This window comes from Rhinopithecus roxellana, chromosome 21 (genome assembly GCF_007565055.1).
Source record: "Rhinopithecus roxellana isolate Shanxi Qingling chromosome 21, ASM756505v1, whole genome shotgun sequence".
Lineage (NCBI taxonomy): Eukaryota > Metazoa > Chordata > Mammalia > Primates > Cercopithecidae > Rhinopithecus > Rhinopithecus roxellana.
In genome coordinates, this window is record NC_044569.1 from 36,069,122 (window position 1) to 36,357,479 (window position 288,358).

General features: G+C 45.8%; 2 protein-coding genes and 1 pseudogene across 9 annotated transcripts; 1 reads left to right on the top strand and 2 right to left on the bottom strand.

Moving 5' to 3' along the window:
• Positions 1 to 54,667: 54,667 nt before the first annotated feature.
• On the bottom strand, positions 54,668 to 194,140 carry ZNF516 (zinc finger protein 516). 7 transcript variants are annotated; one of them, XM_030925720.1, is made up of 6 exons: positions 194,014 to 194,140; positions 139,910 to 141,876; positions 76,086 to 77,534; positions 67,884 to 67,988; positions 66,952 to 67,019; positions 54,668 to 59,019 (listed from the first exon to the last, which is right to left on the bottom strand). In XM_030925720.1, the coding sequence occupies exons 2-6, from the start codon at positions 141,717 to 141,719 to the stop codon at positions 58,960 to 58,962; spliced, it is 3,492 nt and encodes a 1,163-aa protein (XP_030781580.1). In that variant the 5' UTR covers positions 141,720 to 141,876; positions 194,014 to 194,140; the 3' UTR covers positions 54,668 to 58,959. The 7 variants fall into 7 exon arrangements, with proteins under 7 accessions (XP_030781580.1, XP_030781579.1, XP_030781578.1 ...); XM_030925719.1 differs by lacking the exon at positions 194,014 to 194,140 and adding an exon at positions 193,600 to 193,729; XM_030925718.1 differs by lacking the exon at positions 194,014 to 194,140 and adding an exon at positions 190,339 to 190,421.
• Positions 87,581 to 89,561, bottom strand: LOC115895456 (annotated as a pseudogene). The gene has a single exon (XR_004055622.1). The product of XR_004055622.1 is annotated as a 60 kDa heat shock protein, mitochondrial pseudogene (transcript).
• Positions 194,141 to 194,208: 68 nt separating the features above from the next.
• LOC104659078 (putative uncharacterized protein C18orf65) lies at positions 194,209 to 196,992 on the top strand. The gene is made up of 2 exons (XM_030926129.1): positions 194,209 to 194,656; positions 195,158 to 196,992. The coding sequence occupies exons 1-2, from the start codon at positions 194,579 to 194,581 to the stop codon at positions 195,512 to 195,514; spliced, it is 435 nt and encodes a 144-aa protein (XP_030781989.1). The 5' UTR covers positions 194,209 to 194,578; the 3' UTR covers positions 195,515 to 196,992.
• Positions 196,993 to 288,358: the final 91,366 nt, after the last annotated feature.

The following is a 288,358-nucleotide window of genomic DNA, read 5'->3' on the forward strand; positions in this document are numbered from 1 at the left end:
TGCAAAGTGTGCCACATAATGTAAAGTACTAACACATAATGTAAAGTACTAACACATAATGCAAAGTGTGCCACATAATGTAAAGTACTAACACATAATGTAAAGTGCTAACACATAATGTAAAGTGCTATAGTCAAAAACACAATTAAAGAATTATATTAGAAGCCTAAAAGAATATTTGAACAACCAAAAATAGGAGAGGAAAGGAAGAATAAAGGAACAGTCCAACAAACAAAAAAAGATAAATGAAAACAAAAGAGAAAACCACAAATAGACTATATTAATAATTACATTGAGTGTAGGTTAATTTTCATCCAAGTAAAAGGCAGGGATTCTGAGACTGGATAAAAAATGTAAACCTCAGTGATGTGCTAGCTACTAGATTCCTGTAAATATAAATATCAATGTAAAACATAAATATACAGGTTGGAAGTAAAAGGGTGAAATATGCATTATATATATTTTATAAAAATAAGCTATAATAGCTACATTTTATTTTTAATTTTTGTGGGTACATAGTAGTTGTATGTATTTATGGAGTACATGAGAGATTTTGATACAGGCATGCAATGGGTAATAATCACATCAAGGTAAATGGGGTATCCATCAACTCAAGCATTTATCCCTTGTGTTACAAACAATCCAATTATACTCTTTTTAGTTTTTTTAATGTACAATTAAATTATTTTTAATCAGACTATTATATTTTTTCCTATAGAGTTGCTTGAGCTCCATATTCTGTTTATTAATCCTTTCTCAGATGAGTAGTTTGCAAATATTTTCTCCCATTCTGTGGGTTGTCTCTTCACTTAGTTGATTTTTTCCTTTGCTGTGCAGAAACTTTTTAACCTGATGTGATCCCATTTGTCCATTTTTGCTTTGGTTGCCTGTCCTTGTGTGGTATTACTCAAGAAATCTTCACCCACTCCAATGTCCTGGAGAGTTCCCCCAATGTTTTCTTTTAGTAGTTTCATGGTTTGAGGTCTCACATTTAAGTCTTTAATCCATTATGATTTGATTTCTATATGTGGCGAGAGATAGGGGTCTAGTTTCATTCTGCATATGGATATCCAGTTTTCCCAGCATCATTTATTGAAGAGACTTTTCTTTATACAATGTATGTTCTTAGAATCTTTGTCAGAAATCAGTTCACTGTAAGTGTATGGATTTGTTTCTGGGTTCCATATGTGTCTATTTTGTTCCATTGTTCTGTGTGTCTGTTTTTATGCCAGTACCACATTGTTTTGGTGCTTATAGCTCTGTAGTACAATTTCAAGTAAAGTATTGTGATTCTTCCAGTTTTTTTCTTTTTGCTTAGGATAGCTTTGGCTATTCTAGGTCTTTTGTGGTTCCATATGCATTTTAGAATTGTATTTTCTATTTCTGTGAAGAATGTCTTTCGTATTTTGACAGAGATTGCATCAAATCTGTAGATTGCTTTGGGCAGCAGGGTCACTTTAACAATGTTGACCATGTTTAACAATGTTTCAATCCATCAACATGGAACATCTTTCCATGTTTTGATGTCTATTCAATTTCTTCCATCAGTGTTTTATAGTTTTGATTATAGAGATCTTTCACTTCTTTGTCATTAAAGTTAATTCCCAGGTATTTAATTTTATTCATGGCTATTGTAAATGGGATTACTTTTTTATTTCTTTTTCAGATTGTTCACTGTTGACATATAGAAATGTTACTGGTCTTTGTGTGTTGATTTTGTATCCTGAAACTTTACTGAATTTATTTATCAGTTCTAATAGTTGTTTTGTAGAGTCTTTGGACTTTTCCAAATATAAGGTCATATCCTCTGCAAACAAGGGTAATTTGATTTCTCCCTTTCCAATTTGGGTGCCCTTTATTTGCCTCTCTTGTCTAATTCCTCTAGCTGGGACTTCCAGTACTATGTTGAATAACAGCGTTGAAAGTGGACATTCTTGTCATGTTCCAGGTCTTAGAGGAAAGGTTTTCAGGTTTTCCCCATTCATTATGACACTAGCTGTGGGTCAGTCATATATGGCTTTCATTATGTTCATGTATGTTCTTTCTATACTGTTTTTTGAGGGTTTTTTAAAATCATGAAGGGATGTTGAATTTTATCAAATGCTTTTTCAGTATCAATTGAAATGAATATATGGTTTCATCCTTCATTCTGTTGACATGATGTATCACATTGATTGATTTGTGTATGTTGAACCACCGTTGCATCCCTGGGATAAATTCCACTTGGCCATGATAAGTGATCTTTTTAATGTATTGTTGAATTTTGCTTGCTATTATTTTGTTGAGAAATTTTGCATCAATATTCATCAGAAACATGGGTCCATAGTTTTTTTTGATATGCCTTTGTTCGGTTTGGGTATGAGAGTAATACTGGCATCATGGAATGAGTTTGGAAGTATTCTATCCTCCTCTACTTTTAAGAATAGTTGGCTGGGCGCAGTGCCTCAAGCCTGTAATCCCAGCACTTTGGGAGGCCGAGACGGGCGGATCACGAGGTCAGGAGATCGAGACCATCCTGGCTAACACGGTGAAACCCCGTCTCTACTAAAAATAAAAAAAAAAAAACTAGCCGGACGAGGTGGCGGGCGCCTGTAGTCCCAGCTACTCCGGAGGCTGAGGCAGGAGAATGGCGTAAACTCACGGGCAGAGCTTGCAGTGAGCTGAGATCCGGCCACTGCACTCCAGCCCAGGCGACAGAGCAAGACTCCGTCTCAAAAAAAAAAAAAAAAAAAAAAAAAAAAAAAGAATAGTTTGAGTAGGATTGGTATTAGTTCTTCTTTAATTGTTTAGTAGAATTCAGCAATGAAGCCATCAGGTCCCAGGCTGTTGCTTGCTGGAAGACACTTTATTATGACTTTGATATCATTACTTGTTATTGGTCTTTTCAGATTTTGAATTTCCTCGTGGCTCACTCTCGGTAGGTGGTGTGTGTCTAGGACTTTATCCGTTTCTTTTGGATTTTCCAATTTATTGGCATATAGTTGCTCATCACAGCCATTAATCATCCTTTGAATTTCTGCAGTATTGATTGTAATGTCTCATTTTCCATCTCTGATTTTATTTATTTGGGTCTTTTCTCTTTTTTTCCTAGTTTGGTGAAAGGTTTGTCAATTTTGTTTATCTTTTCAGAAAACCAACTTTTCATTTTGTTAATCTTTTGTATTATTTCATTCATTTCAATTTTATTTATTTCTGCTCTGATGCTTATCATTTATCTTCCTCTACTAACGTTGAGTTTGGTTTGCTCTCGCTTTTCTAGTTCTTTAAGATGTATTGCTAGGTTTTGAAGTTTTTCTTCCTTTTCCATATTGGAGCTTATAGCTATAAACTTCCCTCTTAGCACTGTTTCCACAGTATCCCACAGGTTTTGATATGTTGTGTTTCAATTATTATTCGTCTCAAAAAATTTGTCAGTTTTCTTCTTTATTTCTCCATTGACCCACTGGTCATTCAGGAGTATATTATTTATTTTCTATATGTCTGTATAGTTTCCCAAATTCCTGTCTTTATTTATTTCTGATTTTATTCCATTGTAGTCAGAGAAGATATTTTATATTAGTTCAGTTTTAGTGAATGTTTTAAGACCTGTTTTGTAGCCTAACACATGGTCTATCCTTGAGTATGCTCCATGGGCTGAGGAGAAGAATGTGTTCTGCAACCATTGGATGAAATGTTTTGTAAATATTTATTAGATCCATTTTGTCTTTAGTGCAGATTAGGTCCAATGTTTCTTTGTTGATTTTCTGTCTGCATGATCTGTCCAGTGCTGCAAGTGGAGTGTTGAAGTCTCCAGCTTTTACTGTATTGGGGCCTGTCTCTCTCTTTCGCTCTAATAATATGTGTGCTTATATACCTGGTTGCTCTAGTGTTGAGTGTATATATATTTACAATTGTTATATCCTCTTGTTGAATTAATCCCTTTATCATTTTATAATGACCTTGGTCTCTTTTTATAGTTTTTGTCTTCAAATCTATTTTGTCCAATGTAATTATAGCTGTTCCTGCCCCTTTTGTGGCTTCCATTGGCATGGAATATATTCCTCCATCCCCGTATTTTCAGTCTATGTGTGTCCTTATAGGTAAAGTGTGTTTCTTGTAGGCAATAGCTGGTTGGCTTTTGCTTTTTTAACCATTCACCCACTCTACATCTTTTGATTGATGAGTTTAGTCTATTCGCATTAAATGTTATTAGTAATAAGTTAGGACTTACTCTTGCCATTTTGTTGTTTGTTTTCTCACTGTTTTGTGGTCTTCTCTTCCTTCTTTCATTCCTTCTGGTCTTCCTTTTAATGAAGGTGATTTTCACTAGTGGGATGATTTAATCTCTTGCTTTTTATTTTTTGGGTATCTATTGTATGTTTCTTGATTTTGAGGTCACCATGAGGCTAGCAGTTCATACCTTATAACTGATGATAACTTAACATTGATTGCATGAATAAACAAAGCAAAAAGAACATTAATGAAAACTCTACAATTTAACTTTGTCCTCTTGCTTTTTAACTTTTTGTTATTTTACCTATATCTCATTGTACTGTCTATGTCTTGAAAAAAGTTGTAGTCATTGTTTTTTATTGGTTCATACTTGACTCTTTCTACTTAAGATAACAGTAGTTTATGTTCCATAATTACTGTGTTACAGCATTCTGTGTTTTCCTGGGTAGGTACTATTACCAGTGAGTTTTGTACCTTCAGATGATTTGCTATTATTAGCGTTCAGATAAGTTTTGTACCTTCAGTGAGTTTTGTTCCTTCAGATGATTTATTATTTGCTAATTAGTGTTCTTTTCTCTCAGACTAAAGAACTCTCTTTAGCATTTCTTGTGGGACGGGTCTGTTATTAGTGAAATTCCTCAGCTTTTGTTTGCCTGGGAAAGTCTTTATTTCTCCTTCCTGTTTGAAGGATGTTTTCACTGGATAAACTATTCTAAGGTTAAAGGTTTTTCCTTCAGCACTTTAACCACGTCATGCCAATCTCTCCTGGTCTCTATGGTTTACACTGAAAAGTCTGCACCAGGCATATTCGTCCTCCATTGTAATTAATTTCTTTACTCTTGCTCCTTTTGGGTCCCTTCTTTATCTTTGATTTTTGGGAGGTTAGTTATTAAAAGGCTTGTGTTAGTCGTCTTTGGGTTAAAGCTGCTACATTACTATAAGCTTCTTGTACTTGAATATTGATACCTTTCTCTAGGCATGGGAATTTCTCTGTGATTGTCTCTTTGAATAAGACCTTTTGCCCCTATCTCTCCCGTCTAATGCCAATAATTTTTGGATTTGCTCTTTTGAGGCTATTTTCTAGATCTTGCAGGCAGGCAGGCTTCATTCTTTTTTATTGTTTCTTTTGTCTCCTCTGACAGCGTATTTTCTTTTTTTTTTTTTTTTTTTTTTTTTTTTTTTTTTTTTTTTTTGAGACAGAGTCTCACTCTGCGGCCCAGGCCCAGGCTGGAGTGCAGTGGCCGGATCTCAGCTCACTGCAAGCTCCACCTCCCGGGTTCACGCCATTCTCCTGCCTCAGCCTCCCGAGTAGCTGGGACTACAGGCGCTGCCACCTCACCCGGCTAGTTTTTTTTTTGTATTTTTAGTAGAGACGGGGTTTCACCGTGTTAGCCAGGATGGTCTCGATCCCCTGACCTCGTGATCCGCCCGTCTCGGCCTCCCAAAGTGCTGGGATTACAGGCTTGAGCCACCGCGCCCGGCGACAGCGTATTTTCAAATAGCCTGTCATCAAGCTCACTAATTCTTCCTTCTGATTGATCAATTCTGCTGTTAATAGACTCTGATGCATTCTTTAGCATGTCAATTGCATTTTTCAACTCCAGAATTTCTGCTTGATTCTTTTAAATTATTTCAATTACTTTGTTAAACTTATCTGATAAGATTCTGAATTCCTTCTCTGTGTTATCTTGAATTTCTCTGAGTTTCCTCAAAACAGCTATTTTTGAATTCTCTGAAATATCACATCTCTGTGTCTCCAGGATTGGCCCCTGGTGACTTATTTAGTTCATTTGTGAGGTGACGTTTTCCTGGATGGTCTTGATGCCTGTGAATGTTCGTCAGTGTCTGGGCATTAAGGAGTAAAGTATTTACTGTCATCCTTGCAGTCTGTTTTGAGCTTCCTGGAGCTGGGGGAGGGATGACACAAGCACCCCTATGGCAACCACCACTAGGACTATACTGGGTCAGATCTACAGCCAGCACAGTACTGGGTCTCACTTACAGCCTGCAGTAATCTAGGCTCCTCTCTGACCCAGGACAGGTCCAGAAATGCTATCCAAGAGCCACGGCCTGGAATTAGGGTCCCCAGGAGCCCACTTTTTTCTTTACCCCACTGTGGCTGAGCTGCTGCATAAGCTGCAAGGTACTCTTCCCTCTGTTTTTCTCAAGCAGAAGCAGTCACTCCTCATAGCAGCCACAGCTGGGAATATACTGGATCACACCTGAAGCCAGCATGTTTCAGAGTCTCAACCAAGGCCCATAGTATGTACTACCTGGTTACCACAGCAGATTATTTATTGCCAAAGGGCTCTTTAGTCAGCAGGTGATGAATCCTGCCAGGTGTGGGTCCTTCCCTTCAAGGCAGTGGGTTCCCTTCTGGCCCAGGATATGTCTAGAACTGTCATCTGGGAACTAGGACCTAGAATGGGGTTCTCACAACTCTGCCTGGTGCCCTATCCTACTGTGTCTGAGCTGGTATCCAAGTTGCAAAACCAAGTCTTTTTTTCTCTTCCCTCTCCTCAAGTGGAGGGAAGGAGCCTCTCCAGGAGCTGCAAGCTGCACTGCCTGGGGTTGGGAGAAGGTGATGCAAGCACTCTCATTGATGCCCCATCTGGTGTCCCACTAGGTTGTGTGCCCTACGCATCTATTGGCTTTGAGCCCAGCACAGCACTAGATGCCGAGGATGTATAGAGGAGAAAGAGGCAAAGAAAAAATACCAATCTGAAATATCTATTGACTCCAGGTAATCTTTAGTTACAAGAAAATAAACAACACTAATGTTTAAATTAAGGAAGAACGGGGGGAACATAATAAAACAAATCCAAGCAGAGGATAATAGATTATTTGGACAGAATACTCTAAAATTTCTCCTGCAAAAGAATTTACCAAGTCAATATATTCAATCAATTCATAGAATCTTCAAATAGGAAGATTCATATGCACAGTTCCAAAGTATTTTCCTGATATTGTATTATACTGATTTTGTAGCATATTTACTATAGAAATTAAGTTTTCCTCAAGCTATTATTAATCGCACCTACGTTCAATATTCTAGCCCCACATAAACCGTATAAGGTGTTATTTAATTCATGCTTGTAGGACATACAGATAATCAATCATACACGCTCACCACACTTTAACTCAAATTACAACTATCTCTACTCAAACCCCCCTCCCCCATCTCCGACCACCCCCTCATAATTTGTAGGTCCACGTGGCTCTGGAGCCAAAGGTTTCGAGAGTGGTTCTCCCATCATCCGATGGCAGTTAGGATACTGTGTCCTAGTGAAACAGTTGTGGTGGGGACTTTCTGGTCTGCAGACTGTGAGTGTGGAGATGTGGCCCTGAAGAAAGGATTGGGGCAGCAGCTCCCCAGTGGAACCAGGCACCTAGGAGGCGTTTATTGCTGTCATCTGAACATAATAAATAATAATAAATACTTACTGGCACAGTAGTTGATGACAGAAATGATGCAGGTGACTGCACTCAGGGCTTGCCACTGGGGCTTGGTCGTCTGACCACATTGCATTGGTGACGTGGGATGCTGGAGCATATGGCCCCATGTGGAGATGCAGTCATGCTAGTATTACCTGCCGTCACCTGGGATGTGTCTATCTGGTGAAGGACGGCTGTCGCAGCAACACATCAAGGCCCAGGGAACAGGCACTTTGGAGATGCTTGGCTGCTTCTCTCCACACTGAAGAACTGAAAGAAAACAAACAAAAGGCTGAGAGCTTTACCTCCTTGGCTCACTCATGGACACAAAGTGGTTTTACGATGGCTCTAAGTTTTCTCCACGGCCCCCGGATGCTTCAGCACAGGCTCACATTCACAGCACAGCCCGACGGCCTCCAAAGAAGTCGAATTGTTGGTTGGGAAAGAGTAGGACCCGGTCATGGGGTTGGTGACATTTGGTAGCACTGGTGTAAGTCCAGTTTCCCCGAACACCAGGACGTCACAGAGCCTCCCACGCCTGGTGATGCTGACACCGGTGCCTGATGTGTGACTGATGGAGATCCTGCCCTGTGCCACCATCATGGGTACAAATACGGATAAAACACCACAGTCTCTAATCCCCGAGACGCATCACCTACAAGGAGAACTGGATGTGCCTGTAGAGAAACAGAAACAAAGGGCTGTTGGAGATCACAGCCGTTAACCAATTTGGGCTGGTGTGGGGGTTGGGTTTGGGATTTGGAGACCGTACTACTGAGGAGGGTTTGCCTAAAGACAGTAATATTCGTTCCAGCTTTTGAAAGTGAGCAAGGAATTCTCAGGTTAGTGGATGGAAAAATGTCTGCGTACAGAACAGAATGCATTTTTGGAGAATGGCACATACTTCAATACAGCTGGATCCCAAATTTCCCTGGGAAGGTCAGAAGGAAATTAGTCTAAAAAGCAGGCCAAGAGTGGTGGTTCACGCCCGTAATCCCAGCACTCTGGGAGGCCAAGCTGGGTGGATCACCTGAGGTCAAGAGTTCGAGACCAGCCTGGCCAATGCAGTGAAACCCCAGCTCTACTGAAAATACAAAACTTAGCTGGGCATGGTGATGCACAACTGTAATCCCAGCTACTCAGGAAGCTGAGGCAGGAGAATCACTTGAACCCAGGAGATAGAGGTTGCAGTGAGCCGAGATCATGCCACTGCACTCCAGCCTAGGCCACAGAGTGAGACTCCATCTCAAAAAAAAAAAAAAAAAAAAAAAAAAAAAATTAATCAAAAAAATAAAAATAAGCAGGCTAATGTCTTACTAATGACATTTTTGCTTTACAAACAAGTCGGGATTCATCCTGTAGTTAAAATGGAGCTAGAAAAGTCCTCATTAGGGTAATAAGATGATGAGATTTCAATTGCAGATAAGTTGTTCTCCTATGATGCGGAGGAGACAAGTTGAGCCTGGCTCCAGACAAGCAGTCAGCAGACTGTTCACAGGAGAAATGGAATGATGCTGGCCTGAACCCCCAGACTTCTAGGCCGAAGGAAGGGAGCTGCCCAGGTACATGCCTCCGCAATGCAGGGGTGAGGGCAGGGGCGGACAGGGCAAAGGAATCTAACTGCTCAGTTCCTTCTTCTCAGCCCCTTCTTCAGGGGCTGAGGTCACCATTTAGATCCAAAAGGTCATGTCATTGGCCCAAAGCCCATGGCATCCCCCTGGCTGCCACCATCAATATATTCTCCTTCAAATAGAGTCACAGACCCTATGCCTGGAGGAATGGCTCCAGGCAAGGGAAACCAGACATGATGTTTTCCTAAATCCATAAAAGAATGGCATTTTATTTCAGATGTAACATTTTAACAAGAACAAGGGAGGTTCATAGAGAGCAGGCAGCACATAAAAATGGACAGCTACATCTCAGCACCTAAAAGAGGGTGTAGCTGGGGAATCTCAGTCCTGCAGAAAAGGCAAGAATTCATGGGGGAATGGAAACATGCAGCCATAAGTCTCTAAAGTATTAAATAGCACAATCATTGCATTTGGAGGGAAATCATGAATTAAAATTCAAAGCAATATAATTGGCAGTAGCCAGATTTAAATTTTGTAAAGAAAAATCTAGGGTGGGGCAAAGTGGCTCACACTTGTAATCCCAGCATTTTGGGAGGCCAAGGCGAGCAGATCACATAAGCCCAGGAGTTCGAGACCAGCCTGGGCAACATAGCAAGGCACCATCTCTACAAACAACACACAGATTAGCCAGGCATGGTGGTGTGCACCTGTGGTCCCAGCCACTTGGGAGGCTACAGTGTGAGCATCACTTGACCCTGGGAGGTCAAGGCTGCAGTGAGCACTGATCACTCCACTGCCCTCTAACTTGGGAGAAAAAGCAAGACCCTGAAAAAAGAAAAGAAAAGAGAATGCGAGAAAGTGAAAAGAAAAATGAAGAAAGAAAGAAAGAAAGAAAGAAAGAAAGAAAGAAAGAAAGAAAGAAAGAAAGAAAGAAAGAAAGAAAGAAAGAAAGAAAGAAAGAAAGAAAGAAAGAAAGAAAGAAAGAAAGGGAGAGAGAGAGAGAGAGAGAGGGAGGGAGGGAGGGAGGAATGAAAGAAAGAAGAAAGAAGGAAGGAAGGAAGGAATGAAAGAAGGAAAGGAAACGAAACGAAAGGAAAGGGAAAAAATTAAGCCAAATACCACAAGATATTTCCTCAGAAACCCCTGTACATAATCACAGCCTGTGGGAGTGGCACAGCTCTGAGTCTTATGAGATTAAACAAAGCATCGGTCAAATATTTTGAGAAACAAAAGGCAAATAGAAGGGATCTTTTACTAATGCAACTTGAGATTACTGAGATTTGAAAATATATAATATGGAAAGATAGTTTTGTATTAGGGGAAGAGGAGGAAGAGAGCTCCATTATTTAAGGGAATATGTGCCTTTTTTAATCCAGCTAAAATTTGAACTAACTAAATAACAGAACTTTCTGTGCACATCAAAATAACCCCAGGAGCTCTTGGCAGGGATTCCAAGCTCCTGAAAACACCTGCCCTCTTGGAGAGACACAGCTCTGACCGGCTAAAGGGCATGGGCACTCTGAGCAGAGAAGGTTTTATCAGAATTCCAAAAGATTCCATACACATCCTCTACGGAGGGGCCCTTCAGAAATATCCATTTTTCTAATGTTTGTATTTCTTTTGCTGTTATTTGAATCTCAGTGGGAATCTCAAAATGAAAAAGGAAAGACTGTTTTCTGAAATCAGTTCTCTACTCTTCCGCCTTCCTGAATGAAAGCCAGCACTCAGCCAAGACTCTCATCTGTATAGGTGGAAACACACCGGATGTGTGGAAAGCTCCCCTTTCCCATTCATTACTGTCATCGATTTGAAAAGAAAAAAGCAGGGGTCATTTATTAGAGGTTATTTTTCATGCAAAATACCCCATGTTAGCTGTCATTCAAAGGACTTTAGTCTACGCCCTCACTCGTATATTAGCAGGGCTTCGGGTCATAACCTTTTATGGCATTTGGAATTCCAGAACCTCTGATTAGTGCAGTATTTACATATCCTTCAGTAGAAACGTTCCCCCATGGAAATGCATGAAGTGTTGTAAATTTGTTTGGCCTTTAGTCTAGACTATACATGAACTCTGAATTCAAAGCAGGGTGCATTAAACGATATTACTTTATCTTGTGATAGTGTTTCCATTAGTGGGACTCCAGTTAACCCTTTAGAGATAAACCAGCCTTTCAAGCCAGGAACATCAATTGAGGGAGGTTTTTTCCATAAAATTAATAGTTGCCACTTACTTGAACTACCTTGACCATCTGATCCCATTTATATGTTTCCATATGAGAGAAGTATCCGTGTCAAAATCAGCCTTGATTTAATGGCCTCAGTGGGATTTGAAATGGTGAGAATTTACTGGAAGTTTTAAGAACATTAATGGATTATTGCATCATTACCTTAGAGGAAGACATCACTAATCCCTGATTTCTGATCTACAATAATAAGAGAGCATCTTTTGTTTGCATTTCAGGATCAATATATGCTTTCTGTTTTTAATTTGCCAAATTACATTGTTCCACTAGCTGAGACTACTAAGTCTGCACCTGACTTGTGAATTTAGCCAATGGGTAGACAGTTGAAAATTGCCATACTTCAGTATGAAAAGAGTGGTCCAACAATCTACCAACTCAATGTTACTTTACAGGGTAATTTTTGTTAATAAATTGTATGTAGAAAAGATAAGATGTCCATAAGCTATGGCAGAGGTCTTCCAGGAAACAGATGACTGTATGCTTATTAAAATTCCTGTGCCACTCAAACTGAGGAATATGATGTACTTTTTCAGAAACAGTTTACAAATCTCCCTTAATCTGCTACTCCAGCTGCACTGGGGTTTTTAAAGACACATGTGTTACTGTTATCTTCTTCCAAAACACGGTCTTCCTCCTGTGAAATCAGACGTGTGGATGCCTCGTGTAACATCAAATTTCAAAAAGAATTTCATCTCAGACAGCCTAATTCCACCTGAAACTTCTGAGAATCATTTAAAATACATTTGGTTGCAAGGGGTGTCCAATGAAGATATAGCCGCATTTTTTAATTTTATGTTTTTGAACTGTCCACTCTGCCCTGAATTGTGAATGCTGGAATCTATCTTCCACACGTGAAAAATGACAGGGCTGGTGAGTGGTAAGAGGCAGGAAGGGGTTTGAAGATCAAAGCTGGGTGTGACCTGTGGACACTTACAACACTCAGTCCCATTTACAGCCCCTTCAAAACATAGAACGATGGATATGTTTACTTTAGTCTTGAGGCCATTACTCACAAGCTGCTTCTACTTTTTCATCTGACATTGCTTCTTCTTCCCCGTCTTCCAACCCTGTTCTCTTTGCTTGAGAACGGTTTCCATCTTTCTGACTAATCACCCACCAGAACCTTGTAAACAAATGATATGTATCTAATACAGCTGCACTTTCCAAACACCTGTTAACAGCAGATAACAATATCATATTAGAATTCAATCCATAAAACAGAAAAATATCATAACTGCATTTTATAAGTCAAAAGAATATTAAAATTAGTCATTTCTTCCCAGCCTCTAAAAAGATATGTTAATTTTTAGCTTGGTTTGAGAAACAAGTGTGGTTGAAATAATACGAATTGTCTTGGAAGGAAATCTTCACTTTAGCGTAAGAACATTCAGACTTTTTTTTTGGACCCCTGGGTATTTGTTGCAATCAGAAACTTGGCTTGCCAAATAAAATTAGCAGCTACCCTAACTGCACATGGATATTGGAATGACAGTAAGTTATATGTATTATATTACTTAGTACTCACTGTTAATACCCCTGTGGGTGTGGAAATTGTATCTTCAGCTGCGGACCCTGAGGTTCAGAGAGGGAAATTAACTTGTCTAAGGTCATGGCTGAGTTAGTGGTGGCAAGAAAAGGATCTGAGCTCTCTCCCCATCTCTTCTCATGTCCGGCATCTCGGTTGTGATGCACGGCACACGGGGAGGGGTTGCACCTTGAAGATGCCCTAGTTGTGAGGTCAACCTGATCCAAAAGAACTTAAAGCTGCCCCTGGCCTGGTCAGAAGGCGGCAGTGAGTAGTGTCCAGATGTGAAAATACGATGAAAAAGCTGATTCTCGTCTCTTTTGGAAACAGACTGGCCATTATCCATCTTCGTTATGGGATCTGCAGTCTTCCTGGACCTATTGAAAATGCAGGTATAAACAAATGCAAATGGTCTGAGGATGACCCAGTGTTTTGGATTCTCCACTCCATGGAACAATTTTATTACTGCAGGGAGTCACAGCATCTGCCAAAGTAAAAAACTGTCACACAAAGAGGAATAAATATCTGACTAAATGGGTAAAACAAAATCAAGCAAACAGGACATGGTCTCACCAGCCACCTGTAGCTCTCCCAACACACATGAGAGGAGGCTGAGCGTTTTATCATCGTTATAATCATAATCATTTTATAATCACAACCGAAACCTACCAAATGACAACCAGGCTTCCAGGACAGGCTGTGCACATGCTGTTTGAGGGAAACGGGGGGACACCCACAAACTCTACAGCATTATCCTGCTAAAGTAGGTCAGAGCAATGAACTTGAGTACTGGGTGAGTAATCCGCTCTGATAAGAGTCTAACATGACTTTAATGGGTAGAAAGGGAAGTTTAACTTCAACTGCAGGTCCCAGCAACCCACTCTCTGTGAAGACATGCTCACTGTTGTTATTTCTCTTTCTTAGGCATAAAAGTGAAATTCCGTCATTTTGTTGAAAAGAAAATAAACGTTTGTTATCACTTCTACAGAATAATTTTACTTCTACTGTGGTCATTAAAGTCTACATGAATGGGGAGGGTAGAGAGGGGCAGAGAAAAGTGGAGGATGTTTGTAAGGGCCCAGGTGGGTTGTTTGGAACGTGCAAGGTGCGCGAGGGAGGAGCTAGTGATTGACGCGTGTGGTCATCACCTGTCCCTTATTGCAGCCAAAATCTGGAGCTAGGCACAGGCACCAGCTTGTTCTCTCTGGCTCCACTAACAGCCTTTGCTCAGGCCCCTCCACAGTCATTTCTATTCAATCTGGGCCATCTCCCTTTTCCTTTTAACAGTAAAGAGGGGCCGGGCGTGGTGGCTCACGCCTGTAATCCCAACACTTTGGGAGGCCAAGGCAGGCGGATCACTTGAGGTCAAGAGTTCGAGACCAGCCTGGCCAACATGGTGAAACCCCATCTCTACTACAAATACAAAAATTAGCTGGGCATGCCTGTAATCCCAGCTACTCGGGAGGCTGAGGTGAGAAAATTACTTGAACCTGGGAGGCAGCAGTTACAGTGAACCAAGATCATACCTCTGCACTCCAGCCTGGCCCACAGAGTGAGACTCTGTCACATAAATAAATAAATAATAAAAAGCAGTAAAGAGGGAAAATCTGGAACCTGCTCAAAGCATCTCCTTGTCCAGTGAGTCGCATTCCTGCTGTCTTGCTCTCAAGCGGACAATGGCTCATTCTGCCCAGCATGTGGATTTGATAAAGGTGGCTGTGCATTAATGTGGAAAGAGGGCCAGTTATTTATTTCACTCATCAGTCGGGACCCTAGGTAGGAACAGTTCTCCAACACAACTACGGATTCCATTCTGGAATGCAGCTTTAGCTTCAGCAATCACTTCCGCCACAGAGAGAAATGTGTCCAGCTGTCTTAGGAACAGGTATTCTTCTCTTCCACAGGAATATTTGCTTGACTGAACCCCGGCATTTTCAGAAACAGAGACAAATCCATTTGCTTAAGAAGACAAAACCACGCACAATGCTTAACTCATCAGAATGATTTAGCCATGGCTGGGTATTGGCTTTGGCTGAGTGCACTGGAAGAAGTCCTGTGTATACAAACTTTTAGATTTCATACCAATACTTTGTCTCCCATCCAGAATATTCCCCGTCAAAGACCATGCTCCAATTCCTGTGGCAAAAAAAAAAAAAAAAAAAAAAAAAAAAAAACTACATAAGAATTACCCTGTCGTGGAAATATTTGCCAAGCTGGTTTTAAAAATTAAGTGTAAATAAACACGATTTTATGTATGTGGTGGCCGTGAGTTAAACAATCTGGTAGAAAGGCAGGCTCCATCTCATTTCTTATGCACTCAGATATTTGCTAAGCAAATGTAACCACAGTGATAACAAACAACTACATTATTGTACCCAAATGCACCCTTTTCCCCAACATTTATTTTTGTTCCCCTTCTCTAAAAAACGTTCATACCCAGAAAGAAAATAATCACAGTGTGGAAGTCCAGAGCCCACAGATCAATACTCCCCATTCTGCGAGGACGTTTCTGTCCCTTCTTTCATTGGCTTTTTGAGCATAGAAGATATAAAATAGGCCTTTGAGGTTTCAATGAAATAACTCTGCTTTATGCTCAGATCACCCATAAAATGCACAATGAGAATCATGAATATAATTTTTATACCCAAATTGAATTCCTAGGCAAGGCAGCAGTTGTACTTTGACTAGTTGACTGGGCTAGTTATCTTCAGCAAACTGCAAGGATAGGTTGTGGACTCCACTCTGTGCTGGCCAGTCAACTCTGCTCTTTTCTATGGCCACAGACAGCTCACCTAATACCAGGTGGATGTCTTATACTTAAACGGCATCAGTCACAGAGTGTTTGGGCAAGAGAATGGGAAGGAAACCACATCATCCTAACTCCAGAAAGCTAACACTACCGAACGCTGGTCAGTCTTACGTCTGTGTGTGGTGGACTAAAGGAGTGAGAGCTGAATCAATGTGTGAATAATAGCTTTGCAAATGGTGAAGTGCCATAAAAATACAAGTTTTCACAAGAGACCAAATCCAGAAGGTCTGGCAAAAACAGAACTAGAAAGTCGTTTTTATGACTACAGTCTGAACCAGGTTTCTTATTGCAAGTCCTTCACTGAAGTTATAAGTGGTTTGTGATTTGATCATGAATTGAAGTATGGCACATATTTAGAAATTCCGAGTTACAAGAAGCTGCAAGCTGATCTAAACCCAATGCCCTCACTTTACTATTAAAAAAAATTCAGCTACTCGGGAGGCTGAGGCAGGAGAATGGTGTGAACACGGGAGGCGGAGTTTGCCATGAACTGAGATCGCGCCACTGCAGCCACTGCACTCCAACCTGGGAGACAGAGCAAGACTCTGTCTCAAAATAAATAAATAAATAATAAATAAATAATAAGTTGTTGTGAGGATTTAATGAGTTTATGCACAGGAAAGGCTTCTCACTGTTCCCGATGCAATAGATACCTCCTCATAGGTTAAATTACGTGCACTACACTACGCCTGAATTTGTAACACCTTGCCAGGTTACCCTATGCTCTTCCTTGCAACTTTGCAAATTCCCATTGTCACCTCCCCTGTGGAGTCTTCCTCACTTCTCCCATCCTCAAAGCAAAATTAACCCTTTCTTCAGCATTTCCTTCAGAGATACAGAGAGCACTTATGTTATGCAAACGGTTGTAGTTTCTTTCTTTTTTTTTTTTTTTTTTTTTTTGAGACGGAGTCTGGCTCTGTCGCCCAGGCTGGAGTGCAGTGGCCGGATCTCAGCTCACTGCAAGCTCCGCCTCCCGGGTTTACGCCATTCTCCTGCCTCAGCCTCCCGAGTAGCTGGGACTACAGGCGCCGCCACCTCGCCCGGCTAGTTTCTTGTATTTTTAGTAGAGACGGGGTTTCACCGTGTTAGCCAGGATGGTCTCGATCTCCTGACCTCGTGATCCGCCCGCCTCGGCCTCCCAAAGTGCTGGGATTACAGGCTTGAGCCACCGCGCCCGGCCCCTGTAGTTTCTTTTTCATCTCTGTCTCCCTGTTTCTAACAGTCTGACTTATACCCAGTATGTGTTCAATAAACTCATGCGAAACCTATTTATGTCCTTTGGGGCTTAATGGCTGGTAACCAGAAGTGTCATTTTCTCCAGAAAGGCAGACTTTATCTTGGCCATGAGTCATTCAAATTAGTAATTCCAACAGAGCTAGTTGGTAAATATCACCATGCAGCTATATGCAACCAGTACTAAATGTGCTACTGGCTGAGGCTTTTCTTTGGCAACAACAAGAAAAGACTCTTGTTAATAATGGAGGAGAAATCACCAGGCACTCTTACTGCACTGTAGTTAGCATCTCAAGTTCTCTCAAGAACAGCAAACTTCTAATAAGAAGTTCAAAGACATCCTTAAGAACGTGCCATTCAAGTTACATGAATATATTCAAGATGTGAGGAGAACCCTCAAAGTAAAAATTACAATACAGGCCGAGTGCAGTGGCTCATGCCTGTAATCCAGGCACTTTGGGAGGCCAAGGCGGGTGGATCACCTGAGGTCAGGAGATCGAGACCAGCCTGGCCAACAAGGTAAAACCCCATCTCTACTAAAAAACAAAAATTAGCCAGGCGTGGTCGCAGGCGCCTGTAATCCCAGCTACTCAGGAGGCTGAAGCAGGAAAATCACTTGAACCCGGGAGGTGGAGGTTGCAGCAAGCCGAGATCCCGCCATTGCAATCCAGCCTGGGGCACAAGAGCGAGACTTCATCTCAAAAAAAAAAAAAAAAAAAATTACAATACAGATAGGCAATCTTATTTTGCATAGAGCTCATGTTCATTTTGTCACCTGAACACAGCAGATCAAATAGTACAGTACCTACAGTAAATCTAGTCAAGCCTTCCAAAGAGGACCCTCTGCAGTGAGAAGCTAAATGTTACTTGGTGCAAATGATTCAGCAGCTGGCATAGCTGAATTTAGAAGCTGGGCTGAAAAGTTTGATGCGGTGAACTACATTATATCACTGATGCATCACAAAGTAATTGATATATATACTATGTGCAAAGAGAGAGCTGGGTCAACTTAAACTGTACAGCTTTATTTTAGCTTTATTATGTAATCATCCTCAATTCATCACAAAGATTTTTAAATCACAAAGATTTTTAGAAGATTCCCCCTGCTTATTGGTAAACCGTAAAAGGCAACTTTTACAGCTCTGTTTTCTTAAGAGATATAATGAGTAAGCATATTGAGACATTTTTAAACACACACGGGAAAATATTTTTGTCATGTAAATTTTCCAGGGTATGGTTCAGAGAGGCAGTCATTTGGGTTAAGCTATATTAACATGCTTATTTAAAAAATAACTCCAAATTTGACAAGTTGCTCTGCCTGTAAAGGAAAATATTCAGAGAGCTCATTAAAAAACCACAGAGAGAAAACTAAAACCTTCTAAGAGGTATATCTCAATTTCTTCCAAGCTATGCAATTTAATTCAAGTCTTTTTTTCTAAGTGTCTATATTTATTCAAAAGTGACCTGACGCGAAGACTGGATAATTACTGGAGCGTCTACACTGATCCAGTACTGATTACTGCCCCGGCTCTTACATCTCAGTCGTCTATCTCCAACATTATTAAATATTAGGGATTCCTGTGATTTGTTTTGTCATCTCTCTACTTCCAACTTTCCTGCCACTCACTGCCGAGAGATTGGGAACAAAAGCCTGCTGCTTTAATCTCAATTTGTTACACTAAAAATGCAAAATTAAAGAAAAATGAGGAAAGTTTAATATTACCAGGGAATGTGATTGATAACGTTGTGTCATGTTACGAGTTTTAATATTATAAACTGAGTTTTATGTTACTCTCTTCTAATAGTGACATATTTAACATTTTAAGACTGGATATAATAATTTTATGGGGTAAAATGGGTATTATTAGATGATTAGACTGTAGTACTTTGTCAAATTCTTGTATATTAAATACAAAAAAATACAATAAAAATAAGAGACTCTCCTACCATCTGCTGAGTGAATGAAGATAATGCATCCATCTACACGTCCCCCTTGTGCTCAGTGCCATCCCGGACCCTGCTCAGGGCTCTGAGTCACATTGTTTCTGTGGCACCAGATAAAAACCAAACATTGTCTCTTATCTCCATAAGCAACTTACAATCGTTTGTGGCTGGCTATCGTGGCTGAATCTTTGTTTTATTCTCAGGTGGTGCTCCCCCCAAAATCTCACCCATTCCTTGGAATGTATTTCCAAGGCAAATTGGAATCCAAGTCTTGAAGGACAGCTCCTAGGTGACCAGTTAAAGAGGGGTTGATAGGAGAAGAGTTTATTCAAGCAATACCACGTGAGCCTCTTCAATAACAGTAAAAGGCAGATCAGACTTCGGTAGTAGAGTAGAAGTTGCTTGGGGGCAAAGATTTGACATAGTTCACATTGTGGGCAGGCGTGAGACCTAACAGGGGATGTTCATGGAGGACTGAAATAAGGAAAGGTGAGAAATCAAGTTTTGCACTCAGTTGCCAAGTGAGCTATGATCTAACACCATGCCACCAGCAGCGAGTGGGAAGGTGAGTATGCGGAGACCTGGGGAGGTTCCAGTTCTTCAAAACAACTGAAACCAAACAGCAACAGGGTTCATCAATTACTATCATCAACAACAACATGCCATCTGTGTTAGCTCTTTCCATGTGCTGATACTGAGTTAAGCATTTCATATACATATGAAATACAAATACTCATTCTCACAGTATTTTTTAAGCATATACTATGCGTATTCGTTTACAGATTAAACTGTAACTCCTCTGCTCTCCTTCCTCTTCTCCTTACACACACTTCTGACGCACAGCCTCCCTTGAGGCAGGAACATCGTGATGTTAAAGACTTTCAAAGCCCTCCATTTCACAACAGTTTAAGATTTGGCACAAGTTGGAGGGTTCAATCAGTGTACACTCAAAGAAAGAACCCAGACTGACTCTAACAGTACAGCTGTCCATCTGGTGTACCTGGATCCAAACCTGGGAAGTCCTGTTAGCCCATCACCTACACCCAGGTGAGGACAGGCAGAGGCTCAAAGCCCAGGCTTCTCAGTACCAGATCACCTGTTAATGATTCTCCAAAATCCACGGTTTGGATAAACAGAGGCCTCCAATCACCCTTGAATTCACATTCACAATTTTCTGAAAACAGTAAAAGTGAAAAACAAAAATCAATCTTCACTTTCAAATGCTAAGAATGCAATTTCATCCCAAACATCTTTGTGGCTTTTCTCCTTCCTGCCCTCTTTCATTCTCATACACATGTATTCTATGTCTATATTGGTATTGACGTGACTATAAATGCAAACATAGACATAGGTGTAAGTAAAGGTACAGATGTAGGTTTAGATTTAGAGTATATAGATATACATATATCTGGTTATATTTCTGTCACATTTTGCAATCTAAATATCTGTGGTCATATTAGCAAGCCAAGATTTTTAAAATCTACTAGAAATATATCAACCAAGAAGAACACCCACCCGGCCAGTACCCCCTGTTTCTTATGGACTGCCTGGTTAGTCTTTAGCTTTCCCAGGTCATTTGAGAGGTAAAACAGGATCAGTAACATCCCATCCTTATTTTCCACCCAAAGAACCTGTAAGAAAAGCAGGCCCTGAGGCTGGTAAACATTTGGGTCTTCTGACTCACAAAGTAGAAATGCAGCCCAAGGTCAAGCCCAGGTGGAAAAATCTGTATCAGTAAATGCAAACACTGAGCCTCATTTCAGGCACAAATGACGGATTTTTGGTGTGATTTATTATTTCAATAATTCAAGTTCCCTGACCCAAAGGGGGCTTGTAGAGCAAAGTGGTAGCCACAAAGAACAGATAATATCTGGAAACAAGCCTTCAGTCACACGACTGCAGCCTAAAAGATGTCAAGACAGCCTCGCGGAGCCCAAGCCAAGGACTCCATGGAGATTAGGGTTGGAATTGCAAGAACAGGACTGTGTCACTCAGTCTTCCTGTCACCCTCTGCTTTCAGGAGGTGTGACATCAGTAAAGACTGTTCACCTCTCCCTTCCGGACAGGAGGTTTTTCCCTGTTAGGCCAGTGGTAAGAACTGTGGGGCAAGGAGCAGGCATTCATCGGCTGGGAAACCAAGAGCAGTCCACAGAGTGGGCCTGAGTTATCGCACTTGTGCCCAAGCCAGCCCACTGTCTGCAGCGTTGCTGAGTTTGAAGTTATTTGGAAGACTGTGTGGATGTGTATATTCCAACACACTGTTGGTACAGAACTTGTCTATCTTCCTACGCGGAGTAAGATTCTCAGCCTAGGTCCAGCCCCAAGACATTATATTAACTCCACAGTTTTGACAAAAGCCTCTAAAATGTATCTGGACTTAGAAAACAGTTGATTTCCAGTTGCTTCTTATTAAAGAAAAGCAATGTGCTAACCAAACAAATTTTTAAAACATATTACAAGTCAAAACTTTTCTCAAAAATTATTGGTGTCTTCTAAAGACTCAAACCGTTAGACTAGCTTTTTAGTTGTACAGATCTACCCAAAATTTAGCCACCTAAGGCCATCAAATGGATGAATTTAGTCATGATAAGTGTAAACAATTTTACATTTGGTCGCTGGCTTAAGATGTTTAAAAATGCTTCATGGAGGCTCAGACTCACCGTCCTGGCATGATGGGTTTTACAAGGTAGGCCCTGTGGCTTTCTTTAGACAATACAACTAGTTGGATAGGGCTGCACTCCCTGTACGGTGCTTTATCCACTCTGCCTGACGAAAGCCTACTCATCTCTCAAGTCTCAGTCGAGTTCCCAACACAGCCCTTCTTTGGAAGTCTCTTCTGATACCCCGGTAGGGTTAGGTGGCTCCAGGAAGACCCTCTAGCCTCCGCTTCAGTTCGGTATCTTGATCATGACAGGTGCTGACTACAGGCTCACGTCTCCTGCACTCTGGGTTCCATGAAGGCAGAAATCACATCTGTCTTGCCTTTGTGTATCTGATCACCCAATGAATGGATGTGGGCATCTTTTAATCACCTCCTCACTCTGACACCCTGTACCCAACATAATTCCGGGAGCAGGGTTGAGTTATTGCAGTTATTGAATGTGGTAGATGCTCAAAGAACACACCAGTAAAATGAAGCAGAAGGTGGAGAAGGCTTGTGGCCTCTGCACTTATTAACAATGAATTTTATTGCATAAAAGCAATATTATTTTCATGTTTGAGATTGTCACATGTGCCCACACAGGTCCAGCAGTAAACAAGCTCTACAACACCAGAGAAGATTCGAGTTGTCTCAGTGAGTCTGATGTACTGGGAGCACTAGAGCAGCAAAGTGTTAACTGGGAAAAAAAAGTCAGACAGTGGGGCCAGGCAGACCCAAGTTCAAATCCTGGCTCTGTACTTTTACAAGAGTGACGTTTGATAAGTTAATTAACCTCTTTGAGCCTCCAAGTGGCAATATTAATATTTTCACATCCCCAAAGTGCAAATAATAAAATCATCCTTAAAAGGTTGTTAGTAGATATAAATAAGATATGTATATGAAGAACATAACAATATGTTTTAAACTAAAATAACTCATTAAAATGCCATGAGAAGCCAGGGTATGTGGGAAGAGCAGAGAATGAAAAGCCAACTTCGAATTTAGTGAGAGAAAAAAGCTCAGAAGACATTTAGTGATTCAGCTGCACTGTTATTAATGTTATTATTTATAAAGCATGTTGAGTGCCTAAGACATTTAACCAAACACAGACAATAACTTGGTCTCTATTTTTACTTAACAATCACAAAGACATAAAACAAGCCTGCTAATGTCTGACAGAGTAAGATGTGTTAATGGTGTTTTAAAGAAATGCAGAAACCATGTTGCTGTTCTTACTGCTTCACATTACTTATGTTGGCAAAGTAAGTATGTTATCACGTATGCCCTCCCAAAAACCTGGAGAAGTTAGAAAAAAGAGAGGGAGACTTGTCATTGGCAATATCATTATCCCATAACAAAAAAAAAAAAATTCTTATCAAAGTTAGAATGGCACCAAAAATGTCAAGAAATAGAAAAACGATTACTATTCTGGAAGGAATTACTAGAACTACTAGCAAGTGTATACTTTAGATCAAAACCTGAGTCTGGGCCAAGATATAAAAGAGGTAAAAACTTCAAAGGTATGTTGCACTGATGTGCTCCCTTGGGTTGGATTCTTTCTCTAACTCACAAAGGTCAGGTGATGGCACTTGGCACTACTGACAAGGGGGGCCTGGGTGCTGTGTCTGACCCCTGCAAGGGCGGTGTTCTATACATTACTGCTTGCAATATAGGGAGACGGCTGGTTTATCTTGGCTCTTGCCCCTATCAAAGCTAAAGAAACATCCATCTCATAAATGAGGGTGTTTATAGGGAGCACTTTGGTTGAGTTTCAAATTGTCAAAAATTATAAAGCAGCCATTTTCTAAGTCATAGTACCACCGAGCTAATTGCAGGGACTATTTTCTATTATGACATGTTCATGGCACAATACGATGGTAGCACATGGACTTGTCAAAACAAATAAACCTTTTTTTTTAATTTAATGAAATCTATTGCACAAAGAGCTAAATAAATTATGGGGTTGAGGTAAATGTCTACTACACCATCAGCATTTAATACCTGAAAAAAAAAACAGTGGAAACTTTCAGGAATTGACTGAAAACTTAACTGAGCACAAATGAAAGACTGTTACAGATGGAAGGATGTACCGGGCCAGTGCGCCAGGGTCTGAAACACAATTTACCATTCAAATTGCAAATGACTGTGTGCAGAATTTCCGAAGAGATGGTAAGGCCATGCTGTGGCTAAGAGAGAGAACAGGGAGATCATTCTCAGGTTATCAGAGAGGATTTATGCATGGCCACTGAAATGCAGAAATTGGTTTAGCACCCAAATGGCTACTTTCTTGTTTTCAATCAGAGAAGAGATAATCGGCCCAAAACCAGAAAGGCAAGTAGACAATAACTGAATGAACAATTTAAAAAAAATAGAAAGAAGCCTCCTTTAAAGGGAAATGAATGGCTGATTGGCCATCAGCAAGATGGCTGATTAGAAGCCCCTAGCCCTCATCCCCCACCAAAGAAAGCCAGAACACAAATAAAACAAGCACATTTTAGTGAAAATAACTGAGGGAGAACACCTGAGCACATCAGAGAAGTAACAGAAACCCAGGTGAGCCCAGAAACCCAGGACAGTCACGTAGAGAGCAGAAGGAAAAGCCAGGCCTCCACCACCCCATCACCAACCAGGATCAGCTGGGAAAAAGAAGGAGTTTCTCCCTACGGCCAGGAGGCAAACAAGAGGATTTCAGCAATCCCCATCCACACCTTGGACACCTACAAAACACCTCACCACTCTGGTCCCCTGCAGTCCCCACCAGCACCAAGTCCAGCTGAGGGAGCTGCCCAGAGACCACACAGCTGTGCTTTCCCCAGAGAAGGAGCCAACACTGTCCCCACTCCCTGTGCAGCCACGTTGCGGTGCCATCTTGGAACTAAATGATGGCTGGAGCATGCCTTGCTTCAGCAGCAAGTAAGCATGGCTCCGCTTCATCCCCGAGGCTAAGTCACTGATGAACCAGCCTAGCCTGATGGCCCAGCATCCCTAAGCTGAGCTGCAAGCAACTGTTATCTCTTTCCCCAGGAGGCCAAGCAGAGGTGGGTCCCTTCCACCTACCCCTCCTGCACCCTCTCCAGCCTGAGCTGAAGCAGTGCCCTACCTCCTGGGAAAAACAATACCTTGACCACTCTGAGGAGTTATGCCTCCTCCGTGCCTAAGTTGAAGTAGAGGCCTGCATCCTGCGAAAATGTCTGGGTCACACAGAACAGTCACATAGTCTGCACTTGAGCTGAAGCAGCACATCAACCCCTGGGGAAACAGTGCCCAGGCCAAGCTCAGCAGCACAGCAGCTGTGCATCCCAGGACTGAGCTAATGTACTATCCTGCATCTCAGGGAAACACAGCAGTGGCTGAGCTGAGACACCCTGCCCCATAGGACAAACGATTCTAATACCCTACTTTCCTGGAGCTGCACTAGCCCTCTAGAGTCTGAGCCTTGGAGACACCCCTCTTTCCAGGGAGTGGAGTCATCACTATGCCATTTTCTGATCCCTCTGTGTCCAAATTACAGCTGTGCTCTGGAGTATTTGCTGCCGCTGAACCTGTCCTCACAGAGTCCCAGATACTGCCCCCTACCCCCACCCTAGAGTCTAGAGTCACTACTACATGGTGCCTCAAACCCTGGGACCCAAGATGCCACTGAGCCCTATTGGTTCACATTCCCAAACTGCAGCCATACCTGCTCTTCTGGCCCAAACCTCCAGAGCATTCCTTCTTCCCCAGAGTCAGGCCATTGTTTTGCCCTGCCCCCCAAAGGCAAAATCACAGGTACTACTCAGTCCCCAGATTTGTACTACTAAGAGGTACCTCAGAGTCACAGATCCTGGCTCTGTGAGCAACCTACATTTAACCTTGCTAGAGAGAGCAAATCTGTACCGCCAAGATTCCAGTATCACAATAAATTTGTGAGACCCCAAAACTAGAAATCTGGCCCCAGAGCCAAACACTTGCAACTGGAACACAGCACTCCTGTAGCTGTTTATAGGCAGTCTCAGACCTGAAACCAAGAGGGAATCTTCTCAGCTAAGTCTCCCCATTGTGGGGAAAACAAGAATAGGAAGACCCCAAAAGCCTTGACACAGAGGTCATTAACAACCTATGCTGCCGTTGCCATAAATGTCTACAGCCTAGATCACTGAGGTGCCCACAGTTTTTGCTGATATTGAACACAGCTGAAGAAGCTGCATGGAGACTATGCCATGGCACCTATCTGGAAACTGTTACTATATCCTTCTCAATCAGCACACTAAAACCCAACTGCAAGTGAAAAGCCTTTCTCTATGAAAGCCACTGTAGAAAGTTTGGAAGAAGCAATTGTTCCATCAGATGCACAGATATCAATACAGGAACATAAGGAGCATGAAAAAGCAAGAAAATATGATGCCACCAAGAGAACATAACTTGTAGTAACAGACCCCAATGAAAAGAAAATTAATGAAGTGCCAGAAAACGAATTCAAAATAATGCTCTTAAGGAAACTCAACAAGATACTACACATACAGGAAAATAATTCAGTGAAGTGAGAAAAATAATTCATGAATAAGTAGAAAATTAAACAAAGAGATAGAAATCATGAAAAAGAACAGAACAGAAATACTGCAGCTGAAGAATGCAATGAATTAAATTTTAAAATGCAATAAGAGCTTACACAGCAGATTTAATCAAGAAGAAAAAAATTATCTCTGAACTTGAAGATAGGTTACATGAAATTACCTAGTCAGAGAAAAATAAAATAATGAAAAAGAGTGAATAAAGTCCATAAGACTTACAGGGGACACCATTAAGCAAACAAATACACATATCATGAGATTTCCAAAAGCAGAAGAGAATGAAAAAGGCATCAAAAAACCTATTTAATGAAATAATAGCTGAAGATCTGGACATCCAGGTCCAGGAATCTCAAAGATTCACAAATAAATTCAAACCAAAAAAGATCCTCCCTGAGGCACATTACAGTCAAATTGTCAAAATTGAAAGACAAAGAGAGCTTTCCAAAAGCAGCAAGAGAAAAGTGTCTAGTCACATGTAGGGAATCTGCATTAGACTCACAGCAGATTTCTCCACAAAAACCTTACACATCAAGAGAAAATGTGATGATATAGTCAAAGTGATGAAAGAAAAAATTGTCAGTCAAAAATATTATATTCAAAATATTAAAGCTATTTTTCAGAAAAGAAGAATAAATAAAGTCTTTCTTTGACAAGCAAAAACTGAGGGAATTCAATACCACTAAACCAGCCTCACAAGAATTCTCAAAGGAGTCCTATATCTTAAAGCTAAAAAACAATAATCACTATCCTGAAAGCATGCAAAAGTATAAAACTCACTTGTAGAGGAGATATACAAAAGAGAAAGAGAAAATAAACTTTATCACTACAGAAAACCACCAAACCCCAATGATAAACAATAAGAAAGGAAGAAAGGAACAAAATAACCAGAAAACAATTAACTAAATGACAGGAATAAGTCCTTACCTAACAAAAGTAACATTAAGTGGAAACAAATTCTTCATTTAAAAAATATACATGGCTGAATAAATGAAACAACATGACCCAACTCTATGCTGCCTGTAAGAAAGTCCCTTCATCTGTAAATACACACACAGACTGAAAGTAAAAAGATAGAAAAAGATATTTTGCACAAACGGAAACCAAAAGCGAGCAGGAGTAGCCAGACTTATATCAGGTAAAACACACTCTAAGTCAAAAATTATGAAAAGAGACAAAGAAGGTTATAATACAATAATAAAGGTATCAATTCAGAAAGATGCTGTAATAATTGTACATATACATGTGCCCAGCATGGGAGCACTCAGATATGTAAAGCAAATATCATTTGATCTATAATATAATAGATCAAATCAATATAATAACAGTTGGAAACTTCAAAATTCCATTTTCACCATTGGACAGATCATCTAGACAGAAAATCAATCAAATAAATATCAGATTTAAAGTGACCTCTAGACCAAATGGAACTAACAGACATTTACAAAACATTTTATCCAACTGCTACAAACCACATATTCTTTTTATTAGCACATGAAACATTCTCCAGGATGGACCATATGTTAGGCCATAAAACTATTCTTGAACAATTTAAAAGAATTGAAATCATATAAAGTATCTTTTGTGACCACAATGGAATAAAACCAGAAATCAGTAACAAGAGAAACTTTCAATATTATACAAACACATGGAGATTAAGTAATATGTTCCTTAAAAGACCAGTGAATCAATGCAGAAATTAAAAACAAAATCTAAAAGATTTTTGGAACGAAAGAAAACAGAAACACGACAAACCTATGGAATACAGCAAAAGCAGTATGAAGAGAGGTTATAAACACCTACATCAAAGAAGTAGAAAGATTTCAAATACACAACCCATGATACATTGCAAGGAACCAGAAAAACAAAAACAAACCAAATCCCAAAGGAGTAGAAGAAAATAAACAATAAAAATAAGAGAACTAAATTAAATTGAGACTTAAAAAATACCAAAGATCAACAAAAGGAAAAGTGGGTCTTTTGAAAAGACGTTTTCAAGTCAACAAACCATTACCTAGACTGACCAAGACAAAAAGTAGACCCAAATAAATTAAATCAAAAAAGAAAAAGAAAACATTACCACTGATATCACAGAAATATGGAAGATTATTAATGAGTATTACAAACAACTATATGCCAAAAACTTAGAAAACAAAAAGGAAATGAATAAATTCCTGGACACAAACAACCTAACAAGACTGAACCCAAAAAACAGACAGAAAACCTGAACAGACCAATTACAAGTAACAAGACTGAATATTTAATAAAAAGTCTCCCATTAAAGAAAAGCCCAGGACCCAATGCTTTCACTGCAAAATTCTATCAATCATTTAAAGAAGAACTAATACTAATTGTCAAACACTTCCAGAAAATTAAAGAGGAGGGAATTCTTCCAAATTCATTCTACAAGGCCAGAATTACTCTGATACCAAAACCAATGAGAAAGGAAAGGGAAGGGGAAGGGGAAGCAGGGCAGAATGGAAGGGAAGGGAAGGGAAGAAAGAAAAAGAAAACTATAGGCCAATACCTCTGATTAACATAGATACAAAAATTCTCAACAAAATACTAGCAAACTGAATCCAGCAGCATATTAAAAAGATCATTCACCATGATCAAGTGGGATTCATCCCAGTGGATACAAGCATGGCTCAAAATACAAAAATCAATAAGCATGATATATCATATTCACAGAATGAATGAAAAAATCACATAATCACCTAATAGAAAGAAAAAGCATTTGATAACATTAAACATCTCTTCACAATAAAAAAGAAACTCTCAACAAGTCAGGTACAGAAGGAACATATGTCAACATCATAAAGGCTATATATGACATACCCACAGCCAACAGCAATCTGAATGAGGAAAAGTTGAAAGCTTTTCCTCTGAGAGCTGGAACAAAAGAAGGATGCCCATTTTCACCACTTTTATTCAACATAGTACTGGAAGTTCTAACCAGAGCAATTAGGCAAGAAAAAGAAATAAAGATCATCTAAACTAGAAAGAAGAAAGTCAAATTATCCCTGTTTGCTAATGACATGATCTTATATATTGAAAACCCTAAAACTTCCACCAAAACCTTTTATAACTGATAAATAATTTAGTAAGGTTGTAGGATACAAAATCAAAGTGCAAAAATAATTAGTAGTGTTTCTATACACCAACAACAAAATAGCAGAAAAATCAGTAAAGAAAGCAATTCCACTTACAATAGCTATTAAAAAATAAAATACTTAGGAATAAATTTAACCAGTGATGTGAACAATTTCTGCAAGAAAAACTATAAAACACTGATGACATAAACTGAAGAAGACACACACACACACACACAAGGGAAAGAGAGGCAATGTCCATGAACTGGAAGAATTAATATTGTGAAAATGGCTGTACTACCAAAAGCAATCTTCAGATTCAATGCAATTTCTATTAAAATACTGACAACATTCTTCACGGACATAAAAAAAAACAAAAAACAAAAAAAAACCTAAAATTCATTTGGAACCACAAAAGACCTCCAATAGCCAAAGCAATTTTGGAGTCATGATATAACCAGACTTCAAAATAAATATATTACAAAGCTATAGTAACCAAAATGACATGGTACTAGGGGAAAAACAACTAAAAATGTAGAAACAGACACATAGATCAATGGACCAGAATAGAGAAATCAGAAATAAATCCACATGTTTACAGTCAACTTGTTTTCAACAAAGACAATAAGAACATTAACTGGAGAAGAAATAGCCACTTAAATAAATTGTACTGAGAAAACTAAATATCCACACGTAGAAAAATAAAACCAGACCCTTAACTCTCACTACATACAAAAATCAACTCAAAATGATTTAATGACTTAAATGAAAGACCCAAAACTATAAAACTACTAAAAGAAAACATAGGGGGTACATTTCAAGACCTTGGTCTGGAGAAAATTTTGTGGAAAAGACCTCGAAACACAGGCAAAAACAAAAGCAAAAATAGACGAATGGGATTACAGCAGACTAAAAACTTCTGCACAGCAAATGAAACAATCAGCAGAGTGAAGAGACAACTTGCAGAAAGGGAGAAAATATTTGCAAACTATTCACTCGGCAAGGGATTAATATCCAGAATATACAAGTAGCTCAACAGCAAAAATAATAATAATAATAATCCAATTTTTAAAATGGGCAAACAAACTGAATAGACCACTCTCAAAAAAGACGTGCAAATGTCCAATGAGTAAAAAATGCTCAACAGCATTAATAATCAAGAAAAATCAAAACAAAACCAAAACCAAATTGTCAAAAATATATATATACACAAATATTGGCAAGGATGTAGAGAAAGGAGAACTCTTATACACTGTTGGTGGGAATGTAAACTAGCTCAACCATTATGAAAAACAATATGGAGTTTCCTCAAAACAACTAAAATTAGAACCACTATATTATCTAGCAATCCTGCTACCTGGTATATATCCAAAGGAAATGAAATCAGTCTGTTGAGGAGATTATCTGCACTCCCATGTTTATTGCAACCCTATTCACAATAGACAAAGTATGGAATAAACAGAACTGTTCCTTAAGAAAAGAATAAAGGAAATATGGTATATATACACAATGGAATACTATTCAGCCATTAAAAATAAAGAAATTCTGCCATTTTTGGCAACATAAAGGAGCTTGAAGGACATTGTGTTAAGTGAAATAAGCCAAGCACAGAAAGATAGACACTGCATGGTCTCACTCATACGGGGAAGCTAAAAACGTTGATCTCATAGAAACAGAGTATTACAGTGGTTAATAGAAGCAGGGCAGGGGACGGGGGATAGCCGGGATAGCCGGAGGTTGGTTAATGGATACAAAATTACAGCCAGATAGGAGGAATAAGTTCCAGGATTCTACAGCGCTATAGGGTGACTTACAACGATTTATGTTGTAATTTAACAGCAATTTATGGTATATTTTTTAATTAGAAGAGCGGATTTTGAATGTTCCAAACATAAAGACTTAATAAATGTCTGAGGTGATGGATACGCTAATGACTCTGATTTGATCATTGCACATGTATTGAAATATCACACTGTACCCTATACATATGTACAGTTACTATACATCAATTAAAAATAATAAAAGCAAAAAGGAAATGGATTAAAATGTGTAGGGAGACATTTAGCATGGTTCCAGGGAAATGGGGCCCTGCCACACTGTGCTGTGGAATCAGCCTTTCTGGGTGGGTGGTCATTTGACAAGCGGTAGCAATTATCTTTAAAAAGAGCGACAGTTTCCTATCTAGGGGATGTCCCAAAGAATCGAATAAGAGCACATAGATGCGTGAGCAAAATATAATTCTCAGATACTTGTTTATATTAATTTTAAATATATATATAAAAAATCGATAAGCCCATCAAAACAGAATTGGTGAAGCAAATAGCACATTCACAAAATGGATTGCTTTGCAACCATTAAAATGGGGCTTCTGAGCACAAAAGCTATTCGTGTAGCAAATGAAATAAACCATTTATAAACCAGTATGCAAAATATAATCTCATTTGGGGCAACATAGTATATTATATCCAATTATATTATCGATCATATCATATATAATGTATTATTTGGAAGCATATATTATTTGAAGGAGTAGTTATCTCTTCACTATGGGGTTTCAGACTAGTTTTTTTGTTTGTTTGTTTGGGTTTTGTTTTGTTTTGGCTTACTTGTCTTTTCTAATTTTTTAGAAAATAAACATATTTAACATTAAAGGAAAACAATTTGAAATAAAAAATAAAGTGACATTAGAAGAAAACATTGACACTAGTGCAAACTAAAAAAGAAAGAGGAGGAGAAAGGAAAGAGGAAGGGGAGGAGAAAAGACATAGAAAAAAGAAAAGCTCCACAAATACGTAACAGAGAAAGGGAGACAGCAAGGCAGCTATTGGAGCCACTGCCAGGCTTTCTTCCCTCAACCTTTGATCAGCCAGGTTCACTTGTTTTCAAGCACTGGTCACAGCCTCCCTCTCTGTTTCTGAACATAATTTTTAAAAATAAAATCCTGCATAACAGGGTGGTGAGGACAGCAAAGGCTGCTTGACTTTGGGAGCCACAGTCCAAGGGTCTAATAGTTCATTATTAGCTGGAGACGCAACACACATCATGTGCTACCCATTGATTTTTTTTCTACCAATTTATTTAAAAGAATAGTAACACTATTATCTAAATGAGATAACACTAAATCTAAAATGAGGCCAGACTGCCTGGACAATAGTAATTCATTAGACAGGCTGGCATTCACCACCATGACATGTCTTTAAAATAAACATGGGTGTGAGACACACCAACAGCCACACAGATCTAGAATCAGACTGCTGCTGGCTGGAGGAGGGTGATATTGGGTAGGACCAGAGGCTTTGTTCACCGGGTAACCCCAGATGGCATCCCCAGCGCTTGGAAATGGTGAGGGACTAGGAGCTGGCAGCCCCTCCCCAATAAACAAGAGGCCCCTCTGCATAGAGTCTCAATGCAGCACCCAAGGGAACACAGAGGCTCCCAGCCTGCGCGCCGGGGACAGCAGCTGCACTCTAGGAAGCGCGTGCACACCTCTTCCATGGTGATGGGTCTCAATAGCATTTCCCCGTGTGAAGGTTTCTTTGGTTCACATCATTTGGAGGGTGAAGGCAAGTCTGTCGAACGCGGGATGGATATAATATCACCTTCCACATTCCAGGTTACTGGAAATTCCCACTTTTTTTGTTTGTTTGTTTTTCAATCGCTTGCAGGGTTTGGGTGTTGCTGCCAACACAAACCTGTAAAAGAACTGTTTTTCAAAAGGAAAAGAGTTTGAATGAATGCCCCAGGGGCACAGGTTTGCTTCCAGGTCAACTCCCTGTCATGAGAAGCCAGCTGCGGGTTCTTGCCTCTAACCTCTGCGCAGGATGAGGCCCTTCTGTACCCCTTTTAACCCCATGTCACAGGCCCCTTTCATGCATTAGCAAGGACACTCACAGCTAACGTGGCTCTAAATCATTTTAATGCGGGAAAGAAAATCAAGCAACTTCTGACAATATGTGAAAAGCATGCATAGTTTTAATGCAAAGAACAGAAGGGCTATAACAATCACTTGATCCAAACTTTGCTTTTTGGTTATGTTAGGTTGTGTTTAGTTGAATGCCTCCCAAGGACACACTTAGAAGAATCGCACACATCATCTGATAGCATTTAGTCAACATCACTTTACAAGGAGCAGTGTTTACGTCTCTCCAAGTGAAGGATTCCGACGTGAGCACATTCACATGGGAGAGGTGAATATGAAGAAATGCTAAACAGGACGTGCAACATCAATGTGTATTTCCTGTGTATGGGACACCAGGCGTCATGCCTCACCACCGAGCCTCGTGGCCTGTGTGGTCCGTAAGTCCCTGGGACACCCACAAGAGCCTGCCGAGTTCATCCTGGAATTCCAGGGGAACTTACATGTTTGCAGTTTAAAATAGAAAGAGCAGTGAACTTGGAGGAAGAGAACTTGGGGCCTCGCTAGCGCAGCTCCAACCCATCATAAGGGCTGTGTCCGCAAAGCACAACTTTCTGTGCCTCTGTTTTTCCAAACTATAAAGCAAAGTTAAAAAGTATCCCGCAGACGTACCCCCAGAGGTCCTGTGACAATGAGGGTAAGAGCACAGAGCAGAGTGGAGAATGCCTTCAAATGTCCATGCTGTTGTTCCAATTTCAGCATGTCCAGAGTAAGGCACATAGTCTGTGACATTAGAAGATGGGAAATTTGAGATATGTTGATTGGCAAAACAATCTGCCTTAATTAATTTGCATTTGCTGGAAGCCTCATCTGCCCTTGAGGAAGGTGCCATGACAGTACATGGATCATTAAGCCAAGGTAGTGTGTTCTCCCTCCATGGGGCTGGAACTTTTGTTGTGAGGAGTAAGAGAGATCAAGCTTTCTTCCTTCACTTGACTTTCTTTCTTTTCTCCTCCACTTTCGAGCAGTAAAAGGTGACACTTACGGAATAGATGAGGAGAGCTTGCAGGCAGCAGAGAGCTTCTTCAAATGAGCCAGTGAAGGGCCAGGAGCAGTGAAGAAGAGTTGCCTAGGTTGGAGCTGGATCAGAGGGATGGAGACATGGGTTATAAAATATAAAAGAACATCGGTGAAGGTCACACATGCATCAGATCAGCTTCACAGGGTGGAAGTCAAAGTTCCAACCAGCAAAAACAATTGTGTGGCTGAGCTCCCCTGGTCATGTCCCCGGGGAGCCTTGAGCTGATTGTGGACCAGGATTTGGGATTCAGGATTCAGGCTCCTGACTTGAAAATAAGTAAATCAGTTGGATTCCAACTTTGCACCAGGGTCTATGTAGGGCCATGTAAGGCCCTAGGCACAGATTTGTTTGCATAGAACACAGGTGGGAGTCGGGAATCGCTGGAGGGACTCACTAATCACACATCTCCCATCTCTAGAACACACTGCTTGACGGATGAGAGAACCATAAGTCACCTATGGATGTGAGTCGGACCTGAAGCTACCCTGAGGTTCGGTTTGTGAGACAGACACATTCACCCATCCAAACCCAAAGAACAGACTCGGAGGCACAAAGAACAGCAGAAGCGAGACTTTTAATGGCGGTCCTGCAAGATCGGGTATCTGGTAGGCGGGCACACCCAGAGCAGTTCCAGCAGGTAGTTTATCTGCTATCAGGCAAATCCCTCCCCCAGTTCCCCACTGGTCAAATACTGTGGGGTTACAATCTTCCCAGACATCGCCCAAGTTCTATTATCCCCTTATAAGGATATGCCCCATCCCCTTCCCCACTTAAGTTTCAATTTCCCAAAAACAAAACTTTCTTTCTTTTTATGGGCTGACCCCTCCTCTACATTCTGTTCACTTATCATAACCTTCTAGGTGCATGAGCCATGCGGTTTGTTACATTCGCAGGCTGGCTACCAGAACTCAGATTTATCATGCCTTAAAAATGGACCATTTAAAATGTTTTCTTACAAGTATGTCTGGGCATGCATGAAGAATGGGTGGGGAAAGAGAGTCTCTAGCCAGTGAAACAATGTACCTAATATCATCAGGCCCACTGGGCCCCAATGACTCATATCAAAGAAAAGGGGGTCCCTGGGCAGGAACTGATCAACCTATTCTCACAGCAAACCATGGCGGACACTGCGGGGACACTGGGATTCTTGTTGGGATATGCCAGTGACAGAGTTGGGGGACAGACTCCCTCATCATAGTTCACAGCTGGTATGCAGCAACGGATGCCTCTGGAGCAGCTGGGCCTTGGCGCCTTGGACACAGAGTCAGCACTGTGAGAGTGGAGCCCCTGCCCACCATGTGTGCCCCATGGCCCTTGACAGGCAAGAGCAGAAAAGAACAAGACTCTGTCACCTGGAGGGGCCCTGGGGATATGAGAAGCTCAGGGACAGTCAAAGCCGAGACGAATGTTCTCACAGAATGCTGTAACTTGGGTATCTTTTTAATCACTTGGGATGAATACTACAATAACATTGGCAAGCATTTATTGGGTACATGCTGTGTGCTGGGAGCTGGATTATACACATATTGTTTGATTTAATGGTGACAACAGCCCTGGGTGGTAAGCACAGTTATTCCCTCATCCTCTAGATGGGGAAGCAGAAGTTTCAGGAAGTTTGGCAACTCCCCAGCGTCATGCAGGAAGTGAGCAGCCAAGCCGACATCAAGCCCGGACAGGCTGATTTCAGGGTCCGTGCTCTTGGTTCTGATCATCAAGCAAGCTGTGCCCAGGACTGGCTTCTGCGGCATGTAACCAGGGACCTGTGCTTGGGTTCTAACGCTCTGTGAGTGCCATCTTGAAATTCATAATGATTTTATCTTTTAATTTGTGTTTTATAAGTGAAATCCACTGGAATACTAGAGCATGGATCAGGGGCTTGGAGCTTTGATGGGGCTTACACGCAGTCCTACTGTAAAGGTAGCAATGGCCTTGGAGTCACCCATTCATGTGCGATGGGATTGCAACTACATGGGAGGGGAAATGCCAGGCTGAACCTTTTGCCCCACCAAGGCACCACACACCAGCCCAGGATGGACAGCACTTGTGCCAGGTCATGGGGTGGCCCCCAGTGCCCGTGAAGGTCTGTGCCAGCCCCACACGCATGTCTGCACCTGAAGGAACATGATGCTCTAGAGTAACTAAAAATCACCATGATAGCAGAGAGAGAGACCCAGAAGAAAGGCAAAATCTTTCTGTGGCACCTGTCCCTCTAATGACATCTTTCATCTTGCTTCTTTAACAAAGGGCCTCCCTCCATTTTCATTTGACACTGGGCTCTAAAATTATGGGGCTGGCCCTGTGTGCACAAATTTCCATGGAAACACAAAAGACCTGGCAATTAAATCTGCATGAAAAATTTGGGAAGGGGTTCATAGGAAATTTGAACTGGATAGTGATACATTTGTTTGTGTAGGTATTCAAAAATATCTTTTCAATTAACAAATAACTCATGTGCAAGCCTTTGCACAATGGATTGGAAGATAGGCACCTGAGGCAAAGGACACAAAAGAGGCAAAGATATAAAGATTCATGCATATGTTTATTTTATGAACATACTTCCATTGAGTGTTTCCCTGATGCCAGGCACTGAGCTGGTCACTAAACCCCTCCAGGGAGTAGGAAAAACTCTCCAGGGGAAGCCCATGATTGATTGTGACTGGAAGCTATGGTACCGGGGTTGAGAGAAATGACAGTATGAAGAGAGTTGAGTTTAGAGCGATCAGTTTGGGGTCATGTGAAGGGTGACTGCTTCAGGAAAACAGAAGCCAAGCTAGCTATTCTCGGTTTAATGCGGGAAATCACTGGAGGCTTCCACAGCCTCCTGGAAGGCTGGAGGGTGAAAGATGGAACCCAACTGCTCAAGCAGATAATTTTCAGGATACTCAATGCCACCAAAGCTTTCAGACATCTCAGCAGGAGCTCTCTCCCAAGCACAGCTGCAGGCGGCACTAGGTAGATGTTGCTCAAGAACGCACCTTCCACCTTTGTTTCTGCCAGCAAGTCTACCGGAGAGTAACGGTTCTCCTTATCCTCCACCTTCCAAACCTCCCAACAGTGCCTCTTGGCAGTCTTTAACCTAGAACCCTGCAGCAGAAGGAATGCTGGTCAGTGTAGCTACAGGCTTCTCTTCTGCGGGGCACAGGAGACTCTGGAAGAGATTGAGGCACAGCTGACAACAGATACTTCAGCACAGCCAATGCCAACCAGAAAAATATGTGTTTTAATACTGTCCAAAGAGTTAAATGGTAGTTCAGGATTTCATTTAGAAAGTTAGTTATAACTTTGTAGTGGGTAGATGGAGGTAAGAGAAGATGGATGCAGAAAATTCATTTGGGAGGATTTTAATTTTCTGAAGGCAACATGGAGCAGGATTAAGTTAACACAGTGGTGGAAGACTTCCTTGAGAAACATTTTAGAAGAATCAACAATAATTGATGACTGGTTGGCTTTTGGAGGGATATACGAAGTGTGAATTTACATACTGTTGGTGTCCACGATATCAAAAATGCCATCAAAGAAAAGTCATAGCAATATGGTGTTTTGAATTAAGTGCCACTAGGATTTTTTCATACCTTTCAGCATTTGTCATCTAAAAATCAGGCTCCCGTGTCCTCATGGCAGTTGTTGAGAGGAATGCTAAAGAACATATGCCCTCTGGCAGCCCCATACGAATTCGTCCACTGGCCTGTGTCTGCTCCTCCTCTGGTGATTCTCCTGCTCAGGAGATGCTCCTCCCATTATGCCTCCCAGAAATCTGGAAGCCAGCCTTTCCCTTCAGCCCAGTCCCCATCCTGTCTAAGCCATGACAAAATCTTGCCACTTCTGCCTCCTAAATATGTCTTGATATTGACCACGTTTTGCCTTCTTTCCACCACCCTTTCAGACCCAGTCACCATCTTCTTGCCCCAAACTATGAGACACTTCCCCTTCCAATCCACTCTCCACCCAAAAGCCATGATAGGCTTTGACAAACAGAGTTTAGGTAATGTCATAACCTGCTTTGAAAAACCTTCAATGTATTGTGTTTTCACTTAGCATCAGGAATAGAATTCCTGGCCCTAACATAACCCATACATCCTGCATTTCTGGCTCTAAACAGCACTCCAGTACAATTCTGAACCATTCTGATCCTACCTCACCATTCTTTACCTACACTTCTACTCTCATTTTCTCAAAGGAGGCCAAATTTCCTCCTTTGAAATGCCCTTCCCCCCACCATTCCCCTGGCAAACTTCTACTTTTCCTTCAGACCTCAGCTTCAATATTACCTTAGGTAACAAGTCCCTGACCCCCTTCCTCCAAATCTAAATCAGGACTCTCATTTTAAAAATGTTAATTTCTTGCTATATGTCTATTTGTGTTGGTATTCATTAAATATCTTTTGAATTAACACATAACTCATGAAGAGACCTTCTCATTGGTATTAATATCCAGCTCATATTCTTCATTTTTCTGCAAGGACAGCTTGCCAAATACCTTGCTGCAGTCCAGATACATAATCTCTCTCTTAATTTTTTCACTTTCTAAGTTTTTAAATCTTTCAAAGGAGGAAAGGCAGTTAGACTAACAATGCTTGTTTTAATAATTTTTATTTATTCAGAGTTCATTTTCAGAATACCAATTCTACATGAGCACTGGGCTGAGAGGAAGACACAGTGGGGCACACTGGCATTGTTCTTGGTGAATTGCTTTCCCTTCCAGGTGCTCTCAGACCATTTCTTTAATAATGGCTTCCAGAAGACTGCTCAAGCAAACCGGTATGTAGTGTGTGAATCTACCATCTTATTACTTTTAAAACAAGAGCAACATTTGTCTACTCTTTTGGCACTTCCTCAGTTTCCCCAATCCCTCAAAGGTCGCTGACAGTGCTCTCATTTGCCCGTGGTTTCCGTGTCTTCAGCTGGAGGTGATGCAGTACAGGACATTAAAATGAATTTCAAGCATCCTGGAGACTCTTGCAACTCCTTCCTCTACCTTTTCTTTCCCTCCCGCCTTTGTCACCTTGCTTCCCTCCATCCTTCATCAAAACCCCAGATACAGTGTAAGGTATTAGGCACATAAACATGACCCTGTCCTCAAGAAGCATTTCCAACAAATCAACTCATGGTTATATAATCTAGAATGTATCTAAAGGTAATAAACAGCCTTGTCAATGCCAGGTATCTTATCTTATAATCACTTATTTGCCTTGCAATTATGTTGCTAAGAAAATATTTCAGTGACATTGTAAGTTCATCACAAATGAAGAGTTCACTATTTTTTCTCCTCTGCAATCTTACATTTAACAGAAGCTTCTTCATCATTTCCTAAAGTAGTACTATTATAAAAGAAATAGTCTGGAAATCCCCAATGACAATTTTCTTCTAAGAAACCATTTTAAAATTGCATAACTGATTTACAGTGGCTGCTGAATTCTTTCTATTAATAGTGCAAATTTAAATTCTGGTTCTCCATCAGACATTGCAGAAAGGGGATTGTTATTTTGGTTAATCATAAACCCAGCAGGTGTCCAGCAAAGGGCCTGACTTCTGTGGGCTTCCCTGAGGTGCAAGGACAGCTGAGTGGTAGACATCCTACGATGTCTGGTGCTGTGATAGGTGCATGCTGCAATCTGAATTCTGTCCACCACTCCATGGAAACTGCCCTTCCACATCAGCAGAGACAGGCTCTTTCTAAACACAATGGCCTCATCTAGATTCGTGTTTGCTTTGATTTAACTTCACCTTTGAGTGAGGCCTGCCAGCTCCATATCTGAACCCGTAACTAGCTATATTTCCTCTTCCCTTACTCCTATAGGAGCATCATCACCTATTGATACTTTGACTTCTTTTTCATCTTTATTTTTTTCTTGGAGAGTTTACACATTTTAATGATTTAAGCATGAGTCTAAACACACATGAATCTTTATTTTCAATCTCACCTCCTCCATAAACCTTCTGGCCTATATTTCCAATTAATTTTAGCACAGCATGAATTATATATGAGGATAATGGCAATGATGAGGATGATGGCAATAATGATGGTGATGACGATGATGGTGATGGTGAAGATGGTAATGATGATAGTGATGAAAATGGGATGATGGTGATGATGGTGATGGTAATGATAATTATGATCACGGCAATAATGGTAATAGTGAGGGTGATTGATGGTGATGTGATGGTGATGATGATGATAGTGATGATGATGGTGATAATGGTGATGGTGATGATGATGATGATGGTGCAGACAGTGGTGATGGTAACAGTGATGATGATAGTGATGGTGGTGATGGTGATTATGATGATGATGATGGTGGTGCAGACAGTAGTGATGGTAACAGTGATGATGATGTGGTGATGGTGATGATAATGGTGATGATTATTTTGGTAATAATAGTGATGGTGATTATTATGGTAATAATGGTGATAGTGATGATGGTGAAGATGTTGGTAATGATGATGCTGAGGATTATGATAATGGTGGTGATGATGATGGTGATGGTGATAATTATGATGGTGATAGCGATGATCGTGATGGTGATGAGGGTGATAATGGTGATACTAATGATGGTGATGGTGATAATGATGATGATGGTGGTTATGACAATTATGATTACGGTAATAATGGTGATCATGATGGTGATGGTGATGATGGTGAAGATGGTGGTAATGGTAATGATGGCAATGGTTATGATGGTGATAATAGTGATGATAGTGATGGTAATGATTACTATGGTAAAACAGTGATGAGGATGGTGATGGTGATGATGATAAAGGTGGTGGTAATGATGCTGCTGCTGATGATTATGATGGTAATAATGGTGACGATATTGATGATGTAGGTGATGGTGATGATGGTGATAATAGTGATGATAGTGATGGTAATGATTACTATGGTAAAACAGTGATGAGGATGGTGATGGTGATGATGATAAAGGTGGTGGTAATGATGCTGCTGCTGATGATTATGATGGTAATAATAGTGATGATGATGTAGGTGATGGTGATGATGGTGATAATAGTGATGATAGTGATGGTAATGATTACTATGGTAAAACAGTGATGAGGATGGTGATGGTGATGATGATAAAGGTGGTGGTAATGATGCTGCTGCTGATGATTATGATGGTAATAATAGTGATGATGATGTAGGTGATGGTGATGATGGTGATAATAGTGATGAGAGTGATGGTAATGATTACTATGGTAAAACAGTGATGAGGATGGTGATGGTGATGATGATAAAGGTGGTGGTAATGATGCTGCTGATGATGATTATGATGGTAATAATGGTGATGATGATGTAGGTGATGGTGATGATGGTGATAATGGTGGTGAAAATGATAATGATGGTATCATCAGAACCTCCGCCTTGACTTCGGAAGAATCCCTATCTCAGGAAATATGGTCATTCAGAAGACAGTTTAGAGAGATAGAGAAGGACAAACCTATTCAAAGTAACCTGCTAATCTCAGAAAAATAAAGATACCACTTTTGAGCCCCAAGTCTAATCAAAACACATGAACTTAGTACATGTCACAGTGACTTAATGTTTTTAGAAAAGGAGACTGATTCCTCAGGCATTATAGAGATAAAACCTATGAAAAGAGAAGAAATCAGGGAAATTCAGAACGGGGCTAACCAAATAGGTCCAGAGTTCTCCATATGCAAGTCCTCATGTGTATCAAAGAGGGAAGATTTTAGCAGAATTTAGTTAGCTTTATTTTGCTCACTAACTGCTTTAGGAGTTCATCTTTTATGTTATAAATTTACATAGATAGACACACATGAACTTTCCCCAGAAGCCTTCCCCGCACCCTAAGGTTTGGCTAAGTCTGTCCAGGGTACTGTGCATGCTTCTACTGTTGCACTCAGCACATTATTTGTGGTAGATTTATTACAAAAATACTTTCAAATCCTTAGCCTTCCCTGTATTCATATCTTTTGCAATGCTACTTGCAGACCATCCAGTCAAGAGATGGAATCTATTTCCCCGCTGGGCTGGCTTTGGGAATTACTTTGGCCAACAGAATGGGGTGTGTGAAACCAGAGGCTGGTCTCTGTCTTGCATATCTCCATTCTCAGTCTGGCCTCTCTGCCTTCATCACCAGGGTCCTGCTGAAGAGTGAGACCCAAAAAGCAACAGTTGCCCCAGCTGACCCCCAGGCACATGAGAAAGCTCAGCCATGATCAGAAATGCCCCCTCGCTGATCTGCAGCTGACTGCAGATGCATGAGTGATCCCTGGACCTGGTCAGCCTAGGTCAGCAAAACCACTCAGCTTACTGGTGGTGATGGCAATGATGGTGACAATGATGATATGCAAACCTCCATGGTCATTGTTGTGTGGATATTTGTTTTCTAGGTCATGAAATAAAGCAGTAGCAGGCAAGACAGTCTCTGCCTGTAGGGCATTTATATTCTGGTGTGGGAGACAAATAATAAGCTATGTCTATGTGTGTGTGTATATATGAATGACACATGGTGGTAAGTACTAGAAAGAAAAACAGCGGGCAAGTGGATAGAGCATGATGAGGAAGCATTCCAGCTTCTACAAGCAGCCAGGGCAGCTGTCCCTGCCCTCTGGGAAGGAGCATGGGGGCTGAGACTTGTGAGACCCAGATGAAGTGAGGCAACAAACCAAGCAAAGGCCTAAGGAAAGAGTACTCCAGGAAGCCCAGGTGCTTCACTGAGGACAGTGCTTCATTGGCCACATGTGGCCTACTTCCCAGGACAGAGATTACATTTGGTATTTGTCGATCAAAATATGGAAAAACACAGGGTGTCTATTATTGTGCTTCTGAAATACTTCCAAATGGTGGCCACAATTAGAAGATAGGCGTCTTTCCCAAAACCAGAAATATTTCTAGCTTTAGTTAACTTCACTGTATTTATAGTTGGGCTAACTGCCAAGCTTTCATCTAGAAAAGTACTTACATTTGAAAATCTAGGAATACCTTAGAAGTCTAATCCACCTACACTTGACTCATCAAGAGTTGTTTTCCAGAACCTTTGTATTATTCTTATGATTTCAAAAGGTGAAGAAAATCCACAGTCAGGGAGTCAGTCATTCACAAGGGACGAGTGAGCCTCCAGTCAGTTCCACACAAGGGCCGGGCCCTCACTGCTGCGTCCTGCCTCCCACCTCCTCATGGGCTCTGCATCTGCATCTGAAGGGTGGCATCCTTCCTGCCTGGCCTCAGCTGAGCCTACACTGCCCAAGGTCCCCAGCGGTTGGTTGAAGTTGACTGGTCAGGGCCGGGCCGGCAGGGCACGAGCGGCTCTTGTGGCCCACCGTTGGCCTGCAGAAGGTAAGCAGGGACGGCCACGTCACCTCTTAGGAGTCCAGCCTGGGACAGGGGAAAACTCTGCCTGTAGGCTCCCAGCCGGAGCTGAGGGTCAGGTAGATCCAGGGGCTGGTGCAGCCGCTGGAGGCCACACACAGGCAGACAGCTGAGCAGATGAATTCCATCCAGACAGGGGTCGGCGGGACAGAACCCGGATGTAGACTCAGGGCTGGGGCTGTGGACAGCCAGGACCACGCCAGGCTCCCAGGAACACTGGGTCCCTGTGGGGGCCTCACTGCACATCCTCTCCCCAGAGTACCTGAACTCTCGTTTTAGTCTGAGAGTCAAATGTCATCTGTATCAGGCCAGCCTGAGGAGCCTCTGCTCCTTACAGCAGTCCCAGGGGCACAAAGCCCCTCAACCATGACAATGTGGGCGTTTGACAACCTGGGCAGCCCTGCTTGGCCACCAGTTTCTCTCTGAACAATCAGCTCTTGGCTTCCCAACTTTCAAACCAGCCATTGGCTCACATACTCTCCACAAAACACTCCACCAGTAAAGATTACGGGAGGCAGCCCAGCCCCACGCGCCCCGCCTGTGAGAAGTCATGGCCTGGACCCCTTCTGTCCCTGCCCTAACTGCGTCCCATGCAGGCACCGGGGTGCTGGCCTCTGCCTGGTTCTTTACCACACTGCAACCTCCCCAGGCGATAGAAAGCCCTGAGGTTCACACCTTCCTGGTCCAGATTTGGTGGGGCCAGTGCTCAGGAGTCAGCCCCAGGCAAGACAGGGAGGAGGCATGCCTTGCCTCAGTTTCCCCTGCATCATCCATGAGGCCCATGTCTGAGTGGCCAGGCCCTCCTCCTGCACCTGCTCCTCCCCAGCCTCCTCCCAGGGTGGGGGGTCCCTGCTCTAGGCTAAGCTGCGTCTCCCTGTCACCTCCAGCATGAGACCCTCACCCCCAGCATGACTGGTGTGGAGACAGGGTCTTTTAGGAGGTCATGAAGGTTATGTGAGGTCACTAGGGTGGAGACCTGATAGGACATGATGGGTGTCCTTTTCAGAAAAGGAGATTCAGACACAGAGGCCAGCAGAGGGATGACTATGTGAGGACATGGGGAGGAGACACTTTCTGCAGGCCAAGAGAGAGGCCCAGAGGAACCAGCCTGCAGCCTTGCCATCCAGCCCGCAGGACCTGTGGAAAGAGACCCGGCTGTGAAGCTGCCCAGGCCTGGCGTCCTGTGTGGCAGCCTGAGCAGGCAAATACACTTCTGTCCCGCTTAGGAAGAAGGAAACTGTATTTCTCAAAACGGCACGTCTGTGTCCTCTGCCTCACACCTCCAGCTGGCCCAGTGAGAGCCGTCCCCAGATGCCCCAGGCGCCCCCTCAGCTGCCGCCCCCCTCGTGCTCCTGGTCCCTGAGCCCGGCTGTCCTCCTCCTGCCCCCTCAGCCACGTGGGCAGCCTCTCCCTGTGCTGCTCTGGCCTCTTCCCCTCATTCTCTGAACCCAGGATGAAGGGGTGCTCCCACCACTCCTCCAGCTCACTCCAAGCCCCGCTCCGCCCTCAAGGCACCCACTCTCCAGCCTGGAGACACCTTCTGAGTACTCAGATTTTCCGTCCCCAGCCCCTAGCTGCCTTCGCGAATGCACACCCATGTGAGTAGCTGTGGATGATGCTTCCCTGAGCCCCCAGGAACTCCAGGTCCTACCCCCAGATCACCCGATCCTCTCCTATCCTCCCCAGTGAGCTGATGGCACCACTTCACACACCCCGAGGCCCAGGCTCCCAGGCCTGAGGCTGCCCCAGGTCTCAGGCTGCTCAGTCAGGCCCAGGAGGCCGGGGGCATCCACTCAGAACCCTTCTCTCCTCCAGCCACGCGAGTCCTGTAAGCCCTACAGCTCCCGCCTGCCTGTTCCAGCCTCCTCCAGGGCCTGTGAACAATGGCTTTCAGCTTTTGTGTCCACACCAAAGTACATTCCACACAGGCAGGGGGATCCATCCTGCCAACGGCCAGCAGCCAAGAGTCAATTTATGTTTGTCTTTGACAAACACAGATCAGATTATGTCACCCACTGGGCAACACGCCTTAGCAAGGGCTGCACGGCCCGGAGAATGCAGCCACGCACCCTGCTCTCTGGCCTGCCCTCCCTCCTGCTCCTGTGCGGAGCTCCTGTGTGGAAGGCCTCCCTTCCTGGGCGCACACAGCGATCTCCCTCCAGTCCTCGTCCTCTCCCGTGCCCTGAGTCCTGCTGACTCCTCAGCCTGCAGGCAGAGGCCCTGGGATGAGAGCAAGTTCTCTGCCTCCAGACCCTCTGCCAGGCTTTGCCTGTCGCACTTGTCTCTTTCTGAAATGTCTGCATGTATCTGCTTGTCTGATTACTGCCTGCATCCCTAGGAGAACACAAAACCCCATGAGAGATGGGCCCTCGACTTCTGAGCTGCTGAATCCCCAGTGCCTGGAAGTGAGCCCGACATGTGGCAGGGATTTGGTCAAGATCCTCGGGCAAAGCAGCATATACCATCGTCACTGTGGGCCTGTGTCAAACCCTGCCAAGCACCGTGGGGCCCCGGGGGCCAAGCATGGCATCTTCATCTTGGTAACCCCTCCCGTATGCAGCGGGCACTCAATTTATGCCGGCTGAAAATAACGAAGCGAATGAATTTGCATTCGGGGGTTGCTTCACATGCATGTGTGACGTCCATCTACCATCTAGTGGTAGAAGAGGGCAACTTCAGGCAAATGAGCTTTTGAGAAGAAATTAGAGAAGCCCTTCACAAACGGATGAAGGAAGTTCGGTGGTCGGGAGATGGGCCCTCTGACTGTTGGTTTGCCATCACTTCCATCCCTGCTTCCTAGAGAAGTGCTGAGAATTCCCCTGGGAACTGATTCTGGCACATTCTGCGGGAGGTAAAAGTACGAAGGCAAAGGCGGGGAGCCCCAAGGCAAAATCAGTACTTGTGCTTCTCCTGACCTGCACACCAAGGGAGGACAGGCCCTTATGTTCCCCGGGCACTGCATGGGGCAAGCCCAGGGCAAATGTCGGAACGCAGGAAGGCCGTCTTTCCTGCTTCTTAGTAAACAGAGAGAATGTGGGGAAAGTTAAGCTACATTGACAAGAGTGAAGAATGCAAAACCGAGGGGGACAAGGTGGTGAGAATGCAATAGAAAGAAAAGGTGCTTCATACAGAAAACCTGAAAGGCAAATGTAATTTTGATGATGTAGCAATAACAGAAACAGAGTAAAACTGAAGAGGCGCACTAGGGACCTGTGAACGTGCGGCACCTCCAGACCTCAGCTCCCTCTGCCTGATGGAGAATGTTAGACTACGTGGTCCCTAAAGAGTGTTTGAAACTTCGAGTGTTGTAACTCTCTGATTTTAAAATTAATGGAAGGCAAATCTCTGACAAAAACCTGTGTATTTGTCACAAGACATTTCTTTGAATAACTGCCTGTCTCGGCGGCGGCTCTTCTCACTCTGAAGGGGGACACTCCTGGATCCAGGGTGGCAGGCTGAATTCACACCTGAGCCTGCGCCACGGTATAGGACGCCCAGCAGCAGCTTCTGGAGAGCAGAGAGCCAGGGGAGCGGCCATTTCAGAGTGGGCCCAGGACAGCCGGGGCCCACGGCCTTCCCAGCACAAGGTGGGCCAGGCCCCACAGGTGGCCCCAGAATTGCAAAGCCAATGGCAGCTTCCTAAGTGGTCACCGAAAAGCACTTTCAGTGTGGAGCCTCCGGCCTGTGTGCATGCGGCAATCCCAGCCATCCACCTGACCTCAGGCTACCAAGACGATGGTGGCTAGAGCCGGCTATTTGGGAAAGCAGCGGGACCCGTGGGGGTGCGGGCTGCCCACACGCTTCCCACCGGGCGTCAGGCCCACTCTCTGCTGGCACCGCGTCCTGCTCACCTGCATTGTGGTGGGCTCGCAGAGCAGGTCACTTGACAGGGGGCATCCAGAGCCGCCTGGTGCGGGCACAGCCTCAGGGAGCTGCCCCTAAGCTGCCCGGTGACAGCCAATCGCCCACTTTCCCCCCAAGTCTGTGTCATGGTCAGAGCCTCTCACCCTCCCACGGCGCCCACGCAGTGGCCTTTGCTCTGCTCAGCACCTCCCAGGGCAGCGGGCAGCTGCGCCCAGAAAACTGTCACCACCTGATCCCGCAGAGAATGCCCCATCCTCTCCGGAATTCTGTCCAGCTAGCACTGCCCTCAATAAAGAGGAAAAGCCTTTTTCTCTTTCCAAGTCCATCTCCATTTCAGAACGGACAGGGCAGCTAAGGACACTTACAAGCCCGAGAAAAGAGCCAGATAAGGTAACATGTGAAATGCTGAGAAATGGGCTCAGTTTCCCTCTACCAGCCCAGTAAAGTACGCATCCCCACAGGCACTTCATCCCAGCAGGGCTGGAGGCCTGAAACTACAGGTCTAAACATCGCCGGGTGTTCACCAGTTTCTATTAATTGCTGTCCTTACAGAATATGATCAGCTCTTCTTTAATAGCTGTCAAATAATAATAAACAGTTCTCATTAAGAGTGCCATCAGTGGCTGAGTGCAGTGGCTCATGCCTGTAATCCCAGCAATTCGGGAGGCCGAGGTGGGCGGATCATGAAGTCAGGAGTTCAAGACCAGCCTGACCAACATGGTGAAACTCCGTCTATACTGAAAAAAAAAAAATTAGCCAAACGTGGTCGTGCGCGCTTGTAATCACAGCTACTCAGAAGGCTGAGGCAGGAGAATCGCTTGAACCTGGGAGGCAGAGGTTGTAGTGAGCTGAGATAGCGCCATTGCACTCCAGCCTGGGTGACAGAGTGAGACTATCTCAAAAAAAAAAAAAAAAAGTGTCATCAGCTTGCTTTTTTTTAAGTCTACCTGAAACCTACACTTCTGTGGATAGGAGAAGAAATCCAACTGTTTACCTAGTTTAAAAAAAATTATTGAACAAGGGAAAATGACTTACATCTTGTGTGTCATAGGTAATAGAAATTTCCAGATTCATAAATGCAATATAGTTTAAGGGAAAAAAAATGTTGGTATCTAGAGACCATGTTTATTTAAAGACAACCTTACGGGACTTGAAAAAAAATTGTCACTCACATTTCTTGGAAGTAATTCCAACTTACATTTATATATTGTATTAAAGTTGACAGAATGCAGCCCGTATCATTTTCCACAGTAACACCAATACCGGGAGATGGCCATTCCCACTGTACAGCTGTGGAAACTGAGGCACGCACTGATCACGCGTTCATTTAAGAAACATACACATGGAAAGCCACGGGCCTGGCTTTAGCGCAGCCACAGAAATGCAGCGCGATGCGTGAAGCTCAGCTCAGTGGGAGGAGGCAGAGAGGGTCTATTTAGTTTCAGATGTTGTGATTGGTGCAAAAGCACACCAGGATGTCCAGAGAGCTGGGGGAGTACAGAGCAGAGGCAGGAACCCAGCCTCCTCTAGCGTGGGAGAGGCAGGAAGAAAAGTCAGAGTGGCCAAGGATCCCCGGCCGCTCCCCTCAACTGAGCCTCTGAGAAGGCAGGAAAACCGGTGCACAAGAGCGCAGCACCGTTAACACACCTTGTTTGGCATCGAGTGTCTGTGGATGACTTGTGGGCGTCAAATCGTGAAATGATTTGCATGGCACAGGGAAGCATCTGGGATGTTTCTGGAGGTGACAGAAAATTACTGAAAGATTTCAACCAAGGTGGTAGAATGATCTGTGTTCCGGGGAACACCTGTGGCAGCAGCAGTGAGCTGGGGTGAGTTGGCAGGTGTGTAATCCCAGGAAGAAAGAGCCAGGTGGTCTAGGCGGTCCTTCCGCAGGGTCAACACAGAGGGCAACAAGGCCAAAGCAGTGGACGGAAGGAAACGTAGCATTCACAGAGAGATACATAACTAGATCTACAGATGACGCCTCAATTGCGCCAAGATACACACCGAGTTGTTTACAGTCGAAATGACACAATGTCCGAGAATCATTTTGAAATATTCCAGGACAAATGACAACGAAGGGTAGAAATAAAAGGTAGCAAAATATTGCAATTGTTGCATCTGGAGAGTGAAAAATATCTAGAAATGTGTGTGTATGTAATGTGTACTTTTTTCCTTTTACTCTACGTTTTATCCTAGCTTTATTTAAGGAAAAATAACTATACTCAATGACTATGAGGATCTTGATAACTTTGAGGAGAGACATTCAGTGAAGTAGGCATTGGTGATATAAGCTCGAACAAGGAGGGTAAAGTGATCACGGACGACGTTTTAGGGAGGAGGAAAGGTCAGGACACAACAGGTGCAGAGGGTTCTGGGGTCCCGGGAAGGTGTTTCCTTGGTGGTGTTTTTGGGAAGGGGGTGTCTTGAGCATGTCCACATGAGTAAGGGAAAGAAGTAACAGAGAAGGAGATCGAAACGGGAAGAAAAAGGCTACTGGACATACCCATTTGGCATGCAACACAGCTGGAACTCACACCAGGTCTGCGGAGATGCCAGCGTTCTTACCCCCATGCACGTTACAGCTGGACTTACAGAAGGTCACCCAAAAGAAGCCTTGATCCCTCTGAGGCAGAAGCTCAGAAATCCAAAATGTCTTTTTTTGATCCACTGAGGACCTCCAATCGTCTCACTGACAGGATCCACACCCCAGGTTGCTGCAGTGATTCATGCGGGTAATGGGTGTCTCAGTGTTTTGGGAAGCTGTAACACATGCTATAGTTTCGGTATGTGTCCCATCCAAACCTCATGTCCAAATTTCATCCCCAATGTTGGAGGTGGCCCTAAGGGAAGGTGTCTGGGTTATGGAGGCAGATCCTTCATGAATAGATTAATTCCCTCCTGGGGGTGGGGGTTGAGGGATTTCTTGCTCTGCTAACTCCCAGGAGGCCCGTTGTTTAAGAGCCTGGTACCTCAACCCCTTGCTTCCTCTCTGCCGTGTGATCTCTGCACACACCAGCTCCCCTCCACCTTCCACCATGAGTGGAAGCAGCCTGAAGCCTCACCAGAATCCCAGCAGATGTTAGTGCTGTGCTTCCTACACAGCCTGCAGAACCGTGAGCCAAATAAACCTCTCTTCTGAATAATTACTCAGCCTCAGATATTCTCTTATAGTGATGCTTGACAGGGACATGCCACAGGGATGATCCTTCTTACTAACTGCATGCATCCCTCCAGTCAGTATAACAAAGCAGAAGAGTGCAGAGTGGTAGGTCTGCACGCACAGCAGACATGGACTCCACTGGTGGTGTTTCTGCAGGTTACTGGCTGTGTCTCTTTGGGTACGCTACCCTTCTCTGTCAGTTTTAATCTATAAGATTGAGTTAATAGTGCCTACATTGAAGAGCACTGTGAGACGTGAATAAGATAAATGTGATGAAAACATCTGAGTTCCTGACATACAGGTAGCCCTTTTAAGTATTAACTTCTTGTAAATTTCTCTCTCAAGACTTAAAGCTGTATCGCCTACACATAGACCTGGAGAGTCACTGTACAGAATGTCTATCTGTTCCCGTCACAGACTTCCTCTTAGCCTTTCTCTTAATTAATCCATCTCATTTTTTCTACATCTGATGTTGAAGTTTCCCCTCAGCCACCGTGTTGTCCACCTCTGGCTTTTGTCTAGTTCCTTGAATTTTAGTAACAGATGCACGTATCAACTCAGAAACAGGCACACAGTACCTTTATGGCGCTGGTGGGCCACTGTGCCATTTTCCCCACAGTCTCCTGCCTGCTGATCCACAGGCTACCAATTTTGCCGCCTGAAGCCTCACTTTGAATTAATGTCATCAAGGAATAGTTGACAACGATCTCAGTCTCTTTCCTCTGTCAGATTTGACAAAGTATGTTCTAATTGTACAGTGGGTTATTTCCAAAAATACACTCCCTTAGCTTTTCCTCAGTGAAATTCACGTGTCACTTGTCTCTCCCATCTTAAGATCTTCTTACAGATTTTTCAAGTCAACTAAGGTTTACTATCAGAGGCAAGTTTTGTTTTAATGCCACATAATTACCCCATTATATCACATCCTTCCAAAAATTTCAGGTGGGTGTCACCTGATTAGATCCTAGATTAGATCTGATTAGATCCTAGACCTCACTCCCCAATGGAAGAGGCTCCATTCTTCTTCCACAGACACTGTGAGCTTGTATGTATTCCCTCTGAATTACAACTCATCATCTTTTTTTGTTTTGGTTTGGTTTTTGGTTTTTTTTTTGAGACAGTCTCGTTCTGTCATCAGGCTGGAGTGCAGTGGTGTGATCTCAGCTCACTGCAACCTCTGGCTCCCTGGTTCAAGCGATTTCCTGCCTCAGCCTCCCGAGTAGAGCTGGGACTGCAGGTGCACGCCACCACACCCAGCTAATTTTTGTATTTTTAGTAGAGACGAGGTTTCACCGTGTTGGCCAGGATGGTCTCCATCTCCTGACCTCGTGATGCGCCCACTTCGGCCTCCCAAAGTGCTGGGATTACAGGTGTGAGCTACTGTGCCTGGCCTAGAACTCATCATTTTTAGACCCATGTTCCTCCTCCACTGTGACAGCCCAAAAAGCGGGTTCCGTTTTGTTCATCTTTCTATGCCTGCACCTATTTCAGTGCTTACTACACGGCACAGAATTTGTTAAGCAAATTCATACAGTTGAAAACTTTCTGTACAATTTCTACAATTTTAAAGAAGCCCAAGATCTTTTGATTAAGTGCAACTTGCATGTTTATCTGGTTCCAATTTACTTCTCCGAGTAAGGACTCTGATACCGTATTCCTTAAAAACGAATGTTGAGTTTCTGCTAGGACGCAGGGTCAGGGCGAGTCATCTACTGCTGCACAGCCTGACCTACGGGTGACGTTTTATGTTGAGGCAGTGTCAGCCTATTCCTTCCACCACACATCGACAGTTCTACAATGCAAAATACCCATGCCAGACCTCCAAATATTTCACAGCGGTTCACCTAATTTTGCAGACTGTCTTAAACCCTCCCTTTAGACTCAGTAACCCTGTCCTGGGAACATTCGGTCCATCAATGCCACTCTTACGGAATGGAAGAGCAGGACATAAGGAGATTGATGTACGGAGTCAAGTGGGTCTCATGCTCGTGACCTGAATACTGTTCTTCCATGGACAAATCTGGGCACATAAAAAGGCAAGATGGAGTCCCCTTGTCCTCTTGCCCTTTAAAACTTGAAACCATTGGCAATGAAGTTAAGAATTTGCTCTTGGCAGATGAAATAACCCACCCAAGGACTTGGAATGGGAATCTCCACATCTTCGACAGTTGAAAAATGGAAACAGGAGACAGCATTTGCTACAGTTTGAATGTCCGTGTTCCCACCGAATTTCTTACGTTGAAACCTGATACCCGATGTGTTGGCATAAACAGGTGGGGTCTTCGGGAGGTGATCAGGGTCATGAGGGCAGAGTTCTCAGGAGCAGGATCAGGGCCCTCATCAAAGAGGCCCAGGGAGCTTGTTCACCTTTCTCCACATGAGAACACAGCAAGAAGGCTCCATCTATGAAGCGAAAAGCTCTGCCCAGACATGGAACCTGCTGCCACCACATTGATCATGAATGTCCCAGCCTCCAGAACTGTGAGCAAAAAATATGCCCAGCCTTAGGTATTTTGTGATAACGCAGCCTGAAAGGACTGAGACAGCATTCTCAATGCAGTTGTTTCGCTACATTTTTCCCACCCATAAAGAAATCAGAGGGATGTGTGACCGTCAACCTGCGCCAGATCCCTAAGGAAGTTCTCCTTCCTCAAAGCCATCATAAGCCCCCGTGCCTCGGCGGACAGTGAGGAAATCGCACATCCCAAGAACTTGTCACACTGGTAAAGACCAGGGCATCTCACGTTCTCTTTCTGTAATTTTACAATAGTATCTTTTAAAAAGGTTAAGACTGAGAACATCAGTAACACACATTAGAAACGCACCACCGTTTTCAAACAGCTAAGGAAGGGAAAGGAAAGGTGTTGGGATTAATGTATTAAGGTTTTAGATTGTTGGAGGCGGGGGGCGGCACGATCCCCAGCTTCTGCACCTAGCATAACATGGACGAATTGCAGACATGGAGACCCCACGCCACCGCCTTCCCCCATTTCCCACCCAGCAAGACGTCCAGAGCAGCCAGTGTAGATGTTGCGCCCTCACTGCTGGGTGAACAGGAGGCGGATAAAGGATGTAAAACTGCCTTCTGGGGGGAAGAAGCTTGGTTACCTGTGGAACCAAAGGGTCTGGGATGCGGCTACAGCAACACCAGTAAGCTCCTGTGCTACCAGGGGGACTGACCATGTCAGGTGACACAGAGAGATGTAGGCCAGGGTTTTGTTTTGTCCTAGCACAAGTGTTCTCAGCCCTTCACTCCAATGTCAGCTACCTATTAAGGACTTTGGTGTTGCCACTTGGTTTCGGATGCACACCCTTCTCAGAAGAACCAGCCATCCAAGAGGAAGGAGGCTCTGAACAGGGAGGCATAAACCTCAGCTGAGTTAGACAAGCTCTGCACTTGATGCAAAGGCCTTTCGGATCATCAAAGGCCTTCCGAAGCTGCATTTTCACCGCAGTGGTGCAGAGGGCTAGAGGCTCGGGCCGGGGGAGGGACGCCCACTGCTGTTCAAAGTTCCATTTCCTGCCCAGCCCATCTGGGAAGCCACATTGAGGAACTTATCTAGTCCGTTCTTTCTTCAGCCAGTAGAGACACAGTTATATCTTTTAATTTAAAAACACATTTTATCTTTTTAAATTAGAATCTTTATTGCATCTGATTGATGGTCCTGTCTCATTTTCGCTGTCTCATCAGTAAACCACTGCAAACCACAGTGCCAGCCCCTCTGTGTCCCCACGTTTGACACAGTAATTTCCTCCAGGTGTGGCTGAGTCAGAATTCCTTCTGTGTCCATCCCTATACGTCCTGTATGGGTGACAGTGCAAGGGCAAGAACAGTGAGTGTATTCAGTGGGGAAATAAGAGGTGCTGTGGAAAAAACTGAGAAAAACACAGCATCTTCCATTACAAACAGTGAATGTCCCGGAGTCCACAAAAGAGTTGAAAAAAAACCACTCGGGCCATCTGGGCATCTCTTCAGATGAACGATCTTGTGAATCATCCTAAAATTCTTCTATAAATAAAGAGCATTAACACTTTGGTTTATGTTCAGCCAACAAAAATAAATAACCACAGATCAAAGCGGGCTGTCAAACGATTTAAGACACCCTCTGAAATTGGGGAAAAATGTCTTACAAATCTCAGAACTCCAAGATGTTTTTATTTATTTCAAATTCCAATAGAATGAATATGTTTTATCTAAATATTTTTATCACACAACTAAAACATTGAATTACTTTTTCAGAAATAGAGTTAAATACATCAATCTAGTTACAAATTCTAATATAAAGAGTACAAAATATAATGTTATAAATTGTATTTTAAAAAAGGAAATACAAATTCTATGGTCTTTTGCATTTTACTGCCTCAAAGTAGAATTAGCAAAGCTGATGAAGAATGAACATTTTCCCTTGGGCGGGTGGCCCCTGGGTCACTTCCCACAGGCATGTTACCGGGCTCCAGACTGTGCTCCCACCAACCACGGCAAACAAAGGCGTCCTCCTCACTTGAAGTCCTGGCCTGTGGTGGTGTCATCTTTTTTTGCTCAGTGAACAAAACGTTCTGAAATTAGAACTCACCAAAGTTAAAAGCAGTGAAACAACATATGCTACTTAAGACGTTTTGAAGTGGAAAGTAAAGCTATATGAATGCCGTCCTTCCTTCCTTCCCTTTTCTACAGCTTGGAAACCTCTGAGAATTTGCTGGGGGTGGCAGAGGAGGGTTTGTCTAGTTGGAAGGAAGGAATGTTGGTAGACAGTCTCCAGCCACGAAAGCCCAGGAGGTGCCCTCTTCCACACAGCAGACCAAGCACTGCACCCACTTTCGTTGATCCAGAAGGCATCACGACTGACCCCATAAGCTACACCCTATCTCTCTGTCCGAAGAACAGAGGCCGACCAGAGTTGCCACTGTGGAGAGGCACCATGGAGATGAAGCTTGCCCTTTCCACACTCAACCCTGCGCCCTGAAGGCGTGTGAAACGATGAAACCCACATGTCCCGGAGCCCCTGCAGAGGTGTTCTCGTGCCCTCAGCGACCTGTGCACAGCGGCCAGATCGGGGCGGTGGCCTGTCATACTAGGCGTTCCTTTCTCTGACGAAGTAATTGTATACAACTCCCAACTGCTACTTCCTGAAGCACCTGCTTTTCAGGAAACCAGTGTCTTTCTTGGTTTAAAAAATAAATAAGTAAATATTGGGGAACCTCTTACAACATTTAATACTTTTCACAGCCTCAAAGGCAAAATTCACCAGGCTTTGAAGCCAAATCTGTATGGTGCTGAGAATGGAATCTGTCCGTCTAAGATGACAATTTAGACCTTCCAGGAACCAGGCAGAAAGGCAGGCAGGTACAGTGGCTGATTTCCCAGAGAAGATCCTCAATATCTGACTTTTGAGAGAATTTAAATACTCATTCTTCAAATGAAGGAATACAAGTGAACAACCTGAAAGATTTTTAGAAGCTCATTAGCTGTGTGTTATTTGAATGCAAAAATGAGGAAGAGATATGAGCAGGAAACAGGAAGAGTGTGGGAAGGCAGGCCAGGGTGGAGCCAGGCCCCAGCAGGGGCAAAGCGGGAAGCAGCGAGCGGAAAGCAGGGGAGAGACACGGAGAAGCTGCAGTGTAGACAACCAAACCCTTTATTGTCTAAGTTACATTAGACGCAACACTGTAAAAAATCCTGTTAAGAAACAAGGAAACAGCAGATCGGGAGAGGTAGTAGAAAGTCTGTAACAGTCAGAAGACAACGTACAGAAGTGTATCATGCAGAAATTACCATTCGGAAAAAAAGGGAATCAAACAGTGGCTAAATAAATAAGAAAACACAAATCATATTAAATACTATGACCGAACTGACAGCAACAAATTAACAAACCAACACAACACTGATGGCTGGTGGAGGAGGGCCGCGCACCCCGGCCTGCCCACAGCTGGCCTCAGGGGACGGCATTCTTGGGGGTGTCCCCCCAGTCTGTTGAGCTGGGTGAAAACCTTCCTCCTGCACTCTGCACCCTGCGCAGCCCCGCAAGCTGACTGTCCTCCACGCCTGCTCTCCTGCAAGCCAGGAAGGATCCAGCATGCGGCCGGCAGGACCCCAGCACCAGCCCACTCCCCACCAGACTCTCCAGGATGGAGACTCGCCAGCAAGACACCTCCAGCTCCAAAGGCCAACTGCACTTTTCCATGCCGCTTCTGAAACAGTAAAAATGTAGACTACACTTTTGTGTCACTTTGGGTATAGAATTTCTTTTTAATAACTAAAACACAGAGAAACAGGTCTGGGTCACTAGTCCCTGACATTCCTAACAGTCACCGTTCACTTTCGGCCAAGAAAACAAAAGCCAGAAAATGCAGAATGATCACTGTAGGGAAACTACTGAAATGATTAAACATAAATCAACACAAGAGTCTTCTGATTTCTTAGGTGGACAGAGGAATGTGTCTCTGCAACTCTGCTCAAAATAACTTTACAGAACAGCCAATTATAGTTGCTTAACTGTATCTGCATGGACATTCCTAATTACACCAACAGGACAGATCATTTTCGTACATATCTGGTGTAAGAGTATCAGAAAAAAATAAGTAAAAAAAAAAAAAAAAAATATATATATATATATATGCTAGCCAGTTACATTGCATTGTTTGAAAGTGTTGCAAAGTAACCTGAACCGTCAAGTAATTTAAACTCAGTAACATGTAGAATCCAGAACCAAATATTAACTAATAACAATAACAATAATAATAATAATATTATAATAATAATATTCAACAAATCATTAGAACAGGAAACCCACACTTTAGGGTGTGTGTGTGTGTGTGTGTGTGTGTGTGTGTGTTTAAACTAGACTTTGTATCAGAAGCCCACTGTCTACAAAAACTGCACTAATCCGTTACTGTATTAAGTAAACTGTTGCTCTCACCAGTATTAAAGGTTAGGATAATTTCTGTACATGTAAAATTATTGCTTTTTTGAAAAATATATTTAGCATGCTCGTTTTAATCCATTTCCTGCCTTTACAAAATTTCACAATTAAAAAAAAACCTAGTAAAGCTTTTGCAAAAAATTTCACAGAACATTTTCATTCAAGGCAGCAGTAACTTTTGATAATGCATAAAATCATATGTGCAAAAATCTGAAACGCTCAGAAATATTACCATCACACATAGTGTCACGGCAATGGGAAAAGAAAATATTTATATCTGTGGAATACAATTTCAACTGCGTACACTGCATGGTTTAAGATCCTTTGTTATGGGCCTTAACCCCCACCACAAAAACTCGCATTTGCATTACTGAGGAAGAGGTATATAAAGCCGTCCCCCACCCAAGGGGCTGGTGATCCCCACCCTGTAGGAACAAAGTTACTCATCCTGTGGAGGTCACCAGGCCCAGGGAGAAAACACACCCACTTGCTGGGGTGGCTCAGGGAAGGGGCGGGGAGGCAAAGAGTGGGGACAGAAGGTGCCAGAGCTCAGCACCCTAGTTATCTAGGGCCCCTGAACCTGCTCAGGGATTCTTCTGCCATTACTAAAACAGGTCCGAATCGGGAGGACTCAGTGGCTAAATAATTTGTTAAGACGTATAGTCTTCCTTTGTAAGCAGTTTGCAGAATGTAGCCCTGTTACAAAAAGGTCCTGAGAATAAACAAGAAGCCTGCTTTTCTTAGTGTTCCACTAGCTCTCTTCCGAGGCAGAATCTACGCATTGCCACAGACTTGTCTCCTTTGCCGGATTCGCTCAGTTCGAACGGTGGAAAGAATGGAACAGGCACACGGCCCCCAGGGAGAGTGCGACGGAACCAGCATGAGGGTCCCATCATCATGCCCCTCCACCAAGCCTGCTTCCCACAGCACCTGAACGTCACCTCCTTCCCCTCTCATTTACTATTTTAAATACCCACTAAGACAAGGAGAGGCAGTAGTATTAATACTCGATTAACCTCAAATCCACCACGGCTTGTTCTGACATCATCTCCACAGTCCCTCTTAGCATGGGAGGCCCCTGTGACAGTGCTCAGCCTCGCCACTCTGTCCAACACACGTAACAAGTATCTTTTTTTCCAGTGTCTCAAACTTGTCTTGAATAAGATAGATGCCTTGTGCCCCTACTGTGCCTGCCAGTACTACTGTTTATTATAAGAAAATATGGGACTATGGGCGATGAGCACGTAAATGTGTATATAGTATCTACATGTATTTCTAGAGTATAGCATCTTCATTTATTTCTGAACGTTTAACAAGGAGAGGCATCTGCCTTCAGGTTCCACTCCAGCGCAGCGGCTCGGGATGTGAGGTGTCTGCTCAGGAGTTCTCCGGCTGTTCTTCCGTGGAGTGGCCAGGTCACAGGTGGGAGGCTGCTGGGACGTCGTGAGGGTACTACTAATGGCCGTTACGGGGACCTGGAGTGCGTCGGAAACACGCCTTTAGGTTCCCTTTCTGAGAGGCACTGTCTGGACGGTACCTGTGTTAGAATGGTCTCTCCCCTGGGTGAGAAAAAGGAAAAGAACAGGAGAAAAGCTCATTTCTGCCTTTTGGTTTCTAAATGCATTTTTCCTATTAATTTTCTAATCAACATCCAAGAACACAAACAATGATCTTCACAGAGCAAGCCAACCAAGTCGGCAAAGGGCCCCGGGCTTGAGCTGTAACTCATTCTACAAAACAAGCACAAAGTAAGTTTAAATGTGCCTTGCTGCCTTAAAGAGAGGCGGCTTGAAAAAGAATCATTTCCAGTGTGATTTAGAAAGGATCATTCGACTTCTCTAATGGTTTCACATGTAAGAATGGCAGATGATAATGTCTGAACCAGCTCTGGAAAGAAGGTTACACGTTGGCAAGATGAGGAGGAGGCCAGATTGTAAAGCTGTATAGTACAAAGCGGATGTACAAGTGAACGGTAGTTCCAAAACAAGGCTGAATTTGGGGCCATACAAACAAAAAGAAAAGCACGGCTCTCACATACGTCTGTCAGAACTTCAGCGCGTTTTCACCCATTTCCATAAACAATTACCACACTGGAAAAAGGGAAGGGGTATTCTACAGTGAACTGCGAGAGAAAACCAAGCATAAATGGGGGTCCACAGCTTTCAGAGAATGCTCTCCAATGACATGTGAAGCATCCCTGTTTGAACAATAGCGTTTACAATCTGAGGACAAAAAGAGTATGGCCACATTTATCTTACTTAACTGCATTAACCTTCAGCTAAAATCTTGAAGTGAAACTGACCACCAGAAATTAACATGCATATATAAACCAAGGGACTCATGTAAAATTCTAACTGTTTCCAGCTAGGCCTATAGGAACCCCAGAAATAATGGCGGAGTTGGGGAAGGTCTGGTTGACATAATGAATTAAAGGCTTTTTTAAATAGTTCCAGAAAACTCCTACTTACAGCTGGCTCTGTGTTCATGACATCTACCAGTTGACATGTAGTGGAAGTCAGAAAGATACTCGACAAAATTTTATGAGGGGTTAGGGGGTGGGTGCAGTGGTGGAGACAGCAGTTTATTTGAAATGTTGGAAACAGTAACAGAATGAGAGATGTGATAAAACTTCCCTAAGTAGATGGCGAATTTCCTGCAGTAAACGGAGAAAGATTGTTTTACATTTTTGTACAGCAACATCAGGCTGTGAAGAGATCTCTGAGGTTCTGACGGGAAGTATCCATCATCAACAGGGCTCACCAAGAACCAATTCCAAATACGTTCGGGAAGGAAAATGGTCTTCGTGTTCACCAGAAGAAAACTGGGAGTTATAGTCAGCTGTTGGGTGTTTGGCCTTGACCGTCTCTGCATAGTGAAAAGAGACGTCAGGGACCGTAAGAAGTGGTCAGGGGGTGCCTATGAACACGGGGGCTTTGTGTGCCTAGATTTCACATGGACGGCACCCCCAGGGCACATCCACCTGGGTAACTCTTCCTTTGGACCAGAAGTCAGACTTGCATTGGGTTAGGCATCAGTGGACTGTTCCAGAGGCGACAGGAAGACGGCCCTCTGTCCACGAAGGGCTAACGTTTCACATTACAGGGCTCGGACGGCTTTAAAAATATTTATTTTGGAAGCACTGCAAAGTCCGGATAAGCCAAACAACTAGGTGGTTAAACTGTGTTCACAAATCCAGATGCAGAGATGCCTATTTTCGCTTCGTAATTGAAGGGATGTGTTCCAATACCTCATTTTTTAAGAGAGTTGTTTTAAGTTATTGATTCACCAGAGGCCACCATGTCATTATTCAATAAAGCAGCCCCAGAGCATTTTTAAGAAATGAATAAAACATGGAAGAAAGGAGGCACAGAAATATTCAAATTAAGTGGACACACTGTAATCTTTTGAGCACATCCACATCGCCTTGTCCTCCTGAGAGGGAAAGAGCAGTCAAAAAATGGGAAGCCTGCTTTTAGAAGATTTCGCTTTTCCTTTTTGCAGCTGTGAATTGTGGGCTTTTCAGTCATGCTGAAAGAAATACTATCTTTCTTGAAGGTATTTCCCTGTTGTAGGGATGGATATTGACTACTGGAACTTTATGAGGTCTACTTTCTCTTTCTTTTAGTAAGGCAAGGGAAATGTGTACGTAGTGGTGGGTGTGGATCGATGGCCTGCACACAAAAAACCCGCCATGCCCCAGGACACACGGGGCACCTCTCAGCCTTCAGAGGGAGGTCAGCCTATAAACAGGGCTTGTGGTCAGCCACGCAGGCAATGCTAAGTGCCTGAGGACCAATTATGCACGACGCTTTATTGACTAAAACCTTACCCAACAAGCCGTAAACAAGGGCTATGTGACTGGGGTGATTTTGGATAAGTCACCAGGTCTAATTCATGATTTTTGGTAGCATATATTTAGAGAAAATGGAAAATGTGTTTTAAGATGCTTCTTTGGTTTAATAAACAAGAAAAGCTTAAGCAAATGAGCTGAATTTCAAACTCTGATCTGTGATGCTGAGACTCTAAAAGTGATACTGAAAATAGATTATGCATATATTCAAATGTACCAACCTACGTGATTTCTCCATCATTTGCATTATAATAGCCACAGCTAAAAATGAGACAAATTAGGTCGCCATTTATTTTTTCATTTCCTGTTATTTTGATTAATGGAATTATTTATCCAGCTTAACTATTTTTAAGTAACATTTAGAATAATAAGAAATAAACTATTAATCATAGTCTTTAAATTCTGGCAAGGAATCCAAACAAATCAAAACACCAGATTTCATATTTCAGCAGTCATTCTGGTCTTTTAATAAATCCCAAAACCACGAGGTTGGGGGAAATAATTTTTCTAGGTTTCAAAAATCATTTTAATTTCTAATGTTTAACAACAATGTAACAAAAAAAATCAATTTCTCTGCAACACTAGAGAAACTTCCTAGTTTTTCCTCTAACATCCACAGGACAAAACACCCAGATTTCAACATATTGTTTTCAAAAAGTGTTTCTAATGATGAATGCTGATGATTACTAGAAATCAAACATTTATTCAGTTGTGCTGAACGGATGACCAAGCATCTTTTAAACGACAACATGCATGAGTTCTTCCCCTCATTTAGAATTTGATTTGGAGGATCGGCAGTCCTTGGCATTAGAACCATCTTAATCCAAAACACAGTAAAAGCACCAAGGACAGCACCGGTGCCACCGCTGGGCTGGCAGAATCACCCACAGGGGTGGATGCCCTCACAGTTGGGCTCCTGAGGCCCAGGGCCCGGACCGTCTCACCATCTTCCAGCTTGTCTACGATCGAGGCCAAAGAGTGAGATGCCTAGAGGGGCGTGCTGTGAGCATCCGCAGCCTACGGGGAGCCCTGTTAAATTTATCCTCCATCTCTGCCTTCCAAGGCTCCACGCATCCTTTCCACCGTCACCGCCTACCAAAGGAAGGTGTTCAGAAACAAGTGGCTGCTTGACTATCTGGTTTTCATGACGTCCTCTGCGGTCTTAAAGTATGTGTTTGTAACACGGAAGAGGTTTAAACAGTGCATGTGCTGAAAAAGACTGCTACTAGTGTCACCACGAAAGGAAACTACTTTATTTCTCCTCAAGCTTCAGGTGTGTGCTGACGAATTAAACTGACTTTAATTTAATTATTTATTCTTGATTCTGACCTATAGTGAATTAAATCAATTTCAGCAGATTTACCTGGCCCTCGTGCCTGTTGAATTGTTTTGCTGAGACAGACGGTATATCATGATTTCTCAGAATTTTCCAGTATAGAATAGTCAAATATTAATATGACAAAGTAAGGGCAATTGTTCTACAAAAACCAACAATGTCTGTCTACCAACCGGAGGGCTTTTGAACAGAATGTAGCAAACGAGGTAACTATGCCTATTCTGACAATACTTTTCTCAAACTCACAGTTTTCCTGCATCCTCTCTTTAATGAATAATTAGCGACAAGTCTCTTAAACCAAACCAAACAAAAAGAAGCATGCTGGCAGGTTCCAACAAAGCCACAAGACACCAAGTAAAAAAACATGCCATCAAACTGAGTTCATAAGCAAAATCTAACCAGCTTATCAATGACAGTCATCTATCCACACACACATAAGTATGTGTGTAGACGTGTTCACATGTGAGCTCACCACAGAAATGCTCTCCAAGTATGTGAGGTTCCTCCAGTTATTAAGGAAAATTGCTTATTTTTAGAATAAATGACAAGAGGTCACACTGAATGTGCGCTCCACGGTGTATGTTCTAACTTGATTTCCACAGCAAGTATACAAAATAAGCACCATTATCATTATTCTATAGATAAGGAAACTTAGGTTACATTATATGTCTATGGTGGAGGATCAAAGTTAAAGCCTCTACTCAATAACCCAAGAGATTACTAATTTATATTATCTGGGTCTCTCAAAGTAGAACTGGCTGACCTTGAATGAATTTAAATGTTGATAGCTATTAGGTATATATAGCCTCTGCCAGGATCTCTCCTCTCCACTTTAAACCCGTATTTTCGCCTGCCTATTGGACATTCCTACCTGGGTTTCCATGAAGCTCTCACTTACCTTGAAGTCCACCTGGAAATGTTTTGTCCTGCTCCTCCTTCCAGCCTCAGGGGAATGGATCATCCCTGGGGCCAGCTGCCTGAAGCCAGACCTGGGGTCAACATGATTCCCTCCTGTCCCTCATTTCCCACACCCAATCCCTCTGCTTTACCTCTCGAATCTACTCGCTCTCTCCAGCCCCATGCCAGCTCAGGCCACCTTGTCTCTCGCTGGGATCAAGCTAAGCTCCTCCAAAGGGCTGCTCCTGCCACCGGGAACCACGAAGCCCATTCTCTGTGGCGTGTGACCTGCTCACTCTTCTCACGCTACAACTCTGACGGTGTCCGTCCTGCCCCTGGGCTCTCTTTCCCTCATAGGAAGAAATTCATGAGTCTCAGCAAGGAGACCTGGTGCTCCCTAGACCCTAGTCCCAAGCCTCTGCCCACCCACTCCGGCTCTCCCTCCCTGAGCTGACCCCCACCCAGCTCCTCCAGTGGAATGTGTTCCTCCACTCTGGGCCTTCCACATGCTGAACTCTTCAGGAACGCCCATCCCTCTGCCCCTCCATAGTCTTCCAAGCCCTCCAGCCTCAATGACAGGACCCTTCCCATGTCACAGCGCTGCCCTGCTCTGCCCTATTTCCTGTCTAAGCCACCCATGGACCTTTTGAACCAGAGAAGCAGGAAAAATGGTTATCTTGTCTCCCCAGTACCCTGTACAGGCCTGGCACACAGTGGGTGGTCAATAAATATTGTTAATGAGTGAATAAATTATTATAAAATGGAATTTCCAAATGCTGTTTCAATTAAATAATTTAGCATCTATTATGTGTATCTATAAAAGTCCATTGACTTTAAGTGTCACATCAAATAATTTCTGCATGAATACACAGTGTTGCATGATCCAAAAAAAACACAGCCATGATCCCTAGCATCTAAAGCCCACAGGAAAAGAATCTGATTTAAATATTAATGAACGTTAGTAAAGCACTCTCCATATGAAAAAGAATGTGACTGGTAAGTATGAATCACATTCCAGACCATACATAACTACAGAGTATTTTTCTATAAATCTATAAGGTATTCTAAATTTAACACAGCTACTGTGATTTCCGTAAACAGTAAGAACTACAGGGTAAGAATAAAGAACCCTAGGATTTAAACCTCTAGCTATTACTGATGTGTTTTGCAATTATCCTACGCAACACATCTGTATGGGAATGCTTGAAGATAGAGTTCCAAAGTACGTTAAGGAAAATGGAATTTCCTTAGAGAACCAGAGTATTCAGTGGTAAATCACCAAAGCTACTTTAAATGTAATGAAAGACAAAAAGTACTATCAGAGGCCATGATCTCAGATACGGAATTTAACAAACCAGCTGCCACAGCAGGAGACGCATACAAATCTAGCTCAGTTTTAATGCCAAGGCCTGAACTGCCACTGTCCTACAAATGCAAGGGAAGCTGGCCCACTGAGATCTCCACACCAAGAGTGAATACACACGCTAAGTCCAAAAGACACATTAACTCAGACCACGATATTGAGTTACTGTAAACTCGAAACTAAGAGGTTAGCTGGTGTGAAGTATAAAATAACAACATTTTAATCTAGAGAGACAAAGACAATGATGTAACTACAACTTTTCTGTATCAGAATCAGGAATGAGTAACAATTATTATAAACTCCCAGCATAACCAATAAGTAACACAGAAATTATTGAAAATACAGTCTACATGATTTGCTTTTTGATCTCCTACTTCTCCCTGGGACAAGAGCTTTTCAAAGGGGCTTAGGCAGAATTAATAGACAGCAAATAACACTGACATGCATTCCTGAAGAATCTCACCAACTTGTTCATAGATTCGCCTGGCCTGGCTTCCCGCCCCTGTCAAACATTCCTACCCAAAAGCCAGGCCTTTGGTGGGTTTAACGGGTCACCTGTGCAAGCAGGAACACTTAGGACTCGCTCCAGTTGTAACATTAACTTGTAATTCTCAATTACGGCATGACCTTGCTGTTACTACATCCCACAAACACATTACGGTGACTGTTTGTGGCAAGAGGGTTTTATTTCTGTTAAAAAGGACAACGCTTCCTAACTGCAGTGGAGGTCACGCATTTGGAAATCTTTTCATTCTGTTTTCAGTAAGATGTTTTATTTATTTCATAAGTTGTCATAGTAGTGGGTAACTATGGGTTTTATTAAGAAAGGCAGAAGCTAATTATTTAAAACCTGTAATAAATGGCAAGGCTTTTTGTCAACAATACATGAAGCAAAGGCCTTTAACAACACACAGAAATTCTACCAAGGCAATAGAAAAAAGGAAACGAAATCCCTAATCAGATCATGTCAATTCGACATCCAGCACAGCTCAATCACCAATTAGCAGTGGGCCCTTGGTGAAGTCATTTCATGCCTCTTACACCTTTTTCCTCCAGAAATAAACTAGAATAAACTAGAATGATCTCGAGTTTCCTCTGAGATCTCACTAGATCATACTGAGTCTTGAGATCCCTCGGAGGTCTTAATCACCCTCATCCTCACCAGCAACCAGGAATCCCACAGACAATTCGATTTGTCAGGGCAGGGGACACACACGGAATTCCACCACCCAGACAAGGCTTGACACTCATGGCAAAGAAACTCTTTCCTCAATGACAAAGGGGAGCGTTTGTCTTTGGAGAAAGCCAGAATGCTATTTAGAGAATGCTTGTGCAACACGGGTATGACGTCCTCCGAGGGCAAAATGGGAGAGCAATGAAGACACACACCCTCACCCTGAAAGAATGCAGGATACCCTCTGCGGGCTGTGGGCGCCTCACTACTTTAGAGCAGGACTCAGAACCGCGTGCTGACGCAAGGGTCCTGCACACTCCGTGTATACTGAGTGGTGTATGCACACAAGTCACACCTGGATGGAATGGTGCATCACGGGCACAGGCACACAGCTACTTTCAGGCACTCCGGCCATGCCAGTCGTGTTCGTAATCCAAGAAACAAAGCACAACGCCGCAAGACACCACGCTGCACGTGAAACTTTTCTTACAGAATAACACAAAAATAATGTTCCTCAAGGAGGTTAGCCATCATTTGTTTTCAAGCAAACTCATATCCAAAACCATCTTGGAAAAAGTGAGTTTCTAGTGTTTGCAGTCACCGCCAGTCTGTCCTGACTTCCTCCTCCCCAACACAACCAACAACCAGCTGTGTGCACCTAGACCCTGCACCACCCAGCTGGGAGGGCTTCTGTGCGGGGACCCACAGACGGCCCCAAAGGGTCACGTTCCAAGAAAGTGTATAGGATTATTTACACATCTAGTGAAAAAAAAAAACAAAAAGAAGGTCACGCTTCAGCGATGAGCATCATGGTGTACCTTTCCCAGCTACTGCATCAAAACCCAGACATCCAATTCATCATGAGACCTACTTGTTTGGGGGCGTCTGCAGAGGTGGTGTGAACTTCAGAACCCCGGGGTCCATCGGACTCAAACACCACTGTGGGAACAAGGGGTTTGTTAACAGATGAGCGTGTGAGCTTCAGGACGTGCACATTAAATGAGTCCATTACAGATTAAGTACTTTCACAAAAAAAGACACCAGCGCCTAGCCTGTGGCTGGAAAATACCAATTTACCGGAACACTTACAGTAAGAGACTGTGATAATGGCTGCCTGGGGCCACTGCCCTTTTTAATTCAGACCTCGCTGCTGAAAAAAGCAATCACTGACAACATTAATTATCGGTGTGTGTGTAAGGGACCCTCTTCTTGCATTACTTACCATTTGGCCTGTGTCATCTTGCATCAGACCAGCTTCTGTGTGCATCCTTCACAGTCCTGATAGAGAACCTCGTCTCCCCATCTCTCTAATGCCCCGTCCTGACAGTTTCCAGCCTGATCGGGTGCAAGCTCTCTACATAAAGGCTGAGGGATTTTGCAGTACATCCTGCCAGGTAAAAAGGGGCCCAGGTATATCCCACAGAGTCCAGTCAGTGCCAGCGAGGACACAAAACCATGCCTACGCTGTGCTAAAAGGGTACTTTGATTAAATGTGTGCTGGTGGCAATGCCATTTATTAGCATATTCATTTTTGAGGAGTCAGTTACTCTCTAATTAAAATGGAACATTTGCAAACAGGTTTATCTCAAATTAAACCACATGGCACATGGATACCAAAAAAAGCCATTTCAGGTGTGGAGTGGGGACGGCCGGTATACGATCCTGGAGGCAGATGGCAGGGCCCCCCGAGCTGGTAGGGGCTGAAATCTCAGTATCTCCCTGGCTGCGAATGGTCAAGCCACTGACAGAAGAGACCCCTCTTCCTCTACTTCCCTTGGGGACAGCTGGGCGGGAGGGCGATACCTGAGTGTGCCCGCATGTGGGCCCTGAGGTGGCCAGGCTGGTGGAAGCTCTTTCCGCACTCGATGCAGACGAACTCTCCTGGCCGGGCCTGCGTCCGGAGTGTCCCTGCGGTGGCGAGGTGATGGTAGTGGCAGTGGCGGTGGCAGGGCCGTGGTGGGGTTGGCGTTGAGGTGAGGAGGCAGGAGAGCGAGAGGGAAGCGAGAGGAAAACATCATTAGTCTGTCTAATGTGTCATCATGTGAGGCTCCCTTCAGGCCCTGGTGACAACTGTCAGCCTTCATCTCGGCTCTGCTGACAGGCCAGGCACTCTCAGGACTGCAAGGATGCATAAATTACAGCGAATTAAAAACCGCTCCCCGGGACGGGAGGCGCCCGCCAGGCTGCACGTCCGGCTGTGCGGCTCCGAGCATCTGCAGGCTGGGCCCAGCCATCACCCAGCTCTGTCAAGTGGCTCATCCGGCAAATCAGAGTGACACCAGCGTGACAGAGACAAGGCTCATGGAAAACAGGAAGTGAGCGGGACCAGAGCCCGCCGTGACCCTGGGAGACCCACACAGAGTGAGTGCAGCCACACGGCGGCCCCGCCTCTGGCCCTCTCTCCTGCCTGCCTGGGTGGCTCTGAGGCGGCCACCCCCAGCAGAAGGGAGGAGACACCTGCAAGCACCAGGCAGCAGCCCCCAAGGTGCGTGCACTTGCTGGCCATCGGCAAGGTCGGAAGTCCCCAAGTCCCACCTTCTCCCCAAAGATCATGCCACATCCCTGTACTCAAAGGCTGGGCTTTGTGTTTCCTTCTGATCCAAAAAGCCACACGGCTTTTATTAGAAAGGGATGCAGAGAGTGTTTATTTGTCTGCACACCTTTTCTCTCTGAAGAAAAGGCTTGTTTTCCACGTGCTGGTAGCTCCAAAGACATTTCTCTGGCTGTGAGAGTCACTATCACGTGCAATAGTAACTCAGTAGGAAAAAATAATAATAATAACTAGAAAAAGTCGCACCTGTTGCAGTAATTTTTTTAAAAAGCTGCTTTACGCAGCTGAGGTTTTATGTATCTAAAGGCTGACACCTGAGTGTGAACAGCAAGTGAAGAGAATGACAAAAGGCACCTTAGTCACACTGGTTGAAAACAAATCTTCAATACTGTTTCTCTCACCCTAATTCAGAGTAGCTCAATAGGTAAAAACATAAAATCATGTTTACACTATAGATCACGTTTATGGAAACAATAAAGCAATGCACGAACTGTGAGGCACATCTTGTCAAATTTCTTAAATGACACATCATTAACATGAATCAGAGAAATTTAACACCTTAGCCATTGACTACTCAATATTCCCACTGCCTTACATACGCAAAAGGAGTAAGAAGAAACATTTCAACCGGCACTCAAGTTACCAGGGGCCAGCTGCGGTGGCTCACGCCTGTAATCCCAGCACTTTGAGAGGCCAAAGTGGCAGGATCACTTCAGCCCAGGAGTTCAAGACCAGCCTGGGCAACAGAGTGAGAGGCCTCATCTCTACTAAAAAAGTAAAAGCTATCCAGGCGAGTGGTGCATGCCTGTTTCTAGCTACTCAGGAGGCTGAGGTGGGAGGATCACTTGAGCTCAGGAGGTCAAGGCTGCAGTGAGTTGAGATCACACCACTGTACTCCAGCCTAGGTGACAGAGTGAGACTCTGTCTTCAAAGAAAGAAAAAGGAAAAAGGAAAAAAAGAGGAGAGGGGAGGGGAAGGGAAGGGAGGGGAGGGGAGGGGAAGGGAAGGGAGGGGAGGGGAGGGGAGGGGAAGGGAAGGGAGGGGAGGGGAGGGGAAGGGAAGGGAGGGGAGGGGAAGGGAGGGGAGGGGAGGGGAGGGGAGGGGAGGGGAAGGGAGGGGAAGGGAAGGGAGAGAAAAGGGAGGGAGGGAAAGAGGGGCAGAAACAAAAGAAGGAAGGAAAGAAAGGTAGGAAGAAGAGATTTTTTAAGCTATTTTGTTCCCCCATTCATTTACACTAGAAACACCACCCAGTGGAGTTCCTATGAAACAATTTCTGGATACTTCGGTTGTCTGGATTTTCCCAGGTACCATCTAGACTGCATCTGCAGGTGGAATCTGACCATGCCTACACAGAATACTGACTAATGATGACGACATGCAATGTCATCTAACATTCAGAACTTTCAAAAACGAAGTCATTCTCATTCTTTTTTCAAGTAATTATGGTAGCTATTTCCTATCCAAATGAGCAACAGAGAAAACACGGACAGCCCTCCCGCTCACCTGTGCTTATTTCCTTGAATTAAGGGTGCATGAGCACGCGTGCACACACACTCACGCAGGCGCACACACTCACACGTGCACGCACACATGTGGTTTTCCCACCCACTTCACCATATCACTTTCTCTTTACTTTTTAAAGACAGGGCACTTGCCCTTACGGCCAACAATATTATGCCCAAGCTACCCCAACATTCCGAGTTAATCACAAAGGTGACGAACTCCACTTGAACGAAGACCACCCGGTGAGCACGCAGCTCAAATGTTCTCACCTAGAAATTCAGGTTGTGTTTGGAAAGCGGACTTAACAGTGACAGAAAAAGGCCCGGCGAACTTCAGAGCGGGTCACCCAGTCCTGCAACGTTGTGTGTCATTATGTGGTGCTGTGCTCTCCATAGAGAAAGAGGAGATGAAAAAGATGCTACAAAGAGACATCAGACTGCAAGGAAGTGTAAAGCTTTCATCACCGTAATATGAAGGCCTCCTTGGTATAAACGACTATTTATAAGTCCTAATAAGAAATACCATCTATTTTATCTGGAATTATTTTATTAGCTTCAAATTTTATTCTAAGATTCATAGTATCAGATCATCTAGGCTGGCCAAAAGGTCTGAAAACACAGATCATGTATGATTTTATTACTATTGTAGCAGTAGGTCATTTATGTTCTGTTCCTGTATGTGCACAGACTTGGCAGTCACACTGTACCATGATTACAGAAAACGCAGTGGGTTTTTCTTCTTAAATGGTCAAGGATCCCGTAAAGGAGGTAGCAATAGCTCTTTCCTTACTGTTTGGGTAGAGATTTTAGACTCTTCCTATCTACAGAAACATCACCCAAACACATGTGCGGGGCAGGCAAGTCTCTGAGACTCCCGTTTCCTAACTTCTGAATAAAACCTGTCTTAGAGGCCTCCTGCAATAGCCATGTTCTCTGTATAAATGGAACATGTCCACTGCAAAATCACAGAATCACACTTCCAGCACCCAAAACTATTGCATGTAAACGAGATGACTTCCTGTTCTCTGAGACCGTTCTGTTCTGCATATTTCTACCTCCCCAAACTACAAAATGATGCTACGGCAATAGATGTAATCAATGACCACGCACAGGAAAGATGTGACCTTTAGATCTGCAGACAACACCCACCTAGCAGACACGTAACAAATGCGTGGAGTGAGGAGAGAAGACCAGAACGTACAGATATTAAGACACGTCAAAAAGACCAATTTGACCAAGGGAGGAATGAAACAAGATTCTAGATTCATGACTCAAAAATCAACTACAGGTATACCACAAAAAATAAACAGCTGAACAGAAACAAGTGGAAGAAAAAAGTCCTAAGAAAGTGTAGTTACTGCAGTATTCAGTAACACTCAAAAAAGGAAATCTAGGCTGCACAGATTTCCTGGGTTGCACTAACAGAAATCGAGTCTCTGTAACAGGCAACACGAGTGTTCTGTTCACCTTTCCAATAGTCTGACCACACCAAAGTTGCTGGGTTTCCTTCTGGCTACAACACTTTAAGGGCGTCAGAAACAAACATTCAAGTAAGGAGAAAGGAAATATGGAAGGTCTCGGAGACCAGACAGAGGATGGACGTGAAGGCCCTAGAGACCAGGTAGAGAGTGGACAGGGAAGGCCATGGAGACCAGGTAGAGAGTGGACGTGAAAACTCCGGAGACCAAGTAGAGAGTGGACGTGAAGACCGAGAGACCAAGTAGAGAGTGGACAGCGAAGGCCCTGGAGACCAGGCAGAGGATGGATGTGAAGGCCCCAGAGACCAGGTAGAAGGATGGACACAGAAGGCCCCAGAGACCAGGCAGAGAGTGGACGTGAAGGCCCCGGAGACCAGGTAGAGAAGTGGGGAAGGCCCCGGAGACCAGGCAGAGGATGGATGGGAAGGCCCCGGAGAACAGGTAGAGGATGGGCAGGGAAAGCCCTGGATACCAGGTAGAGGATGGACGCAGAAGGTCCCGGAGACCAGGCAGAGGATAGACAAAGAAGGTCCCGGAGACCAGGCAGAGGATGGACGTGAAGTTCCTGGAGACCAGCTAGAGAGTGGACAGGGACAGCCATGGAGACCAGGTAGAGAGTGGACGTGAAGACCCAGAGAACAGGTAGAGAGTGGACGTGATGGCCCTGGAGACCAGGTAGAGAATGGATGGGGAAGGTCCCGGAGACCAGAGAGAGGATGGATGGGAAGGCCCCGGAGAGCAGGCAGAGGACGGACACAGAAGGTCCCGGAGACCAGACAGAGGATAGACAAAGAAGGTCCCGGAGACCAGACAGAGGATAGACAAAGAAGGTCCCGGAGACCAGGTAGAGGATGGATGTGAAGTTTCTGGAGACCAGCTACAGAGTGGACAGGGAAGGCCATGGAGACCAGGTAGAGAGTGGACGTGAAGACCCCGGAGAACAGGTAGAGAGCAGACAGCGAAGGCCCTGGAGACCAGGTAGAAGATGGACATGAAGGCCCCACAGATCAGGTAGAAGGATAGACACAGAAGGCCCCAGAGACCACGTAGAGAATGAAGGGGGAAGGTCCCAGAAACCAGGCAGAGGATGGATGGGAAGGCCCCAGAGAGCAGGTAGGGATGGACAGGGAAAGCCCTGGATACCAGGCAGGGGATGGATGGGAAGGCCCCAGAGAGCAGGTAGGGATGGACAGGGAAAGCCCTGGATACCAGGCAGAGGATGGATGGGAAGGCCCCGGAGAGCAGGTAGAAGATGGACACAGAAGGTCCTGGGGACCAGGTAGAGGATAGATGGGAAGGCCCCGGAGACCAGGCAGAGGATGGATGCAGAACAGGGATGGCAGGTCCAGGAAAGACAAGAGACAAGTGTCTGAAGGTTTAAAGGACTATCACATAGAAGAGCTCTCAGCTTGTTCTGATGGCTTCAACACAGAGACCTGCAGGCAAGGGAAGTTCACCAAAGCTAGGGGCCCAGGAGGTGCCGAGCCCCTCACCGGAGGCGTCCCATCTGGAGATGCTCAGCACTTCTCAGGTGCGCTGACCGAGTATCTAGACAGGCTGACCTCAGGTACTCGATACCTGGGAAGCCAGGATCCTAATAACGTACCTACTAACAGGTGTATTTTAAGATCAAAAAGGTGAAAGCACTTCCCTTAAGAAATCCAATTTAGAGTAGACTTAGAAACCATAAATTTGCTGACTCACACTATGTCTCAATGTGTACATTATAAGAATAAATAACCCAAGATGAGCCCATGTGCTTTATGACTAGTATTTTTCACATATGGAAAATAAATATTTAACCTCTCTCTTTCCACAAAAAAAAAAAAAAAAAAAAAAGGCCTTGGAACCATTTATTTTTAAAGATGTCTGTAAGAAAAGGGAATAGTTCAGCCTATTTTGGACTTCAAATTCTATCATCCGAAATTTCAAATCCTTACCTTAAAACTCACTTCTACTTTCTTAGAAACAGCAACTATGCCACCCATAGGGCAGCTCAAAGGCCTTTTAAAAACTGGGGATGCCCCTTTCCAGGTGTAAGCTGGCAGGTTTAGAACTTAGGGTGTGTGCAGGCTGTGAGCGCGTGACTAAATTACGAGTCAGGTGGACTAAGCGGGCGTCAAACCCCCCTTGCTCTGCTGGGAAGCAGCCACCAGGGGAAGGACAGAGTGGGCAAGGTGCAGCCAGGAACACCCAGCATCCATGACAGCAGAACCCTCACCACTCAGCCTTCTCTGCTTTGGGTTCCAAGAAAACCCACATCTCCAGAATTGAGGCTGGCATCACGTCAAAAGGCCACCAACAAACTTGTTCTTCACTTTGCAGCAAATGATCTACATGATTGAGAAACCCTGCTGAGGCTGAGGGAACTTACTCACTTTAACTGAACATGGAAAAAGTAAAGCCATCAATCCACATGGCACTGTGCCGCACTTCCCACCCACGACAGCCTCCTCAGGTTACACTGTCCACCCAGAGCACACGGGCGGGGAGAAGAGATAAGGATCTAAGACCACGCCTCAGGGACCCCCACTCCCGAGTCACACCTCAGCCCAACACATCTCACGAGACCCTCGGGTGTCCGGGTCTCGGCCTCATCCTAAAAAGTTCACAAGCGCTCAGCGGGCTAATGGAACAAGGTCGGCTGGAGGAAGGCCTTCGCTGGCAAATCTGTTAAGAAGGCAGCAGACCTGTGATGTCTCCTACTGGAAAACACCTGGGGTGAACATCCCTCATGCCAAGACGGCCCTGGCAGGTCACGGATCTAGGCTGGCTCTGAAACCCCAGTCTAAGCCAGGAGCTCAGCAGGTGACGACCCCAGCACCCACTGGGACATTGTCCCACAGTGGATCTGGGGAGGCTCACTGCTGACATCTCAACTCCCAGACCCAGAACCATGCCCCTGACAGTCCTGCCAGCTGCCTGGAGTTTGCAGCCCTGGCTCTCAGAGGCCATTTCTAATGGTAACCACTTTAAGAAACCGCAGGCTTACGATGGTTTATTATTTATTTATTTATATATATATTTTTGAGATGGAGTCTCACTCTGTCACCCAGGCTAGAGTGCAGTGGCGTGATCTCTGCTCACCGCAACCTCCGCTTCCTGGGTTCAAGCGATTCTCCTGCCTCTGCCTCCCAAGTAGCTGGGATTACAGGTGTCCGCCACCATGCCCAGCTAATTTTTGTGTTTTTAGTTAGAGATGATGTCTCTCACTGTTTGGCCAGGCTGGTCTTGAACTCCTGACCTCGTGATCCGCCTACCTTGGCCTCCCAAAGTACAGGGATTACAGGAATGAGCCACCGCACCCAGCCACAATGAACAATTCTAACAAAGCACGGTTAGGACTTCCCAGGTAATGAACTGAGACTCTGTTTTGTTTTGGTTTTTAACAGAACTTGGGTATCTTCGAGTTCTGGACATTAAGTAAGAGTAACCTTCAATTTATGTTCCAGAACATGGTGCCGCATGCAGGGTGGGGCGCGCACCGGAGAGGCAGGAGGAAAGCAATTCCTTCTCAGTGTTACTGTTACACGGCAATACTAAGGCAGAGGGAGAAGCGAAGACAACCCTTTCCAAGTATTTTTTTCAGGAATTTTTGCACAAATCCCATTCTCCAGACTTTACATGGTACATCCATCCTCTGCAAGGCTTTGCTTACTAATACTAGAAGACTAAATAGGTGTTTTTTAAATTGTAGATATATAAAAATAAAACTTGCCGGCCGGGCGCGGTGGCTCAAGCCTGTAATCCCAGCACTTTGGGAGGCCGAGGCGGGCGGATCACGAGGTCAGGAGATCGAGACTATCCTGGCTAACACGGTGAAACCCCGTCTCTACTAAAAAAATACAAAAAACTAGCCGGGCGAGGTGGCGGGCGCCTGTAGTCCCAGCTACTCGGGAGGCTGAGGCAGGAGAATGGCGTAAACCCGGGAGGCGGAGTTTGCAGTGAGCTGAGATCTGGCCACTGCACTCCAGCCTGGGTGACAGAGTGAGACTCCTTCTCAAAAAAAAAAAAAAAAAAAAAAATAAATAAAACTTAATCACACTAAATAAACATTCTTGTCTTTTGAGAGACAGGACAATGAACATCTACGGATTCTGTTTAAAATGACAAACACGTGAAGTGCAATCACATCTGCCTGCTCCTGCGGAATGTCGGTGTGGAGGAAACGTCCTCTCAGCAGGAAGGAAGCCGTGCGGGGCTGGCGACCTCCTCCCAGGTCCAGCATGCAGAGGGCCACCAACCCCAGGCAGGCGTTCCCGGGCAGAGCAGAGGTGGAGCCTGGGAGGGCTGTTCCCATCTGCTGTGCTCCTGGGCCAGGGCAAGGGAGTGGCTCTCAGCTCAGCAGTGGGATGGGGCAGGCTGGCTCTGTCCTCAGAGGCCATGGGCAGGCAGGTGGGCACCAGCCCTGGCCTTCCAGGGGTGGCTCTGAGGTCCCATGTGGCCCGGGGAAGAGGGGGCCCGCACATCTTACCTCTGTGCTCCAGCCCAGGGCCGCTGACACCCCAGCCCTGGTAGAGGGTCGCCAAATCCTTTGGAATGTACGTCTTAAAGATGTTGAGGATGTCCAGGCGCTTCTCATGCCCCTCGGCCACCGGCTCCTGTTTGATGGAGTGTAGGATGGGGGGCGCCCCAGCCACGCCGGGCTGGGCCTGCAAGGCCGCGTCGCCCCTGGACCCCACCGCACAGGTGGCCAGAGTCCTCAGCTCCTGGGCCGCCTTCGAAGGGGGCTCGCGGGGAGGTAGAGGAGGAGCGCCCCCTTCGCCCTTGGCAGGAGGTGGACCCTGAGGCTGAGGGCTGAATTTGGCTTTCAGGGAGTCCGGGGCACTGTGCTTACTTGTGGGGGCAAAGCCAGCCCCCGCTGGGGGGACCCCAAACTTCTCCACGGGCTTGCTGTTAGCCGAGGGCTGCGCGCCAGCCCGGGTGATGACGGTGGGCGTGGGGGTGGCACTCCTGCTGAAGCCCCCGCCACCGGGGGCAGGCACCGGTTTGGAGCTAGCCTCCTGCCTGGGCTTGGCCGGGGGCCCCTGTGCGGCCACGCCATGTGGCTCCTGGCCATGACAGGGTTTGGTCTGTCGATGCCCGTCGGGGCCGGGCGCCCACAGAGCACAGGGACCTCCGGAATGGCTCTCCTTATTCTTAGGCATGCTAGCGGCTTTTGTGACCACTCCCAGGGGAGAAGAGCCACTTTTGGGCCCTGGCACCCCCCCTGGCACCTGAGTGCGGGTGAACCGAGCAAGGAGCAAAGGCTGGCATTCTTTGCCACCGAGGGCAGGCGGGGGGCCCGTGCGTCCGCTCCGGGAAAGGAAAACCAAATTGCTTCTGATGCTTTTGTAACCGTTGGGCTGAATCCACGGGGGAGCCACGGAGTTGCAGCTGATGCGGTGCCAGATGCGTTTGTGCATCCACAGGACCTCGGGGTAGTAGGTCTTGTGGCTGCAGTAAGGACACGGGTGAACGACTAGAGCCGCCTGCAGGGAGGAGGCTGTCTCCTTATTGCTGGGGTCATCCCGCGTCGACCTCGCACTTAAATCCAGCGGCACGAGGTCTGAGGCCAGCGCCCGCTTCCCTCCCCCAGAGTGCTCCTTGTTGTGCAAATCGGACAGCTTTTCTGCAGGGTGACCCGTCTGGCCCTCCGCTCCCGTACTGGAAGGGAACTCCACACCATCACCAGGGCCGGGCACCTCCTGCTTGGGGTGAAATGCTGGCATTTTTAAGTCCGTAGAAAATCTGTGCTGCTCTTGCCTTCTAGAAGTCTCTCTGCTACTGTTTTCAAGTATGGACACAGAAGCTGCGGTCCCCGCCTTGGACTCGCCGGTGTCTCTTTCCGAGGCGTTATCTCCCAGCTTGTGACTCTGGTCTCCATTGGAGAGCTCGGTCGAAGTCACCTCTTCAGAAAAGCAGCAGCGGCGTGGCTGTCCCCCTAGAGGAGGCAAAATATGAAATGGGAAGTTACCATTTCTCATCAGAACACAGCAAGACACAGGGCACGTACAGCTACAGCACATTCCAAGCGCATCTGTCTTCAGCAGGACAAACCACCCTTGAGTCTGGGGGGGTCTCATAAAATCCATGAGGAGCCACCCAGACAAGAACAAAAGGAGGCTGAGTCGGGCAGGGTTTCTTTTCTCAATTTAAATGACCCGAAAGATCCCAGGGAAAAAAATACAATAGCAGTGGTGTATCTAGTTACACGTAACTGTGCTGTCCCTAGTTAACAGAGGGTGACTGGCATATTAAAACTCAGGAAAATAATAAATTGTTCACAGCAGTATAAGGTTTGTATAACTTTCAAGGAACAAGGAACTCTACATTTAGGGCTCTTGTGGAATCTTCACAATCATTCATTGCAGGGTAAGAAAACCAGAGAAGTTGGGTGGAGCCCACAGTCACAGAAGCAGGCTAGGGTAACAGCTTACTCCGTCCAAAGAACCCCAGCGTCTGCCTCCAAAACCACCAGGCTACCGACCACCTTCACCTCAGCCGTAGGGCTCCCTCCCTACGCATCTCTCCTGTGAGGTCCAGTTCTCAAGCCCAGAACCGTGATGCCCCAAGGTCTCCCAGAGGCGCATGAGCAAAGGGCAGCCATGCTCTCCACCTCTATGCCGCCACTTGTGGGCTGCCCAGGAGAAATGAGCCTGGGGTTCCACCCCCAAGCTCTGCGCCCCTGATGGTCCGGCCTTGACGGAGTGTGTGTCTGAGCCACAGTCTGGGATGAACTCTGCGGTGGGAAGGGATGGTGTGGTCAGAACCCTCCCACTTTACCTAAGGAATGCGTGTGACAGGGAGAAACACAGCCGAGGTGTGGGCTGGGCTCGGAGGTGTTAAGGCTTTTCCAAAGTCAGAAGAGACTGTATGTACTGCAAGTGGACACAACACGGGGTAACAAAAATTGGGTTTTATGTTTTGCATTTATGGCCTTGGGTTTATTTAAATCTAGACATCGAAACTGGGCAGCAGTACAAATGTTTCTGGATATCTTAAAACTCTCTGAACTACGAAACACAAGATTCTTTCCCACCCAGCCGCCGTCTGCAGTCTCTCACGGCCATGTCTCAGTGGGTGTCCACGTACGACGACAAGGCCCCGTGTTCTTGGTTTTCAAATACGATTTTCAGAGATTTTTAACATTCAGTAGAATGGAGGGAACTGCTAACTCAGAATGTTCCTCTAAAACGTTCTAAGTATATATTCGGAGACAACACTTAGGAATCCCATCACACTGTAACAACCTATTCCAAGGGGCTCTTCATCAAGGTCAGACAGCATCTGTCACTGAAGGCACCTGCCCAGATCTGAGGGACACAGTAACAAAGGCTGGTTTTCAATTAGTGGGCAGTTCATGTGCAATTCATACGCAATGTTAAAGGATATGTCCATGTACAAAAATGTCAGCAGTAAGGGCTGATCGGCAGAATTGATGAGGAGATGAAACAAAGGAAGAAAAAACTATCCAACTCCTAGGGGCTCCTAAAGGCTAATATTTAAATAAAGTCAGGGTAGACACAGTGGCTTATGCCTGCAATCCCAGCACTATGGGGGGCCAAGGTGGGTGGGTCACCTGAGGTCAGGAGTTCAAGACCAGCCTGGCCAACTTGGTGAAACCCCATCTCTGCTAAAAATGCAAAAATTAGCCAGGTGTGGTGGCATGCGCCTGAAATCCCAGCTACTCCTGGAGGCTGAGGCAGGAGAATCGCTTGAACCCAGGAGGCAGAAGTTGCAGTGAGCTGACATCACACGCTGACATCACACCACTGTACTCTATCTAGCCTGGGCAACAGAGCAAGACTTCATCTTAAAAAATAATAGTAATAATGATGATAAAATAAATTTTAAAACAAAAAAATCAATGAAGTCAGGTATATGAGTCTGTCAATATGCAGACACTGGTATGAGAAAGGAGACTGGGCAGCGCTAGGATGCACCACGGATAAAAACGTGGACTTTACTCGGAATTAAGTACAAGAAAGAGGAAATGTTAGCCTTTAAGTCAGACTGGTGCTCAGTACATTCAATTCATTTCTAAATATTCAAAAACAGCAACATCTGGCAGGGAGAGATCTAGTTTTCCCCACAGTAAAGGAATAAAGATTTCTGAACACACATGTTCAAGACTACTCTGGAGTTTGTAAGTTGAAACAATGCGGCTGTGTAATCTGCCCCTGTACATCTGTGGGGTTTTCAAAGCACGACTGTCAAGGCTTCCAAAATGTTCCCCAAAAGGATCATAAAACATCACCCAGGACTTCCAGTACTTCTGTCCAAGACACTGAGTAATAAACTAAAAGTGAATAATCTGGTCAGGCACAATGGCTCAGACCCACAATCCCAGCACTTCGGGAAGCCAAGGCGGCGGGATCACTTGAGGCCAGGAGTTCGAGACCAGCCTGGCCAACATGGCAAAACCCCATCTCTACTAAAAACACAAAACTTAGCCAAGCATGATGGCATGTGCCTGTAATCCCAGCTACTCGGGAGGCTGAAGCAGGAGATTCGCTTGAACCTGGGAGGGGGAGGCTGCAGTGAGCCAAGATCACGCCACCACACTCCAGCCTGGGCAACAGAGCAAGACTCCATCTCAAAAAAAAAAAAAAAAGTGAATGGCCTAGCCCAAGTGATCGAAGTCACCGGTCGGGAGTGAATGGCAAAATGCCTCAGGAACACACAGACCCTGCACAGAGTCCCAGGCCACCCCAGGAGGGCGGGAGAGAAGCATGACCACACGTGGAGGGGCAGGGGGCGAGAAACTGAAGCTATTCGCAGACAGACTGAACAGCTTTCCAAGGACCTCCTTCCTTTCCAAGGAGAAAACATGTGGCTAACTGGAGAGGTGAAAGATCCTCAGCAACAAGGAACCAAGCACCTTCTCAGCCAGGGAGCCAGGACCCTCTTCCCCAGACTCCCTTCTAGCCGAGGTTTCTTCAGCTACAGGATCAGGGCCACTGAAACAGCAGAGCCTCTAGCCAGCTCCTGATCGGGCCTCAGGCCTTGGTGTGCAGACAGGCGCAGGCCCAAGCGCTCCCTGCATTCGTCATCAGAAAGCCCCAGAACAGCCAGCTTCGCCCCTCGTCCCTGGCTCCTGGACCCAGTGCCGTTGACAACGACCCTCCAGGGACCTCCAATCACGGGAATAAACTACTGTCAAGTCCAGTGGGCCTGGCAAAGTGCTGCCACGTAACACAGCCAAGGTTTCCTTACTGCCAAGGTTTCGTTACAGCCAGGTCAAAGCAAAACTAAGACAAGGGGCCTCCCAGGCGGCCCAAGGGGACCACGACACCCATCCGCTGTTCCTAGGTTCCTGAGTGCCATTCTGACTTCATTTATCCCTTTTCTCTACACTCCTCATTCTCGTGTGGAGCACAGCGGCATTCCCTCCTCACATGCGAGGTGAACCTCCCAGAGAAATACGCGCCAGCACTGACACACGGGCCTCCTCAGGACACCCCTACAGGTGGCAGCAGGCACAGACACACTTGCATCCCCTCCACGGCCCCCACGCCCCCACCACAGCCCGCGTTCCTTCCTCCATGGGCCCCACCATGACGCACCCTCCTTCCTCCCTGGCCCCCCACACCCCCTCCACGGCTCCCACCCCTCCCTCCCTCCGCAGTTCCCACACCCCCCTCCACGGCTCCGACATCCCCACCACAGTCCGCACACCTTTCTCCATGGCCCCCACCCCTCCCTCCTTCCGCGGTTCCCACACCCCCCTCCACGGCCCCCACACTCCCCCACTCCACAGCTCCCACACCTTCCTCCACCGCTCCCACGCACCCCCCCTCCACAGCTCCCACACCTTCCTCCACCGCTCCCACGCACCCCCCGCCTCCACAATTGGGACTCGGCGTAGGTGGCTTCTGATGTTTCAGGGGCCCTGATGCTGAAACGGAAGAACTCAGCTAGAAAAGGGTCTGGGGAAGGGGGCTCTGGCTGCCTGGTTGAAGAAATGCCTGGTTCTGTGGCTGCCACGCCACGAAGGGAGAAGGTCTGCAGGAAAAAGCACTTCTGCTCCTCAGTCCTTGCCAGTCTGACAGCCCCTTGGTGGCAGTGCTCACCGGGCACTTTATTAGAATTAAACAAAGGAAAGAGAGCGGTGCTGATTTGAGCACAGCGTGGCCTTGCACAGATGGCTGCCTCTAACCCTAACCGCGGTGCCGAGGGTACACACCAGAGAGAGGGAAGACTGGCTCAGAAAGGCCTGGCAGCGGCCCTGTGCAGAAGGAGCAAGATCTCCAACACGCACCCCATGCTCTCTGGGTGCACGGAAGCATGCGCCAGGAGGAGCCAGCCGGGTCCGAGCAACCAGCCGGGTCCGAGCAGCCCTGGGGAAGGCGCACGTGGTTCACGACTGAGTGTGCACGCGTATGCCATGGATGGCAACACCGGCCGCTCTGCCCTTGGCCCAAACACACCGGGGGCTCCCGGGTTCCTTTCTAAGCAGGACCTTCCTGATGTGTCTTGGAAACACAAACACGGAGCAGGTCTTGGGTGACTCCACTGCATCCCAAGCTGGCCCTGGCCTGGCTGGCTCCGCACACCATGGACAAGAGTTGCACACAGGGCCCAGGGAGTGGCGGACTTGCACTGTCTGAAGTCCCTGAGGCAACATCTTCAACGTACATAATCGCCCTCAAAAGCACAGACATGCGGTGAGGGCACTTTGTATAAAAAGTTACTTCCCGGCCGGGCGCGGTGGCTCAAGCCTGTAATCCCAGCACTTTGGGAGGCCGAGATGGGCGGATCACGAGGTCAGGAGATCGAGACCATCCTGGCTAACACTGTGAAACCCCGTCTCTACTAAAAAATAGAAAAAACTAGCCGGGCGAGGTGGCGGGCGCCTGTAGTCCCAGCTACTCGGGAGGCTGAGGCAGGAGAACGGCGTGAACCCGGGAGGCAGAGCTTGCAGTGAGCTGAGATCTGGCCACTGCACTCCAGCCTGGGCGACAGAGTGAGACTCCGTCTCAAAAAAAAAAAAAAAAAAAAAGTTACTTCCCTTTCGCTTAATTGCTTTTATGATTATTGTAGTAAAATATACATAACAAAAGGAAGTCTGCAGCCACGCAGCCACGCTGAGGTTCTCCCCTTCCGCGCTTGTGGCTGCTCTGGGGCTGCCTGCTCATCTTGTTTTCAGTTTTCCATGGGTTTTTAAGACACTTCACTCTGAGGGTACATTTGTGCCTCTCTTCTTCATTGCAAAATAAACAGGACCCCAGGAGCGCCCTGCTGGCTATTACTCCAGGAGGTGCAATGGGCAGCCAAGTCTGGGTCTGCACCTGGCTCTGGTGATGCTGAAGAACCAGGCCCTGCGTCTAGGGTACTGCTGCACCCCACCCCCGGGAGCTGTACCCCCACGGGAGCAGTCGCCTCTCTCTCCTTCCCAGGCTGTCCACCTGCAGGTCGCAGCGCTGGCCCCGGCACCAGGACCCTCATGCCCTCTGTGCACTAACAGCACATCCTCCAGCCTATTTCCTGAGCTGCTACTCCTACAAAGCAGCGCCTCCAAAACCCAACTTCCTCCTGAAATGCACCCCCACGCTCCCTCTGCAAGACGCTTTTCTTGCCTAACTTCTTAAGTGTTTAAAATAAAGATTTTTCCCATTTCTGCCCCCTCTATATTGGGCTTCATAAAAACCATTATTTGTTTCCATCCATAACAGATACAATTTAGTTAATTCCATGAACAGAAAGGGTTGTCTGCCCACCGAGCCTCTCTGGGTTTCTAAGTGAAGATTAGAGGCCGCGCCTGGGGACTGGGAGCTGTGGTGCTTTGCTGGGCTTGGCTTTGCTGAACACACAGGGTGACTGCAGGCAGGCTCCCCACTCGGCACAGCTGCTGGACCCGCCTGCAGTCAAGTTCATGGCACAGCCTGAGCTCAACACCGGGGGCTCCCCTGCATATTAACAGGGAGTGAGAAGGGAATGAACAGGTAATTGCAAGCATCACATTCATCAGTGACATCTGTGATTCAACTTTAGGCTGACAAGGAAGAGGGGACGGGAGGTGAGGGAGGAGGGGAGAAAATGGCACTACTTTTATAAAGGTTAAGAAAAGGTAAAATTCCACAATATTAAGATTATACAGGGAAGAAAGCTTGATGCTTTTTTAGAAGACGAATTTAGTTAAGCGACCACAATTCTAAGGAGCCTTAGGAATAAAACTTCTCACCTCCCAACCTACAAATGGCATCAGAACTACCAGAAGGGCTGCTTAATGAACAACTGCATGTACAGAGATTTGTATGAGGACTTTTATCTGGTTCTAAATTTTTCAACCTTATCACGATTTCCTTTCTAACAGATAAGAGAGCTTGACTTCTGAAGATTTTCCAGTTCTGTGACTGACAATTTTACCCACACATGTCATTTTCATTATGCAGCCAAACATCTTAAATATCTTATTCTACAATTTCAGCAACCAGTTTCAGCTAACAATTATGTTACCACATCCTTCCCACAGGAAAAAACCTGCTGAGGGCATGAGGAACCCATAACAATCCAGAATCTCACTGGACTGATCTCTTGGCACAGGCTGATCGGACACCTGCTGCCCTGAGACCAGAACCCATCGTCGGAGCCCCGGCCACCTGGCAGGCCCGTGCCCCGCCCCTCTGAAGGCTCTGTCATCCACGAGGACTCAGTTCCTGGGACACGGCCACCACGGGACAAGCCCACAGCCCCTCTCATTTCAGCCACATCAGCTCAGGTCAGACATGTGCACAAAATGCACACTTCTTCCAGGCACCCCACCACGATAACAGAACAGGAAGAATCTTTGCAGAGACGTGGCACATCCATGCACCACACCTAGGCCAGTTTAGTAACCTACGGGATGATTCTTAGATGCCTCACACATACTTTGCTTTCCCAACACATTGTACATTGGCAGGACTGAAGGCACTGAACAGAAAGGGAGGCAGCCCGCAGGTACACCAGCACAGGTCCGCACACGCTCTGCCACTGACCTGCTGCAGAAGTAAATGAGATCAATTCTGGGTGCTGGGGTAGGTGCTGGGGTAGGTGTATAAAATACAAATCGTTTCAATACATTATATCCCAGATTTGGCAAGAAAAAAGAAAAAAAAAACAGTCACGCAAAAGCGCATCAACTATATAACGTGATTTTCTTTTTTCAGAGGATTACTAAGCTGGTAATATGGGAGGCTGAAGCAGGCATGGACCTGTTCTCTCCCTGACAGTCTTGGGGACAGGAAGGAGCACATGGCTGGGTACAGTGCATAGAGGTCAGCTGGGAGCAGGCCCAATGCCTCTGCCCAGGAATGGCCTTTCCTGAATCTGATACACACAGGGGACAGAGAAATATTGGGTAGGAGAGAGTAGTTCCCTGGCAAAGGCCCCACCCTGAAGCTTGGAACCCTGTGGCCCTAAATGGGAATGGGCATTCCTGTTTTCGAACTCAAATGTTGCCTTGTGGCCCGCCATGCCTCCCTATCCTGCACCCACAGAAACCCCAAACCCCAGACTCCGAGAGCAGAAGAGCAAAAGACAGGAAGACTAGCAGCGTGGCAAAACGGCACGGCAGAGAAGAGAAGGAGCATCTGAACATTGAGAGGAGTTTGGCTGGGGACAGAGAGGAGGTCGGCCGTGGGACAGGTGAATTCTAGGGGAAGATCATCTTCCCACTCCATCCCCTTTCCAGCTCCCCATCCATCCCCCTGAGAACCACCTCCACCATTCAATGAAATCCCTGCACTCACCATCCTTCAAAGCCCGTATGACCCAATTCTTCCTGGACACCAGACGAGGACCCAGGTACCAAGAGGGCAGGGTGTAAAAGGCTGTCACCCTGATTCGCCACTGAGCTGGTTGAACACTTAGCCATCTGCAGATAGCAACTGCTAAAACAGCATTAATTGTCTAGAGACTACCATGGGGCCGGGGCCCAAACGCACTCACCCAGCTCCTGCACCTGCCCATCTGCTTGCTCCCCCTCCTGTAAGGGGGTTTGAGTGCAAATGAGCAAATGACAAGTCCCGCGAGGGGTCAGGGAACTCACCTGTTTCAGATCCAGAAGGAGGGAGGTCTCAGAGGTTGCTGCAGTGCCGGCCCTCCCATGAGCCGCCATCATGTGCATTGACACCCCAGATGGGGAAAGGGAACTGGACAAGCTTATTGGACCAGGGCTGACACTCAGAGATGAGGGAGACCAAAGCAGCACAGAGACTCAAAAGTTCTCGATGAGATGCAACAAAGGCTTGAAACTAACAAGATGAAATCCCATCAGGAAAGACAAAGTGCAAGAAGAAAAACTTTTGGCCACGGAAAAGACCCTAAGCTCCCGGGAGACCACAGGCTCAGTGCGAGTTCCTCGGCTCAGGGTTGAGATCCAACAGAAGCATCCTCAGCAACAGCCGGAGATGGAAGGTCCAGGACAGGGCTGGCCAAGGGTCCTCTCTCCACACTAGGCAGCAGGAGCCCAGCCTGGGCTCCGAACCATACATGGAAGAGCAGCAAGCGAACAAGAGAGAGCGCGTCCAGAACAGGCCCGGGGTAGACTTCTGGGAACCAAGTAATACGAGAATGACTGCAAGAATGTGGACCGTTCCACCCAAAACAGGGGGCTGGTGGGTTGGGCTGCCGCAAACCCCGATGTCACTTGGTGAGCACTGAATGGACGCAGGAAAATCAGTTCATCCAGGACAGCCTTGCAGGTGGCATCGAGAATCATCTGTCAAGGTCACGAGCTACAGCTGGCAAGAACTAATCAAGGCCAGAACTTGGCCTAAGGTCCAGGCTTCTGAGGGAGTGGCCTGCACATTCTCCAAAAAAAAAAAAAAAAAAAAAAAATCTCTGGGTGATTCTAATTGCAGCCAAGATTGAGGAGGGCTGGGCAACGCAGGACAAATGAACAGAAATCAATGAGAATGAGATTTCAGGGGAGGCCAAGGGAGAAGCGTTCATCTGAGATAAAGAGTGCATTCCTCGCCACCGAGAGGGGCAGGCAGAAAGCAGGAGGCAGCTCTCAGGAATTCCGCAGGGACAGACCTTCCATGCGCACGCACACGGAAGCATGATCTCCCCCTGTCAGTTCTAGGGTTCTAAGTTTTGTGTATAGAAATGACCCAAAAACTGCTAACCAGACAGGAGTAATTCATTTCTTATGTATTCTTCAATGTTTTTATTTTCTATTCAACTCCTTGTGACTTAGTTGATTTTTGCAGAGGTATTTTTAAGCAGTACAAAGTAGAAACACACTTTTTTTTTTTTAAAATGTTTTGTCATTTCTTAATCTCTACCTTTAAAAATAGCAAGCAGTTATTTCCCTCTGAGGAGCACTTACACAGCCATCACTGCCAGCACCCCTGGGACCTGAGGGGGAGATGGGTGACTCCGGAGAAAAGGCCGTTTCGTATGAGTCTCGCTGCTAGTCCGGCTCGGTCCCATGGCCTCACCTGTGGTCATGAGCGATCGTGGGCAGCATGCTGTTTTATTACATGAGGCAGTGTGCCTCCCTGCTCACGCTTATCATAGCAATCATTTCAGAGCTTCTCACTCTTGGTTAAAACGAAACACAAAACAAAACAGAAACACAAATGCAACACCAAGCATGAAATCATGAACACCTCTGAGTACCTGGGCTCTTCCTCCCACACAAAACGTCCCGCCGGGTCCCTCAGAGTGAACCTGTGGTCACGACCCAGACCCCTGCTGCCTGTGCACTGAGTGTGCGCTGAGGTTTTTTTTTAACTTCAAACAAATTTTTATTACACAAAGGTTGTCACATAATTGGATATTTCTCTACTTTGTACACAATTATTCTCTCTCCCCACAGAAAGGCTGCTTAACTTCTCATCTGGTGGTGGCAAGCACTAAAATCCTGATTTTAACAGAATAGTAGTAAAAATGCCTCAGCGATTTAAGTTGAAAGCAGTACATTGGTACACGGCTCTTGTACCCATTATCAGGAATGTACAAATGTTTTTTATTCAAAAATACAAAATAAATGATCTGTAGGCATGGACAGTGACAGCAGTAAACCATTATATATTCTGTCAACTGAAACCAGTAACTGATGGTTATAGTGATTTTCAGCCAGCCCTTTTCTTCATTTTCTCCAACTGACTTCTCTGAAGTTATTGGTGAGGAACACTGCCTTGGGCTTCCTGTCACAGTTCATTAATAAAGGTAAAGCACTACTAGTCTTGCAGTTAGAACATGCCACCTCCCATACCACCTCCCATTCCACCCATTGCACCCATTGCAGGGTCCTTCTCTTCTTTAGGAATTTCTGTGACAACAACTTCTGCTGTAGTTAACAGAGAGGCCACACCAGCAGCATCCAATAAAGCAGTTCTCACAACCTTTGTTGGGTCAATAATTCCTTTGTCCACCATATTCACAAAATCTCCAGCCATAGCATCATAACCAACTTCTGAGGAACTTTGCATAATTTTCTCAACTATCAAAGATCCTTCAACACCTGCATTCTTAGCAATGGTCATTGCTGGAATTTTGAGTGTTCTTTTAATAATTTCTATACCAATTTTTTGATCTTCATTAGCTGGAGTCAATGAGTCCAAGGCTGGAATGCATCAAAGCAGGGCACAACCCCCTCCCAAAACAATGCCTTCTTCAACAGCAGCTCTTGTAGCATTAAGGGCATCTGTAACTCTGTCTTTCTTTTCATTCACTTCAACATCACTTGTCCCACCAACCTTCAGCACAGCTACTCCATCTGAAAGTTTTGCCAGCCGTTCATTCAGTTTTTCCTTTTCATATTCACTAGTTGTGACATCTAACTGCTCAATGATTTCTTGAATACGTTTTTCAATTTTAGCCTTGTCACCTTTTCCTTTTAAGAGCATGGCATCGTCTTTGGTCACAATGACCTCTCCAACTTTTCCTAAGTCATGAGGCTGAACGTCTTCAACATTTAGGGTCAACCCCTCTTCTCCAAACACTGCACCACCAGTAGCAATAGCCATATCTTTAAGCTGGTTCTTTCTGTTGTCACCAAACCCTGGAGCCTTGACTGCCACAACCTGAAGACCAACCTTTAGCCTATTCAAGACGAGTGTACTTAGAGCTTCTCCATCCACGTCTTCAGCGATTATGACCAAAGGCTTACGGTGAGCACTGGCAATTTCAAGAGCAGGTACAATGGACTGGACACTAGAAATTTTCTTTTCACTCAGCAGAACATAGGCATCCTGGAATTCACATTTCTGACCTTTTGATGTATTAATAAAGTATGGAGAAATATAGCCTCGATCAAACTTCATGCCTTCGATAATTTCTAATTCATCATTCAGCGTTTTTCCATCCTTTACTGTGATGACACCCTTTCTTCCAACCTTTTTCATTGCATCAGAGATGATATTGCCAATTTCTTTGTCTCCATTTGCAGAAATCGTAGCAACCTGTGCAATTTCTTCAGGGGTAGTCACAGGTTTAGACTGCTTTTTAAGTTCAGCAATTACAGCATCAACAGCTAACATCACACCTCTCCTGATTTCCACGGGATTAGCACCTTTGCTAATCTTCTCGAAGCCTTCCTTGGCTATAGAGCGTGCCAGTACAGTAGCAGTGGTAGTGCCATCCCCAGCCTCTTCATTTGTGTTATTGGCAACATCTTGAACAAGTTTAGCTCCAATGTTTTTATATTTATCCTTTAAGTCAATTGACTTTGCAATAGTCACACCATCTTTTGTTACTTTGGGACTTCCCCAGCTCTGCTCAATAATCACTGTTCTTCCCTTTGGCCCCATTGTAACGGCCACAGCATCGGCTAAAAGGTCTACACCTTGAAGCATTAAGGCTCGGGCATCTGCACCAAATTTTACATCTTTGGCATAAGCCCGAGTGAGATGAGGAGCCAGTACCCTGGACACCGGTCTTATCTGGCGAAAGACTGTGGGTAACCGAAGCATTTCTGCGGGGCGGCGGCAGGGCGTGCGCGCAGCGAGACAAGTCGTCGGCGGCGAGTGAGGGGCGCGCTGAGGTTTTTTAATACAACTGGCCTCTTTCTGTTGTCTCCCCAATTTCTCACCCCAGATAGCTGGGTACTGAACACAAACTGGTCACTTTGATATGAGAACGAGCAAATCTACCAGCAAATTACGAGCCATGAACGTCTGTAATGAAATCCACAAGGAACCATGACTGCAGTTTCTCAGTCCCCATGGCACACCCGTGTCGGGGTTTACGCCAGTGGCTTTAATGATCCAGCCCAATGCACACACCTGTTGCAGGGCGGAGCAGGTCACCCATGGAGGCCAGTCCCAAGCCAGAGAGCAGCACTGACGTGCCCAGGATGCATCTCAGCTCACCAAGGACCAGGAGACTTCAGGGAAGAACCAGACAGGCCTTGGGACGATGGCCAAGCAGCCTGGCTGCCAGTGCCACCCCACAAGTCTCCAAGTCTCCAAGGAAACGAGGGACACAGAGCAACCTGGGTCCTGCACACGGTAGGCCCATGTGGACATCAGTCATTACCCTTTGGAGAGGAGAGGCTGGGTTTGCAAACACAGCCTGAGCACTGCATTCCCCAGCCAGAAGCACCGAGCCGGGGTGTGATAAAAACATGACACTTCCCAGGTTCACTGGGTGCCTGGAACCATGCCAGAACTTCACATCCATGACCTGCCCCTCAGAAGAGGTCCAGGGAGGGAAGGTAACTGTCCCATTTTGTAGAGGCACAAAGTAGCTTATCTAAGGCCATCAGGCTGAGAGCTGATGCCAGCTTCAAATGCGTCAATCTCAGCCCACACCCCACAGCACTGGCCACCTCAACACTGGCAGGAGGTCCCAGATCCCAGGAGGGCCGTCAGGAAAGGAAACCAGGCACAGCAGGTACGGAAGGTGGGGGACACCAGGGGTACCCAGGAGGGATGGAGATTGCACAAAGAAACCATTAAGGGGGCTGTGATATTTTGAAAAGAAAAGAGAAAATGGTAAGAAGAGTCTGCACTTTAGGAAACAGGCTGTGTGGTGAATGAGTGTGAGCAGGAGGGGTCTGACAGAGGAGGGTACTACCGTAAGGATGAGCCAAACCCTAACCCTAAACCTAGCACTAACCCTAACCCTAAACCTAGCGCTAACCCTAGCCATAGCCGTAGCAATACACCTAACACTAACCTAACAACATGAACAACTAATCCCAATCCTAACCCCCTCAACCCTATCCGTGAACCGAACCAAACATAACCCTAAACCTAACTGCTAACCATAACCACTAACCCTAGCCCTAACTATTAACCCTAATCCAACTCTAACCCTAACCCTAATCCAACTCTCACCCTAACCCCTACCCAACTCTAACCCTAACCCTAATCCAACTCTCACCCTAACCCTAACCCAACTCTAACCCGAACCGCTCCCTCTTTTGCTGCGGACTTGCCCGCAGTCAGGTCCTCCTGCGAACCTGCACAGCTATTCTTGCCGGGGCCCCATCCTGGACACGTGACTAGGCAGGGGTCCCCAAACATGACGTACTCTCCTCCTAGTGGCCTGGCCAATCGCACCAGCTCTACAGAACCTGTATTAAAACACCAAATGAGAAACAGGAACTTCCACAGGTGCCCAGGCGGCCAGGTGGAAAACTGCAGATACAGAGCTCTCAGTCAGTCCATGGCCCCAGCCTCACCTGTGTGCTTTGGGGACAAGGCTGTTATCTCATCTGCGCCCGAGGGCCGGAGACCCCATCAGACTGAGACAGGCAGAGCCAGCAGGAGGAGGCCAGGCAGGGAGGCCCACAGCAGAGAGGCCACAAGAGCAGGGAAACATGAAACACAGAGGGAGAGGGATGGCGAGGCAAACACCACCATGGTCCTCTCTGCCGCAGCTCACGATGCCGCCCCTGGGTTCCGGGGAGCACACAGCCGAAGAAGAGCCCCATGTCCACCACCAGCGATGACAGTCGAACCAGAGAGCCAGCGCAGACTCAGCCACTGGACCAAAGAAACACAGTGCGGCCAAGGGACAGGCCTTACATCCAGGGCTCAGGGTGGCCTTTTCCTTGCTATCCCCATGAAAATGAGAAGACTTCACAGAAAAGGAAAGAAGCATCTTTTGACATATGGGAAAAAGACTCTAGGTTCTAAAGAGATGTAAGATCACAGGGAGTGTCACTAATAACAGGTCATAGTTTTATAATCTTCTGGTCAGCCACAGGCTCTGGGGTTGGCAAACAAGGCTCTTCACCCAGAAGGTGACATTCACAGGGCTCAAAATATGTCCCAGGCAACAGAAGTCACCAGGAAGTAGCACAGCTTGGGAAGCCCTTTGCATGTTCAAGAGCAGAGACCAGGAAAGGAGGTCAGCTGGGAAGGCAGGTGGGAAGGCAGGTGGGAAGGCAGGTGGGAAGGCAGGTGGGAAGGCAGAAGGCAGGTGGTCAGGCAGGAAGGCAGGTGGGAAGGTAGGTGGGAAGGCTGGTGGCCAGGTGGGGGAAAAGCGGGTGGGAAGGCAGGTGGCCAGGTGGGGGAAAGGCAAGTGGGAAGGCAGGTGGTCAGGCGGGAAGGCAGGTGGGAAGCCAGACGGTCAGGTGGGAAGGCAGGTGGCCAGGAGGGAAGGCAGGTTGGGGGGAGAGCAGGTGGGGTGAAGGCAGGTCGGGTGAAGGCAGGCTGGGTGAGGGCAGGTGGGGAGAAGGCAGGTGGCCAGGTGGGAAGGCAGGTAAGGGGAAGGCAGATGGGAAGGCAGGTGGCCAGGCAGGAAGGCTGGTAGGGGGAGGGTAGGTGGGAAGGCAGGTGGGAGGGAGGCAGGTGGGGGGAGGGCAGGTGGGAAGGCAGTTAGCCAGGTGGATGGAGGGCAGGTGGGAAGGCAGGTGGGAACACAGGTGTGGGGAAGGCAGGTGGCCAGGTGGGAAGGCAGGTAAGGGGAAGGCAGATGGGAAGGCAGGTGGCCAGGCAGGAAGGCTGGTAGGGGGAGGGTAGGTGGGAAGGCAGGTGGGAGGCAGGCAGGTGAGGGGAGGGCAGATGGGAAGGCAGGTAGCCAGGTGGATGGAGGGCAGGTGGGAAGGCAGGTGGGAACACAGGTGCGGGGAAGGCAGGTGGCCAGGTGGAGGGAGAGCTGGTGGGAAGGCAGGTCAGAACACAGCCTCCAGGAGAGAGTGCTGTCCACACACGGGAACTCACCCATTGCCCAATCACCACACATGCCCTTTCTGACTGAACCATGGTTGACTGGGGGAACTGGATGATATCCCAGGTCTGCACTTTTCAAACTCAGTCCCGATTCCAAATCCTTCTGCTTTAACTCAACACATGAGTGAGCATTTGGTCATCTCAGGCCAGGTGGGAATACTGGAAACTGATAGAGCAAAGTCAGAGAAAGCCTGCATGCCATGTTTTTAGGTTGTAAGGGAATGCATGTTAAACCATGAGAAAGGCGATTGTGGCCCTAACCCAGCAGAGTGGTTTCCCACACAGGCACTCCTGCCGCCGCAGGGCCTCTGCACTCGCTGTTTCCCCTGCAATTCACAAGGCTGCACCTCCTCCTAAACGAGCATCTCCCCAGACACCAAGAAAGCAAACCCTGTTTCACAGCTTTATCACCACTATCTAGCGCATCTGGCTCCAGGTAGAGCGACCATCAACAAACATGTATTTATGGGATGAATGAGGCAGGTAGATGTCATTTAATATCCAAGACTCACACGCAATGAGACAGTGCATAGGAAAGTGCTCTAAAAAGCATGAAGAGCAAGATGAATGTGTTAATTCAGCAGGTATCTCTGAAGGGCCTGCAGGTAAGAACCGTAACGTTAAGTACAGGCAGCCTCGGGGGCAGGTATGGAGTCCTGGCAGCACAGAGCACAGCTCTTAACCCAGTTACCAACCTCGAATGGGTGCTGAGGTGGACATCCCAGAGCTACAGTAACTGGAGTCAGTGACGACGGACAGGCTCCTGGAGGCCACGCATTCTAGATGAGGGAGTCTCTCTCCAAAACAAGATGCACCAGCATGTGCCGAGGAAATCAAATTCAAAATGACGGTAAGATAAAGCACTTCCCAGATGACGGCTCCACCCCGGTCACACTGCAGCCGGCCGTGAGGACGGGCTAGCAGCCCTGCAGGAGCCAAGTATTTCACGGGCAGGAACCTGCTCCTTGTCCAGCTCCCCCCACCGCGCGCTTCACCATCCGGAAGTGTGCAAAGCTGCAGGTGAAACAGGAAGCCCTGCCTTCTCCCCAGCGTCCATGCTCTTGACCCAGAAGGTGATCCATGTACAACCCGAAGTATGACATTTCATTAGCAGCCACTCTCTTAATTAAAACCCAGATGGAATATTTGCAGTGATGGCCTCGAATGGTAGACAGTGCTCACGGTTGACAGCAAATGGGATACTCGGGTCACCGGTTCTCCCATCCCCAGCAGCTATGATTAGGAGATAGCCACACTCCTCCTTCACTTTCCTCTTCTTAGATGTTCCCTCGTATTTAACAAGAAAAATCTATGAAACTAGCCCCATACAAGTGTATGGAGGTGGGTAACAAATAGGTATTTGTGATACAAAAGCGAACAGCCTCTATCCAAATGACACTGGTGATTTCAACCACATATGGCGGGCAGGGTCACCCTCCTCCCAGGGTGAACATGCACAGTGCCAGAGCCCGACGCCGTCTCAGAACTCAGGGCCGCTGCATTCAAAATCATTTCAAGATCTCAGCATTTACTTTTAATATTTGTGACTCTGTAGTAACTTTTATAACAGACATTACTAGTCACCCAAACACTGGATATGACTGCAGGAACACCACAGTCATCAACAGTGTTTCTCAGAAGAAGATCCATCCTCTCTCACTTTTAACCTGTCCTGAAAGGGGGAAACTCGATGAAATCAGGCATCCAGATTTCAGCACAATTTGAATTTCTAAGACAATCAAAAACGCCAGAGACTAAGAAAGAGAAAACTACATAGACGTCTGGGGAAAAAAACAGCCCCTGCAAAGATATTCAAGCTGAAAGGATCCTGGCAGCAGGCAGAGTGGTTCTCCAAGCCGTGGAGAAGAGAGGCCGTTCTGCTGAGAGTGAAGGCCAGGAGCGCGCTGTCAGATGATGTTTTTGGACGTGATGTAGAAAATACTCGAGGAAAAGTTGTAGCTATAATATCCGGAGGTGGGGGGGGGGGGAGCTTTTCCAATAAAAACAAGACATAAGCTGCCTGTGCAAGTGCGGCCAAAGAAATGTTGAAAACCACTGCCACGGGCTGGTGTGATCTGGAAGTTCTCCTCCTCAAACATACAAAAATAACCAAGACAGACTCAGTGCTTCAGAGGGACACAAGGGGCACAGAAAAGCCGGGGGACACACAATTGCTTTCAGAGGCTACGCAGTTCAGAAGCAGGTGCGGAGGCAATCAGGAAGCCATGAGCCCGTCCAGGGGCACCGAGTCAGGGAGACCCACGCCCCAAACACCAAGGCCATGGAGCGGGAAAGCGACAACGTGGATCTCCCCTCATCCTCATCAAAGGGCAGCCCTGGGCTTTCAAACAGAATAACAAACGCTGCTGCCAATCGTCCAGTTCAGTCCTATGGCCAGAAAAGTTTCTTCTAAAGAAATGTTTAAAAGCTTTCTCACTCTTATCAAGACACACAGATGTGAACTACAAAAAAAAAAAAAAAAAAAAAAAAAGCCTGAATGACAAGAAAATGCCAGGACTAGAGCAACGTGGAAATGAATGATATTATAAAATTTTTATAAATTATACCCCAAGATGTTTATTCTACTTTTTCTGGGTGACTGAGTATACATGTTTTCATTTTAAATGATAATCTATTAACATAAACAACCTGCAGAAGTATGTTATCTGTGTTAACAGAAAATGACGTAAATATCTTAGTACTCTGGACATCATATTTTATTTTTGAGACAAGGTCTTGCTTTGTCACAATCACAGTCCACTGCAGCCTCAACCTCCCAGGTTCAAGCCCTCCTCCCACCTCAGCCTCCTGAGTAGCTGGCTCTACAGGTGTGTGCTACCACGCTTGGCTACCTTTTTTTTTATTTTTTTGTAGAGATGGGTCTCACTCTGTTGCCCAGGCTGTTCTCAAATTTCTGGGCTCAAGTGATCCTCCCTGGCCTCTCCACGTGCTGGAATTACAGGCATGAGCCACTGTGCCCCCAGCCTCGGAAGCTGAATTTTGATGTCCGAACAAAAACAGTCCCAAATTAAATACAGAATTTCTGACTAGACAAATTATTCATGTTACTTTTTAAATCAGTGAGTACAAAATCAACAATTTAAAGCTTAATCAAATACCTCCAGCTTCCATGACAGCTTTCAGTTAAACAGCAGTTCATCCGGCATAAAACATAATCACATTCTAGAAACCTAGAATTTACTAACTGCTTCCTATTGACTCGACCACAAAGAAATGTCGCTCAGGTTTGGTTTTTCTGTTGTGAATGAAATGCTGAAGGGATCGAATTCAAGCTGGCTCTTACGGCTACTCTACACTTTACACACCCTCCTTCATCCCCAAATCCTAGCAGCAAACCAAAACACATCCACTGGAGAAAATGCAATCAATACAAATATTCTTTTATTATTTTTAAAAACATGGCAAACCATACTTTAATTAGATAGCAATGAAGATTTCCATTTACAAATTTATCCAAGTTGGCAAAAAATAATTAGCTAACACAAATCCTTCCTTGCATGACGTGGCGGTCGGAACCAGATGCCAACTAGCTCGAAGGCTGCACATGAAGCCTTATCAAGAACGGTGGCGGGGAGTGTCGGGAAGAAGGTGCTGACGCCGCTTGTAGATGTTAGAATGAAAATAAGGAAGCATAGAGTAAGGAGGAGAGCAGGAAAGCCTGGCCCATAACACAAGTTTTGCATTTGCTTTCTGAAGCAGTGTGGGCCTGGAATCTTCCAACAGCAGTCACAAAGAATACAATTAAACCACTTGTGTGTTTTCTCCTACACTGAGTGTTTTAAGAGACATAGGAGGGAGTAAGTCTCAGGAAGAGAAGTAACACTGTACACGTCTGCAACTTAAACTTTTTCTGTTGCAATGTATAAATGTCCAAAAACACAAAATCCAGATTCTGTGTCTTTTACAAAGAAACTGTAATGATTCTTAAAAAAAAAAAAAAAAAAAAAAAAGATCAGGATCACTTATTAGTAGAGTGTTCAGATTTAAAATCAGGCAAGCGTGCCTGACTTGCGGAACAAAGGCCATTTCATAATACAAGCAGTCTCTGTCCTCAGTGACAGAGGAAGGCGGATTTCCCCGAGGCATCCTGGCAGCCCACGCAATGCATGGAAGCTACCACTAGATGGCACCTGCGCCCAAGCTATAGCCTGACTCCCTCCGGGCACTGGTGCTACTCCTGTGGTCCCCGCACGTTAGAACCAGCATGGAAGAGCCATCCACTTTTCAACACAGGTACTTATCTGCAGAAGACTTAACACTAAAAGATTGCCTTAAAATGTCATCAGGACAAATGCATATGTCTTTTGAAGCACAGTGCTGTCAGTATAGCAATACACCCTTTTGATGTGCATCTTATATTTTAGTTTTGCACCTTCTCCAATATTTTCAGAGGCTAAAAATGCAGAGGGCTTTACATTAATAATACACTTGTATTTTGGCAAAGATGGAATTAAGCAAACTATGTCCATGAGCATTCGATTTGGGGAATTATATATATAGCCAGCATATCCAACTTCAAAAATGCCCAACCTTGCAAAAACTTAATTCAATGTAATGACTTAAAATAGGTTAGTCATTTAGTAACTGACTTGAAAATGCTCGCCATGCTGGCTTCAAGGTAGCTCATCTCAGCGAAAGCCTGGGTGTGTTCTAAGGGCAGGAGAGTAGGTTCAGGAAAACAGCGCCTGAGTTGTCTTCTGTCACTTCTAGACTCAAGGTCCAGAGGTCTGAGTTCTAGCCCCACGGCCCTCCAACACTGTATAACTTAAGAAATCCTCTCATCCCTTGAACGTAGCTCTGGGAGACACTGTCCATTCAATGCCAGTCCCAGGCTGTCACCACCTGCAGGAGGAGACCCAGCCACTAGCCGTCACCAAGCTTCTGCTTAGAACCAGCAATAATTATTTGAGATTGTGAGGGACACAGGGATGAAATGGAAACTGCTAAGATACCTGGCTCCTTGGCCTAGTTTGGTCTCCCAGTGGGGTGGTTTCAAGGGTAAGGATGTGCCTCTCCCATCATGGGATGAGCAGACCACCACCGCAGAGCAATCGGCCCTGCACAAGGGCAGCAGCTCTTCTGAAAGTGGCCCTTCCTTCACACCCCCCACTTTAGCAAACTGAGGCAGGAGGGTGTGGAAGGGCTGGAAATTCATAGTGAGCAACTGGGAGGGGAGACGGAGGGACAATTTCCCAAGAGGCTGACTTGGGGCAGAAGCCAGAGAGGGAAAAGGACCACCCCCAGGTCTGAGCCCAGGGCAGAGATGAACACGGAGGCAGGTGAGGCTCACGGTGTTCACGACACAACTTAATTTTCTAACTTCTTTCACAGAGGTTTATGTTACAATTCTTGTCATTCTTTGGGTATTGTGATGTGTGTCTTCTGGTAAGATGGACTAAATAATTCTAGGAACAACTGCTTCTGGGCACTTGCTAGGATTTGCTACCTAAATGCCCACAAAGTTAAAACTTCATTATTTGAGGACACTAAATAAATAAACAAACATCCCAGCTTGCCCCATCAGACATTCTTACTCTTATGGTTCTGGTGAATTCATAACCTGGCTGGTACTGACCCCGTACTTGGCTGAATGTGGATTATAAAGCTATGAGCAGAGAGCGGTGACCGAGTGGAATCGAACCACATAGGCACGGCCTGTCTGGTTAGGAAGCTTCTCCACCCAGAAAGCTGGGCAGAGCTAAAGCATGTTATGGTGACATACATAAACAAATGTGAGACATGTAGGTTTTCTACATCTCCCACACGCAGAGTTCAAACTATTGTGTAATAGAAATATTGAGTCTCAGAAGTTCCACTCCACCATGGATACCTAAGGAAAAGATCTGACATTTTACTTAAAAGTTTCAGCAACTCTCCCCAAATCACATCACTATATTGTTCCTGAAATATCTCAGGCAGGCTTCCTTAATCACACTGTAAGTTGTAACAAAACGGTTGTAATTATAGTGTCCATTAAAATGATGCAAACAAAAACATATATTTCTCCTTCAGACTTCATTCCTTCGTTTGCCTCTTCTATTTTTAGAAAGAGGAAATAATTGTATTTTTCTTTCCTGTACATCTAAACCCATTTATGCCTAGTGTTCCACTATTTGAACGCTAAGCCCATGAGAGTTATTTACATCCTACTGCTCAAGGTCATCACCAAGGTCTGAATTTTCACCAAAAAAAAAAAAGAAATTTGCAACCTCCGCTATAAATGGGTTATGTTTTGCTCTTATAGTTCACCTTCAATTTATCTGGGTTTTTTGTAAGAAAAAAAAAGAATTTCAAGCCCCAATTGAACAATGCCTGAGAAAAATCTGCAGCAAGCCAAGCCCTGATTACTGCATTTATCTTCCCAACCACTCAGCCATATTTCCATTTTGAGAAGGAGCTACAGAATAATATCTCTGCAACTGTTTCCCAGGAGCTCGCTGGCCAAGCTGGAGCCCTAGATCTAGGAATTCAGAATTTTGAAAGCTAAGTAAGCTGTTTTCCATCAAGTACCACATCAAACAGCTGGTCACAAGAGGCCAAGCCTAAGCCTGTCCCTCTCCGCCCACGGGCTTCTCCGAGGCCATCTCCGAAATGCCCTGCATCTGCTGGCAGAGCCCGCCTGGGCCCCGATGTGGCCCCTGGACAGAAGGACGGCAGTCCTGGGGCAAGGTGAGCCCAGAGCACAACGGGCCTCACAGCCCGCTCCCTCCCGGGGCTCTCGGAGCCAACCACGCACCTGCGCTGTATCTCTCCACTACTGTTTTATAGGCTCTCAAGAGGGATAGAGAAAACCAGCATTGTTTGAGTGCCAACTCTGTATAGGCAATTTCTAGAGAATGACTACACATGTCTGTGCGTGCCTGTGTGTGTACACGTGTGTGTACACGTGTGTGTGCGTGAATGTGACCAGCCATCTTTGCATCCCCCAGGAAGAGGAGGGCTTCTCTGAAAAGAAACTGTGTATGCACAAGCCTCAGCCCTATGCCTTGTATTTGCTGAAGACATCACCTCGGTCAACACTGCTGCCTGCACCTGTCTACCTGACCTGGTTCATCTCTTCTCACACACATGCAGTCAGATGAACAGCCACACACACAGGCAGGCTGACACACACACCAACATGGGTACACACACAAAGCACATGCATGTGGTCATGCATCCGTGGACATACATACAACTGTACACACACAGCCACACCTGGGGGGCACACATGGCACAAGCACGTGTGCAGTCACACACGCATTTGCACAACTTCCCACAAGAGAATCACAGCATGGTCTCGGCTGGGAGGGACTGCAGGGGTCCGCGCCTGTACAATGAGACAGAGCACCCGGCCCTGACCCTCACATACCTCCTACAACCATACACAAGGTCTAGAGTTTCACACCCATGAATCCACCATTCTTCAAAGCGAGAACATGGGCACATGTTTGGAGATAATTTTTAAAGCTGAGAGCATCCCATCTACATCCTTCATAACCTGAGTAAGAAATCACATACGTATCACGAGCAAAACACATCATAAGGGCCTCACCTTCTCCTACTGACAGATTTTCATCAATTTCATGATCTATATGATGCACTCACATCAAAACTAAAAGATGCAACTGCCAGTAATGAAATGCTTATTATTTTTAAAATCTGGGGAATCATACATAACCCTTGCAATAGTCCCGACGTCTTCAAAAGGCACAGGTCCAAAGACTAAGCATTCTGCGAACAGCGAGCATGGACCGCCACTCCCTGTGGCCCCCACGTGGGTACCAGGGCAGGCAGCGGACAGGCTGGCAACCTAGGGCTCCTGTCCACTGGGCAGGGCTGGGGCAAAACTGGCCTCCCCACTCCACCCTGCGGCTCTCCAATACCCCTGGGGACTTAGCAGTCTCCAGTGACAAATGTTGCTGAGAAGTCACCAACCCCAAGCCCTGGGCAAAGGGAAGACCCTCCGAAGCAGGTGGTCCCACATGGTATCGCCCTCTTCCATGAACCCCAGAGCCAGGGGGGTCCCCAAGGACCTCACATGCAGCTCCACACACGCACCAATGAGGGCCTGGGAGAGATGACACGATCCCACTCGCCCCCCTCCAGCATCTCGTGCATGTGGACCGTGTGTATGTGTGAGTGCATATACTCATGTGGACCGTATGTGTCAGTGCATATACTCATGTGTGAGTGTGTTAGTGCATATACTCACGTGTGAGTGTGTATGTGTCAGTGCATATACTCATGTGGACTGTGTGTGCATATACTCGTGTGTGTATATGTGAGTGCATATACTCGTGTGAGTGCATATACTCATGTGGACCGTATGTGTCAGTGCATATACTATGTGTGTGTGTGTCAGTGCATATACTCACGTGGACCATGTGTATGTCTGAGTGCATATACTCACGTGGATATACTGCGTGTGTATGAGTGCACATACTATGTGTGAGTGTGCATGTGTGAGTGCATATATTATGTGTGCACATGTGTGTGAATGGCAGTTTTAGCATATGTGTGAGTGTGGGGGTGAGCATGAGTCTGCACGTGTGAGTTTGTGCATGTGTGTGAGCAAGAGTTTGCGTGTTTGTGCATGTGTGAGCATGTGTGTATGTGCATGTGATTGCATGAACATACTGTGTGTGTGAACATGAGTGTGAAAGTGTGCATGTGTTTGTGAATTTATGTAATGAGTAAGCATGTGTGCATGTTAGTATATGTGCATATGAGTGCACCTGTGTGAAGATGTATGTGCATGTGTACATGGGTGAGCATCTGAGTCTGTGCCTGAGCATGAATGTGAGCATCAGCACATGCACGTGTCTGCATGTGATCAGCATGTGAAGCGTGTGCATGAGCATATGAGCATGTTTGAGCATGAGTGCGTGTGTGAGGCATGTGCATGTTAGCACGTGTGCACGAGTTTGCAGTGTATCACTGTGGAACTATGTGTGCATGTGTGAGCATCTGTCCATGGGTGGTGAGCGTAAGTGTGAGCATAAGCGTGTGGCGGGGGGCCATCCCTGCAGACAGGAGAGTCCTAAGCCATGGTCGATGGTCCCCTACCCTCCTTGGTCCCCTCGCCACACACGCAGCACCCCAGGTAAAAGCAGTACCCTGCCCTCTGCTCCAGGCAAAGACCTCCGGCGCTGGGCCCATCACAGACACAAGCTAGGCAGATACTCACTTTCCTCAGCACCTGATGAACCAGCTTCCCGGGGCCAAGATAAGGACACACCCTCGAGGTCATCGAGGACACGGTTTCCAGGGAACAGGGTCTGCACTGGCACCATGAACCCAAGCACCCCCGAAACTGTACAGCTTCCCATCAGATACACTGTGTCCCATAGATCTGTGCACACGGCAAAACAAGGCAGCACTTTTTTCTCCTTTTTTGAGACAGGGTCTGCCTCTTGCCCAGGCTGGAGTGCAGTGGTGCGATCATAGCTCACTGTAGCCTCGACCTCCTGGGCTCAAGTGATCCTCCCGCCTCAGCCTCCACCCCACACTGCCCACACCCACCAGTGCTACCTGCATAGGACAGGACACTCAGGAAGGGCTTAGAGAGGCACAGACAGGGCGTGGGAGACGGGAGGAGGACTCTGCAGTGCACTCAGCAGGAAGCAGCTGAGCACAGCCAGCAGGCAGCAGGCCCCAGCCTGGGAGCAGGAGGCGTGGAGCTTGCAGGGCCTCCTTCTCCGGCTCTTGCCTTCCCTTCTAACCCTTTCACTTTTGGGACACTCGGTTCTGTTGTGTTCTCATCATGGTTCTGCTCACAGTTCACTTAAGCACCATAGTGAAGCATTCATCCCTTCAGAGACATTCACAGTCACCAGGCCTGCAATACTTTTACAAAACACCCCGATGTGAGTTGGTGACTCTGCTGACACACGCGTGATGAATGTGTGTGTTGTCCGAGACACAGAGCCACACCGTCACACTCAGCCCGAGTGTAGAGACAGGGTTTCACCATGTTGGTCAGGCTGGTGACACTCAGCCCGAGTGTAGGGATGGGGTTTCAACATGTTGGTCGGGCTGGTGACACTCAGCCCGAGTGTAGGGACGGGGTTTCACCATGTTGGTCGGGCTGGTGACACTCAGCCCGAGAGTAGGGACGGGGTTTCACCATGTTGGTCGGGCTGGTGACACTCAGCCCGAGTGCAGGGACGGGGTTTCACCATGTTGGTCGGGCTGGTGACACTCAGCCCGAGTGTAGGGACAGGGTTTCACCATGTTGGTCGGGCTGGTGACACTCAGCCCGAGTGTGGAGACGGGGTTTCACCATGTTGGTCGGGCTGGTGACACTCAGCCCAAGTGTAGGGAGGGGATTTCACCATGTTGGTCGGGCTGGTGACACTCAGCCCGAGTGTAGGGACGGGGTTTCACCATGTTGGTCGGGCTGGTGACACTCAGCCCGAGTGTACGGACGGGGTTTCACCATGTTGGTCGGGCTGGTGACACTCAGCTCGAGTGTAGGGACGGGGTTTCACCATGTTGGTCGGGCTGGTGACACTCAGCCCAAGTGTAGGGACGGGGTTTCACCATGTTGGTCGGGCTGGTGACACTCAGCCCGATGACAGTTGCCCTTCCCCATACTTCAGTCGGGGTCAAAGGCGACTCACCTTCCTTTGGAATCCCGTCACCTTGTCCCAAGGGTGACAGGTCCATGCCAACCCCATCGGTCAGGGACTCACCTCGCATGGGTGGCTTCTGTACAGACTGGTCAGATCCACCTCTGACACACTGAACAACTCAAAGTGGTCATGCCTGGCCCTCACACCAAACATCCACACGAGAGGCGTGCTGAAGTGTCTTCGGCAGGCCCAGCTGCCATCAGACAATAGCACCCGCAGGTGAGGGGCCTCCTTCAGGGCAGCTGGCACATGGGACACCCTGCAGCCCCTTCTCCAGAGGGCACCACCCGGCCTGCAACTCGCCCACATTGCCCAGACCCCAAACCTCTCTTTTACCCTGACTTCTTCACCACCACGTGGCACCTGTGCTAGACTTCTCCTCTGAAGCCTTATCCATCTATTTATCCAATCTTCCTCTTAAAAACAAAAACAAGACTGGGTGCGGGGGCTCACGCCTGTAATCCCAGCACTTTGGGAGGCCGAGGCAGGTGGATCACAAGGTCAGGAGTTCAAGACCAACCTGACCAACATGGTGAAATCCCATCTCTACTAAAAATACAAAATTTAGCTGAGCGTGGTGTTGCACACCTGTAATCCCAGCTACTCAGGAGACTGACGCAGGAGAATCACTTGAACCCTGGAGGTGGAGGTTGCAGTGAGCTGGGATCGCACCACTGCACTCCAGCCTGGGTGATAGACCAAGACTCCGTCTAAAAAGAAAAACAAAACAAATAAGAAACCATAAAGCCAGAGACAGCCACGCTCCGTGTCTCCCCTAAATCTCCCCTTTCCTGAGCCTTCCTGGCTCTGCTGGCCTGTCTGCATGTTATCATGGGTTCCAGGCTTTCGCCAACATGTTCCTGTAAACCTAAGAGATGTCAAAGTTCCCAACAGTCAATAAAATTACCCTCTTTCTCACCATCACAGCAGGAAGTCCCCACAGAACCCAGGGGATGGCCCAGGAGGGCAGAGTCTTATCCTTCTCAGAGACAGACCCACACAAGCACCGCCTCGAGAGTGGGAGACAGCAGCCGACTGGCCGCATCTGAGTGTCCTCTGCCAGGCCGGAGTCCCTGAGCTCCGGGCACACAGTGCATCTCCGTCTACCGTTGGGTGAGACCTCGCCCAGTCAGAATCCAGGTTCTCTCATGCACAGGCTGGGTGGACAGGTTAGAACGGCTCTGGGTTCCTCCACTACAAAATGCATTAATTCTACTTTGTGAGGTGGATTCAAGGACACCCAGGACAGGCATGGTGGCAGACACCTGTCATCTCAACACTGGAAACCAAGGCGGGAGGATCACTGGAGTGCAGGAGTTCCAGATCAACCTGGGCAACAGAGAGAGACCCCCATCTCCACAAAAATAAAAAAATTAGCCAGGCGTGGTGGCATGCACCTGTTGTCCCAGCTACTCGAACAGCTGAGGTGAGAAGATCCCTTGAGTCCACATCAAGGTTGCAGTGAGCCAAGACTGCGCCACTGCACTCCAGCCTGAGCGACAGAGACCCTGTCTCATAACAAAAAAGAAGGGGGGAGTGGAGAGGAGGAAACCCAATAGTGCAGGTTCAATGCAAGGGCAGGGATTCGGGCAGCAGCGCCCACAGTTAACGGGAGATGGGGTCATGTGATTGGAACCCCAGCCTTCCTGGCACAGACAACACCGCCCTGTGAACACAAGCCGTGCCAATCCACTCATCCACCACCGAGCATCATTCTAGCAGTGCTGCCATTTCCCCCTTAACGCTTTCATCCTTTCTGATGGTAAAACACCATCAGATACAGAAAACACCCAACACGATGTGCAGTTTCATCAGTTATTCGAAAGTGAACACCCTTGTTGCTACACCCTGCCAAGAAACAGTCATTCCCAGCCACCCAGACACCCCTCCACGGGGCCCATGGGCTCAGAGCCCCTCCCCAGTTTTCCACAGCATTCACTTCTCTGCATTACTCTATGTAGTTCAAACACGCAGCCCTCTGAGTTGCAGCGCCGGGCCCTTCCCTGATGTGTCTGAGGGTCTCCCGCCCACGGGCTGGCCCACTGCCTGCTTCCCACCACCTAGATGATGCCAACTGCACCCTCTCGGTGCAGCCCGCGCTGCTTCTGTCCTCTGTATTTTTGGCACGCTAGCCATGCACCATTTTAAAAGAACCAGAAGGCTTTTTCCCATATGGTTCACGGGATGACAAAGGAGGCAACAGTCTCTGTGAGGAGGGACCGAGAGCCCTGGAGGGACAGAACTGGCAGGACTAGGAAAGTAGACCTCGCATGAACATTCTTAACCGCACGTCACTATGACTTCCCTGCTGTTATCGGAGGCTGAGTTCCTAGCGACAGAAAGACTGTTTCCAAGGTGGGTGAACAGATCCTCATCCAAGAGCTGCTGCAGGCTGGTGTGGACGACAAGCTCTGCGGAGGCTGCGGCGTGCGTCTCTCTTGACAGCCACACACTTGAGACCCTCCGGGAGTTCCAGCTGGGGTGAAACCAGTCACAAGGGAAAACTGCGAAACGGAAGAACTGCATGGCCCGGGTGTAGCTCGGAAAGCACACTGTCAGGCTGAAGGAATGGTTTACTGCATGGCTCGGGTGTAGCTCGGAAAGCACACTGTCAGGCTGAAGGAATGGTTTAAAAGAAACCAGGAGGTGAAAAACATCTAAAGGTGGAAGGTGTCGATGTTTGTCATCCAGTTAGGAAACTGAGGGCGCATGGCTCCCAAGGCTGTGTGAGACACTGGCACCCTAAAACCAAGAAGAACGTGACCGCCAACAACAGAAAGAGGCGTAAGGACAGGTCTTCCCAAACTGACCCATGTCAATGTTTACATAATGATACGTTTGGGTTCGCTCATTAATTCACATGAAACGGCTTCCACAAAGCTGTCCTTAGATTTCCAGTCATGTATCACCCTCAGTCGACAAACATTTTCCTATGAAATACTTGGCACCCACTTCTAGTCCTCTGTCTCCTGACACTGTGAAGGGAGCTACCACGAAGCGGGGCTCAGGACACTGATGAGCTGCTAAACTGAGGCTCAGACTGAGCTTCCGCCCCCATTCAGAATCCAAGCCAAAGATACAAAGAGTTAAACATATTCTTATCTATCTAACCTTCAGAAAACAAAGAAGCTGTAAAAAAATTCATAAAAGTTTTATACTTGCAGAGAAATAGACAGCAAATAACTAGATATAATCATTTATATATAAGATCTCCCCAATATAAGCAAATAAAAAATATTTACACAGCCAAAGTGGAAGAGCAGCTAGAGAAAGATTTCAAGGAAATTGAGACTTCACTTAAATGTGGTTGTGGATTCCATTTCCTCTGTACAAGTATGTTCTGTACATTTATAGAAACTCTATTTTTATACAGATCAAGAACACCAGAGTTCTTCGATGACCAAATTTTCATTATCAAATTTAATCACAAAATATTCATTATCAAAATTAATTAAAATGTTATTATCAAAATTAATCAAATTCTATTTCTGTTTTTTTTTTTTTTGTTTTTTTTTTTTTTGAGACGGAGTCTTGCCCTGCCGCCCAGGCTGGAGTGCAGTGACCGGATCTCAGCTCACTGCAAGCTCCGCCTCCCGGGTTTACGCCATTCTCCTGCCTCAGCCTCCCGAGTAGCTGGGACTACAGGCGCCTGCCTCGTCGCCCGGCTAGTTTTTTGTATTTTTAGTAGAGACGGGGTTTCACTGTATTAGCCAGGATGGTCTCGATCTCCTGACCTCGTGATCCGCCCATCTCGGCCTCCCAAAGTGCTGGGATTACAGGCTTGAGCCACCGCGCCCAGCCTCAAATTCTATTTCTTAACCTGATCTCCAAGAAGACTGCAAGAAATGCTACCACTGTCACAACTAATGTGTCAACAGAAATTAAAAAGAAAAAATTCTAAGAAGCTGATTTTGAAGTTACAGTAAAAATTAGTGTTGCAAAAAAAAAAAAAAAAAAAAAAAAAAAAACAAGCACTTACATTTCATCAAACTAGAGACTGAAGAACAATCAGGTGGTGGGCCAGACTGTTTTTCTGGCAATAACGATATTATACCAAATATTACACCAAAAATATGCTCAGTGGCCAGTCTGGATAACTGTTGACATCTGTGCTGGGCTCTCTGGATTTGCGACTTCACCGTGAGCCCACGCTCCCTGTAGCTGGAGACGGCGGAAAACCGAGAGAGTTGTATTTCCCAGACTGCCTTGCAGCTAGGCTTGGCTATAAATTACATGTCCCCAAATGAGACGCACCAGTGAGATCTGGACATCAGAGGTGGTATGGTTTGGTTGCATCCCCACCCAAATCTCACCTTGAATTATAATAATCCCCATGTGTAAAGGGCAGGGCCAGGTGGAGATAACTGATTCGTGGTGGCACTTTCCCCCACACTGTTCTCATGGTAGTGAGTAAGTCTCACAGGATCTGATGGTTTTTATAAAGGGGAGTGAGTTCCCCTGCACACACTCTCTTGCCCACCGCCATGTAAGATGCACCTTAGATCTTCCTTCATCTTCCATCATGGTTGTGAGGCCTCCCCAGCCATGTGTAGCTATGAGTCCATTAACCCTCCTTCCTTATGAATTACCCAGTCTTGGTTATGTCTTTGTTAGCAGCGTGAGAACGGACTAATACAGGAGGTTCCCAGCTGCCAGTGCTGGCAGGCAAGGACAGGGAAGTATGAGGGGTCGCCACAGTTGGGTTCCTTCTCCAGACCCCCGGTTGTCACAAAACAGTGGCAAAAGTGAGAGCTTCTTGATAGAGCTTCCTGATTCTCGAGTCAGGACTTCAGATACCCATTCTCTGGCTTCCAAGGCCTCAAGAAGCGGTTTTCATTGACTGTGGCTTCTTCCTTTCAGCACAAAGAAAACAGCTCCCTGAGATGGGCTGACCCTGTCACTTTCTGGGAGCCACTGGAGGAGGCCTTGCCTAGAACAGGTCCCGAAGCTCGCACAACGGTTCCGCAATTCCCTATACAGTCTGCATTCCTGCTTCAGGTACCCAGAGGTTTCCTCACTACACTGAACTCTGACAGGTAACACTCGCTTTCCGGGAGGAAAAACCCGACGATTTTAAAAACTTCAATTTGTTTTGATAGAATGGACATCTTCCCCTTGCAGATTTATTTTGGGAATCCAAGAAAATAAACCATTCACTTGCGGGTGACTTGAGAGTCAGCAGGGGTAGAAAAAGAGAAATTTTAACACGGGATTCTACCTCATCTCCCAATGTTCACCACGCAGCCATAATACAAGACACACATCCAATCAGCAGCAATCTCCGGGGGAGTTTTTTTAAGATCTCAGGTTATAGCCAATTAAACACATCGAAGAGTAAACACCTACACCTTCCACTTTCTAAATGAATACACAACAGTGTTGTGCTCAGTCTGCCTTTCAATGTATCAGTGAGAAGCACTTGCAGGTCCTAAAAGGATATAAAACTTTCAGATTAAAGAAATAAAAGACCAGCTAGAATTCTAACACAGCTTTGCTGCTATGAAACACTTCCATTTTCAGAAGTTATGTTCTCAAGACAATTGAAAAGCACGTGGACCCTGTCCAACAGGTCCTCCCCCGGGATGGAAACGTTCTCTACATCTGCCCTGTCCAACACAGCCTCTCGTGGCCAGGGGCTACTCACGAAGGACCGTGCAGCCTTGAGTGTCACGGTTCTGTCATTCTGGATGAAATGGGTATCGTGCACCTTTCCCAATACCCCGCAGACGAAATGCCTCACTGCACCCCAGCTACGCACAGTGCAGATTCTACATCAACAGCCTCCAAAATATACTGAGTTTCACTGAACACCATGCACTGGAGACAAGCACATTTCCAAGCACTTCAGCAAGCGAGTCGCTGCTTCGACAAAAGTATTTCTTAACCACAGGTAATTCTAAGGTTGGATTCTTCACTTAGGATCACTGACATCAGAGTTAATAGACAAGACACTATTCCATGGCATTGAGAGGAGAGCAGCAAAGGTGGGGAACAAAAACTATAGACTACTTAGAAGTTACAAAATATTCCGAAAGCATGGAAAGTTGTGTTGAAAACACCACAAAAAAACTTAGCAAACACAAAAGCCCAAAGCAGCAAACTCAACAAGGCCTGAAATTACAGCTTGACTATGGAGAGGGCTCAGAAGGCTCCAAAGACCTAAAACCTCATCCTGACCTTCCTTTTTCATCCACAAAATGAGGAGGTGGACAGGACATTCTCTGTCAGGAGCCCTCTGCACTCAGGCAGTGGGGAGACAGCGTTTGAAAACCGGTACCACCCCTCCAGCATAAAGCAGTTTTTAAAATATTTAAAATACCACTTTTTATTATCACATACTTAGATAAGAAAACTAGCAAAGCACACAGGTCATCTTAACCTTAAAATACTCTTAAAATAAAAACATCTGAACCTCCAAAGGAGTCAACCCGGGATGACCCGGATCATAAAATGCATCCTCTCCAAGACCGTGTGGGTGTGTGTTCCAGATTTTTTAATGACCTCGGCAAAATGCAAGAGCAGCCCTGAGACCACCACGTAGATGGTCAATAGTGACACTGTTGCAGCTGAACGTCAAAAACGATTTTCAGAGGAAGCGGCACTAACGATTCACGGCTCCCGGATGAGGCTGCATTCCGAAGTCCGGGACCACGACCAGCAAAGGTCGCCGCGCTGACTGCTGCTGCCTGCCGCTGCCTGCTGCTGCACTCGGAGAGGAGAACACCCTGGCAATGCTCTCCTTCCATGCTGGGGACAGAGGGGACGCACACGGCGCCCAAAGGGACGGCCCGAAACAGGAAAACCTGAAAACGGCCCCGACTCTGGGTGGGCCACTCCAGCCCAAGGCTTTCCTCCCCTCCTGGGAGGGCCATTCCTACTCTTAGCTTAGCCTTACTGCATACAGGCGTGACCCCAAACACTGCCTCCACTCACCAGGGGACTGACAGGAGTCCACGCACTCTATGAACCCACCCGGCGATCAGCAGGGCCAGCCTCAGGAGAACAATGGCCATGGAGACTGACCTCGTCTCTTCCTCGAGGACTGCAGTGCGCTGGGTCATGGAGGAAGGGAGGGGAGGCCGGAGGACAAGGACACACCGTGCCTCCTAATGTTGAAGCAGGAAGTCAAGTCATTGCCAAGATGTGGCCCCACGTGACAAAGTGACCGACACGTCACTAGCACCTGAGGGAGCTCCTGGACTCTTTTCCTCTCAAGATTTTGTCTGGACACAGTTTTGGGCAACCAGGGAGTCCATGGCTCCACTGAGTCCTCTCCTCTCCCAAAGGACTCCGGGTCTCCTTTCTAGTCTTTCTCCCTCAATGTCCCGGGACACCCCGCTGAGCGTGGCGTCCTCCCTCCACCTCACCCACCTTGGAGTCCTGCCATAACCTCCTCTACCCGGAACCTACCAGAACTTAGCATCACTGCACACCACCGCAGCCCGCAGTGCGCTCTGCTCAGAGACCCACTTCTCCTTAGACATGAGACACTGCACCCACCAAGGTGATGCTGAAACCAAGAACTCTGTGAGGAAGTGGGAAGTGGAAGCGGAGGCAGAAACGAACTGCTATTATTTGGAAACTGGACGTACTGCTGAAAATGCCATATGGCTTATTCCCACTTTTAAAAAAAGGTTTTCTGTGGCTTTAAAGCTGACCACACTCTCTCTCTCCTTAGTGACTAATTCAATCCTGCAAACCCTGCCAAAACAATAAAAACGTAGTGTAAGAACTTTAAGTAGAATTTAGCAGTTAAATCCTACTACTACATGACTTTAAAATGATATATAAAGTACACATATCTAAGGCCCATATAACATATGAAGTGTACTCCTGTCTGCGTGTATGGTAAGTATAATTTCTGGGTAAATCTGGCACATCCCCGTGTTCCAGACATGCTGCGTGTTTCGGCAGCGCAGAGCCTTCTCTGGCGGACGCCAGGCGCCTAGGCAGCAGGGAGTGGGTATCACTCATCTTGCCCAGCAGCACCACACCCAACAGAGGTCTGTTCAATTAGTCAATTGATAGAAAGACGCTAGGACTAAGGAAGAGAAAGGATCCATGTTTCCCATGCAATCCCATTATCAATCAACGAACTACATCCACTTTTTATGACTGTATGAATAAGATAAAGTACATTTTTTGTTTCAAAAAAATATTACGTCATGACTGGTTCAATTTCATCCTCCCGAATACCTCAGCACACCCTAACGCCCACCCCCAAATATCTGGGCTGCAGGGTTTCCTCCACCCAGAGCTGATTTTATGCTAAGATACATGTTTTCTTCATCTAACCCACTTTGGGCAGGGGTTCAATGTGACTGTATAAAACTAAAATTGAAATAGGTCTTTAAATGATGATGTAAAAGCCAATAATATTGGAGAACAAGAAAAATCTTCATAAAACCTCATGCACAAAAAAGTCCCAAGTCTTCACACAATTTTGTATGTATTCAAGACCACTGAACATCTGCTTATTTAAAAGGTTTTGTTAAATATTTTTTCAAACTGATATAATACTTAAGCAGTTTATCTGATTACTAAACAGTTCAAGAAATTTCATGTCACCTTTTTTAATTAAACATCGAAACAGAAAGTTTTCTTCTTGAGAAATTCTTAGGCCATCAAAACATTCTCTTTTACCCTTACTCAAAAACTTCACTTTTAAACTGTATTTCTTACAGAATGTTAAAGACTAACATGTACACATACAGATTCCTATGTATTTCATTAAATTAGTGAAATCCTTCATTACTGTTTGGATTTCACATTACCGACTGTGTACAATCCAGTTGTTTAAAAAGCCTACTTATTCTGAAACAAGTCATTTTCCTACCTTCTTGAACAGTATACTAGCACATCCTTAAGTACAATTTCACTCAAAAATAATCTTATTTAAAGGTGGGATACCAGCTCCACGTGTTATTTTCCTCAGCTGGGTTTCAGTTTTTTTTTTTTTTTTTTTAAAGGTTTTCATCCCTAAAATGTAATATACTGTCTTACCATTTAGCTGATCACAGAACAAATGCCCTCTGTCACTACGTACACCAGCTGGTAATACAGGCAATACTGAACGTACACAGCTTTCATGTCTATGGTGATTTTCAAAAGAGTTACACGTGTAAACCACAACCTACTATTTAAATCTACATACTACTGTCGATCAAAGTTCTCTTTTCTGATTTTCTTTAACTTTCTTCACCCAAAGAAGGTTACCCACTTCATTAGCACTGGAGTTGTTTAAAGGCTCAATTAAGAATAATTATATGAATGATAAACCAATAAATTCTAAAATTTGGTCTTAAATTTCTTAAAATGACATGACATAAGTCATGAGAAGGATGAGCCATTCATGTTCCCACAACTATGTGATATTAAACACACAGAGAACCTGGCTTTTAATCTATTTTTCAAATCAAGTAATATGTGTGTGCACACACAGACACCACACATTCTTAAATGTCTCACCACAATGGACCAGTTCTGTGTTCTAATACAAAAAAAAGAAAAAAAAAAGAGTTTACGCCAGGCACGGTGGCTCACGCCTGTAATCCCAGCACTTTGGGAGGCCGAGGTGGGCAGATCACCTAAGGTCAGGAGTTCGAGAGCAGCCCGGCCAACCTGGTGAAACTCCGTTTCTACTAAAAATACAAAAATTAGCCAGATGTAGTGGTGCATGCCTGCAGTCCCAGCTACTGGAGAGGCTGAAGCAGGAGATTTGCATGAACCCAAGAGGTGGAGGTTGCAGTGAGCTGGGATCGCCCCACTGCACTCCAGTAGCATGGGCAACAGGGCAAGATTCCATCTCCAAAAAAAAAAAAAAAAAAAGGCACAAAAGAAAAGAGTAGTTTAGAGTCAGCTGAGAAGAGCTGTTAACAGAACAGAACTGATAGGGCGTGAGTGTTTCAAGCACACTTATTCTCCGGCCACCTCATGTGTGTGACAATGGCCTAGCACTGATGGTGGTCACAGCAAGCCTGGGTGTGGCTCTGACACCCATCTAACTTTACTAGATGTCAGTTTTCCAACCACAAGTGCGCGCCTCTGAGCCATCGCCTTAGACTGTAAGTAAGTGGACGTACATTCCATCAAGGGGCTGCAAAGAGGGCACAGTCAGCTCTCCACAGTGGCCAGGCAGGGCCTGCCTCTCCCTTGGATTCTGCACAGGTGCATTCTGAAGCACAGCAGCCGCAGTGGAGTCGTCAGGGTTCTCAGGGAAACAGCCGTGGAAAGAGCCTGTTTTGCTGTTTGAACCAAGTTATACCTCTTGCCCAGGAAAGAATGCTTCTAAATAGAAGCTTATTGCAAATTGCATTTCTCCCATTTCAACTGCAGAGAGAAACCGGCTCAAAATGCACCATGTCCTGAACAAAGTTCAGGGTTTCTGATTCAGGATATGTCTGCACCACTGAGGTTCCATGAGGCATAAATGAGGCCCTGGATCCCTTAACAATGTGTATCTTCAAAAGTTAGCATCTCTCTGACTGTAAAAGCTACGGGTTTAAATACTTGCTTCAGTTCCAACTGCCAATTAGCTCAGTTTGCAAATGAGTCAATATACTGTTAGCAGCCGTTTTCAATAACTGGAAATGAAGTTCATTAATTTATACTAACAGAGTAAGCTGTTTCTAACAATACATCCTCCTATACTAAGTGTGCAATCACTATGGAATAAAAGGTCAACTTGTAGCACAACAGCACACAGAATCACTAAATCTTACTGAAAGGGAAGGAAAAACTCTCAGAAAACACACATGTTCACTTGGTAATGAAAACCACTTTGCAGCAAGACATTTTAAGAAAACCATGTTTGGAAACCACACTTGGGTCCTCCTTGGAAGAGGTGGCCGGTTCCCCAGGAAGAACTACCCCTTCTGTGCTACACGCCAGCGGTTCCCCAGGAAGAACTGCCCCTTCTGTGCTACACGCCAGCGGTTCCCCAGGAAGAACTGCCCCTTCTGTGCTACACGCCAGCGGTTTCCCAGGAAGAACTGCCCCTTCTGTGCTACACGCCAGCGGTTCCCCAGGAAGAACTGCCCCTTCTATGCTACACGCCAGCAGTTCCCCAGGAAGAACTGCCCCTTCTGTGCTACACGCCAGGAATGAACCGCCCTGGCCTTCACCACCTTTAGCCAAAGCTGGTGATGCTCCCCAAATCTGTGATAACGCTGAGATGTTCTGGGGCAGAGCCTACACCGAAATGTCGCCCATGCTTTACACCATGTCAAAGGTCATGAGATTTTTCCATTAATAACCAAGGAGGTATAAGTTATCCAAACTTACTGTTGGGGGGTTTGGGGATTTTAGTCAAGTATTTAATCCTGTTTCAAATAAAACTTTAATCCAAGCACAAATATTAGCTCAGGAAATTGTGATTTGGATTTTCTGTAGGCCTGAAGGGCCAGAAACCAAGAGTTCCTCATTTAGACTTCATCAGAAACATCTCTGAATAGTAAGTGTGAGGACCATCGCCCACACACCTGAGCCTTTACGACAGTTGAAACTAAGGTTTAAAAGTTTCATATAAAATAAAACTTTGAACTTCAGTGATTGGCAAAAAGCAAATTGAAAATACCCACTAAAACACATTCTCCCCCTTCTTAAATTCTGCCTCCTTCCTCACTGATTTTAGATAAAAGAACATATCCTTCTTTCATTTCTCCATTGTCCCTCCTCAAATTAAAGGGGGGAGGGATTTTAATCTCAAATTACCACTGTTGTTAATAAGCAAACAAAAAAGAAAAAAGAAAAAAAACGAAAGCAGAAATATTTAGCTGTTCTCATGCCTGGGAAACATAACCCAAAGACCTCCACAAATAACTTGGAGAATACAGGGTCAGGGCAATCTGGGATATTGAGAAATAAACAGATTTTCACAATGCTTCTCAGCTTGCAACCATTTGATGGTTGCTGTGAAGTTTTGAAATGAAACTTGGCAAATGGTCTCAGTGAGATGCCTTTGAACTCCAAATGCCTCGATGCTGCGGCGGCTACTGAACAGCTCATCTGGTCCCTCATTTTCAACTTCAAAGAACAGGCTCTCCCTGTCCCAGGCAAGGGTAGAGAGCTGGGTGCACAATTTTAGCCTTAAATGTTTTACTCTACACTCCTCCTGGCTCTTTCAACATTTTATTAACCCATGAAAGCGTGGAAACCAAAGCTGTAAGAACAATGCCAGGAATCTTGAGAAACTTAAAATCTCAAAAGTCTTCTGCCTTCAATAACGGGAAAACATCAATGACTTTTTGTTTTCACCAAATATATATGCAAGTAACTCATCAATTTTTCTAACTCATACTTTGTAAACACATTTAAATAGGTATATAATCCAAGCATGGATTTTTACCTTAATGTATATTAAAGATTCTTCCATAAAAACCTGTTTCAGAATTTACATCTGATACTGCTTTGTTACTGAAAGCCACGAAGTAATAAAACTTGAAGGGAATTTTTCTCCCTTTTTGATGTAATTACATTAACTTGGTAGCTTTCAATTAGAGAAAATACTGCACTCGAGATTTTCTTACCATTCCTAAAAACATATGTATCACTTCCTTTATGGAATTATGACGACCACTGAGTTTCTGCATAAAAGTTTCAGATAGCCCTAAGTTAGGAAATATTTATATCATCTCAACCTCTGAAGAGAAATGATATTTAAATATATAAAATGCAAAAGAGTGTCACTTATTAAATGTGAGATTCCACAATTTTGCTAGTTATCTTACAAAGGATTCTCAGCCAGAGGGTCAAATATAGCAGTGACATTTTAAAATTGAATTATAAGCAGTTTCTTCGTAAAAATAAATGTCAGTTGAATATGAGGATTCTACATTTCTCTTTCCCACTGCTTGTGGCGGCCCCACGACTGTTTCCCTACCACATCCATTCACTGTCAACACACACTCTAACACAGAACATAACACACTGCGACACATGCTATAACATGCACAGTAACATGCACTGTAACACACACTGTAACACACGCTGTAACACACACACCCTATAACACACTAACACATGCTGTAACACTAACACACGTTATAACACACTGTAACATACCACTATAACACACTGTAACATACACTGTAACACACTCCCTAACACATTGTAACACACTGTAATATACACTGTAACATGCTGACACTGTAACACTGTAATATACACTGTAACACACTATAACACACTGTAACACTGTAACATACACTAACACACTAACATACACTAACACGCTGTAACACACTATAACACTGTAACACGCTGTAACAGACTAACACACACTGTAACACACACTAACACACACTGTAACACACTGTAACACGCTGTAACATACTATAACACTAACACACCAACACACACTGTAACACACTATAACACTGTAACATGCTGTAACAAACACGTTGTAACAAACATACAACTATAACACACTGTAACATACACTGTAACACACGCTGTAACACACTGTAACATACACTGTAATATACACTGTAACATGCTATGACACACTGTAACACATTGTGATATACACTGTAACACACTATAACACTGTAACATACACTGTGTAACACACTAACATACACTAACACTGTAACACACTATAACACACTAACATGCTGTAACACCCTATAACACACACTAACATGCTGTAACACACTATAACACACACTAACACACTGTAACACACAACACACTAACACACACTATAACACTGTAACACATGCTGTAGCACACACTGTAACACACTGTAACATACACTGCATCCTAACTCCCCGGGTCACTGGTGCAAACACACAGGCTTAAGATATGAAAAACAAATGATTAAGAAATAGAAGACTGCTTCTGGGTTACCTCTAAATGTGAAAAAAGGAAAGTGGAAACAAAAATCCTTTAGCAATAACTTTATTCTAAATGTAATTATAATCTCAATTTTCTTTTTGGAAAGCTATCATGTAGTGCAAAGCCGGGGAAAACAATGAATTTAGTTTTAAAGCCAAAATTGAACACAAGATGTAAAATCCCATTTACAAGTAGAAGTTAGAAAGCCTTGTGACCTAGGATAAGCAAAGGAACAGAAGCCTGAGGGCCGAGTGTCTGCAGGGCGGATGGGTCCCCCTTCCTCCAGCCCAAACACCTCATTCCGCAGATGGAACAGAAGCCTGAAGGCGGAGGCTCTGCAGGGCGGATGGGTCCCCCTTCCTCCAGCCCAAACACCTCATTCTGCAGACGAAAAATGTAAGACACAGAGCAAGCTGGTGCCCAGCTGGGACTGGACCCTGACAGGACAGGGGTCCACTTTCATTTCACACCATCTCACCAATAAAACACATCCGTTAGGCACAGATACTGTGGGTCGCAGCCACTCCTACTCTGGAAACCTGAGTTTCTAAATGCCAGAAATGAGCTACATCTCCACTTTCTGAGACCCTGGGGGGATTCAGAATGCTCCAGGATTATACACGAGGCTGCACACATGTGGACAACAAAAGCTCACAATATATTAAGTTGAAACAATGGGACAGAGATAAGTATTTTCCAGATGTGCTAGGTGTATGTGTGTACACTCGAGAAAAACATACTAAACGGACATGTGTATCAAATGTGTATACACAAAGGATATTCGTAGAAAGGTGCAGCCAGTCCAAAATATCAACAGTCATTACCTGTGAGCAGTGACACTTTCTTTTTCTTTTCCCTCATCTGCATTTTCTGCAACGATTAAATTGTACGTAATGTAACAATACATAAATAAAATACATCCATTCTGAAACAGTTTGATATGCTCTGGTTGCGTCCCCACCCAAATCTCATCATGAATTGTAGCTCCATAATTCCAACATGTCCTGCGAGGGGCCCAATGGGAGGTAACTGAATCATGGGGGCGGGTCTTTCCCGTGCTGTTCTCGTGACAGTGAATAAATCTCACGAGATCTGACCGTTTGACACAGGGCAGTTCCCCCACACAAGTCCCCTTGCTTGCTGCCATGTAAGACGTGCCTTTGCTTCTCCTTCACCTTCTGCCATGATTGTGAGGCCTCCCCAGCCATGTGGAACTGCCAGTCCATTAAACCTCTTTGCTTTATAAATTACCCAGTCTCAGGTATGTCTTTACTAGCAGCATGAGAAGAGACTAACACAAGTTCATGAGAATAGATACAATAAAAATATTACTTGTCTCATAAACACTGTTCCTTTTATATTTGTTCCTAGCCCGGAAGCCAGGAGTCCCCACTGTGTGTGAAGACCTTGCATGCGGAGCGAGAGGCAGCCCAGTCTTTCTACTGACCTCACACAGGTGATCATGAGGGAGTGACTCCAGGTACCCGTGGATCCCATGACTCCCACAATAGCCCCAGATGCTGAGGTGCTTTTGTTTAGTAGGCATTTAATATCTGCCATTTCTGTAGCTTTTCATTCTTGGTAGTCAGTTTTCACTGCTCTTACATCTGCACTAAGCTTAAGATCTAAGTAAGCCTGCTGGAGATGGTGTAAAAGGTGCAGCACTGCAGACGCTAATTCTCCAAATCTGTTGACGTTTACTTGACTATCCAAACTCCTCCAACGTCCTTCTCACCCTCTGGCCCAAAATCTGCTCTCTACCCCCAACCCTCATTGCTGTCTCTATTTTTTGCTCATTTCTATAAAGGTCATCTTACCATACACTGAATTCCAGAAAGGTCATTTGTCAAACTGCTGAAATCAGTAAAGTACTAGACCATAAGGAGCAAACTCAACCACACTGCTCATTTTAGGTATATATACACTATTCTCAGGACTATTTGTATGTGGAAAATGGGGAGTGGGACATGTTATGTCATGGAAAACAGTGGATACTTTAAAAAAATATTCTAAGTAGGAGAGATGATCAAAAAAACTTGCAGGTAAAAGCAATTCCTGTGGCTGTAAAAGTTTATGCTTCCCAAGCCTCTATTATACCTTGCCATGCTGGGCTGGGGAGGGGTTACACCTCCTGAATGTGTCATATTCTATAAACCAAAAAAAAGTAGTTATAAACTGGCTGTTCAAAACTAAAAATGTACTTTCATCAGAAAAGTTTATGATCAGTAATGAAATTCCCAGATTAGTCCACGAATGGGTACTTCATCCACAACATCAATAAGTGTAATTGAATTTCCTTAGTGATGTCTTTTGAAAACACCAATAGACCAAAAAGTGGATTTGCTTTCTAAATCACGAATTTTGGTGGTGCCCAAAAGTAGAGAAATGGAAGAGAACAAGCAAGGAGACTTCCCATGATTCTGATTCTGACTTGAGCACCTTGGACATGGACAATTTCTAACAGCTCCTGCCCTAGAAAGCAGTGTGCACTGCGCCTCCTGCTCATGGATCAACATACATCCCAAACACCACTCCTGTGCACAATATGCATGTCCAGGGTCAACTACGGATACACATTTACAAAGCAAGATGAATTACCCTTAGGAAGTCATCCTGCATTTAGGCTGGTGCATATTGGAAAAGGGCTCTAGAGACAGGGTTTGAAGTCAAGTTCGGAAGTCATAAACCTCCCAAGAGGAGCAGGGCAGCTGAGGCTCTGAGGCTGCTGTCCTGGCTGCCAGAGGCATGGCGGGCTACGCCTTAGGTGATTGGAGACGCTGTGCCGGCAGTTGCTCCAGGGCTTTGTGCTTTAAGGAACAAGTCCCATGTCCCAACTGGTACCCTGGTCCAGTCCGTGAGGCCAGACCTTATCTCAGAGCTGGAAAGCAGAGCCCGGGCTGAGCCCCCATGAGTTCTGTGTTTGCAAAGCTACCCCTGGGTCCCTCCCTCTGCTCTCCATAGAACCTGCTAGACAATGCAAGGGTTCGCTTGAAGGGGAAATGGGGCAAAAGAATTCCACACTAAGTTCCTAGAGTCTTTTCAAAACATCCAAGCCACAGGGAGCAGATCCTATGGGTGAACAACATCCCAAAAGAAACCTCATAAAATGTTCCATTATGACAGAGGGCACCACTTCACACTAAGTGTCACCTATGTTTTGCCAACATCTCACATTTCTTTGACTTCACCTACAGTAAGAAAGTATACAAAGGGCCACAGCATAAGTATTTTCAAAGAAGAGATAAGTTTCTGAAAAAGTTTCCGCAGATCTCAATCACACAGTGGGCCAGGGCTGGTGCCCAAGTCATCAGGAATTTCTCTGCCTCACACATGGATCAAACTGTACGACGTTGGCCATTTTAAGGCAAGTGGGTTTTTTTTGTTTTGTTTTTGCTTTTTAATCTTAGAAATTAAATAATGCACCAGACTACCATGAGTATCATTGTTATTTTAAACAACTCCATAGCTACATGAGCAAGTTAAGGCAAATCCCAGAAAAATTCAGCCACGGTATCTATGCTAACATCACCCAACTGGAATTTGGTAGAGTTGCCTAGAATTCAGGAAGACACCACCATCAGCTAGAGATGTGGAGGACAAGCACTAAATAAGACACAGCAAACAGTTCCTGGAGAGGGCCCTGACCCAGGAAACGGGGAGACAGCTCCTGCCACAGCCACGCCGAGGAGCCTGCGGAGAGCGGGCCGGTCCCTTGGCGCTCCCTGCACTGCGGCAGTAAGGAGCAGACCACGGTCTCCAGGGGCGTGACGGCCGATGACCGTGTATTCATACACTCAGGCTATGCAGCAGTGTTGCACCTGCAAACACGTGACTGCCCTAACTTTCCGGAAGCTAAATGTAGGATTCAGAAATGTAGACCAATTGACAGTGAAAACAACAAGCACAACCTCAGAATTAAATCGACTCATTATGAGGCAGTTCGAAGGCTATGAGAAGTGGGACTCTGTATTTATGTAAAGGTAGAGAATTAAAAGATACCCAGAAACCACCACTTAAATAGAAATGGGTTGTGAAGTAGACATACCCTAGTACAGAGCAAATAAATGGAGGGACAGAGCAAATAAATGGAGGGCTCCAGCCAAAGGGCAAAAGGCAGGGACGGGATGATGGGGGGCAGACATGGGGCGCTGGGGAGGCATCGGCGGAGAAGATACGAATTCCATTTCTCCAGAGGACAGGACAAGCAGAAACTGCGTATACTGTGGGCAGAACAGCTTAGAAAGAAACCTCCAATCATGAACTATGAAAAACTGGAATAGATAAGAAGACAACTAAATTAATTCTCCTCCATACAAATCCTTAAGAAAAGCAAAGATAATTTATTTTTGTCACCGGTTCATTTTTACCTGATAAAGGAAGACGAGATGTACTCTCAATATCACACTGAGCTCTGCAACTTTAAACCTTGATGTGTCTGGCCACCTGGAGTTTGCATGGAGACCCTGGGCTGTGCACACCGCAGGACTCTCACCTGGAACACTTGGAGACCCCAGGATTCAAGCACTCTGCAGCCGGCCGCACAATCTAACAGAGACCCATTAAAATGGATGTCCACAACAGAATTTACACACATTCTTTACAAGGGAAGGGATGCGTACACATTCCCAAAAGAAAAACAGCCACAAGTTTTACAAGCTAGGAAAGGAAAAGCTGCATGGATCAAATGCTAGGGTTCGTGAAATTCCTCTATGGAGAGAAACAACACAAAGCCCTTCTTGCGTGTTCTCGTTAATACGTCCTTAATGTGAACTGACAGCACCTTGCCTCAAACACCATTTAAGCAACAAGACATGACAAGACATATGCTGGCAGGAGATAAGGCTCCCCCCTGAAACACGCAGGTGAAAAGGTTCCGCCCCGAAACACACACATGCAAGTGAAAAGGTTCCCCCTGAAACACACACACGCAGGTGAAAAGGTTCCCCCCGAAACACATGCATGCAAGTGAAAAGGTTCCCAACCGAAACACACACATGCAGGTGAAAAGGATCCCCCCGAAACACATGCATGCAAGTGAAAAGGTTCCCCCTGAAACACACACACGCAGGTGAAAAGGTTCCCCCCGAAACACACACATGCAGGTGAAAAGGTTCCCCCCGAAACACATGCATGCAAGTGAAAAGGTTCCCCCCCGAAACACACACATGCAGGTGAAAAGGTTCCCCCCGAAACACATGCATGCAAGTGAAAAGGTTCCCCCCGAAACACATGCATGCAAGTGAAAAGGTTCCCCCCCGTAACACACACATGCAGTTGAAAAGGCTCCCCGCAATCCCGCCACGAAACACACACATGCAGGTGAAAAACTCTCCCCGTGAAACACACACAGGTGAAAAGGCTCCCCCAGAAACACACATGTAGATGAAAAGGTTCCCCCCTGAAACACACACAGGTGACAAGGCTGCCCCCAAAACACACACGCAGGTGAAAACACTCCCCACAAAACACACGCAGGTGAAAAGTCTCCCCCCGAAACGTGAAGGTGAAAAGACTCTCCCCCTGAAAGACACAGGTAAAAAGGCTCCCCCTTGAAACACACAGGCAGGTGGAAAAGGTTCCCCCCGAAACACACCCATGCAGATGAAAAGGCTCCCCTCTGAAACACACGCAGACGAAAAGGCTCCCCCCCCGCCACGAAACACACACACAGAGGTGAAAAAGTTCCCCCGTGAAACACACACAGGTGAAAAGGCTCCCCCTGAAACACGCAGATGAAAAGGTTCCCCAGCAAAGACACACGCACAGGTAAAAACACTCCCCACAAAACACACGCAGGTGAAAAGGCTCCCACGAAACACACACATGCAGGTGAAAAGGCTCCCACGAAACACACACATGCAGGTGAAAAGGCTCCCACGAAACACACATGCGCAGGTGGAAAGGCTCCCCCCTGAAATACACACGCAGGTGGAAAGACCCCCCTGAAATACACACGCAGGTGGAAAGGCTCCCCCTGAAAAAAGGCAGGTGAAGTCGCAACCTCCCTACTTGGAAGGGCTTTATCTTGGAGACACACCAGGTTCCAGAATCTTCATCAATTATACATCCATCTCTCAAAAAAAAAAAAAAGTGTGAGATCTCTTTGCATATGGAGGCATGGGAAGAATCCACTGTTTTATGCCTTTTTCATTTGCCCCGTGGAAGCTACAACTAATCCACCAGTAATTCTTCAACAGTTCAAGCACAGGACACAGAATTCCCAAGAGAATGGTGATTGGCCACTAATTTTTTCACACATATTAACTTAGCATTTTTTAATCAAAACTAAATAAGGCTAGCTCATGCACAGACAAAATCAATTTAGAGCCAGAGGAACTGTGTCCACTAAAGGAACCACGTCACAATGAGGGCTGATATCCTCACACGCTGTGTGTGATCCTGACCACTGATTCCCCATCTCTTGTGAAAAATCACAGGCCACAGACCACATGCCACTGAGACGGCTAAACATGTCTCCACACCTCGGAAGCCCACATCTCAGGAGGACCGAAGGAATTCTTGGGGCTGTTCTGATTTTGAATTCAGGAGGTATGCTCATGCAGAGGACCTAACGCCCCTTGGTCGGAGCTGTGTCTTTTGTCAACACCTGAACTCTTACCAGAGCTTGTCCTGCATTTTCCAGGGTCCCACAAAGCAAATGAAATGTGACAGACCCACCCATGCAGCACTCAAGTCACTGACAACTCACGATGGGTCGACGTCCGGGAAAGAGACACCAGCAAAACCTCAACACAGAAATTCACCTGCAGAAATACCCGAGCCCAATCAAGCTTCCAGGTCTGACAGCTGACATTCACGCCAAGCAGGCAAACCCCCAGCACTGCTCTTCGCTGGCACAGGGCATTTCAGACATCAAATTAACATAAAACTGCCTTCACATTGCATAGCAAACCTGAGTACATTCCTTCATCCTAATTCAAGAAACTTTTAGAGAACTATGTTAGAAAATGCCAGCAGTCACTTTTTTAATTCAAATGAAACAGAAAGGTTATTTGTTTTCTTTTAAATCTCTATTTCCACAAGCATTGTTCTGACCCTCAATAGAGCTAATCCACGTGTTTAAAGTATTAACAAATGTAAACTGCAGAAAGAAAGCAAACTCCACTGAAGGATCTCCCCTCCTCTCCCTCAGCTAATTATTCTTCTAGCCTTTGCTGATGTGAGGTAGCCAACATCTCCCATCTAGTAATAAACAAAAGGAGTTGTGCTCAACAGGCTTTAATCAGCAACAAGAACAGACATTTCCCCCATGCATTAAAAGAACATAACCTACTAGAAAAGGTTTACTCACAAGACACTCACCAGCTCAAATACAGCACGTCCGGTTATCTAAAATACAGATTTTCAGATAAATCACAAATAAATCTTTAGTGTAAGTATATCCCAAATGTTGCATGGGACATACGTAAACCTTTTTTAAAAAGTATTTACTGCTTATCTAAAATCCAAAGTTAACCAGGAGTAATGTATTTTTATGTACTAAATTTGGCATCCCTAACTTCTAAAACAAACACATTATTTGAATGAATTACTTAAAGGAAGCCGCAAGAGTCCAAAAAAAAAAAAAAAAAAAGTGTAAAGGCTGATGTCAACACATACACATGGATAAAGAGGAACATCAATTCTCATCTATGTGCAGCACCATTAGTTCACTGGGAGGAGTGGAAATTATGCACAGGAAATGGAGAAACAGCTAGGGGGCGCCGACATCATCTCCCAAAAACCCAATCCTCAGAGCCTCAGTGGCCCGTCAGTACCGGACAGGGCCTCTGGATGGACAACACTGACCCCTAGCGTCTCCTCCCAGGCAAGCAAGGATCCTGGAACCAAGGCGCGGTCCTTTCCTTTCCATCCGGACAGGCTATGGAGACATCCCACCTGCCAGTCCCAGCCCAAGGGTCCTGCTATCTGGGCCCTGAGTAGGGACTGCAAAGGTGAGGATCGGGGTGGAGACAAGAGCCTGAGAGAGAGAAAAGGCACAATGCCAGGAAAACAGGGCAAGTGCCTAGCCTTCATTTCTCCATCTTCCTGCCCTTCTTCCCTTCACACCCTGGTGGCCTGTCATAATATATTATTATATATTATTGGTTTCAACACTTACGACTGGAACCATCTTGAGAAAGTTTACTTAACCCTCTCAACCTCAGATTTCCTATCTGTGTTTTGAGACAAGTGGCACCTTCACCTCATGAGGCTATGCTGGAGGTTTATATGAAATACAGCTAAAGCACACAGAGACTGAGTCTATGACAAGGTTACCACATTAAATCAGTGGAGAAAACGTAACATAACCTACCAGAAAACATTCATTCAACTGATTGTTGAATAAATTAGGTTGGAAAAACCAGATCAATGTGGGAAAATGTTTAAAGTACCTCACAGAATATATACGAGGTTTTACACGGGTTAACACAATGTGGAATAAGGCCAATGTAATGAAGCAAACTAGATTGATTCAATGAGGATAGTTTAATGGTAGGGTAGAGAACGTCTCAAGTATATGTAAAATCCAAAAACCCTAAAGACAACTCTGATGCTTTAGAACTTCTACAATAAAAGACTTCAGAAAGTAAAAGACAAATGATAAACCAATAGAACGTATTCAAAACATGAGAATCAAATCCACAATATATAAAGAGTTTCTATAAATGAACAAGAAAAGGACAACACATTTTTTAAATGTGCAAAATTCATGGACAATGCATCAGGCAAGAAATGCAAATGGCCAGTAAACATGAAAACATGCTTACGCTCACAAAAAAAGAAAAAAAGAAAATAGAAATTAAAGCAATAAAAACATACCACTTTTTTTCTTTCAGACAGGCAATTTTAGAAAATTTATAATACTAAGAACTATTGAGGGCGTGGAAAAAAACACACACACACTCATAAGCTTTTGGTGGACATGAGGATTATTACACCCAAACAGGCAGCATCTATCAAAATATAAAATGCACAAACTCCTGAAACTACCAATTTCACTTAAAGAAACCCATCATGCTCCAGGCGCAGTGGCTCATGCCTGCAATCCCAGCACTTTGGGAGGCCAAGGTGGGTGGATCACCTGAGGTCAGGAGTTTGAGACCAGCCTGGCCAACACAGTGAAACCCTGTCTCTACTAAAAATACAAATAATAATAATAATAATAATAATTAGCCAGGCATGGTGGCATGCACCTGTAGTCTCAGCTACTCAGGAGGCTGAGGCAGGAGAATCGCTTGAATCTGAGAGACAGAGGTTGCAGTGAGCCGAAATCGCACCACTGTACTCCACTCTGGGTGACACAGCGAGACTCTGTCTCAAAAAAAGAAAAGAAAGAAAGAAATCCATCATGGAACACTCCTAAGTGTTGTCGATGGCCTGTCACCAGTATGTTTACTGCAGCACTGTCTGTAATGAAATTTGGAAAGGACTTGAACAATGATCAATAGGCAAATAGAACAAGATCACCCTGCACTCTCAAGCAGTCCAAGAGAGGAGAGTCCTCCGCCCACACGGGGAGATTCCCAAGACATGCTGTCACGTGGGGAAGCAGGCTGAGGAACAAGACACGTCAAATGCTCTTACTACCTACCAAAACAAGAAAAAATTCTACACATACACTTATACCAGAAAACACATTTTAAAGACCAAGGAGGGTCAGAAGTAAACTCTCTGGAAGAGGTGAGGCCAGCAAGGACAGTCAACAGAGGAGGACCGCTCCTTTCCAAGCACCTCCTCACCTTCTGGATTCTTTTTTTTTTTTTTTTTTTTTTTGAGACGGAGTCTCGCTCTGTCGCCCAGGCTGCCAGGCTGGAGTGCTGTGGCCGGATCTTGGCTCACTGCAAGCTCCGCCTCCCGGGTTCCCGCCATTCTCCTGCCTCAGCCTCCCGAGTAGCTGGGACTACAGGCACCCGCCACCGCGCCCGGCTAGTTTTTTGTATTTTTTAGTAGAGACGGGGTTTCACCGTGTTAGCCAGGATGGTCTCGATCTCCTGACCTCGTGATCCACCCGTCTCGGCCTCCCAAAGTGCTGGGATTACAGGCTTGAGCCACCGCGCCCGGCCACCTTCTGGATTCTTTACAATGTGCAGGTGTTCACAAAAGGTGTGTGGATGTTCTAAAGGACGAGCAGAACTCTAAAACCAGGAGCCTAGCATGGGTCTAGCCCAGGAAATGGGAGCTCCTCCTGCCAGAGCTAGCCCTGAAGCCCACGCAGAGGCCAGGAGGCCGCTCAGGAGGAAGGTGAGCAAGCAGGGCAGGGAGGTCAGCACATGGTGCAGGCCGACCCCAGGGAAGTCGGGCCTTGCCTCACCCTCCCTCTCCCAGGGATAGGAGCAGCAGCACCTGGTAGGGGATGAGGAGTCCTGAGGCAAGAAGATGGATCTGGGGTCTCAGGTCTTGTTTGGAAGCCCCTCCCCGAGCACAGGGCATCACAGAGCTGAGAAGTCACAGATGCAGATGGCACCCAGAGCCAAGGGCCTGAGGGTCCCAGGAGGAGACAGGTGTGTGGGGAGTAACAATGGCACACGCAGGCACATAGAGACTGCTCCTGGTCTGGGATTCTGTCCATGGCCTTGGGACAGATAAAAGACAACAAGCTCAGGCATCCTCTGAGACTGGACCTAGAGCCAGGGCCTCCAGATCCAGCAATCCACGCTCCCCAGCCTCTGGGCTCACCAAGGTGTTTGGTGCTAAGATGCCCCTGGGGTCCTGACTCTGCCCATTTTAGTAGGAAGAGGAGTAGGGGGAGGAACAGAGGTGCCCACAGTGAAGGAAGGTGACGACCAAAGCCAGCAGTGCACAAAGGAGGGTGTGGGTGACCCTGGACACCCTGTGACCAGGGAAAGCCGCACACTGCCCAGGAGACTTCCACAACCACCAGCAGCAGCATCCCCCAGATCAAGAGATCTTTCAACTCAAAGAAGAAGATCTTCCACTCGAGAAAGAAACACCAGGAAATTCTGACCCAGAATGGAAAATGATGCGCCGAGCTGTGGCTACGGAAAGAAAAGGTACCAAGGATTCCGATGTCTGCCAAACGCCGCGCGGCCACCGGGCTCTTCTGCAAAAGCAAACACGGTGCCCTTTTGTTCCTGAGGTTTCAAAACAACATCAAGAATTTGTTTCTAAGTGGAGTGCAGGCTATCGCCATAGAAACCGCAGAGACTCTGTCTTGCTGGTGTGACGCACAACCTGTCCAGAACCTTCTGTTCAGAGCTTCTGAAAATTCCCAAGCCAGTACCTTCCAACTGCTTTTTTCATACCTGAACTTCAGGCACTTCCTGAGTCACCTTCTGGGGGCACCTTTCACTGCATTTCAAGGCTCTTACCGACACTTCCCTACCCGTCCATGAGGCTTCCGAAGGTTCAGGCCTTGATTTCAGCCTCATGGTCCTGGACCTACCATCTTCCATTGTTTTTGAAAAAGTAGAACCCAGCAATATTTCTTAAAAATGAAAAATGTCAATCCATTCCACTCCTATCACATCCTAGTCTAATACCAAAATAATCTATAAAAATCATATTCTCATGAGTCATGTAGCAATCAATTTTGAAAAACCAGTGACAACACAGATTAATTTCAAATCAAAGGAAACAGGATTTAACTAGTCAGATTGGAAACCTGACCATCATTTCAGTATCAAAAATGTTCTCTAATTGTCCAGTCCAATGAACAAACTATCCCAATAGCGTCTACACTGTAATCAATCACGGGATTATCATATGTACCAACAACCTAACTTCATGACGTTGAAGGCAGCTGCCACTCTCCATCAGGTTTCAGATAGGAGATTCAGGCACATATGTAAGTTTTCTACAGGATGGCCAGCTCAACAAACGGCACCGTGGAATTATCATTTTAAGTGATACATTTCAGTAACCAAGTAGGTTATCAAATAAAGCAGTAATTGTATTAAATTTGGAAGAGAGTTTATTCATAGTGCTGAAAGTAACTATTCTGGAGTTAAGAGAAAGAACATGAGTAACACTCAGATTTGGCTCATCTATACAGGAACATATTTGGCAGCTAACAGTTCGCCCAAATGTCTTACTAATCTGTGAAAATACTTGTTTCAAATCAATGGCTTCCTTTGTAAAGAAAGCAGGAAACAAGGCCTCCTGTAAATGGATATCGCTATGTGAACTATGCACACAGAATCAGGTAAAATCTCAGTAACTGGAGTCTTACTTTCTAACCTTTAATCCAGAGACAAATATCCCTAGCTTTTTAAAATTCCAGTAAAATACAGACCTAAAATGGCAATCCATTTTAATATGCAAAGGCTTATGCAAATTATATATGCAAATACTGGATCCTATCAATAGCCAACAAATCCCTCATGAAAAACTAGCCTCAGATTAGGTCCAGCACACAGAAAATTATCTAAGAACCACAAAAAGAAAAACCACATACACAAAAATGAAAAATTAAAAACTTGTGCCAGAGACGAGGACACACACACAAAAAAACACTTATCAAATAAAACTTAAATGCTTCAAGCATTTAAAAGAAAGTCTAAACTTATGAAATAATTCATGTGCCCATGATGAAAACGCAGACTAAGAATGATGCAAATCAAACTGCAAGCCACAGTTTCCTTTAAGAGCTGACTGAGCCTGTCATACAAGGAAGTCAATCCTGAAAGCAGAGAGAGGGGTTGCTCTGGAACGTCCTGCACAGGTGTGATATGGCTTGGACATCCGCCGCCTCCAAACCTCATGTTGAGACTGATTCCCTGTGTTGGAGGTGGGGCCTGATAGGTCTGGGTCACGGGCGCGGGTCCCTCAAGAATGACTTGGTGCTGCCATTACAATGAGTGAGTTCTCATTGTGAGTTCACGCGAGATCTGGTGGTTTCAGAGTGTGTGGTGCCTTCCCTTCTCTCTCTTGCTCCCACTCTTGCCATGTGATACATGGGCTCCCCTTGACCTTCCACCATGATCCTAAGCTTTCTAAGGCTTCACAGGAAGCAGATGCCAGCACCATGCTCCCCATACAGTCTGCAGAACCATGGGCCAAAATAAACCTCTTTTCTTTATACATTGCCCAGTCTCAGGTATTCCTTTACAGAAACACAAGAATGGACTAACATGCAATGCAGTGCCCCATGCATTCCGCCTCCAAGTGCACTCAGGCGGCCCCGCCCACCACTGCCCTGGCAGGAACAGGACAGGGTCTGCTACTCTAAGCAGCCACCAATGCCAGGACCAATGGCAAAGTTCCCGTGGATGAGAAGCTTTGGAGATGGTTTCTGCAGATGTCACTAGTTGAACAAGGAAGGATCCTTAAGGAAAGGACAGGCTTTGGGCTCTATGTAGAGGTCCTCAAAATGTGGCGCCCACAGCACTCCTCAAGCAGTGGGATGGCCAGTCCTCCAGCACCTGCCCTCCTCCGCAGACCTCTGCCTTTGGCGCCAACAGCATGCAAAGCACCAGCACCATGGACACATGCTCACCCGATAGGCCTGTGCCTTGAGTGAAGAAGCTGTGCAAATCCTCAGTACTGTCACTACCTGCTCTCCCCATAGGTCTCTGCCTTTAGTGCCAACACTGTGCAAAGCACCAGCACCACTGCTACCTTCTCAACCCACAGGCCTCGGCCTTCAGTGCCAATACTGTGCAAACGGCCAGCACCGTCACTACCTGCTCACCAGGCCCATCACCTCACCTTAGCTGAAATAGAGAACATGCATTCAACTGTGTCCTTGACAGCTCACTCTCCTGTGTCACCTGAGCCCTGTGTGCTGGAGCTCAGTGGAGAGCAGCCCCAGACGGGGTTCCGGAGCCTACAGCCCCACTCTCCGGGCCTCAGCACCAATGAAATTCATGGATCTTCCCACAGCCTCTGGCCTCCAAAGGCCACCAGGACCACAGCCCTCTGTACTGAGGTGGGAAACCATCCAATGGCCTGAACAACCTCTCTAGGAAGCCTGCCGTGACAGTCCGGGGCCTAAGCAGGACCCCATGCCCAGGGTCACTCGATGTTAGCATCACTCTCTACTGGGAACGGGCTTAGCCAGCTTCTGCTCCTGGTCCACAGTAACAACGATTCAGAAACAAAGGCCCCCGACACAGCGACTTGGAGCCATAGCTCCAACACGAGGCGTGTAGGGTCAGAAGAAGGGAAGAAGGGGACTCCCCGAATCCTCACTCCACTAAGTCTGACAACACCAGAAGTGACACCCGGCCACACGTCCTGAGTGGCAATAGCACTGAAATCCACAAGTGCAGCACCTTCCACTGAAGACTCTGTAGGCTCCCGAGACGCGCCCATTAAATACTAACTGTAAGGCCAGCCTCTGCTGTGACTGCTGGTCATCCTGTTTCTGTGATCAGACAGGAAGATCTCTAGAGTCTAGACATCCAGTAAAAAGGACTACTGAGCACTGAGTACTCCTGTGCAAAACTACCCAGTCCTGAATACATTTCTCCATGTAGTTCGCTGTCAACTCTGAAGAACAGGATCCATCAAGGTGCAGCTCCAGCCACTGTTCTTAGCGTGAGTCCTGCGGGGCCCTCTAGAAAAAGAAGGTCCGGCCCCTGCCTTCAATGAGATGGCAATTCCAGGACACCTGACCCAAGGCGGATGCTGGGGACGCAGAGGTTCATTCGGCCTGAAAGGAACATGTCCAGGCTAGAGACGGGCGCAACGGGGAGGAATGGGGCCAGCCTGAGGCCCAGAATTGCATTCTACCCTGGGTGCTGCGTCGCGGCTGGATGCTCAGGTCTTGTGGAGGAGACATGGTAGCCTTGAGTCTGGGCACAGCGTTCGAGGCACAGTAAGGTGAGAGGGGAGAAGACGGGCAGGTGCCAGAGCTGAAATGCATACGGAGCTGGGAGCCTCCTCGGCTCGCAAGGAGGAACACCCAAGGGCTGAGCAGAAGGGTGTGGATCTGTGCTTTAAGCAAACGCCTAGTGAAGTATTGAGAAGGGATGGGCTTAGACGCAGCACATCACAGATACAGGAGGGTGACAACACAACCAACACAGGAGGGTGCAGAATCATCAGTCAGAATGACTGGAATCTCCCAGACAGCTCAGCAGCAAGGCACCCTCTCAGGGTGACACGACACGTGCGGGGTGCCGCGTCCCCAGCCCCACAGGGGTGCACACCACTCCATGGCATCACACCTCTCCTGGCCGGGAAACCCCACTGTGACCACCAGTACCTCTTCTCACAGGTGCACAGACCCCTCAGCAACACCTGAACCAGCCCAGCACCTGCTGCTCCAGCTGCTGCTGTCCGTTCTTCCAGCTGGTCAGAAACTGATGGCTCGGAGTGGAATGAGACCTCCCTCCACCAGGAGCGATCCTACCTGGTCCCTATCTCATGGGAATGGGGTGAAAAACCAAATTCAGGTGTTTCTGTTCACTGTTGATAGATGAAATCGACAAAGAGGAGCCCTTCCATTTTAAGCCAGAGTCACAAGTTCAAGTCACACCTGGGAAGACCAAGCGCCACTTTTTCACGACACGGCAACAGTGACATTCACCCAACAGGTTCAGGGCTGAAAGTCGTATCCAGCACCACCCCTCCTGCAGACTGGAAAATGTTACATCTAGCAGGGAAAGGAGAATTGAAGTAAAGAAGTTTAGCATCATAGGCAAAGAAAGAAAAGGCTGAAATCTGTTCCATCCGGTAAGAATCTGTGAACACATCCATTGGCACTGGAGTCTGAGAATATTATGAACTTCTCTTTCAGTGAACATGCACTGAATGTCTATCCTAAGTAACTTCCTACGTGGCAGGAAGGAAACTCGGCACACCCCACAGGACTTCACAGGGTACCATGGCCGTGGCTAGGGGGCATCCTGGCCTGTGTACAACATGGGTACAGGTGCAGATCCAGAATCTGAGCCATCCTGGGACTACGCATTCCTGCCCTTCGTGGACACACCAGGAAGGTGACCCTTTCCCAGGCTGGAAGCTGGACGCTAACAGGAAGAGCGTGTGTGTGTGTAGGATACCCACAGTGCGCCAGGCACAGACAGGAAATGCAGCAAGGACAGCAGCTTCGGTGGGAACCACAGCCCCCGCCCCGCCACTGCAAGGCAGGACACTGCAGATTCCCAGGGGCTGAAGAACTTACAACACCACGCTGTGACTTGGTGACTAAAGGATAATTAAAATCCACGTGTCTGAGTCCAAGCTCATGTGTCCTCCACCAATGATGTTCCGTCTTTCAGCAGTGCACACATCATTCGGCATAGGGCGAAAGCCTGCCCTGAGCCCCGGTTTCCTTACTGATAAAACAGGAGGACAGAATGGATACCTCTTAGTTCCCTCCCACCTCAAAAATTCTATGATTTTATCTTGAGTCAAGAAAGAAAGAGAAAATACGTCGAGTGTTGGAATTTTCCCAGCAAACCAAAATGTCCGCCTGATGTTTGTTCCCCGGTACCAAGTGCGTACATCCCACATGTGTTTCTCAGTGGCGGGAAGAAAACCCCAGAGTATAATCTCTAGAGTCTTAACGCCTTTCACAGCCTAATAAATTCATTCTGGAAGGTCACAAAATGTAGCACTCTGTTCAAGCAAATATCAGCATGCATGCCATGCATAGATGATCCACGCTGAAAGAATCAGAATACAATAAAACGTATTTAGGAGACACTACTCTCCTCGTAATTTAATCTTCCTCTGGTAACTCGGAAAGCACGCGAGGACACCCGGGGCCGTACGAACAATCACCGTCGTGTCCATGCGTGCGGGAGCGCGGATTCAGAGTGGGCTCCGGTTGCTAAGATGCTGACTGCATCACAAAGCATTCCGCATGTGACTGTCGACTGCATCTGACTATTTCTCTGGAAGAACACTGCTGCATTTTTATACGAAACAAGAATTTATTATCAGGGTTTTCCAACTCATACTTTACTCCCAACGAAATAAACTCCTCAGAACTCAGTACAGGGTAAAGCCAGGAAGGGTGTCTTGGCTCCAGGTAGAGAGCCCTTGAGGGCCCTCCGCGGGGCACACTGCCAGCTCTTCCGAAGCCTGCGATCAGCCTGCAGCTTGTGACCTCGGTCTCCGTTCTTCTGAGTTTCTGTCTCAGCAGATTCCACTCTGGTTTTGTTCTCTGGCTCATCTGGTTAGAGAAAACACCCAGGGAGCCCTGTGGGGCCTGGCATGGGCCACATGGCAGACAGCAGCGGTCACTTTTTGGGGGCACCTGACTTCGGGACGGCCTGTCACCCCCGCACTTCAGGAGCAGCAGAGCAGTCTATGTGTGAACATTTATTAGATATGACGCAAGAGGAGCCCGGGGCTGCGGCGCAATGAAGGAACTGGGCCGAGTCCGGCCGAGTGAACCTGTGAGGATACTAAGCGGAGCTGGCCTGGTGGTTCTTACCTTTACCCACTCTGCAAGCTCCCGTTTAATAGAGGGCCCCAATGGCACCGAGACCCCCTCAGAACGTGCGCATCCCACAGCTCCAGGCCATGGAATGCTGTTTGCCATGAAATTGCTCCCAGCGCGTGTGCTTTCCTTCCCCCAGCTAAACTGGATGCTGTTTCCCGTCTACACTTCGAACTTCCCCTGGATGAATGCACTTCACTCGTTTTCCCTCCTCCTTGGTCCACAACCTCTTTCTTTGAATCGTTTTGAGCCTCCCATGGGACCCACGATGAAGCACTGTGTGAGGACAAGTGCTCCTCCCAACCCATGACTCGGCTTCAGAGGGAGCCTCGCCCATGGTGCGACCAAGCCAGGACACCACCAGGCTTCAGAGGAAGCCTTGCCCGCCGTGCATCCAAGCCAGGACACCGCTGAGTCCCCGAAAGACTCAGCATCGCGAGTGGATTCGGCTGCAAAGTCAGTGCACGAAGGCACCGTGAGAGCTCCTCCTGCTCTGCCCTGAAGAAACGCTTAGAAGGAGTACCATATAAAGGCGGTCCACGCCCAGTAGGCTTGGCTACACAGGCCAACACACCTCCCAGCTCACCCCCTCATTCCATTCTCCCTTCTGCTGGCCAGATTCACCCTCAATCCTATTTCAACGGGTGAACACATCCTCCAGGCCAGGTGCAATGGCTCACGTCTGGAATCCCAGCACTCCTGGAGGCTGAGGTGGGTGGATTGCTTGAGCCCAGGAGTTCAAGATCACCCTGGACAACATGGCAAAACCCCATGTCTACCAAAAAAAATACGAAAATTATTCAAGTGTGGTGGTGACCGCCTGTAGTCCTAGCTGCTCTGGAGGCTGAGGTGAAAGAATGGCGTAAGCCCAAGAGGTGGAGGTTGTAGGGAGCTGAGATTGTGCCACTGCACTCCAGCCTGGGTGACAGAGCGAGACCTGTCTAAAACACACACACACACACACACAGTCTCTCACCCTCCCTAAGCTATTCCAATTGCTGCCTGTGTTCTATTAGAAAGAAGGAAGGACGGTTGTGGAACCTCTGCGCAGCCGCACAACTACAGCCTGGCCTTCCTCACAGCCAGCGCACCAGCACGGACAGCCAGCCAGCCTCCAAGCACGAGCTCGGCAAACACCTTACGGCAAAAGCCTGAGTGTGGTTGGTGACGGCGGAAGAAGATGGGCTCTAAGGACGGGGCTATTGGGCTGCAGGGTGGCAGTGAGGCAGCCAGCCAGGGGATAGGAAACAGGAGACGCTCTGAAGGTAGATACATTTCCTCCTTTAATTACCTTTTCTTCCCTTGACCATTTTTTTTTATTTTAAAGACTCTTTCCTTAACTCTTCAAATTGCATATAATACCAAGGCAATTGTTCCAAGCACTCTTTTTATTCTCTAAGTTGAGTCATATAATTTGCCATTATGTTGATCAAAAACAGTTGAACACAATCTTCCTTGCGGGACTTCCCCCGATTCCAGGCCTTCCCCCGATACCGAAATCCAGGATGCTCAAGTCCCTGGTGTAAATACCTGCATGGAACCTACGCGCATCTCCCGTACACTGTAAATCATCTCTAGATTACTTATAATAATGCAATGTAAATGTTCTATAAATTCTGCTGTGTTGTTAAGGGAATAATAACAAAAAAAAAAAGGCCTGTATATGTTCAGTACAGAAACAACCATCTATTTTTTTTTTAATATTTTCAGGCTGTGGTTGGTTGAATCCAAAGATGCGGAATCCACGGATACAGAAGACCAACTGTACTTCTAACTTCCCACAACGTCATCTAAAACTTGAGGGTGTCCCATCTATTGAGTCGCAGTGAGTATCTAAAAAGTGAGGGTGGGTTCAACAGGACGGAATATGGATTTTACATGACAGACATTAGCATAACAAGAAATGGTGGAAAAACTGGAGTAGTAAAATTAGTCTTGAATGGTATGCAGCTAAACGGTGGACTGTATATGACGAGTACCTTAGAGTATCTGCCGTGGCCTGGGCACCAGGCAGCCCAGTCCAGGCACTTCTCAGGATGGCAGGAACTCTGAGAGCAAGTCTTCCAGAGATGTACAGACTCTCTGCGTGCTTCTGTTATTCCTGAATCGCCTAAATGCTTTCTGAGCAGAACTCTATTTTAGCCCATACACTGAAGGATTATATGTCTCCTTGCAAAGCAATATTCGTTTTTCCTTAGTGATGGTTTCTAAGCTCTCTGAGCTTCCTTGTGTTCGGGAATGTGGGAAATGTTGATTTTTATAAACTCCAATTAGATGCCCTTTCACCCCTCTTTCCTACTAAAAATATTAATTTTTTGTGAAGTCCAAAAGTGGACTTTCTGTTCACGTCACGTCCCTTTCTCAGTGGAAGATTTAAAGCTATAACATATTCCCAACGACTGACTTTTTTCATAATTTTGCGCTTCTACTATTTTAAGTCAATAATGAGAGCTGCTGCGACCAAGTCTTATGGGGGATAAAAGTAACATGAATATCAGAACTTTCCAGAGGAATAGATGACAACATTCAACTGAGGAAACATGTTCCATAAAAAAATGGAGAGGAGTTTCTTTCAGTTAATCTAATAATGCAAATTATTTCCAGATCCAGAAACAGCATTCAAATCAATTCCTAGATATCAAAGAAAATGTTCGGGTAAAATTATGGCACAACTGGGTTTTACCGGAATGGTCGCATAGATCTGAATTCTAATTTCAACTCTGCTCCCACGGGCAGGCTGGCCGCTGCTTATGAGAACTCCCGTTATCTTTCGTTCCTCAATTTCTACAAAGCTGCTCTACCTAACAGTGTTAGCCAGTCATCCCATCAGAGTTCGGAGAATTTAAAATAACCTAATGCTCAAAGAACTAACTAATCTTTTCAGTAACAGGAAAGGCAAGCATTTTTCAAAGTTGCGTGTATTTTTTCAGAAAAAGAAAGGAATGCCGCAGATTTAAACATTAAGATTCAGAATACCCAGTTTCTTTTCCAGGCCGGCCCTGTGAAAGACCTGCGCCAAATCCCACAAATCGCAGTGTTTGGAGAGTAGTTAAATTGATGGAACATGGTCTCTCTCCTTAAAGAATATCCACGAATTAGTAATTTGTTGCTACACTAGACTATTAAAGGGGCTGTTATGAGTGAAAAATTGGTGTTTTTAGGTAGAAAGATACTGTCCTTTGGGATTACGGAAAGTGACCCATATATACCTAACAAGGCTCTTGCATGTTTTATGCCTCTGTCGCACCATAAATTTCTGTCCTCTCTCAATAAGCTGAAATATCCTATTTATTCTATCTCCAAAACTGTTTGTTACATTTAACTATATGTCTTGTTACAGAATCAGCTGAGATCTACATTAACTTTCTCAAAAAGTTACATATGGAGAAAAATATACACAATGTCTTTAATAAATAGCAGGCTCTAGGGCCAGGCGCGGTGGCTCACACCTGTAATCCCAGCACTTTGGGAGGCCGAGGCGGGTGGATCACGAGGTCAGGAGATTGAGACCATCCTGGCTAACACGGTGAAACCCTGTCTTTACTAAAAAATACAAAAAATTAGCCGGGCATGGCGGCAGGCGCCTGTAGTCCCAGCTACTTGGGAGGCTGAGGCAGGAGAATGGCGTGAACCCGGGAGGTAGAGTTTGCAGTGAGTCGAGATCGTGAGACTGCACTCCAGCCTGGGCGACAGAGCGAGACTCCGTCTCAAAAAAATAAAAAATAAAAAATCAGTTTCTTAAAATTTAATGAGCCTGAAAAGAAAAAAGAGTATTTTCCAATTTATGATAGAAATCATTTGTTCTTTCCAACTTCTTTATTTCTAAAAGCACTACTGGATTAGCTTATTATGAATCATGTGACCACCATCATAATCAATGGGGTGAGTGAGGCCCAAGAGCTTTTCCAAATATTAAGAATATTTCTCTTCAAAGTGGGGGAAAAAAAAAAAAAACCCATAGTGCTAGCCCAATATTTTATCCAGCATGTGCTCCAAAAAGTGCTGGAACAATCAGTAAAATCTATATTTATAAAAATAAAAAAAGAACACCAAGAATTAAAAGACGTCAACCAAGGGTCATGAGGGGGTCAACCCGGTTTCACATGACAAATTATTCAAAGAATCCAAACATGTTCACTGAATGGTCACTGCATTTTCAGAGAAGGCCATGTTCTCCTGTTTCTCCCACGGGGACCAATGACTAAGAAATGACAAGTTAAAATCCGCATTACTGAAGACTCATTTACCTATGTAGACACTCACAACCGGGGCATGGATTCAGCACAGGTTTTGCTACAGGAGAAAAGACTTGCCTTCTACATCTTTGTTGACTCAATATGCATTTCAGTGTAACAGACCCTCATATAACACACTGTATAAGACTGTAATAAACTCTGTCCAGGTTTGGCCAAATCTCTAACAAGGAAAAATGACACTGTCTTCTGTTTTGTTGTGAAATAACACAGCAAAGCAGTCATCTTCTTCACCACAGAATATAAAGAGCCCTGCCCCTGGGCTTTGATTTCTAATACTCTTGAAAGTCCAGGTAAAAAGCAACAGTCAGGAACAGCGTTGCAGAGAAGGGAAAAACATCTTTGACTTTGTGGAGAAACATGCAAGTTCTATCACTGAAACATCACTTTCCACTTAAAACAATTATGCAAAGCAAAAAATAATAAAGAAAATATCAAAATGTTTAAAATTTATAGAAAGTAGGAGAATTATGAAAACAAAGTTAGCCAAGCATCTTTAAATATTTACATGACTGCTATGTGGAAAGTAATCTGTTCCAATTAACTGTCTCTAAACCCACAGGGTTACTTGAATCCAAGGAGATTAATTATAACTGCACACCAATTTGAAGACAATCTTCTACCCAGCTAGAGTGGAGGAAATTGTGTGTGTGTGTGTGTGTGCATCATATGGTGAGAACTGGGTCTGAGGCAGAAAAGGAAGAGGAGGGAATTTGTCTCAGAAGGGATCCATGATGGTGTTCTTTGCTCAGAAATTAGGATTACAGATGCTCAGGTGAGACCATCAACCCTAGAGGTCAAAAGTGTGTGTATGCAAACACCGAAAGGGGTTGCAAGGGGAGCTGATGGGTGTCTGCATCTGCACTCAGCAGTGCGAGCTCCAGGTCTATACTGGGGAGAGATTCCTGGGTGTGGAGTCACCTGGGCACAGGGACCCTGGGCAAGGGCACAAGGCCGCCCGGGCGTGGAGTCCTGAGGCCCAGGGTCACCTGAGCATAGGTCTAGCTGGGTAAGGGGCTAATGAGCGAGGCTACCTGATTATATGTTTATCTGGGAGCAGGAACCCCCTGAGCCTGGGATCCCAGGACCCGGGCCACCTGGGTACACTCGCTTACCTGGTACAGGTTCGGGGGCGCCCTCCTCACCGCTGTCTTCGGCAGCCTCGTCCGCCAGGCCAGAGCCTGGGGAGTCGGCAGCGGCACAGGCGGAGCCGGGGCTGCTGGGCTGGGAAGCCGAGTCACCCTCACTGAGTGATCCGCATCGGGCCCGCGCCACCCGGTCCCCGTCACTGTCCCTGTCGCGGCGCGCGCGGCGATGCACGCGCGAGTGCAGCACCATCTGATGATAGGTGCGGAAGATCTTGCCGCACTCGAAGCACTCGGAGGACTTGCCCTGGCCGGTGGTGGCTGCGGCCCTGCGGTTGGGGCGCGTGGCTGAGCGGGGATCGAGGTGGCCAGCGGGCGCTAGGTCCCCAGGCCCAGTAGCGCGCTTACGCGGGGGCCCCTGCGCAGCCGGTGCATCCTGCTCGCGCTTGCGCTTCTCCTGGCTCACCAGGACGTACTCGCGCCTGTCCTTGTCAAAGGCCACGTCCCCGGCCAGCGCCTCGTCCCAGGCCCCATACTTGAGGTACTCGGCCGGCTCGGCCACCTTGCCCCGCGTGGCCAGCTGCCAGGCCTGGTAGCTGTTGACCGGGTCCAGCTCGGCCACCCGCCGTCCGGCCTGTGCGCCGGAGCACGCGTCGCCGGCCGCAGATGGCCTCAGGTTCAGGCACTGGAGGAAGAACTGCTTGGTGTCCGGGGGCCCCTCCGCCCCCTCCTCGGCCGGGGCGCGCGTGCGGCTGGCCTCGACCCTGCGGTGGATGGCGTTGTGGGCGTTCAAGCTGTCCAGGTTTGTAAACAGGTTCCCGCACTTGGCGCAGACCTCGTAAAGGCTCAGGCCGGCGACGATCACCTCCTCCTGGACCACGTTGTTGATGGTGGCGATGGGGTCCAGCTCACTCTTGGGCCTGTTCTTGCTGCCCGTCTTGGGGCCGTGCGCCTTCATGTGGTTCTTGAGGAACCAGGGCTCCTTGAACCTACGGCCGCAGATGTGGCAGCCGTGGTCGAAGGAGCCCCGGTGCTTCTTCATGTGCGCCTTCAGGAACCAGGTCTGGCTGAAGGCCTGGCCGCACACCTCGCACGGGAACTCCCCGGGGCTCAGCTCGGGCTTGCCGTTCTCCACGCAGGCCTCGCCGCCGCCGGGCCCCTGCGCGGTGATGTGGTCCCTCTCGATGTGGCTCAGCAGCGACTCCTCCCGCAGCGTCGCGTAGCTGCACAGCCTGCACTTGAAGGGCTTGTGCGCTTGGTGCACGTGCAGCTCCAGGTCCTTCTTACGCTCGAACCGGCTCTTGCAGAAGGAGCACTGGGCTCCGGCCTTCGCCTCCCCCGGGGCGCATGCGGACCCCTCCGCCCCCTTCTTGCTGCTCCGCAGCAGGACCCTGCCGCTGTCGGCCTGCGAGGCCCCGTTCAGAACCCTGGCGCCGTCGGCCTGGGAGGCCCCGTTCAGCAGCCGGTTGCAGGCCGAGGCACTCTTGGTGGGGCTGGCGCAGGCGTCCAGGCCCTCCGAGGCGCGCATCTCGCCCAGCGGTGCCTCACCCGCCTCTGGCTCGTGTCCCTGAATCAGAGTCCCCGTGCGGTGGCTCCGGATGTGAATCTTCAGGTTGCCCTTCTGGGAAGCCCGGTGGTCGCAGTAGGGACACTTGTAGGGCTTCTCGCCCGTGTGCTTGCGCATGTGCTGCGAAAGCGAGCTCTGGAAGGGGAAGCTCTTGCCACAGATGCAGCAAGTGTGGCAGGTAGCCTTGTCCCCATCCACCTCGTGGCCCCGGCCGGCCCTAGTGGGGCTGGGGCCTCGCCTCAGCTCCATCTCGGCCTCTCTGTTGCGATCCATCCGAAGGACGGGCGCGGCCGGTGGTGGCGGCACAGCTTTCTCTCGCGCGGGCTGCAGGGACCGTCCTATCTCTCCATAGTCAGAAGAGCCAAAAGACAGGCCAGCTCCCAGGAGGTGCACCTTCTACATCGGGGGCGCAGCAGCTGGCGGCCAGCACCTAAAACAGAGACGGAACATCATCAGCAAAGCTCCTGGCGAAGAGGGCACCGGCATGGCTGCGGGAACCCCCATATGCTCCCCAAAACATACCTATCCAACCCACACTAAGAAAGGGGGCACCAACAACACTTCAAACAGAGGCAAGAGTAGCCGCTTGCCTTATTAAATATCAGCATCGGTTAATTATCAATAATGAATTGTGTGAAATCATTAACATAAATAACTGTTAATGATTGTGCACCAAAATAATTATTCCCAATAAGGCATCGAATCTTGAAGGAGAGACTGTAGTACCAGAGTGTGTAGGAGTGTGAGGAATACAAGCTACTCAGCAAGACCATGTGGGAATTAGGGACAGAGGGAAGCAAGGTTTGGGAAAAGCCCAGTTCCTGGGCTGATGGAAGGTGAGCTGCACAGGTGGTGACAACAGTTGATGGCACTTCACAAACACAGTCACGTGCCACTTAGCCAACAGGATATGACCTGAGAAACGCATTGTTAGGCGATTTCATCCCTGTGCAGACATACTACAGTGGACGCACATACACCCCCAGATGGCACAGCCCACAACACACCTAGGCTATATGGTGAAGCCCATTGTTCCTAGGCTACAAACCCATACAGCAGGCTACTCTGCTGAAGGCTGTAGATAAGTGTAACACAATGGCAAATTACAGCACTGTAATGCAATGGCACCACTGTAGTATATGTGGTCCAACACTGGCACATCCCTGTACAGTGTGTGCCTGTATATAATTGTGTGTAGACGTTAAAGAAACGAGTCTTTTGCTAAGAGCACAGACGACTTCATAAAGGAGAAACAACACAGTGTGGAAAGGATGCCCTGAGCTCCCAAAGTGCCAGCTCCAGGACCCTGCGACTGAAGCCGTCCTGCCTGACTCTACTTCTGTGTGTGCTTGACCACGAGATTAGTTACAGATCAACCCCTGCTGGCCGTGGTGCCTGCCGCCCCTTAGACAAAGCCCGTTCTCTGGCCTGGCTCATAATCGCCTTTCCTTCTGGGCTTTGTGCTTTCTCCCCTGGTCCCCTGCCCACTCTCCCCAAAAAGGAACCCCAGGCTTTGGCACAGGACTGAGTGCTGATCCCCAGATGGGCTGAAGAGCCCCATCCCCAACCTCATGAGACCATGCAGCCTCTCATCTCTGCCCCCCCACTATGCCACAGGTCAAATTCTCACAGCGTCCTCCTAGGGAGGGTGGGTCTGCTCCCAGAGATTGTGCCCAAGCCTGAAAACAGTGAGCATCAACCACCCTGCATGCTCACTGCCACCTGCATGCCCATCCTACCCACCAGAGGGTGAGGAGAGCAGAGGCCCACTCCCTCCAGGCACACAGGCAAAGGGCAGCCTGCCAGAGCGTACCTGTGTCCAACACAGAACAGGCCCCCACCAAGGACGAGGGATGCATGAATCAAAATGCTTGTATCCAACCAAAGAGGCCTAAATGGTGCAAGGAGAAAAGCAACTCTTCAGTAAAACCAGGAACCCCACCTGACACCGGGTGAGGTAAAGAAGCAGAATGATGAGCCAGTGAGAAAGGATATGAGATGCCCAGTCTCTCAGGTCAGTGCCTGAGTGTGTCCGAGAGGGAGGGGCTGCACAGACAGCTCCCCGGGGACAGGCTCTGCTCATCTGCTCATCTCTGTACAGAACAAATCCATTTCCTGCTTCCAAGGGCCCAGAGAGGGTCTCCCTTCCGGGGCCGGCTCCAGACCTGCACAGTGAGGCACCCTGATAGGCGATGTTCTGAAAACCCAAGTGATTTCACACAGAAAGGAAGCGTGTTTTTATAAACCTACAATCTCACACACACTAAGAACTGCGACTGAAACATCTATAAAACCCAAAGCAGCTCCGACTTCCTGGCTAGGAAGCACACAACACATCCACACACAGCTTCCATGGAAAGATGACAGGGTCTCCCCGGAAAAGACCTGGGGTGGCAGGTCCCTGTTTGCTCTGAGTTTTGCAGCCTGGAAGGTTTTCACAGAAGCAGGAGATGGGACACAGAAAAGAACACTGGGCCGGGCGCGGTGGCTCAAGCCTGTAATCCCAGCACTTTGGGAGGCCGAGACGGGTGGATCACGAGGTCAGGAGATCGAGACCATCCTGGCTAACGGTGAAACCCCGTCTCTACTAAAAAATACAAAAAACTAGCCGGGCGAGATGGCGGGCACCTGTAGTCCCAGCTACTCCGGAGGCTGAGGCAGGAGAATGGCCTAAACCCGGGAGGCGGAGCTTGCAGTGAGCTGAGATCTGGCCACTACACTCCAGCCTGGGCGACAGAGCGAGACTCCTTCTCAAAAAAAAAAAAAAAGAACACTGATAATAGACCTGAGGGGGTGAAGGGGCGTGAGCTAAAAAATCAGTGTCGGGTGTCAAGCGTGTCCCGTGTCCCCAAACCTCCCCCACGGGGGTCTGGGATTCTGACCATTTTGTATTAATACTTCAACTCCCGACGCCCTAGACAACAGCAAGACAGCAGCCTCCTGAAAAGACCGCATGCTGCACCCTCTCGCAGGCAAATACAGTGCCAGGTAGAAACTTTATCAAGAATTACGGCTTCACAATGCCTTTCCAGAAAGTCCCTGCTGACAAGCTTTGGAGGCACCTAAGGAAACACGCGCAGCCTCAGCAGCAAATGAAAAGCAGCAACACAGAGGTTCTGCTCCTTCCTCCAGGGACGCACCCAGCACAGCCAAGCAACAGAGCGGGCACGAGAGAGATGCCCACCCAGAGGAGCCAAACCCCACTTGCTCCAATAAAAAACAAAAATTAGCCAGGCATGGTGGTGCACACCTGTAGTCCCACCTACTCGGGAGGCTGAGGCAGGAGGGTCACTTAAACCAGGGAAGCAGAGGTTGCAGTGAGCTGAGATCACGCCACTGTACTCCAGCCTAGGTGACAGAGCAAGACTCCATCTCAAAATCAAAAAAAAAAGAAAAGAGAAAAAAATTAAAATTTCCCCCAAAACTGGAGAAATAAATAAGTTTACCAGGAAGATTTCTTAATGACCTTTTACTCCAAGCTAATTTAAATGATTTTGGTCTTGGCACACATTGTGGATGGCTGTGTAATGATTTATGATGATTTTACAAGGCAAGTGATCCACAGGAAGCCTTACCCTTCCCCAGGCCCCAGTTCACTCCCCCACAAAAATGCTGAATCTGATATTCAAAGTATGAATGAAGCACACTATTTATATCTAACTTAGTGACTGGATGTGGTATAAAAACCTTACGAGTGTGAACAATCATAGAAAATACGTTTACAGGGAGGAAAAAAAAAAAACTAAAATCCTGGAAATTGGTGGCTCTGAAAAATAATTTTACAGAATCCCCTAGACCTCCAACGTTTATCTATAAAGGACGTTAAATGTCAAGACAGTTCTCTAGTTCAAGAGAATTAAACTGCCAGAAGCCAGCTACGAAGATAGGATTCGCCGAGGAGGAGCCCAGGCCTGGTCAGGGCCGTGAGAGGGAGGCCTCAAGTGCAGAATGAAGCAAAAAGATTTGTTCAGTGCAAAGACTCACACCAGCCACCAAAACTCTGTGCTCTATGGCTATCGGCTCCTGCCTTCTTTCAGAGCGGCAGCTGCTGGGGTCTGCACCCAGAGAAGCAGCCTCCGCGCCAGACAGCTGTGTGCCAGCAGCTGTGCACCCGTCAGCGTGCAGGTCACAGGGTCACGGCCAACACAGGGCATTCGGTGCAAAGTGCACACGTGCAGTTGGGAACCCTGGTCCCAGCCCTCATGCTCCCAGTCACCAGCCACATGCCTTTCTAGGCATGTCCTTCACACCCTCAACTCATCCCCTCCTACGTCAGGCACAGAGAAACAAGAAGCAACAGTCACGTGTCACCGAAGTCCCTTACAAATGCCTCCTTCTGTAAAATCCAGTGACCACCTCAGAGCCCACAACATCCAGACCCCAGGGACATCCAGGCAAACACACACCTGGCACTTAGGCTCCTCTTCTCATCCCAGGCAGCTTCTTGCCCTGCTGGTGCCCTCCAGGAGTGCTGGGGAAATAGACACTCTCGCTCGTGGATCACCAGAGCCCCCAAACACAGCCCCATCTAGCCCAGCTCAGCAGCACAACCCCAGCATCCTGGGCCATGACCATGGCTGAGCAGAAGATGGCACACTATCAAGCAGCGTGGCCCTTGTACATCTGAAAGGGCCTTGTGCCAGCATCGGACCCATCCCATCCTTGCACAGCCTTGAGTCCCCAGTACCCCAACCCTAGCTAGAGCCTGAACCCTGGCCCTCAGGCACCCGGTGACTAGAGAATGCAGTCTCCATTTCCTTCAACTCACTTAAAAGCTTTCCCCAAAACTTGCAGAGCCCTGCAATTTACAGGCAGACGTTCAAGGAGGAGCATCAACGATGCCATCAACGATGCCATCAACGATGCCCTGTGATCAACAAAGCAAGCTCTTCTTTCTCTCCGATCTCCTGCTCACTACTTCTCCGCCTGTCCCATCTTTCAAAAATAAGCCCTGCTATAAATCCCTGTGAGAACTGCACAGGATGTGTTTTTAGAGGACTTAAGAACATTTTGAAGGGAAAGATACATGAATGTACAAATGGAAAAAGTGCTGGAACAGTAACCAAGTTAATCCCAAACCGCCATTATCTTAAGGAAACATGAGCAAAGCTGCCTCTGCCCAGGGGTCCATTAAGTGATCCCCTCCTGATGTCCACGGTTGACTAGCAAAGTTTCTCAAACTTTAAAGAAACAGTCAAAAATGAATTGACTCTCCTAAGGGGTTACTCAGTGGCCAAATCGAAAGATCTTTGTAATCATTCTTTTTAGCTGCAGGCAAAAATTGCTATTTAAGACAAGGGCATCCCTTCCAAAAAAAGAACAAGAATGCTGTCCTCAGAGCTTCCAACTTCAAAACACGCCATGGGCGGCCGCCCCAATTAGGAGGATTATCAGGATGTCAGCCGCCCTGCTGGCACGATGGGCTGTGCTTTAGACCCCGCCAACCCCTGTAAGCCAGGAGGGCTTCGGCGGGATGCCTTCTCTACCTTTATCCTGGTCCCTAGTGGGGCGTGCCTCACATAGGAGCAGCGCCTTGTGATAAACTGTTACCCACCTCAGTTCCAGCCACAGACATTTCCGTCCTGGGCTGCCCTATTCCACTTTCTCAAACGCACGCCAAATGCAAGTTGTTGTTCCAACTCTCCCTGTAACACATGGGCCTGGAGATAACCAGCCTTATAAAACTTGTGCACGCAAACCTGCCACCCAAACTACAGTGAATATGGAAAAGTTCTGCAACAGCACAGATGTTTGGAGCCAAGGTGGAGGGTACAACGTGTCCAGCTGACATGCAATATGGCACCCACGCACATCGGACGGCAGGGACCCATCAGAACACACGGTGTGCCTGTGTGTTGAATCACAGTTTTGTTGTTATGGTAAGACGTATTACAAACTTTTTCCAAGGCTGGAATTGGGAACTTGTCAGACAAAACTGTAATTTAATTGTTTAGGCATAAATATGATTTGCTGATTAGGGTTTTAAAGCAGACTTCCAATGGATCTCTTGGTGTGTGGGGGGGTGTGTGTGTGTGTGTGTGTGTGTGTGTGTGTGTGTGTGTGTTTATTTACCCAGAGATGTAATGAACAGTTCGAGGCTACTTTTTTTAAATGCCTTATATAATTTTTGAAATAAAAAATTTATTTCATTTTGAAAAACTTAGGTAACAATCACATTTATTAAAAAATAAGAAGTAAAATGTTCGAAAGAACTGTTTACTCATAACATAAAAATACATTGTAACGGAGAAAGGGAGAGGCTTAAGAAACGACAAAATATAAAAGTAGAAAATAAAATACGTAGCTACACTTTAAAACTAATCATGTAAACATCTAAAAACATCTAAAGACATATATATTAAGGCTGCTGCCGTACCGCTGGGTATTTTTTTTTTCTTTCCACTCTTTCTTTTTTTGCCTATACCATACAATTGAAATTAAGTGACTTTCTCCAGATTACTTACATTTGCTAAATTTGGGATAAATTTACTCTGTGGGCCAATATTTCAACTAATCAATCCCTTCTGTAAGTGAGGAAGAACTGTCTTTTTGACCTAATACAGAGCAGAAAAGTCACTTCCTGACACACACCCCGGTAAGCTGCTGAAACACTTCCCGGTGTGAAGAAATGTGTACCCAGGGTTAACCCCACTGATGCTACAGAAACTTCTTTAGAAACAAGCACTGCAAAGCCTTGGTCCAACACATTCAGCCAGAAAGCAAGCCATGTTCACAAAGCCAGGGGGTATGTACAGCACAAATGTAGCAGAAGCAGTCTCTGTCACATCCCCGAGGAACTTCAGGTGACAGCAGGGTCCTTCGAGGTATTCCAGTCCCAGGGTGGTGCGGTCAGGCGCTAACGAGGGGATCCCTGCACAAGCACTTCCTGAGCACCTAGCAAGTGCTAGGTCTTGTATCAGGAGCCAGAGAATCTAAGATGACTCAGAAAAAGCACCCGGCTTCAAGGAACTCAAAGTCAGACAGGGAACCATACCATTATCAAAGCATGCTAGCAGCGCACCAGTAAGACAAGGAGAAGTTTCCAGAAGGCCAGGAGGGAAGTAATTCACTGTATTTGCAAGGACTGGCCAGGTTTTCCCCAGGGAACCTGAGGCTGACCTGGGAACCACACGGGTGTGGCTTGAATTCTAAGTACTTTTCATGACCCAAGCACAAAACACCAGGTCCTCCCTGGCTCCTCCCTCCCCATCTCAGCAGTACCCAGTAATAACCCCACGTCCTGCTGGATGCACCTCCCAACTCACTCTTGAATTCATGTGCCCAACTCAAGCCAAAGCCATCACTCCAGAGCACAGATGGGGCCTGTCTCCAGGAGACTCCCAGCCCTTCGGAGGCTCCCCAAGTCTGTAAGATGAAGCCAAACTCCTCACCTTGGCTTCTCAAGGTCTGAACCCCACAGCTGCCCTGGACCCCCACGTCTAGAGCCCGGAGCCCTACTCCGGCCCAGCAGCCTCCCAGTAACCATGCTCATGCTCCCTCCCCCCGGTCCTCACGCCTGCGTCCCTGCCCCACCTGTCATAAGGCTGACCAACCACCACCCAGGTACAGTACAGCCTTTCTGATCTCCTTTAGCCAGTGGTAAGAGTCTGGTGACTCAACAAGTTGTGAGGGGCAGCCAGACTACCTGGGATTTAAACCCAGTTCTGCCACTACCTGAGGTCAGCTGTGTGACCCTGAGCAAGTGTCTTAGCCTCTCTGTTCCTCAGTCCACTTCTTCATCTTTAAAATGTAAATGATAGCAATATCTATTTTATCATACTCCAGTAAAATTTAAATTAATGCAAGCAAGCCACAATGTTTACTACACTATAAATCTTCAATACATCTTAGACAGGATTAGTAATTGTTCAATAAGTGAATGAAATAAGAGTGCAAAGGTACCTGGTCACTGGCAATGACAATACATGGTTTAATAAATGCAAAAGGACAAAAAAGCAACTAGAAAGCTGGATTCCAAATAGCTAAACAGGAACACCTCTATATTCACTGGGCTCTTACAGTTCATACTACAACAGGTTATTTAACACAATTAAAAACTCTGACCAACAGCTATAATCATCTCCAACAAGCACATTCCAACATACTGCAGCTCCAGAACTCTTTGTAGAAATTAAACCTCAATATGGACTGGGTATTAGAGGATATTTGAGAACTACTGTTACTTGTGTTAAGCTGGTAACATAGGAGAATGATCTTATTCTTTGGAGATGTAATGAAATATTTAGAGTTGGTTTACAAAAGGGAAAGAGAGAGATGGAGAGAAGGCAAATGCACCAAAATGTTAACAACTGCTGGGATGTTTATTTGTAACTCTTTCCATTTTTCCGAATTTGGCAAATCTTTCCTAAAAGCTAAAAAAATAAATCCTACTTGCCACTCCCGTAACACAATTGAAAGCAAAGCAGCTCTGGGGGACCCGGTGGGCCTCTTCCCCTATCTGATCCTCCCCCTCCCCACCCTCCCCACCCTCCCCAGGACCCACGGAAGCTCCAGGGCTGTAAGACACGCAGGTTGGAAAACGACCTTTAGTTAACTCAAGTTTTCGAAAGAAACTCAAAGAAAAATCATCTGAATAACAGGAACCTGTTCGAATGGAAAGCAGTGTTTTATTTTAAGATTGCTTTCTGATGTTTTAGAGGCTTGCCCAGAGCCATTAAAGAAACCCACCCACAGGCTCCAGTTGCAAAGCCTTCTGTGGACAACACGAACTCTCACGAACACCTGCCAAAATTCAGTGTATTCTGGCGTTCTGAGTGTATTCTGGCATTCCTAACTATCCCTTCCAGCACTTCACGAGGTAAAAAATCAGTAACACGGTGGAGGTTTCCTCTTTCTTATTTTCAACAATAACGTTCTGACCAGTTAAATATGGCGTTACCAGGGAAAAACCGTAAGACATCTTATATTTTAAAATAATAACTATGTCTCTGAACCAACAGGAAATTTTGCCATTTTCTGCTCTGTGAATTAAACCACTAGGAAACAAAAGCTGAATGGTTTTGTACTGATTTCCCTACAACTATCAAAGTTGACTTTATCAAAATCTTATCCCGAAAAAGGCACCAGAAGGCTACCCAAATATGCTCTCATGTTTAAGAGTCATTTCCTAAACAACCTCACTCTTAAAGTTTGCGGAAACCAAGCAAAGCTGACTGGGAGACACCAGGGAGGAACAAAGGAGCAAGAGGAAAACTGAAAGTCCCGTTTCCTGCACGAAGTCCCCGCAGCCAGCATGTGTCAGGGGAGGGGAGCAACACTGAAGCGGGTGCTGCTTTCCAAATGCCTATCTAGCTTGCCCTTTTTTTCAGTTCTGGTTCATGAATTAACCTTATCGCCATCCTGAAACAGCCCTGGCTCCCTCGACGCCATGTGGCTTTACTTATCCCCATCTGCGTCCTCTCTGACCACCTTCCGGGGGGGCATCGATGTCAGCCCGGGATGGACGTCCGCGGGTGCAGGGGGGCGACGGCCCGGTCCTGCGCACACCTCTGCTGACAGGGCATTCCTCAGGAGGGGTTGGAGTGATCGGGAGGAATCGGGGAGGGAGGGGAAAACGCCAAAAAGCTCAAAGCAGACAGAATGCTTCCGATATTTACAGGGCTGTCTGCAAAGGCATATCATGGCTCCAAAAGGCAAATCATCAAATCTAAAAGAGCAACTACCGCTGGTGCGTTTCTGAAGGGCGATTCTCAGACGCGGTTTGTCCCGGCCACAGCTACCACGGGGTCTGCGCAGAAGCCCGTGCGTGTGCTGAGTGGGTGCAAGGCCCAGTTGGTGTTTGAGGAGACTGTGTGTGTTTGTTCTCTGGGAAACAATGAGACGGGCTTCACTAGTTACACTGTAGTATTATGAACCATGAATTAAAATACATCATTAACATCCTGGACAAGCTTATCTTACTACTGAGACAAAAAGCCTATTCTCTCAACAAATGGGGGAAAATTCCATCACAACAATGAAGAGTTCCTCTCCCTACAAACCATTCTGTACACCAGTAACAATTACAGGCTTATAGTCCCCAGACTGGGGTCCCGAAGAGCCCCATAAAGTGATGCATTCACTATTGGGAGAGTAAGTACGGCCGATGACAGGCCTGGAGGCGGCTGCTGTTCTCAGACCAATCAATAATCCATTATGAACCAGCTACATTTCCACTCTAAGAAGAAGAAATGAATAAAAGGCGACCAGAATCGGCAGCATTCACAAGAAACTCCACCCACCTCCCCCACGAGGAGAAAGAGGACACAAAACACCACTATCCCAGGGAGCAGCCGCGAGCAGAAACGCGGCCCCCTGACCACACCAGACCTGATGTGGGGGCAGCCAGAGAACAATGTGCTTAGGTCTTTCTGCTCAAAACATTCATTTTAGAGGTAAGTCTCCAGCTGGCTTTGTTCGGAAAACAAGGTAGAGTGAAGGAGAATGAAAAACTCCATTTTCTAAAACAAAGGTTGTCTTTAAATTATTTAGCGCCCCCCAAATAAATCAAAGCAAGTGCCAACATACTAGTCCCCCAATGTAAGGAACTGTCTGTAATAAGGCTTTAGTATGCGAACTCTGATCCTTTAAGCACAGCCTGCTCTGGCTCTGCACCTCAGACCACCGGCTGGAGTCATCACGCTATTTATAGCCAAAATGCATATATGACCTAAATGTTCTTCTTCCGCAAGTAGGTTACCTTTTATGAAGTTGTTTACCACAAACTGTCAAAAAAAAAAAAAACAAATTAATTCCTAGTCCAAGAGAAAAGAGAGAACTCCATCTTCCACGTAAGTTCAAATAGAAGAACAGTTGCTAAGAATAAAGACAGTATCACAATATATTCTCGAAGTCCCTTGAACATCACTAGTATGAAGCTGCCCGTGTGCCCTTTTACTGAAATATGACCTGGGGGAGGAGAGCAGCTGAATACACAATCTAATTATGGATTACATTCAGAAAAGTCCAAGAAAAAATGAGGAAGGATATGGAAATTTTCTTTCCACAGTCATTAGCATGTCCTGGGAAATTCAAAGTAGTTCTAGAGACGTTAATAAAGGAGTGTCCATGTGAAAATGAAGAAAAGGGGGTGGCTATTTTTATATCAGAAGAGAAGAAGCCTCTAGAATTAATGGATTATTGTTACTTGTCATTTACTACTTACTATTTCCCAATTCTTAATATTAAGTAGTTGCTTGGCCAATCACTAAAACAGTAAACTTCACAAAACTAAAAAATAACAGGATCCAGAGCCTGCTCCATAATTTTCTGCAGATAAATGTGCTGTTGAGAGCCCCCTCGTCTGCCACAAAGAGCTGGTGTTAGGGATTTAGAGGTAAATCCAGGCTTCTAGAGCAGCCGGCGTTGCTAGTATAGTTAATGATCTTGTCAACATTTCCATTAAGAGCCCCATTTCCAGAAGCTCAGAATTCCGTCTCCCCCAAACCCACGGCTCAGATGAAGTCCTGTGGTCACTGAGGGGCTGCTCTGCTTCCCACAAAAACAGAACAAATCACTCGCTCGTCATTACAAGAGCCGGGGAAGCACCAGATTTTCACTTTGACTGTCTACATCCCACACCACGATAGTTAAAGCTGAAGTTGCGCATAACTCAGGAACACTGAAAACCTGGGGAACACCAGAGAAAATGAAAACTCATCAATTTCTACTTTTAAAACAAATATGGAAAATCAGAAGGCCTTCGATGAACTGCAGCAAGAACCCAATTTAAAAGTGGCTTGAAGATTTTACGGAGCCTAAACTCAGAACTGTGGAAACTGTTAACTAATTCAGTGTGTCTTAATATAAAATCTCTTAAAATTTTTCTTAGAAATGATCAGCAGTGAAAACAAAACAATCGTGCAGAAACTTGTAGTTTTTTACTGGGTGACACCTCCTATCGTTACTAAACACGCTTTTTTGAAATTTCCATTAGTTACCATAAAATATATTTTATCTGAAATTTGTTTCTACGAATAAGCTGTATATATACTGTGCCATGTAAACCAGTAGCAAAGAACAATGTTTGCCTCCCAAACACACAGTCCTATTTTCCAACCACTTGATTAAAACCAACATTTCTCTCCCAGTATAAGAATACAGATTGCAATTAATGCCTATCTGACATTTTCTCATTCCTCTGTGCTTTTTGTGAAAGACCCTAGAAGTCCCCACCATCAAATGAAAGAAAGAACTGTGCCCAAGAATACAAAGAGAGATAATTATATGCAGTAAGCCATAAAGCATTCTGTTAAACATTACCTTCCGAGGTAGTGCTGTTCAGCACAGAAGTCAGCGCCCAAAAAAAGACCTTCATTAAGAGCTCATAGAGGAAAAATAACACATCAATAATCAATTTTACTGGATTCTAAGCAATTGCTTACACATTTTGTGTTAAAAGAAAAAAACAGATACCCCGAAACTGAAAAGATTTTCATAGCATAACTGAAAGGCATATCGTACAAGGCATTACTTAAGATTTTGTTTATCACTGTACAAACACCAATCAATACTATAAGACAATCAAAATTACTGAAGGACAAATCTTCCCCAAATGCTTTACTTTATATAGCACATGTACTGTAACCAGTTTAAATTTTCCAGCTCCATTACTGCCAATAATGACTGTAACATGACCTAGTTTATCACTAACATACACAGCACCTTTGAAAGCAGTCGGCTATTTCAGCCGCTTAAGGAGAGTGATCTATCAGAGAATGTTTACAAAGTGCAGTTTCTGACAAAAACATGAAGTCACATCTCCACAGGATCTACCCTGCACTGCCTGTCTAAAAAGATTTTTTCAAACACACTTAATGACACATTGCTGCAAGTTCCAGGTTTTGAAGATAAAAGAAGATCTATTCTTTCCTTGCAGGGAACAAAAAAGGATAAACAAGCAAAATTCCACTGCAACTCCCTGTAACAATGTTGTTACATTATTCAGCTACAAAAGTTAAGGAAACTTTACACCTGAAGTGATCATAAACAACCTTGCAGAAATGAGGGTGGGCGCATTTTTCTAAGCCAAAACATCTTGCCCAGCAACAGCTTCTGGTAAAAATAAATACAAAACACAACAAGGCATAATGTTTAAGTTCAAAAGTGCCAACCCCCACCCCCATCCCCTTGGTCTCCAAAGAGGAGAGAGCTATCTACTCTTTATCCCAGCCCGGGTTATATGGGAATAAAGTGTTACATGTTAATGGGGGAAAGCGGTCCCAAGTCAAACAGAAAGACAAACAGCAGGCACACAGTTGCTTTGCAAACATTTTCCAAGAACTCGAAGACCATGGCACTAATTCAGTGACTACATCTGGAGAGTCCGTTTGGTCAGAGAAGGTCCATCTTTGAAATTAAGGTCAGAACAGTCATGGATCTATGCAGTGGAAGAATGCATTCACTCCACGACCACGGTCATTTTCCGATCTCTCTTTTCCTCCCACCCCAACCTGGAGGCACACAGCAACAACACACACAACCCTCCACTCCTTTTCTCTGATTTGTCCAATGCAAATGTTGTGAACAGATGTGCAAGGCATTGCTCGGGGACAGATGGAGACTGGAAAGGATCACTGCCGGCACAGGTGGGGGACTTCAAGGACTCAGGCCCACCCAGGCCTCTCTGCTCCCATTCAGCAGGGTGTAAGCACAGCCAAGGGCAGACAGGAGCGCGAGGAGAAGCCCCTGGCAGCCCATGCTTGTGTTTCCAGATACTATCACGTCTGGTTCAAGAAAATTACATTCGCCTTTATGAAAACAAACCACAGAAACAAGTACCTCGTGAAAGGGGAGGCTACTTACAAACTTACTCTCAGCAGGCACGTGAGATGCGTCAAAGCAAGTCTGTCTCACAAAGACTCTGCACTTACACACGTGACGTGCTACACGGAGCTCTCCATGCACAAACCTCTGTGGCAGAGAAAGAAAATGAGTGCAGGTGTGTGGCCTGCCCACTGAACCAACGAGGTACTGACAAATAAAATGACTCCAAAGTGTGCTCCCACCTCGATGATCTGAGTGGGCTGCTATTCCATTAGTCTTCAATAAACACAATTGACAACCAGAGAGAGCATTGTTACCTCCCTGTTCCCCTCCCCGAGACTGAGCTCGGCGTCCTCATACAGTCAGGTGTCGTCTGTAACTCAAGGAGGATGGCAGGTCCCATCAATAATGAGATGCCACCAAACTCACTCACTCCTTTGTCACTCCAGATAAAGACAGCATCGCTGCTCGCCCTCTTCTCAGGAGCCCCAGCGAACGTGAAACAATAGATGCTCACTTTAGCTCACGCTCCTGGCCTGATTTCTTTGGCAGCTTAAACTGCTCAAGCAGAACCTTCTGCCTTGCTAACCCTGGGGTGATGAGCGGTAGTGCCTATTCAGGGACCTTGCGGCAAAACAAAATCTGGATGACTAAGAATTGGAGGCAACAGAGGTAAGCACGCCGGAGACCTTGCTCAACTAAAGGCCCCAAAATCTTGCTTCCATTTATCCATCAATAACTAAGAAGGAGACTGTCATCCACTTAGCTGGTGTTAAGTCACATAAACCAGTGTGTTAAAGTCGGCTCAGGGATTAGCCTATCCCGGCCAGCCTTCTGGGACCCACAGCTTCAAGCTAAGGAGGAACCCGCCCAAGTCCAGAGCATCAGGATGCCCTCAACGTGCTTGGTAACTTTAGCCTGCCATCCACAGCCCAGGCTTCCTCCCGGGAATGTGTGCGTGCTCATTCTCACTGGGCCACACAGTCAAACCCAACGGTCAGAATGAAGGTGCAGGTCGAGCCCCTGCTGCTGCATCTTTATCCCGGTAACGTAACTCAAAAGGCAAAACTCACTGATCCACATGGGTCGGGGATGGGGGCTGTGGCTCCATCCTAAACACAAATACTTTCTCAGCTCTACACTTAAAATCCTTTTTCCAAGCTATTCATGCAAACATGTAACACTGCTTTCCATTTCTTGTTTTACATTTACTCTGAGTTTTGTTGTTTTCCAAAATCACTCTGCTGCACCAAATATGCCTCTGTTATACTGTGCTGTGAGGCCGGGTAAATCACGCGCAGGTACCACCTGTTTTATCTGCAACAGTGGAAGCCACAGAAAGGGAAGACCACAGGCTTCAGATTTGTCATCAGGCTAAATTAAGCTGACAGCGCAGAAGGGTTATGCCGCCTGCCAGTAAGACAACACGCAGTGAACAAAAAGACATTCCCCTTTAAGCATGTGTAGGTATACGTTTATTACACCACATGTATGTGGCAAAGAAAAAGATCTACAAATGTTCCTTGCATAGAAGATTCCATTTCTGGAAAGTTCTCAAGGAGCTTCAAGATTTATAAACAATGTTAAGCTTTCTCTCCTTCTTAAACTGAACATATCTCCACTTCTGATAAGCAGAGCCATATTTGTTTTCTTTAAGAAGGGCAGTTATCTCAAACTAGTTCTTAAATCCCGTAAGGGAAACTATGCCAACTAAGAAATCTTCCAAAACTAAAAACCAACTGCAAAATCATGCTTCAAAGAGGGAGGTGGGCGGGGCCTGTAATGCCAGCACTTTGGGAGGCTGAGGTGGAAGGATCACCTGAGCCCAGGAGTTCAAGACCAGCCTGGGCAAAAAAACAAGACCCCATCTCTATATAAAGATTAAAAAATAAAAATTAGCTGAGCATGGTGGCGCATGCCTGTGGTCCCAGCTACTCAAGAGGCTGAGGCGGGAAGATCCCTGACGCTGGGGAGGTTGAGGCTGCAGTGAGCGATGATCATACCACTGCACTCCATCCTGGGTGACTGACTGACACCCTGTCTCAAAATAAAAATAAAAAAGAGTGATATGGGGGCAACTCCCCCCACTGACTTGGGTCTCAGGGACAGCGGGGTGCCAGAAATAATCAACATTTGCTTAAACCCAAGGAGGTTCCCTTTATAAGAACATGTCCATCCAGTCTTGGAATCCAGCAGGAAAATTCCTTTCCATGCCACTCTGAAAGGCAGCTCACTAGAACACAAATGGAAAATACTGTTTTACTTCTGCAGAGATAAGCTTCTTCTCACCTTCAAGGCCCAATGTACTTTGCAGCTATTTATTTGAAATGATACCCACCTCGGCTGGATACGTTTACCTCGCGCATCAGGCGTACCGTGGTTTTAAATACGCAGAGGGCTATTTTTCTCCTGACGCTTCAATGCCATCTTTTACTTAGCTAATAAGTGCCACAGTAAGTCCTCAGCTAACATCTATAGCTTCTTGGAAACTGCAACTTGATGCGAAATGACAAACAGAAGTCCTTGATAAAGTCGTTTTGTTTTAAAGCTGATGTGAAAAGGAAACATGAATTTCATTTTACAACGTTTTTCACTTAAAGTTGCAGTTTCCAAAACCCTACAGACAGCACTGCGGACCTGCAGCGCCTGGAGCTCCAATTCCCGAGGGGCCCAAGTTGTTACAAAAAGGTGCTTTGCGAGGAAAATTATGAAAAAGGAAACATGAGTGGGGTGGAGTTAAAAGGTTCCTATTTTCAAAGACTCTTGTGCTTCTCTCCCAAGCAAGCATCCTGCACGAGGCTCGCTCTCCCTCCCAACACAGATGGGTCAGGGGGCGTTTTCTAGAGAGGTATGAAGGGAATCCCATCCCCGAGAGGACCAAGGGCACAGGAGTAGCACTCAGCACCCTCAGGAGGGGGCATGCGCTGTGGGCAATGCCAGGCCTCACTGTCATGTGTGTGCATGCCTGCGTGTAAGGGTTAGAGTGTATGACGGTGAGTGTGGAAGCAGTTGGGTGGACATGAGAGACTGTCATGTGTGAGCATGTGCTAGCGCGCCTGAGGCTGTGTATGTCTGAGAGAGAGCACGCACATGTGTGTGATCGCTTAACCTACAAAAGCGCTCATTCAAATACCCTATCTGGAGGCAAACACGCATGTCCACTTCCAACAACCTACCAGCAACACTCGCGCCCATGTGCCTGGATTACCAGCTTTGCACAGAGCCAGTCGCTGCAGCAGTGACAGGGCGCCGGGCCCAGCTGCCGCCCCTCTCGTGCATCAGGCACTCTATCCCTACCCCGAGCTTCAGCTGCTCTTCCATGCACGGTCACTGCAGGAGGCACACTGGTCCCAGCGCCAGCTTGGGAAATCCTGGGCCAGTGACAGCCCTGATCTATGGCCACCATCCACTCAACATCACTGCGCCCTTCCATAGGCACCCAAGCTCTCTGAGGACAGCCATCCTAGCTTCCTTTGTGGGAGAAAACTCTGGCCCTCCACTGCCAGCCAGGGAGGCCTCTCATGCCAGGCTGGCCCTGAGCTCGGCCGAGGATTTGTGCCCTTCGGGATGTGGAAGCCGTATGCACCCCATCGGGGACCGTGTCGCCTCCCTTGGAATGTATTCCAGCACCGTCTGCCATAAGGCCAACAGCAACACTTCTCAACACCAAGCCTTTAAAAGTCCAGCAGCTCTGTAGCCCGAGTCAGACTGGCCCAACCTCCCCCGGACCTGATGCGGGGCTTCAGGAAGTGGCAGGGCAGGAGGGAGAATGGGAAGCCCCATGCCACACCGGGCACTGCTCCTGGAGTGCAGTGGGTATCCCATCACAACGCGGGCAGCTTCAGGGCCAACTGCAGGCCCCCGGAGATGAGGCTAGACGGTGGCAGGCAGCCTAAGAACGGGCTATCCGGCAGGCACAAGAAGGAACAGGCTGATGATAAAGAAACGCCAGGTGGGGTCTTGACGTAGGCAGCCTCCTTGGCATCGGGCAGGTCTGTCTCACCAGTCCCAAATAATGAATCACGTCCACCGTGCTAGAATGCCATCTTTTAACCACTATCAACATACGCCAAGGAATGTTTCCACTAACAAATGGGAAGAATGCCCGGAAAACACCGCACTGCATTTCTGGACCAGGACTCGTTCATTGGAATGTGCCTACCAAACACAGCAAGAGGCAACACTCATCCGAAGACTGAAACAGGCGGAACTCCTCTGACTCCTAGTGCTGTGAGCAATCATAAATCCTCATCCTGGCGCAGAGCTCAGGAGACGCCTCTGCCTACACTCACCGTCCAGGGCCCTCCTCCGTCTCTGCGGTGCCACCCTCGTTTCACGGACGAGGACACTGAGGGTCCGAGCTGTGAGCCACACCCCTCGCCAAGGCTGTGAGCCCATTCCCTGTCTCCCTGCCTCCCCGTCCCCACCTTCCAGGCCCCCGCCCTCTGGTGCCTGGAATGAGCTTTCTGGAGTTGTCAGAACATTCCTTGACCTTCCAATAAAAGGGGTACAATCGAAATACAAAGTAACGCCAGAGGCTACAAAAGCGACCACAGTAGCCGTCACCTATGAACCTCTAAGACCCCAAATCAACACAAAGCAGGAGGCTACCATCCTGAGCAGCTGGCAAGTCGGCCACCGACCAGGAACAAAAACGGGGAAGGGCGGCCGATCGACCCTGTTTCCCTCCCTTTTTCAACGAGCCCAGGTGCTCATGAAAGACAAGCAGACAGCTCTACTCTGCTTCTGTTCAGGGCTAGAGAGGTTCTGGAATTGTGCAAGCGATGCCAGAGCACACCCCAAGACAGAAACCTCTTGCAAAAAGCTACAGTGAAAATAAGAGTCAAAATTCCCAAACTGGAGAAGCCACGCCACACGATCGCCTCATTGGTTCATGGCGGGTAATTACTTACCCCTTTGGTTTTCCAGAAGTAATCGAAGGGCCTTTTTAAACAACACACTGCCCGCCGTGGTGGCGCACGCCTGCAATCCCAGCACTTTGGGAACCCGAGGCAGGTGGATCAATTGAGGTCAGGGAGACCACCCTGGCCAACACGGTGAAACCTCCTCTCTACTAAAACTACAAAAGAAAATTAGCCAGGCGTGGTGGTGCATGCCTGTAATCCCAGCTACTTGGGAGGCTGAGGCAGGACGATCACTTGAACCCGGGAGGCAGAGGTTGCAGTGAGCTAAGACCGTGCCACTGCACTCCAACCCGGGGGACAGAGCCTGACTCCGTCTCAATAAGTAAATAAATAAATAAATGAGAACAACAACATACTAAACAGGCCTGACTTATCTGCCTAAGCCAAGCTCCTCCTGGACGCTCTCTCATCACCGCACACTGACCATTTAATGGTGAGGCCGGTGCCTCTAACAGAACACTGGTCACCATGACCGTAACAGGCACTGTGAAAACCATACTGGCTTCCTCCGGGCCCTGCGGCACACGCCACTTTTCCCACCCTCAGCTGCCTCCCCAACCAAGAGGGCCCAGGGAACCAGCATCTCCACACACCTGGGACCCAGCTGTTGGTCTACACCACTTGAGAAGCCCTGGATCACCCTATTTAATGTGGCCTTTAGAGGAAATTTGGGGGTGGAAGGAGACATTTGTCACCTATAATTTCTGCGATTGTCGGAAATTCATTTGTGGGACACAAACGTTTTGCAATCTTGCCACCCAAATGTAAAATCAGAAAACATACATCAGGTGCTTAAACAGGTACCTGGCACACAGTGGGCGCTTGGCAAATTCAAGATCCCTTCCTCTTCTGGTCTCCATCCAAGGTTCAGCAGTACCAAAAACATGCAGGGATCGCATGGGAACCAGCTTGAGGCTCATTGCCAACAGGTGAGGGGCCCAGGTCTAATCAGATGCTCAACAGGTGTCCCCCGAGTGCCCACCATGGGCCGGACCAGCTAGCAGGCAAGAAACCTTGGGCAGCCTCACCTGGACAGGAAAGGTGCGGCGCGCGGCCCTGCAGGTGTGGGGTGTGGGAGATATCTCCTCCGCCCTCCTCCTCTGACTCTGTGGAGACGACCTTGCCCAAGCCCGGAGACCAAGCATGCGGGCCCTGGCTCCCACCCTTCCCACATCCGATTACCTTTTAAATTAATATCACATTTTGTATTTTCCTTCCAGCATCTACCTTTTTTCCAAAGTGTTTCTGCCACAGAAGCGTTTTTCCAGCCTCTGCTGATAAGTGCTGGTGACCATGCCCACGGGACACACTTCCACGCCACAGGCTACCCCATCGTGGTGGGGAGTGGGCAGGACCTGTACCAGCAGTTCCAGATTTGCAAAACTCAGAGACAGCTTTGTCCGAATCCCAAGAAAACCATTTCACTCATTAAACGATGACCCAAAACCATTTCACTACTTTAATCCAATGATGACCCTATCAATTACTGAGAAACAACAGAAGATAGTTCACACCACATCTTCCTGTTCCTACAAGGGACTACGGTCCAACACAGGCACTCCTCCAATGCCCCTTTAGTTAAGGAACATCGCCATCAGGGCAGGTCTCAGCAGCGAGATGAGCGGTCCACCTTGTTAAAGACCCACCAGGTAGCAACCGAAACCTGCCCCTCTGCGGACGCAGATGAAGCCTGCACCACACAATTCCATCACTGTGTCAGGCGGCTCTGCTCCGGCACCTCCCAGAAGGGAAGAGGGCTGTCTGCCCAAAAACATCGCCCAACTGTAATAAGCTGTGCAAACTTGGGCAAGAAAAGAAAGTAGGTCTTACTCATATGCAAGCTAATGTTCTCAAGCAATACTTTTCCGGATCATAAAAAGGAATGGACCTCTGCCCCAGGAGCATCAGGTTCTACGATTGGCTCACACTGGCTGTTTTTCAGCAGAAAATCCTCCTCCACACTGTGATCCCTATGTCCTCATCGAACTAGCCCACGGAGGCAGCTTCAGTGATGTGCTCTGGTTTAATTAGTTTTATTCTATTTACCATCATTTTACATTTTTCTAGCTATGCCAAGAAAAGTAACCCTACACCACCAAGTAAAAACTGCTGTTTTAGGCTTGATCAAAATTGCAGGTTTGTGAAACCGAAGTCGGATGGATTGACAGGAAGGTGATCCAACTGCACCTACCTGGGCTTTCCTGGGAATGTGGAAATGCAAAGACAATGCTCCCAGTCCGAGGCTGGTACTCTCAGCTAAAACTGTTCAGAGAAGGACCGAACTCCACTCGGCCTCTCTCAGATTCTGAAATGATGAAAAGTTTAGTATTCATCGAATTATGTTTTTAAGAACCATTTGCCACTGCTTCTCTTTAAGAAAAATTAAGACAATGCCCAAGGACTTTCTGGAGCTACCGTAGATATTTTCAGAATGAATTAAATCACCCCAAGTGGGGCTGCTAGCAAAATCTCACAGAGTGCGGTTTCTAATAGGACTTCCCAACATCTGTGAGGGGCAGCCAGGAGCAGGAGAAGCATTCAACAGTCACAGCACAAACTCGGCAGCAGAGGTAACCAGGAGGACGCCTAACTGTAGCAGCAGAACAATCTGCATTTGGTTGTCAATCCAGGCTATTAAAATGTCACCAGGGAACACCTGCTATGCATATGCACTGAGCTCCTGGCATGGCCTGTGCTTGGTGTGCACATCACACTGCCGACCGCCAGAAATGCCAGGCCCCTGGGTGGCTCTTGTTCTTCCTGGAGGTGGGTCTGTGGGGCAGCACCTACCCACCTCCCCCTGCAGCATCTGAGTTTACAAACAGACCGGGGGACTGGGGAACCAGTCTGTGACCGCAACGCAGACGTGCCCACTGAAACAGGTGTCCCACGTAAACCTGGGACCACGATATCCCCAAATGTTTCACGGTGTGGCACAGCTCTCACCAGACTTGAAAGTCATTCCCAAGAGATTTGACAGCGAGTTTTAAAAAGGACACTTACAAAATATTCATAATCAACTATTTCCACTGCATGAGCAATAAGCAGTACTTCAAAGCTTGTTCTCAGTCCTGAATTACACATGCTTTTTCAAAAAGAAAAAAGATGAAGATCCACCGAAACAACATCTCCCCGTCACTTCCCGTTCTTTACAGCATCACACAACGTTTCTCCATCTACAGTCTCAGAAGTGGGACTCAAGGATGGGTGCGGCTGCTCACACCTGTCATCCCAGCACTTTGGGAGGCCGAGGCGGGTGGATCACTTGAGGTCAGGAGTTCAAAACCAGCCTGGCCAACATGGTAAAACCCGGTCTGTAATAAAAATACAAAACAAATTAGCCAGGTGTGGTGGCATGTGCCTGTAGTTCCAGTTACTCGGGAGGCTGAGGTAGAAGAATTGCTTGAACCCAGGAGGCACAGGTTGCAGTGAGCCAAGATCACGCCATTGCACTCCACCCTGGGCGAGAGAGTGAGACTCAGTCTCAAAAAAAAAAAAAAGAATAAGTGGGACTCACAGGTGGCATGGCATGACCGGCACCTTTGCTGTCTCAAGCTGGCAGTCAGATCTCTCAGAAGCATCGCTGGGAAATCCAAAGAGTCATGCAGACAGAGGTGCAGAGTCCCCAGACCTATGTGGAAAGGCAGGGTGATGCGCAGTGACAGGGGACAGTGGCCTCCTGGACTTGCAAGGCCTCTCTGGCACCCCCAGCCTTGCCATTTCACTTACGGAAAAGTTAAACAGCCTCATTTTTTTATGATTTAGTCAAGGCATCTTTTGAAGGGTGGGAGATGAATCATGGGAGCCTTACGCGGTTGGAGGAGCCCAAGTGGGAATGGGTGCCAGAGCCCCAGTATCTTTAGTGATACAGAGAAACTACTGGAATGCGACCCCAGGGATATACCCGTGCATCCGATGAGGGCAGCTCCACCCTCCTCACCTTCAGGCAACCGCGAGGGGAGCTGCCAGGGCCTAGGGCTCACCGCGCAGCTCAAGGCTGGCATGCATCGTGCACCAAAATGGTGTGGTCATCCACACTATCTGCTGGACACCGTGTCTTCAACATGTGTCAGTTTTTTAAACTAAGCACAAGCTATTTTCTGACTTAGTTTCCCCTTTTCGACAGGCCACAGGGGTTGAGACCAAGGTTTCAGGGTTATGCATGTCCAGAGATGCTTTCCTGCCCCTGGGCACCAGCTTCAGACCTAGCAGTTACAGGTGGAACAGGGCAAAAGAAACAGAAAAGATCTTACTCTTTGACAGCAGAAAAGGAGAGATTCTTTAGTCAAGGAAACTCAAAGGAGAAAGAGGCCTTTTTAAAAATCGATTTCCCTTGGGCCAAGGGGGCCCATCTATGCCTGAGGAGGTCTGACCCTACAGCATCCTTGGACAGCACATGGGAGAAATGCTACAGGTTCCAGGGAGAGACAGGGAAGAAACTTTACACCTTTACTTTCAGATGTATTCACCAATAACAGACAAAGGCAGGGCTGGAAAGAGGCAAAAATACAAATAAACATTTAAAAGACCAACCCTTGATGTGCTGTGATGAGAAGGGCCTCTCCCCTGCTGGTCTTCCTCCCAAGAATGATTACTCTGGACTAACCAATCGGAAAACATGCAAGAACCCAAACTGAGGGCACGTTAGTCCCTTCACCAGGACATCACCAGGATCTGGAGCTTATGGGTTCCACAAAACACCAGGCCAGGCCTCCTCAGAAGTGTGATGGTCACGGAATCAGAGACGGACCAAGGAGCCATCAGAGACTAGGAGGGACTTGAAAGAAGGATCCGAGTGCAGCACAGGCTCCCAAATGGGCTCCTGGGACAGCAAAGGCGAAATCCCAGGAACGCCTAGATTCCACCCAAACCCTTCTGTTCAACACACTTCTCAGTTCAAACTTCTGCGGGGCAGAGACACACCATTTTAAATTTAAAGAGGTCCCAAGCAGTCCTCTCGATGCATTTTTTGATGATCCCCCTACTTCTAACGTCCCTGGGCGACGGCCTAAGCCATGCTGAAAACCATCACATTCCCTTGGGAGCGATGTTAATTCAGGATCTTGGAGAGATTTTATTTACGACACTAATTACTGGGTTTACTCCTAGGATGCTTCTCACAGATAGACTCCATCCCACCCAAGGCAGCCACTTCACTCTCTGCTGCTTCGCAGCACAGGGAGGGTCCTTGCACCAGAGACTCCATTCCCTTGGGAGTCTCAAGACGTCCTGCCCCTTGAGAACAGCATTTAGGTCTCTTGTCAGTTCCCCAATCCCATAATGGCGCACCCATGCTGCCACATGAACGGGATGCTGGCCCGGAGGCCGAGGCTCTGCTCGCCAGCCTGCCAGCATCTGGGAGGCCCGCAAGGACCAAGCCAGGTGGGACGGCAGGAACACCAAAGAGGCTGCTTGGCTGGTACAGCCGGACCCAAGCGCTCCCTGCAGGTGCCGGGGCCACGCATCTCCAGGAGATCTAGTCAAGGAGAAAGGGGCCCTGTGGACAGGCTGTCTAGACAGCATGGCACAGAGGAAGCAGTGGTGCCTGCCTGCCAAGCCTGGGATGGGTGTGAGGGAAGACACCCAGTGGGGAAATGTGCCTGGAGCAGGGGCTGGAAAAGTGGAGAAGGGACCCTGCATGTGCACAGGGGACGAGGGCCATCCCTGCTGGGACACGCACAGCTGACACAACAGGAGACAGGATGACACAGACGTCCCTTCACCAGGGTATCAGCAGGACCTGGAGTCTATGGCGGCGATGCCACAGGCTGTGAACGTGGGGAGCAAACACGGGAAGGGGAGGCCCTGGGGCAGGACCCCGGTTCTGCAGTCTCACAGGGAGGGACCACCCAGAGGTTCAGGCAAAAGGCCCCGGGAGGCATGGGGGCCCCAGAGAGGGAAAACCCAGGGGACGCTGGGCTCTGGGAAGTAAAATCAGGCAGAGGCAGCCTTGGCCTTGCTGAACGTGCAGCTCACAGCCCCTCTGGGCTGGCAGGAAGTCCTGCATGTCTCTCGTCCCAGAGAGGAAATGATTTGGGCAAAGCCTTTGCCCTGAGATCTCTCTTGCCCTAACTAGATGTTAAGCACGCCTCGCGGGCAGTGCTGGAATTACAAAGTCCACAGGTGCTGGACTTTCCTGGAGGCTGCAGGTAAGTGCTCAGTCAAGGAGGGGACAACAAGGCTTCGGAGAAAGGGTGGTGGCGGGGAGGTCCCAACCAGAGCGGAGTCCCTGCTGCTCCTTCCTAACTGGGATCTTGAGAAAGACAACAGCCCCAGCCCACTCAAAGGCCACACCTCAAAAGCATGTTGCAATCTACATGGGCCGCCTCATTTTCAAAGCAGAAGTTTAGCAATTTCCTGCATTTGCAGGCATGTTCAAACGGTAAGCCCATTCGATTCCTGAGTTTTCTTTACCAAATAAATTCAAGTCCAGTTATCGAATAACTATGTGCATCCCATTCCCCTCAGGGCAGCTACATATAAAGTAACAAACGAAGGACACAAATGAGTGCTTCGACTTACTCTCTGCTGACTGCAAAGTCCCGCTGTCATCCCAGGCAGCCTTGCAAGCAAGAGTAGCTGCAGCATATTCCAGACCTCCCCACGGACAGCACGCGACGGACGGCCTTGCGGGACTCCCAGCAGCGGCCAACACACCCCAGCCAGCCCGTGCCTATCTGGGAACTGACCACTTCGGGCCGCTCAAGGCACCCCAGGAGATTCTCTGGCTCTGATGGATCAAAAAGGTTGAGAAATAGAGAACTTCTGCTCTCTATGTACACAGAAATACATTTTTTATGTTTATCTAAAATTAGACATATCAAAATTAAGACTGGCGACGTCCTACAACACTTGGGGTTTGGAGCAGCCCATACTCCTTTAGTAAGAAACACGATCACGCTTGCTCTCTGGGCAATTTAAAGTCCAAGTCTGTCCAACCGGCGGCAGCCCAACACAAATTCATAACCTTTCTTAAACATTATGAGGTTTTCTGCTGTTTTTTTTTTTTTTTTTTAAGCTCATCAGCTATCATTAGTTTTGTTTGTTTGGTTGGTTGGTTGGTTTTTTTTTTTTTTGAGACAGGGTCTCACTCTGTCACCCAGGCCGGAGTGCCGTGGTGCGATCTTGGCTCACTGCAACCTCCGCCTTCCAGGCTCAAGCGATCCTCCCACCTCGGCCTCCTGAGCAGCTGGGACTACAGGTGAGCACCACCACACTCAGCTGGGTTTTTTTGTATTTTTTGTAGAGACGAGGTTTCGCCATGTTAGCCAGGCTGGTCTCAAACTCCTGAGCTCAAGTGATCTACCCACCTCGGCCTCCCAAAGTGTTGGGATTACAGGCATGAGCCACCGTGCCCGGCCGTGTTAGTATCTTTGATGTGTGGTCCAAGACAGCTCCTCTTCCTCCAGCCTGGCCTGGGGAAGCCAAAATATTGACACCCCTGAAAACTCTCACTTCAGAGGAGTAACTTAAAAACGCTGCTGAGCCATCCTCCCCATTACTTCCTTCTTTAGTCCTCAAAGAGTCTTTGTTGCAAGGACCTTATTTATCACTCCTTTGTATGTTACATGTCCTTCAACAATGGAAGGTCCTGAACCGCTAAACCACCACACTGCTATAAAGAAGCACTCGGTGAGAGCCTCCAGGGTCTGGAGAGTTCTAACGTCTCCAATTTCCCAGACCCATTTTAAAGGCATTTAAAGTTCAGTCTTGAATAGTTTCGGTTTTTGTAATGAAGTCATGATGTTTCTACATGTTTAGCTCTGTATGCCTGAATATAAATAACCGAGGTAGTCAAATCAGGGTGTGCGAATGTTCCCTTTACTGGAAGAAAGTTTTTGCCTTCTCCCAGCAAAATATAAAATTAGTCAACTGTGCAGTGTGGTGAAATCACCAGTCCAAAATTACACCCCAAACATATGATTATTAAGGATTTGCAGTCCTATTTTTTATATTACTAAAAAAGCCACCCTCATTATATCTTTATATTTAGAGGGCTTTTTAAAAATAAGTTTTAATAAATATCTCTGAATGTATACATTCCACAAAAGGGACAGTTAAAAGAAGGCACTCATGATTTTAGGTTACATATTTTCCTTTCTACATTGAAATAACCAAAGATCTAGTAATAGTTTCCACTACTACATTCAGGATAAAAGAGCTTTCTTTCAGTGTAAGAAGAAATTAAAATTACTGGGTTGGGATAAGGGAGGGGACTCACTTTTTAGATAAAATTAATTATGGTAACTTTAGTCTTCTGACCAAAAAGTTTAATTTTTAAAAAATATAATTTAATGTTGGGATTAAATCAAAATTTCATTTTCTATCTTCTTCCGTTAGAAAGTCCTGGAATCTGAAAGGTTAAACAACTGTACTCAGAAAAGCAGACAGAGCTGCCTCATGTTTCTTTCAACTAGTATTCATTAATTATAAAAAAAAATACAGGCACTGAACTGTACACTTAAAAATAGCTAAAATGGCAAACTTTATGTTACATGTATTTTATCACAATAAAAAACACAAGACAAAAAGTATAGGTTTTAAATGCTTAAAATCATTTGAAATGCTTCAAAATTGTACTCAGGAAATCATTACAAAATATAAATGAGATAATATTTATAAGGCAGTTAAGTCAATAACGTACTGTTAAAACTGCATGAAATATGTTCATCTTTAGACAGTATTATCCCAAATAAAGATGTCAGAGGTCATCACCAGAATCCATAAACCGTTTATACAAACAAAACAAAACAATTTTTCTAGATGGGAGAGCCAGTTGTCACGTTCTCAGATTTGAACCGCCTGTCTGTGGATTACCCGCTTCGACAGTTCACGTTCACTGCTGAGTTATCTGAGCTAACAAATGTGCAGTTTCCCTTTGCGTGGGGTGTTCCCCCCAACTTTTAACTCAGATTGGGAAAAAATTGCAAGTGGTCAGGATACAACTCTAATTCATATACATACAGAGAAGTTCCAGTAAGGGAATATTTCTACCCAGCACAAGTATGCTTTAACAGAGTTACTCTTTTTGCACTAACTGCTTAAGAAATTCCAAGCTGAAGTTATTTTAGATGCAACATTTAATGGACACTGCACTCTTCTGATCCAAGGAGCCCTTACATAAATCAGCTTTGGAATGTTCCGCTTCTTCCTGACTGGAAATTCCATACGAACTCTATTCTGCGCGCTCTGGTTTATTCTGAGAATTTTACTCCATTTGATTTTTGTTACAAACATTTTACAACCACCCTTGGCCAAAATCGCTGAAGTTCTATCCTAATTCATTAAGGACTTCTTATCTATGATTTTCTATAAATCCCTACTTACTGTAAGGCTTGCCCTGCACATAAAAACAATTCCACAGGGCCGGGCGCGATGACTCACGCCTGTAATCCCAGCACTTTGGAAGGTCGAGGTGGGTGGATCATGATGTCAGGAGATCGAGACCATCCTGGCCAAGACGGGGAAACCCTGTCTCTACTAAAAATACAACAAAAATTAGCCAGGCGTGGTGGCGGGCGCCCGGCGTCCCAGTTACTCGGGAGGCTGAGGGAAAAAAAAAAGAAAAACAGTTCCACAAAAACCTGATTTTTAAAATTTCTTTTCTATTCCTTTCTTCTTCCTGAGCAGTTTTCTTTCTTCAAAGATATTTTTGTAAGTGGATTAATTTTTTAAAAACACCTTTCAGATACTTTTACCTATGTCAAAAATATGACTTACAGTCTTTCTCACCAATCTGTTGGGCAGAAGAACTAAGAAACACAGATAAAGATGGTATTATGAAAAACTTGTCAGGAATAATTCTAAAAGTCTGCATATCTGGCATATCAGTTCAGATGATTATTATACTGAGCACATCCTCAACACAGAAAAAAAGACATTATTTCAGGGACTTCTCTGCCTTACTTTTTTCCTGAAAAAGGTGACAGAATGGATTGCTGCAGCTCCTGAATCACCTCTAACACCTGGCAAGAGAGGAAAGCGACTCCAGACACGGACCGATTCCTGGGCCAACTCCCGTTCCTCTAGCCAGACATGCGGCCGTAGATGGGTCATTCTCTTTCTTGGCCCTTGTTTTTCCCATCTGTGAAATGGGTCGTTTATAATGGACAAATTGTGAAGCCTTTTCCAGTTCAGAAGTTCTCTGACCTGCGGTGGGCCCACGTCAACAGCATTTCTGGGGTCCCCAGGCCACCACTGGTGGACACACTCCACCCAGGACAGCTGGGCCTCAGCCCGGCACCAGTCAAGGCCTCACTAGATCCTCTGACGCTAGATCCTGTCACATTGCTGAACGGGAGATCCCAGAATTGGAGCCGACTTCCCCCAGGAGCTGAGTCCAGCACGCAGTCATGCTGCCAGTCCGTAGAGGCTAAACACCCTAAGATCCCTATCTTATTGCAGGTGCCCCCAAGACACCCATGGCAGATGGAAGCTGTTCTGGGACTCCGGCCCCACCTGAAGTGTCTACTGGATGTCTCGCTCCAGGACATCATGCCCACTAGGACTGTGTCCCTGCAGAGTCCTACCCAGGAATACAACAGCTGTCCTGCACCCTCCCTCCCTCACAACGCATCCAGCAGATGACCAAGTCTTACAGACTCTACACCTTCCAGAATGAACCAAGTCAGAATCAGGGCACTCTGCTCCAGTTTCTCAGTCACAAATCTAGCCCAGAGCTCCATCCTCTTCCTGTTCTGAACCATCAAATCATCTTCCCTTCAGAAACCTCCTGCTGGTCCCTTGGTCAGTGTCCCTGGCCTGTGACGCTTCCTCCCTGCTGTAGACTGGCTGAGGGACCCTCCACAACATCTCTTCCCATTGCCTTTGGGACAGAGTCCATATTCTTCAAGACAATTCACAGTCAAGATGATGTGGTCTTTAACGGCCTCTCAAACATCAGCTCTTGGCTACCACCCAGACACGCCTGCCATCCCTGACATGCATGTGCACACTCAGACACTTGCATGTATGTGTGTGCATTTGCACAGGCTCACTACACGGGCACACTTGCAAACATGCACCTACACATAGGTGCACTTACACGTGTGGATACTCACATGCACGTGTATGTGGCTGTATACACACACGCATCAGGCACACACATGCACTTGCACACTGCGCTCACATGCACGAACACACACGTGTATGCACCTCTGGCTTCAGCAATATGAAATTTCCTTAGTTCTCCTGAGCTCTGAGCCACTTTTCTGTTGCTTGGATTCTCACCCAGCTCAGGCTAACTCCTCCATAAGGACCAGTGTCCTCACCAGAGTCCTTTAAGAGCAACCTGGAAACGTCATTGGGTCAAACAGGATGGCTCCAAATGAAGGCCTCACAGGAAGAAAAAGCAATAATAAATTCCTGCAATGATCACTAAATCCAGTAAGCAAGGAAATAAATAAAAAATAGAATTACATCCAAATAACTGTGATCTACACATAAAATAACCATGTGATTCTTACATGTCTTGAAATAAAAACTATGTCATGTAAAAATAATTAATACCAATAAACTAAAAAAACAGCCAAAAAAGGAATGACAATAGCATTGTGGGAGCAGGAGGAGATGGGGAAAGAAGGGGAAGGTAATAGAAGTGTTCTAACTTCTTTCCCAAAGGGGAAGTCAAATTGTATTATTACTGATGTTAAAACATTAAGAAATACAGCTTTAAGAAAACATTATAAATATAGCCACTAGTGGAACCAAAAGCAGGATATGCTTTCTATATGCTTTCTGATTTTAATAAAGGACAAGAAACATAATTCATATTCCAATAAATAGAAAAGAAGAAAAAGGGAGGAAGTACAACATAAAAGTTTTTTTTTCTTTAATTAGGGAAGAAGACCAAGTCAGTTTCAGAAATAAATATAAATGGAATAAACTCACTTATTTAAAAAAAGACTCCACTATAGGGTTAAAAATTAAATTGACTTTTGCTGTCTGCAAAAAAAAAAAACCTATGACTAAGGAACTCAGAAAAGCAGGACACGTGGAGAAAAAAATATCAGAAAAATACAAACAAAAGCAACATGGAAAAAAATACCATTAAAAGTTTAATGTGTGGTGTCACAAAAGGCAATTATACAAAAGTAGTTGGCCAGGGGCGGTGGCTCATGTCTGTAATCCCAGCACTTTGGGAGGCTGAGGTGGACGCATCATGAGGTCAAGATATCGAGACCATCCTGGCTAACACAGTGAAATTCCATCTCTACTAAAAATACAAAAAATTATCCAGGCATGGTGGCGGCGCCTGTTGTTCCAGCTACTCGGGAGGCTGAGGCAGGAGGATGGTGTGAACCCGGGAGGCGGAGCCTGCAGTGAGCTGAGATTGCGCCACTGCATTCCAGCCTGAGCGACAGGGCGAGACTCCGTCTCAAAAAAAAAAAAACAAAACAAAACAAAAAAAAGAGGTTATCTTATAACCATAAAGGGTAAAGTAGAAGTCACAAAGAAGATACAATTGTCCTAATATTGGTTTTGTGGGGGTGGGGGGATGTTTTGAGACAGGGTCTTACTATGTTGCCCAAGCTGGCCTCAAACTTCTGGACTCAAGCAATCCTCCTGCCTCTGCCTCCCAAGAAGCTGGGATTATAGGAAAGCACCCCTTCCCCAGCTGTACTTATGCTATACTTTCAAGTCAAATAACACAGAATAACACAAACAGAATAAAATACATTTAGAAACAGCCACAGTGAATACCTGGAAAGATAAACAGAGAAAAATGATCTGGAAAAATTTGGCAAATCTCTCGTAAGCATGGCGGATTAAGTAAGCAAAAGTAGTAAGAAATAGAGGGCTTGAAAAATAAAGTAAGGCTTATCTAATATATGAGTATCACACTCCACAATTTGCCATTTTGCTAAATTGGCAATAGAACATCAAATGCCTCCGTATTAACCACAAGGAAGGCTCTAAAAGTTCCATAAATTTGAAACAGTACAGGTCCCAGGAGCTCCATAATACAGTACCATGATACTAAAAATTAACAACAAGCAAAATCACAAACAACACTCACAGAAGTTCAGCCATTTGGAAAATTCTAAACTCTCTGTAACAACTCCTGAAACAAAGAAAAAATCAAAGTGAAACTTGCAAACTCTCTTCAAAGTACCAGTGTCAAAATTTATGGTATACAAGAAAGCTAAAATAAAATTTAATGACTTACTATAGTAATTAAAAATAAATATTCAATTCAACCAGTAACAAAAATTACAATAAAACTCTTAAATTTGAATTTTAAAGAGTAACAATATATAAGAAAAAATACAGTAAAACTGATTCACAAAATCAACAATTGGCTCTATGATAACCCCAATGAATGAGATAAATAACTAGCTGGCCTAATCAAGAAGAAAAAAGAGGTTGGGGGGAATTAGGTCTAATAACCACAGACAGAAGGAAAATTAAAAAAAAAAATCATACAATGTTTTTCAAACTCTAGGTTAATACATTTGTTAATATGGATGAAAAAAAAATTTCCTAATAAAATCTAACTGTCCAAAATTCACTCAGGGACAAAAAATGTAAACAGACCAATATTCAAGCAAGAAACCAGAGCTCTCTCCTCCAGTCACCCAAATGTGAGAGATGAGTCAAGTCTACACCTGAAATCTTTCACACATTTTAAGAAACAACTCATATATAGGGTACCTGAATGTTTCTGTATCTTGAAAATATATGTGATGGAAGATACAAAACTAGTTACCCAAAAACATATTTGTAACTCATAAGCAAAAGACTATTATCCCCAATAAACAAAATATTCTTATAAATCAACAAATCATGGATAACTTCACTGGAAAATGTGACAAAGTAACAGGTGATTCACAAGAGAGATAAAACGAGCAATAAACATTAAGAAATCCTCAAAATCACTTACAATTTTTAAAACACAAGGGTATTTTCCTCTATTACGTTGGCCAAGACTTAAAAGATTGATAATATCAAGTGTTGACAAAGAGAAAACACTGAGTTTTGCAGGGAACGTAAAATGGTACTTTGTTATCTTTGTTGGTAAATTTGGCAGCATCTGTCAATTAAAATGCCCCTTCATCCCCAAAATTTCACCTCAGGGAACTTATCCTAGAGAAATATTCCCACAAGTGCACAAAGTCGTGTATCAGAAAAGTTCCCTGCACACTAAGAGAAAGCTGGTAGCAGCCCAAATGTCCAACACGAGACAGGACAGAGAAAGGCAGTTCCACAGGGCAGCAGCCAGCTGGCACACACGGGCACCTCCTGCTGGCTGCTCACAAACCCAATCTGTGCCAGTGGGTCCATGCTCTGGCCACAGTGGGTACTGGGCATCTGGAAATCACCGAGCGTGTGTACAGACAATAGCACTCAATACATGCCTTAAAAGAGAATACACTGAAATGTTATGCAAAATTTAAAAAAAAAAACACAGTTGCAGAAAAACTCATAGAACATTGTACCATTTTAAATTCTTTAAAACGTATATATTTAAAGATCTTACTACGTTCACCAAGCGATTGTATTTAAATGCCTAATGCAGTGACTGGCATAGAGCAGGCACTCAATAGTAGCTTACATAAAATAAACTTACACCCATGTTGTGAAATGTCTAACAAACTTTCTCCTCAAAATGCAATTTCCTCTTTCGATTGTAAGTATCTTGATGGCCAAGATGATGAAGACTTTGTCGTGTATAAACTATACACTTTATACAATTATCTGAAAAGAAACGGTTTAATTTGGGCAAGGAGAATGTTGCCCTAAGTGTTTGGTTCTAACTAAATTACCCAAACAAATTTGTGGTCGGAAAACCAAGTAATGAATTATCTGCAGTGAGTTCCACACCATCATCTCCTTTTATAGTATGAAAAGAAAGGTGCTACATATTCACACCATTTTATGAAAAATCACTGTGTATGTCTTAAAAGCAAAGTGCCTCTGTCTATCTTGATCCCTTTATACAAGAGAAACAAACAGGCCTTGAGTGCCGGCTGTCAATGTTTTATTCTGGTTCAGTAATCAAAATGGGGAGCTTCATATTAATTCCTTGGAAGAATGACATTCAGATCAACTCACTTCCCAGCAAAAAAGTGTCCACATCCAGGAGTTGCAGGACAGGGAATATGATTGTTCTCAGCTACTGTAATTCCTCTCATTTAAAAGTAGGACACAGTGTACATTCTAAAGCTCCAACTTCAGACGTCTTAAAGCATATTAAACAAAGTGGTCAAATGAATATGAAAGAAATTCTGCCAAGTGATTAAATGTAAGCTTGTAGTTCTATGTCAGTTTTCTACTAACCTCCAAAACCAGTCACGGTTTGTCTAAGAAAGGGATGTTTCAATCAGAACACCTTCATTTATTGTGATACTGAAGTCACCTGACTAGGTGAACCGTAGGCAACTGAACAACTATAAATTTCACATGACTGGATAGAAACAGCCTAAGCTCTTGAGCCCCCCAGATGCATGGCGGGGGTGACCTGTTATGGAGGCTTAAATCACTTTCAAGAGAAGAACCCACAGACGAAATTGCACTTGTGGAGACTCAGACGGATTTGCAAAACTCTGAAAAGAATTTTGAGCCGGTCCACTAACAAACGGTGGTCCTAAAAGTAAAGGTCTACATTTTCCCTTTAAGCAGAAATATTCCTCTGCCTACATTTGCGTAGATGCAAAGCACTGTTTTTGCTGAGTCACTGAAACAGAAAAAAAGATAAAACAGGACTTTTTATCCCAGCTGAGTCATATCATTTGGACTTTGTAATTCTCTAGTCAATCTTATGTTCAAAAGTCTGGTAAATTTTCTGAACATTGATACTGCAATTCCACAAGTAAGACAGGAAACAGAATTCTAGTTTATTTCAATATCATTTGACCAATAAAAAGAAGCATTTCAGTGACTAATACAGCAAGAATGAATACTGACCCTCCGTGAAAATAATGAACTTGCTGCTCTGAACATCAGATCCATAAGCAGGAATAACAGGTAACCTGAAGCGTCACTTCCAAGAACAGGACCCAGCCCCACAATGAGGAAGCAATTGAACTCTGCCTTAGCCTTGCAAATGTGACAAAACTGAGTTGGACAGCAGTCTTGAGACACATAGGACAAAAGGCGAGAGTCGTTCTGTCCGGGAAAAACAAGGTCAGGTTTTTGTGCTTACTTTGTGGCACTTTTAAATACATCAACAAAATGTGATTCTCTTGCAATCTGATACTTCAAACCCCCTATATTTTCCCTTCCACTGGGCTTCCAAACCAGCCCACACATTCTCACTCACAAAATGGCCCACTGTAAAGGATTCCTTTTTATCTCACTGTAATTCCCAGTAGCATGGGAATAAGACACAAACACTCAAACCTGCTGAAACGAAGGAATGCAAACTCATTACACTGCATTTAATTCTCATCTCCTTAAGAAGCATCTTCTTCAGGGAGCTTGGTTTGCTTTGAGTTACTTCACTCTTCCTTCTGAGAAACAGCTTTTCTGAACCAGTATTGTTATCCATTTTTTAATTATTATATCTAAATGACCTACTTAAAAAGGGCTGATGAAATACACTTTGTTCCAGATCTATTCTGAAGGGAAAAACAGGCTATCTTTCCCACCAATGGATCTCCTAAGTGAAAAGCCCCAAACTTAAGTGTTTTTGTAAACTCTGGTAGCGAGCAGAAAGTGTACTAACTTTTACTCCAGCAACTATATTTCAGATCTTTAGGACAAATGAGAGTGACAGATTCATCAAGACAGTGACAAATTCATCGATGAAGAATGCGGGGAGGGGAGGTATGTAAAACCATCATCTCAATAAAACATTCATTCTTCAACAGGAAGGGCATTTTGTTGCTGTTCTACCACTACAATAATGATGTTAAGAAATAAATTAACTTTGTCTGGGGTTTTCACTCCAGGTATTCCTCATCCCTAAGCAAAGTTAAGAGTTTCTATGTTTTGTAAACTTGTTTAGATTGTGAGGTTAGCAAAACTAAAATGCAGCAAATTATGAAAAAAAAGGTTTATGGCTTAATACACAAGTAACATCTACCTAAATGAATTGTATCGCAATTCTCTTTTCTAAAATAAACAATTTTTTAATCTGCAAAAAATAGGAATAACAAATCCCTTACACAGTTTACAGGCTGAATGTAAAATTATTATGAGATGACACAGAGAATATATACATTCATGATCCAAAACTTCAAGAGCAGAAAAACTTTTTCTAGCAAAGCAGAAAAATGAGTGCATTTCAAATAAACTTGTTTATTAAAATGCTTAAGTTTGGCCGGGCGCGGTGGCTCAAGCCTGTAATCCCAGCACTTTGGGAGGCCGAGACGGGCAGATCACGAGGTCAGGAGATCGAGACCATCCTGGCTAACACGGTGAAACCCCATCTCTACTAAAAAATACAAAAAAAAACTAGCCGGGCGAGGTGGCGGGCGCCTGTAGTCCCAGCTACTCGGGAGGCTGAGGCAGGAGAATGGCATAAACCCAGGAGGCGGAGCTTGCAGTGAGCTGAGATCCGGCCACTGCACTCCAGCCTGGGTGACAGAGCGAGACTCCGTCTCAAAAAAAAAAAAAAAAAAAAAAAAAAATGCTTAAGTTTGCAGCTTTTCACTTAAAAGAACCACTGTGGGGCTGGGTATGGTGGCTCACACCTGTAATCCCAGCACTACAGGAGGCGGAGGCAGGCAGATCACCTGAGGTCAGGGGCTCAAGACCAGTCTAGACAACATGGCAAGACCCCGTCTCCACTAAAAATACAAAAATTAGTTGGGTGTGGTGGCGGGCACCTGTAATCCCAGCTACTCGGGAGTCTGAGGCATGAGAATCACTTGAACCTGGGAGGCGGAGGTTGCAGTGAGCCGAGATCACGCCACTGCACTCCAGCCTGGGTGACAGGGTGAGACTCTGTTTTTAAAAAAAAAAAAGAAAAGAGGGATCCACTGTGGAGGAGAAAACCTTTTGTTCCTTCTCAGAACAGACCTGGAACAATCACCAGGATGCCTCAGTCTGTCCACCAATTCCCTTGGTGCGATTTTAAGAGTCATATGACTTTGGGATGTTTGAATAAAACGGGCCTTGACTTGGACCTACAGGGCAGGTGAAATGGTCAATGGTCGTTCCAGCTCTTGCTGCTAAAGAACAGAACATCCCTGTGAACACAGGCCACATTCTCTCAGCAAGCCACAACAGAAATTGTTCGGGAAAAGAATAAACTCAATCTATCAGGATTTCCTTCTGTTTTCTGAAATTCTCCCGGCAAGTCAGTCTGCATCTGTAATTCTACCTGTTCTGTGAGCGATCCTTTGCACAGGGTTCCAGCTCCCCATTGTCCAAAGGTGTCCCGGGTCATGGTTCTCTCCCAACCCCTAGGGCAGGCCAGTTTCCCCTTTCACCCCACAGATGGAGGGAAGACGCTCAGGCGTTCATAACGGGCCCAAAAGTCACACCACAAGTGGAACTAGGTTCACAGCCACACCAAGATTCCTTCCTGCAGACCCACAATGCTGGAACTAATAAATCTGAGTTATCAAATGCTGCACCAGAAGTGGAGACCTGCATGCAGGGAACTCGGGAAATACCAACACAGGGCCCTCTGTTGCAACTGTGCAGAGGGACAGACGTTGGCAGGGTCAGGCCCTTCGCCTCCTGGCTGCCCTGTGGTCTTCCGAAGAGACGCCTCCCTCCACACCCAGGACCCTGGCACTTCCACCACTTTGGCACTTGGGACAGAGTCTGAGGTTATTAAAAAAGAGTCCTTTCTCCTTAAACTGCTGGGATCCCCCAGAGACAGTTTTAAAGTAATGTACCTTCCCTCAGTGTCCTGGTTTGAAAACAAACAGCAGAAATCAGAAACAGAGGAACCTGCCTGGAGATTTCTAACTTAACCCTGGCACCTGGCTGAGGTTCGCGGCAGGGCCCCCCTAGAGCTCTGCCATCCTATCTTATACGGCTGCCAAGTGGGGTTGGCCCAAACTGGGATGGGCTGGGAAGGTAAAATGCACACGGGACACTGAAGATTTTATGTAAAAAAAAAGAACAAAAAAAAAACTTGGTAGTAATTCTTGTCATTTACATGTTTAACATTTTAGATTTTAGATACACTGGGTTAAATAAAACTATCATTAACATTAATTTTACATGTTTCCTTTTACCTCTCTTGATGTGATCACTAGAAAACGTAAAGGGATAGACATAGCATGCATGTACTTCTCTTGGGCAAAACTGCCCTTGAGTGCTGGGTTAGTGAACTGCAGGCCCGCGGGCCAAATTCTTTCCACCTCCTGTTTTTGTACAGCCAGTGAGCTAAGGCTGGTTTTTACATATATACACACACATACATACACACACACACATACATATATATATACATATTTTTTTTTTTTTTGGGGGGGGGGGGATGGAGTCTCGCTCTGTCGCCCAGGCTGGAGTGCAGTCGCATGATCTTGGCTCATTGCAACCTCCACCTCCTGGATTCAAGCGATTCTCCTGTCTCAGTTTCCTGAGTAGCTGGAATTACAGGCACCCACCACCACGCCCAGTTAATTTTGTATTTTTAGTAGAGATAGGGTTTTGCCATGTTGGCCAGGCTGGTCTCAAACTCCTGACCTCAAGTGATCCACCCACCTCGGCCTCCCAAAGTGCTGGGATTACAGGCATAGGACAGCGCACCTGGCTGGTTTTTACATTTTTAAATGGTTGGGATTAAAAACAAAATCAAAAGAAGATTATTTCGTGACATGTGAATGGCACAGAACTCGAATGTCAGGTGTCCATAAGTCAAGTCCATCTCTTCGCTGCCAGGCTGTCTCGGGCTGCTCTCAAGATATGAGGCCGGTCCTATCAAATACCATCCGGTCCTTTACAGAAAACATTTACTGGCCCCTGCCCGGGAGTTCTGCAAATACAGACCCAGGCTTCTGAGCTGAGGAGGGTCTGGCTCAAGCCCCTTTTGGGCTTCATGGGAACTGCACATGGGCTGACCTAGGATCCAAGGCCACTGAGCCCAGTCAGAGGCAGGACGGGACCAAGTCCCACCAGCTCACTGGGATGGCTAGAGGTGACCCAGGAATCTTTTTGGCATCAAATTCTCTTTAGATCACTCTCTTAAGTTGCTCGTTTGTGATGAATTAGTCAAAACTTTTGCTTATTTTCAGAACAGAGCAGGCTCACAGACAGGCTGGGGACCCCAAAGGGGCAGACAGCCTGTCCCAAGCCCCTCTTGGATGATGCTTCAGAAACCCCAGCCATCTAGAAAGAGGAAGGGTGGAGGGACACTGGTCTCCCACAGTGTCATCTCTAAAGCTATATCATCCCAAATGGCTCGGACCAGAACGAAATGAACTCCACACACGGTAACAAGCATGACAAGGGCCGGACACTCAGGGAGATGGCCCAAAAGGTGGGCTGCTTAATAACTGGTGGTGGGACTTTGATGAAGTTACTTACCTGTGCAGGCCTCAGTGTCCTCTCGGGTAAAAGGGGGTGGGAATTACTACCTGTTTCCTAAGACCTGTGCATACTAAATAATACATATAAAGAACTCGAAGTAACTCTCTGTTCATAGTAGGAACTTGATCAATGTTTGCTGAAAGGAAATGATCACTGGTGGACTATTTATTTGGGAAACTAGTTATTGAGGCATTTGCCCAATTTGATTCAAGTTCGTAAGTTATTAGTAATGAAAATAAAATTTATATTAATTTAATGGGTAACAATAATGTTGATAACTGACATCATACTGTCATAGCGATTCCAAAAGTAGCTCTCAATACCTTGTATTTTGTTCTTATGCCCTTGGCTTTTTGTATCAAAGTAACTACAAGGAACTACTTTCCAAAAGCTACAATAGCATTTGCCATAAGAATGTTACTGAAGGCACCCTCTATGTAAGAATACATAGCCTGTATTAAAACAACCAGTATTAAAGTCAACATTTAGTAGTTTACTTTAGCACTAATGCTAAAAGAGGCTTTTCCTTCATGTGAGAACTGATGCATTTTTTTCCTAAGAGTCGATGCAACACATCAACGGGTATGTTTTGCTTTTTGTTTTAGGTGCCAGAAAGCTCACATCCTAAGTTTTGGTTCACATCTACCAATGGGAGGGAATCCTAAGATGTACATATGTGATCCAGCTTTTCCCCTCATCGAAATCTATTATTCCATTGCCCGTTCTTTATTTTTGTTTGTATTTTACTACAGATAAGTCTCCAACTTAGGAAAGTTCGACTCACTTTTTCAACTCTACCAGGTGAAGAAGCCACAGGCAGTCAGCAGAAAGCAGTGAGCTGCTCCCTCTGCAGGCCCGGCAGCGGCAGCCCCGCGAGCTCCAGGGTGGACACTGGCACTTCACGGTGACCTGCGCTTCCAGGTGCCCTTGCCCAACCATCGGCTAACATTTACCCATTCCAAGCACAGGTAAGGTAGGTGAGGCTATGCTACCATGTTCAGCAGACTAAGGTATATTAAACGCATTTACGATTTAACGGTATTTTCAACTTAGGATGGGTTTCTGGGGAGGCAGCCCTGTCGTAAGTTAGGGAGCGTCTGTATCTAACGTGTGACCTTCCGTGCACATTTCATTCCCTCATAGGTAGAAACAAGCAAACTATTATTACCAACATACAAATAGTGAGATTTCAAAGACCAGATACTCAAATGAGCCTGCAAAAATCCTCACACCACAGCCTACAGGATGAAGTCCATCAATCACTACACTGGTTTGTCTTTCCATTTCTTCATTTACATTGGTCCTATTTTGAGAAATGTCTAGAAAGGTAGCAAAATCACCTTGTACATAGGTTCAGGTAAATAATGAAAAGTACTCAGTACTGTCCTCTCAAGAAAAGGAAAAATAAACTCTAAATTTACTAATTATTTCCTCCTAAGAAAAAACAAAATCTAGGGTGTTGACCACGTTTGCTCATGTTGAGAATCCAAAGGCCACTGTTTCTTAAGTGGCTCTTGCACAACAAAGAAAAACTACCTGCTCCCTGGCCCAGCTGCCTGTTTTGCTGGAGAAGGCAGGCGGGGTGGAGACTCCTCCAGGAGGTGTTTAATAATCTGCAAAGGTCCAGACAGCAACCCGGGGCAGACACAGCTCAACCCGGCCAACCCGACCATCGGAAAGGAAGGAGGAGAAGGCATGCCTTCCTGGGTTCAGCTCTCTGGGGTCCCCAACACCTCTTCTTAGTGGCCATCTTGTCCACTGGCACCAAAGCTGAGCTCAGAGGAAAGCACCTGCCCTGATCCACTCTGTCTCTGCCACCTCCCTGCCCACTCCTGTGGGCAGCTCCCTCTCAGCATCTGTCCGTCATCGGCATCTGTCTGTTATGGGGCATCTGCCGCACCACACTGCAAACCCACCAGTGCCAAATGTCCCCCGTCAGCCGGCCCACCTGCACTTCATCTTGCTGGCTTAAGAAGGTGAGTCTCAGGGCCCAGCAGTCTATCAGAACTGACCTGGTCTTCTCTGACCCCTTTCCCTATGATTTTTTGGTGACTTTTTTTCTTTTAAGATTTTCTATATCTGACGTTGGTCACTTACACTCTGTATTTACTGTATTCTTATTAAAAATACGTTACTGTTGGTGATAACTATTGGGTTTCCCAAGAAAGCCTGTATCCTGGCACCCACTGCAGGGCTGGGAATCTGAGCAGACAGCTGCCTGGTCTTTGGTGACCAGATTTTCCACGTTCCTCCTTGAGCACCGCCATGTGACAGCAGCCTCAGACGGCAACAACTGGTTCAGTACCCAACTCGCACAATATCCCCGTGGAAAGATGCAAACATTTACTCAATATGTTTCTCTCTGTGGAGCAAGCTCTAAGCATCCAAGTGAAGCTCAAGGGGGGCTCTCTCCACACTGCCCTAAACACCTGGTTATCTGCCAGGTCCACACTTGGCAGTGCTGACTCAGCACGACAACGCGCTTACCAAGTTCCTTTTCAGAGTGGACTTTCACCTCCCCTTATCCTGTGCATTCAGCACAGTGTATGGAGAAAAAGGCTAAGCTGGGAATCAGGATGCCTGGGTTTGAGCTCTGCACCATTCCTGCAGCCTTGGTTCAGTTATTACATCTTTCTACATTTCAGTACTTGTAAAATGTCAGGATTCACTCACAAATCATCTCTAATTTTCTTGCAGTTATAACACATATGATTCCCTATATTAACCTTCTAAAACAAGTCCAAATACAAATAATGTAAATTTACAAAGAAATGTAAACAATCATGAAAGCAAACGCTTCCCTTCATGGTCATTACACTGAGTCAATGGAACACTCCTAACAACATAAAACCATACTCTAAAATGGCAGCCGCCCTAACCCTGCTTGGGCCAAGGAGGTGCAGTGTCATCACCTAACACCTTGTAGGGATCTAAATGGAGGTTTCGTGGTCCAAAACATCTAAAAATGCTTTCCACAATGGCCTACCATTCCCGACAGGATTTAAGGAGGGCTGCCTAAAACACACGCTCTCAACAGTCCCCTTAATGTTCACGGCTAAGCAAAAAACCTGGTTTGTAAATCATCTCCCACACACATGTAAAATCCCAAATTCTAACTGTAATAAACTTTCTTTTTTAATCAATACCTACACTTTGAAATATGTAAACATTAGGAAAATTAACCTTACTTTCCAAAGTTCAAATTCTTAACAGCCCATAATCTTTCATCAACCTAGAAAATAACTGATCAGCCAATCTTCCTGCAAAACCATTAACAGATTCTGCTTTTCTGTCACCAGGGTAATTTACTGAGGCTAATTTTAATCCTACCACTAAACCACTAATCCCATGACTCTACGGAATTGTCCCCAAGTTTATGTTGCTACAGCAAGTACTTTCACATGAGGAATTCACTTACTTATTAATACTGTTTTATTTTTTAAGTTGGTTTTAAGAATGAGATCATCTTGCTTGCCTCTCATTTTAAAAAGTAAAAAGCCATTTTTGAAAAAAGGAAGCCACGTGAGCACCTGGGGTTGGACTGCACTCAACACAACAATGTTAATGTAAATTATGCTTGATGCTACTCAAAAGGACAAATTATCATCATTATGCTAATGGTCATGCTAAAGACATGAAAAGCTTTGAAATGATTCATCTAAACCTGGTGGGAATATGATCATCAATGTGAATGACGGTATTTTCTCAAACTGGCATAAAAATGTTTTGTCTGTGTCACTGATAATGTCAATATAAACGATGCATCACCAAAGGCAACGTGCACTCACGCGCTCTTCGCTCACCTTTCAGTCCACATATGCCTTGCTTCGGGGACACACATGTGGATGAGTAGAAATTTGTTTACTTCTTTCGTAAAACAGAGAAAACGGGATGATTAACGCTAACAAGACTGAGACAACGAGAGAGGTGTCTGGAGACACATTTGCTTTGGTGTCGACTCGACAGCCATACAGAACACGTTTAAAATGGAGGTGGAATCTTCTGTGGCGTTCCGTATTAATAAATTCCTGCAACACGGCTCTTAAGCGAGACACCCTGTGAATTCAACACAGGTCTACCCAAAAACCCAAACCAGCATGTGTAAACAAAACATAGCCTAAGTGAAAACCTCTCAGTTCTACCTGCAGATAATTCCAGGGCAGTGCCACAGAAGCTCAGGGGAACTATTAAACAGGATTGTCCATTTGTTCGTTAATTCACTTCTTTAAATAAAAAAAAAAAAAAAGATGGAGACAAAACCTAAGTCGTTACGACAAAAATAGTAATAATAATAAACATACTTTTTTGCTCTAGATTAAAATCACCAGAATAATCAGGAACTAAACAGTGAATCTTCTCTTTCAGACCTGCCCAACTCTTAGCCTTATTTGTGACCAGCAGGAGTCTTAACCACTCATATTCAAGTCTGTGTTTTCCTGAATTAACACAGTCACTCAGCATTGAATGGTAAACTATTTCTCACAAAAATTGTATCGGGGAAAAAAAAGTGAAACTTGTTCACTACACCCTTAAGTATCAACTGAGTAAGAATCTGCTAAAGCCACAAACGACCTCTCTGTACAACTTTCAATGCATCATTTACTGTACTAAATTTCAAAGAACATTCTCAAACGCTGAAATAAATCAATCCCCAAACACAGCGTCTCGTCAGCTCATGCAATATAGGTTAAATAGTACCATATGGCAAAGACAGACACATGCTGCCCTTTTCTGAAACAAAGAAAAAAATTCTTAAACAAATGTCCTTTACTTTCACATGGGAAGAGTGAGGGATTAGAGAGTTCTTCAAGTGTTAATAGTGCTGAAAAATTTTTAACTCTTAGCCATGAACAAGAAATTATAGTTTTAATAGAGAACCTTGATTTTTAAGCCTGTCTTTAACTGTGTCCTGAAAACTAACACCACATCTTCCTCCACGCACACCATCTCCTAAAAAAGCAAGAAAATAACAGGACAGCTGTATCCTGGAGGCTGAGCCGGCACCAGCACCTCCCCAGGGCGGCGAGAGACGTTGTCTACCTGGTTTTGAAGGAAAAAAAAACACCAGATTCCCTCTGCCTTGAAAATAACAAAACACACAAAAAACTCATCCTATTTTCACCACTCAGCTGAGGAATTGTCTGGATTTCACAATTATATACGATATATATCTCTTCTTGCCCCAGTAAATTCTGAGATTCTACAGATTTTATTTACTTCCTGACCAAGGTTGGGGGGGGAAGGTACAGAAACAGGAATACAAAGTAAATCTACCAGAATTAACAAGGAGTTAAAATACAGTATATGGTAAGATGTATCTAAACCTACTACGGTTGTCTTAAATAATTTTTCCTACTCTCCTGCTTGTGTTTTAGTCATTACTTAACATATATTTACATGTTTAATTCTAAAAATAGTTGCATTTCTAATTACTCCTGCTTTGTAATTTTCAGTACCATTTGAATTAAAGATTAAATGCCAGATCTTTTTTGGAAATGACTTTTAAGGCATGTTGAGAGCCACAAATTACACTTCTTTACAATTCGAATGTCTACCACTGGAAAACATCTCATGCTAGACATAAATACGATGATGGCTCTAGCTTTGGAAAGCTTCAGCTGTTCAAGTCGCGTGTGGCCAGATGCAGAGCATAAGGAATGCAAAACAGACAGTTGCAACTGCTGGTTTTTACCAGTCCATCTAAAATACACTTCATATACTTTAGTGGATACTAGAAATTTCAAATACAAACAATGCATGTATAGCCCCTATAAATGTATCCTTCTTTATACTATTTATAGCTATGTAAGTCATTCCCCTAAAATATTGTTAGAAAAATTAATTTTAAAATAAAGATACTTTTTAAAGAACAGAAGGAGACATTCTAAAGTCAAAGTCAAAGTTTTTCTTTCTTCCTCCTCCTCTCATAAGGCTAATTTTATTAATTATTCCTAAATGTAAGTATTTGATATGATTCTTTTCCTAAAAGGGGTTTGTGACTTTTCAAAATCCCTGAAAATCAAACGATTTTGATAGTTCTTATCCAATGGAGGGTGGGAGGGTGGTCTTAACCGAGGGCAGAGGTCATTCCTCTATCAAAGAGAACGTCCTGCCCCACTCCCAAACTCACTGGTTCCTGGGACCAGAGAGAACTGAGGCCAGGGCTTCCATTTGAAAAATGCTGTCTCCTCTATGGCCCCTAGATACATTCCCATAATAGGCTGCTGCCACTACACTTTCAGCCAGTCAGGTGGAAGGACTGAGGATGAGAGCCCCAGGAGGGGAGGGAGAAGAAGGGAACAGCTACACTGTCAGCTTATGCCACCAGTTAGCGACCAGCCCAAAGGGAACCTAACCAAACAGTGGAACAACCAAATAATCACTGCTGCACAAACAGAGGCTTGTCCACAGTCCCCACCGCCATCTGCCTCTGAGAACCTCCACATCCCTCGGTGCCTCTCATACACAGGGAGATGTAGTCCAACCATCACCCACTCAGACCTCACAACGGATGCACAGTCTGACACTACAATTCACTTGAAAAATGCAAATCTAAATGACATGCAGTTCCCAACAACAGAGTAGGGGCCGCTTCCAAGGTCCTGTGAGCTAAACACAGTAATAAAATTAGTCCTTCACGTTCAGCCATTAACAGTGCTGGAAGCGAAGGTCTAAGGTGCCAAATCGCAGGCAGCCAGGAAAGGCCTTTTTGCGGGATGCTAGTCAGGCAATAAATGCAAATCCAGGGAAGTAAGGATCTGCTAAGGAAGTCAGAGCGGCACACGTCCAGCTCCCTGAGCAGTGAGCACACCCACGGATATTCCCTGCACTACGTTCAGTAAGATAGGCAACTGAACTTTTCCACAGCTTCTAGAACTTTTGAGGGGGAGGGGTCGGGAAGGCAAAGAGATGCATTTTTGGGATAATTGAGTGTGTCAGAATAGCTTTATCCAAGCACTAAAATGTATAAACATTCACAGCATGGAAGATGTCTGCTTTTGAACAAGAAATGTTACTTCCAAGTTCAAGCATTTATAAAACAGATACCTAATCACATAAATTTAACTTCCTTCCATTAGAGTCATATTCCTAATAATTAAATCCACGTCTATCACTGAGAAAGTTACACATCTCCAGTTAAATTTGGCCACCTGAAAACCAAAGAGAAAGTTGATCGTGTTTCCTGCACATTTAATAGCAAGCAATGCCTTCTTCAGTCAGAATCTAGTAATAAGCGAAATACCATTTTTAATTAGGTAATTAACACAAGTCCTTTTCTCCTAAATTGAAAATGGAGTAAAAAACAAAACAATGCATGTCTTCAACATTTAAACAAGCATACTATACAGGAAAGTGCACACGTTTGGACAAGCTCCCTGCTGCAGAATGCAGTCAGCTTATATTTCAGTCTCTATCTCTACGGCATTAAGGTATAATGCAGCTGAAACTCTAAACACAGTCTCCAGTCAGACTTACAACCACTCCCACCAAATTCTTTTTAAAAGATGCCTTCTCTTAAATTATGAATAAGACCAATATGTATTCTGGAAAATGAATAAATTAAAAATCCACAACCACCCAATACACTGAGTACTGGTTTTTCGAGAATAATCCATGACTAAACTCTACGTCAATTGCTAGGCCATGTTATCATTTTTCCCCATTTGGTAAGACTGGAAACCATCTGTTGGAGCACACCTCATTTCAAAGTATTCTTTAAAGAAGTCTCCTTTCCTTTTTCACATATGTTGCTAAACTTAATCACATCAAATGCTTCACTTATAAAACTCAAATATCTCCTTGCAGGAGTAAGTTAGGTAAATGGAGTTAAAAGTTTCATTTATGAAAGTGAAGACAAAGTGCTTTTCACATTGTGACCTCTTTTCAAAGACCTCTCTCATTCCCTTCAGTCAATTTTGGTCTCTGGGACAACATCTTACAAAAAAGAAAAAAGAAATGTAGGACTTCAGGGTTCCAAGAAAAATAAAATTTCTAAATTAGTAGACTCTGAAGGTTGTTTACAAATAACAATGGGAAAACATTGGTGAGGTAAACTATTCTCAGGATGTCAGCAATTCACAGCAGACACATTTCTCAAAGTTCTTGATCTAGTGTATTTCAGGATATTAGGCCATTTGGAAAGATTATTCTAATATGCAAAAGCTTTCAGAAATAAAAATAAGCAGAACTCCCATCTCTCTACGCATTTTTGAAAGCTGTACACACTAAATCTGCTATTTTGGTGTTGTGTTTCATTTTAGAGAGGCATTCCCGTTCCTCTTGGTTAGTTTTATTACAGATCCACCAGGATTATTATTTTTTTAGAAGGTTAATGCGCTCTGGTGTTTCACTATATTCAAATTAGCAAGTGTAAGAAAACAAAGCCATACTAACGAATTAAGAAAAACATCAGACATGCTTGTACCTTACACCAAAATTCAAATTCAATTACCAAAATACTTGTGAGTCTTACACAGAGTTCAATTCATCCCAGAGCCCATTCAAGATGGCCATGGGGGTCACTCCTGTGAAACTAAAGATGTCCTCCTATAAGTAACCCAACTCTCAAACTCCTGACACCATGGCAGGCTCCTATGCAACTTCACTCTCCAATTTTACTAAGAGGGGGCGAGGGGTTCTCAGACCCATGCACAATAGTGGTGTGTGGTATATTTAATCCTGGCTGGTCTGTGTAAATATAAGTAACAGTTACTTGACGACATAATCAAAGAATGCAAGTGAAAATGAAGCTGGAACAGACAAATGACAAAATGAGCTCTTTTTATTTTACATGGTAGTAGCCAGTATCCTATCAAATAACATGCATGCCTAGCTCTTCTAAGTAACACATCCCTAAACCAAAATACTTCAATCATATTAATAGGGTGGTTTTTAAAATAAGCTGAAAAAGCACCTTTCGGGAGGCTAGCCACCTTTGCATCTACTCGAGTCATTATCTTTAATAGTATTGAGTCCATAGCCCCATGGTGAACGTCCATCACTCAGCTTTTAAATCACCTTCAATCAAGATTCCAGACTCATGGCAGGTTGACAGGGGCAATGCCTTTCTGCTGTATGTGTAAGTAGGATCCCCACTAAAGTTCCTTTTGTGACTTGCTGGTTAAGTCAACACGGCGAGTGGACCGGAGGGTCCGAGGGCTCCGTCCTTTGTTACGCAGGGGACACCCCTCGAAGGCCACCTCAACGCCCACGGGCACATCTGGGCTTTTCCAGGCAGTCCACAGAGCCATCCCCGGCCTCTTTACCGCCGAGACACTGTGAGGTCACACAGGCAGGACACAAAACCCGCACGCAGCAGCCCCTCGCGAGGCGCCCCGAGCCCGGGTGCCCACCGCCAACTCCCACCCCAAATCCGCTCGCGGGCGCAAGACCCGTTCAGGTGTGAATACTTATGTAATCGTCCTCGGGGCCACGCCTTTCCCACCGCCCCACCTCCGCCAGAACAAAGTGAAGTTTAAAATAGAAACCAATTACCTGGCCTCCGCCGTGCCTCGGCCCCCGGAGCCCGGTCCACACCGTCGCGCGGACCCCGCCTGGCCCGCAGCGCCGCGCAGACCCCAGTTCCGGACCGGACCCGCCCCCCTCCTCGGCCCCGGCCCCGGCCCTCCACACCCCCATCCGCTCGCTCCCCCCCACCCCGCGGCCTGCCCTTCCCCCCGCAGCCCCCTCTCCTCCTCCGGGCCTCGCGCCCGCCCCCGCCGGCTCCCCGCGCCCGCCCCGCTCGCCCCCGCCCCCCGGCCAGCACAGACCCCCGCCTTTGTTATGGTGCGAAGTTGGGCTGTGGGTCCGTCTCTTTCACTTCTTGGGTTACAGTGCAGCCGTGTGACGTCCGCTCCACATGACGGGGGCGGGAGGCGGGCGCCGGGGGGCGGGGGCGGCGGGCCAGGCCCTCCCCGTGCTTCTCCGCCCCTTCCCGCCCCGCCCACGGCCCTCCTCCTGGCAGCCCAGCAACAAGCGGCCACCGCCCCCACCCCGGGGCGGGCAGGTGAGTCCCCCCGCCCCGACCCGCCCCCAGCCCACACGAGCGCCCCGCGCTCCCGCCCGCGGCCTCTGGCCACGCGAGCCCCAGGACCCTCAGTAGCGCCCCACCGCCGCTGCAGCTCAGACACACCGAAATAGGAATGATTTAATCCAACGACACCTCCCAGGGCTGCCCAGTCCCGGTTCCGCCAGCTCCTGAAGATTGGGGAGGGGCAGAATCAGGTGGAACTCGGATTGGGGGGCGGAAATGGCCCGAGTGGGAGGGAAGGCGCGGGGTCGGATGCTACCTTGTAAGCGAGTTAGGTTCCTGCAGAAAGGAAGGACGAAGGTCGCCCACGGACCCTCGGGTGACCTCGACGCGGCCTGGTGGCCAGGAACAGCCGCGCGTGGACGAGGTCCCTTCCAGGGGGTCTCCCTGCAGGGGTCTCCAGGGAGGAAGTGGGCACGTGGATCCTTAACCTCTCCATTGCATCATCCCCATCCCGGTGGGTACAGAAGCGCAGCAACCCCGCGATGCTCCCGGAAGACACCGCGTCTCCAACATTTACACGGAGATGCTGCTCGGCTCAGGCTCGGGTCCGTACGCTTCCCGAGGTGCGTACTACGAGAGCCACACACATCACTACCGATATTCCTGGGAAAGTCGGTGCCACAGTAAGTCAGCTGCAAGCGTGGGGTGGCCGGTGACGCGCTCTGCCCGTGAATACGCCCATTGTGCAGGGCAGACGCAGCCAGGGCGCAGCGTTCAGGAGGCGGGTGGGCAGCCGAACTTTCACTAGCCACGAGCGCTTCACCTTCTAGAATTTGCCAGGGACTAAGCATCAACTCCCAGTGAGAAAATAAAATGTGAAGTTGGAAGACACATGCTGCCCTTCACTTTTCTACGGAGTTCACATCAGTTTCAGCAATCCGCGTTATCAGTTCGCTTTGCCCGGGCGCCTGGGCTCCATCACCTGGACCAAAAACGCACCAGGGCGCGCCTGCCCGGGGCAACGAGGCCGAAGAAACCGCACGTTTCGAGTCCCCAGTTGCTGAGAAACAATCACAGCCCTCCTCCTTTCTTTCCCTTCTGCAGGTTCCGACCTGAATCCGAAAGTGCTTCTAAATCCCATGCTTCACAGAACGTTCGCAAGGGGAGGCGCTCCGTGGGGGCTGCTGCGTGCCCATGTAGCTGAACTGACTCGAATAAAAGCGTGTCCACGTCTACATCACACATCTGTGTAAATGCAGAAGCCTGCGGATGCGCGGGACTGGCCAGACTTCACAGTGTGCAGACACATGGGCTCATGCACGCGCGCGCGCTCACACACACACACCCCAAATTACCTCCGGGATGGAGAAAGCCGCTGCGGATTGGCCAGCAGAGCCGTCACTCATGCCCAGGGGGCAGGGAGACTTCGCAAAGCTGTTTCCTTTTTTTTTTTCTCTCTGCTCTCCTCCCTACTGTTTCATTTAATGGTAAAACAACAGCAGAGCTCTGAAAGTTAGCCATCTGCGCGGAGTTTGCCTTCTTTAAGGAGGGAGGCGTCAGACGATATCCATTTAAATATATTTTGTACTTCCACAAAGGATGGAAAGGGAAATTAACGAAGGGAGTGCAGGCGGAAAGGGAGCTCCGAGTAAGGAGGGGTCATCCCGCGGGGGGGGGGGGGGGGGGCGGGGGCCGAGGGCCAACGCAGGGGAAAGAGTTGTTCTCTACACCAAAAAGGGACTTTGACCTTCCATTGATCTCTCAGAATTAAAAAATGTTTCTTCACAAGTCGGATTGTAACAAACGCTCGTTCCTAATTTATGAACTCGTCGTTTTGATTTTATTATTTAAGCATGCGCCAGCAATCGTGTTTCCTTAAGAAAGAACTGACCTATTTTTGGCTGGAGATAAACGATCATGTTAACAGATGTTAATCTTGTAATCTGTTTTTCCTGTAAGCACTTTACCTACCCGGGTTTCAGACCTTAAAAATAACATCTTTTCCAAAAAGACCTGACGTCACAATTCACTCCCTGAAAAATCACACTCCCCCTCCAGTTTCTTCCCCTGCAATGATTTCAAAGACATTAAATCTTTTCCACTTTATAAATGCTGATCTGTTCTGCCTCTACTCCCACAGGCTCTTATTTGCATTTCAAATTCCACAGGTTACACCAGTCGCCTTTTCAAAAAATGTAAACCAACAATGAAGCAGCAAATGGCTTTTTGTGCATCTGGATTAAATAAAGCACAGAATGAATACATTTGAAAAGAGGACTGCGCAAGTTGATCTTTGCACACCCAGAGACCCAGTGACTCTTTATCAGCGGAATGAGTAAGACACACAGCCCCCAGAGCTCTCTGTCTGATCCCGGTCTGCTGCGGGAAGCTTATTAACGCTGATAATAGATGGGGCTGACTTACAGACCCACATTTTTCGGGTAAAAGGCTAGTTCCCTCTGGTCCCTAATTGCGGGGGTCCACTGGCTTTCCTCACCGCACACATAAACTGCTGCTTTTAAATACCCCACTCGACTGCAGTTTAACAAACTTATTCATACAAAGTTTCTTTAAAACTTGAGGCGGTTTAATCTAAATACTGATCGTAACTATTCAGTCTGTTAGTTCTCCCTGGAAATGGCAGCGGAGGCGCCTCCCCCCACCTCCCGCCCAACCACACACACCCCACCGCATTCTTCCTTCATACACCCGGGTTCATCTCGCCACCGAGGCCTCCCCCACCCGCACCCGGCGGGGCGAAGCTCCGAGGAGTCCCTGCCCACCCCTCTCCGAGTCGGTGCCAGACCCTCGCCCCCACCCCCACCCCCGCCCGAACTTCCCTTCCAGGACCTCTCACTTCTTTAACGTTAGGGTCACTTAGAAGCTTCCCGCAGACTGGCAAGCAGCCGGGGAGGGGGCCGTAAAAAACAAGGCCACCCCCCCCTCCACGCAAATACGTCCCCTAGGCAGCAGCGCGCGGTGCCCACAGGCATCGATCCCATCCGCCAAACCCTTAATAATTGAAGCGGCTCCTCGAGCCCGCAGCCCCATCACCCACCTTCATTAGCCGGAGCGTTTTACTTTAAAGTAAGGCAATTTGCTCTTTGTCTCCTAATGGATGGAGAGCGCATCCGAGCTCCCCTCCTCCCGCGTCGCCTTTGACGAAGTGTACAAAGCCAGAGCCTCTTCCGCGCTCCCACCCCGGCCCCCACCCCGCCCCTCCACTGCGGTAAAAACCACCTCCCGGGCGCTCGCCCCGCCGCCCGAAGTTGCATCTTCCCCTATCCTGGAATTGCAGAGCAGAGCAACTACCCACAGGGAAAGCCAAGTAGCCCTCCCCGCGCCCGGGGAGGCCCCTCCCCGGCGCACCCCCCTCCCCGGCGCCTCCCCACCACCCCCAGCGGCGCACACCAGAGTCCAGGGCACGTCGGGGCTCCGGGCCCCGCGCCCACCGCCCGCCCGCAGCCCCTACCTTGGCGGGGAGGCGGCGGGCCTGGGGAGGAGGACGCGCACGCCCCGCGCATCTGAAGGTGAAGCCGAGCGCCCGCGGCGCGGAGCCGAGCGCTGCATTAGACCGACCGCGCCAGCTGCGCCCGGGCGCGGGGGACGCGCGAGGGCGCGCGGGGCCCACCACGCGCCCGGCCCCCTCCCCGCGCCGCCCGCGCGCGCCCTGGACGCGCTCGCCCTGCGGGGGCCCCGGCGCCGGCCGGGCTCGGGGGGCTGCGCAGCACGGAGAGGGGGCCGGGCGCCCACGGCCCGGCGCAGGCCGGAGGCTTCCCCCAGCCCGGGAATGGTCTGCCCTGTAGGAAACGCACACTCCACTATTGTCTCATCAGCACAAAGTTCTGCCACACTGCGGGGACAGTCTGGAGGCTTGCAGTGACTCAGACACAGCCAATTCCTCCCCTAATAGCACTGAATCACGATTCCAGCGGCCAGTGGTCGCCCCTCGTCAAGGTCTACGGCTGCGGCAGCCCCGGCTCCCGGAGGCCGTTTCCGCGCGCACACGCGCATCCATACGTACAGACGTGCTCGGGATGCGGGTCCCGCCGGCGGGCACCTGGGCACTGCGCCCCATCTGGACTGAAATGGGGACACCCCTTCGGGGGTCCCAGGTGCGTGTGCATTACACACGGCGTAGCGTGTGCGTATCACTCAACTTCCTGGTAAATGCCTCCGGGGGTGTTCAGAGGCAGGATCAATACATTGAGTCCTGAATCAAGGGTCACAGAGGTCCCGCTGGAAGGACTTCAAACAGCGGCTCTGCCACATGGCCATTTAAAAATGAAGGGGTTGTTTACCGGTAGCCTTCAAAGTTCAACTCTTATTTTTCTGTTCTTAAAACTTCATTTCTTCACCTCACCTACTCCCCACGGGCAGTAGTTAGTTGTAGTAAGTTGAGTCTGGGACTAGAAATCCTAATTTGACTCCAGAATGCTCTCCTGGTACAGGGCAGGGAGGGCTGGGGTGGGGGAGGGGAGGGAGGGCGCGCGGGGGAGGGGAGGGGAGGGGAGGGGCGGGTCGGAGCGAGCGAGGGCGAGCGCCCCTTCACCGCCGGTGACGTAGACCCGGGGAGCGGCGGCCTGCGGAGGGGTAACACTAGCTTCTCCCACCAGGCTCCTGGCCATATTGTTCTCCTTCTCCTCGTGATAACTCCGCAGTGGAGGTGGATTCCGTCCAAGACGCCCAACGTGGCTGCGCGTAGCAGTCAGCGCTGCAATCCTGGCGGTTACCTCCGCGGCGGCGTCTCCCTTTGCGCCTCACACTCGCAGCCCGCGGCCCTCCCCAACTTAGGGCGTTTACAAAAGAAACTACTCCAGACGCGCTGCAAAGGGAGGCGCTTGTGCCCGAATGCTGGAGATCAGCCGCGGGGCCATTCTGCCTGTCTGATGTTTGGGGGGGGGGGGGGGGTCGGGGTCGGGGGGCGGGGGGAGTCAGGCAGAAAGACAGGGAGAACCTCTGCGATGCGATGAAGGATCCGCCAGTCCTCAAATGTAAGCTCCGTGTGACTGACGATCTGCACTGATTTGGAGAGCAGGCGTGTTAAAGGTCACGGACAATTGTTGCTGGCTTCAGCATGAATGCCTGAGTGGGATGTATTCTTCAACAGTCACATTTAAGTCTGATTCACCGAAAAGTATTGACGTGCCCACCATTCATTTCAGTACACTGTGAAAATGCACAAAGAAAGTATCCCCAAATTCAATTAATTACAAAGCTATAAATGGCTTGTATACACATATTATTACATACATGTAGGTAGTAACAAAGATTAAAAATTGAAGACTTGACACTTTAATAGCTTTTTGGTAGGATTTTGGAATGAATATGAGTCAGTGCTATAAACCTACATTCATCTGCATTCTTGGGTCTATTTAAAAGTACAATCTTGCACTAATAATTTCCATGTGTTGAAAATGGGCAAGGTAGATCATTGAATGGTGATCAAGACTTCCAAACCCCTCCACATAAAACTGTAAAATGTTCATGACTTGCTTCCTTTTTGTAGCCGGTTTAGGGCCCTGTCTTAAGTCACCCACGTGTGATTTCACTCAGGGCATTGTCTGTCTACAATAATATTGTGCTTTTAAACGATTTCCTTTCTTACACATTTATCTACAACGCATGCGAAATCTGAGAGCGTAATTTGATGGATGAGCAAGAGTTAAGTCCTGGTGTCTGGTGTGGCAGACCTAGAAAATGGCAGCTGGAGGGCCAGCATCATTTTGTTACAACTGAAACATGTTCACATTGATTGTACACAAGTCACTGGTGGTTCATTTGTCAATGCACTATTCCTAGCTCACTCCACACACGAAAAAAAAGGTGTAAAAATCAAATGTTTAATACAAGTTTCCATACTATTCCTGTAAACCATATTTAGCGTTGCCAACATTTCAACTGTCTTAATAGCTTCAAACACTTAAAGTAACCGTTAGGGAGTAAGGACACTGCCCCTGGAATGGCCCAGGAGAGCTTCTCCTATTTTGAAATGTTCAAGTAAATTATAGTATTTGGATGGAGCAAAGTCAGCAGTATTAATGGTTGAATATTAATGGTTGATTTTGGCTACTTGTTTTCTTTTAGTGATATGTGATATTTACACATGTATGGAGTACATGTATTTGTTACAAGCGTAGAATGTGTAATGATTAAGTCAGGGTGCTTAGGGTACTCATCACCTGGGGTATTTATTGCTCATCACCTGGGGTATTTATTGTTTCTATGCGTTGGGAACATTTCAAGTTCTGTCTTCTATCTATTTTGAAATACACAATCCATTGTTGTTCATTGTAGTCACTCTAGTCTGCTACCAAGTATTAGAACTACTCATTCTATCTAACTGTATGTTTATACCCATTCACCAACCTCTTCATTTCCCCCTCCCACCCTCTATAATTTTATAACAGACAATAATTTTGGTTAATGAAATAAATGGGGGAAAAAAGCATTTTCCCTTGCTATTGTCTAATGAATTATTTGTTCAGCCTTTGGGACTCCACTACTTTCAACGTGTGATGAAATGGTGTTCAATGGTTATGGAGTGATTGAGGACATTTAGATTAGAAAGGTTCTTGAGGGCTTCCATTAAAAAAAAATAGCTCAGAGTAAAAACCAAAAAGAATCCCCCCCCCCGCAAAAAAAAAAAAAACAAGGCCTTGAGTGCGTAAAAGCTGGAAGTGAAACTGCCTATACTATAGCATAAAATCTAAGACAAACTAAAAAATATGTATTAAATATTCATGCTCAAAAATTTAAGTGCTCTGATTAGACAGTTGGGTGTGCTACTCATTAGTAAATAATATTAATCCTATCTTTGTGTAAATTTATTAGGATTGTCTACATTATATCTGAGAAAGAAGAATTATATTATGCAACTAAGTCAAGGAGTAATCTTTTGTTTTCTGAACTAAAATTTAGAGATTTCAGAGTGGATTAGGGATAAATTTGATTTAAATTATCAAGAAGTATTCCTAGGTGAAGACTGGTTTAGGAGTACAGCTGTTCACTCCCTTTGTATTGTTTGGAATGGGTAACTATTTTGTGTATAAATGGAAATTGGCTGTTTGTTTAATCACTGATGCTTTCAAAAATATTACACTCATCCTAATGTGTTGGGTTTGTTTGTTTTTTTTTTTCCTAAAATCTTTCCTTTTCATGGAACTAAAAAATTCAGAGAATACACTGCATTTGAACATGGAGGAGGGAAAAAACAGCATATCGATACGGAATTTAACATAGGATAATCCCTTTCGTGAATGGTGTGGCAAAATTATGATTATATTTTAAATAGAGTCTTCTATGAAGTGGCTTCAGACTGCTTGAATCTAAAGTTAACAGAATATTTTAAATCTTAATTTAGGAAACTATCTCAGTTCTTGTACACATTTCTTAAAAACACACACACACGCACACAAAAGAAATCACTTCTAATGTGGTCTACACCCAGAGTCTTCCGTGTTTACCCTAAGATAGCTTCTTACCGAGCTTTCTCTTGTGGGGTCTTTTATTTAGAGGATAATTTGAGGTCAAACTGATGGTGACTTAGGTTTAATCATGGTTGAGACTTGCACATTGCTTGAAACACTTTTGTGAAAAATTTGTTCCTCCCTCTTCTGTATTCAGGTGTAAGGATGCCTTCAACAGGTTCTATGCCTGAATTTTTATTTTGCTGAATAATCCACAAAGCATCGCCTCAAGATTGGATGCAAAATGCACCCATGTGTGTGGGACAGAGAACGCCTTACTCATTTTCCCAGTAGCAGAAATCTTAAGAACTTTCCCACGGAACCAGCATTGTTAACAATCTGTCCTTGTTTTCCACACAGAAAAAAAAAAAAAAAAAAAACCCTTGCTGACCCACACACTATTATTGCAACATAGATTTTCCTCTTACTGATTTTTGTGCATATATTTTGAATAATGATAAAGACGACATGAACAAATACAAATCTTGGATCACAGAGTTAGGGTATTTTTGCAATGGCGGCGAAAGCATTGTAGAAAATGTACTAGCAGTTCAAGCAAGGCAGTCACATTTTCTCACCATTTGCAGTTTTTGGTAACTCCATCAGGACTTCACAGCAGGTAGACGACCCTCAAATCTGTTCTTAATTTCAACTTAAGTATAAAAGACTCTCAGCAACAGCTGGCTTCACAATTGCTGATACAGAATTCCACAGATGTGGTTGAGAACGGTTTGAAGAGTAAAAGGAACTAGGCCACAGACCAGAATTCATTTAAGGAAAGACAAATTCAATAAAGATTCCTCTTTTGAAAGATTGCCCATGTTACGGAAGAGAAGGACTTGTTTTTCTTATTACCTTTTCTTATAATCCTACAGTATGTTAATTACTTAGCAGACAGGTTGTGACCTGTTAACACCACACTTTCTTACAACAGCAAAACCATTGACTTTCTCTGCCCCCAAAGCTCATTATGGCTCACCATGCATAACTGATTACATGTGCATGTTTATGCAAACTTTTCTAACGGAACTGAAAATGAAATAAGGGAACCAGCAATACCTCCTTCGCTGTGGGCAGGCTAGGTACACTTGTAATGAAACTGAGTAGGGAAGACCTTTGCGTGAGATCTCATTTGACACATACATGATACAGTTCGAAGGAAAGCCCACTTGGCATTCAGGGGGTTCGCTGGTGTAAGAAACAGAACCAAAAGAAAAGAAGTGGTCAGCATATGAATGAGTTGTCATCATTAAGGAATAGGCATTTTGTTGATGGAGAGGTCAGCCACAATTTTGGCGGGGGTTGGGGGGGTCTTTTTAATACACATAATATAAAATTAACCATGGTAGCCTTTTTTTTTTTTTTTTTTTTTTTTTTTTTTTTTTTTTTTTTTTTTTTGAGACAGATTCTCTCTCCCTCTGTCGCCAGGTTGCCAGGTGTTTTGAGACGGAGTTTCGCTCTGTCGCCAGGCTGGAGTGCAATGCAGTGGTACGATCTGGGCTCACTGCAACCTCCGCCTCCCGAATTCAAGCGATTCTCCTGTCTCAGCCTTCCGAGTAGCTGGGACTACAGGCGTTTGCCTCCATGCCTGGCTAATTTTTAGTATACTGTCCTCAAGCTCATCCATGCTGTAGCATGTAGCTGGGTATAATTTTGCCTATCTTAAAGACACATAGATTGTACACGCAGGAGATAACTTTTAGAAAAAACTGATTAATAGAGTGACTATAGGCTGGGCACAGTGGCTCACACCTATAATCCCAGCACTTTGGAAGGCCGAGGCGGGCAGATCATGAGGTCAGGAGATCGAGACCATCCTGGCTAACACTGTGAAACTCCGTATCTACTAAAAATACATAAAATTAGCCGGGCGTGGTGGCACGTCCCTGTGGTCCCAGCTACTCGTGAGGCTGAGGCAGGAGAATGGCTTGAACCCGGGAGGGGGAGCTTGCAGTGAGCCGAGATGGCGCCACTGTACTCAAGCCTGAGTGACAGGGCAAGACTCCATCTCTAAATAAATAAATAAATAAATAAATAAATAAATAAATAAATAAATAAAATAGAGTGACCATAATTTCACCAAAAACAATTCTCAAGACTTTTTCTTCTGTTACCTAAAATGACTGATTTCCTTATTTGGCTGTCTTTGACATTCCTCACCTTGTAAGCTTCAAAAGCCGTATGACAGAAAGCCTTACCTCCTTCCCAAATTGAAACTGTAACAACATGAAGCCCCCCTATGGCCAAATTGGTGTTACAATCTTCCTGGTTAGTATTTTCAGAGCTTATTTACGACTTACAAGCAGATGACTTTAAGGAAAAAAAAAGAAAGGAGGGGCCGGGCACAGTGGCTCACGCCTGTAATCCCAGCACTTTGGGAGGCCGAGGTGGGTGGATCACCTGAGGTCAGGAGTTCGAGACCATCCTGGCCAACACTGTGAAACCCCGTCTCTACTAAAATACAAAAATTAGCCAGGCGTGGTGGCAGGCACCTGTAGTCCCAGCTACTCAGGAGGCTGAGGCAGGAGAATTGCTTGAACCAGGGAGACAGAGGTTGCAGTGAGCAAGATCACACCACTGCACTCCAGACTGGGTAACAGGGCAAGGCTCCATCTCAAAAAAAAAAAAAAAAAAAAAAAAAAGGAGGAGGAAAGATGTAATGCCCAGGCATACTAAAAATCAGAAAACTAAAATTACAATCAATATAAAGGAACAGAGTGGTTGACAGGTCAGGCACTTGAGATGGGTTCATGAACGTGGCCGAGCACCAACACACCCCCAGGCTTCCTGGCCCTAAGGAAAAACCTTCATTAAGAAATTTATCTTTGTGGGGACTGAACTAGGACAGGTGTGGGTCCTGGGCATGACTGAAGCATTCCATTTTAGGATAGACGGAGGTGGTTTGGTGTGCCCCAAACAGATGTTAAACCAGTGGCATTAAGTTAAACTTGGGGGACCCAAATGGAATTTTTGTAAAGAGACCAACAGTTTGGTCATGCTAATTGAGTAACCTGTACAGATTCTCACGCTTTTGTGCACTTTTGTTTCTCATGGCAGCATTATAGTGACAAAAGGATAATGTGGGGAAGTGACACGAGACGCCCAACACATTTTATACACTGAAAATCTAAAAAAAGCGTTTCAGGCAGGCAGTCAGCATGTACAAAATGACAAAAGTTTAAGATACTTCCACATCTTAGTTTTTCACATCTGTGCATTTACTTATTTATTCCAAATTTACTATGTAAGCCAGGCACTAGATCAAGTGCTCATTTTAAAAGCAGTATGTATTACGTGCTTATTATGGAGGGAATCTTCCTAAGAGCTTACATTTTATGTCACTTACTATATCACAATAACCCATGAGGTAGGTGCCACTATTGTCCCATTTGGCAGATGCTGACGGAGAGACCCAGAGTTCACAGCCCCGCCCACCTCACAGAGCTGGCGAATGTCAGCCACGGATTTAGAAACAGCCTTGACCATGACGCCAACCCATACATCCACCTACAGTGGGCTGTACGCAGCCGAAGCACCACAGCCTGGCTATTTTAAAGGTAATTTTACAGATGGACAGAACCAAATAGGTGTTTTCTCACAATGTTTAGGAACTTGTCACACACTCTCATGTCCAGTTCTCCTTCTGCTTACTGGTCATTTGCACTTGTGTAAGCTACGCAACTTCTGGTTCTGTTTACGTCATCATGCACTTTGGCATTTGCCACTTATCACGGAGTGTGGCTGGTCTTCCACACACCTAATGTGTTACATATTTGTGCAAGAATACCTACTGACTAGCTGGTGGAGACAGAATCTCCATGAAAATGTTTAACTTGGTTTCTCAAAGGAGTTGAGCTGGCTTTTAAAAATATATAAAATACAAAAGAAAAGCTTCAGCAGTGGGAGGAATGAAGTCAGGAATCATAAGAGTGGAAAAACAGAAAAATCAGGATCAATTTCAGCTCAATCAGTCTTAACACCAGCACACGTGGATACATGTCCAGTCACCCTTTGAACTGTCAGAAGCGGCAGAATTTTCCCCTGAGCTTCCTAGTACCCAAAGCAAAGAGGAAAGCACTATCTTTACAAGATTTGTGCTGTCTGTGAAATGAGAGTGTAACGGACTGTGTTCACAACCATAGTGTCACCAAATAAATTCTGAGAGTGTGCCGCACAATGATTTGCAGACAAAAACTATCAACCCATAATTTAATGAGAATTTATAGCAATTACTTTATCTGCAAAGTGGGAATCACACAGAGTTATTTTTAATGAGAAAAATTTAAATGTGAAAATCACTTAAAACTGTTTTCGTACTATACTATATGAGCAAATGTAAGTTATTTTCTTAATAGCACAGGTCCCCTCCCCAAATAGCTGTTGATGTAATCAATAGTATAAAACTATGTGTTAATTTAAGATGTTTTAAAATATCTGAAGGCATAAAAAAGTTATCTCTAATTGTGCTAATACTCTTGAAATGGAAGTCATTTCTAGAGCCGTTCCTTTCTCCCGCAGATTTTAAAATTGTGTTTGTTTTCAGAATGTCCTCGGTATGGTCATGCCTAGCAGAATCTGAGATTCACACCTCAAAGTGTGAATGTTTACAAACTGTTTTCACTCAAGACCCAGTCATGCTCTTCCCCTGTGACTGCAGCCTGCCTCCTCCTCCCAAGGCACCCTGTCTACTCCGAGGCAGGGCCCCTGTAGGGCAGTGCTTGGGTTTCAACAGACATGAGCCCAGAGGCTTCCTGGTACAGAACTCGTCAGCACTTTGCTTTCTCCCCGTTAAATTCCAAAGCTAACCAGCCCTGCACCTCTGGAAGAGAGCGGGAGGCCTCTGGACAGGCTCCTTGGTGTGCAGAAACTTCTGGGGTGTGGACTTCAAGGCATTTGAGTGGGATGCAGCGTGTGCAGGACCTGGATGGGCAGTCTCACTTCTTTATTTCCTACAGCTTAAGCCCTTTGGCTTCTAGAAAGCCTGTCTTTAAAATAAATACAGAAAAGATGTGTTAGACTGTGAGTTACAACACAATACAATCATCCATTAAGTACCAAACTCTGTTCAAACAAAGTTCATGGATGGACTGACAAATTTACAAAAGCAAGGAAATCCAGAGAGGAGGGGCTGCCCCTCAGCCCGGGATCTCCCTGTAGCGCTGGGTAGGCTGCTTGTGAAAGTGGGGCCAACAGAAAGAGCTGCAGGACGGCTGTTTTTCTTCCCTCTCGCTCGCTTCTGAGTTTTACTACCTCAGTAAATTCAGGGTATTAGCAAAAGTGAAAAGGAATCCTTAAGCACAGCTAATTTTCTCTTTTTTTTTTTTTTTTTGAGACGGAGTCTCGCTCTGTGGCCCAGGCTGGAGTGCAGTGGCGCGATCTCCGCTCACTGCAAGCTCCGCCTCCCGGGTTCAGCCATTCTCCTGCCTCCGCCTCCCGAGTAGCTGGGACTGCAGGCGCCCGCCACCTCGACCGGCTAATTTTTTGTATTTTTTAGTAGAGACGGGGTTTCACGGTGTTCGCCAGGATGGTCTCGATCTCCTGACCTCGTGATCCGCCCGTCTCGGCCTCCCGAAGTGCTGGGATTACAGGCTTGAGCCACCGCGCCCGGCCTAGCACAGCTAATTTTCTATACGTTTCTTTATTTCCAGAAGATCAATTACCCCATCCTTACATGGTGGGGAAAACAACATTCCACCTCCCCACCCCTCCTGCACATCTCAATTTTTTTTTTTTTTTTTTTTTTTTTGAACTTGCAATTGAGCTTATCCGGTTTTTTTATATTGGGGCTTCGCCTCAATGGAGCAGAGAAGACATTTTAGGCAAACTAATAAACTTCTGTAAGAAAATTCTACGTCTTGTATTATTTAGGAAACCTTTGATAATACGATTTTACCAGTATTTCCACTTGTAGAAAACATTTCTTTGGAGCGATACAAAAAAAGTCTAATAAAAAGGGCGTATTTGTGAAGTATTATATAGACAATTGCTAAACTATTCTCACCTTTTCAATGGTAGGAAATTTCATCTTATTTTTAAATACAATAGTGTGCACACATACTCCTATATTAAAAACTTTGCCGGGCGCGGTGGCTCAAGCCTGTAATCCCAGCACTTTGGGAGGCCGAGACGGGCGGATCACAAGGTCAGGAGATCAAGACCATCCTACCTAACACAGTGAAACCCCGTCTCTACTAAAAAAAATACAAAAAAAACTAGCCGGGCGAGGTGGCAGGCGCCTGTAGTCCCAGCTACTTGGGAGGCTGAGGCAGGAGAACAGCGTGAACCCGGGAGGCGGAGCTTGCAGTGAGCTGAGATCCGGCCACTGCACTCCAGCCTGGGCGACACAGCAAGACTCTGTCTCAAAAAAAATAAAAATAAAAAAAAAATAAAAAAATAAAAAAAAAAAAAACTTTGATGAAACTTTGTTTCAAATTACCAATGCCACAAAAAGAATTTCAAAAACTGAAGTTGGCTTTGTAAGGACCCGTAACAATATTATTTTCATTTTATATAACGTCCTTCTTTCCCACCATGAGACGTTACTGTGCAATATTACCTCACCCTTTCTTGTTATCCAAAATTGCAAGGCAGTTTAATAGTGCGAATATCCTATTCATTTCAGTACCTCTTTGCTCTTGACGAACCTAGGCAGAGAATAAAGCTAACACTGCTCATCCATATAAGGGGACTGGAAAAAGCCTGGTTATCTAGCGTGCTAAAAAACATGTATATATAGAAACCAAGTAAAAAACAAATTCTGATTGGAAATGTTTGAAATACTGCACCAAAAAAGTGATTTCCAAAATGCGATGTCCACATAAGGACAGAGTTATACATCTACACAATTGTTTCTCTCTTTCGTGTATGAAGATGCCCATTTTCAAAGATAACATGCAGACAGTGCCATAGATGTGAAGGTGGGAACAATAAATTATCAATGATTATTTACAAGACAAAAAACATATAAAATGAGTGCATTAATTTTTGAAATGTCTAATCTTCCAGCGACCGGAGTAGTGGTGTTTGTGAGTTTATGTGTCCTCATACCCGCTGTGCAGAACAGGGGACCACAATATTCCTTCTGAAATAGGAAAGGAGGGTCTATTTTATGGACTCATAATAATCACATGTGCTATTCTGAAGTGTTTTCTCATTCATTCTCTTTAACTCTGCTCACAACAGCAAAACGGAATGGTTCAGAATTATTCACACCATTTACAAGTTTAAAACTCATGGCAAAGTTGTTCTGTTTCTTACATGTCACAGTCAATTGGTTTTGAATGGTTTTGAATCCATACGTGGTTTTAAAAATTATGTCTCAGAGTATAGTTCTTAAAATCTATCTTCCCCCTCGATGTACTATAAGGAGCTTTCCTACAGGCTTTATGAGTTTCACCCTGCTGTATGATGCAATCAAGGCAGAACAGTGTCTTCAGCAATGATGTATAATTTCTAAATCCCCTGATATAATGGACACCGAGAAATTTTAGTAAGAATGAGGATTCTCTAACCAAGATTTTCTTGTGAAACATATCAGTGATAAACTACAAATCTGTGACAATTCCTGGATGGACTCAGCTTAATCGACCAACGTCAATTGCATGCATGATTATAACTTTAAAAGTCTCCAAATAATGAATCATGTTAAACAATATTTAAGAGGCTAAGGGAACACAAGGAACATTGTGCGTGGTGCCAGTAAAACCACCAGTCATATAACCTAAAGTGTTAATTTTGATATGGTCATGGCACTTGGCATTATCACAATGATTAATATTAGACACATAAGATAAGCAGAGACCATTCATTCATTCAACTGATATGAGTATTTGTTGAATTCATATTCCCTGCGAGTCATGGCGCTAGGCCCGAGTCTTCTTCAGTGCAGACAGTGTCTCAGCCAGCAAGGAGCTCACCAGGCCTGCACAGATTTTGCACTAGGCCAGGGGACTTTGCCAAGCATTGGATTTTGACTGGAACCCCAGGCACAGGTCCCACAGCACTGTCCCTGCCTCTGTCCTATTGGCTGAAATATCTGCTGTGGACCCTGTGGGTCACTCCTTCCCCCATCCTGCATGGTGTCCACTGTGCATGGCCAGTGGCTGCAGGAATGTGGACTAAAACCCCAGCCTGCAAAAGGAGGCGGCAAGATTGATCTAAGCCAATGCGGTTGTCCCAGCCCTGGACTCCCGGCCCCTGCCCTGCCGGCATTTGGAGTAGATACGTCCACATGATGTAATTATGGCAGTGGGACAGCAGGGAAAGTTGGCTGGGGTGGGACAGGGGGCTTCTGGCAAGGAGTCTTCTTGTGGAGAAAAGGAATCCCACGTGGGGAAATGGTGACTGGCTAGTCCTGGGGCCAGTCACCGGGAGTAGCAATCATGTGGGAGCAGGACGCCAGTGGCTGTGCCACCCCAGGGGAGAGGGGAGTCCGGGGAGCCAGCCAGGAGGCAGAGGAAAAAGAGGGGAGGAAAATGTGGTTCTGAAGCCACCAATGTCACCCAGCTTGGAACAGAAAACCTCCATCGGACTTGAACGTATTTTCCTTATTGTTTCAGCCATTTTATTCATGGATTTCTATTTCTTTTCATTGAAAACAACCTAAACCTGTGCTGAAATGGTGGTTTGCTTTGCTCTCTTCCTCACCAGTCTGTGAACCCAGTGAGTGGCAGGGACAGTGCAGGCGGAGAGGGCAGTGTGCGATGGTCAGAGGGAGCCGAGGTCAGATCACCGAGGGGCTAGGACTGACAGTGAAGAGGCAACATGGCCGGAAGCATGGCCAGGGGCCACAGATGGCCTCTGAGCAAGAGAAGACACAGACCCATGTGTTTTTAAAGACTGCTCTGTCCTTTGAAACAGATATGTTGTAACAATTGCTTTCTCCTCTCACTGAGGAGAAGGGTGTGGTGGCAGAGGGTCAGGAAGTCAGATAATCAACCTGCAGATCAAAATCCTGAGTCGTCTCACGGACAGGTGGAGAAAGAGGAGACTGGGGAGGCAGAATGTATTTCTTAAATAACAAGAATTGAAAGTTGAAATTACTCCTTGATCAATGAGCTACAGAATGAATGCATGTCAGCAGGCATGAGAACAACGTTAGTCTCTTTGTACATCACCATCAAAGCTCTTTGGTGACCAGGTACATTGTCAATGAACAGTAATATATTGAAATAAATCATTTTTTCTGAGCGGTAAATCTTAATAGTGTGCTTAAAATATTCAGTAAATGTTACTGTAAACAGATGTGCCATCATCCAGGCTTTGTTGTTCCATTTCTAGAGCACAGGCAGAGTAGATTTCCCATGGTTCTTAGGGGCCCTAGGGTTTTCAGGATGGTAAATGAGCACTGGCTTCAACTGAAAGTCAGCAGCTGCATTGGCCCCTACTAAGAGAGTCAGCCTGTCCTTCAAAGCTTTGATGCCACGTATTGACTTCTCCTCTTTAGCTATGAATGTCCCACATGGCATGTTTTTTCTTTTTCTTTTTTCTTTTTTTTTTTTTTTTTTTGTCGCCCAGGCTAGAGTGCAGTGGCACGATCTCTGCTCACTGCAAGCTCCACCTCCCAGGTTCATGCCATTCTCCTGCCTCAGCCTCCCAAGTAGCTGGGACTACAGGCGCCCGCCAACGCACCCAGCTAATTTTTTGTATTTTTAGTAAAGACGAGGTTTCACCATGTTAGCCAGGATGGTCTCGATCTCCTGACCTCGTGATCCACCCACCTCAGCCTCCCAAAGTGCTGGGATTACAGGCATGAGCCACCGTGCCCGGCCCATCTTTTTTCAATATAAAGCTGTTCTGTCCACACTGAAAATCTGCTGTTTAGTGGAGCCACTTTCGTAAATTATCTCAGCCAGATCTTCTGGGTAACTTGCTGCAGCTTCTCCATCTGCACATGCTGCTTCGCCTTGCGGAGGTGGCCTCTTTCCTTAACCCTAGTGAACCAATCTCTGCAGGCTTCCAGCTATTATTCTGCAGCTTCCTCACCTCTCTCAGCCTTCGCAGAGGTGAAGACAGTTAGGTCCTTGCCCTATAACAGGCTTTAGCTTAAGGGAATGTTCTGACTGGCTTGATCTTCTATCTAGACCACTCAAACTTTCTCCGTATCAGCAGTGAGGCTGCTTTCCTATCATTCATGTGTTTACTGGAGTCGCACTTTAAATTTGCTGCAAGAACTTTTCCTTTGCATTCATGATTTGTCTAACCATTCAGCACTACAGGCCTACCTTTAGATCTTTCTGGGCTTTGGGCATGCCTTTCTTACTAAGCTTAATTATTCCTAGCTTCTGATTTAAAACCAGAGATGTAGCCAGGTGCAGTGGTTCATGCCTGTAATCCTAGCACTTTGCGAGGCTGAGGCAGAAGGATCACTTGAAACCAGGAGTTTGAGACCAGTCTGGGCAACATGGCAAGACTCTGTCTCTACAAAAAAAAAAAAAAAGAAAAAAAAATTTAATTAGCCAGACATGGCGGTCACCGCCTGTAGTCCCAACTACTCAGAAGACTGAGGTGCAAAGATTGCTTGAGCCCAGGAGATTGAGGCTGCAGTGAGCTGGGATCGTGCCACTGTACTCCAGTCTGGGAAACACAGTGACACCATGTCTCAAAAGAGTAAATACATAGTCAGTAAAAATATTTATGTGATCACTTGAACACTCGGAGGCCATTGCAGGGTTACTAATTGGCCTAAGTTCAATATTGTTGTGTTTCGGAGAATAGGGAGGCCAGAGGAGTGGAGGGACAGGCCTGCCAGTGGAGCGGTCAGAGCAAACCCAACATCTATCCCTCACGTTTGCCATCCTATATGGGCATGGTTGGTGGAGCCCCTAAACAATGACCATAACCACAAACCTCACTGATCACAGGTGACCATAATAACGGACATAATAGAATGCAAAACTTTGAAATACTGTGAGAATTACCAAAATGTGACACAGAGACACAAAGTGAGCACCTCTGTTAGAAAAATGGCGCTGATAGACTTGCTCAATGCAGGATTGCCACAAGCCTCCATTTGTAAAAACAAAAACACAAAAACACAGCAAAGTGCAATAAAACAAGGTATTATCTGCATGTAGACAACAAAGAGAGAATGCCTCACCCCCTGCTTCATCCTAATCCCGATGCCTGGGACTATGAACTACAGATCTTTTACTGTGGGTGTGAAACTATATGTATCTACGTAAAATTTACAAAAATGGACCTTGTGACATTTTGCTTTGCAACTTTTTCACTTTAACCACATACAATGATGTCATGCCATATTAAAATAGGATAGATTTGTAGTACTGAATTGTATGACTGTTCTGTCATACACTGTAGAATATTTAGCTTGTTTTTCCCTTGCTTCAGTGAAATAACATGTATAGACAATTTTTTTTTTTTTTTTGAGACGGAGTTTCACTCTTGTTGCCCAGGCTGGAGTACAATGGCGTAATCTCAGCTCACTGCAACCTTCAGCTCCCAGGTTCAAGAGATTCCCCTGCCTCAGCCTCCTGAGTAGCTGGGATTACAGGCGCCCGCCATCATGCCCAGCTAAATTTTGTATTTTTAGTAGAGACGGGGTTTCACCATGTTGGCCAGGCTGGTCTTGAGCTCCTGACCTCAAGTGATCCACCCACCTCAGCCTCCCAGAGTGCTGGGATTACAGATGTGAGCCACCACGCCTGGCCCAGTATCTGACTAGATATTTTCCAAAGGAAATATGCAAATGGCCAACAAGCTTATAATACATGCTCACAAGCATTAGCCTTCAGGGAGAGATACAAATAAAAACCACAATGAGATACCACTTCACACCCACTGGGCTGGCTGGAGTCAAAAGGCAGATAATAATAAGGATTGGCAAGGATGTGGTGAAATGGGAAGCCTCATATACCGCTATTGGGAATGGAAAATGATGTAGCCACTTGGAAGACAGACAGGGTCCCCGAAAGATTCAACATGGAGTTACCAGGTGACCCAGAAATTCTGCTTCTAGGTATACACCTAATATAAATGAAAACACACATTCACACAAAAACTGGTACACAGGGTGGTGCCCGGTGTCTCACGCCTGTAATCCCAGCACTTTGGGAAGCCCAGGTGGGCGGATCACAAGGTCAGGAGATTGAGACCATCCTGGCTAACACGGTGAAACCCTGTCTCTACTAAAAACATAAAAAATTAGCCGGGCAGTGGTGGCGGGCGCCTGTAGTCCCAGCTACTTGGGAGGCTGAGGCAAGAGAATGGCGTGAACCCAGGAGGCGGAGTTTACAGTGAGCTGAGATGGTGCCACTGCACTCCAGCCTGGGCAACAGAGCGAGACTCCATCTCAGAAAAAAAAAAAAAAAAAACCTGGTACACAGATGTTCACAGCAGCATGATTCATAATAGCCAAAAAGTGAAAACAAGTCAAATGTCCATCCACTGATGAACAGATAAAGAAAAGGTGGTGTAATTGATGGAACACTACTCAGCCATGGAAAGGGGTAAAGGACACGCGCCACCACACGGATGAGCTTCTAAGAACAGTATGCTGAGTGGAAGAAGCCAGGCATGAAAGAATGTGTCGTGTCTGAGTCCGTTCATATGAAATGTCCTGAACAGGCAGATCCAGAGGGGCCAGAAAGTGGATTCGTGGTTGATTGGAGTTGAGGACCTTTGGCGGGGAAATGAGAGTGACAACTGATGGATATGCGGTTTCTTTTCGGGGTGTTGAAAATATTTTGGTACTGGAGAGAGGCCATGGTTACATGACATTGTGTATATGCAAAAAGCCATTGAATTGTACACTTCCAATGGGTGCACTCTATGGTAGGTAAAGTTATACCTTATAAAAGCTGTTACTTGTTTTAAATGACAGGGCTGTTAAATACACACACACACACACACACACACACACACACAGTCAAGTGGTCTGAAAGACAGTGTATCTTCCTAGATACCCAGGAGGAGAGAGACGGAAGGGCTGGCTTCTTGCCCTGACTTTGCCATTTACCAGCTGTGTGATTTTTCGTAAGTTCTTTAACTTCTCTGGGCTTTAGACAGCTCATCTGGAAAACGAGAGGCTGGAACTAAATAAATCCTCCCATATAAGACCATGTAAGAGTTCTATGATCTAGGTTTAAAGTGGAGCTGTATCTGCTCATATGGAAATACGAGCATAACTATGAAAATAGTACATATTGTACCTATTTATTTTTAAGATCTATAACAATATATAAACTGTGACTGTCTTATATGATGGGTGTTTCGGGTATTGTTTTTACGCTTACAGGCTTTCTAATTCTTTTATAGCAAGCATATTTTATGTTATACTTGGAAAAGCCTTATAAAAATCAAAAAAGTGTTGTATTGCATAGGTTAAAATGTGATAGCTTGATAGAAATACAAGCCTGTTAAATCTATAATTACAGATGCGAGAGATTTGTAATTCCCCCGTGATGTATGGAGATACTTGAAATCCCTCCGTGTTTTTAAAATTGGGATTTTTTTGTTTGTTTTTGGATGGAGTCTCACTCTGTTGCCCAGACTGGAGTGCAGTGGCATAATCTCAGCTCACACTGCAAGCTCCGCCTCCCTGGTTCAAGCGATTCTCCTGCCTCAGCCCTCGGAGTAGCTGGGGCTATAGGCGCCCAACACCACTCCTGGCTAATTTTTCTGTTTTTTTAGTATAGACGGGGTTTCACCCTATTGGCCAGGCTGGTCTTGAACTCCTGACCTCGTGATTGGCCCACCTCGGCCTCCCAAAGTGCTGGGATTACAGGTGTGAGCCACCATGCCCGGCCACAAATGGGATTCTTCCATATGAATGAAGTTCTCTGTTTAAAGGTGATCTTTGTTTTCAAATTGAATGTGGTCCTTGGCACATAGTTTTGATTTGTATAATGTATGTGCATGTGCTGAGTTAACTCACGTAGACATCAAGGTAGCAAGGGGGCCTCTGGTGCCTCTTTCCCAATAAAAGGGAAATTGAGAAATACTGAGTCTCGCCATTTCATATGCAAAACTCCGTTACTTACAATGAGTCTGGACTGAGAACAAGACGAAAGGTATGGTGAGTAAGGTATACCATGCAATCAGTAATTTTTCTATGAAGGAGGTGATAGAACGGTGAAGACTTTCTTTTTATTTTAGGATTCCACACTGGGAAGGTAAGATTTACAAGAGCACTTCGATTAAATTTAAAAAAGCCTTTCTTTAACTGAAGTAATTTTAGTGAATATATTTGAAGTGGCATTGTATCTCTATGAGCACGAAACAAAGGTCATGTATGTTAAAAAGTGAATACAAACATAATGGAAGATCTTACATGAGGGTGGGTTTTGGGGGGACCTCAAAATTCCATCCACATGCGTCCCTCCAGATGTTTGCTTGATATGACTGGAAAGGGATCTGGAGGTCATGGTGGACCTCAGAACCCTCTGAGCAAATAAATGTGGCTGTGGCTGGCTTTTACTCTAGGAGACAAACTGCCCCTTCCAGTGTGAAGGGGCCCAAGATAAACACTCGTCCTTTTGCCTGTTACCCTGCACAATTAGAGGCAAGCAACAGGATTCGAAGTATGTTGGTTATTTCTGCAACTCGAACACATAGAGATGGAATTGGAGATGGATATGCTGTGTTAGGAGCACCCCTTTTTTTTTGCCTGGCGTCTTGTCTTTGTTATTTAAATATCCTGTTGTGTACGTATAAAGACAGGAAGTGAGTTATACAAAACCTTACAACAGTATTGAGTGTCAGACAAGCAGATGTGCCTGGTGTTTGGGAAGTTCATACACATTCAGCTTTTTGAAAATGTTCAACAGTACCACATTTTCTCTGGGAGAAACATTCTCAGTATTTCCAAAGAAGCATGGCAGCGCTGCCTAAATATTCTCCGGTTAATCACAGGCGCTTGGGCCTGGAACAGCAGACTTGAATTATTGAGCTCTCTGCTTTGTGTTTCTTTCAGAAAACTAAAACCTTGTCTTGCACGGTCAGAGGAAGAGAGGTGGGATCCATGTCCTCTGTCTATTCCCTGGTGCATTGTTCCTGCCTGGGCTCCGCAGGGCTTGATGCTGATCAGAAGCTCTGTGCACACAGGCCAGGGATCCTCTTTCGGGGCACACGGCCGCCGGGGGTCTGGCCGAAACTGCAGCCCCGGGTGCAGGGCTCGCGCCCCCCACTCGGCAGAGAACCGTGGAGAGAGCTCCTTCCTCTCTCGGGGAAGGGTCGGCACCCCCCGTTCCCATCTGAGCATTCTTTGTTGTTGTTCGCCCCCTTCACATTTCCTTGGTTGTATGTTGCATTTAAGATTTTAAAAATCTATACATTTTCCTACGTTGGGTAGTAAAAAAGAATTTTGATTTAGAGTAGAAAACATGTTTGTAACACCCCAAGGACTTAGCTTCTCAACTCTTGTGTTCATAAAATAAACCGGTTAAGATACAGTACAATGGCGTTTTAGGAGAGATTATAACAATTATTAATTTTATTGACAACATTGAAAATGAGACTCCCCATTGCTAGCATAGTAAAGCAGCCCCTTTAATGGTTTCAAATGCAACGCTGAACTCTGGGATGAGAAATGGAGAGGAGTTTGAAGAAGAGTGTCGAGCGTTCCCATTAGTTTCTGAGCTGGCTCTAAATGCCAGATAAAGAATGAGTCCTTCCTGCGGTGAAAGCTCCTCGGCTCCCTCCCTCTCCTTCTGGTGGACGGGAGCAGATAGGTTCCATTTTCTGCTTCTAAAATGATCCGGAGCCTCCTCGTGACGCTGTATCTCTACAACCAACGCCACATTGTAATTGCGAGCCCCTATTTTTACACAATGAATGTAGCTGTAGCTTAAACAAATAACACATTCTCTTTAAAGTTTCTCAGAAGGATCTCGAATTTGACAAAATGTAGAAGGATATAAACTCAGATGTTTGGGGGAAAATGTACTGCATTTTGCTTTTATTTTTTTCAGGCTGACAATTTGCATATATTCATTCATTAGTTTGTTAACTTTATTTAAGACCTACACATTTTAAAAGTCATGTTAAAATTAGAAAGTCATTCAAATGTACCATTTCAGAATAAAATCAAGAGCAACCTAATTTCTTGTCACTGTTTCAGCTTCATTTTTCCTTCGCTTTTTTTTTTGTTCGACTGTAAGAACTGTTATTTTGAAATCAGTGTGCACATTTTTGAGCAAATCATTCTAAGTAGCTATTTGTATAAAACTTAAACTTAATAAGCTTCAGGGCAGCATTGTTCGGTGTCTGGATTGCAAGGTGCCCACCCTTTTCAAGTGGCATTAGTGAATCCCAGCTTAAAAAGCTTAATGAACAAGCACATCCCACTCAGGAGGCAGCCTTGTTAGAAACTACAATTTGGTCCAAAGGCAGCCTTTTTATTTATTTGATTTGCTGATTTCTCAGAATTTAGGTAAACTATTGCTGGTCCTACTTAGCATCACTTGAAAACATCATTTGGCCAGCTATGCTTTAAACATGTTAGCTTGATCTCTGTTTCTGGGTTTTTCTCAAACACTGAAAAAAATCAATGGTCCTTTGGCTACTTGAAGCCTTATTCTTTATTTCTCTTAAATAACATGAAACTTCAGGCATGCATTGCAGGACCATAATATGTGTGAATGTGTATGCATATATTTATAGATGTTGTATTTGTAGCTATAGTTGGATTTTAATAACATTCTCTTCCAGTTATGATTCTTCTTTGGTTATCATGTGCTGTAGGATTCCTACCCTTAGTGGTAATGTGATAACAAATGGATTCCTAAAGTAGTATTTAATGGCCTTTGGGTTTGATATAGCAACTGTTCTTATGTTTATTCACGGGCTTTGTAACAAAACACAGTCCAGTTTATTCCTAGCACCGTCATATGCCCTAGGAAATAATAGCTCCTGACATTTGTAGGATTAAAATATAGGATTAATGATCAGCTTTTAATGTGCAAATTAAGTATTCAGTCTGAGAGTATTCAGCCTTCCTGTTACCCATCTTATTTATCCCAAATTCCCTGTTGAAATAAGTGCAGGTAGAGAGTTTCCACCTCAGCCAGCAGGAATCACACTGGTACAAAACTTGTAGACTTTTAGGGTAAAATAAAAAAAAATAAGGAAGAATACTGTGGAAAGTAGCATATTTATATTTCCACTGAAATGCCACCAATATTTCAGAGCAGTTAGCGATTAACTTTAAAAACTGCAAGGCCTGAATCTCAACCTAAAAAATAAAAAAGCTGACAGCTGAACAGAGCTTCCTCCTCCGTGTTGAGTCCTATCCACTTAAATGGGGAGAAAAGGAGAAATTTACGGCTTTCATGTTCTCGTAAGAGAAAATCGTCGTCTTGTTCTCAGTAAAACTGGGAAAGGTGCTTTTTTTCTGAAAACTACGGCATAGCTGTCTGCCTTCTTTAAAGCTTAATAACGTTCTTTGTCAGTCTTCACTCATGGCAACCTATTTAGAGGCTACTTATATGCACCAAATTATATGGTTAAAAACCATTGCGTATCTTCGTAACTAGAAAAAGCATTTTTAAATATAATGTTTAAAAGACTTTTCTATTGTCTATGCCACAAGGGGGGACATTTAATTTGCAACAGTTATCTGCACGGCAATACGAGTTTCAGGACTGACATTTCTCCAGCAAAATGAAGTCCCTTTCTTTATTTACAAATTTTTTTCATTTTCAAATAACCTCCTTCCTGCCATTTTGGTGGGTTTTAGGTTTTGGGAGTTGACTGATTTATGATAGCATACAAGATTGATTGGCGAGGCTTTATTTTTCATTGGTATCATGTTTGAAATTATTCTTCGGTCTCAGTAACATAGGTTTACTGGACACATGCATCCCGGAACAGCAGCCCTCACGGAGGCCTTCGAGAGCCACATGCAGAAGTAAGAGCGTGGCTCACACTTGCCGTGGGTGCGTTCATGAAAGGCACACTGTCATGCACACTCTCCACCGCAACAACTCACAACGCTTCTCCATCCTTCTTTATATCATAGTATGCGGGCTAACCGGAAAAGCACAATTCAACTACTTGGGAACTTTGGTCCTAACAAACTGCTTCTAAATGGCTCCCGGGAGATGCCTTTAGTTACTTCAAATATAACAATGCCAATTTAAAAGAATACCTCTGGTTTCTAACGATCCAAAGCAATATATTGCTAAGACCCTTTGAGAAACTTAAACCACATATAAATGAACCTTCCAGATTTTATTTTCAGTGCATTTAGATAGCCACGGGAAGCAGAGGTTTTGGAGAGAAGCGGGTTTTAAAGGAATACGGCCTCGCAAAGAGTATAGAAGAATATAAACATGATGACGCACACACGAGCTTTCAGACAACATCCTTGATTTCAACCAGTGAAAATCCTAGGAAACTTTTTAACAAAGACTAAACTCTTTTAAATGAGCATTCAGCCAGAGCTCCACGTGTTTATCACGGGGCAGGCAGATTTGGGGGAGTGGGAGCATGGAGAGGTTGAGTGAAGGTTAGGATGAGTACCGTGCGCACTGAAGGCCGGGCCTCCTCACCCTGCTGCAGCCACCTCCTTTCATGCTAAATGAGCCGCCTCTTCAGACACAGAAGCGTCTGTGACTAAGTGGGAACTTCGTTCCCCGCACAGCAGCAGCGAAGTGCTCCTGGGCCGGCCTAGGGAGGTCTGTGTGCTTCTCCGCCACTACGTTTTCCCGTTTGTTCTGAAAGTAAGCAAAGCAGCCATTCCTGAAATGCTGTGCCTAGGAGCCTGGGAGCGCTGGCATCACAGGCCACATCCAAGAGACCACATCATAAATAAAGCGCTTCAGAGAAATGCTTGCTCATTCGATAGAGACCATTTAAAAATTGTATTATTTACAATAATACAAATAATTACGTTATAACATCCATAATGGCAAAAACTGGCAAAGTTACGAAGCATTTATTTTCCTCTCTCTCTCTTGCTTGCTTCTTTCCTTTCTTCGTTCTTTTTTTCTCTCTTCTTTCTTTTCTTCCTTTTTTTCTCTTTCCTTTTTCCTCCTCTTCTTTCTTTTCTTCCTTCCTTTTTTGCCTCTTTCTTTTCTTTTTTCTTTCTCTCTCTTTCTTCTTTCTTTCATTCTTTATTTCTTCCTTTTCTTTTTATTTTCTGAGATGAAGTCTCACTCTGTCACCCAGGCTGAAGTGCAGTGGCCTGATTAGGGGTTACGGCAGCCTTGAACTCCTGGGCTCAAGCGATCTTCCCACCTCAGTCTCCTAAGCAGCTGCAATTGCAGATACACAGCACCACACCCAGCCAATTAAAACAAATTTTTTTTGCAGAGATAGAGTCTTGCTATGTTGCCCAGACTGGTCTCAAACTCTGGACTCAAGTTATCCTCCTACCTTGACCTCCCAAAGTCCTGGGATTATAAGAGTGAGCCACTGTACCAGGCTGGTATTTTTCTTTTCTTTTTTTCTTTTTTGAGACAGAATCTCGCTCTATCACCCACGCTGGAGTGCAGTCGCGCAATCTCAGCTCACTGCAACCGCCTCCCTAGTTCAAGCAATTCTCTTGTCTCAGCCTCCTGAGTAGCTGGGACTACAGGCCGCATGCCACCACGCCCGACTAATTTTTTTTTGTTTTTTGTTTTTTGTTTTTGTTTTGTTTTGAGACGGAGTCTCGCTCTGTCACCCAGGCTGGAGTGCAGTGGCACAATCTTGGCTCACTGCAAGCTCCGCCTCCCAGGTTCATGCCATTCTCCTGCCTCAGCCTCCCAAGTAGCTGGGACTACAGGTGCCCGCCACCACGCCCGGCTAATTTTTTGTATTTTTAGTAGAGACAGGTTTTCACTGTGTTAGCCAGGATGTCTCAATCTCCTGACCTTGTGATCCACTCACCTCGGCCTCCCAAAGTGTTGGGATTACAGGCGTGAGCCACCATGCCCAGCTCCCCAATTTTTGTATTTTTAATACAGATGGGATTTGACCATATTGGTCAGGCTGGGGGTATTCTTATTTTCTATAGTACATATCTTATATAAGAAAACTAAAGTAGCGATGGGATTTACCTAGTCTACCAGGTTGCTAAGAAACAGGTGTTTAAATTGTGCAATGTTGTGTAGAGGACTATTTGGCAAATATTGGTAACTTCAGCAGTCCCTTTGGAATCTGACTTCCCAAGCTCCAGCTGATGCCCACCTGCCCTAACATTATGGTATCTCATCACAACCATGCAGAGCAGTTTCTATTGAAGTTTCTTTTCTAAATACATCTCCAGGGGTGCCAATTTTGCACTATCGAAAGCCCCATAATGCTTGGGGAGGTTAATATTTTTAAAAGGCCATTTCTTTCAAACAATACCCAGGTTTGAAATCTGGGTTGAAGATGTTGATCAGGACAAACCCACAAAGTCTTCATACTGAGAAGGAAAGATTTGCTTGAAAGAATGAACTAAATATTTTAAAATTAGAAAAGGGAAATTAAGTTGACTTTAACATTTTCTTAACTGATTTTTGTTATCTGGAAATAACTTCTAAGGGAAGTTAAAACACTTTAGTTCGTTTAAAGTTAAGTGGAAAATGGGGGTAGAAAACAATCTTCAGGAATGAGAAAAATGCTATTTAAACAAAAAAAACCACTATTTATAACTCTATTGAATAACTATCAAAAACATTCAGAGACTGTCGAGACTAACTGGCAAATTAATAATATTTTTAAACTAACTGAAAAGCCTGATAAAAGGCACCTGAAACTATTCTACCAGCATGCTGTTGCTGCGAGGTTGTTCGAGACAGCTTTGGGGTTTTCAAACCTTAAATCAAGTAGAATTGAAAAGTTGATTTTGACAGACACACAGAAATCCACACACACGGCTGAGTTCAATCATGTTTTGCAAGAAAAGTGACTGAGATATGTCACAAAAAGTAGGCAAGGAAGATAGATACAAGTTCACACATTGGACCATGGTCAGTTTTGATTTACCAAAGTCACAAAATAATGAACGCTTTATATGTTTCCATATGATTTTTGCATTTAGAAAATGTTTGTAAACTGCCTATCTAAAAAAAAAAAAAAAATCAGACTTTCTTTAAATGAAAATTTCCATTTCCTTCTTCATCACATAGTTGTGTTTTCTAATTTATCTGTGGTTCTTTAACCAAGATCAAATATACCATTAAAAATAAATAAAAATAAAGGACATAAATGATACCTACAAAAGCAAAACATAGAAGCCTATTTATCGGGTACTCAGAGGGTTGAATAGGCAATTTTCTTATTTTAGAAACCATAAAAAGAACGGTGTGTTAATTAATTTATTAACTCTTGGGTGAAACTGCCCCAGCGAGTAGCTGTGTGCCAGTACCAGGGAGGCACCAATTATTATTCGCCCCACACATGACAATATGGAGAGTGCTATCGGAGAGAACACCAGGGCTTTTCACCCAGTCCTTGCTGCTGTTGGACTCTCAGTTGTTTGCTCTGTTTTCTTTATTTAGCCATAAGACCATGATCTGGGGTTTAGGACAGCAATATTTTTACAAAAGGCGCACTAAACCTCCCACATCTGCATAGCTCTCCTGTCGATCTGATCTGCACCCAACGCCGTGTTTTCCTGAGAGTAATATGTCCGCTGTGTCTTTAAAAGAACCACTGTGTCAGCTTTCATCTAGCTGTTTGCACTTTTACCTGTAATCTGATTGTGGGGAGAAAAGGAGAACTTGGGTATCCCTCCCTGGCACCCTGTTACCAATAGCATTTGTTTAGTTAGTAATTCTATCTCGGCTGGGACTTTTCCCATTCGCTGGGTTTGTTGCACTCTGTGTACATAGCTGCATCTCCATGGCAATGGAAAAACATGATGCTGGAGATTCGAAAGGGGGCGAGGGAGTGGAGGAAACACTACCCTCAGGTCCCAGCCTCCCGGGAGGGGCTGGGCTAATTTATATGTCAAGTTAAGGGATGTTGGGACTCAGAGATCAAAGAAGGTCAAAACTGGGCTCTTGGAATGGGAGATATTTATTGTGTTTAATATAAATACAAATGTGTCCAAGAAGAGAAATTGAAACCTTAAAAGGCATGTAGATTATGATTGGTAAACATAAATAACACATCTGAAAATGGGTAGATTGCTAAAATTAACAGGCACTTTTAAAAGCCGTCTTAATTTAAATCAGGATAAATTAAGATAGTGACAACCTCAACTGAAATTGAAAATACAAATCACTTGAAAACGTTGATTAAGATTTCGAACTAGACTTTAGAAATGTCTTGTAATACCTTCTGACTATAAATGCACTTTAGACATTTCTGGTTTCACTCCCCAGCTACATATGTTTTGTTACTAAGAGCATTTGTTTCATACCATTAACAATATAGCACTACTTTGACAAACTGTGGTATAGGGGTGTGAGTGCCTGATGGAGAAAGGGGCTTTGTCTTTTGGGGGGCCCATTAGTGAAACAATTAATAAGCCTATAGCAAAACTGATATGATGGGAAATGACTTCTATTCAGTTAACTCGATTATTAGTGCTAATTGGGGCCAGGTGAAGCATGGATAATTGAAATTCACAGATAATCCAAAAACCTCTATTTAACCAATAACTTCAAACTTCTTCCCCATCAAACCAATTACCAGAGGAGCTAACAAATAGAACAAATGGATTAAATTGAATTTCAATCCCCCAAAGATTACTACTATGATGTCTTTTATTGATTAATTCAGAGCAAGAGTCAAAGATTAACCATATTTTAGAGACTAAATTACAGATAGTCCCCAACAATTAGAAAGAAAAAGAGTATATTCCAAAGGTTTGTTTCTAAGTCAGTTACTTCAGTTACTTGAAGCTCACAGTGCTTTTTCTCATAGAACAAAGCGGTCGATTGGGGCTGGGTACCAAGGTAACACACAGAGGTCAGCCAGTAACCCAGTGACACTGGAAATATATTTAAGATTCTCAGCTCCTTAGTCAAGCTCCTTTGAATCCTAAATCCCTACCCTCCAACCCCTAAATCTCTCTGAGCCTTACATCTATTTTTTTCACTGAAGTAAAACTCACATAGCATAAAATAAAAAGTGTACAATTCAGTGGCATTTAGTGCATGCACAGTGTTACGTAACCATCACCTCTAGTTTCAAAACACTGTCCTCATGCAGAAAGGAAAGCCCTCTCGGATCCATTAGCAACCATTCCCCATCCCCAACTCCTCCAGACCCTGGTCACCTCAGATCTGCTTTCTGTCTCTATGGATCTGCCTATTCTGGACATTTCATACAACTGGGCTCATAACAATCTATGGTTATTTTGTGCCTGACGTCCTCCACTCAGCGTAAGGCTTTTGAGGTTTATCCACGCTGTGGCATGTGCCAGTGTTCCCTCCTTTTCATGAGTGAGTAATATTCCATTGTGGAGATATAGCACACTTTACTTATCCATTCACCCACACAGGGATGCTTGCGTTGTTTCCATATTGTGGCTACTGTGAATGCTGCTGCTATTAAACCTGATTTTGACCCTGTGGTGGCCTAAGGAGCTCATCAGGGTGAACTGGAGGGGGTGTGCCCCAGCTCTGGTGTCTGGTCAGGCAAACCCTCACCCCTTGAGACAGGGGTCAGTGGGAGACACCTCTCAAATCTCCATAATGAGGGACAATTTCAGGCTGGGACAACATGGTGGAGGAAGGACTTCTTCAGAGAGGAAGTGCACATAAGGGCCAAGGACCCTAGAAAGACCGGTGGGGCCTGTAGAGAGCATGCACGTCCCTCAGATTAAAGCTGGTTTGAGGCTGAGCACAGTGGCTCACGCCTGTAATCCCAGCACTTTTGGGAGGTCAAGGTGGGTGGATCACCTGAGGTCAGGAGTTCGAGACCAGCCTGACTAACAAGGTGAAACCCCGTTTCTACTAAAAATACAAAAATTAGCCGGGCGTGGTGGCACACACCTGTAGTCCCAAGTTACTCAGGAAGCTGAGGCAGAAGAATCGCTTGAACTGGGGAAGTGGATGTTGCAGTAGGCCGAGCTTACACCACTGCACTCCAGCCTGGGTGACAGAGCAAGATCCTGTCTCAAAAAAAGAAAAAAAAAAAAAAAGCTGGGCTGAGTGCAGAATCAGTCCAATCCAGGGAGAAATCTGGCACATACTCTTGGCCAGCTCCTGCTTTTCTGAAAACATAGGTGCCAGAAGAGCATCCGGTAACAGCTGCCAAGTTCAATACTAAGACTCCACTCCACAGGCGATTCTGTCACCCCATTGTGGGTGTCCTGGATGTCCAGAAAACCCACATCTCTTGACAAAGTCCTCCTGTGGTAAGTCTGCAACCCCTCTGCACCCAGCCCCTCTGCTGACACCCCCTCTGCACCCTCATCTTTGCCAAGTGGGGAGAGATGCATTCCAGAACTCCAGTGGCAGGATCTGCCCTTGCCGGGATCACGCACACTTGGCATTTTCCAATACCTACTGTTGCCTGATGTTTCGTATAATACAGTAGGATGAGCGACACAATTTCTGGTTTAGTAATTTGGTACAAACGTATGTGTTTTATGCATACATGTTATGTGTGTCTATATGTAAACACAGCGATACATACATGTTTATGTATACAGATATGTCAGCGAATACCTATATAATCATATGAAACAAGCTCTATTTATCCCTGTTCCATAAACTTCGTATCAATTCAATAAATAAAATTTGTTCAAAATCCAGTCATCCCAACACATTAACATTTAATTTTTCCATATTTTCTGTCTGTGTTTGTCACTGAATATTAAAAGTTTTGCTTTTTTTTACTATTTCACCTTTTTTCTAGGTAGTCCATAATTTTAAAACAATAAATATGGCACCACTTTGTCTTCACAGCTTTCCAGACAGGACTGTCAAGGCAAGGACACCCCTTAGGGCACCCTGTCTCATAAAGTCAAATTATGTGGGATGACTCAGGGACGCAGGAGCTAAAAACAGTGTCCCTTTAAAAATGTGCATGCCTTTCAAATGGAATAAGTAAAGTACTTGCAGATGCAAATGGTTTCAAGTTTCACTGGGGACCCAGCGAGAGCGGCTGTTCTCAAAGTTGCCAGGCAGTGTGGAAACACCCGCTGAGGGGCACACAGTGAGGCGGCCACTGGCTCTGTGTCCTTGGGGAAGCCCCCTTCTGCGGTCCCCTCCATTGTCTGCGTGACAAAGTGGACGTAGAACTCCCCATCTGCTGCCCAGGGCGGGTGAGGACCCTGCACACGCGCGCGCGCACACACACACACACACACACACACACACATACACGGTGTGTTTGTGAGCTGTGCAGAGTGGGGTCTCCCTGGCAATGGCCACAGCCTCCAGGGGCACTGACACCTCCCGTCTAACTGGTAGACAGTTTCTGCCGCTTCCTGTTTGGGGATTGGAGAGGGAAGCGTGTCTGGATGGCTACTAAGGTAAATACGGAATCGGCAGCGCGTCCTCCCTTTCTTCTCTCCCTTCCCACGCACCTGCCTGGCTCTCTGGCTCTCCCGCCATGGCCGGAGTGAATAAGAGCTGCAAAGTCCATAAGTGAACAGCTGTGGGCAAGTCGTGCAACAGTGCTCATGGGACTTACTACGCATCTAAGCCACCGAACTTCAGCTGGACCCCAAATGGCCTTGGTCACGTTTTGTTTCTGTTTTGTCATTTCCGGCTGAATCTCCCACAATCTCAGCCCTGCTCTCCTTGCCCTGCCTTCTCCTCCCCACAGCTTCTTTGCAGATAACATCCTGGCCGCATTATGCAACTGGATCCATATTATCCGGGGGAAACTTACCCTTCTCTGATCTCTAAATCTTCCTTTTCCTTCTGGTTTTGGAGAAAGAGGAGCTCTTTTCCATCAACAAGGTCAACCTCTTCCTGTTTCCTTTCTTCCTTCTTCGTTATTTTCCGCTCCTCAGTTTTGGATTCTTCTCTCGGTCAACAACTATATCCGAATTCTTCCAGCTGTAACCAACAAATGAAAGGCCTCGTGCACCGAGGCTGCCCCCGCGTGCGCCCCCCCACCCCCCAGCTGTGTGGCCTCCGCCTGGAGCACAGCCGCGTTGCTACCTTCCTGCACTCCGTGGGGGAGACGGGCGGTGCACACTACCCAGAAGTGGAATGTGCATTTCACAGAAAATGACCAATTTAAGGAGAAAATTAAAGCAGGAAAGGGGGTGAGAATGGCAGATGCGTGTGTGGGTACCACAGCGTACACGCTGGGATTTCTGAGTTTCTTTTCCTAAGGCCCGTGTGTTGGTGCGCATGCGCGTGCACCCCCACCACCTGAAATCGTGGTACGACCTGTTTCCCGGCAGTAGAGCCATGGGTGAATTTACTGTCTTCTCTGTGTCTTTCTGTATTTTCCGTGCTTTCTGTGACGAAGAACATCATCATACATACCGCTACTTCTGTTTTTCTTTTTCTTTTTTTTTTTTGAAGGAGTCTCGCTCTGTCGCCCAGGCTGGAGTGCGGTGGCGCCATCTTGGCTCACTGCAAGCTCCGCCTCCCGGGTTCCCGCCATTCTCCTGCCTCAGCCTCCCGAGTAGCTGGGACTACAGGTGCCCTCCACCTCGCCCGGCTAGTTTTTGTATTTTTAGTAGAGACGGGGTTTCACCGTGTTAGCCAGGATGGTCTCGATTTCCTGACCCGGTGATCGGCCCGCCTCGGCCTCCCAAAGTGCTAGGATTATAGGCATGAGCCACCGCGCCCGGCCACATATCACCACTTCTATTGTGCGTTCACTACACACCAAGCCTGAGTAAGGACTTTCTGTGCACGTTCTCATTTCATGCTTATGACACGCTGAGAATTAAGACCATTTTGACCCCTGTCTTACAGATGAGGAAGCTGAGGCCTGGTGCTCCTAGAGGGCTTGGTCAAGAGGCGGAGGTGGAGGTGGTGGAAGGCTGTTCCCCTGCGGTGAGTGCTCACACGGTCAGCTGTGATTTGCATGCAGGGGCGCACAGGCCAGTGTTCTCAGGAGCCACACTTGAAGAATGGCAGGACCCAGGGTGGGCAGAAGAAAAAGGTGAACTGAGGAATAGTTGCAACAGAGGCCTCGGCCGACCCCACGGAGGGCTCTGAATCTGGGAGCCCTGAGAGTCGCTCCACCTGAGGCAGGAGGCCAGGTGTTGCACCTATGCACTGGTCACTCGCTGGGGATAGGCTGTGTCCAGGGAGGGTGTGTCTAGTGCTTGGGTGAGCTTCCCTTCAAGAAGGGCAGTTCCTGGAGAGTCCCCAGATAGGGGCTGTCAATAGTCGACGCTTTCTGCAGCTGGCGGGACAGCGCTTGGTTGAGGGGGACTCTGGGTGGCCCACTGCAGTGTCTACCACAAATGCCTACCTGCTCTCCAGGACACATTCAAATCTCGCCTTCCCTGGGAGATCTTAGATTCCCACTGATCAGAACAGGCCTGAGATGCTCTCTTCCTATGTCCCTCAAGCTTGCTTGAACTGCCTCAGGCATGACAGCTGTTGTGGGTTTGAAAGGATCTGCCACTAAACTGTGATTCCCTGGGGAAGCAATAACCCCCTTGGGGACATCACTGACTTCTAAATGCTTAAGGATAAAAGGCCAAAGACCTGCCCCTTTGGGGACATCACTTCAAAACGGTTAAGGGTAAAAGGCAAAACACCCGCTTCTGAGCCAGGCAGCATACCTTGGGTGTCACTTGTACCTGGCTTGGGAAATGTCTGGGGATGACTTTGGGCTGCAGTTGGTGTTCCTGGAAGGCCACAAGACATGGCTGCTCTTCCAGATTTGGTGTGGGTGAGTTCGCTGGGAGTGCTGGCTCTTTGGAGTTCACATTGCTTGGAGGGTTCTGTCCCCCAGTGTAACTCACCCAAACTCACAAAAGCAGCAAATGGCAGCTCCAAGATTTAGCCCCAAGGAGAGGGACATCAGAAGTCATTTGATGAGGAAAGGACTCAGGTGTGGCCATACTTGGCTGTCTGTGGATGAGGGCCTGGGCAGTTGGGTCCTGGGCAGATGGCTGCTGAGTAGGTGGAGTAGGTCTTGGGTAACTGGGTCTTGGGCAGGTGGAGTGGGTCTTCAGCAGGTACATCCTGGGTAGGTGGGTTCTACTGGGCAGCAGTGGTGAGTTCTGGGCAGGTGGATTCTGGGTGGTTGGATTCTGGAATAGATGGGTTCTAGGCAGGTGGGTTCTGGGCAGGTGGGTCCGGGCAGGTGGATTCTGGAATAGGTGGGTTCTGGGCAGGTGGATTCTCAGCAGCCAGATTCTGAGAAGGTGGGTTCAGGGAAGCTAGATTCTGGGCAGGTGGGTCCTGGGCAGGCGGGTCATGAGCAGGTGGATTCTGGGTGGGTGGGTTCTGGGCAGGTGGATTCTGATCGGGTAAGTTTTAGACTGGTGGGGTCCTGGGTGAATGGGTCCTGGGCAGGTGAGTTCCAGGCAGATGGCTCTTAGGTAGGTGGATTCTGAGAAGGTGGATTCTGGGCAGGTAGATTCTGGGTAGGTGTGTCTTAGGCAGGGGAGTTCTGGGCAGGTGAGTGTTAAGACAGGTGGGTCTTGGGCAGGTGGGTCCTGGGCAGGGGAGTTTTAGACAGGTGGGTCCTGGGCAGGGGAATTATAGGCAGGTGAATTTTAGACAAGTGGGTCTTGGGCAGGTAGATTCTGGGCAGGAGAGTTTTAGACAGGTGGATCTTGGCCAGGTGGATTCTGGGCAGGTGGGCCCACAGATGACAGGCCTTTAGAAGGGCCGAGGGGGAAGGGGAATGGAGAGGCTTACAATTGTCTTCCAAGTTTCATCCTTTTATGGTTTGAGGCAAATTGCTTTTCAAAGCCTGGTGTATACAGTTGATTAAAATAAAACCTTTCCCACACAAGACAAAAGAACAAAGCTTGGGAAGTGGATGCTCACAGTTTGTTGGAGGCGGCACAGTGCGGTTGTTGGAACCGTGTGCTCTGGGCAGGCTGCCTGTGTTTGAACACGGCCTCTACTGCTTCCCAACTGCAGGACCAGTGGCCGGGCCACAGTTTTCTCCTCTGCAAATAGGGAGAGTGGCAGGACCTACTTCGTAGGCTGTGTGAGGCTTAAGTGAGTTCATATTTTTAAAGCATGTGGAATAGAGCATGATACAAAATAACTGCTACGTAGAGATTCAGTAAATAGATTTGGTTGAAAGACATACGAGAAAGCACTTTGAAAAGAATCAAAAACTGATCTAATAACTTGATCTGTGATGTGGGAAAATCATTGCATCCTGCTATGTCAGCGTATTTAACTGTGAACTGGGCATAGAGTTGCGGTTACTGAAAGCATGCCCATGTATTTGTTGGTGTTCTTTAAAGAATATTATACTGCTCTGATAATGGAACTTTGTAGTTGAAAGGGGCTGCTCAGAGGTCATTTGCTCCCTAAAAACTTAGCAAGGGGCCGGGCACGATGGCTCACATTTGCAATCCCAGCACTTTGGGAGACTGAGGCAGGCGGATCATGAGGTCTGGAGATCAAGATTATCCTGGCTAACATGGTGAAACCCCCTCTCTACTGAAAATACAAAAAAAATTAGCCAGGTGTGGTGGCGGGCGCCTGTACTCCCAGCTACTCAGGAGGCTGAGGCAGGAAAATGGTGTGAACCCGGGAGGCGGAGTTTGCAGTGAGCTGAGATCGTGCCACTGCACTCCAGCCTGGGCCACAGAGGGAGACTCCATCTCAAAACAAACAAACAAAAAAATAAAAATAAATAAAACATAGCAAGGAAGGTAAGCAGACTACAATGGAACTAATACATAATATTGTAAATCGGAAAGGATATTCGTATTCAAACCACGTCCCTCTGCCCTGGTGAAAGTGAGATGGCTTCAAATGGCTTTGCAGCTACCTTCAGATGGAGGTGGTCTGCAGGTACCCTTTCCAGAACCTCTCTTCTCCCATCACCGTAAGCCATGTGCTTGTTTAGAAAGCAGGGCATTTGTATGACATTGAGTAGCTTGCAGAACCTGTTTGTTCCCATCCCAATTGATAGTGTTCCAGAATGTACATTATTTTAATGGCATACAATTGTTGCTGGAGCCATGGAGTTTTTACAGTGGGATGATCAATGTTGCTCCCTTCTTAATTTGTGATATTTGATTGAATGCATTTATAATATTTTTTCTTTTTCTTTTTTTTGTTTTTTGAGACGGAGTCTCGCTCTGTCACCCAGGCTGGTGGCGCGATCTCGGCTCACTGTAAGCTCGACCTCCCGGGTTCACGCCATTCTCCTGCCTCAGCCTCCCGAGTAGCTGGGACTACAGGCACCAGCCACCATGCCTGGCTAATTTTTTGTATTTTTAGTAGAGACGGGGTTTCACCCTGTTCACCGGGATGGTCTCCATCTCCTTACCTCGTGATTCACCTGCCTCAGCCTCCCAAAGTGCTGGGATTACAGGCGTAAGCCACCACGCCTGGCCGATACATTTATAATATTAAAGATTCATAATATCTTGCAGGAGAACACAAATATCTAAGGGTACATTTGTGACCTTTGTAAAATCCACAAAAAAGCAACATTAAAATTTAACGTAAACCATCCCAAATGATGGGTTTTGCTTTTATTGTTGTTTGTTTGTTTTTTGAGACAGAGTCTCGCTCTGTCTCACATGCTGGAGTGTAATGGCACGATCTCAACTCACTGTAACCTCCTCTTCCTGGGTTCCAGCAGTTCTCCCACCTCAGCCTCGCTAGTAGATGGGATTACAGATGCGTGCCACCACACCCAGCTAATTTTTTGTATTTTTAATAGAGATTGGGTTTCACCATGTTTTTGGCCAGGCTGGTCTCGAACTCCTGACCTCAAGTGATCCGCCCATCTCGGCCTTCCAAAGTGCTGGGATTACAGGTGTGAGCCACAGTGCTTGGCCCCCAAATGAAGGTTTTTAGAGCAATATCTGTGTCGTCACATTGGCCACGGATATTGGTTTTGATTACTGGTTCACCTGTTAGGGGTCCCTGCTGGGATGCAATCAGTGTGACATTCTAATTGGCATTATAGATGGAACTGTCTACAATGGTTACACTATGATGTTCAACAAACATGCCCAAAGGCAGTAAAGATTCAACTACTGACCAAGGACTTAGGCCGCATTTACTCAGCGTTGGGGGTGGGAATGCACAGTCAATGGGAATAGCATCCCCCTTTCAAAGAGCCGCCCATTGAGGAGAGGTGACAGACACACACAGGAGGTTGAGGAACGCCATCCTGTAAGCTCCAGGAAGAGCAGGAGCTGTGCAGAAGCAGAGGCAGAAAGACACTCGGGCTAGTCAAGCGGCTGAGTCCCAGTGACTGTAGCTACAGATGTCATTGATGATGATGATGATGGTGATGATGACATGAAGGCAGGCCTGTGGGGTGCGGGAGCTTGGCTGGCAGGACTTGCTTCCCTGGCTTGGCGGGTTGCTCGGCGGGAAGAGAAGGTGAGCGCTGAGTGGAGATGTGACAGATAATGGGGTTCTGCCAGGCAAGCCCGAGAAAAGCCCCAGCAGGTGGGTGTCTCAGTTCCTTCTCTTTCATTTCTGTCCCAGGACGGTTCCTCTCCCCTTCCGATGCCTTCCCTTCTTTAGTCGGTGTGGAGCCCCCATTCATGAATAAAGGTACCAAGTGTCTCTTCCATGCCACACACTGTGTTTCATAGGTATACAAACAATTTCATTTCGTCCTCAGATGTGCTGGGCAGGCTCTCTTGAAATTTCAGCAAACCAGCCAAAAATTAAAATATCATTTGTTTAACCTCCTTCCTCCAGCACCCATGTGCCCATCATGAAATATATGCCCACACGCCTCTGCCCTGCTTCCATGAAATTGTGTGCCACTCCAAGAAATAACCATATCCTAAAATCAACTTTAATATAGACCAAAAACTCATTGAAACATCAAGATGATTATAATAATGAGCAATCTCATATAGGGTTTTTCCAAACAAATTTGTCCAAGTGTAGATTTAGAGTGTGCGTTACGTGTGCGTTAATCCTACGTCGAGTGAAATTTAGTCACCAGTTCCCCCTATTTTCATCTGACTCCTTTTCTAGGAACTACTATAGCATATAATTTAGGAGTTGAAAGAAATAATAGTGCATGAAGAATACAGTTCCCAAAATGAATAGACGGATCTGTCATTTTCAGTATAGTGTATTTAGAAGAATAGATGGTTTGACTTTTAACCATTTTGGTATCTTATTGCTCTAAACACTGGCAGAGCAAAGTCAGAGTCTTCATTGGCAGAGGAGAGCATCTCACTTGAAAATTCTCTAAAAACAGTGTTCTCTACTTATGTAGACCTAGTCGCTTCTGTGAAACTCCCTGACGCTGGATGGTATCTGGTCAGAAGATGCCTCACGGGGGTGAGCCGGTGGAATTTCTCACAGAATGAGGCCGTCCTCATCAGTTGAAGCAAAATCTCCGCTTGCCGAGTGCCTCTGTTTTCCCTGAGTTTGCGTTCAGAGCAATTTTTAAACGCACTGGAGGGAGCCAGGCAGAAAGTGAGGCCCAGCAGCAAGGAATGCGATGGAATGCAACTCCGAGCTGCCAGGATGTTCTTTCCTTCTTACAATTTTAACTTCAACTTTTATAGACTTGCTACCCTTTAGGATCCCATAACATATTATTTTCCTTTTAGTAAAGAAATCATTGTCTTATGATGGCTAGTTCCTTACACTCCACTGTGCACTGCTGGAAGGTATGATTGTGTCTTTTTCCCTATCTGCCAGCCCAACTGGGTTACCTTCATGCAGGAGACACCGTCTGCCGGACGGGTACCGCTCCTCCTCCCTGGTATTTACTCCAATCCCACTTCCAACCTGAGGACCGTTGTTCCAGGGACACCTCACTGGGATGCATTTTGCTCATTTGTTTTCTTGTATTTATTTATTTATTTTATTTATTTTGGAGGTGGAGTCTTCACTCTGTTACCCAGGCTGGAGTGCAGTGGTACAATCTTAGCTGACTGCAACCTCCGCCTCCAGGGTTCAAGCAATTCTCCTGCCTCAGCCTCCCAAATAGCTGGGATTACAGGTGCCTACCACCATACCCAGCTAATTTTTGTATTTTTAGTTGAGACAAGGTTTCACCATGTTGACCAGGCTGGTCTCAAACTCCTGACCTCAGGTGATCTGCCCATCTAGGCCTCCCAAAGTGCTCGGATTACAAGCATGAGTCACTGTGCCTGGCCTGTGTTCTTTTCTTTTTTTGGAGACGGAGTCTCCCTCTGTCACCCAGGCTGGAGTGCAGTGGTGCCATCTTGGCTCATTGCAATCTCCGCCTCCCGGGTTCACGCCATTCTCCTGTCTCAGCCTCCCGAGTAGCTGGGACTACAGGCGCCGCCACCACGCCCGGCTAATTTTTTTTTTTAATTTTTTTAGTAGAGACGGCGTTTCACTGTGTTAGCCAGGATGGTCTCGATTTGACCTCATGATCCTCCTGCCTTGGCCTCCCAAAGTGCTGGGATTGCAGGCATGAGCCACTGCACCCGGCTTCTGCGCCTTTATTTCAATACATATTTACTTTGGTTAAGGCAGGCTGCTAGAAAATGTCCTGAAACCTAAAAGCCAGAATAAAGCCTATTTGGAAACCCGCTGACTCAATACACCATTCTCTTGCCACCAATTCCATAGCATTTACCTGTCCCCTGATTGGCCTGACAGGTGTGATCTCTGTTCGGCCTCCTGGGTCCCGTCCCACACGATGTCTGAGCTCTGAGTGCCTGGGAGGTCATCCACACCCAGCCTCTGCTTCTCCTCTTTCCCCTGTGTTTTCTTTCCCATTAGCACTTCTAAAGATGGGGTAGGGAGGGAAATTAAAGTGAGGTTGGGGGATATCTATGGATTCACTATTTCCAGATCCTAATTAACAGGTCATTTAGGACTTTTTCTCCACTCTAAGCTTACCAGGCTCCAGGACCCTGATGCCAGCTTCCCGTCACGTGAGCCATTCCTTTAAAACAAATCTGCCTCTCTCCATATATTTTCATTCCGTGGGTACTGTTTCCCTGGAGAACCCTGGCTAGTACGAGGTAGAATTGGACAGTATTTGTCTTTTGTGACCAGCTTTGTTCACGGAACAGAATATTTTCAAGATTCATCCAAGGTGTAGCCGGTATCACTATGTCATTACGTGGGTATCATATATTGTTTATAGATTCTTCAGGGTGGACGTCTGGGTTCCTTCCACCTTTCAGCTATTATGAATTGTCTCTTTATCTAAGTCAATCTGGTGGTGGAAGGCATAGGTCACCCAGTCCAGCCTGCAGTTGTGTTTGTCCTACAGTTTTTACAAACAAACCTCAATGAATGACCAGTACTTTAAATGGGAGATTTTACATCTAAATCCCACAGCTGGATCCTCTCAGAGATGAGGCAGTGCCTGGCCAGGTCTGCCCTTCCTCGGGGCCACACTGGGTCCCCGCTCTTGCCAGTGATCCCTGGCTGCTTCTCATGTGGACCACACCCCTGAACCAGGAGGATTTGTATTTACCAAACTCAGCTGCCTCCTGCCCCTGGGGACTCAGCCTGGAGTGGAGGTGGGTAGGGGTGCTCACCAGGCAGTCATCTCTTCTCGGAGGTTGGAGGTCATACTCATAATTAAATATCTTTAATGTTATTTGGCTTAGAGCTTAATGTAGTATTTTCTTCCTTTCCTCTTCCTTTTTTACTATGAAATATTACTTTTCCAAAATCCCCATTATGGTTTAAAAATTCATATATCATCTAAGGACCACAGTTGGGATTCTAAAATGCAGATGAAACCCATGATTCTCCATGGACTTTTGAAATTCCACCACTTGGCGTTGCCTCCTTCCTGTTGCTCCAGCTCTTGGCATCCCTATCCGGCCAAACAGCTGCCCCTAAAAGTCCGAATGTACCGGGCGGGGAGAGTGCCATGCGCTGGCTGCCCGAGGTGACGCCTTGGGTGCAATTGTGCAACTGTGTGAGCTGGTGTGGAGCCCGTCGGCAAATACCTGCTGCTGAGGACTGGGTGTGTGCCTGAGTGGGTGTGTGCCTGAGTGCGTGTGCACACATCTTTCCATGAGAAACTTTCCCCAAAGCATAGAGCCCTGTTTCGGACCAGGGAAGGGGAGGGCTGACTGGTGTGTATTGCTTTCTTGGGGGTCCTCTGGCTGCCTGGATGGCTCTCCACAAAAGAAGTGGGTTTGTGAGAGGCAGGAGGGGGAGAGACACTGGTTTCCCTGTATTACTTGAAGAAAAAGGTAAACTCCTCACTGGAAGAATGACAGCTGTTGATATAAACAAGTGTTTTTGATAAAATCTATCCTCCTAGCCCAATAGAATGAAGGTGAGCATTTTGCTAGGAAATGCCTTTTGGAGAAAAAAGTTATCACACACGTGTTTGGATTACTTTATACAAACATTCACTGATGTACTTGCTTGTTTTTAAATTGTGGTACGATGTAAAACCATTCCACCACAATTCCCTTCTCTCAGCCCCTCTCATCTACCCTCATCCACTTACTGTGGCTATGAAAGTGTCTGTTCTAGATGTTTCATCTGTGGGTGATGGCTAATGTTAAGTGTCAACTTGGTTGGGCCACAGTGTCCAGATGTTTGGTAAGCATTATTATTGTGGACGTTTCCATGAAGGTATTTTTTGGATGAGATTAACATTTCAATCAGTAGACTTGGAGTAAAGCAAATTCATCTCCACTGTGCAGATGAGCCTCATCCAATCAGTTCACAGCTTGAGAGAAAAAGCTGGTCTTCCCGGAGGGACCTCTGCAGCTCTTCCCAGTCAATCATGGCCTGCCCCAGTCAATCATGGCCTTGCCTTCCTCCACAGTCAGGTGAGCCCATTCCTTAAAACAAATCTCCCGGCCAGGCCCGGTAGCTCACACCTGTAATCCCAGCACTTTGGGAGGCCGAGGTGGGCAGATCACAAGGTCAGGAGATCGAGACCATCCTGGCTAACACGGTGGAACCCCGTCTCTACTAAAAACACAAAAAACTTAGCCGGGCGTGGTGGCGGGGGCCTGTAGTCCCAGCTACTTGGGAGGCTGAGGCAGGAGAAGGGCGTGAACCTGGGAGGCAGAGCTTGCAGTGAGCCGAGGTCGCGCCACTGCACTCCAACCTGGGCGACAGAGCAAGACTCCATCTCAAAAAAAAATAAAATAAAATAAATAATAAAAAACAAATATCCCTGTCTTTGTATATTTTCATTCTGTGGGTTCTGTGTCCCTGGAGAACCCTAGCTAGTACAAGATGGAATTGGACAGTATTTGTCTTTTGTGATGAGCTTTGCTCACAGAACATTTTCAAGATTCATCCAAGGTGTAGCCTGTATCAGTATGTCATTACATGGGTATCACATGTTGTTTATAGGTTCGTCAGGGAGGACATTTGTGTTCCTTCCACATTTCGGTTCTTACGAATCTAGTGCTGCTTCCAACATTAGTGCACAGGTTCCTGTCTCAGTCCCTGTTGTCAATTCGTTGGGTGAGGTGCTTCCTAAAGAGACCTGGTTCTTCTGAGTCGTCCCCACAGCCCCTTGCCCTAGTTTCCATGTCAGGTTCCAGTCGGGTAAACAATGGGGCTCTGGCTCAGATGCTCACTTGACGGTCACCCTGGCCAGCACGTTGGCTTTAATTACATGGATTGATTTGTGAATTGTCATCTCACCATTTTAGCAATTGTAAATATCGGCAGTGCTGTGTTTCCCTTTACCACTCTCTTTTGTGGGAAATCAACTGATCAATGTGTTCTCAAGGTCTAGTTTTTGCCAAAGTATCACATTTTTTCTGATAGAAATTTACTGTCCCCTTGGCAAGAATCCATGTTATTGGAACATTTCCAGGAAGCCCTTTGGTGGCACGTGAGAGACCTGGCTCCGTGGCCACTGGACAGATCTCCTGAAGCAGAAGTTTTCGGTGACTCCTGGAACATCACCTTCTCTACGGGGAGCCAAGAACTCCCAGGAAGGGGCGGGCCTTGGAATGCACAAGCCACAGCTCTGTCGGCTCTGGGGTGACACTAAGAGAAGAAGGCAGCAGCTCTCATCTCAACGTGTCTTCATCCCATTCATCACTAGGAGCCTCCATTTCAGTGCGTTTGGTGATCAGGAGATGATGTTTGTATCTTTCCTAATGTGCTGGTATTCACGGGCTGCACATCTGGCAGAAGGGGAGAGAGCAAGACCTCTGGGACGTTGTTATCTTGGCTGGAGTCCAGACCCCATTCTGATGTCTTCAGCAGATGACTTAACTTCTTCAGCCTCAGTTTCCTGTTTGTGACATTGGCGCAATGCTGTTACCCACTTCTTAAGGACATTATAAAATACCAGCACATAAGAGCTGCTTTAAACTACGAAGAACTTTGTAAATGGTGGTATGGTTTTATTTAATAGGAAGAGAATATGAGCAGGAAAAACTTTATTCATTTTTAAGATATAAAATGTGTGGAAAATTACAGTGAATAGATTTTATAACACATCCTCTTTCTCTGTGTGCACTGCAGATTTTCACATAATTTTTAAAAAATCACCGTATGTCTGGAAATCTTGCCTTAAAGTAGGTCTTTTTTAAAAGATACTATTAGGTTGAACCACATAAAATTACCACTCGTTCAGTAAAAAATGGTCAAATATAAGCAATTTCATGTGGTTTGACTGGATATTTTTCTCAAAAAAAGTTTTAGTTGGAGATTGTATTCCTTAAAAAAATTGACATCAAATAAATGATATGTTCATGATTAAAACAGTATGCCATAAAAACAAAGCTGCAATAATTATTGATGCCTACACTAATTTTAAATAGTCAAATTATGCTCCATGTCATTGCATTTTAGAGCTGAGAAGCACCTAAGAGATCATTAATCTAACATTATTTTTAAGATATGGAAATTGAGTCTCAAAGAGGTTAATCACACATCCAGGACCAGAACTCATATTTCCTGATTTCCAATTCAGTACTTTCCCCCCCATTCCATACGGCCACGCTATACAACATGCATATGGAACAGCCTGATTGTACAAGAGCCCTAGTGTTTTGTCAAATTTGCATATAAAAAGATTCTAAGAAATCACAGTTCTACTATAGCGTAAATAAGACCTAAATGAAAATATTAGCTGTTGAAATATTAAACATGTACTTAATGCTTTTGCTCACCTCTTTACACTTCAGGGCAAATATATATGACAAGAGATTTGGTCCAGCTGTTTCATGGATGGTCTTCAAGTACCTTCCCGGGACTCTGCCTGAAGTCCCTGAAGCAACTTGGCCCCATCCACCCCACCACCAAAAATGTGAGGAGAAAAAGATGTGGTCAGGTGTGGTGGCTCACGCCTGTAATCCCAGCACTTTGGGATGCCAAGGTGGCCGGATCACGAGGTCAGGGGTTTGAGACCAGCCTGGCCAACATGGTGAAATCCTGTCTCTACTAAAAATACAAAAATTAGCAGGTATGGTGGCACAAGCCTGTAGTCTCAGTTACTCAGGAGGCTGAGGCAGGAGAATCACTTGAACCTGGGAGGCGGAGGTTGCAATGAGCCTAGACTGTGCCACTGCACTCCAGCCTGGGCAACAGAGCACAACTGTCTCAAAAAAAAAAAAGATGTATCCTGGTCTTTTGTATAATGTGCACTTTCCATCTAGTGCTGATCATGGTCACGTTCCTTGCAGGCAAGGAGGCGCCAGAAGGACATACGTAGGAGAGACAGTGAGCGTGTGCCACTCAGAGCTTAAGAAGTGCTGGTCGTTGAACTGAAATCTGAACATGTTCATCTCATTCTTATGTTTGTAGGGGGAATCCCAAATTATCAGCAACCCATCACTCTCAGGCAAAATCCAAACTGCTGGGCTGTCCCCTTGGACTGATTTATGTGCTGGTTTGGGGGGACAGCTATTCTCTGCACAGTGGACACCAGGCTCTATTAAGCTGACTTCTAACGTGCTTTGAGGTAGGTTGCCTTGGTGAGTTCTCTGTCCTCCCAGAGTTGGAGAAACCCTCCAAGGCAAGTTAAACTGGGTGGGTGATTGGCCCCAAACCAGAGGACCGGAGGGTTAAATAACAGAAGTTATGCTGGAGTCAGGCTTGGAGGGTTTGGCTTCATGATGTGCAGAATTTTTTTTTGAGATGGAGTCTCACTCTTGTCACCCAGGCTGGAGTATAATGGCACGATCTTGGCTCACTGCAACCTCCATTTCCCAGGTTCAAGCAATTCCCCTGTCTCAGCCTCCTAGGTAGCTGGGATTACAGGTACCTGCCTCAGCACCTGGCTAATTTTTGTATTTTTAGTAGAGACAGTTTCACCATGTTGGCCAGGCTGGTCTCGAACTCCTGACCTCAGGTGATCCACCCTCCTGGGCGTCCCAAAGTACTGGGATTACAGGCATGAGTCACTGTGCTCAGCCTATGTGTAGAATTTCAAGTGGCATCATGGCTGTGGTCATGACAGATAGAGACACACAGACTGGGAAAATCAGTCCCTTCGTTACCTGCTACCTCCTCAAGGCCCCACAGATCTGTTGATTTGTTAGAGCATTTGACTATGTTTTGAGGATATAGCTCTGTTTCATTTCTTTGTCTGGGAGGCTCCTTCGGGCAGGCAGAGTGCATTTTTTCTCTTTGGGTCCCCTGTTCCTATTACATAGGAGACATTTATTGAAACTTTGTGGAATGAGGGAATGGATGAATGAATGTGTATGTGCTCCGACTAGGACTTTGTTTGATGAATAGGCAGGGTGGACTTATGTAATATGATTTGAGTGGCATCATCTGCCACCAATTTGTGGAATGACGTTATTAAACATTCATCTGGTTGGATGAAAGGCTTCTTCCTGGCTGGCATGGCTTTTGAAATGTAGCACCCTGCAGGGGTAGAGCAGGGCAAACCTCTGAAGTCCTTACCACCCATTAGCAGCTGAGTGTGAACTGGTTCATCTGCTCCCTTCCCTCCTGGCGGCTCCCTGAGAGCAGGCCTGGAGGGTCCTGTGGGTCTGGGCCGGTGCAGAAGAGGCAGGGGGGTTTCGGGGCTGGGTGGGCTAAGTGTCAGGAAAAGACCTTTAGAGAGAAGCAGCAAGGAGCTTAGAGGGGAAGGGGGCTCCAACAAGCTCCTCCTAGCTTTTCCGGGAAAGCTGCCCCGGGGCCTCTGATAGGTGAGCTGGGACCTAAGATGCAGGCCACCCCCAAGATCGGGGGGTTCGTGTGTGTGTGTGTGTGTGTGTACTTTTGCTTTTCTACTTACTCTTCTTAAAGAAATTACCCATAAGCTGCCTAACAGTGCCGGGTCTACATAACACTCAATAAATGTTGAAAAACAGCAAAATGTGGAAAACATGGTGTTGCAAACCAACCCTGACTCTCTCAAGAGTCAATGGGATGACGCTGGGTCAGTAGCTTCCTCTCCTGAGTTCTTCAGCATCAGTTGCTGATCAGACCATGGCTCTGATGGAGGCTCGTGTGCGCGCACGCGTGTGCATGCAGAAAAGCGTGTGTGTGTGTGGGAGGTGTGTGTGCGGCACATGGTGGGGGTGTGCGTGCATGTGTATCTGTGTGTGTGCACACGGGTGCATGTGTGTGTAGGGGGAGTCCCTGTGAGTTGGGCTATTTAAATATTTAAGGAAATGATCAGTATCAGGGCAATGTTTTGGAATAGTTAAATGTGATTCAAGAAAACTGTTTTAAGAAAGAAATAAGTGGTGCTATGACAACCTGAGTGTTAAAAGAGACCTGCATCTGGAAACAAGGGGTAATGTGCCAGGCTGTGGCAAGTTGTGTCCCAGCCCCTCTGTTGGAAGACCTCAGTCACTGCAAACTGCTTTGGGGGCAGCTCAACCAAGGCATGTGCACAGCGCAACTTGCCCCACACAAGTCCAACAGCCCAGCGCTCCTTTCCAACACATAGGCCTGTTTGCCGCAGAAGGCACGCAACTCACACATGCTCCGTTTCCATTTTGCAACCTCACATCCGTAGGTTTTTCTAACTTTGTTATGTCCAACAAATTGCATCTTTTGTGGCACATGATAAAAAGAACTAGGTTAAGCTGAAATCGTGTAGCCACTTCCCATGGCCTGGTGAGGAAATCAGAGTGTGTTTTGCTTTGTATTCCGTTCCCACCTCAAAGGCGGGATTAAAATAGCACTGCTTGTCACGTCTCATTATGGAAATCGGTGTGGCCCTCACAGGGGCGCAGTCAGTTGGGACTAGGAGCTGCTCTGAAGGTGTGACCTGCCTGCGGTCCAAGACCACAACCTGCCATTTCAGAGCAGGGAAGACCAGCCAAATCTCCCACTAGCCAGAGGGTCATGGGTTTCCCCACTCCTTAAACTGCTGGGGAAGGGAATGGATTTCACAAATGACTCGCTTTGTTTGCTTTCTATTATCACATTGCACGGGCAGAAAGAGGCATGTTTTCTTCTGTTTTAAAATGTGCAAGAACCAGGGACACAGATCCCTGTTTCAAGAACATCTTCCAGATGGAAACGATTAGAATGCTCCCTCCTTACTTTCTTCATGCCTATCTCTTCTAATACGTTGGCTCTTCCTTGCCGGAAGTCAAGGAGCAAGCAGTAAGGAAGTGCACGCCTCTGCATTTGTTCTCTTAATTGTCACAAATAATTGGATTTTGGGAGAGAGACAGGAAAGGTCGAGGTGAGGCTACCTTATGTGAGGAGGCAGGAAGAGCTGTCCCAGGATGCTGCATTGCTCTGTTTTGTTTCTTTTTTTCTTTCTTTCTTTTTTTTTTTTTTTTTTTAGAGCTCTGAGGGTGAATCTGATTCTTCTGTATTTTTTTTTCCTTTTTTGGTGAGCTTTGTTTGGGGTTTTCCACGCTGTCATTATTACTAACAATGAACCAGGGGAAGAGGGGTAGGGAGAAAAAGGTTTACTGGAAATAATTACGAGGCTGCTGCACAAACCAGGAGACAGGATGGTATAGAATTTTATTTTATTCTGTCTCCTCGCACTTGAGTCTCAAGTAGGCTTCCCATAACGATGCAATTAATCTTGACATATAAAGACTGACCAGAATTCTAAACCTTAGGAAAACTCACCTCAGCAAAATTCTACATGATGTTAACATAAAAAGCATGAGACAAGAAGGGAATTTAAATTATTAAAAATAATTCTAATGTCATTTCACCGGGGTCATCCATACCATTGCATTTCTTAAGCCTTCATTACCTAATGCTACTCCAAGAGAGAAGAGCCTCTGAAAGTGATGTCTGCTTCGGGGTTGTCTCTCCATTTATTTCTTCCACTCCCCTGTCTTCAAGGCTCTTCCAAGAATGGACCTCACAGTCTCCTTCAGTCATTCACTCAAAGACGTAACCATCCTCTGGGCTAGGAAATGCATCCTTGCAGCTGTCTAAGCAGCTCTCAAGCTGTTTACTCTCCACTCTTCTGACCTCTCTTCAGAATGACATTTCTCAGAGAGCAAAGTCCCCCTCATTTGCCTGGGAAGTCTACGATGCATTATCTAATACAGCTCATCCTCTAATAGATACTGATAGAAATCGATTTAAACCTTTACAGCCCCTATTAATTATACACTTGAGATTTCAATAGCTGGTGAACGAAAACGTCACTAATATCCTGTTATCAGGCAGAGCGAGACAGCGTGGTAGAAACTGTAAATGTGTATCAAGCCAGGTACATGGAAGAAATCATCCAACATGTGTGCACAAAGGGTAAAACCGTGAGTGTGTGTGTGAGCGAGGCCAGCTGTGAAGCTCTGACCTGCCTCCGTACCACTCCGGCTGCAGCTTAACGTGGTAACCAAGAGAGCAAGGCCCGCGAGGTTTCTTAAGAGACAGGTAGAACCCCAGACTGGGAGTTTCTTAGACATTAAAGGGCATCTTTTCTTTTCTTCTTCTTCTTTTTTTTTTTTTTTTTTTTTTTGAGATGGAGTTTTGCTCTTGTTGCCCAGGCTGGAGTGCAATGGCGCGATCTCGGCTCACCGCATCCTCCGCCTCCCGGGTTCAAGCAATTCTCCTGACTCAGCCTCCCGAGTAGCTGGGATTACAGGGATGCAAGCCCGGCTAATTTTGTATTTTTTTTTTTTTTTAGTAGAGACAGGGTTTTTCCGTGTTGGTCAAGCTGGTCTCGAACTCCTGACCTCAGGTGATCCACCTGCCTTGGCCTCCCAAAGTGCTGGGATTGCAGGCGTGAGCCACCGCGCCTGGCCAAGGGCACCTTTTCTGAAAGCTTAATGCAGTTCATCCTTAGATTTGAGAGAATCCTGTGTGCAGCATGTGCTGAGGTTTCCCAGAAAGATGCGTGGTCTGAAGTCACAAAGCCTGTACCATCAGTGGTACGCCTGGACGGTTCGTGTCTCTCCATTCTCCCTGTACAGAGGGTTGCGTTAGTGAGTCTTCGTCCTCAGGCAGGGGCCGGGTTGGAATGATGTCATCGGTGGGCCGTGCAGGGTCTCCTCCCAAATGAACACATCTCCTGGTTTCCTTTTATCACCATCCCCTCCTGACACTGGCAACCATGCTCCTGAGTGCCTTTTTGTTCCTGTGTTTTCTGGAGAAGTGTATGGTTTTGTGTTGGAGTGGTTTTTATCAGTGTAAATGGTATCGTGTTGCACATTTTATTCTGCTTCCTGTTGCATTCACTCGGGATTGTGTCCTTGGGGTCCACCCCTTCTGAGCATGTACACATATGACTTGTCGCTTGCTAGGAGTGCCCCGGTACTGATCCTTTCCAAAACAACCCCTCTGTCCTTCCAGGGTGGACACGCAGGGTGCTTCTAACTCCCTACTACCAAAGGCACTCGGGTAAATACCCTTGGTCCATGAACAGCCTTGTGGAGGCATCTGTGGAGATGCGTGGGCACTGCTCTGAAACACGCCTCCGGTCATGGGGTGGGTGTGTGCTTCACATACCTCGGATGACTGGTGGTGCGTCAGGGTGGTGCCACCAGCTGCCCACTCAGAAACAGTCCCGGGCAGGTCCAAGATCACGTGTCCTACATAAAGGAGGCTTCCTCCGGCAGTGAGAAAACCTCAAGCCATCCCTGAGCCTTCTGTCCTATCCCATTTGACCTTTTGTTCTTGTAGCAATCACAGTAACAATCCAAGATTGATTTGGGATTTTACGTAATGTTTGGCAGAGAAAACCCCCTTGTGACGCTTCTTTCAGGTGGACTTACTATTTCACGAACATTGATTTTTTCCATAAGTCCCTTAGGTGAATCCGACTTGAATGTTGATTGATATTGTGCTGAATTTGTAGACTAATTTGAGGACAATTGAAGCCATTGAGAAAACTAAGTTATCCCATGCAAGATGGGATTTGTTCAGATCATTTACCTCTTTATGATTTTTTTACTTTTTAACTTTTCATTTTGAAATAATTTCCAACCTTACTAAAAAGTTGCAAAAGTAGAACAAAAAGGTTTCTCATATGCCCTTCACCCAGCTTCCCCAAATGTCACCGGCTTAAATGCAGCTGAGGGATCAAAATCAGGGCATCAGCGCTGATGCGATGCTCTTCACGAATCCACAGGCAGCGTTCACATTTCACCAGCTGTCCCATTCATACCTTCTTCTGGTCCCAGACCCGATCCAGGACCACACATTGCCCTTAGTGGTCATGGCTTCTCCATCTGGGATGCTTTCTCGGTGTTTCTTTGCCTTTCATGGATTTAACACCACTGACAGATATACTAACTGAAGAAACAATGGCTGGCCCATTATTTTGTAGAATGGCTCTCTTGGGGAGTTTTTCTGATGTTTATTCATGATGAAATTCAGGTTGTACATTCTTGAAAAGATTACCATGTAACTATGCTTGACCAGTAAAATAGAGAACGCCCAGGTATCACAAGACATACTCATACCAAAAATGTATTCACTGTTCGTCTGAAATTCAGATGTAACTGGGCTTTCTATATTTTCCTTTGGCAAATCTGGGAAGCCTACATTTATATGTGATTCTATGTCCTGCTCTGGGCATCATTTAAGGAGAATATAATTTTGACATCTCTCATCTAGTTTGATCAGTTGGTTAGGGTGATGTCTGCCACATTTCTTTGAAATTAATGCCTATTCTCTCTGTTTTATTAATAAGTGTATTGTGGAGAGATACTTTGGATTTAAATAAATATCCTGTATCTCATCGTACTTTTGCCCACTAATTTAGCACTGGTTGATGATTTCTTGCCTGCAATAATTATTACAGTAGTGTTTGCAAAATGGGGACTTGATGTGGCTATCATGTCCTCTGTATTCATTAATTGGGATTCTACTATAAGGAAGAGCTGTGGATTCTCCTCTATTATGTATTCAATTATATTTTATGTTGGTATGAAGGCATGGATATTAATGTTATTGGATGGGAAATAATCCATTACTGCCATTGTTTATTAAATTGCAGTTTCTGAAATTGTGCCAGGTTTGGCCATGTGAGAGGGCTCTAGCATCCTTTGATGTGCCCTCGTTATTCTCCGAGCACTTCCCTACTTTCTGGCACTACAACCTGTTCCAGCCCCTCTTGGGCTCCACCTACCCAGCCCTGGAACCAGCCCTTTCTCTAAGAAGCCCCTGTTCCTTTAATTGAAGAATGGTGTTTAGAAACCAAGAGCTAGCCTCAAGGATGCACTCTTCTTCAAGAATTTTCATTCTCATTATAAATTTTACTTTTTTTTTTTTTTTTTTTTTTTTTTTTGAGACGGAGTCTCACTCTGTCGCCCGGGCTGGAGTGCAGTGGCCGGATCTCAGCTCACTGCAAGCTCTGCCTCCCGGGTTCCCGCCATTCTCCTGCCTCAGCCTCCCGAGTAGCTGGGACTACAGGCGCCCGCCACCTCGCCCGGCTAGTTTTTTGTATTTTTTAGTAGAGACGGGGTTTCACAGTGTTAGCCAGGATGGTCTCGATCTCCTGACCTCGTGATCCGCCCGCCTCGGCCTTCCAAAGTGCTGGGATTACAGGCTTGAGCCACCGCGCCCGACCTTTTTTTTTTTTTTTTTTTTTTTTGAGATGGAGTCTTGCTCTGTGGCCCAGTCTGGAGTGCAGTGGCCGGATCTCAGCTCACTGCAAGCTCCGCCTCCCGGGTTTACGCCATTCTCCTGCCTCAGCCTCCCGAGTAGCTGGGACTACAGGCGCCGCCACCTCGCCCGGCTAGTTTTTTGTATTTTTTAGTAGAGACGGGGTTTCACCGTGTTAGCCAGGATGGTCTCGATCTCCTGACCTCGTGATCCGCCCGCCTCGGCCTCCCAAAGTGCTGGGATTACAGGCTTGAGCCACCGCGCCCGCCCTTTTTTTTTTTTTTTTTTTTTTTTTTTTTGAGACGGTGTCTTGCTCTGTCACCCAGGCTGGAGTGCAGTGGCACGATCTCAGCTCACTGCAAACTCCACCTCCCAGGTTCACGCCATTCTCCTGCCTCAGCCTCCCAAGTAGCTGGGACTACAGGTGCCCACCACCGTGCCCGGCTACATTTTTTTTTTTTTTTTTGTACTTTTAGTAGAGACAGGATTTCACCATGTTAGCCAGGATGGTCTTGATCTCCTGACCTTGTGATCCTCCCGCCTTGGTCTCCCAAAGTGCTGGGATTACAGGCGTGAGCCACCATGCTTGGCCTAAATTTTATTTTCAAACTTTTCATTTTTAGTTGTACACGGCAAGTATAGAGAAATACTATTTTATTTTATATTTCACAACATAATTAAAGCTTCTACCTTGTACTGACATCTAATATACTTGATTTTTAGATGGCCAGTCATACAAATGCAAATTAGGTCATTACTTTCCTCACACTAACACTTCTTTTTATTTTCTTTCATTATAATATTGACCAAGGTTGCTATGTCTACATGGGGGGGCATGGGGTTCCTCAACTTAAAGAGAACACACCTAAAGTTGTTTGTTTACGTTTAAATGCTTTAGATTTTTTATCTGAAACTTTGCTGAATTAAACAAATTTCTTCTATGATCTAGGTTGCTGAGATATCTTTTATTTTTAAGTCGTAAATGACCATTGGCCCTCTTAAATAACTTTTCTTGCATTGTTAACTTTTTGAGAAGATCATCTAATTTTTTTGTTACAATCAGTTAACTGGAGAAAGACTTTGATTACTTTTCTGATATTCATCCATCTTTGCACTCCTGCAGCCCTTATTGGTAATGATGTATTCTTTCTTAGATATAATATTGTAATCTCTTGATTAATATTACTCTATATGTAGGATTTTTAAAACTGTACTTTCTTTACTGTGTTGCCTTTATCTTATTTTGAAATCAAGATGACACTAGCTTCATACAAATTAGCTAGGCAATTTTTTATTAAGTTTATATATTCTAATAAAAATTCTACAAGAGAAGACAACTATTTCTTAAAGTTTGGCAAACCATGAAAACACGATTAGAACTAATAAACAAATTCAGCAATGTTGTGGGATATAAGATCAATGTACAAAATCAGTTGTATTTCTATATACAAGCAATAGGCAATCTGAAAATTAAACTTAAAACGATATCATTTGCAAAGTCATCAACAAGAATAACATACTTAGGAATACATTTAAAAATGCAAGTGCAAGACTTATACATTGAAAACTACAAATTGTTGTTGAAAATAAATTTTAAAAGACCTAAAAATATGGCAAGACACCCTATGTTCTTGGACAGAAAGACTTGATGTTAAAATGGAAAGACTCTCAAACGTCATCCACAGAGTTACTGCAGTCCCTGTCAGGACACTGCTGACTTTTTGCGGAAGTTGGCAAGCTGATCTTAAAATCTGTATGAAAATGAAAGGGACCCAGAATAGTCAAAACAGTCTTGAAAAAGAACAAAATTGGAAGACTCCTATTTCCTGATTTTAAAACTTACTACAAGGCTAAGGTAATCAATACAGTGTGGTACTGGCATAACGAAAGACACATGGATGAATGGAATAGAATTGAGAGTCCAAAAACAAAACCTAACATTTATGGTCAATTGATTTTTGACCAAAGAGTTAATATAATTCAATGGCTAAAGAATAATTTTTTCAACAAATGGTGCTGAGACCAGTGGATATTCACCGGCAAAAGAATGAAGTTAGGCCCCTATCTCCCACTATACACAAGAGTTAACTCAAAGTGGGTCATAGACCTAAATAAATGTAAAAGCTAAACCTATAAAACTCTGCAGAGAAAACAGAAATAAATTTTTGTGAAGTTGGGTTAGGCACTGATTTCTCAGCTACAACACCAGTATCACAAGTGACCAAAGAGAGATTGATAAATTGGACTTTATCAAAATTTTAAAAACTTTAGTACTTCAAAAAAGATGCCATCCTAAAAACGAAAAGACAACACACAGACTGGGGGAACATATTGGTAAATCATATATTTTATAAGTGAATTGTATCCAAAACATATAACGGGGCCAGGCGTGGTGGTTCACGCCTGTTATCCCAGCACTTTGGGAGGCTGAGGTGGGCGGATCACGAGGTCAGGAGATCGAGACCATCCTGGCTAACATGGTGAAACCCCGTCTCTACTAAAAATACAAAAAATTAGCCAGGGGTGGTGGCGGCGCCTGTAGTTCCAGCTACTCGGGAGGCTGAGGCAGGAGAATGGTGTGAACCCGGGAGGCGGGGCTTGCAGTGAGCTGAGATCCGGCCACTGCACTCCAGCCTGGGCGGCAGAGCGAGACTCCGTCTCAAAAACAAACAAAAATATATAGGGAACTCTTACAACTCAATAATAGAAAGACAACCAATTTAAACATTGTGGTCAAAGGATATACATAGACATTTCTCTTTTTTTTTTGTTTTGATATGGAGTCTCGCTCTGTCGCCCAGGCTGGAGTGCAGTGGCCGGATCTCAGCTCACTGCAAGCTCCGCCTCCCGGGTTCCCGCCATTCTCCTGCCTCAGCCTCACCGAGTAGCTGGGACTACAGGTGCCGCCACCTCGCCCAGCTAATTTTTTGTATTTTTAGTAGAGACGGGGTTTCACCGTGTTAGCCAGGATGGTCTCGATCTCCTGACCTTGTGATCCACCCACCTCGGCCTCCCGAAGTGCTGGGATAACAGGCGTGAGCCACCACGCCTGGCCCTGCATAGACATTTCTTTAAGACAGATGTATCAACAGCCAACAAATGCATGAAAAGAAGCTGACCATTATTAGTCACTAGAGAAATGCAAATAAAAATCGTAATGAATTCGGTCGACATTGGTTTTTGCGCCTGTAAACCCAGATACTTGGGAGACTGAAGAGAGAGGATGACTTGAGCCCAGGAGTTTAAAGCTGCAGTGAGCTCTGATTGGGTCACTGTACTCCAGCCTGGGTAGCAGTGAGACCCTAACTTGAAAACAAAAACAAAAACAAACCCAAAAGACCCCACCATAATGAAATACTACTTTATACCTACCAGAATGGCTATGATGAAATAAATAGACAATAATGAGTGTTGGGAAGGATGTGAAGATTTTGGTAGGGATAAAAATGGTGCAGCCAATTCGGAAAACACATCAGCAGTTTCTCAAAATGTTAAACATAGGGTTATTAGATGACCCAGCAATTGTATTCCTAGGTATATACTAAAGAGAATTAAAAAAAAAAAAAAGAAAGAAAGAAAAGAAAAACATGTTCACACAAAAACTTATACACAAATATTCATAAAAGCATTGCTCATAATAGCCAAAAGGTGAAAAGAATCCAAATGTCCATCACCCAGTGAATGGGCAATGAACGTATAACGTGATGTATCCACATGATGGAATGCTATTTGGCAATAAAGATGAATGGATTGCTGATACATGCTACAATGTGGACTAACCTTGAAGACACTGCACCAAGGGATAGAAGCCAGACAGGAAGGACCCACATTGTGCTCAGTGTGGTGGGTCACACTTGTAATCCCAACACTTTGGGACACGGAGGAGGGAGAATTGCTTAAGTCCAGTAGTTTGAAACCAGCCTGGGTAATGTAATGACACCTTGTCTATACAAAAAATTTCAAAATTAACCACACACGGTGGCACACACCTGTAGTCCCAGCTACTCAGGAGCCTGGGAGTTTGATGTTGCAGTGAGCTGTAATTGCACCACTGCACTCCAGCCTGTGTGACAGAGTGAGACCCTGTCTCTTAAACACACACGCGCACACACACGCACACACACAAAGTATGATACTATTTGTATGAAATGTTCACAATAGACAAATCTGTTGACACAAAAAGTCATAAGTGGTTGTGCAAGGCTAGGGGTGGGGAGGAGAGGTTGGGGAGGGAAATGGGAAGTGACTGCTAAAGTTACACAACTCGAAATATACGACAGCCGTTGAGTGGTAGGCATTAAGTGAGCGAAATTTGTGGCATGTAAATTACATCTCATAAGAGCTGTACTGTTTGGTAGCACTCCCTTGTAAAGCTATCTATGGCTGAGATGTTTTGAAAAGGGGAGATCTTTAATGCTCATTTCAATTTTTTAAACACCTTTTGGTCTATTTATTTTCCATGTTTCTCTCTGTGTGCAATTTGGCATTTTTTCTTTATACGGCTTTTCAAAGTTATTAGCAGTTGTTCACAGTGGCCTTTTTAATACGTTGGGCCGGAAGACATTCCCCTATTTCTTTGTGCATCTTGAGCTCTGGGTCATCTCTCTTCCTGTCTTCCTCTGTCTGGCTAGAAATCTCACCCATTAATTTGTTTCAATAACCAGCCTTTGCTTTTTAAACCTTCTCTAGTGTTTTTGTTGTCTGTTTCATTGAATTACATCTTCATTTTCATTGTTTTCTCTTTTATTTAGTTTTGCTGTGTTGTTCCCTTTTCGGCTTCTTAAATTGAATAATTGGCTTGTTAAATGTAATTTCATTTCGTCATAAATGTATTTGAGGCTAGCAATTCCATCCCGCCTAAGCACTGCTTTTGTGATATCTCACATTTTTTTGTTGTATAGTGGTTTCATCATCACCTAGTTTTAAACATTAATTAACTTTCTTTTTAATCCAAGAGTTACTCAGTAGTATGTTTTGTTGTTTTGCAAGCAAAGGGACTTTTAAACAACGATCACTGTTTTAGAAATTTCTTTTTGTTGCAGTATTGTTAGAGAGCCGCACCTGAATGATACTGATCCTCTGTGGCTTAACGCATGGCCTGTTTCTGCAAATGTCTCGCATGTGTGTTCACAAACACGTGCACTCTCTTAGGTATGGAGTTCTTCTTATCTCTGATAGCTCAAGCATGTGAATCATATTGTTTGGATCTTTGACATCCATGCTGAGCTTTTGTCTTCTTGTTCTGTCCGTTTTTGAAAAAGATGTACTAACGTTTCCAACTACAATTATTGATTTAACTATTTCTCCCTGCCGTACTGTCGCCCATGGCTCGGTGTGCGTTGAGGCTGTCACTGAAGTTCATGAAGGACATCACTTCTAGCTCTCTGACTGCCTTCATCAGTATGTAATGTCTCCTTTGGCCTCATGGTATTTTTTAGCCTTATATTCTCCTTTGTCTGATATTAAGATTACTACGCTAACTTTCTTTAGATTCATAGTTGCTTAATATAAACTTTCATTTCTTTTACTTTTAACTTTTTTTTTCGTTTTGTCTTCCATGAGTTTCTTTAATATTCTTGTTTTTAACTCCATATTGACAGTATCTGTCTTTCAGTTGGTGGATTTAACCTATTTGTACTTATATTTACTCATATTTTAAAAACTTACTTCTGGTAGCTTATTACATTTTTAATTTACTGAACTTCTCATTTCTTCCTTTTTGGTTTTGTTCCTGATTTTGATTGTATAGGTCAAGTTTTCTTCTGCTAGTTTAGAAGTTGTTTTTATACTTGTTATCCTTATCTTAAGATATAGTCTCATGTTTACTTATCCCTATTGACTTCTCGAACTTATTAATATCTGCATTTTTCTCCTAAGAGGAAAAGTACTTTGTCATATTGTCATCTGCCTAAATTTAATCTTTTGATACTGCCCAGAATTTAAATTCTGGGTTCTCTTGAATAATGAATATTACCAAAGTATTTGGTTTTCACTAATTCTCTATCTCTTATAGCAATTTTCAGGGCTCTGTTTCTTTCCCCCTTTTTTTTTTTTTTTTTTTTTTTGATACAGGGTCTTATTCTACTGCAGCCCAGGCTGGATTGCAGTGGCACACTCAAAGCTCATTGTAGCCTCCATCTCCCAGGCTCGGTTGATCCTTCTGCCTCAGCCTCCCAGGTAGCTGGGACTACAGGCACACACCACCACGCCCAACTAATTATTTCTTATTTTTTATAGAGACTGTGTTTCCTCATGTTGCCCAGGCTGGTCTCAAACTCCTAGGCTCAACTGATCCACCCGCCTCAGCTTCCCAAAGTGCTGGGATTATGGCTATGAGCCACCACACCTGCTGCGCTTCTCTTATTTTTATTGCTTTCTCCCAAAATGTTTTCTCACAAAAAATGAGTCTTTGTATGGCAAACCATTTGAGAGCCATGTGAGAGAGTACATTTATTATACCTTCAAATTCGAATGACAGTTTGTCTAGAAATAATATTCTAGGTTCAAATTTCTTTTCCTTCAATTATTTAAAAATATGGCTGTACTGTTTTGCATTCAGTGTGGCTGTTCAGAAATCGAATGGTGGTCTGGGTCTTGTTCCTTTGCAGGTGAGCTGCTCTTTACTTGTGAAAGCTCTTGGAATATTTTCTTTGTATTCGATTATGTTAAATTAACTACAACATGTCTAGGTGTGGGTTTTTCCTTACCCCCTGCCCTATCTTTTTGATTCTATCAGTCTTTTTTTCCCTCAGAAGTATATCTTCATTAGTTTAAAAAATTTTCTCCTCTTGGATTTTATTTGTCACTCTTTCTGGGATTCCTATCATCCCGATGTTGGCACTTCGTTTTGTTTGTTTGTTTGTTTTTGTCTGTTTTGTTTTTGGGGATGGAGTGTCACTCTGTTGCTCAGGCTGGAGTGCAGTGGCACAGTCTCAGTTCACTGCAGCCTCTGCCCCCTGGGTTCAAGTGATTCTCCTGCCTCAGCCTCCTGAGTAGCTGGGATTACAGGTGTGAGTCACTGTACCCTGCCGGATGTTGGCATTTCTAGCCTCATTTCCCTTAGCCTTTCTTTTCTCTTTTCTATCTCTATCCTTTCCTTTTGCCTTATGGGAGAATTCCTCAATCTGATCTTTGGACTTTTCCATCCACACTTCAGCTGTTTCCACCTCACTTTCAGCCTACTCATGGCTTCATGTTGTTATCGTTTGTGGTTTTTGAAAATGTAGTTCTCAATTACAACAATATTTTTAAATGTATCAAAATAATAAATGCGGAATGTAGTTTCCCAGTACATGAAAGTTTGTCATATTAAAAGTTTTGAGCCAGGTGCAGTGGCCCATGCCTGTAATCCCAGCACTTTGGGAGGCCGAGGCGAGTGGATCACTTGAGATCAGGAGTTCAAGACCAGCCTAACCAACATGGTGAAACCCTGTCTCTACTAAAAATACAAAATTAGCTGGGTGTGGTGGTGTGCGCCTGTAATCCCAGCTACTTGGGAGGCTGAGGCAGAATTGCTTGAACCTGGGAGGCAGAGGTTGCAGTGAGCCAAGATCACCTCACTGCACTCCAGCCTGGGCTACAGAGTGAGATTTTGTCAAATAAATAAACAAGTTTTGAAGTCAGCAATTGACAAGCAAGACAGCTTGACATCCGGTGTTACACTGGTTTTGGAATCGGTCTTTGCCCCTCATGATACTATCTCTCTCAGGCCTTTTTGGTTGCAGGTGACAGAAACTCCATTTGCACTAGCTTACGTTAAGACAAGAGGAGGGAGAATGTGGTCAAGTGACCCCGGGAGTGATGGGGAACACAGACGGAGTTTCTCCCTGCTCTGGATAGTAGATCTGCTGGCTCCCAGCTTATGATCCGTGAAGGGGATGTCTTCCCCTGGGGCTTCAATTTGAAGAATCCTGAAGAGGACCCTGACGGCCTCTCGTGGTCCGCGTGCCCCTTCTTGCACAACCGTGATGGTCCTATCCACGGACGCCTTCTCTTGGGTTCTATGGTTGGATGGGGAGGAATCATCCATCCTCTGTAGTGGGAGGGGAGGGAGGACACACCAAGACCATGTGGCCCCAAGAGCCGTGAGAGGAGCAGAAGCCGGACTGGTGCCTCTTACCTGTCACTGCAGTGCCGGGGGTGGGGGGTGGCACCAGGGAAAACACCTGACATCCTGTTCTCTAGTAATGGCATGGCTGGAGTCATTCATGCACCAAATAATTCACCCATTTAAAGTGTACAATCCAACAGTGATTGGTATACTCAGATTTCTACAACTCTCACCACAGTAATTTTGGGACATTTCTATCATCCCTGGCAACAAATACTGTATCTTTTTTATTTTTATTTTTATTTTTTGTGAGACAGAGTCTTGCTTTGTCACCCAGGCTGGAGTGTAATGGCGTGATCGCCACTCACTGCAAGCTCCGCCTCCCGGGTTCAAGCAATTCTCCTGCCTCAGCCTCCCGAGTAGCTGGGACTACAGGCGCCGCCACCTCGCCCGGCTAGTTTTTTGTATTTTTTTTTTAGTAGAGACGGGGTTTCACCGGGTTAGCCAGGATGGTCTCGATCTCCTGACCTCGTGATCCGCCCGTCTCGGCCTCCCAAAGTGCTGGGATTACAGGCTTGAGCCACCGCGCCCGGCCGCCATCATTTATCCTTTGAAGGGACTTCCTTCATCTCTGTGCCTCGGGCTCACTTCCTGACCGTGAGGATCAGCTCCCCTCATGAAAGGCGAGTGGGGAGTGCCTGCCATTAAACCTCTGTCACTACAGGAGAGAGACGCCATGGATGGATGATTTTCTCACTGATTCTTGACATTAGTTCATTGGGCAAATATTCAGCTTCCAGATAGGTGGCGGCCCGTGGACTGGGCTTGGTCCTGTTTCCCCTGGAAGCACTGCTGGGAAACCAAGCCCAGCCTTGCAGGGCTTCCTCCTGCTGCCGCCCACGCCGTGATCCGCCTCCTCTTCCCGCCGCAGCCCCATCACTGCACCGGTTTCATCGGTCACACGTCCAGCTGCTCTTCCGTGGCCTCTGCACCTCTGCACAGGCTGCTGCCTCTGAGGGCCGCCCAGCCGCCATCCTTCTCATCCCTCCCATGATCGTGGCCCTGAGGTCACCTTCCCATTGGCAATGAACAGTCCCATTGTCACTCCCCATGGGTGTGCCTACCGGAAGCTGCTCGTGGGCAGCAGGGGGACTGTTCAAGCTGGTTTTTCCAGCCCCTACCACAGCGCTGGGTGTGTAGGTGGACAAGAAAGTCATTAAGTATGTAAATTAGGACGTGCATGAACACCTGAGCGTGTGAGACTTTGGTGGGGTGAATGCCACTCCAAATGTGTGTCAAACATGATGGGACTGAATGAAAATGAAAGTGGGTCAAGGAGATATTCAGAATAAAATGAGCAACTTTTCCTCATTATGTAGTCATTGCATAATTAAACAATGAAAAAAAAATTACAAAAGAGTAATAAAATGATAATATAACAACAATGATAATAGCTAACATTCATCAGGCACTTTCTATGCCCCAGCCCAGCTCTAAACACTTTATATTCATTACTGTTTTTCATCTTCACAAATGCAATTATCATCCCAACTTGACAAGATGAGCTGTTGGAAAGCACGTGGTGCGCATGTGTGTGTGCCTTGTGTGTTTGTGTGTGACAACATCTAGAAGGGTCGTCAGTCATGGTAATCTCTGTATAGCCCTGAGATAAGCGTGTGCTCAAAGTGCCTGTCTCAAAGTAAGCTAAAAAGGAACTACAGAGTCAGAGAAAATTGAAAAGAAACATGATTTTAAAAATTGCTCCCAAAGGAATAGAAATCATTCTACCATAAAGACACATGCAGGTGGATATTCATCACAGCACTGTCCACAATAGCAAAGCCGTGGAACCCACCTAGATGCCCATCTGTATGTCAAATATCATGGGAATGGATGAAATGAAAGTGGTCGAGATATTCTGAATAAAATAAGTAACTTTTCCTCATTATGTAGTCATTGCATAATTAAACAATGAAAAAGACCATACTACAAAAAAGTAACCTTTATCCAGTAGACTGGATAAAGAGAATGTGGTACATAGACACCCTAGAATACTAGGCAGTCATGAAAAGGAATGAGATCATGTCCTTTGCAGCAACATGGTTGGAGCTGGAGGCCATTATCCTAAGTGAAAAGTTAAAAGAAACCTTCTCTTAGTGAGTAGTGATGGCTTCATTTAAATTAGTTGGGGGCTAGAAAGAGGCAATGATTTATCCTCACTGTGAAAGGTCCTGGCCATGTGTAATGAATGGGCCCTGTGAGTGTGTGTGCATGTATGTGTGTGTGTGTGTGCAGCTCCCTGACAGTGTGTGTGTCCACACTGCTGGGTTCCTAACCCTGAGATGCCCTGATGGCATTTGGAGTGGGGGGTACGGAGGTGGATCCCCCCTCAGAGACAGAGGGCTGGGTGTCAGGTTCGGAGTTAACAGTTTAGTTGAACGGGAAGTAAACTGTGTGTCACCAAGTCGCATTTTGCTTGTGTGTAACCCAGCGTTTCTGTAACTGCAGGTGCTGGGCTGGTTGCCGTAGCCTCGCTCCTGGGTACTAGGGAGGATGAGGAGGCCCCACAGGGCCTTCTCTCTCTCCGCAGCCACGTTGCCGGCTCTCCCTACATGGACCCAGCATTCATCCTGTCCATTCTGTTGGCCACAGGGCATTTTTGTTTTGTTGATTTTTATTTTCTCAAGGACGGGAGGTGACACTCCAGACAGCAGCATTAGTGTTTCCTCCTAAATATATATATATATATATTTTTTTTTTTTTTTTTTAAACAAGGGACGATCGTTGTCTTCAATATCCAGTTTCTTAACCTTTTTCTTAGCATCCTAACCTGTGAGAAGAAGAACTGTGTGAAAAATTCTGGAGCTTTCCTCTCCCAGGGACAACTGGAGGCCTTGAGGATTGAAAGGAACCCCTGCCCTCAGCTGCTTCCTGAGGAGCCTCTCAGGCTTGTCATCCAAGTGCTAGTCCTGAAGAGAAAAGAAGGTATCCCCAGGTGCCCCGCCCATCCCCTCAGCAGGGACTGTGGTGCCCTGTCCTCTCCATCGTCCTCCAGCCTCTGGGACCCAGCTCCAGCCCTCCTGCATCGCACTGGTCTTGCATAAACATCTCAGATGCAGGGAAGAGGCTTTGGCTACTTCTGAGACCTGTGACCCTCTTCCGAACAGGGCGTGGAGAACGCTTTCCTGACTGTGGGCGAGTTTGCAGGTGTGCTGTGATGGGTCTATAGCGATGACCCCAGGCCGCTCCTGCTGAGGACACCCGGGACGCACAAGCACGAGCTGGGCGACACCGGCCACCCGAGGGCTTGGCTGCTGTGCGACTGGACAGGAGAAAGGGCGCCGGCCTGAGCGTGCAGTCCATGGGAGGGGACTCTCCCTGGGCAAGGCCTGGAGAAACGTCCTTGCTGAATAAATGACGCTCTTTTCTCTGAATGTGTGGGGCAACACGCAGCTGATTATGAATTTCAACGTCCCAGACACCTCACAGGGAAGAGGGTAAATATAAGAATCAGAGAGAGGAGGCATCTCATCAAAACCCAGCATGTTCTCCTGAGGTACAATCAGCTCCACGGGAACCCGGAGCTTTGCCTGTTTTGCTCACTAGATGCATGGCGTACGCTCCATACATGTGCTGAGTGTGTAATCCTGGTCAACAGATTAGTGAGTTCTAGCTTGGGTGAGCTGGGGTGGGCTCTGATGGTCTAATCACCACCAGAACAGAGCCAAACTCAAGTTTCTGGATGGACAAGCCTGGAGTATGGTGCTTCTGTCAGGACTCCGTGGGGACAGCGTCTGTTCTGCCCCAGAGCCAGCCACTTCCTCAGTGGGGTGGGTTCATTCTGCAGCAGACCTGGTTTTGGTCTGCCCTGCCCATGCTCCGTGAGGCCACTGTTCCCCTGCAGACATGCCAGTCGCCGGTGTCCATGCTGTGTGGACGTCCCTCTGCCTCCTGAGATGCCTGGGCCGGCTCGGCTCCCAGTGGCTGCTGCGTCCGTGTGGCGTCCGGTTCAGCATCTCTCCCTCTGGGTGAGATGGGCAGGGCCGTCCTGAGACAGGACAGGTGCGCTCCTGCCGCTGACACCAGAGTCCGGAAGGTGCCTGTCCATGGGGTGGCGGGGACCATGCCCACTGACGCAGGAGCTGTACCTGTGCACTCAAAACCAATAAATGCGGCCGGGTGTGGGGGCTCACGCCTGTAATCCCAGCACTTTAGGAGGTCGAGGTGGGTGGATCACGAGGTCAAGAGATCAAAACCATCCTGGCCAACATGGTGAAACCCCGTCTCTACTAAAAATACAAAAATTAGCTGACCGTGGTGGCGCATGCCTGTGGTCCCAACTACTCGGGAGGCTGAGGCAGGAGAATCACTTGAACCCGGGAGGTGGAGGTTGCGGTGAGCCGAGATCACTGCACTCCAACCTGGCAACAGAGCGAGACTCCATCAAAAAAAAAAAAAAAAAAAAAAAAAGGAAAACCATTAAATGCTGGTCAAACTAGCATGAGTCACGCCGGTGTTTTGAAGGCAGTTGAGTCATCTTTGTCTGGATCCGCTGTGTTTGTAATAAAAGACTGGTTTTCCTTACATGTGAGTGAGGAACTGGTTCTGGGATGACAGAAATGGCAGACACGGCAGAGGCAAGAGCTGTCCGGCTGTGAGGACCTGGCTTTCTGTGGCGGGTGCCTCTCATTAGGCCCTTTGCACCTTCAGTCTATCGGTAGGACCAAAGATTTCCCTTCTAGAGGATTAATGGCTACATAAAAATAATACTTTTAGAGGCTACAGAATCCAATGACAGTTTTCTCCAGATGACTTTCCAAAAGTCCTTAGAAAATGTGACTTTCCGAATAGACTTTAGAACAGGTGTCACTGAGAAGACTGGAAGTAGCCTCCTCCAGGTTTAATTTTTTTTTAATCGTGGAATTTCAAGTAAGGTGATCTGGGTTCAGAATTTCAATGGCATGATCTCAGGTGAATCATCTGGCTTGTCTAAACCTGAGTTCCCTCTTTTGCAAAATCTTGAGAAAGTGACTCATATCGGCTGTATGCAATTCGAAATGATTTGTACAATGATCAATGCTAAAATGTGCCAGCAAAATGCTCTGAACGACATCACATCAGTGAATTCTCTAATAAAACAATAGTGGTCTGCCTCTAGGACATGAGGTCCCTCAACTTCTCTCATTTACATATTGGGCCCTCATCCTTCAATATATGTAGTCAGAATTCATGGCTATTGTCCTTAATTCTTTCTTAAAGGTAGTAACAATAATGTCAATTCATTTCTTGAATAATGAAAAAGCAATTTGCCATTTATATGGCATTACTGAATGGTTTACAGACTGTAGTGGTGGACGCAGTTGATGTTAAAGAGACTTGGGTTAGAATTCCATCTCAGCTGCTTCCTAGCTCTGTTACCTTGGGCATATCCCTTGGCCTCTTCACCTTCCATTTCTGCATCCACAAAATGGACATATTCATACCGATTTGGCAAGATACCTCCTGGGGGTTAGTGATCGCGATCATCTGTGTGCAGCCTCCTAACAGGATCTCCAGGGCGTCTGGTCCTGTGCAGAGCTCTCGTCTCTGTGGGCTTCTTGTCTTGCTTCTCAAAGCTAGATGTTAGGTGTCAGGAGGTGTTGGCCTCCTGAGAGCTAGAATACTGCCTTCCAAATTTTCCAAAACTTTTTAACATATTAGGAAGCCTAAGATATGTTAGCCAGAGTGATAGGTCAATTTCACTAATCTCGAAGGTTTGAAAAAAAAATTTGCTGATTCATTTTGTTTGCTGAGTACCGACTTTCAGTATTTTTGTGCTAAAGAAGATTTATTTAACATTTTATCATTTAATTAAAGAAAGCATGTTTATAATCAGTTTGTGCCTGTTCCAAATTGTCCCTTTGTCTTCCCAGACTTTGTCAGAAATTCCCTTTCTTGGAGGAAAAATGCTTTTGTGCAGGCAACATTTCTTAGATGTTTTTGTACTTAGAGTTTGACTTGAGGATATTTATGGATGGGTCTCAGATTTCAGAGTGTGGGAGGAGAAGAGGTCTGGCCAATGAGGACGCGGCTTTGCTTGGGTCATTTGCATCTGGCCGCCCAGGTTCCAGCAGTTCCATCACGTTGGTGAAATATATCCTTTGGGGGATGTCACGGCTTTGGTTAAGATTTCCTTTTACTCCTTAGCTGCTAGCGCAGTTTTGATGGTAGCTATTTCACATGTGCATGTGGCACTCGTGTGGGTAGAGCTGTCAGAAGACTGTAAAGTCTCAACCATCCTATGATTGCTTGCACCTGAGGAAGACAGAATGACAATGAATATTCTGTGCCATTGTATTCCTTTGCTCATTCATACACTGATTTATGGCTCCTTGTTTTCCTTTGGCTCAAGGTGACATCAGTACCTACAAAAAGGAAAATATATGTGAGAATGCTTTTGTAGCAAAATCCTTGTTTCCAAAGGTAATGATGTTCTAAAACTGGAAAAAATGCAACTCAGGCAAAAGGAAGGAAGAAACCCTAACCTGCCTTTTTCTTCCCAGCTTTTGTGGGTAGTAAGTTTTTCTCAACATGCTATCAGATTGGTTCCATTATTTAAAAGTATTTTTAACACAGAAAAAAGTTTCGTGTTTTATATTTCGCAATGCGATTTGATCATCTTCCGCTGTTCCAGATGGTGGCTTGCACCGTGCAATCAGACTGGATCTTATACACGAATGCATTCCAAACCCTGAATAAAGGCCCAGGCCCAGAGAAGGACTTGTGTATCGATTGCCACAGGAACATTACAGAAACATGCCTCCTAGGCGTGGACACTGTGGAATTCAGGGAGCAATTCTAGCTAGGAATAGTAGGGAGACAAATAATTTTGTTTTTCTTTCTTTCTTTCTTTTTTTTTTTTTGAGACGGAGTCTCACTCTGTCACCCAGGCTGGAGTGCAGTGACACGATCTCGGCTCACTGCAAGCTCCGCCTCCCGGGTTCAAGCGATTCTCCTGCCTCAGCCTCCCGAGTAGCTGGGACCACAAGCACGTGCTACCACACCTGGCTGATTTTTTGTATTTTTAGTAGAGACGGGATTTCACCATGTTGGCCAGGATCGCATCAATCTCTTGACCTGGTGATCCACTCACCTCGCCCTACCAAAGTGCTGGGATTACAGGCGTGAGCCACCGCGCCCTGCTGTGACGGGACTTTCTGATGTGGCGCTGTGTCTGGGCTCGCACTTTCCTTGGATCCCACCTCTCTAGAGGACGGGGAGCATGCTGGGCCAGCAAAGAAAGCAGGGGTTTCTTTCTCTGGGGGACTTCGGAGGAGGTGGCCACTGGTCTGAGAAAGTGTAAGTGTGGGTTGGGACTTCGGTCAACTAGGACTTAACTGTGCCACTCAGACTGGTGTACGTGCAATCTCACTTCTGCTGGGTCTGAAGAGGGAGGCCCTGCACCAAAGCCACGTTCCTAAGACGCAGGGTGGAGCTAAGAGGTGGCATCCCATGGGGAGAGCTTGTCTCCCAAAGACTGGTCCATCTGTTGAAAGAGAGTGTCCTCTCCCCTTATTTCCTGAGAAGCTGCCCAGGAGGGTTCCCTGCTTCCCTCTGGGCTTCACACTGGCCATGAGGACCAGGAGGAGCCCTCCCTCCTCCCTTCCCCTACTTGTCTCTCTCTCTTTCTCTCTGTCTTTTTGTCTCTGTTTCGCTCTGTCTCTGTCTCTCTATGCCTCTCACTCTTTCTCTTTCTGTTTCTTGTTGTCTTTCTCTTTGTTTCTGTCTGTCTTTCTCCCTCTCTCTGTCTCTCTCCCCCATTCCCCCGCCTCTCTGTCTCTCTTTGTCTCTCTCTCTCCCTCTCTCTCTGTCTCTCTCTCCCTCTCTCTGTCTCTCTCCCTTTCTCTGTCTCTCTCCCTCTGTCTGTCTCTTCCCCCCCTCTCCCATGTCTGTCTCTTTCTCTGTCTCTCTCTCTCCCTCTGTCTCTCTCTGTCTCTGTCTCTCTCTCTCTCTGAGGGTGTGATGCATTCTCTGACCCTCCCCTCCCCTGCTTACCTTTATGACTGGCAGGTGGAGAGACAGCTAGTGACTCTTCTGTGGCCCATCTTGGGATGTGGCCCTAGGCAGTACTCACTGGAGGTGGACAGGACAGCACTTGCCAGCAAGGGCCCAGCAATTGACTCAGGTTGCCTATGTGCAGAGAGAGGTGGAAGGTCAGTTTCCACTTCTGCATTAGTTTCCCAAGACTCTGCCACGACAGAGCATCACAGAGTGCGAGTCCTAAACAAGAGGAATTTATTCCCCCACAGGTGTAGGGAGGAGAGGTCCAAGATCAAGGACCGAGGATGGGTTCCTCCTAAGGGCAGGGCGGGAGAATCTTTCCAGGTGCCTCTCCTAGTTTGTGGTGGCTGCTGGCACTCTTGGGCATTCCTTTGTGTGAGGAAGCGTCCCCTGGTCCCTGCCTTCATCTTCACAGGGCCTTCTTCCTATGTGCATGTCTGTCCCCATGGCCACATTTTCCCTTTCCGCAAGGACACGGTCATACTGAATTAGGGCCTACCCTAATGACTGCATGTTAACTTCACCATCTGCAAAGATGCTATTTCCACAGAAGGCCACATGCACAGATACTGGGGAACTCATCCAGCCCGTAATGACTGCCAAGGTGTGCTGTGAGCCTGGCTCGCCTGGGAGGGGCTCCAGAACATGGGGCAGTGGCCACTCAGGTGGTGAATGGACAGGAACACACCCCCTGCAGATGCCCCGCAGTTTGGCCTATGGTCCTTGGATCGGGGCAGCGATGCGTGAAGGTGGATATCGTTATGACTCTAAAACCACACTGCAGGCTGGGCGCAGTGGTTCACGCCTGTAATCGCAGCACTTTGGGAGGCCGAGGTATGGCGGATCACGAAGTCAGGAGATTGAGACCATCCTGGCTAACACGGTGAAACCCCGTCTCTACTAAAAATACAAAATATTAGCTGGGTGTGGTGGCGAGCGCCTGTAGTCCCAGCTACTTGGGAAGCTGAGGCAGGAGAATGGGGTGAACCCGGGAGGCGGAGTTTGCAGTGAGCCGAGATCGTACCACTGCACTCCAACCTGGACGACAGAGCGAGACTCCGTCTCAAAAATAAAAAAAAAAAAAAAACCCACACTGCCGTCCTGCCCCCAGTTCCACCACAGAGCTAAAAGGGTCCCATGATGCAGTTCTTGGGGTACCCATGGTGACAGCCCACTGGATGAACCCGCAATGCACCCCACACTGTGTCGGGCTGGAGCATCCTTGCTGTAAGGGTCCCCCTGCCTGAGCAGATCTCACCCTGCAGATGAGAGATGCGGGTCTACCACCTAGCCAGGATGTGCAGAGGGGTGGCTGGGGTCTCAGTGGAAGGGAAGGGGGCTGCTGTCTTTCCTAGGGCTGGGAGCTTTGAAAAAGGGAAAGACTTCTAAGAGTCCACTCACTCAGCTGAATGCAGCTCTTGGGGGACTGGTGGCCAACCCACAGGATAAGAACTGCATTGCAGAGGCCAAAGCCCAGGATAAGGTTCACAGTGCATTCTGAATTTCCACCTAGCATGGGCTCCAAGCACCGTGCTTGACTTTGAAATATCAAAAGTATCGGACCTTGTGGAATTGATACACAGGTGAAGCGTTTTTCTTTCTTGGTTGGCAGAGTATAAAGTGCAGTAGTATTTGCCTGTGCATGACTGTCTTTTTCAAATGAGGAGGGGGAGCGGGAGGCATGGAAAGGATATGGTTTGTCCCTAACGAACTACATTCCAGAATGTTCTCTCCGAGGTTGGAGCCCTTCCTTGGCTGGAAAGCTGTGTGACTCTCCCATACTCTCTGAACAGGGGCATCTTCATGGCAGGCTTGCGGCTGCAGTCTTTCCTGCGGATTTGTGCCACAGCTGTTTGTACCAGGGGCTTGTTGCAACTCATCTTGCAAGGGGAAATCCAAAACTCAGAAATGACACAGCATTTTAGAGTTGGTGGCAAGGCAGGAACAGGATATTGGAAGAGAGATTCAAGATCCACACAGCACTTAGTGTTTTGTTTTTTAACTTATTGGGGGAATAAACTATTAGATTTTTATAACGTATATTTTGGGTTTTTTGTTTGTTTGTTTTGAGATGGAGTTTCACTCTTGTAGCCCAGGCTGGAGTGCAATGGTGCGATTTCAACTCACTCCAACATCCTCCTCCCGGGATCAAGCGATTCTCCTGCCTCAGCCTCCTGAGTAGCTGGGATTACAGGCGTGCGTCATCATGCCTGGCTAATTTTAGTAAAGACGGGGTTTCACCTCATTGGCCAGGCTGACCTCGAACTCCTGACCTCAGATGATCTGCCCACCTCAGCCTCCTAAAGTGCTGGAATTGCAGGCGTGAGCCACCGTGCCCGGTGTGTAACATACATTTGGACTCACAGGGCTCATGATGAAACGTGGGCAGTGCTGGGTTCCACGCCTCCTCCCACACTGTTTTCTGCTATTTTCCTTGTGCTTCCACAACCCACTCCCTCCAATGAGGTGGAAAGTGTGGGTATGACGGGGTGGCCTCCAACCACTGGGGGAAACTCTCCTACAATGAGCGCGGCTTGTAGCCAGGTCAGAGAGACTGTGGGGGCCATGGCATGGTGGCGACTTCTAGCAAGAATTAGAAGAAAACACACACCCACAGGTCATGTTCACTTGTTGGCTGAGAGCAGTTTTTCTGGCTCATGTGCAGAGCGTCGAGGTTAGCAGACTTCAATGCCATTGGTGAATCCCTTCACAATGTTTGCATGAGGAGAATCCCACAGCGGCACAACTGATTTATTCCGTGTGTCGTTGGTGTCGTCATCGTCACCCTCTGTTTTCCGGTCCTTATCTCTGGCTTTGTGCATTACGATGAAAGTCGTGAGATGCAGCGTGAGTCTGGGCTCCGTCATGTGGGTGCTGGTGAAAGCTGGCACGCAAGTTACCCCACCTGTGGGCTCCGGCATCCTCAGTCTGAACATGAAAGGACTAACACCTTTGTCTATGACCCAGAATGGCTGTGGGAGTTAAACAAGATGAAAACAGGTGGAAATCGAAGCTGTTCAGTTTGCGCCCCAGAATGGACGCTGAGACCAGTGTGTGTGCTGGGGAGTTACAGGCCTCACTCTTGGGAGGACGCCTACACTGAGTGAAGAGGGAGCCGAGGGAGGAGTCTAACCGGCCAGCAGCTGCAGCCAAGGCCTCTGCCCTTTCCATGGGAGTTCTGGACCTGGGGTTGGGGGGGGCCTTCAAAGCAGCCCCGAACAAAGGCAAAGGGACGAGCCTTTTTACCCGTCCTGCAGGCTGTTCAGTGGAGATGATGCAGCCTTGGTGAGGCCACAGCTCTGCATATGTCCATTTCAAATACAACAGCAAGGCTTACAGGCAATTTGGGATTTCATGAAGTCAATGAAAGTGACATTGGAGAATTGCTCAGGACTTTCCCACGGTCACTGGCACACAGTTAACTACAATTAGCAATTAAAGAGCAGTTAATCACCATGGAAAGTGGCACAACAGCATTGAGAGATCTGCATCTGCACGGCTCCAGTTAAAGACACCTTTGAGAAAAATGATACAGCAATACAAGAGTTTTGCAGATGTGACCTTTTGTGGGGGAGTGCTGAAAGCTGGGGGGTGTGTCATCCTGCTGGCTTAGAATTGTGTTGGAAAAATTACACCAGAAAAGCAGCAACACTGAAAGCCTTCTTTGTTGAATCTAAGGATTATTGCATAATTATAACTTAAATTTTGTTTAAACTAAAATAAATTTATAATTAGGTTTTATTTGGTTTCAAGGTAGAACCACCAACTGACCTTGTTTTCATTATTTACTATGAAACTTTTATTCTTGTTTAAAGTGGATTTTCCCTTACATAGCCTTTTCCTGGGAACATGTATCCTTTTTTTTTTTTTTTTTTTCTTTTTTTTTTTTTTTTTTTTTTTTTTTTTTTTTTTTTTTTTTTTTTTTTTTTTTTTTTTTATTATACTTTAAGTTCTAGGGTACATGTGCATAACGTGCAGGTTTGTTACATATGTATACTTATGCCATGTTGGTGTGCTGCACCCATCAACTCGTCAGCACCCATCAATTCATCATTTATATCATGTATAACTCCCCAATGCAATCCCTCCCTCCTCCCGGGAACATGTATCCTAAGAGGACATCAACACAAGTCTCTCCTGCCATGTCTTAGGTCAAACTCAGTCCCTTCTGAGGGCCTCACCTGAGGTCACATCTAGACAAGAAAGTGGGACACACTGTGGAAGTTTCAGTTTTGGTACTGCAGTAAGAGTCAGTATCTAGACAGGATTAGCCATCACATCCCCAAGAATGAGCTATGGCTAAATGTCTTCTGCTGAAGATGAAAGACGTCTGCCTGCGAGTCAGCTCTGGAGTGTAAGAAAATCTAGGCTTGGGAAGGTCAGATGGAAAGGGTGGGATCTCTAAAGTCTCGGAATTTCAATCCCAGCTTCAATTTGGCATTTCCTCAGTTGTTCCATCAAGAAATGAGAAAATGACAACAAAAAATTGTCATTTATGGCAAATTATGCATAAATGTAAAATAACAGCACTGCAGTTTCTGAAAACATTAAGATTCCTAAATAAACACCTGGGGCATTGAGATAGATTGTGAGAAATAATACATAAAAGTGGAGGCATGAAGGAGACCACAGGCCTCAGATGGCAACAAAGTGTGGTGAAAACCATCCTGCATTCGGCTGGGCATGATGGTTCACGCCTGTAATCCCAGCACTTTGGGAGGCCAAGGTGGGTGGATCATGAGGTCAGGAGATGGAGACCATCCTGGCCAACATGATGAAACCCCCTCTCTACTAAAAACACAAAAATTAGCTGGGCATGGTGGCACGCCTGTAGTCCCAGCTACTTGGGAGGCTGAGGCAGGGGAATCGCTTGAACCCAGGAGTCGGAGGTTGCAGTGGGCCAAGAGCGCACCACTGCACTCCAGCCTGGCGACAGAGCCAGACTCTGTCTCAAAAAAGAAAAGAAAAAAGAAAACCATCCTGCATTCTCCTCAGTGTTAACCTTGGGTAGCCTGTTTCCCTGATAATAGCTTAGATACTTGCATGCAGTGAGAAAGAGGGGAAGGGAGGTGTGGGGCAAAGAGTTAGAGTAGCCTTAGTGCATTGTGAAATTTCTACTGCGACACAATAAAAAATACCACGGTAAAACATAGGAAGGATACAGGGGCATGCATTTCAGCAGAAGTAATATGAACCTACAATTTTTTTTATAGCATTGAGGTGGGTGGGTACTAATACATTCAGGATTACCTAAAAATTACCTTTCATGGCCAGGTGCGGTGGCTTATGCCTGTAATCCCAGCATTTTGGGAGGCCAAGATGGGCAGATCACCTGAGGTCAGCAGTTCGAGACCAGCCTGGCCAACATGGTAAAACGCTGTCCCTACTAAAAATACAAAAAATTAGCCAGGCGTGGTGGTGGGTGCCTATAATCCCAGCTATTCAGGAGGCTGAGGCAGGAAAATCGCTTGAACCCTGGAGGTAGAGATTGCAGTGAGCCAAGATTGTGCCACTGCACTCCAGCCTGGGTGACAAAGCAAGACTTTATCTTAAATAAATAAATAAATAAAAATAATGGCCTTGCTTAAAAACAAACAAACTCAAATATTTCATTTTCCAAGGTTAACTAGGGACCTATTTAGGTCGCAGAATAGAGAAATGACACACAAAGGCAGAAATCTGCTGCTAAGGTTGAAACGGAGGCTGAGATGCAGGTGGGATAGAAAAGTTTCTGAGAGTGAGCAGGTGCAGCTCCAGAAGCTGGTCCCATCAGTGCATGTGACCCAGAAGTCAGGGCGTGGTCACTGGGAACTTCAGAGCGGCTGATTACTGACGACTTGAGGGTTAGAGTCATTTTTATGTGAACTGCAAGAACATCCTCTGCAGGCTAGAGCTTCCGAGGCAGGTGGAGCTCCAGGGCTAGGCATACACAGGGCCCTGCTAAAGGGTGTGGGGCCCAGAGCAGAGTCGGGTCCAACACAGGCTGTGTTTGCCTGCAATTGACAAGACAAGCTATAGAACTGAGCTGTGACCATGAAGGTGGAAGATGAATCCCAGCAAAGGATGACCGTGGAGAGGCGTTTCTATCACTTCCTACTCTGCCTGTTGGGGAGGCAGGGATGTCCGAACAAACAGCAACTGACACTGAGCAGATGAAATGGACAACAGTTTATTCCTCACAGCCCAGGGAGGAAGACGCCACATGCCACACGGGGCCACACAGGGTTGCGTGTGGGAGCAGAGTGAATCAGCAGGGCTGGGGGAGGTAGCTTTGTAGTGTCAAGGGTGGGGGCGTGGCCCCTGGTTCCTATGGCGGTGTGTTGCCTTGTTTGAATAATTCCATGGCTGGCCCCGCTCAAGAATTAGCATGAACTGTGCCTGGTCCCCATGGGAAGGACGGCTGTTCGGTCAGGGGACGTTATCCACAGGAGTGGGTGGGGATGGGAACTTGTGTCTAGGTCATTCGAGGCCCTCCCAGTTTTTGTTTTGTTTTGTTTTGTTTTGTTTTTTGTTTTGTTTTGTTTTTGAGACGGAGTCTCATCCTGTTGCCCAGGCTGGAGTGCAGTGGCCGGATCTCAGCTCACTGCAAGCTCCGCCTCCCGGGTTCACGCCATTCTCCTGCCTCAGCCTCCCGAGTAGCTGGGACTACAGGCGCCGCCACCTCGCCCGGCTAGTTTTTTTTGTATTTTTAGTAGAGATGGGGTTTCACCGTGTTAGCCAGGATGGTCTCGATCTCCTGACCTCGTGATCCGCCCGTCTCGGCCTCCCAAAGTGCTGGGATTACAGGCTTGAGCCACCGCGCCCGCCCTTTTTTTTTTTTTTTCAGACGGAGTTTCGCTCTTCTTGCGCAGGCTGGAGTGCAGTGGCACTATCTCAGCTAACTGCAACCTACGTCTTCCGGTTTCAAGTGATTCTCCTGCCTCAGCCTCCCGAGTAGCTGGGATTACAGGCACTTGCCACCACGCCTGGCTAATTTTTGTATTTTTAGTAGAGACGGGGTTTCACCAAGTTGGCCAGACTGGTCTCAAACTCCTGACTTCGTGATCCGCCTGCCTCAGCCTCCCAAAGTGCTGGGATTATAGGCGTGAGCCACCACGCCCGGCCCAGCCCTCCCAGTTTCACCAGATGTCAAGGGAGCACATCATATTGGATCTTAATTTTCGATCTGCCACAGGCAGGTACGGTGAGGATGTTGCTCCTCACTACCCAGATGCTTGAGGCCACTGTGCAGAAGTGGCCTGGACAGGATAGCTGGAACACCATGAAACCTGGTGGCCCTGGCTAAGGCATCCCAGCGACAACAGTTTATGAGTCACATGTCTGGGAATATGACCTGATTCCCAAGCCGGTGGATTTGAGTTGGCCAGGTGGGTGGAAGGGAGTAAATAAAAGCAGGTTGAAGCAATGCCTCTGGCGTGGCTGGGCTGGATTGTGCTGAGGCCTTCTGTAGGGAGGCCTTCGGTGAACAAGGACCAAAAACCTGGGATTGAGAGAAGCAGGAGAAAGGCCATAGAAGAAAATTTGGCTTCCTGGTGGAAGAACTGGATCAGGAATTAAAACATTTGTGTTCAGCCTTCACTCTACCTTGGGCAAGACAGTCATTGCTGAGTCACTGTTTCCTGGTCAGCAAATGGAATCATGATAACACCAGCACACTTGTGAAAATAAAATGAGAGAAGTGAGATATTAGGAAATACTTTTCATATATAAGACATTGCTGTTAATAAGGCATTATCATGTGCACTTGGCTGCAACTGATTTTACTATGAATGTGAAAATGTATTTTAAGACTAGTTCTGAACAATAAGCTAAAGGGTACTTTTTGGTTTTATTTTGCTTTTAAAGATAGCTTGTGTCTTCTGAGTGCTCTCTAAAAAAATGAAAATAGAAATAATATACTTTTTTAGTTGGGCTGTTTTGTAGGAGGCAGCTCATTACAAAAAAAGAAAACTACAGAACTGTATCTCTCATGAACATATAAATGCAAAAATCCTCAACAAAATATTGTAAATTGCATAAAAAGAATCAAATGTATAAAAATGTGTAAAAAACATAAAAAGAATTATATACCATGAACAGGTGGGATTTACCCCAGGTATGCAAGGCTGGATCAACTTTCAAAAATCAATTCATGTAACCCATCACATCGACAGGCTAAAGAAGAAAAATCACATGATCATAACAATAGCTGCAGAAAAATATTTGACAAAATCAAACACCTATTCATGATAACTGCTAGCAAACTAGGAATGAAGGGGAACATCCTTAACTTGCTTTACAAAAACCCTAACAGCTAATATCACACGTAATGGTGAGGAACTCAAAGCTTTCCTGCTAAGATCAGGAACAAGGCAAAGATATCCCCTCTCACCACCGCTTTTCAACATTGTAAGTCTTAGTTAATGCATTAAGACAGGAAAAGGAAATAAAAGGCATACAGATTGGGAGGGAAGAAATAAAGCTGTCTTTTTCACATATGACATGATCATCTATGTAGAAAATCTGAAAGAATCAACAAAAAAATTCCTGGAACTAATAAGTGATTATAGCAAGGTTGCAGGATACAAGGTTAATATATGAAAGTAAATTTCTTTCCCATATACCAGCAATGAACAAGTGAGATTTGAAATTAAAAACACAATAACATTTACATTAGCACCCCAAAAATGAAATCTATATGACAGAAACTATAAATCTCTGCTGAAAGGTATCAAAGAATTAAATAAATGGAGAGATATTCCATGCTCATGGATAGGAAAACTCAATATTGTCAAGATATCAGTTCTTCCCAACTTGATCCAAGATTCAATGCAATTCCAACCAAAATCCCAGAAAGTTATTTTGTGGATACTGGCCAACTGATTCTAAAGTGCATATGAAGAGACAAGAGTCCCAGAATAACCAATTCAATATTGAAGGAGAAGAACAAAGGTGGAAGACTGATGCTACGTTAACCAAGGTAGTGCGGTATCAGCAAAATAAAAATAGAACAGAGTAGAGAGCCCAGAAATAGAGCCACATAAAAATACTCAACTGATTTTTGACAAAGGAGCAAAAGCAATACAATAGAGCTAAGATAAAATGGGACTGGGACAAGTGGACATTGTCATGCCAAAAAGTAAATTTAGACACAGACCTTACACCCTTCCCAAAGATTAACTCAAAATAGGCCATATACATAAATGTAAAATGCAAAATTATAAAGCTCCTAGAAGATAACATGGAAGAAAACCTAGATGACCATGGGTATGGTGAGGACGTTTTAGAGACAACACCAGAGGCACAATCCATAAAATAAATAATTGATAAGCTGAACTTCTTTAAAATGAAACACTTCCGCTCTGTGAAAGACAATGCTAAAAGAATGAAAAGACAGGCCACAGACTGGGAGAAAATATTTGTAAAAAACACATTTGATAAATGACTGTTATCCAAAATATACAAAGAACTCTTGAAGTTAATAATTGGAGAACGAGAAACATACTGGAAAATGAGCAAAAGGCTTTAACAAACACCCTGCCAAAGAAGATATATAGAAGGATGGCAGATAAGCTCCACATTACATGTCCTCAGGAAAATGTAAATGAAAGCAACAGTGAGACACCACGACATACCTATGAGAATGGCTGCATCCAGACCACTGACAACAGCAAATGCTGGCAAGGATGTGGAGCAACAGGAACTCTCATTCATCGCTGGTGGGAATGCAAAATGGTACAGCCACTTTGGAAGACAGTTTGGCAGTTTCTTACAAACAAAAACCTACCCTCGCCATATGTTCCTTGAGATTTACCCAAAGGAGCTAGAAACTTTTTGTGTCCACATAAAAACCTGCACTTGGATGTTTATAGCAGCTTTATTCTTAATTGTCAAAACTTGGAAGCAATCAAGATGTATTTCAGTAGGTGAAGAGATAAACACTGGTACATCCAGACAATGGAATATCATTTAACACTAAAAAGAAATGAGCAACCAAGTCATGAAAAGACACAGAGCGAACCTTAAATACATATTACTAAGTGAAAAGAGTCAATCTGAAGAGACTACACACTGCGTGATTCCAACTAGATGACATTCTGGAAAAGGCAAAACTATGAAGACAGTAAAAACAAATCAGTGGTTGTCAGGGGTTAGAGGGAAGGGGTTATTTTTAGGACAATGAAACTACTCTGTGTACTGTAGCAGTGAATATATGTCATTATGCATTTGTCCAAACTCATAGGATGTATAACTTGCAGAGTGAGCTCCAGTGTAAACCATGGACTTTGGGGGATCACGATGAGTCAGTGGACGTTCATTGATTGTAATAAATGTACTCTCTGCTGGCGGATTTGATGGTGGGGGAGACTGTGCATACTTGGGGAGAGGGTATATAATCTCTGTGCAGTCTGCTCAATTTTGCTGTGATCCTAAAACTGCTCTAAAAAATAAAGTTTATTAATTTGAAACATTACCAAAGTAAAATAAAAAATAATGTTGGAGAATTAGAGTGTGATAATGCACCCATGTACACACAAACACAAAGAGGCAAGGTGCACAGAATTGTGTGGGGAAATAGACCAGGCCCACAAGGGTAGCTGGGGGACACCCCTGCGGAAGGGGGAGAGGACCAATGTTGCACAGCAGTCAAGGGAACTTTATCTGTAATATTATATTTTTTAAGGAGAAGGAATTTTTTTTTTCTTCTTTTCTTTTCTTTTTTTTTGAGATGGAGTTTCGCTCTTGTCACCCAGCCTGGAATGCAATGGTACGATCTCGGCTCATTGCAACCTCCGCCTCCTGGGTTCAAGTGATTCTCCTGCCTCAGCCTCCCGAATAGCTGGGATTACAGATATGTGCCACCGTGCCCAACTAATTTTTTAATTTTTTGTAGAGATGGGGTTTCACCTGAAACTCCTGACCTCAGGTGATCCGCCCAGCTTGGCCTCCCAAAGTGCTGGGATTAAAGGTGTGAACCACTGTGTCCAACAGAAATGATAACTTCTATACTTTACTAGTAATTAGAGATAAAAGAATGAAATGAGCTATTGCCTGCAAAAAACAAGAAAACCCGGTTACATAGTTGCAACTGTCAGTATCCAGATACAGTAGATACTATACATCTCCTATAAATAACAGCAGTAAACAAACAAACAGGAAAATAAAAGAGACATGTAGCTCCTACACCTTTATGACAGCTATTGGCTTAGTGGCCAAAATGATTCTGGCACAAGTTGGTAGGGCATGGGAAACTTGATGGAATTGGGCTGTTTATTAAAATAAAAAGGTAATTCTCTTCCAAGGTGAAGGCTTTGGAGCTTGAACTTCTCAAAGAAGTAGTGACTTTTGCCTTTTATTTGTTCCTGGGTTTTCAGAAACCAGGAATATCCCTTCATCTCCATGTCCTTCTAAAGGCCAGGAAGGTGAGGTGCGAGAGAATGACTCCAGGAGAATTTGCCCTCCTTCTAGATCTTTCTTTTTTAAAAATGGAACTTTTGCATTTGTCCTGAGATATTGCAGCGGCTGCTGTGTCTCCAAGTTGGAGTTAGTCTCCTTGGAGACCCAGAAAATACCTTGTTCTGAGCAAGGGCACTTTACTGTCCACGGCCACGTGCTCATCTGGCTTTGTGTTGGTGACATTGACACGTGAATCTCACATCTCCGTGGCCTGAAACTGCTGACCACCAAAATGTCTTTTACACACAAATACACTGAGAGAGGCTCAGGACACTCAGACATTTTGTTTCTTTGGTTTAAAGGCCGTAAGTAACTAAAACGAGTTGATTTCTGCCTTTATCAGCTCAGAAGTGGGGCTTTTAAAGAGGCAGGGGCTGGGGAATTGGCTGTAAGGCTGTCCACTTAGATTTGGGGCCAAGATTTTCTTTCCAGAAACTTCATGCATAACTGACAGGTTTCAGGAATCGAATAGTGAGTGTGTTCTCTGGAGTCCCCAGATTTAAGAGGGTTGTTTTTCTACCCCTGAGATACGTGTTTCTCCAGACTCTACCTGTGCGGCTGACCCCGCCTCTGCTCCAGGCTTTCTCTTCCTCCTTCCCCTCCTCTTCCTCCTTCCCGGAGGTTCCACCTGGTGCCCTGGCGGGGGATACAGGCCGCACCACTGCAGATGGCAGAAATAAACATGTACCTCAGGGCAGGTGCCACAAGGTGGAAGTTTTTAGTGTTTTTCTTTGGGCAAAAAAGAAAAACTGGAAAATGGCCAACGAACCTGCTTTCTTTCCCCCTCCTTTCTCGCAGCTGAGCAGCCGTAGGGCTGGGCTGCTTGAGAGCGGCTTCAGTCCGTGGTCCCAGCGAGCCACGCGCTGGTTCTGACTTGAGCACCCACACGGGCTGCTGTTCGACTCCGCGGTGCTGCCTCCCCCGGCCCGAGGGAGACGCCCGGCCCGTAGGCTTCCCCGCTTGGAGGGGCGCCCGGGGGTGCTGGCGCCGGGACTGACTCCACCCCGGGGGGCTGGAGGGGACGACGGGTGGGCTCCCCTCACCTACAGGGGTGCTGCCCGAGAAACGCCCGCCAGTCTCCATCCTGCTTCTAAAACAGGGGTGAGGCGGGGAAGCCGCTGATCCCTGACGGATCTTTCCGGCCATGCGCCCTCCAGGTGGAGAGAGGAGGCGCTCAGGCAGGCCCAGGGGCTCCGCTTAGGAAATGTTCAGGCCCTTTTTAGTTTTCTACCAGGTGACCAGGTGCTAACTGCCCCCGGAATGTTCTAAAATGTACCCTAGTGGTGCTGGAGCATGTGCCTGGGATACACAGAAATAACAGCGGGCTCCTTGGTGCCAGGCAAGGGCGAGCCCAGGAGCCAGCCAAGCCCTCCCTCCTCACCAGGCTCCCTATGCTGCGCCCGGAGAATAACCAGAGAGTGCACAAGACTCCTAGCATAGCTGCCTCTCCGACAGGGCAGACCGCCGCCGGCGCCACGGTTCCCTTCCTCTCCCTCCTTTGCGCATCGCGCTTCCTGCAGATTTCTATTGCTCTGCCACGTCTGAGGCTTCTGTTCCAGGCAAGGTGGGTCAGGGAGGGGATATATGGCAGAGGGCCTGTTTTCAAAGACTTCCAATCCAGCTGGGAAGGTAAGACCTGCGCACAGAAGTCAAACATCATATAAGACAGTGATGCATGGTGGCCTAGGGCGGAGCCGGTGGATCAGGCCTGGAGCACCTGCTCATGTTGGCCAAACACCTCTGGAACCTGCTCACTACTGATGCATTTCCGGGACTTGGTGGAAACACTACTGGAAGATGTGATGCTTTGACTTACTTCGTTTGAGGTGTAAATGACTCACACTGGATCCTTTCTTCATCTATTATTGCATTTCCCTGCAAGTTGCTGAGGAATTGTCAAAGGAGATTTCTTCCCAAGGACAGGTCTTCAGGGGGGAGCTGCATTTAGATCCTCAAGCAGCTGAAGGCCAGGACACAGCCAGCTAGCGCTGGGGCAGCCGGAGTCCACCTCACCGACTTACCTGATTTCTCTAGGACTGGTTCTGTGATTGCAGAACCGTGGATTCCTAAGGCCGTGTCTGTCTGTCCTTCACCAGGCCAGCGCCGCTGAGGAGCATGCAGCCTCCTGTGCTCCTGCACGCAGGAGAGAAGCAGAGAACACGGACCAGGTGCTCACGGGAAAGCAGGTGCTGCGGGCAGGTGGTGGTCAGTGGCCAACAGGATGGGGCAATTTAAGTGGCCCTCTTGAACAGCCCCAGCCCCAGAGGGAGCCTTGCTGGTGTGGGACACCTGAGACAGGCAGAGCAGGCACCAGCTACACCTGTGGGACTGGACTCAGGTGCTGGAATCAGGAGCTTCCTGCTGGATCAGTGGCTGGGTGTGGAACTGGCAGCCTGCCAGGGCTCAGGGACATATCTTGCCGGTCTGGCCACTCCTCTTGAGGGCCTTTTGTGCAGTGGTCAGCATGGTTGTGGGTGTTGACAGGGCATTTGTCCACCTCCTCAGCTAGTGTGAGCATTTACATTGGCTCATGAATTGGGAGGTGCCCACCTGGGCCTCTGGGGGCGGGGGGTGGCCATGGGCAGAAGGGCTGCTTGGTGGCGGTCTGTGGGATTGTGACCCAGCAACAACACAGAGAGACACACAGCAACCAGCGTGGTCCATGGCCATCCAGAGCTTTGCCATCCACGGGCTGTGCTCAGGAGTCCCTGGTTCACAGGATCCAGGAGCCCCCGCTCTCCTTCACAGCTGGTGATCAGACTCAGCAGCCCGAGCTAATGTAGCAAAACAGCGCTCAGCCTGCTCCGAGGCTCTCCTGCTCAACCCATTCACAGCTCCTCCTGTTAATAAGAAACATCTTCGTTCACAAGGAGACGGCGTGGGTCTTCAGCCCCCTCCCTGAAAATCTCAAACAATTAGAGAAGATGGGCCGGGCGCGGTGGCTCAAGCCTGTAATCCCAGCACTTTGGGAGGCCGAGGCGGGCGGATCACGAGGTCAGGAGATCGAGACCATCCTGGTCTACACGGTGAAACCCCATCTCTACTAAAAAATACAAAAAACTAGCCGGGCGAGGTGGCGGGTGCCTGTAGTCCCAGCTACTTGGGAGGCTGAGGCAGGAGAATGGCGGGAACCCGGGAGGCGGAGCTTGCAGTGAGCCGAGATCCGGCCACTGCACTCCAGCCTGGGCAACAGGATGAGACTCCGTCTCAAAAAAAAAAAAAAAAAAACAATTAGAGAAGATCAATGGAGACACATTTTTTTTACTCTTTTTAATTTGTTTTTCTTTCGTTTAACATTGAGTATCTCTTCTGCAAAAATGATGAAGTATTTTATTCTTGTGTCTGTAATACATGTGGATGCTTCACTGCATTCACTAAATTACTTATCTGGTTATTTGTTTTTGTTAATGAGCTGCCACATAAGAGGATTTTTACCTTTTGAAGAGAGTGTGGACTTTTAGAAAACCCAGGACTATGGAAAAAGGTTGAGACCCTAGAAACTAGGATACACAGGTTCAGTGAATCACTCTTGAATGCCTAGCATGTACAAGGCACTCTCCATCTAGTTTTGCAAAACACCACCCTCCGCCACCACCGACATGACAGTAGCCCTGAGAAGTCACCTTAGACCTGAGCAGGAGCTAATGATGGTGAATGACGGTCCCCACCCCTGCAGGAGCTCCTGCCCCCAGCCTCGAGCAGATCTCATCTTCATGCATTCTTTCCTCCTCAGTCATGTTCTGCTGGGCTTACTCTCCCTTTCATCCATGTTCAAGAGCCTGTTCATTTCTTCCTGCTCTCGCTTCCTTCATGTGTCTTTCCTCCCTCCTCACGCACACCTGCTTAGGCAGAATGCAAACAGAAACACAGAGAAGATACAGCCTGTTGGACCTCAGTCAGAGACATCCCTGATATGAAATCTGACTTCTTCTTTTTCCAAAAGATGATGCTGAAGATGGAGCTGAAGAATTGCTTCCTGCAGGGAGCCTTCCATGATGGACCACATCACACCGTCGTCAATGTTCTATTCTCTGTCTTCTTGCTGCCAGGGAACTATTTGTCACCTAATAGGTTGTCAGTGGAAATAGGAGTTCACATCCTGGGTTCGAAAACCAAAATTTCACATGCCTTTCTTACATGTAGGATAAATAGACCTTTATCTAAGGACCTGAGTGCCTCAGAACATATAGTCTTCTTTTTGCTCTCAAGGAACCCCTGAGAAGATGCTGAGTTTACTTGAAAATTGATTTCAAATTATTTCTTGTATGTTCACTTTCATGTGGTATCACTCTTTCCAACTCAACCAGCTCTTGAGGGGCAGGAATTATTCATGTATCTATATATCATCTCCCACCCCATATTGCTGGTGTAATGTCTGGATTTCTGTTTCCCTGAACAGAAACACTTCATTAAGAGAGAGTTCTGGAAATGGAACTGCCTACTTAGTTTTGTCCACTCTGATCACTGGAATATTGACGTTCATATTCTGCTTTGCTGGACACAATGCAGGAATTTTTGTGTTAATAGCATCTGGAGGAGTTCTTAGATTATTTATTAAGATAAAAGAAACTCTTAAGGATGCCTTGAAAATGCACTCATTAGAATATACAGGCTTATTAAAGAAACAGTTAGAAATGAACTGGAATTAGTTACCTGGAACCTAATGTTGTCTCTGCCAGTTACTAGCTTAGTTAATTGAGAAAGTTCCCTTCTGGCCTTCAATTTCCTCATCTTTCAAAGAAGGGAGTTGGAGTAGAAACGCTTTGGTGTGATGAAATAAACATTACATTTAGAATCATAGCAGGTTCCCAGTAAGCATTTACAAGATGAGTTCATGAATTTGGGCTTACATCCAGCCTCTAGCTGTGTGTCTTACTAGTAGTGAGAAGGAAATTATTAATTTATCAAGAATCACAGCTTTTCTTCTACTCGACGGAAATAACAATACCTACATAATAAGGTGGTGGCAAAGGCGCTAGCAGCTAGTGAATATGGGCATACGATGTGGATCTGTTATATAGAGTACACAACAGGTGCTCAGTCCACATGACAGTTGCATTGACATAAAGGCATCAAAACCCTAAACACCCAGTGATGGGTTAGAGACACTAGTTCTTTACGGATTCCCTTGGGGTGGTCGTAGACGCTTGTGAGGTGTTGTGGATGAATGACCATCTCCAGGACGCCAGTACACGCATGGGGGACCCACGGTTACAGACTCCATCCTGTGAGTAGTCAGAGCTCATCCTAAGAAATCTGAGGTGTCACCCAGGTGTTCCTGGATGCATTTCTGCCATCAGGAGTGACACTGCTTTATCTGCAGAACAGTGGGAGCCATTGAGAGGTTCTTCCATTTGCCGAAGTCTCTCAGTATGTTGACTAATATCAAATTCACTTTGCCAAAGGTCATCCTCCTGACTCACGTCCGGGTATCCCCATGCCCCCTGAAAGGCACCTACAGTGAGGAACGGCTCCTTGGAGCCCTGTAGTGCCCTGGGATGGTGCCTTGGCATCCAGCGTGCAGCTCCCATCTCCAGGTGGGTGCAGCCACAACCAGCAAAGGGAAGAAGGCAGAAAAGGCAGAAACTTTCTGAAGCTGGCAAGTGAGATTTGGAGAGAGGATGGAGAGACCCTCTGATGCCAACCTTGAAGCATATCCTTTAACACATGTGTCACGTCTAAGTATGTATTTGTGCAAATGGCAAAAGAGGACCCCAGGAGGAGGAGAAGTGGAACTTGCAGAGAAATAAGTGGATATAACAGAGTGGATCTGACTTCACAGGCAAATGACAGGCAAATCGTTTTGTTGGGAGATAGCTTCGTGTGCTTTCTAAATGCTTTCTGACTGTGTCCTTCTATTTTTGGCAAATATGGTGTTTGTCTGTCGGGTTGTATTGTTTTCATGGAATCGCTGCACCTTCCAAGGTTCTCAAACTTCCTTACAAAATCTCTTTGCTGGCTAATGATACGCTCTGTCCTTTAAGGAACGCAAAACACAAGACCCAGAACATCTCGCTCAAGAGCACAAGAGCTCTCTCTGTGACATCGGGCTGACAAACTCGTCTTTTATTCCCATTAACCCTCCTCTTTCTCAGACACTCTTCATGCATATGTAATGTTTTACTGTGTGTTATTTGTATTTGAAGGGTTTTCAGTTAAGCGAATACATTTCTTTACAATGTTCTTAGAGCAAATTGTTTTAATCAGCTAAGCCCTAATCAGGTTTGCTTTCTGACAGTGATGATTTCCAGGGGCCTGAAAGAACGAGGCTCGAACTACTCACAACCCCTAGTGGCAGAAAACCCCATGTCAGCACTGACCCACTGTAACGACTGGGCTCATAGGCAGCGTGGCCCACTCAGCCGTGATCGGAACAAAAGGGTGGTTCTCAGGGCAGCTGGGTGTGCTGGGGATGGCAAAGGCATGGAGGCTGTGGTCAGGGAAGAACTGGGATGGTACATGTGGGTGCAGCCAGCATTCCCGACACAAACACAGCCCTTGTTTCCTGCAGGGGAGTCGGACCTGTTATTCCACAGAAATGTTTTCTATCTCTGAAGTAGCAGAGTTTATTTAATATGTGGTTAGTCCCTCTCCACCTATGAAAAGTGAGTGCACTTTCTCATCCTCTCTTCTATCAGTCTGACTTCAAAAGTCCACTCTTAGTTATAGAAATAAAAACACCCATTGCATCATATTTCACCATTGTGTAAGACAACTATAAGATGTTACCAAAAAAGCACTGGATTAGGAGTCAGTAGACCTGGGACCCACCCCCAGCTCTGCCAAAAAGGGCTGTCCCCACTTGCCCAAGTCTGCTTAAGTTCTCAGAACCTCATCTTTTCTGCTCAACAAAGATGATACAATTGCCTGCTTTTCCTATTACCTGAGATTATTGTGAGAATCAAAATAACAATGAGTTGGGAATAGGGCTTTATGAACTTTATGCACCATATAAATAAAAAGTATTATCTTACTTGTTTCTATATCAACATATACAGAAATTTCTGCTTCTAAAGTCCAACCTGAGAAGTCTCAGAAACGGACATGATGTTAATTAATTATGTGGAAAGTAGAGGTGCATTTTATGACATCACAAGGAATAACTTCATTTCTGCAATGTGAGCCCTCAGGCTGTCGCTTCCCCAGGAGCAGGCATTTCCCTGGTTGGTGTCTGAGCTCCAGATTATCAGGGCAAAGGCTTTTCTTGTCCCACCATAGAGAGGCTTCTTGGGGAAGGTTATATCTAGCCTTGAAGGCTATCAGCGTCAGTCATGCTTATTTGGATTTGCCTGTGCCATGAGATGGCCTGCTTTGACACCCCCTACTCTGAGGCAGGGCAGCTGAGATGACCAGCATTCTCTCTGCTCCTGCCTGGGCTCTGAAGCCCGCCTTCTTTTCTGGTTTCCTTTCTTTTCTTTCCTTCTTCTTCTCTCTCTCTCTCTCTCCCTCCCTCCCTCTCTCTCTCTCCCTTCCTTCCCTTCCTTCCCTTCCCTTCTCCTTCCTTTCTTCCTTCCCTCCCTCCCTCCCTCCCTTCCCTCCCTCCCTCCCTCCCTCCCTTCCTTCCCTCCCTCCCTCCCTCCCTCCCTTCCTTCCTTCCTTCCTTTCTTTTCTTTTCTTTCTTTCTTTTCTTTCTTTCGACAGAGTCTTGCTCTGTCACCCAGGCTGGAGTGCAGTGGCACAATCTCAGCTCACTGCAACCTCTGCCTCCCAGGTTCAAGTGATTCTCCTACCTCAGCCTCCCGTGTAGCTGGGATTACAGGTGTGCACCACCACGCTCGGCTAATTTTTGTATTTTTAGTAGAGATAGGGTTTTATCATGTTGGCCAGGGCTGGTCTTGAACTCCTGGCCTCGAGTGATCTGCCCACCTCAGCTTCCCAAAGTGCTGGGATTACAGACGTGAGCCACAATGCCCGGCCCTTTTCTGGTCGTTCTATAACAACATAGTTATGATGTGGACTGAGGCTGATCAACAAATGCCACTTGTTCACAAACAAATGGTTTTCAGTGAAGTTATAAGTTTTATCATCACTTTTAGCAAACAGATACAGTGTTTTGTCTCTTTACTGAACTGTACAGTTTTGTTTTTCTGAGGGGATTTCTTTATACAAGTTAACTGTTCCTATTTGACCACTTACATGTCTGAATCTACACACCGGTTTAAGCAAATTTTTTTTGTTGTTTAAAATATTTAGTTATTTATGGTTTCCCTAAATATTTTATTTTACAAACTGTTTTTCTTAAAATGGTACACAGACACCTATCTTACAAACACTGGGCAATATGACGTGTTTTGTTGTAACCGTCAAGATGTATTTTATATTTTTGTTTTTATATTTTTATAATTTTATATTATAGTTTTATATTTTTTCCTCTTAAGCTACTCAGAAAGAAAAAGAATTGTTTTAACATAAATACTGTCAATTAAGAGGCTCTAAGCATGTGACATTCTTATCAGTCAGGCTTCTCCTGAGAAACCAAACCCGTAGGACATGTGCATATATTGGATACGTGCGTATATGGGACACGTGCGTGTATTGCACACGTGTGTATATGGGACACGTGTGTGTATTGGACACGTGTGTGTATTGGACATGTGTGTATATGGACACGTGTGTATTGGACACGTGCATGTACTGGGCATGTGCATATATGAGACACGTACGTGTACGGACGTGTGTATATGGGACACGTGCATATATGGGACATGTGCATATATTGGATACGTGTGTATATGGGACACATGTGTATATGGGACATGTGCATGTATTGGACACATGCATATATGGGACACATGTGTATATGGGACACATGTGTATTGGACACGTGCGTGTATTGGACACGTGTGTATATGGACACGTGTGTGTATTGGACACGTGCGTGTACTGGACATGTGCATATATGGGACACGTGCATGTATGGACGTGTGTATATGGGACACGTGCGTATATGGGACACGTGCATATATTGGATACGTGTGTATATGGGACACGTGTGTATATGGGACACGTGCATGTATTGGACACATGCGTGTGTGGGACACGTGTATATGGGACACGTGTATATGGGACACATGTGTATATGGGACACGTGCATGTATGGGACACGTGCGTGTATGGGACACGTGTGTGTGTGGGACACGTGTGTATATGGGACACATGCATGTATGGGACATGTGTGTATATGGGACATGTGCATATATGGGACAATGCGTGTATGGGACACGTGTGTGTATGGGACACGTGTGTATACGGGACACGTGTATATGGGACACGTGCGTGTATGGGACACGTGTGTATATGGGACACGTGCATGTATGGGACACGTGTGTATATGGGACACGTGTGTATATGGGACACGTGCGTGTATGGGACACATGTGTATATGGGACACATCTGTATATGGGACACATCTGTATATGGGACACTTGCATGTATGGAACACGTGTGTATAGGGGACACATATGTATATGGGACACGTGCATGTATTGGACATGTGTGTTTATGGGACACGTGTGTATATGGGACACTGCGTATATGGGACACATGTGTATATGGGACACATGCATGTATTGGACACATGCATATATGGGACAGGTGTGTATATGGGACACGTGCACATTTGGGACACAGAATGTATTGGACACTTGCATATATGGGACACGTGTGTGTATTGGACATGTGCGTATATGGGACACGTGTGTATATGGGATATGTGCATATTTGGGACATGGAATGTATTGGACACGTGCATATATGGGACACATGTGTGTATTGGACATGTGCGTATATGGGACACGTGTGTATATGGGATATGTGCATATTTGGGACACGGAAAGAGGGCGACTGATGCAAGGCATTGATGCACCCATTTGTGGGGCCTGGTGGGTCTGCAGTCTGCAGGACAGCCCAGCATCCCCAGCTAGGGCAGTGTTGATGCAGCCATCTTGAGTCAGGATTCCACAGGGCAGCAGGCCAGACACTCAGGAAGGGTTTCTAAGTTGCAGTTTTGGGGATCCCATCTCTGAGGGCCTTTGGGGATCCCATCTCTGAGGGTCCTAGGGGATCTCATCTCTGAGGACCCTTAGTCTTCGCTGGTAGGGCCTTCAACTGATGGGGCGAGGCCCACCCACATGACCAAGAACAATGTGCTTTACTCCAAGTCCACTGAATTCCATGTTAATCGCATCTAAAAAATACCTTCATGGTGACATCTAGGCTGGTATTTGACCAAAAAGTTTGGCACAATAGCCTAGCCAAGTTGACACATAAAATTAATCCTCACAAATCCTAAAGCGGCTTTTACACAACTTGGTCATATATCTACTTTCAGAGATAGGGACCTGTAGGGGTATTTTCATTCCCAGGCGGGCTACCTATGTTTGTTTCAAAAGAAAAAAAAAATCCCATTGTGATTGTCTGCGTCCACAGCAGTTTAAACTGGCTCATTACATCTCATTTGTGGTGTGCACTGACACAACATACAGGCTACACAGTGAAGAGACAACTGTCATTTTAGAGGCTGAAATAGATGCTTTTATTGTTTGTTTGTTTGTTTGACTTTAATTCTGTTCAGTACAGCTCGGTGTGCATGCAGAAAACTAATGAATAATGAATACTACCATTACTAATACATTTCCCTGTCCAAGAAGCAGCTCTCGAAAAAAATCAGAACTGGTTCATTACTCTCAAAAAGTCAGGCCGCTTTTAGGGAATTATCAAAACAAAACAAAGGCAAGCCTGAGACCCCAAACCAAAAAAATCTCCCAAATATAACCAAAATGTTTTATCTGTAAAGTGGTGTCAAAATATTAAACTTGCTAATTTTCAAAGCCAGCCGAGCTTTCAAACCAGTTCTGCAAGGCTTTGCAAGTTTCAGGAGTGTGTGCTCCTGTCTTGTGGAGGGAGGCTTTGGAGGGCTAATGGAACTTCCGTGAATAAATCCATCGCCCATCACAACAGGGTTATCCAGATAGGGATCAAAATAGAACCCTGTTGGGGTACACTTTGGATTACTTAAAGGACTTCCACTTTTTCCTCAGAGGCATTTGCACACACAAAGCCCTGCCTATCAAGATAAGGTGCAGCCCGTAGAAGCAGTGAGATTTGAAAGCTGTGGGCAGAGAAGGCTCAACTCTAGGAAAAATTCTCCAGCTTGAAAACAGTCTCTACGGAAGTAGCAGAGGCACCATCTTCAAGGGGTGGTGCTGCTGTGATGATTCAAATAAAACCTGGTTGGTCTGAGGAAATACAATAAGGCAACAGAAATGCTACGTTTGCATATCTGTGCAGCTTCCGGTCAGCCGGGGATTGGCACCCAACTTCAGGGACATTAACGAGGCCAACCCTCCCACCTCCCTTTCCTGGATCTAACGGCTGACTCTCCAAGACGCCAGAGCAAAATCCCAACACCGAGACAGCAAATCATTGAGTGCATGTGGGCAGAACCGGTGACAGGATTTGAAACGATTTCCTTGTTTTTCTTAAAAAATGATTCGAGCCTCCGAGTTTTTATGCAGTTAAACGTTTCTCAATGACCCAAAGGCACGTGATTGACTGGCTGGGTGAACTCTGCGAAAGTCATAACAATTGCTTGAAACTGCAAACGGGGAGGGGCCATCTTTTCTAAAATCACCAATTTTATCAAACGTGTGCTTTTTCTCTATCTCTGTCTCCCTCCCATCCTTCATGGAGTAAGGAAAACAAAGAATCCTCTATGATCTGTCCCTGAAGCTCACCAGGCTTTTGTCAAATCCTGAAGCTAAACTTGTTTCTAACGACTTAATAATCAAAATGTATATCTTAACCTGAAGTGAGCATCATGCTAGGATGTTTATGTGAAGAAGAACAGGAAAATATGAGAAACTGTAAGCTATAGGTTTTAGTCTCTCAGAAAGCATAGAGTATTGTAGTTTAGATTGGGTGATGGGGAACGAAGTCACAGACACACACACACACACAGAGACAGCAATTAGAGAACAAAGTAAGAGAACAGCAATTACGTGCTAAATTGTATGACTGTACATGTTTTAAGTTCACAGAAAAAAAAGACTCAGTGTGGACTAAATTTGAGATGATTTCCTTGTAGCCTGACAGATCCATTTTTAAAGGCAAATAAAATAAATTGATTTTAAAAATGCTCATTTAGGCCGGGCGCGGTGCCTCAAGCCTGTAATCCCAGCACTTTGGGAGGCCGAGATGGGCGGATCACGAGGTCAGGAGATCGAGATCATCCTGGCTAACACGGTGAAACCCCGTCTCTACTAAAAAATACAAAAAACTAGCCGGGTGAGGTGGTGGGCGCCTGTAGTCCCAGCTACTCGGGAGGCTGAGGCAGGAGAATGGCGTGAACCCGGGAGGCGGAGCTTGCAGTGAGCTGAGATCGTGCCACTGCACTCCAGCCTGGGCCACAGAGCGAGACTCCGTCTTAAAAAAAAAAAAATTGCTCATTTAAGGGTTCAGCATTAGAAGGGACTATTTTAGGGAGAAAAAAGAATGTGAATAGTTATAGGCATAGTCACTAGCAATTTGAGTTAAGGACAGTTCAAGCTCTGGTAAAATAAAAAAAGTGCTTTTAGTTGGTGCGGTAGTTTGCATACTGCAGCAGGGAAATGGCGCCCTAGGATTAGTGTCTAGAAGATATTTTACCAATATATATGTGTCCCCGTTCTGAATTTCTTGTGTTTGTTCTTCAAGCATATTAATGCCTTGCTAAAGCTATTAAAAGAAATCTGTTGAGCCGCTTATGAAGATTCACAACAATGAGGCTTAAAATAGCTGCGCTTCTGGCCGCTTTATGACACCTAGACGGCGATTCCTCCTCCACCATTGCTCAGAAAAGCAGGGATCCTACACGCATTGTCTGCAGAACGTATGTCTGCTAAAGGAGGAATCGTTCCGAATAATCCAGTCAATGAAAAATGCTGAAGTCATGAACAGCGAGATGCAGTGAGGAACCTTCAAGCCTCAAAGCCCCTGCTCCTGCTTCTCCCTTGAGGTCCTCAGCTCTGCCTGGGTGGTCGGTCCTAGGGCACAGGACAGCCGAGGTGAGGGGGGCGGATTCTGGAGAACCTCTCCTCCAGCAGCACATGCTTCTCTGTGTTGACCTCCAATCCAGATCGTTCCAATAGCACATCCTTGGTTTTTCCCCTTTGTCTTTTTAAAATTTGGACCTAAATTTAATCTCAGGCATGTTGAAGTCATGGTCTCCTGGTCGAGACTTCCAGGAGACTCATCTGACCCACAGGAGGGCCATCTGGGAGGACTCAACTTAAATACAGGAGCCAGCAGCCATGTCCCCATCCAGAGAAAAAGAAGGAAAGAAAGAAGCCATGTCCTGCAGAAGGGAGTTCAGAGTACAGTTGAGGTCCCAACCCACATGAGAATCCCTGCATCGTGAGGTTGAAAACCCTTATTATTTCACAGCTTTAGACTTGAGCAAATCCAGTAGCTGGCAGAGGGCAGCTCGGAGCACAGGTGTCTGGGTCAAATTCTCATTCCGGGTTTGACTGACTTCGGGACTGCAGGTAGTCGCCAAATCTGCTCATGAGGAAAACAAGGCTGCCCAAAGAGCTTCTGAAAACAAGAAATGATACTCATGAAACGCTCAACATATTACACAAAGGCTCATAGCAGCACTAATCAATGCAGCCAAAAGGTAGAAACAGCCCACATGCCCATCAATGGGTGAACAGATAAACAAAATGGGTTCAATTCACACGCTGGAATATTACTCAGCCATAAAAAAGGAACAAAGTTCTGACATGTGCTGCAACATGGATGAACCTTGGAAACAACCTACCCAGTGAAATAAGCTGGTCCCCAAAGACCACATGTTGCACGATTCAATTTACATGATATATCCAGAATAGGCAAGTCCAGAGACACAAAGCAGATTGAGGATGATTGGGGAGTGACTGTTCCATGGATGTCAGGTGCTTTTATGGGGTGATGAAAAAGTTCTAGAAATAGATAGTGATGGTGTCATACAGCATCGAGAATGTACTAAATACCACTGAATTGTTCATTTTAAAATGGTTAATCTCTTTTAAGAGATAGGGTCTTTCTATGTTGCCCAGGATAGCCTGAAACTCCTGAGTGGAAGCAATCCTCCTGCCTTAGCCTCCCAAAGCTCTGGGATTACAGACATGAGCCACCATGCCCAGCTAAAATGGTTAATTTTATGATAGGTGAATTTTACCTCCATTTAAAGAAAATACTCAGTATACCCTCTGCTATTAAGTGCCCAGGAAATGCTGGTAACAGATGTTTCTGATTTCTGAGGATCTTCGGTCCTTCCACGTCACTGCCAATGGGCTCTTCTCTACCTCCCCACAACAAAACATCAATAGTAGAATCACAGTGAAAAAACTATAGTATTGCCAATTTTTTTTTTTTTTTTTTTTTTTTTTTTTTTTTTTTTTTTTTTTTGAGACGGAGTCTCACTCTGTCGCCGGGGCTGGAGTGCAGTGGCTGGATCTCAGCTCACTGCAAGCTCCGCCTCCCGGGTTCACGCCATTCTCCTGCCTCAGCCTCCCAAGTAGCTGGGACTACAGGCGCCCGCCACCTCGCCCGGCTAGTTTTTTGTATTTTTTAGTAGAGACGGGGTTTCACAGTGTTAGCCAGGATGGTCTCGATCTCCTGACCTCATGATCTGCCCGTCTCGGCCTCCCAAAGTGCTGGGATTACAGGCTTGAGCCACCGCGCCCGGCCAGTATTGCCTATTTTTAAACCACTTCTCCATTAAATTCTCAGCTGCAAACATCACCCTATGTCTCAGTGTCTCAGATTTACAACTGTAACAAGCTCGGGTCCAGGCCCCCCTTGTGACATTCCCAGCCAGCTGTCTGTTCATATTCCTGGCATCTACCGCCTTTGTTCTGGGCCCACCCGACTCCTTGTCTCACTGTGTCATACACCTTCCTACTGACTGCTCTGAGGGCCATTGTGTCTGCCTCAGTTTCTCTTCTAACCACTCTGCACCCTTCTGTTGGACTAGCCTTCTGAACAGAGTGTCTCTTTTCGTCTCCCTCTTCAGTAGTTGCCAAGGGATGAACGGTGCTCTCCCTACAAAGAGTCCCAGAGACCGTCACGTGAAAACACCTGTTGGCGCCTGTCTGAGCACCCGGCATTCTCCTGTGCTTTTCCCGGACAAGACTCATAGAATTTAGGATTTTGAGAACACAGAGAACTGGAATCAGACCCCTCATTCCATTAATGTGGAAATGTGTCCTAGGGAAATGCTTTTGGTCGCAGGTGCCGGGTTCTGCCCTCACTGCTGTCTTGGGCTGACAGTAGTGAAGGCCACTCCTTGGGTTGGAATGAGCTTCTCCTCATCCCCCTCATCCCCTGTTTCCTCAACTGAACCCGTGCCCTGGATCTCCCGCCCTTAGTTAGTTTCATTAAGCGTTTGCATCAGTGCTAAGACTCCAACATAGATAAACTCTTGGGTTTCAGCTGCCGTTGTGGCAGGGACGCTTTCCCAGAAGGACGGGGGCTTCTAGCCCATCAGCCTAATCTCTGAAACAATCCCACTCTCAGTGCAGAAAGATAAGCCACCAGAGTATCTCATTTTAGGGAGACACCCCCCTGCCTCCCAGGCTGACACAAATGGAAGCAAACCAGCCACCCCCAGCCCCCTCTGGGCCGTTTCCTCTGCCCCTTGCAGACCACTCCCTCTTAAAATGGGGTCTCCCCTACGATGACCACTGCAGTGAATCCCTGTGTCCCTCAAAGTCCGCGTGACTCCTTTGCGAGGTAGACGGGAGCCCTGAATGTATTCCTCATTTTTGTTTGATTCACCCACTGTGTGCTGTGAGGTGTCTTGGCTGGAAAGCGGCAGAAGTTAAGGGTCCTGTTTTAACTCTTGCTGGGGATGTCCTTATCAGGTGCTTACTAAAGATGTCCCCTAGTGATGATGCTTCCCTGCACTTTTCTGTATGTGTTTATCTCTTTGTCTATAAAATGGAAAGGGCCGTTTATTCTCCTAGATGTTTTGAAGATTAACTTAGTGAAGCCTGCAAGGAGCACAGTCGGGCAATACAAAAGACAGGTGTTACTACTGTTTTTCCACAGAGGTTCACTTAAAAGCCACTTAGGTAAACAGGAAATGTATTGCAAGACAAAAATGACTCCATGCGTCTCAGGAGGTAGCCTTGGGGTCTTAGAGCCCGGCTGCCCTGGGCCCTGTGTGTAAATCCCGGCCAAGGATAAGAAGAAACCACGATGACAGTGGGAGCTAGGATCTTCAGATTCCAGAGCCAGATACTTTCCATCAAAGAGAGAGAAAGCTTTCTCACTGGGAATCAAGGAAACAGAAAGCAATTGCATCAGAACCGCTATGGCTCACAAGCAGCACAGGCCACCTAGAACACACAGACCGGTAATGCTGAGCTTTGAAATCCGGCTGACCAAACAGAAATAACGATCATAGACAGACTCTGCATGCACCTCCGTGTCTGACTCGGCAGCCTCCAGAACACAACGGTGGCCAAATTAACATGCTTGGGAGCTCCATCCCCTGATTCAGTGATTTAAAGGGCAGTGAAACTGTTCATGATCATTTTTAAAATTTGATCTCTGCCCCAGGAATTGGAAATACTCTTTCCCATCAAGATGGTGAAATAAATACAAAAGAAAGATGCAGCCTGTTTGGGAGCAAAATGTGGGAAAGATATTAACAGATCAAAAACTCTACCTGTGCATTTTTTTTTTCTTTTTTGAGAGGGAGTCTCACTCTGTTGCCCAGGCTGGACTGCAGTGGCATGATCTCAGGTCACTGCAACCTCTGCCTCCCAAATTGAAGTGATTCTCCTGCCTCAGCCTTCTGAGTAGCTGGGACTACAGGAGTGCACCACCACGCCCGGTTAATTTTTGTATTTTTTTTTAATAGAGATAGGGTTTTACCATATTGGCCAGGCTGGTCTCGAACTCCTGACCTTGTGATCCACCCACCTTGGCCTCCCA

Excerpts from the sequence above, each read along its gene's own strand:
- ZNF516 (XM_030925720.1), bottom strand. The coding sequence starts at position 141,719 with ATGGATCGCAACAGAGAGGCCGAGATGGAGCTGAGGCGAGGCCCCAGC. Across the intron at positions 77,535-139,909 it reads CGCCCCCGAACCTGTACCAG|GGGGACAGCCACGCCGCTGC; the intron begins GTAAGCGAGTGT and ends TGCCTCCTCTAG. Across the intron at positions 59,020-66,951 it reads CTGCAGACGCCCCCAAACAA|GGGAGAGACCATTCTAACAC; the intron begins GTAGGTCTCATG and ends TTTCTCACCCAG.
- LOC104659078 (XM_030926129.1), top strand. The coding sequence starts at position 194,579 with ATGCGGGTCCCGCCGGCGGGCACCTGGGCACTGCGCCCCATCTGGACT. Across the intron at positions 194,657-195,157 it reads CACCCCTTCGGGGGTCCCAG|GCTCCTGGCCATATTGTTCT; the intron begins GTGCGTGTGCAT and ends TTCTCCCACCAG.